Source organism: Miscanthus floridulus, chromosome 7 (genome assembly GCF_019320115.1).
Source record: "Miscanthus floridulus cultivar M001 chromosome 7, ASM1932011v1, whole genome shotgun sequence".
In the NCBI taxonomy this organism is placed as follows: Eukaryota; Viridiplantae; Streptophyta; class Magnoliopsida; order Poales; family Poaceae; genus Miscanthus; species Miscanthus floridulus.
The window spans coordinates 82,517,140-82,805,497 of NC_089586.1; the positions used below are offsets into that span (position 1 = coordinate 82,517,140).

The window sequence follows — 288,358 nt, forward strand, 5'->3', positions numbered from 1 at the left end:
CCCGTGGGTGATCTCATCAAATTAGTTTTATTGAACTTTCCATAAAAATATGTTTTAACAAAGCATTTATTTAAGTGATAGTATATTTTTAAAAACTTAGTTAAAGCTAAAGAAGTTTGACTTATAACGAAGTCAAAGTAAAGTGAGTACTATACCATATTTTGCATCTTAGTCTCCAACAATGAAGTCATCTCCAACAAACGATAGTCATCTTGGTGACTCTTAGTCACAAGCTGATGTTTATTGTTGGGTGATTCAGAGCCTCCTCAATAGGGCAATGTTGGTTCTCTTTCCAATTCCCCCTCAGATGATAGGCATCGTTATTGGCATGTAGGCATCTATAGGAGAGAGAGAAAAATGAGTATCCCTCTCAAGGTTACCTCTTCCTTGATTAGCCCAAATGCCGCGACTGTTGCTGTGGATCTTCGATTACTTAGCAGAAGTACTACTTTGTGCCATCATTGCTCAACACTTTCACGGGTTGTCCAAATAAACTTGGTCCAGAGTCCAGACCTCCGAGCCGAAGCTGCAGCACATACAGAGATCCACAACAGTTTCACTGACTTGATCAAGTGGACAAGGGGCACACCGCACACCTCAGAGCAATACCAGTTATGAACTATGCCAGCATAGGTGGAGCTAGCTATGTAGACATGCGGTCTATGGGTCACTCTAAAATTTGGTTCAAGGTTAAACTGAAAATTGAACATGGGCCACTCTATAATTTGGTTTTACATTTAAGATGGATCACCCTTGCTTTAGATCGTAGCTACGCTGCTGTATGCCAGCTTACCTGCAGTTAAGATCTTACCTTGTATAATTAAACACCATGCAAGTAAGTTATACTTATTCTAAAAAAAAGTAAGTTATACGTCCATTCAGCATGTGCTCGCCAAATGGGAAGGTCGTCAAATGTGTTATACGATCCTTGAAACTGAATTAATGTTGTCAGTAGATTTTGTTCTGTACCAACCATTTCTTGAAACTGAACAGTCGTCGTCACAAGTGAATTCAAGTTGGAAGCCCATTATTGAACTCCACCTCAAACCGGAAACCAAACCAAATTAAAGCCATGGATGGGAGCTTCACGAAGGCAAAAGAAAAGTTTCAGTTCTCTTCTCAAGGAACTGAGATAAGAAAAGTATATCATGTGAATTTGATAGAAAAGATAATAATCCCAGACTGAATATTATTTTTCCCCCTAAATACCCAGGATGATGGATCCGCTTCAAGTCGAATGTTGTGTGCTAGGCCCTGTAGAAGACAAGCACCGCCTATAAATGGGCCATTTCTATGCGCGGTGGCCCAAGCACCGCCTACATAGGCCGAGATACAGAACGTGCTGTGTTATTCATCACGCCGAGATCCTTACTTCCTTAGTACTACACGGATATTGCATTCATGTCATGGAAAATATTATGCGCTAACCACTTTCTTGGTGGAAATCATGATTCGTGAAAACCCTCTAGAAAAACATACTTAGGAGTTTTTAGAAAATCTAAAACGATGCACATTCATAGCGTATCTATAGATGTACATTGCTACTGAATTTAAGATTGCAACTAATAATTTTATAAAGATTCATAAAAAACAACAAATTTCAGCTACATATGTATTAGAAGACAAATTCTCAGAAATTTTGTGTTCCAGTGCCATGCAGATGAAATTTGTTCTTTTCATATGATTTTTTCTCGATTTTGTTTGAATTTCAAATTTGTTGACAATATATACATCTATAAATGCACTTCGGATGTGCATCATTTCAATTTTTTAAAACACCTAAATATGTTTATCTATAGGGTTTTTACGATTGCACCGACAAAACGGTTTGCACCTAATATTTCCCCTTCACGTCATGCCTTATTTTTTGCTGTGTCAAAAGATTGTGCTGCATGCTGTGGTTCTAAAATGGCAAGACTCAAGTCTCAGCTTTAGACGTTCTGACGACATGGATCTAGATGGCATGAGGAGAGGGAAAAGCGATATATATAGCCAAGTAGATAAGGTTGAGGATATAGGGCCACCATCAGAGGACGAGTGGGGTTCTCATTCTCAAAGCACGCAGCGCTCTGCGCTCGCACGACCCACGCCCTAGGCCATGCGTTGCCCTCCCCATGCCGTAACGATATCTCCAATACGAAATGGTAGTGCTAGCGTTCGCACGGATGCCCGTGTCCGAACACCCACGCTACACTCTATTTCCCCCACGCGCACCTACCCTCTATGTCTCAGCTCGTGCCAGCATGTCTCCGTCCACGCCTGCGTTTCACGCTCCCACATGGGGGCCCATGCCGTCCAGACATTGCCCACGCCACCCGACTGCGCGGGGGGACGGCTCGCGTCCCCTCCTGATTTCTATGCGCATCCCATACGAAACATTCAAATAAAATACTTGCAAGATATGTGTGAAACATATGCAACATTTAGATAAACACACTTACAACATATATCTAAAAACATAGATGAAACATTAGGAACATGCACTTACAACATACGTGTACAACCATTACAACATATGCAACATCCTAATCTACTTTTGCAATATTCATCTAAAACAATTGCAACGAACTCTGAAACACTTGAAACATATGCTTGCAACATGCATTTTTTACCCTTCTTCCTCACGACACAGAGCAGAGTGAAGAACGGCTGGTTTCGGCCAGCCGGCGACCAAGGATGGTGGCGCGGCCTGGCAGCGCGGCTAGCTACGCCTGCACCTAGCCTACGGCCGCCTAGCTATGGCCGCCTCTTCTTGTTGCCTAGCCACATGCGGCATTCGGACGCCTGCACGGCTGCTACTGGGTTGGCCCGGCCAGCCAGCACCGACGAGCGGCTAGACCCCGATGGCAACGAGGAGGCTTGCTGGCTCGGTAGAGGCGGCCGCGACGAGCGAGCAGCGCAGTGGAGGCAATCACAGCGAGCAGGCAGCGCGGGTCCGGCGGTGGAGAACATCAATTGATTTGGTAAAGGGAGCATGTTGCTTGAGCCGGTCCGCAGACCCAGGAATAAGTGTCCGGGCAGAGAGACGCCCGGACTGTAGCATTAGCGAATAGAAAAATGATTCTTAGTTACACAGAACTCTCTCTATTTCTTAAATTAATTATTCAGTGACGACTGCAACGAAATGTTGAGAGAATTTTAAATAAAAAATGGTCATAAACGATATCATTTTTAGATCATGGTGACGAATTAGTCTACGGATTGATAGCTAGTGTGTCTAAATACTTTATAATTCTGTTTTGTTGACCGTGTTTTTTTTCTGCAGAGGTGAAGAGCATTTCAAGAATAAGGAGGTGCTTGGAACCGTTCCGCTCCACATTTTTAAGCCAAACGGCTTCAGTTCCATCACTGTGTTCGAGAAAAAATGGTGAAATTGTAAGAGCATCTAAAGACGTGCTCCACAAACTCGAGTTTTTTTTTTGAGCTGCTTCATGGTAGAGTTTATGGAGCAGTCCCAAACATCCTCTAAGTATCGTATCACTTCTATAAAATTATTTTTAAAAACTACTAATAAATACGTCATCTATAAAAAAAACTACTAAGCAAAATGCTTGCCTTAGCTTGTTTGCCTAGTATTAGAAGGAGCGAGCGAGAGAGAAAAAGTTGGCTCAGCCCAAAACTGGCCCGTTCGCTTCTGCTAGGCCACGAGCTGTGGCAGTGGCAGTGGCGATGGCCTTCTAGAAGGCTGTGGCCCAGGCATATACTACGCACCGCCATCTTGTTGCCTTCCTTTTCACGATTTGATTGACGTCATGGATGATGGATGGGTGAAGGATCGATGAGCGAAACGAAGCTCTGCTGCTGCTGCATCTGAGAAATATCTAGGGTGTATGCGTCCTGCATGATCAAGATGCATGATGGCATCTGATCGAGAACAACTCTTGGTCTTGGAGGAGACCATGCGACCGTGCTTGCTTCGAGAAGCTAGCCCTTCGTCGTCCGATCCTTTTGGCAGCAAGAGATAGGTCATAAATATATGATGTGGATACAAAAACCGGACCACTAGATATTGCGTGTGCTGTGTTGTTCTTGTGTCCCATGCGTCGTCCTCCTTTTCAAATCACGATCGAGTAGCTTGCACCATGACGCCCTTTCCCATTTTGTACAAACAAGTCCAATTACGGTAAGAGCCAGATTCCAAATCGTTCTCTTATCCATTTTAATTTGAGCATGATCATCACTAGCCTCTAGCCACAAAAGGGACATGCATATACTTTCGTTGAGAATGATCTGTTAGATGATCTCTACCAACGGCCAATTAGACCCTTGGATCCGCGCCCTGATCAGGGACGCCCAACCGTTCCATGGTTGGTGGACCCCTATCGCACAGCGTCATAAAAAGGGAGGTGGGGGCCGGGGCACCAGGTACGAGGTTCACCTGAGCCGCAAGACGCCCCACCTACCGTCCCTAAACCCTAACCGATCTAAGAGGGGGTGGTGCCAGCGACGGGAAGACCACCACCGGCCACCGCCGCCTTTGCACCGTCGTCACCGTGACAGCGCCTCCACCGCCGGGCTTCACCACACCACCGACGAGCAACCTCATGGCCAGCTCATTTTCTACGAAGGTGGCCGATGGTTTGCACCTCCACAACCTCTCTCTCTCTCCCTCTTTCTCTCTGTTTCTCGTTTTAGTTTATGTTCTAGGGTTTACACTTCATCAAATATCAGTAGGTATGCTAGATCTATGGCTATTGATCTTGTAATATTCTATCAATGGTATCAGTCGTCTAACTAGGCATAGATCTAGCTTATCGAGGTAGAAAACTGAGTAGCAGCAATTAGAAGGAGGTGAGAGATCCGATTCGAATCTAAGCCGAGGGTTCAACGAACCCTAAACCCAAATCGGGTGAAGAAAAGGAGTAAGAAAGGGTCTCGGTTTGAAAAGGAGCTTCAACCCTAACCCTAACCCGCGTAGACAACTAGGGGAAGAAGAACAGTAGCCTAACCCTAACCCTAACCCTAGAAACAGATCGGATGAAGGAAAGGAGGACCTACCCGGACTCTCCGCCGCGCGTCACCACCGCCGTCGCTTGGGTTGTATCCTATCGTCGCACGGGAAGGAGCTCCGTCGCCGCCTAGCCGGTGCACGGGGAGAAGCCGAGCCGCGCTCGCCGCCTTGTGCGCGAACCCAGCCGAGGGCACCATCACAGAACCGCTCGACGGCGGCGCGCTCACCCACTGGGGAGCGCGCGCTCCAGCGAGGGGACCTACGGCAGTGTCGGTCAGATCTAGGGTTTAGGGAAAGTGTCCACCGCAGCGCGTGTGAGGTGCATAGAGCACCACCGCGGTGCCGCTCGATGGCGCCGCATGCGGATCCAGCCGCACGCGTGCACCGGCGAAGAGCGCTACCGCGGCGCCACCATGCTTTCTCTCTCGGGCCATCGTGGTTCGGAGTGAGAGTGGGAGAGAGAGCCAACGCCGCGGCGAAGAGAGAGAAGAGAATGAGTAGAATGACCTAGGGTTTGGGCGCGCGGCCATCGTCGCCGTTTTTATATCCACCGAGAACGATGGACAACTGTCTGATCACGATGAACGGCTGAGAGCCATCGGGCCAAATACAGCCCAGGCAGGGAAGGAGAATCCCGGCCCAGGTTTCGGCCTAGACACGGGGGAGCGGGCCCGCGCACGCTCTGTTGGGCCGCTGCTGGACCGCGAGCACGGGCGCGCGGGCGGAATTTTGTTGCTGGGCCGAGCATTATTTCAACGGGCTGGGCTAAATGAACAGTACAAACTGAGTTATTATTTTATTCATTTTTAGAAGCAAATTTTGATGATTTTTTTGTCCAGTTTCAATCTCTGTCAAAATTTGAACCAATGGGATAATTTTTTCAGAGAGTAGATTAGCATAGTGAAATGCTTCTGAAAAGTAGACAAATAATTTTTTTTATGTTTCCGCTGCAGTGTTAAAGTTTATTATCTTCTAATTAAATTCGAACCAATGGAAGAATTTAATTTGAAGGACAGTTGAATTTTATTCAATAAATTATAATATTGTTATTTTTCTGACCAACGTTGATAATATCAATATTATAATGTTCATTAATAAGTTTTTCATGCATTAATTCTATTTCTGCCCAACGGTGATGTAGAATTAGTGTATAACAATATTGTATGTTTTAATTTTGACCAACATTAAATTAAAGCATGCAATTATGATGTCATATTTTCTCACTATCTCTGATGGTGTTTTTCAGGACTAAACCTAAAGGCTTTTATCTCGCACGGCTTTTATCTCGCACATACCGCCTCTTGAAGGGGGCAACTACAGGGTATGGCAAGAGAAGTATGAACTAGCACTTGCGCTGTTTGAAAATGACCTACCGCTTACCTCCCCGTGTCCGACTGAGCCAGTGGACCTAGAGAGGGGAGATAATGGGACTAATGTTGATTTCACTGTTCGGCAGCGAAATCATGCAGAAGTGCGGATGAAGTATGATCTCGAACGCAAGAAATAGGACATTTCAAACCGTAAGTGCTTGATGGTGGCTAAGTCCATAATTTCATATGCAATAAGAGGGTCTATCTCAAATTGTGATACCGCCACAGAGTATCTTAAGAAGGTGGAGAGTCAGTTCACTGGCTCTTCAAACGCTTATACAAGCACCTTGATAAAGAAATTATCCATTGAGAAATACTCTGGTGGAGATATAAGAGAACACATAATGAAGATGAGCAACACGGCATCCAAGCTCAAGCCAATGGATTTGGGGCTCAAAGATAAGTTCCTGATTCATTTGGTTTTTGCTTCCTTGCCGAAAGAGTATGAAACTTTTGTTGTTAACTACAACATGCAGCCCGATAAGTGGGATATAGAGAAGCTCATCGCAATGTGTGTTCAAGAAGAGGAGAGGCTAAAAAGCTCACAGGGTAACTCTACTAACCTTGTGAAGGACAACAAAAAGAAGAATTTCAATAAGAATACCAAACCTTAAGGAAAAGCCCCTCAGAATGACCACCATCCGAAGAACAACAATGCTCAAGTTGAGAAGGATCAGTGTAAATGGTGCAAGAAACATGTATATTACCAGAAGGACTGTCCAGACTTCCTAAAGAGAGAGATTCCGTACGAGGACCCTACAAAGAGGAGAAAGAAGAATTAAAGTTGCAAATGGAGTTGAAGTTGAAGTTGAAGCCATTGGAGATCTCTCTCTAGAATTAGTTGATGGTTTTGTACTTAAGCTTTCAGATGTTCTATATATACCCTCTTTGTGAAGAAACTTAATAAGTGTTTCATGTTTAGATGATGATGTATATGATTGTCGTTTTGGTAATGGCAAATAGTAGATTGTTTTATAATAATAAATGTGTTGGTCTTACCTTCCGATAAGACAAACTTTATTTATTATCACTTTCTGAGAATGTGAATGATGTAAGTACTGAGAATGAAAATGCCTCTTCGTCTATGAATGCAAGTAATAAGCGGAAGAGAGTTCATGTTGTATCATCAAAATTATGGCACTATCGTTTAGGCCATATTTCGAGGGGGGATAGAGCGATTGATTAAGAAATCAATTCTTTCGTCTTTAGAATTTTTAGATTTAGAGCAATGCATTGATTGCATAAAAGGAAAGTATATTGAGAAAATAAAGAAAGATGACAAACGAAGCACATGAATTTTAGAAATAGTTCACATAGACATTTGTGGTCCTTTTCCTGTGAAGAGTGTGGATGGTTATGATTTATTTATAACATTCACAGATGACTATTCTCGTTTTGGCTATATTTATCCAATTAAGAAAAGATCGAAAGCATTGGATAAATTTAAGATATTTAAGGCTGAAGTAGAAAATCAGCACAACTTAAAGATTAAGGTAGTAAGGTCCGACCGTGGGGGTGAGTACTACGGTCGACACACCCCATATAGCCAAGTTCCTGGACCCTTTGTAAGGTTCTTAAAGAAAAATGGCATAGTAGCCCAGTATTCTACACCGGGTGAGCCTCAGTAGAATGGAGTAGCTAAAAGACTCAACCGTACCTTAATGGATATGGTGAAAAGCATGATAAGTTACTCTACCCTACCGATAAGTTTATGGATGGAGGTGTTAAAAATCGCCATTCATATTCTTAATCGAGTGCCAAGCAAGTCGGTGCCTAGAACGCCGTATGAGTTATGGACAGGAAAGGAACCCTCACTTAACTATTTATATGTGTGGGGTTGTCCAGCTGAGGCAAAAGTTTTTAACCCAAACATAGGGAAGCTAGACTCTAAGACAGTCAGTTGCCATTTCATTGGCTATCCAGAAAAGTCAAAAGGTTATCGCTTCTATTGTCATGACAAACAAACGAAGTTTGTAGAAACAAGCATGCTGTCTTCTTAGAGGATGATTGATCAAGGGGAGCATGGTAGCACGAGAAATTAGTTTTGAAGAGAAGCGGGTATACGTGTCCACTCCTATGGTTTAGGAGCCACTACCTATTGTTGTTGTACCAACAGTGCAATACACTATAGTAACAGCACCTGTTGTTAGTTCTCCTATGGCAACAATGAATGAACATGAGGAACCTGTCCTTTAGGATCCCCTAGAACCCGTTGTCACACATGAGGGAGAGCAACAACAGCCTTATTTAGAACAAGCGTTATCTAACAAGGCCTCTAGAAGGTCTCAAAGAGTCAGGAGATCAGTCATTCCTGATGACTATGAAGTTTATGAATGTGAGAAATTTCAAATGGAGGGTGATCCCACCTCATTTGAAGAAGCCATGAGAAGCGCTCACTCATCCAAGTGGCTTGAAGCCATGGAAGATGAAATAAAATCAATGAAAAACAATAGTATTTGAAACTTAGAAACAATTCCTAAAGAAGCCAAGACAGTAGGTGTAACACCCCTGGTGTTTGCCTTACATTGGTGCATCTGCATTGCATCACATAAGCACATTCATATCATTACCACATGTGCATCATTCTATGTTTCCATGTTGCAACACGGTGTTCTTTACTGCTCATGTATGTTTGTACCTTCTGTGGTGTCTGTGTGTTATGCCTAGTACCCTAGAGGGGTTGTACATGTCCCATGTACTAGGGTCCAGTGTTTCAACGAATTGTTTCGCTTGTTTCGAGTTAACATTCCATGTGTTGCAAATGCATGTTTAAATTGATTTGAGAAGCTAGAGCAATTGCATCACATGCAAATGAATGTGGTGACCCACCAAAACACCCTAGCTACATTTATACTATCATTAGGAACAATATTCATAAAGGTCATTAGTCCAAATTAGGTTTCTAAGCCCTAGTTGACTCATGTTGACCCTAGAACTAGTTTTGTTTGACTATTTAAAAAGTGCAGCTTGGAGTGTTTGCATGGAGGAGCACCCTTAAGCAAAGTTGTAGTAAACTTGCTAAGGAACAAAAGTTGTTTTATGGTCATCTCATGAAAATGATCAGAACACCCTCAAAAGTGGCCCACATGGCAGAATTGGGGCTGTTTTTGACTTAGCAAATTTTGCTAAGTGTTAAGCTGTTTTACAGTTTCGGGGTTCATACTTTGGAACAATGTAACTCCCAATCTAGGTCGATCCAGCTCTAACTCATGTTGACAAAGTTGTAGTTCCCAGGTAGCTCTACATCTTGTATTACTGAAATTGTGGCAAAGGACGAACAGATTTGGAGTTATGGATCGTTGAAAATGGAGTTTCAGTCGTATTTTCGCGGTGGTATTTCGTAATCAGCTGAGCAGCAATGGCCGACCGCGTGTAGGTGATACGAGCCGCGTGGCCTCGCGCGCGCACGCATGCATGCCACGGCGCCACGCTCGCTCATTTTCAACGCCCGAGTGCCCTCCTTGCTCTCTCATTCACTCCATCTGCGCACCTCTCGCTCCTCTGCTCTCTCTCTCGTCGTCACGATGCGCCGCGGACATGGCCGACAAGCAGAGCTCCTTTGCCGCTGCCATTCTTCCTCCGTCGAACATCCTTGGAGCTCCCATTCGCCTCCACCTTAGCCACTCCCTGCTCCACTGCCCTCTCGCGCCCTCATCCTCCACCTTGGCTCGCCGCCGCTGCTCCTCTCCGCTGGGCTTCCGCCTTGCGAGCCTGTCGGCGCTCGCGGTTGCCGTGGCCGGGCCACCTCCGGCCGCCTACCGGCCATCAGTGACCACCAGCGAGTGCGCGCGGCCCTGCTGATGCTCCGCCGCCGCTCCACCATCGCCGACGAGCCCCCTACGACCGTCACCGACGAGCCACAGTGCCTCCTCTGCTTCCTAATCCCGTCAGGGACTGTTTACTAGAATTCGACGAAAGTCAGGGGCCTAACTGAAATGTCATTGACTCAAGTGAATAGTGCTTCCGAGGACCTATTTGTTGTAAATCGGGTAAAACTTTGAAACTTCATAGTAAATCATAGGAAATTCGTAAAATAGCAAATGAGGACTTTTTGGAATCCTTGTGAAGTTTTCTATGCAGTAGATCTATAATCTTTCATGTTTTAGTTTAAAATTTTAGCTGTGAAAATGGATTTATGCATCTAGGTTTTCAATTCTAGTTGTATTTGTCTTTTTCATAACTGCAGTTGTAGGGCTCCAAATGAAGTGAAATTTTTGTGGCATGCTACTCATGTGATGTTTGATGTGTGGTAAAAATTTCAGGATTTTAGGCTTGATCAATTTAGAGATATGAAAAATAACAAATGACATATGCTGCTTTGCTTCTATTCTGGACAGTTCTGCATGTATGCATTGTTTGGCTCAGTTAAGTTATGAATCATGCCTTGTTGATAATAAATTAGTTGTAGTAATTTTCATAAGCTTTTCAAAAAGCTAAAGAGCACAATTTTTGGTTAAGTATGTGTTTAGCTATAGTTGTTTAAAGTACTGTGGCAGTTTCTGCCCAAACCCAGACAGGGTTGCTTTGTGTGCCATGTGTGACCTTGTTAGTAGCAGAATTAGTTCTATATGTTTATAGCAAAGTTGTTCAAAATTTGTTAAGCTTTCCAAAAATTCCAGAACCATATTTATTGGACATGTGGAACTCAACTTATAGCTGTTTAAAGTAGCATATCAGTTTCTGTTCATGTTTTGGATATAGATGTCTTCCTTGGTTTAATTGACCTTGTTAACTATGAAATCATCTTAAGATGATAATAAGAAAGTTGTAGGTAACTTTATAAGCTTTCCATAAAGTTAAGAATCATGTTTGTCGGAGGTCTAGAACTCCATTTATGCTTCTCTAAAGTTCCTATAAGTTTTCTGTCCATAGCTGTGCCTCTGCTGTTTAGGCTGCTGGTGCAAGTGTTACTGGTGCAACTAGTTTCATGGTGTAAATGATGTTTACTGTAGTTTTGGTAAATACAAAAGTCGTAGATGATTATCTTATCTTGCTTGTGTTAAATTTTCATGATCCTAGGTCTGATAGTTTAGGAGTTGCATGCTTAATAAGTCTACTGTCAGATTTTGATTACATTCTGCGCAGACTTAAAAGATTAGCATGTTTGGTCATGATAACTTGGGAATCATGCTGAGATGATTAAAGATGAAATGTGGATAATTTCCTAAGCTTTCCAGAATGTCTTGTTTTATATCATTTGGATTTATAAAACTCCAGATATGATTGATTTATGAAGCTGTTGTTTGCAAGTCCAGAAATTGGCATATTCCGGTTATAGTTGTTGCTTCACCTTGACTTGCTTTGCATGTTGCTAGGTGTGGTTCCTGTCCTTGGTAATTAAGTTAAATACACCTGAGATCTTGTGAGACTTATGTGCCATGTATAATATTCTTTGTTATCTTAGCATGATAGATTGTGTGATGTTAAGTTAAGCATCGCAAAGTACTTAAGTGTGTTTAGTGTAAACGATGCTTGTCTTGCTTGCTATTTGTGATGCGTCTCATGGTACTATTCTTCATATTCATGCACTTGCATCTTGCATCTCATCTAGGTACGCTAGATGCACCACGTGAAGGACGAGATGTTGGAGCCAAACCCGAAGATGGTGTTGGTGGATCCCTCCCGAGGATGGAAGGACCCTGGAGTGCATGCCTAGAGTGGAGACGTCGTCAAGACGGAGCAAGCTAACTTGACTGATTCGTGTCGGATCCCAGGCAAGCCCCGGAGCATTATAAGTCTCCTAATTTATAAAAGCAATTCTTCCTATATATGAGTTATATATTGTTGCATTAAGTTGTAGGAGTTGATTGAAACCGTTGATGCATTTATTACTATCCTTGCCTACCTTATTACCTTTTTACCCTATTAGGTCAGGACCGCATAACTGCTTAGCCTTGCTTAGACCGGTAGCGATCGGTGATATCCGGTCACCTACATTATAGATGGTTACTGGAAGAATTTAGCTATGGAAAGAATGATATCCTGGAAGTAACCATGGGGTAATGTAAATGGAGACCGGGCGGGATGTCGATAGAGAAGCAACAAGACATGGAGGTCTTGGGTGTGGATCTATCCCCGTCTGTGTCGATTAAGGACCGACCGTTGTTGGGCCTCGAGTCATGTTGAACGCATGCCTTACATTTAGCTGGCCGGATAAAGTACCTTCCGACCGCGAAGCTGGGAGATTTTTCGGGCCAAGTAGATTGCTCGCAGCGCACTGTGCCGGAGCAGGTGTGGTAGGACACGGGGGCGAGATGATAAGACCAAAGTGCAGTCGGACGGCCCCCGGGTACATGTGGTTCCTGGCAAACTCGAGATTCCTGGAAAGTTGACTCGGTGATCAATATCTCACTTTAGCGGGTGAGTGAGGTTTGTGTAAGAAATAAATCACCAGCTGGTTAGGAATCGATTCGAATCGCCATCGCTCCTGGATAGTGAGCACTTGACTCAAGTTACTGCATCATAGTAATTATTATGGAACAATGACGGTTATCTGGATGGTACGGGATATGCTAAATCTAAATTGGTAACTGGATGTTATTGGTTAATTAAGTGATTGCTATAGTACAGGTGCTTACCTAGATGGATAGGTTATAATAAAGATGATGCAAAGTATTTAAAATGGTTTATTCATGATAACATATGCTTTTTGCAAATGAGTCAGCTAGCCCACTAAAGAAAGCCTTGCATAATCCTTGGTGTCGCTTTATTTTGGTTTAAGACGGGTAAGTCTGGCTGAGTACATTCGAGTACTCAGGGTTTATCCCACCTTGTTGCAGGTGAAGTTCTCGGCCTGTTGAAATGGTGGCTAACCGCCGGTGGCACGGTGATTCTATACTTACTTCTCATCTATATGCTTTTGTCGGATGATGTCACTTATGCTAGCAATGTATTTAGAACATATATTAATGTAATCTTTTGAAAGCTATGTTGTTTTCACTAATAAGTTTGAAACCCAAACTTGTAATATTATTTCCGCTGCAACCCTGTGTATGTGATGTGTATTTGCTTAATCACGCGATCTTGGTTGTGATGTTGATTTACCGAGGTCTTTCGGGACACTCGGCGGACTACCGGGTTTATGTGAGTGAAAGTATGCGCGTGTCAACGTGTTAGCGGGGACAGCCGTACTTGATCTTATATAAATTGGGCGGTTCTGTTACAGCTGGTATCAGAGCAAGATTAAGCATAATACTGTCATGTACATTGTTTTAAAAATAAAGTTTTGGTTTTAAAAAGCCTATTTTAACTAAAACTTTAGCTACAGGCAGTTTGTCAAAACTAATTTGCAAAACTATGCTAGCGACATCCTCCTTTATGCCCAGTTAAGGACTATTAGGTGGCTATCTAAGTACTAACATGGGGTTTTTACTTTTGTCGTCCATACGGCGTGCTATTGTATGGATGCCATTTCGTTTGAATGGTAATGTATGGATCAATTGCCTCTACGCCCAGGTAAGTGTGAGTTGTGAGAGCATGACCGTCCAACTATCGGTCTAGGGGAGAGTTAGCTATGGTTACTGGAATATTTACATGTCACACACATGTATATATGAAGGTACTTAATTGCGGGTATATCTGTCGGGTAGCTATGGATATCGAAGTATATATATCTGGGGATGTATATATGGAGAGTATCTTAGTTTACTATTTTCATTGTGTGCTTATTTATCTCTTGTGGGAATGGGCTGCAATGAATTTGCCTGCAGGTACGCTAACCACGAATGCGTAGATTGAATATAGCTGACGACTAGCTATATATCGAGAGAGTACATGTTATGCCACCGACATAGAACGTGATTGCCACCTTAGGCTGGCAATTTCGTGAGGACGAATAGGACGAGCATGCATCATGATTGTGCTTGTGCATCAATATGCTTCCCTCACCTTGTTCTAATGCTAAGTGACTTGTGATCAATGTGATGTTACTATTTTCCCTGTGTGAAGCTAGCCAAAATGTCTTGTCCCATGCTGCTTGAATAGCTATGCTTGACGATAGTGTGTGATTAGCTCGTCTTGTATGTTTGCTTCCAAAGGGAATAGATGACATGTTATTAATTAAAAAAAACTTCACCCCTTGGAAGATTAAATTGCTAAATGTAAGACTTGTTTTGTAGAGATATCCACCTACTCAGTAAAAAGGGAAATAAAAGATAACAGTATCTTACCACCATGTTCGCATATTTGTGTGTAGTGGTGTTGTTGTAGGTGACTACTTGTTAGGTGCGAGCTTTGTGCTTAGTAATAGTCGCTTAAGCTAATCGAATTGAGCGTTTCGAAATGCTCGCTTAAGAACATGATATATGTGTGGTTGCTCGTTATCTAGGTAGTGCCATAGTTGTCACCCTTTTGCCCTCGGTAAGCATATGAGTGTGGAAGAGCGCTATCCTGGAGCAGCGTCCAAGTTTTGATAATCTCTAGGTTGTCGTCTACAATTAAGTTCTCTCTTAGGAACCTGAGCCTATACATGTGATTACTAGCCTTGAACGTTGCGCTACGAAGACGTTATCTATGCCTTTGCTTGACCTTAGGCCCAAGCTTAGTTCCCTTGAATGCTTGCATGTGTCGTGGTTGTCCCACTCCTATGTGGGAGGACCTTGCTCAAAAAAAATTCTTGTCGGACTTCATTGCTCCTTCTCCTACAGATGATCTGGTGCAACGTTAATCTCTATCTACCCTGGCTTTGGAACTTTTTCCTCGTAGATCCTGTCATTGCTTTATCAACTCAATCCCTAGTCAGTGCATTGGCTATGTCCCTTGAATCTCATTTATTTTGCCTCCAACCCTTTCAAGTCCCTGGATGTTTATCAGTCTTGATCTCATGTTGCAGCTTGACAAGACCAAATCTCATGTTAATCTTTATCGGGTAATCACTTTGGTGGACACAAGGCGTATATGGAAATTATGCAAGAAGTCCCCTGCTCAGTTGTCTTGGCAATTAAGCTATGTTCTCTTGCGCTGTGTTTTGATCTTCAGAACACCTCCTTGTTGATTCCTAACCTTGTGACTATCCTTGTTTGCTATCCCTCTTTTGCACAATGCTTGTTCTTACAATCTAATTGGTGCCACTAGAAATTTCACTTTGGTTGTCAGTTTAGTAATGGTGTTACGATTAACATTCTATGGTGCCGTGACGAAACCGAGAGCCTCCTGTGGGCGCGCACACAAGGTTGTGCTACTCGGCATGCGCTGGTATCAGGGTTGCTATTCATGATCCATTATGAAACGACAGCCGATGTGATATTTTCTTGTGATCCTTTCTTGGTTATCTCCCCATATCTTATCAAAAGATCAATCTATTAGGACCATATGTAGTAGAGCTTCCTCCTGATGTCGTCTGGAAGATAACCTTTGAAGAACAGATCACCGGCATAATCATTAACAGATTGCAAGAGGTGGTAGACAAGTGACTCCACTTAGTTGTCACAGTATTGACGTCCGTCACCTAGTGAACAACTTATGTCATCATTGTTGGATCAGAAAGGCACACAACACTTATTGTTGGATAAGTTGTTAGTCAGATAAGAATCGAATGTCACATTATGATTATGACCTGGCTATCCAAGTCTTGATTATTATGTGCATGCTGATCGCACGGTCGAGATCAACAATCTCTAGTGTGACCCCTTTTCTGCTGACTTCAATGACGACCATCGGTTTATGCTTCGACCATAATTCTTATTGTCAAAAGTGAAGATTTGGGACCTTTTTAGTGTTGAGAGCCAACTAATTAGTCACTAGTATGAAGCTTCACCTCCCGCTAGGTGACAACTTTTGCTAATTATGAAGGCCAGATCTCACAGAACAATGTTAAGCAAACGAACAGCAAAGCCGGTCATCGATGCTAGTACTGCTTCCTTCTCGAAGCCCTATGTTGTCAAGTCAAGTCCATCTTGGACAATCACACAGATAGTGCTGGATGCTATATCAGCTAAGTAAAGAGTTAGAGAGTGTAAAACACACACCCCAACGTGAGAAGCAAAGAAAAGGGAGAACACGAAATCTATCCAGATTTGGTGGCACTAAACCGGTTATCTTCAAGCCGGCAATTAGTGACTCAAACGAAGTTGGATTGACCCCAAACTTGGTGATCTCATTCCTTGCTTAGGACCCTTCAATGTCTTAAGTTGGTTTGAGTATTGGTTGAGTAAAACATCGGATTTGAGAGATATCTTGTCGGCTCGGTTGCTGCCATTTCAGAACATAGCAGTTTTGGTAGATGAATTGTTTGGATGGTCAAATGGTGTCCGGTTGAGTTGAATTTTGGTGAGTAGTTAGAAGACCCATGGATCTACATGCCCACCAAAATTTGTGCATATTGAAGGAGTAGTTTGTGAGATATGAATAGAAAACAAAAGGGTACAGAATCTGCAATTTCGCGGTGACTGCGAGCATCCCTTGCATTAGACGGTTGTGTTTGTAATTCAAGTCAAGAAATTACAACTTGTAGGGTATTGCTGTTAGACAACCCTCCATACTCTTGAGAAGACTAATTGCACCCCTATGTGCCTTGCTTTTGCCCGCTTAGATCAGCGATGTGTGAGCAATTGAGGTGTTCTAGAAGTCAAATTGTGCCCTTGCAATTCGAAAGTAATTGGAAAGGTGTCAAACCATAGATTTTTGGATTATGGTTTTTGGGATATCGATTGACCTAAGAATGGAAGCCTCGACGTCAAATATAGTTTGAGAAAGCTGGTTTTGCTACGATGCAAGTCAACCCAACTTGCTGTGCAACTGCACCACGAAGGAAAATTGTACTTAACCTGCTTGGTAGTGAACTAGTCCCTAGTTTTGTGATTACTTGCAACTTGTGTTGCCCTCCAAGCCTCGCTAACATCCTTCTGCATCAACGGTTCTTCAATGCTGACATGCCTTTGGTACCTTATATGTGTTTTACCCAATAGGTTACATCAGATTCAACCCAGATCACTGTTGCAACTTAGATCCAAAGGTTCCCTAAGGAATGATCATCAGGAACGTTGAGCCGACTGAGTCAGCTATTACGTTACCACTCACTCAACAGACTCTGATAATACAGTGTTGTTATCAGGGAAAGAGCACTGCACCCATGGAACATTATGTAGCTTTCCATCAGTTGACATATGAGTGAGTGCACCGCTACAACCAGTTTGGAAATTGGTTAACTAGCTTCTCATACCCTCAAAGGATGTTTACCCCGTCTTTGATCACATCCTTTACAAAAAGTTATGCTCAAGCCACTTGAGTAGAGAACTGCTTTTCAGACCTTAGGAGCCAATATAACCCCGTTGTAAGGAATATACGTCAACCGACTGCGATCTAGTGCAAAGTCCATCTGTCTATGTTATATCCACTAGGGAAGTAGATGTTACAAGTATTTAGTCTACGCTTGTATCACTCTTCGTACATCATGGATGAAGTACGCAGGACAGTGCTATCTTGGATTCCTTCCAATGTAACGATGCGTTATGGACGCCAACGAAGGAAATTCTTCAGACAATAGCTTATGATGAAGAGCAAGTATCAGAAAGTGTCGTGACCAAATTAGCCTCTCTGATACTCCAAAGTTAAGTAGCCTAATGCTATCACTGATGTTGGGAACTGGATGACAAGTTTCTCTTCCCTTAAAAGTCTTTCGCACCAAATCTCGGGACGCGATTCCTTTAAGGGGGGAGGTCTGTAACACCCCTGGTGTTTGCCTTACATTGGTGCATCTGCATTGCATCACATAAGCACATTCATATCATTACCACATGTGCATCATTCTATGTTTCCATGTTGCAACACGGTGTTCTTTACTGCTCATGTATGTTTGTACCTTCTGTGGTGTCTGTGTGTTATGCCTAGTACCCTAGAGGGGTTGTACATGTCCCATGTACTAGGGTCCAGTGTTTCAACGAATTGTTTCGCTTGTTTCGAGTTAACATTCCATGTGTTGCAAATGCATGTTTAAATTGATTTGAGAAGCTAGAGCAATTGCATCACATGCAAATGAATGTGGTGACCCACCAAAACACCCTAGCTACATTTATACTGTCATTAGGAACAATGTTCATAAAGGTCATTAGTCCAAATTAGGTTTCTAAGCCCTAGTTGACTCATGTTGACCCTAGAACTAGTTTTGTTTGACTATTTAAAAAGTGCAGCTTGGAGTGTTTGCATGGAGGAGCACCCTTAAGCAAAGTTGTAGTAAACTTGCTAAGGAACAAAAGTTGTTTTATGGTCATCTCATGAAAATGATCAGAACACCCTCAAAAGTGGCCCACATGGCAGAATTGGGGCTGTTTTTGACTTAGCAAATTTTGCTAAGTGTTAAGCTGTTTTACAGTTTCGGGGTTCATACTTTGGAACAATGTAACTCCCAATCTAGGTCGATCCAGCTCTAACTCATGTTGACAAAGTTGTAGTTCCCAGGTAGCTCTACATCTTGTATTACTGAAATTGTGGCAAAGGACGAACAGATTTGGAGTTATGGATCGTTGAAAATGGAGTTTCAGTCGTATTTTCACGGTGGTATTTCGTAATCAGCTGAGCAGCAATGGCCGACCGCGTGCAGGTGATACGAGCCGCGTGGCCTCGCGCGCGCACGCATGCATGCCACGGCGCCACGCTCGCTCATTTTCAACGCCCGAGTGCCCTCCTTGCTCTCTCATTCACTCCATCTGCGCACCTCTCGCTCCTCTGCTCTCTCTCTCGTCGTCACGATGCGCCGCGGACATGGCCGACAAGCAGAGCTCCTTTGCCGCTGCCATTCTTCCTCCGTCGAACATCCTTGGAGCTCCCATTCGCCTCCACCTTAGCCACTCCCTGCTCCACTGCCCTCTCGCGCCCTCATCCTCCACCTTGGCTCGCCGCCGCTGCTCCTCTCCGCTGGGCTTCCGCCTTGCGAGCCTGTCGGCGCTCGCGGTTGCTGTGGCCGGGCCACCTCCGGCCGCCTACCGGCCATCAGTGACCACCAGCGAGTGCGCGCGGCCCTGCTGATGCTCCGCCGCCGCTCCACCATCGCCGACGAGCCCCCTACGACCGTCACCGACGAGCCACAGTGCCTCCTCTGCTTCCTAATCCCGTCAGGGACTGTTTACTAGAATTCGACGAAAGTCAGGGGCCTAACTGAAATGTCATTGACTCAAGTGAATAGTGCTTCCGAGGACCTATTTGTTGTAAATCGGGTAAAACTTTGAAACTTCATAGTAAATCATAGGAAATTCGTAAAATAGCAAATGAGGACTTTTTGGAATCCTTGTGAAGTTTTCTATGCAGTAGATCTATAATCTTTCATGTTTTAGTTTAAAATTTTAGCTGTGAAAATGGATTTATGCATCTAGGTTTTCAATTCTAGTTGTATTTGTCTTTTTCATAACTGCAGTTGTAGGGCTCCAAATGAAGTGAAATTTTTGTGGCATGCTACTCATGTGATGTTTGATGTGTGGTAAAAATTTCAGGATTTTAGGCTTGATCAATTTAGAGATATGAAAAATAACAAATGACATATGCTGCTTTGCTTCTATTCTGGACAGTTCTGCATGTATGCATTGTTTGGCTCAGTTAAGTTATGAATCATGCCTTGTTGATAATAAATTAGTTGTAGTAATTTTCATAAGCTTTTCAAAAAGCTAAAGAGCACAATTTTTGGTTAAGTATGTGTTTAGCTATAGTTGTTTAAAGTACTGTGGCAGTTTCTGCCCAAACCCAGACAGGGTTGCTTTGTGTGCCATGTGTGACCTTGTTAGTAGCAGAATTAGTTCTATATGTTTATAGCAAAGTTGTTCAAAATTTGTTAAGATTTCCAAAAATTCCAGAACCATATTTATTGGACATGTGGAACTCAACTTATAGCTGTTTAAAGTAGCATATCAGTTTCTGTTCATGTTTTGGATATAGATGTCTTCCTTGGTTTAATTGACCTTGTTAACTATGAAATCATCTTAAGATGATAATAAGAAAGTTGTAGGTAACTTTATAAGCTTTCCATAAAGTTAAGAATCATGTTTGTCGGAGGTCTAGAACTCCATTTATGCTTCTCTAAAGTTCCTATAAGTTTTCTGTCCATAGCTGTGCCTCTGCTGTTTAGGCTGCTGGTGCAAGTGTTACTGGTGCAACTAGTTTCATGGTGTAAATGATGTTTACTGTAGTTTTGGTAAATACAAAAGTCGTAGATGATTATCTTATCTTGCTTGTGTTAAATTTTCATGATCCTAGGTCTGATAGTTTAGGAGTTGCATGCTTAATAAGTCTACTGTCAGATTTTGATTACATTCTGCGCAGACTTAAAAGATTAGCATGTTTGGTCATGATAACTTGGGAATCATGCTGAGATGATTAAAGATGAAATGTGGATAATTTCCTAAGCTTTCCAGAATGTCTTGTTTTATATCATTTGGATTTATAAAACTCCAGATATGATTGATTTATGAAGCTGTTGTTTGCAAGTCCAGAAATTGGCATATTCCGGTTATAGTTGTTGCTTCACCTTGACTTGCTTTGCATGTTGCTAGGTGTGGTTCCTGTCCTTGGTAATTAAGTTAAATACACCTGAGATCTTGTGAGACTTATGTGCCATGTATAATATTCTTTGTTATCTTAGCATGATAGATTGTGTGATGTTAAGTTAAGCATCGCAAAGTACTTAAGTGTGTTTAGTGTAAACGATGCTTGTCTTGCTTGCTATTTGTGATGCGTCTCATGGTACTATTCTTCATATTCATGCACTTGCATCTTGCATCTCATCTAGGTACGCTAGATGCACCACGTGAAGGACGAGATGTTGGAGCCAAACCCGAAGATGGTGTTGGTGGATCCCTCCCGAGGATGGAAGGACCCTGGAGTGCATGCCTAGAGTGGAGACGTCGTCAAGACGGAGCAAGCTAACTTGACTGATTCGTGTCAGATCCCAGGCAAGCCCCGGAGCATTATAAGTCTCCTAATTTATAAAAGCAATTCTTCCTATATATGAGTTATATATTGTTGCATTAAGTTGTAGGAGTTGATTGAAACCGTTGATGCATTTATTACTATCCTTGCCTACCTTATTACCTTTTTACCCTATTAGGTCAGGACCGCATAACTGCTTAGCCTTGCTTAGACCGGTAGCGATCGGTGATATCCGGTCACCTACATTATAGATGGTTACTGGAAGAATTTAGCTATGGAAAGAATGATATCCTGGAAGTAACCATGGGGTAATGTAAATGGAGACCGGGCGGGATGTCGATAGAGAAGCAACAAGACATGGAGGTCTTGGGTGTGGATCTATCCCCGTCTGTGTCGATTAAGGACCGACCGTTGTTGGGCCTCGAGTCATGTTGAACGCATGCCTTACATTTAGCTGGCCGGATAAAGTACCTTCCGACCGCGAAGCTGGGAGATTTTTCAGGCCGAGTAGATTGCCCGCAGCGCACTGTGCCGGAGCAGGTGTGGTAGGACACGGGGGCGAGATGATAAGACCAAAGTGCAGTCGGACGGCCCCCGGGTACATGTGGTTCCTGGCAAACTCGAGATTCCTGGAAAGTTGACTCGGTGATCAATATCTCACTTTAGCGGGTGAGTGAGGTTTGTGTAAGGAATAAATCACCAGCTGGTTAGGAATCGATTCGAATCGCCATCGCTCCTGGATAGTGAGCACTTGACTCGAGTTACTGCATCGTAGTAATTATTATGGAATAATGATGGTTATCTGGATGGTACGAGATATGCTAAATCTAAATTGGTAACTGGATGTTATTGGTTAATTAAGTGATTGCTATAGTACAGGTGCTTACCTAGATGGATAGGTTATAATAAAGATGATGCAAAGTATTTAAAATGGTTTATTCATGATAACATATGCTTTTCGCAAACGAGTCAGCTAGCCCACTAAAGAAAGCCTTGCATAATCCTTGGTGTCGCTTTATTTTGGTTTAAGACGGGTACGTCTGGCTGAGTACATTCGAGTACTCAGGGTTTATCCCACCTTGTTGCAGGTGAAGTTCTCGGCCTGTTGAAATGGTGGCTAACCGCCGGTGGCACGGTGATTCTATACTTACTTCTCATCTATATGCTTTTGTCGGATGATGTCACTTATGCTAGCAATGTATTTGGAACATATATTAATGTAATCTTTTGAAAGCTATGTTATTTTCACTAATCAGTTTGAAACCCAAACTTGTAATATTATTTCCGCTGCAACCCTGTGTATGTGATGTGTATTTGCTTAATCACGCGATCTTGGTTGTGATGTTGATTTACCGAGGTCTTTCGGGACACTCGGCGGACTACCGGGTTTATGTGAGTGAAAGTATGCGCGTGTCAACGTGTTAGCGGGGATAGCCGTACTTGATCTTATATAAATTGGGCGGTTCTGTTACAGTAGGCTGTAAATGGGTCTACAAAACTAAACATGACTCCAAAGGGAATATAGAAAGGTTTAAAGCGCGACTTGTGGCAAAAGGTTTCACGCAAAGAGAAGACATAGATTACAATGAGATATTTTCTCCAGTCTCATGTAAGGATTCTTTTAGAATCATAATGGCGCTTGTAGCACATTATGATTTAGAATTACATCAGATGGATGTAAAGACGGCATTCCTAAATGGGGATCTGGAGGAAAATGTTTACATGGCACAACCAAAAGAACATATGGGATGCCGTCTGAAGAAATCCATTTACAAATTAAAACAAGCTTCAAGACAGTGGTATTTGAAGTTTGATAGTACAATAAAAAAGATTGGGTTTCAAGAAATTGTAGAGGACAATTGCGTTTATGCAAAGTTCAAGAATAGGAAATACATTTTCCTAGTCTTGTATGTGGATGGCATCTTGCTCGCTAACAGTGATGTTAATCTACTACTAGAAACAAAGTTCTTGCCCTCGAAGTTTGATATGAAGGATCTCAGTGAAGCTTTATTCGTCCTAGTAATAGAGATTCACCGAGATAGAGAAAAGAGGGTTTTATGATTATCACAAAAGGCATACTTAGAAAAAAATCTAAAAAAATACAGTATGTAAAATTGTAAGTCTTCACCTGCTCCCATAGTCAAGGGCGACATATTTGGGGAATTTCAATGTTCCAGGAACCAATATGAGATCGATCAAATGAAAGCGGTTCCATATAGTTCAGCTGTCGAAAGTTTACATCATGCTCAAGTGTGTACTCGCCCTGACTTAGCATTTGTTACCGGGTTACTTGGCAGATGTCAGAGTAATCCAGGAATAGAACACTGGAAATTAGTAAAGAAAGTTTTGCGTTACCTGCAAGGTACGAAGGGTCTCATGCTAACGTACAGAAGATCTGATTCCCTGCACATAGAGGGGTATACAGATTCTGATTATGCGGGAGATGACAGAAAATCCACGTTAGGATACATATTCACTCTCGCAGGAGGAGCTATATCGTGGAAAAGCTCAAAGCAAATAGTCACTATATCGTCCACAATGTATGCCGAGTTTGTAGCATGTTATGAGGCCATAGGGCAGGTGAATTGGCTAAAGAAATTCATGCCTGGGTTGAAAGTGGTAGACGACATACATAAACCACTCAAGTTATACTGCGATAATAATCCAGCAGTATGTTATGCTCATAACAATAAGTCAAGTGGTGCTGTCAAACACATTGACATAAAGTATTATGTTGTGAAAGACAAAGTTCGGGATCATATAATTAGTCTTGAGCATATAAGAACAAAAAAAGATGCTCACGGATCCGCTTACAAAAGGCTTACCATCTAGCGTGTTCAGAGAACACTTAGCCGGCATGGGTTTAAGGGAAAACATATGATTCCTAGATAATAAGGGTCTAGTTGAGAATCTGTTTCAAAACAGAGAGGTGCATTGTAGTTGTTTAATCTAATGACAACTGACGTGACGATGAGGCACACTCTATGCACTGATCTGTGATGGAATGGGAACAAGATAAAGTAAGTAAGTTGAGTTTAAGTCATAAGGTGAGATCAAGGGGGAGAATGTTATATGATCTCCATCAATTGGCCCAACGGTTAATTGGGCCCTTGGATCCGTGCCCTAATCGGGGGGCGCCCAACCGTTCCATGGTTGGTGGGCCCTCGTCGCACAGCGCCATGAAAAGGGAGGTGGGGGCCTGGGCACAAGGTACGAGGTTACCTAAGCCACCAGACGCCCCACCTACAGTCCCTAAACCCTAACTGATCTAAGAGGGGGTGCTGCCAGCGACGGAAAGACCACCACCGGCCACTGTCGCCTCTGCACCGTCGCCACCGCGACAGCGCCTTCACCGTCGGGCTTCACCGCGCCACCAACGAGCAACCTCATGACCAGCTTGTCTTCTACGAAGGCGGCCAATGATTTGCACCTCCACAACCTCTCTCTCTCTCTCCCTCTTTCTCTCTGTTTCTTGTTTTAGTTTATATTCTAGGGTTTACACTTCATCAAATGTCAATAGGTGTGTTAGATCTATGGCTAGTGATTCTGTAATATTCTATCATGATCTTTTTGGCACCAAGCTTTGAGGCCAATTCTAAAACACATTAAAGAAAGAAATCTAGGAACGGATAATTGTTGTTGATGACATGGGTAGTGTATTATATTCCACCTACCTAGTACTCACTCGGTTTAAATTATAAGTTATTCCAACTTTCCTAAAGAGTAAAAGTATCTCAAATTTAACAAGTTGTCTCAAATCCTGGTGGAGGCACGAGACTGGTCACTGGCGGGGTACAGGAAGCTTAGCGCGTTGCTCATGTTGCTGTAGAATGGAGGGGGTTCTATTGCTTTGTCCCAAAATGAGGTTTCTAATATCTCCTAGTTAGTTATCAGTTATCGGTACATTATCAGTCGGGTGCCTGTTTTACGTACCTGTAACCTAAATTCTACTCCCTCTATGAAATACGTGCAAACGCACGCGGTCGTGAAAAAAAGAATATCAAGTTTGATCAAATTGGAAGATTCCTGCTTTGCCAATTTAAAACCGAGAGTAGATCCTCTGCTTGTTTAATTATATCAGTCATACTTATCATTTATGATAAAATATTTTCTCTCATAATAAAATAGCATTAGACGGCTTATAAAGCACGTAAACCATCAAAGGGAACGTGCCGTAGCGGATACGGCTAACGTCTGCGTGCCGGCTGGACTGCCGGGTGGTGTGGTAGTGTCAGCTGTCAGGAGGGCAAAGCAATCCCTATTGGCATTAGCGCAGTGCGTGCTCCACACTGCACGGCGGCCGACATGCCGGGGGTCAAGTCGTCGGGAATCAAGCCAATACTGCTGCTGCGAGCTTAAGATAAGGATGGGATGGTTTCATCGCGTCTTCTCTTGATTTCTTTTTCTCTTTTTTATTTATAATCATGAGAAGACGGAGGATGCTCCTGTTCATGTCTTCTCGTGATGTTCTCTCTCTTTTATTCACCCTGTTTTTTAGCTATTCCTTTGCCTCCAACATGCCAAAAACTATTTGTTTGCTGCCTCGATAATTGTAGAAAGACGAGCAATGTTTGTCTTGTGCAGCGAGTTTCATTTGCTTCAGAGTCGGATGCCATGATATACAGGTCCTGTCTGTCTGATCATCGTCTAACATTTAGCCACTAAATTTTAGACTATTTTTATAGTTTTTAAAGCTTTAAACGGGAGGTCTAAAATATTTTCTAAAGTTTAGACCACCTCACAAAAAACTTTAGACCATACAAGTGAAACTCAAATGGTCGAAAGTTTTACTCCTCAACTTTATACACTAAGCCCATAATATAGCTACCACACCTATGGGCAGAACCGCAGAGAAGCAATGAGTCGCCAGCTCGTAATGTGTTCGCTTTCTTTTTTAGACTGTGCCCACAGCTTTACAGCATGAGATGACCACAAGCGTCTCATTATAGACTTATGAAATCTATTATTGAGATACTCCCTGCATTCTAAATATTAAGTCATAGCTTTTACTTACAATATTTTGAAATGAAGAAAGTAATAGTTTATTAAAAATACAAGCGCCCACACCGTGTCAGTAGACTCTAAACCTGAGTGGCTATGCCCGACCATAGGAAACTTAAGTAAACAACACTACCATTTTTAGAAGATAGCTCCTTTTATTTATAGAGGCGATAAAAAATTAACACTATCTTCAAAAATGCCCTTCCAAGCCATCCTTCCAGCCGCCACCGCTGCTCCCTCCGGTGAGCGGCGGCGGCAGCCAGCGGTGGGCACTCAACAAGGCGGCCTGCCATGGCTCCCCTCTCCCTCTTCTGCTTCCTCTCCTCCTCCCCGCCCTCCCCAATCTCCCCCCACGGTCGGCGGCACTCCTCAACCAGTGGCAGCGCCAGATCTGGTCATGTGGTTGGTGGATCTGGTCTCTGGCAGGATGCTGCTGTCTGGATGCGGATGATGCAGGTGCACACGCCGCAGGGGTAGCTGGCTTCAGCCCGGTAGTGCAGCCGTCGCGGCCCTAGCCCCTGTTGCGGCCGGTGATAGCGCGGTCGTCGTCGTCGGTGCCCTACAACGCCAACTCCCCCTGCGCCGATCAATCGTCGGGGGCCAGCCTGCCAGGCGGCCTGGCGGCGGCAAGGCCCCGCTGAAAGCTCTAGTTTGGTTTTGGTTAATTGATGAAACCCTAAGTGCTAACCTAGTTTATCAAAGTGATTATGAGATAGGTAGCACTACTCCAAGTGATGAAGCAATGGCGAAGATCATGACGATGGTGATGGCATGGTGATGATCAAATGCTTAAACTTGGATAAGAAGAAAGAGAAAAACAAAAGGTTCAAGGTAAAGGTATAAATGATAGGAGCCATTTTATTTTAGTGATCGAGACACTTAGTGAGTGTGATCACATTTAGGATCGATAGCCATACTATTAAGAGGGGTGAAACTCGTATTGAAATACGGTTATCAAAGTGCCACTAGATGCTCTAACTCATTGCATATGCATTTAGGATCTAGTGGAATGCTAACACCCTTGAAAATGTTTGTGAAAATATGCTAACACATGTGCACAAGGTGATACACTTAGTGGTTGGCACATTTGATCAAGGGTGGTGAAGTTTGGGTGCAAGGGTAAGAAACTCCACCGGCAGAGTGTCCGCCCGTAGAGTGCGGACAGTCCGACGGTGCCACCGGCGCCCTAGACAGAAAAGACAGAGGTCACTGTGAGTGATTGGACGCTGGCCACGGTTGGACCGGCGCGTCCGGTCAGGTGTAACAGCGAAGACGCTGGCGTCGGTCAAACGACCAGACGCTGGGTCGCTCTGCGACCGGACGCTGGCAGGGTGCGTCCGGTCAGTGCTGACGTACGCTGACGTGTGGTGCACAGTGGAGACATTGAGTGACCGGACGCTGGGTGAGTCCGGTCGAGTCATGAAAATTCACGTTTGGAACCTTACTGAAAATGACCGGACGCTGAGGTCCAGCGTCCGGTCACTTTCTAACTGACACGTCCGGTCATCTCTTGACCGTTGAGATCAGGCGATCGGCGTTTGAAGCCGATAACACGTGGCGCACATCGCACGACCGGACGCTGAGGTCCAGCGTCCGATCAATATGACTGGAGCGTCCGGTCGGCCCGTGTTCAGTGCAGTGAGGAGCCCAACGGCTCTATTTTGTGGGGGCTTCTATTTAAGCCCCATGGCCGGCTCAAGCTCACTCTCTTGGCTATTTGCATTGACATAGCAACCTTGTGAGCTTAGCCAAAGCCCTCCCACTCATCTCCACCATTGTTTCATCATCATTGTGAGATTGAGAGAGAATCCAAGTGCATTGCTTGAGTGATTGCATCTAGAGGCACTTGGCATTCGTGTTTCGCTACGGGATTCACTTGTTACTCTTGGTGGTTGCCGCCACCTAGATGGCTTGGAGCAGTGAGGATCGTTGAGCGGAGGTTGGTGATTGTCTCCAGCTCCGATCGTGGTGATTGTGAGGGGTCTTGTGCCTTCCCCGGCGGAGAGCCAAAAGGTAATTCTAGTGGATTGCTCGTGTCATTGAGTTACCTCACTTGTGGGTTTATTCTTGCGGTGTCCAATTATGTGGACAAGGTTCATGCAACACCTCTTAGCCGCCGAACCACCAAGTGTTGGTCGACACAACGGGGACTAGCGTGCCGGCAAGCACGTGAACCTCGGGAGAAAAATTGGTTGTCTCTTGCCCTTTGGTATTCTCCCGGTGATTGATTTAGTATTCATCTTGTGATTGGTTCACTCCTCTACACGGCGGTATAATCACCCTACTCACTCATTTATATTCTTGCAAACTAGTTGTGGCAAGCTCTTTAGTGTAATTAGAATTGAGAGCTTGCTTTGTTATTTTAAGTTTATCTAGTGGAGCTCTTTAGAGTAGCAAGTTTGAGAGCTCTTAGTGAGTAGTAACATTAAAAGTTGTGTGACTAGTAATCATTGCAACTAGAATTGTTGGATAGGTGGCTTGCAACCCTTGTAGAGCTAGAGCAAGTTTACATTTCGCTATTTGTCATACTAATTAAATTGCTCTAGTTGATTTGTAGATTTTTAAATAGGCTATTCACCCCCCCCCCTCTAGCCATATTAGGACCTTTCACCCGCGCTCACGACGACTGGGTGAGCAGTGGATAGGCATGGCCTGTCGCGGCCTTGCCGACCCGCGGTAGCCGCCTAATGGCCAGATGGCCTCGCCGCAGCCTGCTCGCTTGTCCGAGGGGCCATGTAGCGGCCGGTGGCTGGGCCAGACTTGCCGGGGCTTATGCACCCGCGCGCTCGTTTGCGCTCCTCATGGCCGGGCGGACCGGCGACCAGTTCACGTTTCTGCAGCTGCCCCTGCTGGTTCCACGCGGTGCTAGAGCGGGGTGGGTGCCACCCTACGGGTTGGAGCCATGGAGCTTTGGGCGAAAGCTCAGGCCGGTTTCGGCCAGGTGGGCGACGGTGATGCCTCGGGCACCACATTCCTCCTTGGAGGCGTCGTTGTTGAACCCCATGCTTAGGGCGAAAGCCCCACCTTACAAGTTGTACGGCCAGCGACGATGGCGTCCACGGTGGTACCCCTGGGCATCAACCCCTTCCTGATGGCGTCCCTATAGAATCTTTGGCTCGTTGCTTGTCCGTTGTGCGGTCGCTGACATCTGTGGCTCATCCATTCCGTCGGCTTTTGGTGGAGTCCCTCGTTGTGCCTGTGTGCGCATTTGTTCTACTCACAATGGCTTGTCCTGTAGCATTTGACCTTGTCGTCGTCGTTTGGCTATCATAGCGTATGCTTTGCCGCAATCACTATCTCCATGGTGGATACTTGGCCATCATTGGATTCTCGGGCGAATGCTTTGTCGTCGTTGTTGTTGGCCTCCTCTCTGGCAGATGCTTTGCTACCGAGTGTGTCTTGGTCGTTTCCCCTACGGATGCTTTGCCACAAGGCATCTTTGCTTTTCCCTGGTGGATGCTTGGTCATCGGTGGAACCCCTGGCGGATGCTTCGCCGCTATTGGCTCTTTGGGCCCTCTCTGGCACATGCTGCCGAGAGCATGCGGGCCCTCTCTTAGCGGATGCTTGGCCACCATGGTCACTGGCAAATGCTTTGTCATCGTTGCTGCTGGATGCTCGCTTCTCTTTGGGTGGATACTTTGCCACCAAGGCATCGTCTATTTATAGGCAACCATTGTGTCATTGTATCCTTTTCTTGTAGGCTCAGTTGATAGGTTTTTGGTGTTGAGGGCAGTCGCTCTTTCTCCCTTTAAGGTAGAAGAAATATTACAAGGGTTAGAGACCTGACACACACCCCAACTCACACACCCCATACCCTAGACACTAAGATACAGACTCGCCACCCAAAAATCAAGAACGACCAAAAGCCTCTGAGCATTAAGCTACAGCAGGCAGTGACCTAATAACAAGCTCCTGGAGTTTGGAAGCCCCAACCGAGCACCAAAGCCCCCCTCCGCGCTAATGGACCTAAGGACCTCATGAACACTTGGCCTCTTATTATCAAAGACACAAGTGTTGCGGTGCTTCCAAATCTCCCAAGCCACCAGGATTATCAAGGAATTGATGCCTTTAAGCGCTTCTTTGGGGACAACAGCAGTAGACCTCTTCCACCACCCTAAGAAATTAGTTACAACAGACTATGGTGCCAAATGTCACAGCCCAAATTGATGCAAAACCAGGGATCAGACCTGTCGAGCGAAGACACAGCCCACTAGCAAATGATTTATTGTTTCATCCTCTTGATCACATAAGGGGCAAGACTCAGGATGGGGCAGATTCCTCTTTGCTAGTCGATCAACTGTCCAAACCCGATTGTGAAACACCAACCAAATGAAAAACTTATAGCACGGGGAGCCCAGGTTTTCTAGATCCTTCTCCACGACCCAAACTTGATGGATCCAAGAAAAAAGGCTGCATAGGCAAACTTGCTACTATAGGAACCATCCTGCGTTAACTTCCAATTATAACTGATGGGATCTCTGGATGCAAAATATATTCGTCCACCCTATCCCAAATGTGGAGGTAATCAAGCAATACCTCTACTGTACGAGCTCCCCTAATATCTTGAACCCAGCTTCTATTATGCAGAGCTTGGGCCACATTCCTTCTTTTAGCTGTTCATTTTTGAACCGCATTGAACAGGTTAGGGGCTATTTCTACCACGGTATGTCCATCCAGCCATCTATCTATCCAGAACAATATTTCCTCTCCATTTCCAACTATGGCACCAATTGCAACATTAAAGAGGGCCCGTGCTTTGTGAGGAACAGCGATAGAAAGACCAGCCCAAGGCCTTTCAGCATTTGTCTTTTGCGCCCACAACCACCGAATCCTAAAGTGCCCAACCAAGGAGCTCAAGATTATGGATCCCAAGGCCTCCATATTCAACTGGTCTCTATACCTTTTCCCAGGCTACCAGGCAATTGCCTCCATTGGCATGTTGGTGACCCTTCCAAAGGAAGCCCCGCCGCTTTTTATCAATAGCCTTAAGCACCCATTTAGGAAGTTCCTGGGCTATTAAGATATATATAGGGACAACAGTCAGCACAACCTTCACCATGACTAACCGCCTAGCCTTGTTCATTAGAGATGCCTTCCAACCAGGGAGATATTCTGACACCTTATCTACTAAAGGCAGCAACACCTCCTTAGTTGGTTTTCCAAGTGAGAGTGGGAGGCCAAGGTACGTATAGGGGAAGGCCTTTATTGAACAAGAGAGGACGCTTGCAGTGAGTGCCAATTCCTCATCAACACAATGAATAGGGGAAACCGAACTCTTGGACAGGTTGGTTCTAAGACCGGAGGCATGTCCAAACAATTCGAGGAGCTGTCTGATAGTGACCAAATCCAAGTTGTGGGGTCTCAAGAATATGACTGCATCATCAGCATAGCAGAAGACCCTGTGCCGTGCTTGCTAAATGGCTAGCGGCTACATCAAACCCGCCAGAGTAGCAAAATTGACCAGGGAATTGAGGACATCCATAACGAGGATAAACAAAATTGGTGATAGGGGGTCTCCCTGTCTAAGACCACAGTGATGCAAAATAGTGTCTCTAGGCACTCCATTAACCAGTACTTGTGGCGAGGAGGTGGACAGGATCAAGCAAATAAGGTCCACCGCTGACCAAACCCTACCTTGCACATGACTTCCAGGAGAAACGACCAAGAGACAGAATCAAACGCCTTAGAGATGTCTAGTTTAAGAAGGATATGAGCCTCCTCCTTCTTATGCAGAGATTTCACCATCTGTTGGACCAACATAAAGTTGTCATGAATCTTCCTTCCCCGCACAAAAGTGCTTTGGTTTGCAGAGATTAAGGAAGGTAGCAGCGGAGCTAGCTGATTAGCCAAAATCTTAGTCACCAACTTGGCAAAGCTATGAATCAGGCTTATAGGACAAAAATCCTTCACTTCAACTGCATCTACTTTCTTAGGCAGTAGGGTAACATAGACCGTATTCAATAGCCTAAATTTGAATACATGGCCGCGATGGATGGCGTTCAACGCCATCAGCACATCCCCCTTAATAATGCTCCAACATGATTTGAAGAACCTCCATGTGAAACCATCTGGTCTAGGGGCCTTGTCCAGGTGCATGTATTTTATGGTAGCCCAGACTTCCTCCTCAGAGAATGGGGCATCAAGATTGGAAAGATCATGGTGCTGCATATCTAACTCATCTAAGTTAAGAGTATAGTCTCTTACTTCAGCACTGCCAAGAATGTTCTCATAAAAATCATCCACTACCTTCTATTTTTCCTCCTGCGAAACGACCACCTGATTACCATCTTGCAATTTTGGGATGAAGTTCTTCTTCTTTTTGTATCTAGCTTGTTGATGGAATAAAATAGTATTGTCATCTCCTTCTTGAAGATACAGTATCCTAGAGCGCAGCCGTGCAATGGTTCGCTCTAGAGAAGCCAAACCGAGACAATGCAGTTTGAGTTTCTTTCTCAGCCATTCCTCGCGCTCAGAGAGTGCCATTGAATCTCTCTCTATTTCCAAGCGGTGAAGAATCTCCCTGGCTAGCTCAAGTTGAGCTTTAATGTTCCCTATTCTCCGCTGCCCCCATTTTTGTAGTCCCTTACTGAGGCGTTGTAGTTCAATGAATAGGCACTCTGTACCACAATTAGATTGTACTGGAGCCTCCCAATTTAGTTTAACAACATCGAGAAAACTAGGGATTTTGGTCCAGAAGCTCTCAAAATGGAATCGCCGCTTGCCGCTAGTGCTCACTTTCAAACCTAGAATGAGAGGGCAGTGATCCGATACACCAGCTGTTGTGCTTTGCAGGACATCATCAGGAAAAATATTGTCCCAATCACCACAACAGAAAGCTCAATCCAGTCTGACCAGAGGAGGCAATCTCCTCTCATCGGACCAAGTATATTTTTGGCCCAAGAGTGGGATCTCCTTGAGATCCATGTCATCTAGAAAACACCAAAATATTCCCATCATTGCTCTATCCAAATTAGCATTGTTCTTGTCGGCAGCTTGATAAATTAAATTAAAATCTCCCCCTAGAAGCCAAGCTCCATTGAACAGGGCCCTGATATTTCTTAGCTCTTGCAGAAACATCACCTTCTCATCATCTTCTTGTGGCCCATAGACACTAGTGAACCACCAATTGTGACCTTCTTGTTCCGAAAACAGAACAAAAGCAGAATAAGTATCTACCCTGGAAGCCACTGCCTGGCAAGAACACCCTTTCCAAGCAATCAGAACCCCTCTTCTAGTCCCATTAGCTAGGAGCGCGATGAAGTTATCATACACAGACCCAAAGATCAAGAGAAACAAATGCTGTGACATGTTGGCAACCTTAGTTTCTTGCAAGCAAACAATGTCAGCGTTGCTGGACAGAATAACCTCTCTGACAGAATTTCGGCGATCCCTTTGATTCAGGCCTCGCACGTTCCAGATTAAAATAGACGAAGGATTCATTTGACCTGAGAAATAAAACAACCCCGACAAAGAACCAAATCCTTACATCACTGCAAGGACATCCGCAGCCCGCACCTGCTCACCTTCTCCAACATCTCAACCAATAATAGCAGCTAAAGCACAAACATGGGAGTCAGAGAGGAATGGCCTGAATAGCTTACTATAATTGTCTTGAGCATTCGGCTGACTAATCTCCCTTTCTTCAAAGCCAAGTCGTCGCATCACCCTCTTCTGAGCCTCCGAGAGCATCGGGCCTAGAGGGCAGGGGGCAGCGCCAGTGACTCATCGGCTACGCCACGATAGAGACCCTGAAGGAGGGGCCTTCTTTCACCTCTTCTAGATCACAGGCAGAGGGACGAGCATATCCACTGGCATGTGCACCTTCTCAAGCTTCCGTGATGGGGATCCCTCCCCCGGACACTGGGAGGAGCTATCCACGGTGGCCAGGGCGGGTGTTCTAGCACGACGTCCTTGCCTAGAATGGACCCAGAGTGGGGGCGAGATGAAGACCACACCCAGCGGTGCTGGGAGAGTCTGAGTGGGCGGTAGGATAGACCCGGGCGGAGCAGGCACCTCCGAGCCCTCGGAATCCCCACCCATAGCCGGCGGAGCAGGCGCCTCTGAGCTAGGGGCTCCCTAATCGGGCCATCAGAAGTCGACGCAGTGGCAGGTCCCGCGCCAAATGTTGGCGAGGGAGGGTTTGGCGCCGGTGGGAAGAACCCCAAGAGATCATTGAGGCGAGCATGGTGAGGCCAGAGAAGCTTCAACTGTTGCCAATCCGACGGGGAGGCTCAAGGAAGAGCATGGCACCGTCGACCTGTCGGGGGAGCTCTAGACCGTATCCTCACCCAATCTAGTGCACGCCAATTGGAAATCAATCATAGGCCGAGGGCCCAAGTCTAGCCCAAGAGAAGTCGCATCCGCCGGGCCAAAAACAAGGACGCCATCCGAAGGCAAAGGCCCAGCATCCACTTCAAACCGCACAATAGTTGGGGAGGCCACCGAGGGGAACATGGACGTCTCCTGAATGCGCGCGACATCTATGATTTCTGAAACGACTGCATTTGTTGCAGCCGCCGCATTGGGCACAGGGACATCCTCGGGACTGCGCGTCTTAGCATTGAGGGCAGAACGACCATCGCCTGGAATGTCACACACCTGGACCTCTTTGGAACCCACGGCCAATGACTGAGAGCACGCTGTCTGAGAGTGGGCCATGTGAGATCTCCCCCGAACAGAGGATTCCACTTGCTTCATGATCGATCCCCTCCGTGAACCACCATGACACGAAGCATCACGACACGCCGGCCCCGAGCTGAGCAGCGGCGAGGGAGGACGGACGCGACGCCGACGCCTTGCAGGATCATTATCATCATCATCCCCTCCATCAGAGGGAGGAGGGCTTGGCGCCAAAACCTCAGGGCGGTGAACATTGGAATACTGCAGCTCAATAGGGTAGGCCAGAACCCTTTTGACAAGAGGATCCTCCTGTCAAAACTTTATAGCTAACGATATTTCCATTTGAGACCTCAAATGGAAATATCGTTAGCTATAAAGTTTTAGATCTCGTTGAGCCAGACTGCATCTACTAAGTGTGATATGTAAGGTTTGTATTCATCTTATTTGAAAAAGTTATGAAATTTTTGGTGTTGCTCCTATTTTTAGAGCCATGCCGTATTTGCTTAAGTGTGATATATATGTATTTAAGTGAACTTAATAAGGCTTAGTATCATATGTGTGACATGTGTTTAAATGAACTTAACCAAGTTTAGTGTCTTATGTGTGCTAGTGAACTTAACAAGACAAACACTTCATTAACAATGATAGAACAAGTATGTCATGTTTAAATACTAACAATCATTTGGTTGGCCTCTAATAGCAAAACAAATTGCATAACCCCCAAGAAAGTGTTGATTTTCCTTAACAGTCCAAATACCAGCCAAGAAAATGTTAATTTTCCTTGGTGGTTAAGGAAAAACACCCAAGGGAATGGTATTTTCCTTGAAGTTTTATAAAAACATTCAAGGAAATTATTATTTCATTAGCTTTAACACTAATATTAAAGAAAATGGTTCTTTTGCTTAGCGATTTCCAAGTAACACTAAAAAATGCACATTTCCTTGGCGGTGCAATTTACCTGCCAAGGAATATACAACTCCTTGGAGGTTTTCTGCAACCACCAAGGAAATGATATATCCCTTGACAGCTAGACTTTGGCGCTCAAGAAAATTTAGGGCGGCCAAGTATTTCCATTTTTCTAGTAGTGTGTCAAGGAGGTGCTCCTTTGGTTCTATAATTCTTGACGTTTCAACAAGGTTGATGTCTAACTTTTAGAATTTTGGTCATCAATAACTTTAGAACATTTGGTTTCAAGACAAAAAAATTAGTTTTAAAAGTACTTTAATGAAAAATTATACTTACTGACTTTTTCATACGTTATTGTAGAAAATCATGGTAAATGGCTAAAAGCTATGTTCTGGAGACGGCGCATTTGTCCAAAGCTACAAGAATTAGGAAACCGGAGGAGTATTAACATTTGGTACAAACTTTTGCACTCTTTTCCCTCATCCGTGTCCTGAGCATCTCCTAAGTCATATCCCTCCTCCGGTGACATTGCCATAGTGAGACCTTCCCTCGTAAATTCATGTACTGTTAGCCCATAGACACCACAAAGATTCTGCTAGGAAAGAAAGGACGTCATAAAATGTTAATTATTGGATAATGCAAAAAAATGGCACTCAAAATCCTTCACTGGGCATCGTCTTATATATATATATATATATATATATATATATATATATATATATATATATATATATATATATATATATATATATATAATGGTGAAGATGATACCTAGTGAATATATCTACAACCATGTAGCTGGCTATAAAATAACTTATTCTGTAGCCACTTTGAGTTACGATAATTACTATGTTAATTTACTAGATTATAGTAACTTCTTACTAAGTTGTTTACTATAACGTTACGATAAATATCCACATGTGTTATTAGTAACCTAACTATCGTAAATATGTATTGACATTATCGTAAATTAGTATATAAAATTATCGTAAATGTAGATGGCTACATAATAATTTATTTTGTAGCTGGCTACTGAATATACTCTCCATATATATATATATATATATGCTTCATCAATCCTCTATTTACCCGAGTCCAATTTGAAAATATCGTCAATCAATTTGAGTAACGTGTTATTCTGCTGATGGTTTCTGCAGCTGATAAGCCGGCTGATGTTGATTTATTGTGAGAGAAAAATACTATTTCATGGCTGATAAGCAGTTCAAGCGAACAGGGTGAAGTCTCATCAATCAGGTGTGATCATAAACGCAAATTTGTGAATCAAACAAGAATATCTCACTCCCTTATAAAAAAAACAAAGAGAACATCTCACTCCACTATTATTGTCCCTCTCTTTTTGGAAAAAAAAACTGTTTTTATACATACTATAAAAAATATGCTACTTTTACTCAAGACATCAACCTAGCACTCATCAAATCCTAAACCAAATTTGTCCTCGCTCTCACCCTCCCTCTACTTAAACCCGACAAACCCCTTCACAGACATCAAACATCACAAGAAACAAGCCGTGTAAAGGGGTGCACACACACACAGCCCAGCACAGCACTGAGCACTGCACTGCGGTTCTCCATGGGCGCCGTCAAGCAAGAGGTTGAGGGCGTGTACGCAGCCACTGCGGTAGCACGCTACTGCTACGGCTGCAAGGACAAGAAGCAAGAACGTGCCATGGCGATGGAAGCAGAGGAAGACGGAGAGGGGGAGCTCATCCCTGGGTTGCCCGACGACGTGGCCATGGAGTGCCTGGCGCGGGTGCCGAGCCGGTCGCACCACCGCATGCGCCGCGTGTGCCGCGGATGGCGCGGCACCGTCGGGTCAGCCGAGTTCCGGCGCCGCCGGAGGGCCGCCGGGGCGTCGGAGGACATCGTGTTCCTCGTCCAGACCGCGCCCGCGCGCGGCGACGGGAAGGGGTCGACGCCGGAATGCGCGCTGGCGGCGGCGAACCTCACTACCAGCGAGTGGCGGCGCGTGAACTGGCCGGCCGAGGCCTGGGGACCCGTCCCGCTCTTCGCGCAGTGCGCGGCGGCCGGCGACGGGCGGCATGTCGCCGTCGTGGGGGGCTGGGACCCGGACACGCTCCGCCCGACCAGCGACGTCCGCTTGCTGGACGTCCCCGCCGGCACGTGGCGGCGCGGCCCGAGGATGCCGGACAGCCGGAGCTTCTTTGGGTGCGCTGGGGGCGACGGAAACGTCTACATCGCCGGCGGCCACGACGAGTGCAAGAACGCGCTCCGCTCCGCCTTTGAGTACAGCGTCGCGGCCGACGACGCCTGGCGCGCGCTCCCGGACATGTCCGAGGAGCGCGACGAGCCGCAGCTCGTGGCGACCCCGGGCCGCCGCGTCCTCCTCGCCGCCAGCGGCTACCCAACCGAGGCCCAGGGCGCGTTCAGGAACACCGCCGAGTGCTACCACGCCGGAGGCGACGCCGACGCGTGGACGAGCGAGGGCGACGTGATCCCCGGCGGCGACACGGCCGGGAAGACGTGCCTGGCGTCGGTGCGCGGGACGGTGTGGACCGTCGGGGCCGGGAAGGACGGCGTGCGGGAGTGGGACGGCGACGCGCGCGCGTGGAGGGACGTGGCCGCCGGGCCGCCGGGCATGAAGGCATGCGTGAAGGCGGTTGGCGTTGGTAACGGCGAGGCCGTGTTCGTGTTCGGCACAGCGGCCGACGCGGCGGCGGAGGGCGACAAGTACTCTGTGTGGGTGATGGAAGCGAGCGGCGGTGCATGGAAGCGAGTGACCATGCCGTCAGAGTTCGGCGGGTTCGTTTACTCAGCCGCGGCCGTGTCTATTTAGGTGTTGAGAGCTTACTATTTTATTTATATATAAAAAAACGGGCGCTTTTTGAAAGTGGCGCTTAATTACACTTGTCATTTGGCGAAGCAAGTCTTGTTTTCTAATAATTCGAGTGTCAGCTCACTGTTAGAATGTCGTTTCTTAAGATACAATTTCCTGACAGTGTACCCCTTTCCATTTTTTAGTCGAGAATTGCTATTTCAGCATAAAAGTCGTCTTGCTTTTTAAGACAAGGTGCATGCCCTGAAATCTCAAAAGCCAAATCAGGACGACCAGACCGAGAACGATGCTTCATGCCAATGGTCTCTGAAATCACAAAATTATTTGCATTTTGCAGAGGAAATCCTGTACTCATTATTACAGAAGTAACCGGAACAACTCCAAATGCAGGTTCCTAGGAAGAGAAAGGGGCGTCTGGTTGCCTGCCAGGGAGCGCTGCTACAAATGCAGGGTGCCATATACTCCGAGTGAAGCCTAGCAAGCGTGGGGTAATTTGACTGCGGCAAAGAAGCACGTTTCATTAGCAGTTCTTTGATTGAAAAAATGGAGACAATGATTTACATTTGTATGGCAAGAGGAAAGTGGAACCATGTCAATTTTAGTGCGTTCAATGGCTGCATAGATCTGGGGTGCAAGGAATACATCTGCCTGCATGTGAAGAAATGAAAAGACAATTGAATCAATTGGTAGCGGGTCTACTGGCAATAAACCCAGTATTTGTAAACAAACCTATAACAGACAGAAGGGCAAGTTGATAAATAGCGGGTTTGTTGGCCCCAAAGAACACATTCTAGTTTCAATTCTGCATAAATACTCCAGGAATTTGTATCATAATGCATTGCCATTCTACAAGGAGCTTTATAGTTTCAGAGACAACTGTACAAAAGTAACAAAACGTGCCTAATGGATTCTAAAAAAAACTTATCCTTATGTTCATTTTGAGTTAATAGCCCATAATCGCATACCCTCTCCTTTAGAATAAGCATGGAATAACACTGTCATCTTAAACTTTCAGAAAACCATAAAAAAATTGACTTTTCTTGAGAATAGAGCAAAATTGCTGATGCTTCTTCAAAAAAAAAAAATTCCAATTCAGTTGTTTTCCCTTCACACACACATCACCAGTGAGTGCTAGATTGCCAAAAGAACAGTAGGGTTAAATCAATATGATACCAGTTCATTCCAGAACAGCTACAAAGGAAAATTCACAACAATGGGAAAAGAACCCATTCTAAAAGAAGGGTGACAAATGGAGTATCTGGCAAGCAAACGTACCAGTTGGACTTCATCTCCTGTTGCATACTTCCCAGCACAGCCTTTTAGTTGTATTAGGTTCTCAATAGCTAAACCATTAGGGAAAATGAGCACGTCACAAAATAGTAAACACGCACAAAAGCGATACATGTTAAACAAAACGAAAATAAGTTGAGCAACAGTATATTCAGTAACTAAACTAAGAGAACTATGAGTGAATTTCTGTAATGATGTAATACAACATAATTGCAAGGCGAGCAATATTTTCTTGAAGCAAATTTTGCTTGATCGAAGTAATGCAGCAAAAGTAGTAGTTATTTCAATCAGTAAAGGACGGTTATGTGTGTCAAACAACCTGTGAAACCTCTCTCGATTTGTTGTTGAGTCCACAAGACACTCTCCCCTGCACCAACCCTTTGGTCAATGAACCTCTGCAAATATGGAAGCAATGGATCAAATAATGTCCCCATAGAGTAACTTTGCATTTGATTTTCTTCTATTTGAGTGTGCTCTTTCCCCTATGTTACGCAGCAGTGATTGAGCTGAAACTTCTGTAAAAATTGGCTGTGTGCAGCTGCAGAAACTAGAATTGCCCTTTTTTCTTGAAAAAAGTAGGTTATATTCTTTAAACAAACTGTACATATATTTTACAAACAAGTTGTCTCAACATGGAATCAATCTGCAGAAAAGAAATTGTATAATTGCACAATGCAGGCAGGGAACTGGGAATCCTTTTTCACTCTGACTAACCACATATGCCAAGAAATAAAGTACAGTATACTTACCAACACTGTGAGGTTATGGAGAGGTTGAATACCAGAAGCTACAATGCTTGCAATCTGCCATAGAAAGATAGAAAAGTTCATGTTAAGCATGATGAATTGGTGGTTAAGAAAAACAAAACGAGAAAAAACCAATGCTTGCAATCTGCCATAGAAAGACAGAAAAGTTCATGTTAAGCATGATGAATTGGTAGTTAAGAAAAACAAAACGAGAAAAAAACATACATCACATGTTCCAGACTCTGGTTAGACCTTCGCACCTTGCTAAACTATATGGGTTTGCGCTGCACGCTAGTGATGCAATGGATGGTAATTTGCAATCCACTGTAATGGTAATGGACAATCTTAACCAAAAGGAAATGAGTGGTATATGAAAATGCCTGTTTCAAAGTGGCATGACTGTTGACAGTGGCGGAGCTCGGAAAATCTTTTAGGAGGGGCTAATTTGCCTTATGGAGATCAACATGTACAGAAATGATAGAGCAATTAGTCACTAGCTGCAAGTTTCATGCTAATTAACACCTCAAATACCTAATAAAAAATAACAATGACACCGTGTTAAGTACAAATTACCATTTAAATAGTCACTTCTGTTATACTGTATAGGCTATACAGATTAGTATGGAAATTGGGAAAAAAAAGCAATTGAATATTGATTATTAGCCTTGGGGGGGGGGGGGGGGGGGGGGCATGTTAGCCTAGCCTTAGCTCTGCCAATGACTGTTAATGCTGAGCTGTGGAAATAAAGAACAGGAACACAGTTAGTTCTGAATGTGTATAATATCATGTACCTGAATTTCATTGTGTCCTGTGCTGTAGCAGCCTCTGTGCTGCCAGACAACAACCTTGCCATGCGGAAAACCTGAAGGAGCTGCACATGCGCATGGACTCCAGTAACTCCAGCCGTAATTGTTTTACTTGTGCTTTATCTCTAGCATTTATACTCTTTATCATTTAGCTGCTTAGATTGTTTGTTGAGTCCTTATCCACTCCGTACATGTGCAGCACAGGCCATAATGAATTTCATGATATTATACGCATTTGGAAATAACAATGTCATGTTCTGTATTTCCACATGCTGAGCATTAACAGTCATGTCACTTTGAAATAGGCATTTTCATTTACCACTCATTTCCTTTTGGGCAAGATTATTTGAACCATTACAGTGGGTTGGAAACTACCATCCATTGCATCACTAGCATGTGGACTAACGCCACATGTAGGCTCACGATGAACCTATTACTAATTTTTCCATATCTGCAATTGAATTAAGCTACTGATTTATTCCCCATTTACCCCCTTTGTTGTGCTACTTATTTAGTGGCTTCGTCAACTAAAATTAGTCTGCCTATGGAAGGGTGCAGTATTTTCATAAGTCTGGATTGGAGTATAAAAGAAGCAAAGTCTTTCGGAAAGGCATGAAACACCCCAAAAAAGCAACTCGTAAACAAATTGCATAATTACTATATAACATGCCACTTTATTATGTTTTGTCTGCATAATGCCAAATTATTATTTTATCCTCACAGTAACAATGTTCTGTCCTGAACTTCCACCGGCTAGTTTGAGCAGTCATGTCACCTTCAACAATATGTGATCGCAATCATGAAAAAAAAGGGGTTGCAGAACCTATCATTACCTGGTGATTCAAAGCCTTCTTTTGAAGGTCGTGAGGTAGAAGAGGAGGCTCTGGGTACTTGTCCTCCAAATACTGCATAGCCACAAAGGAACAAGTGAGTCAAGCGATAACCAATACTGAGACAATAAACACAAAATCTCCATACTTGCCAATGCTATCGCGTAAGAGTCACCGATTACAGAATCGCCATCAACCAACGCAGGGACGAACTTCATAGGATTAAGCTTGACGAATTCTGCTTCTCATAAAGATCAACCCATTAGCGACTTTCCAACCAAGACTCCCTGCATAGCCTTATTGCAACCAGGTATGTTCTACAAAATCGTCTAGAACAATTTAATTAACACAGCCAAACCACACTCATAAGTGAAGGCGAGCAAAATGACATTTGCAATCGCAGGGGCTAGCTCAGGTACCTAATACTCGGTGTTCAAGCAATTGTAGCATAAGGTAGTAGGTAGCACAAGTAGTAGTACCAACACAACACACCTGGATCAGACTGCTCGCCCTTGAGAAGGTTCACCGCCTTGTACTCGTAATCCACACCTGCAGAAAGAAACAGCACGCACATCGAATCAACCCAACCGAATGCCCCCAATCCGTCCGGGCCGAGTCCGATTAAGCGGTGGCCGAGCACGAGCAGCACGCACCTTTGAGACTGAGAGCGATGCGGGCGCGGTGGGAGCACGTGCTGCGCCAGTACGAGTACAGCCTCAGTCGCGCCGCCGTCGCCTCCGCCTCCGCCATTTGCAGATTGCGCTGACAAACTGACGATTGCCTAGCTGCTTCGCTGAACCGTAGTCCGAGAGCGAGAGCGACGGAAGAAGAGGAACCGCAACCGGCAAGCGAAGTGGAACACGGAAGGCAACTCAAATGGAGCAGTACGCAGCAGATGCGGCCCATGATTTGCTGAGAAAAACCCGGCCCAATCACGTCACGTCCATAAGCCAATCCTGATCAGCCAGGTGGGCCCATGCCTTCTGTAGCGGGAAAAAATCCATATTACCTCTCTCAACTTTTGCTAAGAGTCTGCTTTTCCACCCTGAACTGTAAAACCAGATAAACCACCTCACTAAACTTTTAAAACCGTTCGTTTTACCTCTTATAAGAGGTTGTCGAAGGCGTTGTCGGGTTCATAAACCCAGGATCCCTCGCGGACCGGCTTTCCAACGAAGGCTCGGCCCAAGCAGACAACGCGTAACTCATGGGCCGGCCCGAGTATATGAACAAACAGGTTAGAAGGGCGATCCAATCACCGATCGGAAGGTCTGGCCAAGGAGGAGCGACGCCCGTTTTCTAACTCCGGCCCGCTTCTCCGACCGGAGGGCTCACTTCGGTCTCCAGCCCGCCTCCGGACGGCTCTCCGACCGGAAGGCCTGGCCAAATCACTACTTTCGACTCCGACCCCACGTCTCCGACCGGGGTACGCAAAAAACCCAGCTCACTGCTCATCTCCGACTGGCGCGATCAGAATCGACTGGGACCAACTGACCGAGGACGCCCGCTCGGAAGGCACCGGGGAACGAACGAGGAAAGCAAGGTAGGGCGCACGAGTCAAACCACGATACCAGGGACCGTACCCTGTACATCTGCAGAAACAGTATTCTGCAACCTCTCTGACACAAACAGTGTTGTAGGCGCCAACATTTTCCTCTATAGTATTGTGGGCGCCTACAACTCCCATACAGTAAGCCCCCCTCAACATGCCTCTAGGCATCGACAGTGTTGTGGGCGCCGGCTTTTACCGTACCGGACAAACATGGTAAAAACCCCTTGCATGCCTTAGGTATCAATAGTGTGGCAGGCGCCGACGTCTGCCATGCCCGAAGAAAACAACACCACCTCCCACGTGCATCTGACATTCAACAGTATTGTGGGCGTCTACCATCGTTCTGTACCCGCCGGGGTATGCAGCAAGGCTCAGAAACATACGTACTCTCTCCCCCTTACTTGTAAGGCCATCCCCTTCATCTATAAAAGGGAATGCGCTCTCTTCCAACATTCAAGTCATTCCAGATTTTTTAGATCGATCAAGTTCACTAGTTCACAACCACAGAACCGTCAGGTTCGAACCTCAAGCACACGCTTGAACACTTAGCTCATAGCGGAGCTCCTATCGTTCTCGGCCCTTTCGATCGGAGTCTGACCGGACCTCTTGCACCCCCATCTTCCTCCTTCTCGTTTGTAACCCCACTATAAACTTCGAGCACCTGGGCTCAGGAATAAAGTCACCGACCGACTCAAATAGGACGTAGGGCACGTTACCTGAACTAGTATAAATCCTGTGTTATTGAGTGCTAGGCCACCTCCGATCACAACGTACGGCAAAACTACAAATATTTACTTGTTGGTCACTTTCTGCACCGAAAGTTGGCGCCGTCCGTGGGGAAGACATTGTACGTTCAACGCTTTTTGGTCATCGGATGGCCCACTTTTCCGCCACCTTTGCCATGGCGGGCTTAGGCGATACGATTCGTTTCGGCTCACTAGAGTTTCCCGCACTCCCACCTATCGGGATGTGGGTTTCACCTGTCTTCGAGCCATCCCAGGCCTTCCTCCTTGGAAGCCTGGACTTCGTCGCCGACTGGCTCGACGTACTACACCTCCGTGAGGAGGCACTCGTTCCGACACCCATCAGAGGGGCGCCCCCCATCGACTCCGGGACGCACAACTTCAACAATGAGGCATCTACGCTTCATTTCGAGCAAACTCTCTGCTCAAACCCCATTGTAAGTAATGTACATATTGCTATTTACTTGCTATTCTCTATCTTCCGCTGATCACCCGGAGGGACCCCGTTGTCCCCGCTGCTACCGCCATACGACCGGTTTCCCTACAGCCTCGCGTCTCCCATGGACACGTATGCTCGGGGGCTCTGAAGAATGCCGACGCCGCCCCCTCTCACGTCTGAATTCGTGGGGATGGCGAGCTACGCTCCCACCTATTTTCTCGACCTCATGGACGACGATGTTGAGAGTGACGGCTCCAGCATCGGTGACGTGGCATCTAGCCACCGTCTATCCTAGGAGTGCGCTATGGCGGACGCTCTAGGACAGCCACTAGTGGTAACAGAGTCCTTGCAGACTCACACCCCTCTGGACCCTCATGTGGAGACCCTTGAGCTCACATAGGAGCACGGCGAGGAACTACGACAACAGTGGCTGCACCAGCCACCAACTGTGCCAGCGCGCTCGGCGCACCACACTGCGACCCATGCGCATAGACCGGTGAGCGGTGCCCGGGGTCACACCCGTCGGGTCCAGCGCAACACCATGGACAGGGGGAACGATCCCCCACACTTCGCTCATGCCAATCAGAATATCGCCGCTACAGCAATGCTTCTACGCAGCCTACCCGAGCCGAACGATCCTCAGAAATAGGTGATCCACCGCAACCTTTGGGCACTAGTGGAGACCGCCGCTGTTCAACAAGCGGAGAGCTCCATATCGTGACACTGACTCGCGACCTTACTCCCCACCAGGGGAATGGGGACGTAGCAGACGAGTCGCTCCACCCGCTCACCGCTACAACCACCGAGCATAGCACAAGAGGTCACACTTGCGCCTCATCTTGACTTGACAATCGCTCGACACCGACTGCCTGTCTACGTGTGGCTCAGGCCAAACCAAGACGCACGTAGCAGCGACCGGAGTCCCAGCCCTTATGGCTCGGGACCATGGACCTTTGTCCAACACCTCCAGCGATCGCCACTCCTGCCGCGCTCCAACGGAGGCCAAGGCAAAGGCAAGGCCAAGCGCCAGGATCAGGACAAGGGCCCCTTCACGCAGAGGGGGAAAAAGAACAGAAAAGATCGCCGCCGACCGGCCAACTCCGCATTGGTCGCCATGGCTAATCATACGGGCAAGCAGCCTCAGTAGGACCCTCTGAACCACTTCCATGAGCTCATGGAGAGCCCATGCACCAACCACACCTACCCTGTCAAACACCTCTATAAAGACTGCAAGCTCCTCAAGCGCCTTCTGCGACAGACCAGCGAGCCAAAGGAAGAAAAAGGCGCAAAAGCAGCGGCCAAGAAAGGGGGCGAAGCGGACAGGGATCCGGATGACTGAAGGTTGAAGTAATCCGACCGGACGTCTACCGACTAAAGGACAACAATGACGACATTCCCACCAAACGCTTGGAACAGCTATGTCATTTTTTTCTTCTCCTAAATTTTAGTCTTACCATTGTTTACTTAGCGTTTGCTCCTATGAGAGCACCACGACCTGAACACTTTTTGGCCCGGGTTGCTCAGGGGGCTCCACGATGGTACACTACTACCTCTCTTTTTCGTTTACTATCATATGGTGAAACTCCTTCTTACCCAAACAAAAGGGTAGTTCGTTCCTTTAATTTGCCTTACGTAGCTTTGCTTTAAAACATTCCGACCGATCGCACCCCGCCTTTCCTATGGTTACGAGCAACTGAGCCTTGCGGGCCATGCCCTAGGCTTCTAAGGTTGCAGCCTACGAGAAGAACGGGCAAGTATGAGAAAGAAAGAATAGAAAACAAAATTATGATAAGGGAAAAACTAAGGAACGAAAGGGACAAGCTTCCCCGAACGGAGTGACTCCACCACAAAAAACAAAACCGACTGTAGTCATTAAGTATACAAGAACGTTTACATAGGGGCTCCCCCACGAACTTAATCTTTTTACATCTACTAAACTTCTTATGCTTTACAAACTATTGGGGCGGCTCGGTGGCATCTGCTGTCGGTACGACCGGTGAAGGCATGGGCTGCTCACTCCCTGGCAGGACAACATTCGGTTCGGTCGAAACCGGGGTGATGTCCACCTCCGACCTAGGCTCCATACCATCTGTAGACTGGGTGACATCCTCTCGATGCACGCTTGTAGCCATGTCTTCACGGTGGACGTCCATCACCCACTGTGCGGAGACTTGCTCTGCCACCAACCTTGTGTGCGGCAGCAAGCTCTCCCCGAGCGTTTGGATGTCCTCCGTGCTCAAGCCGTCAGTATACCCGCTGCAGATAGTGGTAAAGTCTAGGTTCAGTTGGTACGTCACCACTGAGGTCAACACCCCCGATGCTCCGTAGAACAGCCCACTTGTGATAAGATCCTGAATTGCATCTAGGACCTCCGCCAGCTGGATAGCGGGCGCTCTAGTACTTGGCACTGACCCAAAGATCTCCGAGATGACAAGCTAGGCAACGTTGTGGATCTAATCAAGTTCCCCCTCAAGAGCACATCGCTCTTCAAGGGACTTGGCCAGCTCCTCTGCATTCTAGCTAAAAGTCGCCTTGACCATCTCTAGGTTCCGCTCCAATGACTTCACCTTTCCACCCAGCTCTGAAAGAAGGGTGACAAGATCAGAAACAGGCTGAAGGAAGAAACCAACACGATGAAAAATAGAAGAGGTACGTACCGACGCGGAAGTTCTCAAGGTTGGAGAATTCCTCCACCTACCGGGCCACCTGCTCGCGCAGCCGTGCGCTCGCCTCCTTTGTCCCCATCACCTGGCCCCAAAGCGCGAGCACTTCCTGGTCTACCTCTGACCGGGCCTTTTGCTCCAATTCCAAGGCCTTCTGCACCAACTCCAGGGCATTCCGCTCTAACACCAAGGCGCTCCGCTCCGACTCAAGGGTCTCTAGGGATTTTTGCAGCATCGTCTTGGTGTCTACCAAGGATGTCCACAACCCCGCCTCGGTCTCCGCCTAGCGGGCCTTCACCGCCTCAAGCCCCCGCTTGGCGGCGGTTGCCCGCTCTGCTGCACGCTGCCCCTCCGCTCGTGCCACAATCGCCTCAGCGGCTCGGTCCTAGGACTCACGGCGGGCGGACTCTAGCTGATGCTCAAGCTCTGCCACTTGGGCATGCTCCATCTGGAGGAAGCAGGACTTGTAGGATGATATCTCTTCAGACCCTATGAAAAGCAAGCAAGCTGAGGCAACCAACAAGATATTCAGAGGTCAAGGACAAATACGGGAAACTCACCTCCGCGGCGAGCTGTAGGTTGACCTGGACTAACTGCTGGGCGGACTTACCTTGCTCCTGGGCATCCTCAAGCCTCAAGGATAGGTTGGCAAGTTTAGACACCGTGGCAAGTCCTTTCCCCCCAAGGGTGTCCCAGAGCTGATGCTCCTAGAATCCCGAAGGACGAACATCACCTTTGCTAGGTCCTCGGGGGAGGGCCACTCCAAGTCACCCTCCGGTAGCCCACCGGAGGGCCCAGCCTCTGATTGAACCACTACTAGCTCTCGCGACAACACCAGTAACTCCACCATGTCATCAGCCTCGTCGTCGAATGGGATATCCACCACCTCAGTTGTGCGGGCCGCCGCCGGGCATTCCGACTCCATCCCGGCCACATCTCCCCCTAGCACCTTCGGCTCCGACCGTGAGGGTGAGCCATGTAGCCCTCCACCCAGCGAGACAGGGAGCTCGGTCTCCCTCTCCTCTTTTGCCGTAGCTAGTGGAGGAGGGGCCATGAGAGTTACCTCTGACGCGACCTCCACCGCTAGCACTGGGATTACCGCCAATGCCACCGCCGCCACTGCACTGGACCAGCAACTGACCTGGGGGCACCACCCTTGGAAGGGAAGGGCTCGCCGCCGCCACCCTATTCCCCCTCGCCGCTCACCATGACACGCTGTAGGGTGGGCCTCTAAGTCTCCTACATAGGAGTTGGTGCGATGCTCAACCCCATCATCGCCCGGCCACTATAAAAAAAGTGCAGGTAAGTCACACTCCAAAAAAACTCAACAACAAAAGATCGAAAAGAAACAAAGAAAAAACATACCAGGAGGTAAGTGGCATGACTCTAAAGGCTAGACCCGACGTCGATGGGTGTACAGGGCAAGGACCGCTCCCAAGCTACGACCCACACCCCCTCACCTCTGTCGGGGGCAGAGTCATCCCAACCAGCTCCTGCCCAGCCTATGGGTCGGCGTGACCCTTGGCTCGAGACTCCCCGACCGGAGTAGTAGGCGGGGCATCCTCTAGCTGTGAGTCATGCACTGACGCTGGTCCCGATGATGCATGGGTGCTAGTTCACTCCTTGGACTGCCTAGCTTGCTCAACCGCGTGAAAGGTCCTAATATGGCTAGAGGGGGGTGAATAGCCTATTTAAAAATCTACAAATTAACTAGAGCAATTTGATTAGTATGACAAATAGCGTAATGCAAACTTGCTCTAGCTCTACAAGGGTTGCAAGCCACCTATCCAATAATTCTAGTTGCAATGATTACTTAGGCACACAAACTTGCTACTCCAAAGAGCTCAACTAGATGAATGTAAATAATAAAGCAAGCTCTCAATTCTAATTACACTAAAGAGCTTGTATCAACTAGTTTGCAAGAATGTAAACAAGTAAGTAGGGTGATTATACCGCCATGTAGGGGATGAACCAATCACAAGATGAAGATCAAGCCAATCACTGGGAGAATGCAAATGACAAGAGACAACCGATTTTTCTCCCGAGGTTCACGTGCTTGCCAACACGCTAGTCCCCGTTGTGTCGACCAACACTTGGTGGTTCGGCGGCTAAGAGGTGTTTCACAAACCTCGTCCACACGATAGGACACCGCAAGAACCGACCCACAAGTGAGGCAACTCAATGACACGAGCAATTTACTAGAGTTACCTTTCGGCACTCCACCGGGGAAGGTACAACTCCCCTCACAATCACTGAAGGCGGCCACGAACAATCACCAACTCGTGCCGATCCTTCACCGCTGCTCCAACCGTCTAGGTGGTGGCAACCACCAAGAGAAACAAGCGAAATCCGCAGCGCAACACGAATACCAAGTGCCTCTAGATGCAATCACTCAAGCAATGCACTTGGATTCTCTCCCAATCTCACAATGATGATGGATCAATGATGGAGATGAGTGGGAGGACTTTGGCTAAGCTCACAAGGATGCTATGTCAATGAAAATGTGCAAGACCTATCCTTTGAGCCGGCCATGGGGCTATAAATAGAGCCCCCATCAAATAGAGCCATTGTACCCCTTCACTAGGCAAAACACGCTCTGACCGGACGCTCCGGTCATACCGACCGGACGCTGGCCCTCAGCGTCCGGTCGCCCGATGGACGCCACGCGTCACCTGCTTCAAACGCTGTTCGTCAGATTTCAACGGCTACGAAGCTGACCGGACGCTCCGGTCAAAACTGACCGGACGCTGAAGCCCCAGCGTCCGGTCGTTTCCAGTAAGCTCCCCGAGGCATGTTTTTTCGACTGGACGCGTCCGGTCCACCTTGACCGGACGCAGACCAGCGTCCGGTGCTCAACCCTAGCGACTGTGCCGTCTGACAGCTCGACCGGACGCAGCCCTTCAGCGTCCGGTCGCTGAGTGACCCAGCGTTCGGTCAGTAGACCAACGCCAGCATCATTTCGACCAACTCCATTTCAACTCTAACTTCTTCACCCTTGCTCAAGTGTGCCAACCACCAAGAATTTTGCATCCGGCGCAATAGAAAATAAACATTTCATTTTCCCAAAAGCGCCGAATCCCGCCGAGCTAAGCTCGGCGGGAGGGGGAGAGGGACAAAAACCCATCTCAACCCTGCAAACACCTTGTGCACATGTGTTAGCATATTTTCACAAATATTTTCAAGGGTGTTAGTACTCCACTAGATCCTAAATGCATATGCAATGAGTTAGAGCATCTAGTGGCACTTTGATAACCGCATTCCGATACGAGTTTCACTCCTCTTAATAGTACGGCTATCTATCCTAAATGTGATCACACTCACTAAGTGTCTTGATCACTAAAACAAAATGGCTCCTACATTTTATACCTTTGCCTTGAGCCTTTTGTTTTTCTCTTTCTTCTTTTCCAAGTTCAAGCATTTGATCATCACCATGCTATCACCATTGTCATGATCTTCATCATTGCTTCATCACTTGGAGTAGTGCTACCTATCTCATAATCACTTTGATAAACTAGGTTAGCACTTAGGGTTTCATCAATTAACCAAAACCAAACTAGAGCTTTCACCGCGTCCACGGTAGGCGAGGACAAGACCGGCAACGCCACCGAAGGGCGCGGTGACTGCTTTCGCTTTGCCTCCCATTTGCCGATGGTGTCCGCGCTCACCACGCACTTCCTCGGCACGGGAACCACCATGCGCCTTTCCGCCTCCTGCTCATCACCAGCGGACATCACCGTAGGGTCGTGACGCTCCGCTAAGGTCACAATGACCTCCTAACTTTCCTCCTCCTCGGAGAAAACCATGTCATCCACATCTATGGGATCCTCCGACTCGACGTCGCTCCTACGTTCCCCGGCCTTCACACGCCGGGCGATCTCCTACTCCTTCTGTTGCTTCTGCTGAACCTCCTTGGTTCTCTTTTCCTTCCTGGCATCCGCCGCCTCCTTCTAGGTGGCCTATCGGGCCACGCCCTCCGGTCCCTTGGGAAGATGCAGTCAGGACTTGTAAACTGTAAGTTCCTATAGAACGGGTGGCTCGAAATAAAAAATAGGAAAGTAGAGGAAGAAGCACGGACTAAATGGAAGGGAGCATACCAGTCTAGACACGATCACAGAGTTGAAAGGTGTGGGCTTCCCATTGACCTTCTCTTTGGGCTTTAGCTGCAACTGGCGCCCAAGGTGACTCTAAACCTCGTCGTTCGGTAGCTCCTCCGGTGATGCACGATCTAGGTCCGTCGGGCCATTGTACTTCCACATCAGCTACATCCTCTCCACCAACGACATAACCTAGCGGCAGTAGAGGGTGTGGAACACCCGTACCCCATCAAGGCCATGCCACATGAGCTTCCATAGCTCCTCCTCGATGATCTCCACCTTCTTCTTCTCCCGATGAGCACAACCCCATGACCAGCTATCCTGCTTCTCTGGCCTCCCACCGATGAACACCGAGAACAGCGCCTCCATCAGATTCTTGATATAAAACCACTCCCCATGCCACCCCCAGTTGGAGTCATAGGGGATGTACGCGGGATATGAGCCTCCCGCGCATGGTTTCCTCTGTAGGGTGAAACCCCCCACTGGCGTTACCTCGGGCGGATTCCCCACTGGCAAAGCTCACCCAGAGAACAACCAGCGGGAGAAATCCGTGTGCGGCTCCATCTCGAGGAAGGCCTCACAGATAGTGACAAAGCCGGCGATGTGCAGCACCCCCGTCGGATTGAGGTGTCGTAGCTCTAGACCCCACTCATTGAAGAGCCCGTATAGGAACCAGTGTGTGGGGTATCCCAACCCACGCTCATGGAAGGCAAGAAAGTAAACCACCTCATCGGGCCAAGGTTACAAAAACTCCTCCCTCCCGAGAGCCCTCCAGTGCGCCACCTCCTTCGGCGACAGAAACCCCTTCATGGTGAAGGCCTTCAACACCGACTCCCTCACCGTGGATGACCTCTAGTCCGACATTTCGCTCCAAGATCATGAAAGGATTTGTGAGTTTTTCTCTTCTCCCTCTTTCTCTCCCTTTTCTTTCCTAGAAACCACCATGGCTCTCAAGAACGCTCTCGACAAGAAGGAAAAGGAAAGGAGGTGGCAGATGAGGAATAGGCAAAAGAACAGAGTGAAAACCTTCTCCCTCTTCCTACTTAAGGAAAAGAGTGCAGCAGTTGGGGAAGGCGCGCCGATCAGGGGAGACAAAATGGCGGAACAAAAAACCCTCTCTTTCCCATTTAATGCAGATGGGACATGCCCTACCTGATGGAACGGTGCCTGATCAGATGGGACGTGGCCTAGGCATGGCCCACCACTACCGCACGCCAACCACTATGGCACGACAGGCACAAGAACCAAAGTGCCACCGCACACAGGCGGCCCTCTGCTTCCCCAGGTGAGACTTAGAAAAAACCCAAAAACAAGATCTCCGCCAGGAGAGACCATCGGGCTTCCTAAAAGTTGATCGAATGGCTCAGGAAAACACACCGAGGGACAGGTAAGGAGCAAAGGGATGCCCCATGTAGGCCATGCTGACTCCATCATGAACGACAAGCACAGGTCCCGATCGGACATTTCTGACTAGAGCTCTTCAAACCCCGTCACTCGAGTCATCAAGGTAACACTACCGACCCCCTCTATTTCTTTATAATCATTTAATACATCCACACACGCATTTATTCCATACACCTATGCCCCCTAGATGATTCGAGCCCTTAACCGCCCGGGGGCTCAGGAACTAAGCATCACACATGTAGCAAAATGCATCACAACACTCCGTGTTGTGTCATGAAGTGGTAGTTGCCTCATTCGACATGAGCAACAACCGACCAGGGTTCGAAGGCTAGCCCACGAAGGGCTCGAGGTTGCCCCACGTCAAATAGAGCTAGGGGAGAAAAACACAGATGAGCCCCATGCGGCCCTCGCCTAGTCTAGCAGACATGGTCATCTCAACCTTCTCGTTCGATCCTAAGCCTCTACTGAGCCCATAGAATCTCCATCGAGGGGAGGCCATTAGGCCACCTGGGTCGGTCTTCGGAATGACCTAGGTATCTATCGGGTTGTAGGTAAAGGAGCAGTGGAATATCACAAGAGGGCTATGCTAGCCCCGTCATGAATGATGGACCCGGATTCCACTCGATCATACCCGTTAGAAAACTCACCGAGTGCGTCACTCGAGCCCAAGCGATCGGGACAAGGGACAAAACTCAGCCCCTCCTGTTGTGAGAAACCGAGGATGGGATAACGCACACAACTCAAACTGACCCCTACCAAAAGCCCAATGGGGCTTGGGGGCTCAAGACACCAAATGCCCGGGTCTATGACCCCGAACTCACCCATCCGGCTACACTTCGACTACACACCAAACGCCTAGGTCTGTGACCCTGAACTCGCCCCATCTGGCTATGCTTTGACTGCACACCGAACACCTAGGTCTACAACCCCGAACTCGCCCCATCAGGATCTACGAGCCCCGGCTTGCTCGATCCCTAAAACTAACTAACTAACTACCTCGGTGATGTGGGCTGCACCGAGGCCTAGATCCATGACTCTGACTCGCCCGATCCTACGACACACACTGATGCCAGGACCCGCGAACTCCGTCTCATTCGATCCCTAAGACTAACTGCCTTGCTCGATCCCACGACGTGCACCGACGCCAGGATCCGCGAGCTCTGTCTCACCCAATCCCTAAAAAAGTAACTGCCTCAAGCTACGCAATGACGCCTTGGTTGGCGACTTCATCTCGACTTAAAAAAATACGCACACATGCCCGCTAACAAACACCCCTAGACGATTCTGCCCGAATCGCCCAAGGGCTCAGGGGCTACACCCACGGGTGCGCTCACGCGCACCCACTGACAAAAAGAAAACCTCTCCCGCTGGCAACACGAAAAACCCCCTCGGACGATTCTACCCAATTCGCCCGGGGGCTCAGGGGCTACACCCACGGGTGCGCTCACGCGCACCCGCTGTCAAAGACAAAAAAAATCCCCTAGACGATTCTGCTTGAATCGCCAGGGGGCTCGGGGGCTCCTATCGGGTTCATAAACCCAGGGTCCCTCGCAGACCGGCTTCCCAATAAAGGCTCGGACCAAGCAGACAATCCGCAACTCATGGGCCGGCCCGAGTATCTAAACAAACAGGCCAGAAGGACAATCCAATCACCGACCGAAAGGTCTGGCCGAGGAGGAGTGACACCCATTTTTTGACTCCGACCCGCCTCTCCGACCTGAGGGCTCACTTCGGTCTCCAGCTCGCCTCCGGATAGCTCACCGACCGGAAGGCCTGACCAAAACACTACTTCCGACTCTAACCCCATGTCTCCGACCGGGGTATGCAAAAAAACCCTGCTCACTACTCATCTTCGACTGGCGCGATCAGAACCGACTGGGACCAACCGATCGGGGGCGCCCGCTCGGAAGGGACCAGGGAACGAATGGGGAAAGTAAGGTAGGGTGCACGAGTCAAACCACGATACCAGGGATCGTACCCTGTATACCTGTAGAAATAGTATTCTGCAACCTCCCTAACACAAATAGTGTTGTAGGCGCCAACATTTCCCTCTATAGTATTGTGGGCGCCTACAACTCACATGCAGTAAGGCCCCCCACATGCCTCTGGGCATCGACAGTGTTGTGGGCGTCAGCTTTTACCATACTGGACGAACATTGTAAAAAACCCTTGCATGCCTCAGGTATCAACAGTGTGGTCGGTACCGACGTCTGCCATGCCCGAAGAAGACAACACCACCTCCCACGTGCATCTGACATTCAATAGTATTGTGGGCGGCTACCATCGTCTTGTACCCGCCGGCGTGGGCAGCAAGGCTAAAAACATACGTACTCTCTCCCCCTCACTTGTAAGGCCATCCCCTTCATCTATAAAAGGGGATGCGCTCTCTTCCAACATTCAAGTCATTCCAGATTCATTAGATCGATCAAGTTCACTAGTTCACAACTACATAACTGCCAGGTTTGAACCTCAAGCACACACTTGAACACTTAGCTCACAGTGGAGCTCCTATCGCTCTCGGCCTTTCCGACTAGAGTCTAACCGGACCTCTTGCACCCCCATCTTTCTCCTTCTCGTTTGTAACCCCACTGCAAACTTCGAGCACATGGGCTCAAGAATAAAGTCACGGACCGACTCAAACTGGACGTAGGGCACGTTGCCTAAACCAGTATAAACCCTATGTCATTGAGTGCTAGGCCACCTCTGATCACAATGTATGGCAAAACTATAAATATTTACTTGTTGATCACTTTTTGCACCGACAGCGGTTTTGTCTTTTTCTTTTTTATTTATTTTGGCTGAATATTTAAAAAATCATAGTAAATCACAGAAAAATCATAAAATAGAAAATCTAATTTTGTTGGACTCCACATGTGTAGATCTACACAGTGAACATATAGTATGATACGCTTTAGTACAAATTTTTTGTTGTAGCTTTAGATCTATGCTTTTCTATAATTAATTTATAGTTGCAGTTTCTATAGTCCAATTGTGGTGAAATTTTTATGGTGGACTAATTATTTTATGCTTGAGGTGTAGTAAAAATATTATACCCATTGGATCATGTATAACTTAGTTATAGTTATTTAGGTGTATGCGTGTTAAAAAGTATTTATAAATCAATAACTAAGTTATATATATGATCCAATGAGTATGAAATTTTTACTACAGTTCAAGTATACAATAATTAGCCCATCCTAAAAATTTCACCATAATTGGATCATAGAAGCTACAACTATGAATTAATTACAGAAAAGTATAGAACTAAAGTTACAGCAAAAAAAATATACTAAAGCATACCATATTATATATTCATTGTGTAGATCTACTCATGTGGGGTCCAACAAAACTAGATTTTTCATTTTATCATTTCTTTGTGATTTACTATGATTTTTCAAAGATTTAGTCAAAATAAATAAATAAAAAGACGAAACCGCCTTTGTAAACAACCGGTCAGGGAGGTAAAACGAATGGATTTAAAAGTTTAGGGAGGTGGTTTGACTAAATCTGTTCCAAATTATAATTCATTTGACTTTTTGACCCTAAGTTTGACCACTCGTCTTATTCAAAAATTTATATAAAATATCACTTCTTTTGTTGTGGCTTGCTTTATTAATAAAAGTTCTCCAAGAATGACTTAAATTTAACAAAAGTTCTAACACATGATTAACCAGATATGTTTTTAGGCCCCGTGGAATCAATACCTGTGCACCGAACAAGGTCTCCCCCTGCCTGCTGGACCGAGTGGAAGGTGTATATCGTGGGTATGGATGAAAACGGTACGGATATTTATTCGACCGTCCGTTCGACCGAACAAATATGAACACTTATCTGGATAGTTACTCGGATATCCGTAATTTTTTTCGGATATGGATAATAAAACGGATATCTTAGGCGGATATCAAATACGGATGTAATATCATCGATATCCGGCGGATATCGGATAATCCGGATAAGTATCGGATATATCCGGATTATTAAAACGGATATTATCCGGATATTTTTCAAACTTTCTCAAATGAAAAAATGGCCTATATAAGGATTGTAGATCTTGATGAGCTGAACAAACTTGGTATTCAAAACTTTTCAATTTGAGACAATCTAGGGTTCCGAAAACTAGTTTGTAGGCATTGAAATTTAAAAATCATAAATTTGAACCATCTAAACTATCTCAAATGGAAAGTTGACCAAAACAACAATTGTAGATCTTGATGAGTTGAACAAACTTGGTATTCAAAACTTTTCAATTTGAAGTCATTTAGAGTTCATAATACTAGAGTCAAAGTATTGTTTTTTTATTTAACCAAATTTGACTTGGTCAAACTTGCTCAGATGAGACACTAAATGACATCAGATGAAAAAACTCTGAATACGAAGTTTGATCATCTCAGCAAAATCTACAATTGTTACATAGCTCATTTTGTTATTTGAGAAAGTTTTATCAAACACTAGTCATAAATTCTTAAATCTCATAGACTTTCTAAAACCATGTCACACACTTGTGAAATTTGAATTACATTTTGTTCAAACTTTCTCAAATGAAAAAATGGCCTATATAGGGATTGTAGATCTTGATGAGATGAATAAACTTGGTATTCAAAACTTTTCAATTTGAGACAATCTAGGGTTCCAAAAACTAGTTTGTAGGCGTTAAAATTTAAAAATCACAAATTTGAACCGTTCAAACTATCTCAAATGGAAAGTTGACCAAAACAACAATTGTAGATCTTGATGAGTTGAACAAACATGGTATTCAAAACTTTTCAATTTGAAGTCATTTAGAGTTCATAATACTAGAGTCAAAGTGTTGTTTTTTCATTTGACCAAATTTGACTTGGTCAAACTTGCTCAAATGAGACACTAAATGACCTCAGATGAAAAAACTCTGAATACCAAGTTTGATCATCTCAGCAAGATCTACAATTTTTACATAGCTTATTTTCTCATTTGAGAAAGTTTTATCAAACACTAGTCACAAATTCTTGAATCTCATATAGATTTTCTAAAACCATGTCACACACTTGTGAAATTTGAACTACATTTTATTCAAACTTTCTCAAATGAAAAAATGGCCTATATAAGGATTGTAGATCTTGATGATCTGAACAAACTTGGTATTCAAAACTTTTCAATTTGAGACAATCTAGGGTTCTGAAAACTAGTTTGTAAGCGTTAAAATTTAAAAATCACAAATTTGAACCATCCAAACTATCTCAAATGGAAAGTTGACCAAAACAACAATTGTAGATCTTGATGATTTGAACAAACTTGGTATTCAAAACGTTTCAATTTGAAGTCATTTAGAGTTCATAATACTAGAGTCAAAGTGTTATTTTTTTATTTGACCAAATTTGACTTGGTCAAACTTGCTCAAATGAGACACTAAATGACCTCAGATGAAAAAACTCTGAATACCAAGTTTGATCATCTCAGCAAGATCTACAATTGTTACATAGCTCATTTTCTCATTTGAGAAAGTTTTATCAAACACTAGTCACAAATTCTTGAATCTCATATAGACTTTCTGAAACCATGTCACACACTTGTAAAATTTGAACTACATTTTGTTTAAACTTTCTCAAATGAAAAAATGTCCTATATAAGGATTGTAGATCTTGATGAGCTTAACAAACTTGGTATTCAAAACTTTTCAATTTGAGACAATCTAGGCTTTCGAAAACTAGTTTGTAGGCGTCAAAATTTAAAAATCACAAATTTGAACCATCCAAACTATCTCAAATGGAAAGTTGACCAAAACAACAATTGTAGATCTTAATGATTTGAACAAACTTGGTATTCAAAACGTTTCAATTTGAAGTCATTTAGAGTTCATAATACTAGAGTCAAAGTGTTGTTTTTTCATTTGACCAAATTTAACTTGGTCAAACTTGCTCAAATGAGACACTAAATGACCTCAGATGAAAAAACTCTGAATACCAAGTTTGATCATCTCAGCAAGATCTACAATTGTTACATAGCTCATTTTGTCATTTGAGAAAGTTTTATCAAACACTAGTCACAAATTCTTGAATCTCATATAGACTTTCTAAAACTATGTCACACACTTGTGAAATTTGAACTATATTTTATTCAAACTTTCTCAAATGAAAAAATGGCCTATATAAGGATTGTAGATCTTGATGATCTGAACAAACTTGGTATTCAAAACTTTTCAATTTGAGACAATCTAGGGTTCTGAAAACTAGTTTGTAGGCGTCGAAATTTAAAAATCATAAATTTGAACCGTCCAAACTATCTCAAATGGAAAGTTGACCAAAACAACAATTGTAGATCTTGAGGAGTTGAACAAACTTGGTATTCAAAACTTTTCAATTTGAAGTCATTTAGAGTTCATAATACTAGAGTCAAAGTGTTGTTTTTTCATTTGACCAAATTTGACTTGGTCAAACTTGCTAAAATGAGACACTAAATGACCTCAGATGAAAAAACTCTGAATACCAAGTTTGATCATCTCAGCAAGATCTACAATTGTTACATAGCTCATTTTCCCATTTGAGAAAGTTTTATCAAACAGTAGTCACAAATTCTTGAATCTCATATAGACTTTCTGAAACCATGTCACACACTTGTGAAATTTGAACTACATTTTGTTCAAACTTTCTCAAATGAAAAAATGAACTATATATATGCTGCTTTTACTCAATATCCGAATAGATATTTGTATCCGACCTTCTCCGAATCCGATTCATACCGTATTCGATACTCATTATTCATATCCGTAACCGAGTCAATCCGTATTCGTATATGTATCCGAACGCTATCCATATCCGAATCCGAATCCGAACAACAATATGAAAACAAATATAATATGAGTGATATCCGTTCGTATCCGATCCGTTTTCATCCCTGATCATGGGGTTTGGAGGCCACGAAGGTTATATGGAGCATGGCACAATCTATTAGTAAATTTTTGTTCTCATCTTGAAACAGTTTTGGGATTACTAGAAGATGGTTGTATCAATAGGCTGACACATTTGTAATAACCAATGATCAAATATACAGCCTGTTCGGGAGGCCGTATCGTATCGTGGATTATTTACTGCTGGCTGGTTTGGTGTGAGAGAAAAACACTGTTCCCGGCTGGAAATTTACGATCGTTTACGAGCAAGCGAACAGGCTGATAATAGATTGATTTAGATTTACCATATTTTTCAAATTTGTAATGATAGGTTGTTTGCCAAGTTTGATGAATGACAATTTAATGCGTGGTACCCTAGATTTTATCGTAGCGCTAGCACGGGCAATATACTAGTCTTGATAAGAGGCAAGTTAGGGTTAGCTTTGGGCTGACTCGAAGTGGACTTGTGTGCTGGGCTGAGTCAAGTTGGGCTCCTGGCCAGCCGATTGTCTCAGCTCGTTTGGCTTGTGAGCAGCTCACGAGCCGGTTCGAGTTGACTTATTATCTCTAACGAGCTAAAATTTCAATTTGGCTTGGTCAAAAATACAACGAGCCGAGTTAATCACGAGCGAGTTTTTTGTCCAGCCTTCCAACGAGCACCTCATGGTTTTCGCTTTTTTCCAAATTGCCCCACTGGCGTCCTCGCCAAGCGTCGCTCCGTCGGCGGCTTCACCGAGCGCCTCGCCACTCCGTCGCCATCCTCGCCAAGCGCTGCGCTGCTCTGTCGCCATCCTCGCCGAGCAGCATCCTCGCTAAGCACCGTGCCATCGCCGTCCCTTACCGAGCGTTGTGCCGTCGCCGTCTAGGAAGCTACCGGCCAGCCTGCAGCGTTTCCACCTCGCCCACCTTCTGCACGTCTTCCGCCAGTGCAAAGCTCGACCTCAGCAAGTTGGCTGCTGTTCCAGGAGCTTTTCCCATATCTAATGCTCTAACAGCAGAGCTTGCGTGTAAAGTGCAATTTGTGCAAGAGCTAGCAAGACTGTAACTTATGATTGTATCCAAAGCAGCAAAATCACGCAAATTGTATAGATTGCCATTGATGGCCATGTATGGTGCAGACATTTCTTCCATGGGCATAGAAGTACCAGGATAAATATTTTGCACTACTGCTTCTTTTTCCTTTTTCTCATCTCCATTCTTTGTAGTTTCTTTTTCCTTCAAATAAAAGAAATAAAACCGAACATGTTTCCATTGAACATACTGAAAGAGAATCAAATATATTTTATGTTATCACATACCTTTGAACCATTTTTCTTTTTCTTACCTCCCTTCTTTGCAACTTTACGTCTCTTGTCAAGCCAAGTTCTTCTACGTTTGAGGTTTTAGTTTTCACCTCCTTTTTCTTTAGGCTTGCTGCACTCAGCAAATCAATTTGTTTTAGCACTTAAGACACCATAGAGAGTGTAAGTGCATTTAGGATCGATAGCCGTACTATAAAGAGAGGAAATCCTTGGCTAAACGGTTATCGAGTGCCACTAGGTGACAGATTCTTGCATATACATTTAGGAATCTAGTGTGCTAACTTTGACCCTTGTAAAATGCTTTTAAAAAATGCTAACACACGTGCACACAAGTTATACATTTTGTGGTTAGCAAATTAAAAGCAAGGGCGAAGTGGTTGTGGACTTAGAAAATGAAAAGAAGGTGCGCGACCGGACGCTAGCGCCGGGGTGACCGGACTCACCCCGGGCGCGTCTGGTCAATTATAGGTGGGCTGGCTGTGTTGGCTGAGAGCGCAGAAGGATGATCAGACGTAGTGACCTGACACAGAGGGCGCGCCCGATCATGCTGTCCAGAGGAGGCGCGGCGTGGCCCGATGATCGGATGCAGGAACCAACATGTGACCGGACGCGCAGGGCCTACGTCAAGTCAAGGCATGGCGTACGCTGGCGTTAGCATCACAGTGTGATCAAAGAGACGAAGTGAGGACCAGACGCTGGGGCGCGTTAGGTCACCCCGGACCTAGCACGTTCGGCCATGATTTCAGTGCTCTAGATCATCTCTAAAAATGATCGAACACCACGTGGCTGTGCGTCCGGTCATCTAAGCAGCGCGTCTGGTCATGACTTAATTGATCACATGCTCAGGAAATAGCCGTTGGAGATGAACGGTGCTGGTTCAAACAGGGGACACAAGGCAAGAATCGGTGGACTAGACTCTGGGGTTGCTGCGTCCGGTCATGTTTGACCTGCGTGTCCGGTCAGCATGATTTCTATGCTGATAGGGGGCTAACGGCTCTATTCGTTAGGGCTCCCTATTTAAAGTGTTTGGCTGACTTGGGGCTCACTTTCTTGGTACTTTAACATACTTGACATCCTTGTGAGCCTAGGCAAACACCTCCCACTCATCTCCATCATTGATTCATCATCATAGTGAGATTGGGGGTGATTCCAAGTGCATTTGGTTGAGTGATTGCATCTAGTGGCACATGGGGATCTTTGTGGCTGCAGATTTTTTGTTTCTCTTGGTGGTTGCCGCCACCTAGATGGCTTAGAGCAGCAGAGGAACTTCAGCACATGTTGGTGATTGTTCATGGCCGACTCCGGTGATTGTGAGGGGTCTTGCACCTTTCCCGACGAAGAGCCACAAGGTAGCTCTAGTAAATTGCTCGTATCATTGAGTTACCTCACTTGTGGATAGGTTCTTGCGGTGTCTAATTATGTGGACGAGGTATGTGCAACACCTCTTAGTCATCGAACCACCAAGTGTTGGTCGATACAACAGGGACTAGCATGCCGGTAAGCACGTGAACCTCAGGAGAAAAATCTTGTGTCTCTTGTGTGATTGGATTTCTCTTGGTGATTGGTTATCTCCATATTGTGATTGGTTCATTCCTGACATGGCGGTATAATCATCCTACTGACTCTATTACTTTCTTGCAAACTAGTTGTAACAAGCTCTTTAGTGTAACTAGTTTTGAGAGCTTGCTTAGTAGATTAGTTTTATCTAGTGGAGCTCTTTAGTGTAGCCTTGTTGAGAGCTCTTAGTGAGTAGTGACTTAGCCTCTTGTGTGCCTAGTGATCATAGCAACTAGAATTGTTGGGTAGGTGGCTTGCAACCCTTGTAGAGCTAGAGCAAGTTCGCATTACGCCATTTAGTTTACTAATAAATTGCTCTAGTGGTTTTATAGAGTTTTAAATAGGCTATTCACCCCCCTCTAGCCATATTAGGACCTTTCAAGTGGTATCAGAGCTGTGTTCACCATTTAATTGAAGGCTTAACAACCTCGGTGTCAAATTATGGCTCAAGTTGTGTTCAACCATGTGGGGGGCAAACCACCGTTCTTTGATGGCATATGCTATGACTATTGAAAGAGAAAGATGAAGATGTATCTTGGTTCAATCAATGATCATGTGTGGGATATAACCAAAAGTGATTATGTGATTCTTGATCCCACCAATCTCACCAACCATGACAAGGCCAACAAGTAATGCAACACAATGGCTCTCAACACCATCTACAATGCCATTGATTCCAAGGTATTTGACAAATCAAGGATTGTGAGAAAGCTAGTGAGGTGTGGAAGAGATTGGAGGATACCTATGAGGGCACACCAATGGTGAAGAGTGCCAAGTTGTACATCCTCAAGGACAAGTTAACAAGCTTCATGATAAAGGATGATGAGAGCATTCTAGAGATGTTCCATCGATTACAAGTGATTTCAATGATTAAAATGCTTTGGGTGAGAAGATCAATGATGATGATGTCTCTCATCGGTTCTTGATGTGCTTACCTCCAAGATTTGAGAGGTTGAGAATGCTCATCATAAGAGGAGGATTGAAGGAGCTTATCCCTAACCAAGTACTAGGTGATGTCACGACACAAGAGACATGCCGTGTGGAAAGAAAGGGAGTTGACAAGGATGAGAAGAAGGAAGATGAAGACAAGAAGAAGAGTGTAACATTTAAGGCTAGCTCATCGTCTAAGAACAAGGGCAAGTCCAAGAAACAATCAAGTGATGATGAAGATGGTAGCAACATTGATGATGAAGCTATGGCTCTCCTTGTGCGTAAGATGGGCAAATTCATGAAGAAGCAGGGCTATGGTGCAAGAAAGAGAAGAGATCACAACAAGGAATATGCGAGGATATGCTACAAGTGCAAGAGCCCAGATCACATTGTAGCAGATTGTCCCTACAATAGTGACAATGATGAGGATGAGAAGAAGCATAAGAAGGAGAAGAAGAAAAAGGAGAAGGAGAAGAAAATGACTTTCACAAAGAAGAAGAGGGGAAGTGGCTATGTAGTCACTTGGGATAGTGATGGCACCTCTGATGATGATGATGGCTCTAGTGATGATGACAAGAAATGCATCAAGAAATCACTAGCAAGCATCACCATCAACAACAAGCCCTCCATCTTTGACACTCCATCGACTTGCCTCATGGCAAAGCCCACCAAGATAAAATATGATGTGAGTGATGATGATTGTGATAGTGATGATTGTAGGAGTAATGATGATGATGAGGACACCAAGGAGGAGCTCTTGGACATGTGTGAGCAAGTACACACTTGCTTTGAGATAAAGAGAAAGGAGTGCAAAGAATTGTGCAAGAAGGTCAAATCTCTTAAGCAATCCTTTGATGAGCTCAATGCCACTCATGAGAGGCTAATGGAAACCCATGAGAAGCTTGGCAAAGCTCACTCTAAGCTTGAAAAGTCTCACTCCTCTCTCCTCGAGCAAGTCAAGAAGGAGGAAGCCAAGAAGGAACAAGTGATTGTGTCATGTGATGTGGGACTAACATATGATATTCTTGATGAATCTTTTTATAAGCCCATTGTTATTACTCCCACTAACCCTTCTTGTACCACTTCCACTTCTACTTCACCTTTGAGTGATGGTTTCACTTGTGATGCCTCACTAATGGTGGAAAATGAGACCCTCAAGACGGAGGTGAATGAGCTCACTCGTGCCTTAGGCAATGCCTATGGTGGAGATACCTGCTTGCTAAAGTGCTTGGGTAGCCAAAGGTTTTCTCTCAACAAAGAGGAATTAGGCTATACCCCTAGGAAAGGCAATGCGGCTTTTATCACTCCCAAAGCTAGCTTTGTGAAGGGTAATGGTCGGTTTTGCAATAGATGCGAGCAAGTTAGTCATATAGAGCAATATTGCAAGACTAACCAGAACAAGCAACCTAATATATCCACTATTAGATTTGATTCTTGTTATATGCTGGTTAAGGGTGCCAATGGTGTGAAGGCTAAGTTCATTGGTATACCAATTGTGGGCACAAAGAAGAAGGCCATTTGGGTACCAAAGACCTTACTGACTAACCTTCAAGGACCCAAGCAAGTTTGGGTACCTAAAAAGAATTGATCTTCTTTTGTAGATCAATTATAAAGCCGGAGGAAGGCATTGGGTGCTTGATAGTGGGTGCACACAACACATGACTGGTGATTTAAGAATATTCAATTCAATCAATGCAAATGATAGCAATGGGGTTGATAGTATCACATTTGGTGACAATGGCAAAGGCAAGGTCAAAGGTCTTGGTAAGATTGTAATATCCAATGACTTGAGTATTTCCAATGTGCTACTAGTAGAGAGCTTGAACTTCAACCTATTATCGGTAGCTCAATTGTGTGATCTTGGTTTCAAGTGCGTATTTTGTGTGGATGATATAGAGATCATAAGTGTAGATGGCTCTAACTTGATATTCAAAGGATTTAGATATGAGAATCTATACTTGGTTGATTTCAATGCTAGAGAAGCTCAATTGTCAATATGTTTGCTCACTAAGTCTAGCATGGGTTGGTAATGGCATGGAGGCTTGGTCATTGTGGAATGAAACAATTGAATAAATTGATTAAGCATGATCTAGTTAGAGGCTTGAAAGATGTCACATTTGAGAAGGATAAGTTAGAAAATACACATCCTAAGAAGAGCATGATGAGTACATCTAAGGCATTTGAGTTGTTGCATATGGACTTGTTTGGACCAACCACATACACTAGTATTGGTGGAAACAAATATGGATTTATGATTGTGGATGATTTCACTAGATATACATGGGTGTTCTTTCTTGTTGATAATAGTAATGTGTTTGTAACTTTCAAGATATTCATCAAGAAAATACACAATGAGTTTGAAACAACCATCAAGAAAGTGAGAAGTGACAATGGTAGTGAGTTCAAGAATACAAGAGTTGATGAGCTATGTGATGAGTTTGGAATTAGGCATCAATTCTCGGTCAAGTACACTCCACAATCAAATGGCCTAGTTGAGAGGAAGAATAGAACCTTGATTGACATGGCAAGATCAATGTTGAGTGAGTACAATGTGAGTCATTTATTTTGGGTCAAAGCAATCAACACGGCTTACTACTATAGCAACCGACTCTATTATCACCCCATGATGGAGAAGACACCTTATGAGCTCTTGAATGGAAGAAAGCCCAATATTGCATACTTTCATATTTTTTTGTTGCAAATGCTACATATTGAAGAAAGGCACAAGATTGAGCAAGTTTGAGAAGGAATGTGATGGAGGTTTCTTGCTTGGTTACTCAACTACTAGCAAGGCTTATAGAGTTTGGAATTTGGCAAGTGGTACTCTTAAGGAGGTTCATGATGTGGAATTTGATGAAACCAATGGTTCCTAAGAGAAAGATGAGAATCTAGATGATGTGAGAGGCACTCAATTGGTCAATGCAATGAAGAACATGGATATTGGTGATATAAGACCTAGAGAGGTGATTGATATTGAAGATGATAAGAATCAAGTGCTCTCTAACTCAAATATGCAAGCTAGTGGTTCTCATGATCAAAATCAAGCTAGTACAAGTGATGACAAAGTGCAAGATCAACAACAAGTGCCTAGTACATCATCTCAACCAAATGAGCAATCAAGTACAACCAATCAAGTTCATGTGTGTAACACCTCGGGTGTTTAAATACTAAAACATGCCATGTCATCATATGGATTGCACATCATTCATGTGTTAGAGAAAATTTTGATATGCATACACTAAAACAAGTTTACCTTTTATGTTATATGTGTTGACTTGTATGGTTTGAATTGAGTTCAAAATCTTTGTATTGAATTGAATTTTCGAAAACCCTGATTTTCAGTATTTAAATTCTACCCTGAAAACCTAATTCAAAATCTAAGAACATTTTGGGGTTGAGCCTCAAAGAAAAAGTGTAGAGCTTGTCAAGGTGTACAAAGTTGGTTTTTGGAGTTTTCAAAGTTGTTATATAAAATTTGAAGTAATTTGAAAAGGCGAAATGTACTTTAAGTGTCCCCTTTTGATTTTAAACTTGCATTTCAAAATGTAGACCAAATTAGAGTATGGTTATTAAAGCAAAGTTGTAGAACTTTGAATTTGGAACAACTTTTATTTTTGGAGATTTTTTAGTTACCATACAAATTTGGGAGTAATTTGGGAAATAAGATGAGTGGCAATTCAGCAATTAGTTGGAACAGTACCAGCGGGCAGTTGCCACCGCCGACGACCTTCCTCTGGCTTCCAGGCGTGCTCATGGCCACGTTTGGCTTTGCACTGGTGTGGAGAAGGCCGTGGCATGGCTTCCTCTTGCTTCCTGGCCGCTCTTTAAAGCTTGTGCCGTCGCCGTTCTTCTCTTTTCTTCTCCTCTATTTTTTCCGACACCACCGCCATAGCTCCGTCGAGCTCGCACCGCTGCCATAGCGCATATCAGCCTCGGCAAAGCCCGTCATAGCTCCGCTTGCTCCTTGCGCACCTAGCCGACCAACCCTGGAAGCTTGAGTCCGCTGGGAAACCGCAGTGCACGCCTTTCTTCCTTGCGGCCAGCAGCACCGCCGTCGAGTGCGCGTCACCGTGGCCAGCACTCCACGGTGCGTATCTGTCCTTGCTTAGCATCCCTTTAGCTTCACCTTGTTGCCAGGATGCTTTGTGCTTTGTTGCTTGGCCATTTTGTCCACCGCAGCCACCGGAGCACCGTCGTCGACGTCTGCTTCGCCGCCGTATTTGCTGTGACCGACGACGAGCTTCTCCGTTGCTCCTCCAGTCCATCCTTCTGCTTGAGCGTGTTTGGGGTGAGCTCCTGGTGCTTCCTGGGCCTTTTATTTAACCGCTACCATCCTTGTTTCTCCGGCATAGCGCAGCCATGCCGTCGTGGTCGCCATGGCCGGCGTCAAGCTCGTACCTCGCTGTAATTGATCAAGCTAGTAACCTCAATCGATGCGTTGTGATGTGAGGAGTGTGTTGGTACCTTCGCCGTGGCCGGAGACCTCACCGGTGGCTAGTTACCGGCGGTCAAACTGCAGTCATCGCTGTTGCGTGCGGGAGGACGGTGATGACAGGTGGGACCCCGTTGTCAGTGACCGTTATTTGAAAATGGAATTTTTCTATTTTTTCAGAATTGAATGAATAGTGCTGTGATTTGTTATTTTTGTATAGAATTAATTAGAGCTCCAAAAATTATGAAAATTTTTGTGTGACCTCTCTGAGATGTAAACTATTTAATAAAAATATTAAATGTTGATTTTCAGTACATTTTGAATGTGATAAAAATTGCTCTAATTAATTAATAAATGAGCTTCCATGATTTTTCTAGGCTTTATTATTTATCCAAAATTTATGAAAATTGTTTTGCCACTTAGTTATCATGTGATAATCTTTCATAAAAATTTTGAGCTCATTTGGAGAAGTTGATTTATTTCATAATTTGGAATTTGGAATTAAATAATTAATTCATAAAAGCAAATAGTAAACCTTAATAATTTGGGTTTTGTTTGGATTTTGGATTGAGTGATGACCTTGGGTCATTAGTATAAAATAATTCTTGGTACTTAAAGTACATGTTTGAATTTACGAAATGGTTTAAGTAGTTGTTGGCTTATAACTGTACCGCGAAGGAAAATTGTATTCAAGTTGTTAATTTTTGCATCCATTGTCAAGCATCATGTTTCATATCGTGCATCATATTAAACATGGCATTGTTACTATGTGTTGTGAACGAAAGTGAGAACGTGGTAGTCAATCAGGTTGAGGAGGAAGTTGATTCGTTTATTGAGGTTGGGTTTGATAATTGTGGAACGTCTTCGGAACCTGATTTTTCTGTCAACCAAGGCAAGCCCCGGATGCATTTAAACCTACCTTGTGTTTTACAAATTTATATCGCTTTTGCTTTCAAGTACTACATTAAGTGATTAGGAGTTGAATGAAAACCTAATTGGTGCATTACCAACCTTGTTTTTCAATATCAACCTTGTTACCCGTTTCAATCCGAGAATGCTTATTTATGCTTAGCCATGCTTAGAACGATAAAAGTCGGGTGATCACCGGTCACCTGCGAGATAGAAAATGGTTTCTTGGATACGATTGGTTATTTATGTGATCATGAGATATGAGCATGTATAGTAATAAATCTAGACTGAGCGGACTCGGTGTATGGGAGCCACAAGACATGGAGGTCTTGTGAGCGGGTTCTTTCCGCCTGTGTCGATTAAGACACGTCCGTTGTTGAATTGCATGAGGTGAGACTTTGTAGTACTGATCACATACTCTGGTAAGCCTTAACCTGGCTATTCTATTACTAGAATGGCTACTCGCGCACTGGGAGTGGAGAGATGGCGAAAGTAGTGTGTACCCACATGGCCAAGGGCTGGATTGGTGGAGTACTGTATTCTCGGGTGGCGCGGACCCGTTCTTGTTTTAGAGGATCTGAGGGCAGGTTGGTATATGCAGGTTGGGGACCTGCATATGTCGTGTGGTTGGGAATCCCCAGCTGGGTTATAATCGGTTTGAATCATCGTTGCTCCTCGGTTATAGAGACTCAACTCACTGTTCATCATCGTAGTTAATAACTAAAACTTGAGGAAGTTTTGAGAAAGGGTTTGATATGAAGTTTATGATCTCATTATGGATCATGGCAAATCATCGTTGCTCCTCGGTTATGGAGACTCAACTCGCTGTTCATCATCGTAGTTAATAACTAGGGATGAAAATAGATCGAATACGGACGGATATCACCGATATTACATTTGTTTTCATATTTCTGTTCGGATTCGGATTCGAATATGGATAGTGTCAACTATGTTGGATAGGATATGATTGGATATCAACATCATAAATATGCGATTTGAGTATTCAGATACGGATACGGTATCGGATGTTGGATATCCGGACTCAGATACGGATAGATCTCAACCCTTCTAAACAGATTCGGTTTCAAATACGGTCGAAAAATATCCGTACCGTTTTCATCCCTATTAAAAACTAAAACTTGAGGAAGTTTTGAGAAAGGGTTTGATATGAAGTTCATGATCTCATTACGGATCATGGCAGATTCATATATGATTTTGAGACAAATTTAATGTTGAATAAAAGAATCTTGTTAGAAACTTTTACGCAAAAGAACTTTATTTCTTGTTAAAGCCATACCTTGAATCCCTAAGCCTATATTCCTGAGTCTTATTTATTGTTATTTCAGTTAAGTCTTGTTGAGTACTTTTGTACTCAGGGTTCGTTGACCCTTGTTGCAGGTGAGCCTCATGAGCAGGTTTGTTTTGGACTGTGCTGCATGACTGTTGTTCAGATCGATGATGATAAGTAAATATGTGGTCCTTGGGCAGGATACTTATATTGCGTGTTTGTATTATGTTACTAATGCCACTCCACTACTATGGTTTGTAATAATAATTGAACTTAGTTTATAAGATTTGAAACAACTGGTTTGTAAACTAAGTTATTGTAAGACTTCTGCTATTTTACTTTGGTGTATATATTTGAATAAATGTTGTAATACTGCACTGACTCTGTAATGGGATCCTACTTGGAAATCGTGGATGATTCAGGGTTCTCCGAGGACACCCGACAGTCTTCTTAAGTTACCGGGAACATATGCATAGTCGTTAGAGGTCATTAGACAGTGACAGGTGCATGTGGGCCCTATAATTTAGGAGGTTCTGCCATAGAATGGTATCAGAGCGATCGTTACAAAGTCTTTGTTGTATTGTTTTACAAAAACTTCAAAATAATTTGGGACAAATAAATTTAACCTGTTAATTTGGTCCAAATTGCTTCTGACTTATCTTATTTCATTCTCGCCATTCCTTATTTGATTAAAAAGGCTTTGTGTGGTGGAGTAGTAATCTTATTATGCCCTATATAAATAACAACTATTGTTTATGAGCTTTGATGTTTTTGTTCGTAAGAACGATTCATGCATCATGATTAATCCATTTGTTACTTACTTTCCCTCTGAGTCTGGGTTGGGTAGTGAGTCTGGGTTGAGTTGTGTAATCCATCCTTGCTGCTCTTGAGACTGTTATTAGACTATCTTACTATTTTGAAATCTTGCTTCCTATAGTATGGCTCGTACCAAGGTAACACCCCGTAAGTCCGTTAGACCCAAAGGAGTTCCTCGTCACTAGCTTGCCCCTAGGAGTGATGGTGCTAGCAGTAGCAGCTTTAGACCTGATCCCCAGGTAGAGATATAGAGGCTTTTAGTAGAGTTAGCACATGCTACTAGAGATAGGGCCTTGAATGCCATCTAGGTGGGCAAATTACAGGATCAATTGAGGTGTCTCACTACCGCTCATAAGAACTGTGAGCATATGTTAGTTCGTATGGTGGAAGGAAGAAATGAAGCTTGGCATAGAGAAGATGTAGCTAGAGCCTGAGCTCATGAGTTAGAGTTCTATGTAGAAGACTTAGAAGAATATTCTACCAATCTGCATGAAGAAGTCCATAGGTTGAACAATCTTTTGGATCCAAATCATGAACTTCAAGCAGATGCAATGGACCCGGGTGTCATCATTGTAGATGATGATGAACTTGAAGAGGAAGAAGAAGAAGATCCAGAAGAATTAGTGATGGTCGATGAAAGTGATAATGAAGGCAGAGATGTTTCCGGAATGGATACCGATCATGAGGTTTGAGGTGATCGAGGAGAAGAGTAGAGTTGTATTATATTGAGTTCTAATTTAGTTGGGTAGTCTAGCTTAAGTTCGAACTTGTGTTTAAATAAGTGAAACCTGTGTAATGTGTTTGTAGTCAGCTATGTTTATAGTTCAATAAAGGTTTGTGAATAAAGTTTGGTTTGTCATGAATAGATGCATCGTACTCGGGGTTTGACTATTCCTAGTACTTCACAAGATGAGGATGGTATTCCTAATCCACCACCAGTTCCGCCAAATTTGGCTAATGCTATTGTAGCGCTAGTCAAAGTGACCGTCGATAATGCTCGATTGCTTCGAGAGTTAGCTCAAAGTAATCAGAATATGATGCAAGGGAACCGTGGTCGCAATCATCACAGGCAAGAAGCTACGTATGTTGATTTCACTGATACAAGACCACCAGTGTTTACCAAGGCTGTCGAACCACTGGAAGCTGATGATTGGCTTCATACCATGGAGCAGAAGTTTGACCTCATTCCATGCACCAAGTTTTAGAAGCCTGTTTTTGCTGCTCAATAGCTTAGAGGTGCAGTAGGTGCTTGGTGGGCGAACCTTGTGGCTATGCAACCCACAGGTATTCAGTTAACTTGGGCCGAGTTCCGTACTTCTTTCTGTGCCGATTATATTCCGGAGGGAGTTATGGCCATGAAGCTTGATGAGTTTCTTGCTTTGAAGTAAGGTGATCAAACATTCATGCAGTATGTGGGCAAGTTCAATCACCTTTCACAGTATGCACCTGAGCATGTTAACATAGATGTCAAGAAGAAGAAGTGGTTCATGCAATGTCTGAATACCAAACTTCAGACAATGATGACTACCTGCACCAATGTCACCTATAATGAGGCAGTCAACATTGCTATTGCTTCAGAGGAAAAATATCAGCAACATAAGGAGATTAAGAAGAAAAAGAGTGTGCCATCTGGGTCTTTCAGTGGTAATCAAAAGAGACAGAAGATAATCTATCATCTAGTGAATCACTATTGTCCTCCTTATCATCTGCCATAGTTCCAAGTCGATCAACGACAAAATGTTAGTCCTGCTACAACTAACCAGAACTCTCAATAGTCTAATGTTCTAGGTGTTCGTGCTCCAACACCCCAAGGCCACCATTACCCATGTTTCAATTGTGGGAAGTCCGGTCATTTCTCTAGGGAATGTCCGTATCCTAAGCAGTATAATCCAAATTTTTAGAAGGCTCCTGGAAATCAACAACAGGGTCAAGCTCAGAACAAGAACAACAACCAAAATGCTCAGAAGGGCAAAGATGAAAAGAAGACGGGGCGGGTTTTCTATATTCAGGCCAGGGAGATTCTAGAAGAGGAGCCCATGATGCTGGGTATGTTTCCTGTCGCCGATCATTCTATAGTTATGCTTTTTGATTCTGGTGCATCTCATACATTCATCAATAGAACCTTTGTCATAAAGCATAAAATTCCAATTGGGGAAACCAAGGAAAATTTCTTTATACAGTCGCCTGGGGGACGTCTATGTACTAAGGAAATGGTGTACCAGGTACCCATAAACCTGGGTGGGCATATTTTTCCCACTACCATGATTATTCTCAAGGATCAGGATATAGATGTGATCTTGGGAATGAATTGGATGTATCAGCATAAGGCTGTTATAGATGTTTTGAATAGGACAATAAGGTTGAGTTTGCCAGATAGTAATTCTCACCTTCTTATCCAACTTCCAACCTTAAGGAGATCAGTGGAAAAAGTTTGTGCAACTTCCGTCAAGGGGATTAGAGGTATCCCGATAGTTTGTGAATTCGCTGATGTTTTTCTTGAAGATTTACCTAGTTTACCACCTGATAGGGATGTTCAGTTTAACATAGATCTAAAACTGGAATAGCTCTAATCTCTCGGAGAGCTTATAGGATGCCTCCCAAGGAATTAGCTGAATTGAAGACTCAGTTGCAAGAGTTGATTGATAAAGGATTTATCCAACCTAGTTCATCACCTTGGGGATGTCCTATAATTTTTGTAAAGAAGAAAGATGAGGCCCTGAGGTTATGTGTTGACTATCGTCCATTGAATGAAGTGACCATTAAGAATAAGTATCCCTTACCTCAGATAGATTTACTTTTTGATCAGCTGGCTAGAGCCAAAGTTTTCTCCAAGATTGATTTAAGGTCAGGTTACCATCAAATCAAAATTAAGCATGAAGATATTTCCAAAATGGCATTTACCACCAGATATGGATTATATGAATACCTGGTAATGTCTTTTGGTTTGACGAATGCCCCAGCTCATTTCATGTATCTGATGAATTCAGTGTTCATGCCTGAGCTAGACAAGTTTGTAGTGGTGTTTATTGATGACATCTTAGTATATTCTAAGAACAAGAAAGAACATACGGAACATCTCAGAATTGTTCTGACCCGCCTAAGAGAACATCAGTTATATGCCAAGTTCAGTAAGTGTGACTTTTGGCTAAAGGAAGTATAGTTTTTAGGACATGTCTTGTCAGCTGAAGGAGTTGCCGTAGATCCAAGCAAAGTTAAGGATGTACTAGATTAGAAACCACCAACCACTATTTATCAGGTTCAGAGTTTTCTAGGAATGTCGGGTTATTACCATCACTTTATTCTAGATTTTTCTAGAATATCCAAGTCCATCACTAGGTTGTTGAAGAACCAAGCCAAGTTTGTCTAGTCACCTGAATGTGAAGAAGCTTTCTAGACTTTGAAGAGATTGTTAACCACTGCACCAGTGTTAGCACAGCCAGATATCGAGAAGTCGTTCGACGTTTATTGTGATGCTTCTGGAATTGGTATTGGATGTGTATTGATGCAAGAAAGCCAAGTCATTGCCTATGCTTCCAGACAACTTAAGCAACATGAAGAACATTATCCAACTCATGATCTAGAGTTAGCAGCAGTTGTCCGTGCTTTGAAGATTTGGCGACATTACCTGCTTGGTAATACATGCCATATTTATATAGATCACAAAAGTTTAAAATATATATTTACTCAATCAGAGTTGAACATGCAACAAAGAAGATGGTTAGAATTGATTAAAGATTATGACTTGGAGGTGCATTACCATCCTGGTAAGGCAAATGTGGTTACAGATGCCCTCAGTCGTAAGAGTCATTGCAATTGTCTGGCAGTAAAAACAATGGATCTGACTTTATGTCAAGAGATGGAGAAGTTGAATGTTGAGATAATTCAACAAGGTAGTTTGACCAATATAACTATTGAATCAACTATTCAAGACCAGATTATTGCTGCTCAGAAAGAAAACAAGGGTATAGCCCATATCAAAGAAAGAGTCAGGAAGGGAAAAGCAGTATGCTTCAGGATAGATGATGCAGATGTGTTATGGTTCAAGGATCGCCTTGTGGTATCAAAGGTTCCTGAGTTGCGGTAGTCAATTCTTGAAGAGGCACATACCACCAGGTTATCTATTCATCCTGGAAGTAATAAAATGTACCATGACTTGAAATAAAGATTTTGGTGGACCAAGATGAAGATAGAGATTGCTCGATATATAGCAAAGTATGATACTTGTCAAAAGGTAAAAGCTATACATTTGAGGTCCACTGGAGAGTTACAACCATTGCCTATTCTAGCTTAGAAGTGGGAGGATATTAGTATGGATTTTATAGTTGGTCTACCCAATACATCAAAAGGTTTTGACTCAATATGGGTTATTGTAGATCGACTAAGTCAGCACATTTTCTTCCAGTCAATAGTATATATCCTACTATCCAATATGCCAAGATATATTTAGCAAGAATCGTGAGCTTACATGGAGTACCAAAGACCATAGTGTCAGATAGGGGTACACAGTTTGTCTCCAACTTTTGGAAACAATTGCATGCTTCGTTGGGTACCAAACTCCTGTATAGTACAGCTTATCATCCATAGACTAATGGTCAGACAGAAAGGGTAAATCAAGTACTTGAAGATATGTTAAGGTGTTGTGTCCTTAACTATTCCAATAAGTGGGATGAATGTTTGCCTTTGGCTGAGTTCTCATACAATAATAGTTATCAAGGGAGCATTAGAATGGCTCCGTTTGAAGCACTTTAAGGTCGTAGATGCAGAACATCACTAAATTGGTCTGAACCCGGGGAAAGATGGTTCTTTAGAGTTGACCTGGTGAAAGAAACAAAAGAGAAGGTTAGGCAGACACAAAGTAATTTGAAGGTAGCTCAGTCCCGATAAAAGAGTTATGCAGATAAATGACGTAGACCTTTGGTGTTTAACAAAGGAGATTTTGTATATCTGAAGGTGTCACCAATGAAGGGAGTTACCCATTTAGGTGTTAAAGGCAAGTTGGCACCATGTTATATTGGACCATTTCAAATATTGGAAAGATATGGAAAGGTGGCATATCGCTTGAAGTTACCAGAACATCTCTCGGCTGTACACGATGTGTTCCATGTTTCTCAATTAAAGAAATGTCTTCGAGTGTCTGATCAGAATGTTGAGGTTGAACGAGTTGAACTTGAACCTAATTTGACCTATTCCAAATATCCTATCCGAGTTTTGGATCAGAAAGACCATGTCACTTGAAGGAGAACAATCAAATTCTACAAGATACAATGGAATCAACATTCCGAAGAAGAAGCTACTTGGGAATCCGAAGATTACTTGCTAGAATAGTTTCTAGAATTTCTTGCGTCAATATAGAATAATGGTAGTTGTGCTCTGTTGTTACGAACTATGTTTTGTAAAAGGACCTGAGCTGTTTTATGGTTATGTTTGGAATGTTTTTGGATTGACACATTTCCTTTTCCATTACTTACCCTCGGACTTTAAATCTCGGGATGAGATTTCTTTTAGGGGGAAGGATTGTAACACCTCGGGTGTTTAAATACTAAAACATGCCATGTCATCATATGCATTGCACATCATTCATGTGTTAGAGAAAATTTTGATATGCATACACTAAAACAAGTTTACCTTTATGTTATATGTGTTGACTTGTATGGTTTGAATTGAGTTCAAAATCTTTGTATTGAATTGAATTTCCGAAAACCCTGATTTTTAGTATTTAAATTCTACCCTAAAAACCTAATTCAAAATCTAAGCACATTTTGGGGTTGAGCCTAAAAGCAAAAGTGTAGAGCTTTTCAAGGTGTACAAAGTTGGTTTTTGGAGTTTTCAAAGTTGTTATATAAAATTTGAAGTAATTTGAAAAGGCGAAATGTACTTTAAGTGTCCCCTTTTGATTTTAAACTTGCATTTCAAAATGTAGACCGAATTAGAGTATGGTTATTAAAGAAAAGTTATAGAACTTTGAATTTGGAACAACTTTTATTTTTGGAGATTTTTGAGTTACCATACAAATTTGGGAGTAATTTGGGAAATAAGACGAGTGGCAATTCGGTAATTAGTTGGAACAGTACCAGCGGGCAGCTGCCACCGCCGGCGACCTTCCTCTGGCTTCCAGGCACGCTTGTGGCCACATTCGGCTTCACGCTGGCGTGGAGAAGGCCACGGCATGGCTTCCTCTTGCTTCCTGGCCGCTCTTTAAAGCTTGTGCCATCGCCGTTCTTCTCTTTTCTTCTCCTATGCTTTTCCCACCGCCGCTGCCATAGCTCCGTCGAGCTCGCACCGCCGCCATAGCGCATATCAGCCTCAGCAAAGCCCATCATAGCTCCGCTTGCTCCTTGCGCACCTAGCCGACCAACCCTAGAAGCTTAACTCTGCCGAGAAACCGTAGTGCGCGCCTTTCTTCCTCGCGGCCGGCAGCACCGCCGTCGAGTGCGCGTCACCATGGCCAGCGCTCCATGGTGTGTATCTATCCTTGCTTAGCATCCCTTTAGCTTCACCTTGTTGCTAGGATGCTTTGTGCTTTGTTGCTTGACCATTTTGTCTATCGTAGCCACCGGAGCACCATCGTCGACGTCTGCTTCGCCACCGTGTTTGCTGTGACCGACGATGAGCTTCTCCGTTGCTCCTCCAGTCCATCCTTCTGCTTGAGCGTGTTTGGGGTGAGTTCCTGGTGCTTCCTAGGTCTTTTATTTAACCGCTACTGGCCTTGTTTCGCTGGCGTAGCGTAGCCACGCCGTCGTGGTCGCCATGGCCGGCGTCAAGCTCGTACCCTGCTATAATTGATCTAGCTAGTAACCTCAATCGATGCGTTGTGATGTGAGGAGTGTGTTGGTACCTTCGCCGTGGCCGGAGACCTCACTGGTGGCTAGTTAGCGGTGATTAAACCGCGGTCATCGCTGTTGCGCACGGGAGGACGGTGATGACAGGTGGGACCCCGTTGTTAGTGACCGTTATTTGAAAATGTAATTTTTCTATTTTTTCAGAATTGAATGAATAGTGCTATGATTTGTTATTTTTGTGTAGAATTAATTAGAGCTCCAAAAATTATAAAAATTTTTGTGTGACCTCTTTTGAGATGTAAAATATTTAAGAAAAATATTAAATGTTGATTTTCAGTACATTTTGAATGTGATAAAAAATGCTCTAATTAATTAATAAATGAGCTTCCATGATTTTTCTAGGCTTTATTATTTATCCAAAATTTATGAAAATTGTTTTGCCACTTAGTTATCATGTGATAAGCCTTCATAAAAATATTGAGCTTATTTGGAGAAAGTTGATTTATTTCATAATTTGGAATTTGGAATTAAATAATGAATTCATAAAAGCAAATAGTAAACCTTAATAATTTAGGTTTTGTTTGGATTTTGGATTGAGTGATGACCTTGGGTCATTAGTATAAAATAATTTTTTTTACTTGAAGTATGTGTTTGAATTTATGAAATGGTTTAAGTAGTTGTTGACTTGTAACTGTACCGCGAAGGAAAGTTGTATTCAAGTTGTTAATTTTTGCATCCATTGTCAAGCATCATGTTTCATATCGCGCATCATATTAAACATGGCATTGTTACTACGTGTAGTGAACGAAAGCGAGAACGTGGTAGTCAATCAAGTTGAGGAGGAAGTTAATTCGTCTGTTGAGGTCGGGTTTGATAATTGTGGAACATCTCCAAAACCTGACTTTTCCGTCAACCAAGGCAAGCCCCAGATGCATTTAAACCTACCTTGTGTTTTACAAATTTGTATCGCTTTTGCTTTCAAGTACTACATTAAGTGATTAGGAGTTGAGTGAAAACCTAATTGGTGCATTACCAACCTTGTTTTTCAATGTCAACCTTGTTACCCGTTTCAATCCGAGAATGCTTATTTATGCTTAGCCATGCTTAGAACGATAAAAGTTGGGTGATCACCGGTCACCTGCGAGATATAAAATGGTTTCTTGGATACGATTGGTTATTTATGTGATCATGAGATATGAGCATGTGGAGTAATAAATCTAGACTGGGCGGACTCGATGTATGGGAGCCACAAGACATGGAGGTCTTATGAGCGGGTTCTTTCCACCTGTGTCGATTAAGACACGTCTATTGTTGAATTGCATGAGGTGAGACTTTGTAGTACTGATCACATACTTCGGTAAGCCTTAACTTGGCTATTCTATTACTAGAATGGCTACTCGCGCACTGGGAGTGGAGAGATGGCGAGTGTAGCGTGTACCCATGTGGCCAAGGGCTGGATTGGTGGAGTATTGTATTCTCGGGTGGCGTGGACCCGTTCTTATTTTAGAGGATCTAGGGGCAGGTTGGTATATGTAGGTCGGGGACCTACATATGTCATGTGGTTAGGAATCCCCAGCTAGGTTATAATTGGTTTGAATCGTCGTTGCTCCTCGGTTATGGAGACTCAACTCACTGTTCATCATCGTAGTTAATAACTGAAACTTGAGGAAGTTTTGAGAAAGGGTTTGAAATGAAGTTTATGATCTCATTACGGATCATGATAGATTCATATATGATTTTGAGACAGATTTAATGTTGAATAAAAGAATCTTGTTTGAAAGCTTTTACGCAAAAGAACTTTGTTTCTTGTTAAAGCCATACCTTGAATCCCTGAGCCTGTATTCCTGAGTCTTATTTATTGTTATTTTGGTTAAGTCTTGTTGAGTACTTTTGTACTCAGGGTTCATTGACTCTTGTTGCAGGTGAGCCTCATGAGCAGGTCTATTTTGGACCGTGCTGCATGACTGTTGTTCAGATCAATGATGATAAGTAAATGTGTGGTCCTTGGGCAGGATACTTATATTGCGTGTTTGTATTATGTTACTAATGCCACTCCACTACTATGGTTTGTAATAATAATCAAACTTAGTTTGTAAGATTTGAAACAACTGGTTTGTAAACTAAGTTATTGTAAGACTTCTGCTATTTTACTCTGGTGTATATATTTGAATAAATGTTGTAATAATGCACTGACTCTGTAATGGAATCCTGCTAAGAAATCATGGATAATTCGGGGTTCTCCAAGGATACCCGACAATCTTCTTAAGTTACTGGGAACATATGCATAGTCATCAGAGGTCATTGGACAGTGACAGGTGCATGTGGGCCCAATAATTTAGGAGGTTCTGCCACAATGTGCTCCAACCAACCAATGTTGCAAGAGATCATCCTTTGGACTCCATAATTGGTGATATCTCAAGAGGTGTGCAAATAAGATCAAGATTAGCATCATTTTGTAAACACTTTTCATTTATGTCATCCATTAAACTGAAGAAGATAGATGAAGCTTTATTGGATGTTGATTGGGTGAATGCATGCATGAAGAGTTAAACAACTTCATAAGAAATCAAGTATGGGAGTTAGTTAAGAGGCTTAAGGATCATAATATGATTAGAACCAAATGGGTCTTTCAGAACAAGCAAGATCAAGATAGGAAGGAACAAAGCAAGATTAGTGGCTCAAGGTTACACTCAAGTTGAAGGTCTTGACTTTGGAGAAATATATGCCCTGGTTGCAAGATTGGAAGAAATTAGGATCTTGTTAGCCTATGCTTGTGCCCATAACATCAAGTTATATCAAATGGATGTGAAAAGTGCATTTCTCAATGGGTACATCAATGAGCTTGTGTATGTTAAGCAACCTCCTAGTTTTGAAGATGAGAAGAAACCCAACCATGTCGACAAGTTGAAAAAGGCTTTATATGGCTTGAAGCAAGCACCAAGAGCATGGTATGAGAGATTGAGGGATTTTCTACTCTCTAAAGGGTTCATTATGGGCAAGGTTGACACCACTCTCTTCACCAAGAAGATTGGCAAGGAATTGTTTGTGTTCCAAATCTATGTTGATATCATATTTGGATCAACCAATCAAAATTTTTGTGAGGAGTTCGGAAAGATGATGGCAAGTGAGTTTGAGATGTCTATGATTGGAGAGCATAGTTACTTCCTTGGTCTTCAAATTAAGCAAATGAAGAATGGCATATTTTTTAGTCAAGGCAAGTACATCAAAGACATGCTCAAGAAGTTTGGAATAGATGATGCTAAAGCAATTAGTAACCTATGGGGTCAAATGGAAACTTGGATAGTGATGCTAGTTCAACATGGTAGATCAAAAGATGTATTGGTCTATGATTAGAAGTCTACTCTATGTGACAACATTAAGGCCAGATGTGATATTTAGTGTATGCATATGTACTAGATTTCAAGCCTCACCAAGGGAGTCATTCGAAGGCAACAAAGAGAATATTGAGGTACTTGAAGCATACACAAAATGTTGGATTGTGGTATCCCAATGGAGCAAGATTTGAGTTGATTGGATATTTGGACTCTGATTATGCGGGATGCAAAGTTGAGAGAAAGAGCACATTGGACATATGTGAACTTTTGGGAAGATCACTTGTGTCTTGGTCATCAAAGCGGAGTACATTTCGATCAGTTGTTGTTGTGCTCAATTACTTTAGATGAAGGCTACTTTTAATGATTTTAGAATCAAGTTCAAACAAGTGCCATTGCTATGTGATAATGAGAGTGCCGTGAAGCTCACCAATAATCCAGTTCAACATGTAAGAATAAAGCACATAGATGTTCACCATCATTTCATAAAAGATCACCAACAAAAAGGGGATGTTTGCATTGAGAGTGTGGGCACCAATGATCAACTTGCCGATATCTTCATGAAGCCACTTGATGAGAAGAGATTTTGCAAGCTAAGGAACGAATTGAACATACTTGACTTCTCAAATATGTGTTGATGCACCCCCATTATATGACATGCCTCTCTTTCGAACAAAGCAAGGTAAAGTTGATTGACATGTCATTCATCTATTACTAAGGACTTGTTTAGTGCATCTAGTCATTCCTATCATGTCTTAGGCTCATTCATGAAAATCAAATGAATTTGATGCTTGTATTGTACCACTATTGCTTATATGCTTGAAATGATCTAGTGGTAGAATATGACATGTTTATGGGCTTATGAACCTAGTGTTTGATCTAGAAAATGAGCTATAAGTGTTTAACTCAATATGGTACAAGATAACCCCTATTTGGAGGTGTGAAGAAGCTTGTCCTTGGATCGAACCGAGTTAAATATCTTTTGCAAGTGATCTAGATTGAACCAAATTGGAAAAATGATCCTCACTTCACATGGTTTCACCCCAACCTATCTAAAATTTGCGTTCACCTTTTGTGCTAATTATTGACAAAGGGGAGAGAAATTCACAAAGATAGTAAGATAGGGGGAGCAAACAACAATTAAAATTTAAACCACACAAGTAGGGGGGGGGGTAAGCTCATAAACTTGTATGTTGTATTTGTATGTGCATTACATATCACTACTATAGATTAGCTTATCACTATTGCCACTTTCACTATCATAGCGATAGAAGCGACAGTGTGATACCTCCACCGTTGGTTGAAAGATAGTGAGGCCTCCTAAGGGAGAAAACTGGCACTAGAAACTGCTAACACCAATGAATTAATGGTAGATGCGGCAGTGGTATTGGGGTTGCATTTCCTCCATCACATGAAAATCCAAGCCGACTAGGATACGTGTTTTGGCTGGTGGTCCAAAACTAGCGTTTTATCAACCGGCGATAAAAATTCAGCGTGACTGTTGAATGCCCTCAACTTCTAAGGCTGTCAAATCACCATTACTTTCACCGCCTGAAGGCAAAGAGTTGTACCCACTGCTCTGCATATTCTTCATGCCCTATGCCCTCTAAAACCACCCCTTTTCTTCATCCATCATCCCCTTCTCTTCTCTTCCAATCTACAAAGAAAATGTCAGACAACCCTATCAAGTTTCCAAGTAGCCCGTCGTCTAGCGAGGATGACTTGCTAGCCCACTAGTCCCCTGAGGAGGATGTCTCCTCCAATGACTGGAGGTCTTCTGATTATAGTCCTCCATAGAGCTCTGAGAAGGAGGGCCCAGAGGAGGAGGACGAGGATGAGGACGACGCCGATGCCGATGCCAAAGACGGCGACAACGACTGTGATGACTCTGACTTCAACTCTGACTTCGCCTTGCCTCCTCCCAAGTGAGCAAGGCGAGCATGATCCTCTCATATGCTTAGATTAAAGTAGTTTATAGTTAGTATACGTAGTTTTAATAATTTAGGTTAGTTATTATGCTTCCGGATGAGTACAATCATATACTCGTCCAAATTGTATAATGAATCAATGAAAAACAATTCTATTCATGTAGATTTGATCTCTTCAATGCCACCTTTTTTATATGAAATGCAAAGCAAGTTCTTTCTAATACTACTTCCAAAATGCCAGTGCACGAATTTGATCTTTTGACGAATGTTTTTTGTTTTTCTGTATATTTGTGAATGAAAAGGGAAAAAACTGTCATGTACAGTTGCTATTGTTTCCAATAGAATCTAAAAGTAGTTTAACCGCTGACAATCATCGTATTATAACATTGGATTAGTGTGGCAATGGTCGGCTTAATATGGACAATGTTTAACTTATCCCGTGCCATCCGTTCTTGCTGCCGATCAATTTGTACCGTTCATTTGGCAACATACCTAGAAGCGCATGACCTGTTCCCAACTCCCCTCGGGTCCTGCCAGTGCCTTGGTGGCAGTTCGTCCAACTAAAAACCCCTAGTACAAAACCATTAGTTCTCCCCACCCGTTGCTTCATCTTCATTTTGACTCATCGCCTGTACTTGCCCTGTCTTGAGCACATTGCATCATTGTCATGGACAACACCCCATGAAGGTTAGTTGGATTCGGTCACCCTCCTATTTGCATTTGGTTTCAATTGGTTTTGGGTTTGGTATCACTTTTGTTCATATTAGGAATTTCTTCATTGCAACAGATGTCTTACTTCGGAAGAAGCCATTTTAATGCGAGCAACCTTGTGTTTTGGCATCTAGGGGTGGCACCAGGACCCAGATGTTGTTGTTTGCTACTTGGGGATGGACTATTGATTGTTGAAGCCACTATTCGTCGCCTTCTCGGACCACAAAATTTGACAAGAATCGTTCAAGACCCTATTTGTGGAGAGATTTTTGTGCTTCGCAAGATTGGATAGGAAGTAGACATACATTATAGATACAATGTGTCTATGGATGGAGATGCTATCATCTTCGCTATGGTTCACTACCTCTGGCTTTTGGGACCACAACAACCAATTGAGTACCTTAGCAAATGCCTACCCATCCGACATTAAGTCTTAGAATTTGTGAAACTTTTATGTTAATGAAGTTTATATGTACTTATGAAGCCTCTAGATTAGTATGTATGAGTACTACATAATCGTTGAACTATTACTTCGGTTGAACTGCTAATTGTATTAGTTGGTCTTGATTGTGGTCCATGTGTACACCTCTATGTAAGCATAGAGGATCCAAAATAGGCCTTCTTCTATAGGTGGATAGTACTCTAAACCGCCAGCCACACAACATTTCATCTTGTTGAGAGTGCGAGGGTTTTCCATGATGTTTTGGCACCTTGGCGGGAGGCAAAAGCGTAGACAGTAAAAGACCCAGGCTGATCTCTTCACTTAGAGTGTGCAGCACTTTGAACCCTGACTGCTATATGGCTGCATCTAGCTCCAACTCCTCCTAATGGTCGGCACCATCCTAGGGCACCATCGCGAGAAGAACACCGGCTTCTAGCGGAGGAGGCTACAATAGGTGGGGGCCGCCCATCCCATGCCATGTCGAGAACCACCCCTACGAATACCAGCCACCACTTTTATGTCGCTGCGGCTTGAAGACGCCTCTATGGATTTCATGGAGTGATTGAAACCTAGGACATCGGTACCATAGATGCTATAGGGCAAATAATGTAACTTGATTTCTTTTTTGTTCATTCTATTTTTGCAATGCAAATGCTAAAATCCCACTGTACTTAAGGTAATTTGGTTTTTTCGTAGCCCGACTTAGATTGTAGGTTCTTTAAGTAGCATGATCTCCCATATGGAAAATTTTAGAGGACTTTGATATTGGATTTACGTAACAAGATTTGGGAGCTAAAGGCATTGGTCAATGTTACAACAATTGAAGAACATCTGCAGGAGGAGGAAGAGATTATGCCACAAATTGAAGAAATAGCTAGGGTTCCAATGAAGATGATGCAAGATTTCGTACCTTTGAGAAAGAAATGTGCTTCCTATTCTTCTTTCACCTATTTTGTACTTACCTTAGTTCTTGGCATGTTCATTGACAAGTTGCTTAGTTCACCGTAGTAGATTCAAGTATCAATTTATGATGTATCGGACTAAAATATGTCACTTTTGTACAACTATTGATGCAAGATGATTATCTAGGTGTTCAATTTATTGAAATGTAAATGCTAGTACATCCAAGTATCAATTGATGTGTTGGGCTAAAACCTATCACTATTGCACAACTATTGTTGAACTAAATGCAAGGTGACTACTAGATGTTCAATTTATTGAACTATAAATGATAGTAGATCCAAGTATCAATTGATGTGTAGGAGGCATCCTACTTCCCTAGACACTGGGCCTTGGTACAGGGGCAACCAATTTATTGAACTGTATATACACTCCTATGGTCCTACCACACCTTCATCTCATCCATTCCCCACTCTGCTCCCTTGCTCTGCTTCACCCTGCTAGCGCTAGACGAAAGACATCCTCGAGCATGCTCACTACTCCTTCACCTCCAATCTCGCCGGTGCACAAATCTTCAGTGCGCCATCCCTGCTTCTCTGCTCCATCCGGATCTAAGGTAACTGTACTGGATCTACTCCTTCACCGAATTCTATATTCCTTTGTATTGCTCTGTCGTGCTCTCTGCTCCTTCACCTCCAACCTAGCTATAGTAATTTTGTTGGATCTGTAGATGAAAATACATCTTCTCATTCTAGAGTTTGTGGCTTTGTATATCCGTGGAGTGCAGCTTGTGAGCCTTATTGTCCTCAGTATTGGTTCATTGAATCAGTGCTTTGTGAACAAAGTCGATGAGCTAAATAAAAGTGTACCAATGGATGTGGACAGGGTTGTAGTGGTCAAGGCTCGGGATGACATGGAGATTGACAATGATCCCATGGAGGTCGACAACGATCTATAGGATATTATGGAGATTCACAACTATCCCATGGAGGTCGACTAGGATCTACATGAAGAATGATTAATTTGCAACCAATGATGTGCATATGAAGGTATTTTAACTTTTATATAGTGTCGACCTAAATAGTATCTGCATTTTAGCTTTCGGCATGATTGTTAGCTTGGTAGTGTCGACCTTCTTATTTGGTATGAATGTATGAAACTCAAGTTGGATTCCTTTCAATCCGAGAGTACTGGCATTGTGCTTTTCTTATGTTTTCTAAGTGCGCAGTTTGGCTTTATTTCAATGTAAATCTATGTACCTTATTATTCACCATCGAACTCAAGTTGGCTTCCTTTCAATCTGAGTACTGGAATTGTGCTTTTCTTAGTTTTCTAAGTGCGCAGTTTTGCTTTGTTTCAATGCCAAACATTAAGATTGTGTGTCTTAGTGTTCATCACCGTATCATATGGTGGTAATAGGACCCAACCACCGATGATGGTACTATGCATTCACTATCGCTTAGTTGCAAAATTTCCAATCTTGTGTTTGACCCCTCCCACGTAAAACTAATGAAAGTTCAATTCCTGCATGGCGTAAAAGTTACACAGAGAGCAAGCAACTCCTGCCCCAACATCCCCCCTAACCCTTTCCCTCCCCCTCACTACCCCCACACACATAGCTTTTCTTGTCCTCATTGCTGTTGTTCGTCCTCGCCGCTCCTGCTCATCACCATTGCTCAACTCTTGCTCCGCGCTGGTGCACATCACCAGCTTCCCCACATAGATCTACTAGCTCACAAACTACTGCTATCACTGGCATTGCCACTCGTGCTCACCACCGCCAGATCTAAAGGCAAGTGTAATAAGGCCTTACTTGCATCGTCGTCCCTTCTCCTCAAAACTCATCTCCTTACGAATGTTTATTGATGCAATTCCACGGCAGGGCAGACTCATCTCTTCGGCTGCTGGTGTCCTTCCAGATGAAGGAGTCTCACAACATGAGGAACACAGTGGACAGCCTCTCAGATGATGTGCTTGCCAACATCTTCAGCTACCTCCCCTCCCAGTCCTTGTGCTGCTGCAAGTGTGTCTGTCACTTCAAGCGACGCGTCATCTCTGACTCCTATCAATGTAAGAAGCATTCATAGACTGTCATCGGCTTCTTCTATGGTAGCTAGTGGAAGGGCAATTGCCACTTCACCAACATCATCGGTGAACAACCCTCTTTGTCCTTCTTGCCTTTCTGTGGACAGAATATCGTCGGCAGTCCTCCGAGGGGTATCACACTATTTACACCAAAATTTGGGAGAAGAACGTGGGAATTCGAAGGCTTCCAAGATTGTGCCAATCAAGGAGTTGATTGCATAAGGATCGATATCAGCTGATTCAGATATGACTCTGGAATCGGACCTCTTCAGATGACATCAACAGATAGCGTGGTGAGCTATGGTTGGCGCCAGGAAACTACATATCGGACTCTACAAAAAGGGAAAGATTAGGGTCCAAGTTATCTTAAAATTAGGAATGTTTTCTTCTATGCCAAAGATTATAATGAGTTGAGCTCGAGTAGGATTCATGTTTAGGCTCCGGGTATAAATATTGGACCCCGGCTATTGTAAGAGGACACACAATCAATCAAATACAAGTTACTTACTTTTTTCGGCTTCGGCCACCCCTTAGGAGTAGGAGTAGAGTTGATCTCAGTGAGTTCTTTAGCGAGCAGGGCTGCATCGGTCCAGTCGACCTTAGACTTGTCTGTAAGTACCATCATGGCTTATACTTTTGTTCATACGGCTGAATCAATCCGGTCGACCTCCACTATGACTCTAGTATAAGCTAGTTATCGACTCTTATTTAGTTCGAGTACGGCTACATCGATCCGATCAACCTCCATTGCTTGAACTAGATTAAGGTTAAGTTATTGACTCTATCTAAGAGTGGTGTCCTTCGGATAGATTCATTAAGTTACCGATATTGCTTATTGCTTTCATTATTTATTTAATTACAACAATATCACTTCGCTCGATTGGGATTGATCTAGATCGGCCTTATATCCTGTTTAACCCATTGTTTATTAATCTAAACTGATCTAATCTGCACTTCAAATGATAAGTTATGTTTTATCGGCTGTTTTATGTCAAGCTTGATCATGCATAGTGTGCGGTTAAGGCATGTTTGGTCTTGGATAGATCTATTGGCTAATGAGAACCGTTCCATGGCCCATTATCATGGCCTGTGTGATTCTGTCTCACACCCCACTGTTAGCACCATGGAGTGGGGATCATTACTTGGTAGATCTGTTCCTGATAGGGCATGACCTTAACTGTGCGCTATGCCTAAATCGGCTATTTTAGTCGATATTGAGTGTTTTCACATACGCAGTTCATGTCATGAGACCGTTGAAGTAAAGATAGGTTGAAAGATGTGTTAGCCCCATGATCTTATTATTGTATTATGGCCTACATGATTCTGTCTCATGCCCCATTGATATTAGTAATAAGTTAGGGTCGTAGTATTTATCGCTGTTTCTATGACCTGCATGATTCTACCTCATGCCCCACTGATCATAACAATAGATGAGATCTAATATGTTCATTAGATTTATCTCTATTAAATGGTTAAATGATGATGAGCTGTTTCTTTTATATAACAAGGGATTTGGTTACTTGCAGTCATCGACTTAGCATAAACTGATTATTGTTGACATCCTATTGCCATTGACTAATATTTGTCTAAATAATGATATTCATCCTGAATGATAACCCATTTTTCTTCCACAACCCCATGAGCTTTAACTGATTTATTCTTATGAGTATGCTGGAATCGACTATTTAGTCGATTTCCTTCCACATTGGCTCTCAGAGCCGCACATTCGGGACTGTCTAGCAACACCAGCATGTTTTACCTTAAATTACTGATTAGCTTTCTCTCCTTGTCAATTATAGGGTCAAATTGACTGGCATGTCTCGGGAGGAGTGTGCAAGATCGATAATCCTTACGTTGAAGCTAGGCGGATCTCCAGCTCCATTGAGTGGACCCTTCTAGCTTGCTCATGTGCCCCGGCATGGGACAAAATTTCATGCCGACACACGTTCTGGCACGCTCAGTGGGACCCCACAATCGTCATAGCAGTTCACAATAACAACGACATCCTTATGGTACATTACGAAGACCTACCTGATGGAGATAAAGATGTCATCGGCAAAGCTATAGAAAAATTTTAGAACAAGTGTTTGTTGTCCTAAACCAAAACACGTAACAATAAAATTGTTCAGAAATATCCACTACCCAGAGTTCTATTGCATGGGCAGACAGATGCAGATGAGACTAAAGACAGCCGTTTCTTCACGGAAGCTATAAACAAGTTTGTTCATGATGCCATACCAAACCATAATGAAGTTTTCTTGAACACATTCCATAACACCATGAAAGAGGTGTTTCATGGGTTTCTAGATGATCAGGTTGGACCGGCTTATTACAACATTCCACATCCATCAACACAAGGGACTAATCAAACCAGTACCAGCCATCAAGAAGCAGCACTAGCTGGTAATGATGATGTCCAGGCAGTTTAGAGTTCATCTAAACAAGCTCAAGGTGTTACTACAAATCAGATACAGTATAATCCTGGATCGTTAGTGCAGCATATGCAACAGCCGATAGGGCAAGGTCAGAACCAGGTGATTAATTTTGGCACATCAGGCCACATATCGTTGTTAGCTCAAAAACTAGCACCATCAATTCAAAGGATCCGTAGAGATATAGATCCTAATAACCAGAGACTTCAAACAGCAAACCAGCAAAGGACCCAGCAGATAGAGATTCCATAGGGGTATCATTATGGCACATGATTCTGAATCTAGGGTATCAAGGCACATGGGATTTCAATCCATAGATGGGTCAGCAAGTATAGAGAAATCCAAATTCACATGCTGATGAATTGTTGCTAAAGGTGACCGAAATGATGAAGAATCAGTTTGGTCTGAAGCCAAAGGGCTGACCATCTTGTACAAATGTCCATATCCAGAATGTATGATTTGGTTGCTCTTCCTACAAATTATAGGCTCCCAGAGTTTGCTAAGTTCACTGGCCAAGACAACACAAGCATAATACAATATGTCAGTCAGTATCTTACACGGTTGGCCAAAGAATCCATTGAAGAGGCCCATCGAGTTCGTTTCTTCTCCTTGTCCCTATCAGGGCTAGGCTTCACTTGGTTTTCATCACTACCAGTCAACTCCATTGCCAATTGGGCTGACCTAGAAAAGAAATTTTATACATATTTTTATACTAGGACTAGAGAAAAGAATATTACCGATTTGATAACTATAAGGCAAAAAGCTAACAAATCGGGCACTGAGTTTCTTCAGAGGTTCTGAGAAACTAGGAATTTGTGCTTCTCATTAAATTTGGCTGATGATCAGCTAGCCGCTTTGGCCATTCAAGGGATGCTGCCAACATGGAAAGAAAAGCTGCTAGGACAAGAATTTGACAACTTGGGTCAATTGGCTCAACGAGTGGCGGCGCTCAATAGCCAATTCCAGAGTATGCGCAAAGATACCTGATTTCAGAAGAGTACCACAATGACCGAAGCTTATAATCCATATTCAGTCGATGACGGCTATGAAGATGAAGAAGAAGAGGTTGCAGCGGCTGAATGGAATTGGGGCAAAAAGACAGTAATGGTACCAAATCCTTGGGGAAGAGGAGTCGAGGAGAGCTATGACTTTGATATCACAAAATCAGACAAGCTCTTCGATTTCTTGCTTGAGAAGGGATAGATCAAGTTGTCCGTTAATCATGTTATGTTGCCCCCTAATCAGTTGAAGAATAAGAAGTTCTACAAGTTCCATAACACTACTTCTCATTCCACTAATGAATGCAGAATTTTCCGGCAGCATATACATAGGGCTATTCTGCAAGGAAGACTCAAATTTGATATGCCTCAGAAAATGAAAGTTGATGATAATTCTTTCCTAGGAGATCAAAACATGGTCGATGCTAGGCTACTCAAAGGAAAGACTAAGGTCCTAACATCAACCAAATCAAGAGAAGCTAGAACAGTCGATCCCAAGAAGCAAATATCGACTAACAAATTCAGAGAAATTAGATGACGTCGCGACAAGCAAAAGAGCCGATATGAGCAGGGAGAAACGTCAAAAGGTGGGGCAACAAAGCCACAAGTTACATCTCAAATTCTATTGAATAAATGGCAGTGGCAGAAGAAAAAGGATTATTAGCGTTGGTTAGAAGAGCAAGAATACCAGTGTCAACAGGAAAAGAGAGGTATGAAAGAAAGTAAGCTGAATCACATTGGAATTATCCTTTCTTCAGACATTGCTGAAACGAAGGTTTGAAGTTGCCTACCAGGAATAACTATCTAGAGTGCAGTGATCAGTATCAGGAGTTTAGGCAATCTCAAGCCAACCGTCGGTCTATCCATGCTCAAGATGCATATCATCATAATAACATGGATCGGCGCTTAAAAAATGAAAGTGTTCATAATCGGCTTGGAAAAAGAGTTATTGATCAAGACTGGGCTGATTATGAAAAAGAAGGCAACGAGAGAAAATATATTTGGCAGGAAGGCCAATGGTGTCTAGGAGGTTTGACAAGAAGCCAGAAGAGAAGGGTGCAACCCCTAAGGAATAGAGAGTTGGAATAGGCTCAGGCATCTGGTAAACCTCAAGTATGGCATGCTAAGCAAACAGCCGATAGAAGGCAACCATCGGCTAATATTCAAATGGCTTTCCTGTTGCCATCAGAGTTCAGGGCTCCGGTAGATCAAGAAGTTTATTTGGATTTTGATGAATCAGAGTATGAGGAGGTAGTTGCCAAGCTGACGGTTATATAGCAGGCTATATTTGATAAACTAGTCAAGCATCGGCACTTAAAGGCTTTATATGTAACAGGTTTGGTTGATAGGAAGCCGATGAACTAGATGTTGGTGGATGGAGGTGCTTCTACCAATCTCATGCCTTACACCACTTTTCGTAAGCTTGGCAAGGGACCAGGAGATCTGATTGAGACTGACGTGATGCATAAGGACTTTGGGGGTAATGCGTTTAAGACCCGAGGGGCAATGAACGTTGAACTAACATTCAGGAGTAAGACTCTACTCACCACATTCTTCGTCATCAATGGAAAAGGGTCATATAGTTTGCTCCTTGGTCGTGATTGGATTCATGCGAACTATTGTGTACCATCGACCATGCATCAATGTTTGATTCAATGGTATGGAGATGATGTCGAACTAGTTCACGCTGATGAGTCTGTTAGTATCGCAACAACTGATCCAGTCTTCTAGGAACTAGGAGACTTTGAATGCCTTTCTAGCAAGATATGGGAAGGAGGCTTCATTAGAATTAATAATGAAGGCTAACAGCTGGTTCAAGCAATCGGCTCTGAGAGTTTGTTTTAGTGGATAGTCATAGCTTCGCATCGGCCATTGGATTAAAGAAGAATAAGCATTGGTCCTAAAGATAGGCTTAGGCCGACATATGTGAATGCTAAGTCGAATCATAAGTGTAATTTAGAGTTGATAAATCTATTAAAGGAAGCTTTGTTTTGCTTAATGAGATGCTTGGCCTAGACCATTCGATCATTTAACTCATTTAACCTTTGGTCTGAAAAGTGCTGATGCAACCTATCAATAGCGATCGATGAGAAATATTTGAAGGGACATTATCCTAACATTTGATCAACACTTGATAGATGATTCGTTTAGTCATCGGCTCTAATAGCTGGCACCATAAGGGTATCGCCTCTAGTTCAAAAATAAACCTGAAGATGTGAAAAAGCCGATACGATATGTATCGCCTATAGAGCAAAAACAAAAACAAAGACATTCATGACACATACAGGGGCATTACACTAAGATACATTCATGAAAGAACAGAAGGTTTCATTCATTAGTTTGCCCTAAATACAATCTAAGCGGATGTGATGTCCACTATGGCCTTTGCTGCAATGATGAAATCTTCAAGCAGGTCATTAGGTTCCTCAGGGCCATCACCCATCGGGAAGCCAGTCTCCATGGTGTGGAGCTCGTACCTAGTCTAGACTTGCACCGTGGTCAGCGCCACCGATGCGCCATGACAGACGCCATGAAGGGCAATCTCCTAGATGCGGGCCAGGATGTCGTGGAAGCAGGCATTAATGAGGGAGCCCCGAGCATTGATGGCATCCACGGTCGTGTTCGCCGCTAGTTGAAGGGACTCCAATTGTACTGTCAGGGCTAGCGATCATAGAAATAGGAGAGTTGTCAACAGAAAGGACAATGGAAATCAGGATAAAGCATTCCTGGAATTCATCTTACCTGCCACCATGGCGTTAGACTTAGCTAGCCACGCTCGAACCGCACTGGCCTCTTCTTTGACAGCATGAAGGGCCGCTTGGGAGACCCCGAGATGGATCTCAAGCTAGTCATTTTTCCAAGTTGCCTCGGAATAGTGGTCCTGGGTCACCCTCCACTCTCGGAAGAAGCGCCGGGCATCATCATCGTTGTATGAGTCAGAGGAATCCGGCGATGAGGCCAACGCAGAAGATGCAGCGTCAGAGGGCTCGCCGGCCCTAGGGAGAGGATGAAGACTGTCATTCACACAAACCTATGGGTGAGTCAGAATAGTTTATTGTCATGAACAAAAGATGTCAATCTCACCTCATGCGTCGGAGGCGCTGGTTCACCGGCATGCTCTCCTCTGGGATCTCCTCCGCCGCACGCTTGCCGCGGTTATCCTCGCTAGCCATGAAATTGATTAGATCTACAAGAAGGGAGGAAGGCCGCTATGGAGTTTTCCAAAGGCAGAGAAGTGCAAGGAAACAGGAGTGGTTGCAAGTGTAGATGTGTTTGAGGCTAAAACCCTCGGCTAGTATTTGAAGCCACGGAGCGAAGAGGTGGACGCCTCGAGAAGTGCAAAGGGCAACCACAATTAGTGGAAGGTGAAGCGCTGCCTCAGTAATGCCGAAGAGAATACGGCATTGGGCGACTAAGGGTAGAAAATTGAAGGGTTCTCTTAATAAAGGTCATGTTTTCAGACTTAATTGGATTAGGATTGGAAGTCTAGAATCGGCTATTTTCAAAATTGGCTCTGTAGATGAAGAAAGAAATACAACGAGATAGCAAAAAGTATGGTTATCATTAATTCTACACAAGATACATGTTAACATACATATTACAAGGCTAGAACATCATGGATTGCTTTCAGTATTTCTAGTCAGATAGCGTCGACTTCTACAATCTATTGCTTGTCTCCTTTGGCTGATCCAGGAATATCCTCAAGGCTACTGCGGATGACCCTGCCTTCTCTGACCTTGGCCAATAGTTCTTGTTTTTTCTGATTAATGGCATCAGGTATTTGAGCCAAGTTGGACTTGTGGTAATCAATGGTGGCTTTCACCTTCTCTAGTTCCTTCTCAAGTTCTGCACGCTTGATTTCTAGTTGAGTCAGCTCTAGATCAATCCTGGAGGAGTTCTCCAAATCATTGATCAGTTCTGTCAGCTCTTTGGCCCCCTGCATGTTGGATTTCCTCTTGGCCAATAAAGTTTCACGATTAGACAGATTCCTCTTAGCCTTTTTCACCTTTAGGACCTAATCTTCAAAAATAGACAAAGAGGACAAGACTCTAGGGAGAGCTGGGGATGAATTACTCTTAATAGCCAAGAAGACTCTCTGCATTGAATCAGTGTCTTGGACCAAATCGGCTATATTCTTCTCAAACATTGGTAATATGTCCCTTAGCCGATTCTTGGTCTCTTCTGACAAAGCCTCCTTGGAGGAGATGACTGACGAACTAATTTCATATTCATCTAGATACTCCTCAAGCTTGAAAGAATAGCTTAGGGCTAGAAGAATGAGTGCCTACACTTAGGAGAATCTTGATTAGAAGGATTGGGTCAGTTTATGACAAAATGGATGGTGAAATAGATACAATACCTTTTCTATGATAACCGCTACCTAGAGAGAAGGAACAGCTCATGCACCAGTGATGTCTGGTTGAATCGGCTCTGAACTTTCAACATTGACATCTACAAACCTCAGGGGGGATTTTCAGTTCATGTTTGTTGTAGAGAAATGAGCTAATCATATGACTTTCTTACCATCATTTGTGTGCTGAACCAGGGAATCAATAGTTTGGATATCAGCAATGTTAGGATTATTTTTAATAAGGAGACTGTTAGACTCCTGCTCTTGCATAGGTGTTTCCTTGTGAAGTATCTAACATGGCAAGAAATCAGATGAAGGATGGAAATTGAATAAAATCAGGAACTTTTGAGAAAATACTCCAACAAGCATCAAGGATAAAATAGAAAAACTCACATTTTCTGTCGTTGTGGGAGCATCGGTTATTTCCACTGAAATTAGCTCCTTTTGAGAATCAGTCGATGAAGGTTCAATTAGCACTGAATCAAATGCCTAGGACAGCAGCTCCGCACCTAGGGCAGATTGGGATGCAATGGTTGATAACTGTGAAAAGGGGGATCAGAAGTTGAAAATTAGTTTGAAGAGAATATGGATTGTTTACCTGAGTAGCTGATGGTCTCGTTCTACGAAGTATTTTCCCAGTAATGGCTTTCTAGGTTGTCCCTTGGACCGCCTTGCACTTTGAAGATTTGTATGTCATGATCATGGGGGTAGCATGAGTTTTCATCAATTTCTTCAGTGAAGGTGCGACCGATCCTATTCTTGAGACCGGGCATGGTTGTTGATAATCTATAGAATGCCCTTTCCTATCTAAGCTTGGAGGATCGAATTCAGTATCCTGAAAGGGTCGGTTAAAATAGTTGGCAGGAGAATTCACCAAGTAATTTCTCTAAAGAGGTTATGAAAAGTTACCTCACTATTAGAAGCAAATTCCCCATCTAGAGCTATGCACAAAGGGTGAACCAGCCCACATAAGAGGTGGGAGCATCGTTCTTGCCACCAGGAATCAAAAAGAGTGGAAGATAAGATAACCCTGATCCAGTCATGCAAGCAAAGGGAAAGAAGATCTTATCCCAATTGAAAGACTCTGAAGGCTTCCATCACCTCACTGATATCTTCCTGTGGCTTCAGTATGTTCTTGAAGAACAGTTGAGGTGGCAATTGACCGAGGCCAAACTGACAAGCCACAAATGAAGGGTTGTAACACTCATAAGTTGGAAGGTTGCCTAGGATGAAGGAACCTATAGCCATTTTGCCGCGGCCATAACGAAATTCGACTAGAAGAACATAGGGCTTGATGAAGGAATTGAAGATTGTAGCCGTTGTCTCATCCAAATAGCCTGATTCAAATCAAAATTTGAAAGGGAAGATCAGCTCATTGTTCTCATCCTCATCATAGGGTAGCCAAGTTAGGACGTCTACATCAAACCCTCTGTAAATTTTTTTGAAGAGATGGCCAACATCGACATCAATTACTATGGCCGATGCAACCTCATCACAGCTCGTGCACTGGCGAGTTCTTCCTTCTTCACCCTTATATTCCTCATCAAAGTTGGAGGAAGGAAAGCTGAGGTTTCTGAGATCAGACCTTACAATCTTGTGCATATATAGGTTCAGCCATGGCTGTATCAACCACCAAGGGCCACTGATAGTATGCACTGGTTTGTTCTTCAGTAATTGGGCAGCTACCGGATACATCAGATGATAAACAGCCCCTAGCAGATACTTTTCAAAGGGGGCGTCCTTGCCTACTACTAGATGCTCTGCCATAAGCTTATGGTTGTAAGTCAAACCACAAGACGACCCACAGAAGATGAATCTCTCCAACCACATATTCAAAATAGCCACATATTCCCTCTCACTGATAGTTGATTCGTCTCCAATATGGTTCATAATATAACTTGCCCATCCTGAGCAATTTGATATTTTGGCTAATCTCTTGGAACCAGTGCTCAAGTATTCATAAGGCTACATTGATCCAGTTATTCTAAGGCAAGTCAACATGTAAACATCGGCCAGGGTAATGGTCAACGGGCCGTGACCGAAAACGAAAGCGTTCAGGGCATTGGACCAGAAATAAGATGCAGAAATCTAGAGTGAATCATTTCTCTCCATCCTGGATAATGAGAGTGTCAAACATTGATTTAAATCATACACCTCCCAATCTATGCCCTTTTTCTTGGATACCCTGCGGAACTAATCTCTCCACCCCTTGGGCATTTTCGGTTAGTTTCTAAAGGGGGTTTTGATAGTCTACGAGGACAAATCTACCACAGATTGTTTGAAGGGGATTTGGTTGGTCTCTTGGCGGATAAAATCAGATGGGTCAGAGTCACCCATACGCCCAAGAAAATAGACATTAGAAGCAACAACCAATGGAATCAAGACTTCGTTCCTCATTTCCTAGAAATTGGATGAAATAAATTCAAGAAGAAAGGAAATACAGGGTAGCAGCCGGCACTTGGGGAATAGAAGCTTGGAGGCATACCTCAGGGACAAGGTCGCTGGTCGCCATTGTAGCCGAAATAGATTTGAATCCGACGAAGATCGCTTGAACAATGACTTGATAGAATAGAGGATTTGCTAGGGTTTGAGGCTTTGGCGATGACGACGTCAGCTGTTAAAGTTGGCTCAAGAAAGAAGAAGAAAGCAAACAGGCCGAGTGAGTTGGAAGAGGTACTATTGGTATATTATATAAAACTCAGGCCAGGAAGTCAGGAATTATGCGTATATCTCAGAATAGAATGGTTGCGGTGTGGTAAATGGATAAATAGGAATTTTGGAATAAAATCACTTTTATCCCAAAATTGGGGGGGGCATGTGTTTACACCAAAATTTAGGAGAAGAACGCAGGAATTTGAAGGCATCCAAGATTGTGCCAATCAAGGAGTTGATTGCATAAGGATCGATATCAGCTGATTCAGATACGACTCTAGAATCGGATCTCTTTGGATGACGTCAGCAGATAGCGATGGTGAGCTACGGTTGGCGCTAGGAAACTACATATCGGACTCTACAAAAAGGGAAAGATTAGGGTCCAAGTTATCTTAAAATTAGGAATGTTTTCTTCTATGCTGAAGCTTGTAATGAGTCGTGCTCGAGTAGGATCCATGTTTAGGCTCCGGGTATAAATATTGGACCCCGGCTATTGTAAGAGGACACACAATCAATCAAATACATGTTACTTACTTTTTTTGGCTCTGGCCACCCCTTAGGAGTAGGAGTAGAGTAGATCTCGGTGAGTTCTTCAGCGAGCAGGGCTACATCGATCCGGTCGACCTCCACTGTGACTCTGGTATAAGCTAGTTATCGACTCTTATTTAGTTCGAGTACGGCTACATCGATCTAGTCGACCTCCACTGCTTGAACTAGATTAAGGTCAAGTTATTGGCTCTATCTAAGTGTGGCATCCTTCGGATAGATTCATTAAGTTACCGATATTGCTTATTGCTTTCATTATTTATTTAATTACAGCAATATCACTTCGCCCGATTAGGATTGATCTAGATCGGCCTTATATCATGTTTAACCCATCGTTTATTAATCTAAACTGATCTAATCTATAGTTCAAACGATGAGTTATGTTTTATCGGCTGTTTTATGTCAATCTTAATCATGCATAGTGTGCGGTTAAGACATGTTTGGTCTTGGATAGATCTATTGGCTAATGAGAACCGTTCCATGGCCCGTTATTACGGCCCGTGTGATTCTGCCTCACACCCCACTATTAGCTCCATGGAGTGGGGATCGTTACTTGGTAGATCTGTTCCTTATAGGGCATGACCTTAACTGTGCGCTATTCCTAAATCGGCTATTTTAGCCGATATCGAGTGTTTTCACATATGCAGTTCACGTCAAGAGACCATTGAAGTAAAGATAGGTTGAAAGATGTGTTAGCCCCATGATCTTATTATTGTATTATGGCCTGCATGATTCTGCCTCATGCCCCACTGATATTAGTAATAAGTTAGGGTCATTGAATTTATCGTTGTTTCTATGACCTGCATGATTCTGCCTCATGCCCCACTGGTCATAACGATAGATGAGATCTAATATATTCATTAGATTTATCTCTATTAAATGGTTAAATGATGATGAGCTACTTCTTTTATATAAAAAGGGATTCGGTTACTTGCAGTCATCGGCTCCACAACCCCATGAGCTTTAACTGATTTATTCTTATGAGTATGCTGGAATCAACTATTTAGTTGATTTCCTTCCACATTGGCTCTCAGAGCCACACATTCGTGTCTGTCTGGCAACACCGGCTTGTTCTGCCTTAAATTATAGATTAGCTTTCTCTCATTATCAATTGCAGGGTCAAATTGACTGGCACGTCTTGGGAGGAGTGCGTAGGATTGATAATCCCTATGTTGAAGCTAGGCGGATCTCCAGCTCCATTGAGCAGACCCTTCCGGCTTGCTCGTGTGCCTCGGCATAGGATGAAATTTTGTGCCGACACCCACGAAGGTAGATTGATCGGCTGAGAGGCGTGTAATCAAGAACAAGAAGGCAACAGAGATACATGAGTTAGACAGGTTTAGACCGTCAGTATGACATAATACCCTACTCCTATGGTCTGTTGGTTTGTATTGGCTATCGTATGATATTGCGTGAGTTTGGAGGGGGCTTATATAGTCCGGGGGGCAAAGTTACTAGTCAGTTAGATCTGAGAGATACCAGAAAGTAATATTAGATTACAAGAATCATGGGATCATACACATTCTAACAGATCTCGTAGTATCTTTAGGATATCTTCCTGGTGTGTTGCGGGAGGCATCAAGCAGAGTCATGCCCCGCAAGGCTTTGTCTTGTGGGCTGGGCCACCCCTAGGGGCATAGCCCATGTGGTCTGCCGTGGTCATACCCCCCATAGCTAGTCCCCTAGCACTTTGTACCCATTGTGCAACGCCGTCTTGAGCTTGTCCGAGCAGGTGCGAACAAAGCCGAGCAGTCAAACTCATGGTCTGACCACTGTGATGAGTTGCCGAGCAGTTATGAGTAGTTGTCGAGCAGTGTGAACCATCGCCGAGCAGCATGAGCCATTGTCGAGCAGTGTGAACCATCACCGAGTAGTGTAACCCAAGTATGGCTTGCCATAAGGGTGTAAGGAGCTCAAGTTTAGAATCAAAATTTTCTTCACAGTGGACCAAGTGTGCCCACTTAGAGTCCGACCATGAGAAAGGGAGATAGTCTTCTTTAGCTTCAAGAGGCGCAGAGTCTTCTAGATTAAAGCAAACACACTCACCGCAAGGTGAAGTGTGCCCACTTAGTCCCCGAGCCTGATAGTAGATGACGTAGTCATGTGGCGCTAGGGTCCAAAGTAGAATAATAGTAAAAGACTAGCCGAGCAGGCAGCCAGTCCCTAGGCGTAGCCTCGAGGTGAGAAAAAAGCACATTCACCGCAAGGTGAAGTGTGCCCACTTAGTCCCTGAGCCTGACAGTAGGTGACGTAGTCACGTGGTGCCAGGGTCAGAAACAACAGTCAACAGGAGAAAGTCCCCAATGCGGTGAGGAACCGAGGCATAGTGTTGACGTAGTCCACCGAGGGGTATCTCATGATGGTAGATTTGTCGGTAGAGGTGCACATAATCAGGAACTAGATGGTGACACAAGGCGCAAAGACAACGATTTAGATAGGTTCAGGTTGTCTGATCGACATAATACCCTACGTCCTGTGTCTTTGGTGTATTGTACTGAATACGAGATGTATGCAGATCATTGTCCACTAGGGGACCCCTGCCTCTCCTTACATACTTTGAAGGGGTAGGGTTACAAGTATCCTATTTGGTACTATATAATATCTTGCGGTGCACGTCGACCAGTGCCGTGCACGCCTTGATCTTGTGGGCTAGGCCACCTCTAATGGTGCGACCCATGTCTTCTCTTGTGGATACCGAGGGCCATACCCCCACAGCTAGTCCCAGAGCTTGACAGTAGGTGACGTAGTCACATGGTGCTAGGGTTAAAAAGTAGAAGAAAGGCAGAAGAACAGCTGAGTAGGCGACCAATCCATGGGCGGAGCCCTAAATTGAAAAACGCACATTCACCGCAAGGTGAAGTGTGCCCACATAGTCCCTGAGCCTGCTAGAAGAATGAATCTTGTAGCAGGGTCAAAGAAAAAGAAGTCTAAAAGCTTGCCGACATCATCTGACATGCGCGTATCAAGACCCCAGATGTGCTGCCCAAGATCAGCACCCTGATTCGAATAGCATGGAATAGCTTGATAGCACACCGATGAGGCATAGCAATATCCGACCATTGAGGAAGTTCCTAGCATAGCTGGCGACGTCCGAGTACCGAGGAGTCCCCAACATAGCTGGCAATATTCGAGCATCAAGGAGTCACCAACGTAGCAGGCGATATCCGAGCAATGAGGAGTCCCCGACATAGCTGGTGATGTCCGAGCACCGAAGGAGTCCCCAGCGTAGCAGGCGATGTCCGAGCAACCGAAGTAATCCTTGGCATAGCTGGCGATGTCCGAGCATCGAGGAGTCCCCGATGTAGCTGGCGATGTCCGAAAGGTGAAGTGGGGTGAAGTGTGCCCACTTAGTCCCCGAGCATGAAGAATCCGAGCGCCGAGGAGTAACCAACATAGTTGGCGATGTCCGAGCACTGAGGAGTCCTCGATGTATCTAGCGATGTCCGAACACTGAGGAGACCCCGGCGTAGCTGGCGACGTTCAAGCACTGAGGAGTCCCCGGTGTAGCTAGCGATGAAGCATGAGCGATGAATAATCTGGTCAACTGGTCAGCGACGAAGTGAGCATTGAGTAGAAGCGACCGGTGAATAGTCTGATCAACTGGTCAGCGATGAAGTCCATGAACCTAGTGGTCCGACCAATTGATTGGTGGAGAAGTCCGAGCACCAGGTGGTTCGATCACCTAGACGATGATCCTACAATACAAATATGTAGAACGGGTAGTACATGATGTAAAAATATATGAACTCTAGAGAAAAATCAGCAATGGTGATGAAATAGCAAATGCAGCTCGGCGATCAGTTGGTGTGAAGATGTATTTATATTTAATATAAACTGCCCGACCAGTTAGTGTGTAGCTGAGTCTCCAGCCCTAGCTAGCTCATTAACCATAACGCAGAGCGTAGAGCCCGTGTGCGTGTAGGAAGAACAAAGCATCGCTAAGGAGCCACTGTCGACCACCAATAACGCAGAGGGCAGACGCTCATGCACGTGTAGGGAGAAGTCAGAGACAGGGCCGTCTCTAGGGACATCCGAGCGTCAACATGACTGTTCGGGGGTTCAGAAAATCATTTGGAGAGCAAACATGGAGAAAACAGCTCGGAGAAACATTATGGCGATATACGAAGATAGGAGAATATATAGAAAAATATTAAAGCGTGACCTAGCTTTTGATAGAATGTATGGTCGGCGGCGTATGGCGTTATCTAGTCAGCGACGCGGGTAGCTCACTTAGCGACTTGCTTGACGGCTAGGACGAAGTTGATCTCATGGTGGAGTAGGACAGATGTAGTCAGAGCTTGGCGATGTCAATCCGTGTACGGAGACGTGCACCATGGTTGTCGAAGGATGTCGACGCGATCAGCCAAGTTGCCACGAAGGATGTTGATCTTGAGTTACGTCATCTGGTTCGCTAGGGATCAGCGCGCACGAGCCCCTACCTGGTGTGCCAACTGTTGACAGAATCATTGGCAGTCCTCTGAGTGGTATCCTACAAAGGTAGATTGATTAGCAGAGAGGCGTGTAATCAAGAATAAGAAGGCAATAGAGACACACGAGTTAGATAGGTTCAGGCCATCAGTATGACGTAATACCCTACTACTGTGGTCTATTGGTTTGTATTGGCTATCGTATGATATTGTGTGAGTTTGGAGGGGTCCCTGCCCGCCTTATATAGTCCGGGGGCAGGGTTACAAGTCGGTTAGACCTAAGAGACAACCGGAAAGTAATAACAGATTACATAAATCATGGGATCATATGTATTCTAACAAATTTGTAGTATCTTTAGGATATCTTCCCGTTGTCTTGCAGGAGGCACCGAGCAGAGTCATGCCCCGCAAGGCTTCGTCTTGTGGGCTGGGATGCCCGCAGCCCATGTGGTCTACTGCGGGTATCCAGGGTCGTACCCCCCACACCTTCCCCTTAAAAAAGTCCTAGTCTCATATTGTTGCAACGACCACGTCCTTTGCTGGTGTGTTGGGCCTGATGGATTATGTCGGTATGTTGTCTACAATCTGGTGACCCACAAATGGCATGTACTGTCACATAGCATCTGTTCTGTTGGTTAGGCTCACTTAGGTTTTGTCCCAACGTCCTCGAACTTCCATGTGATTGAATTTGTTGAGGTGGAGGGTACATGCATAGGTGTGGAGATCTACTCATCTAAAACTACAACATGGATCTTTAAGGAATCTAAATGGGGGCGAGGGTAGTATTGTTCTACGTTTGAAATCGAGAAGTGTTTTCTTAATGGTTTTATGAACATGGTTGAGTACTCTATGATAGTTGTTGTGGATATGGAGGAAGAGACATGGAGGATAATTCGTAAACCAGGCGGTGCTAAAATATCCATCCATCAAGCACAGGGTCACATGTGTGTGCTGTGCTGATTTTCACAATAGGTCTTGGCTTTTAGTGTGAAAACTTGAAGACTATGGTACTGATAACTAGATTTTGAAGCATGTTGTGGACATGGAGGAACTGTTTGGATGCATGAATATTAAAGCTGGTTCTGAGCTTTGTGATGAGGAGTATAGAGTGATTATAGTTAACCCAGAATGGAATTTCATTTTCCTTGTTAGGAAGGATAGAACATTGATTGCATATGACATGGACAGTAGAACGGTTTATGTCATCCATGCCCGTGTCATCCGCTTTTGTAGATCAAGAGGGTGTTTCCATATGAACAGGCCTTACTACCTTCCTTATGTTCCCTTGTTCATGGAGTCTTTAGCAGAGCAGTAAAGGTGCATTTCCTGCATTTCATCATCATGACAGTCTTTGTTCAAGTAGGGAGTTGTTTTTATTCTATCTATGTATAGGCCAATTTGGCTTGTTAACTAAAGGAATGGTATGTTCAATATTATTAATTCCGCTGCTTTGTTCAGGTTGTGGATCAGAGATGAATAAGAGGGGTTCCATGGTACATTGGCTACCAATCCGAAGGATGCACTAATTATATTCATTTTGCCTTGCAAGCAGGAGTGCCACATAGAAGGAGCACAACTATGTTGTTTCATTATGTAAGTCTGTATAGATCAGTACCTTTAGTATGCTCTATGTACCGCTTGTGTTAGGACAACAGTTGAGAAAGATGTTATGGTAGAGTCCATTGTTATTGTAAAAAGTACTCTTGTTTGTGAACATGATTTATGGATGTAAGGATCATATATATGTATGCTTTGTGTTCATGTATTAAGGGTCCAACTGAATTAGTAACTATTGTGAAACCGGATGAAATTCTATCACCGTCGTTATACGTATGATGCAGCAGGGATCAAAAGTATATCACCAATGAATCCTTTAGTAACCCGACACCGACTAAATGATCATCAAAGGCAGATCATGGTGCAAGGCAATGGTGGCCATGACCTTTGTACTGGCAGATCATATGCTGAAGTGATGGTAGTGTTAACCTCTATATAGGCGTCTCGGTCATCGAACCAACAATTAACCCGCACCACTAATAGTTGGGTCGAAGTACAAGGCGACGATGTTGGTGACCACTGCACAGGCAGTTTATGTGCCCACACGACAGTTTTGATAGTCTTGACATAGGAGGATCATTTGCCAATGCGGCAGTGTTAGTGTACATCCATAGCCGGGTTGTGCTCCAATGTGACTAAAGTAAGGACCTAATCACAGACGGATCATAAGTCAATCAGTGGTGTTAGTGTACACCGCAATCAGTCCTAGATGGCGATGGTGAAGGCTACAACCATCACTGTCGATAGCTTACTATCGAGGCCAAAATTGGACTGTGATGTGGGTTACGACGCGGCTATGAAAGGTGTGACTGTAGTAGTCTATGTTTGCTTGTATGGCACAAGTTCTTAAATTCCCTATCCATGCTTGTGTGGTGTATGCTAAATTGTAGAAAATGATTGATGAAATGAAAAGCTAGCATGCATAGGATGGCTAGATATCCCTTGATCTTTTACATGTGGTACTAGAACCTTGCTTCTAATATTGATCTCATGAGGTACCTAATTTGTCTTTGCTTTTCAAGTGGTATCTAACAAACCATGGTGCTAAGGATGTTGTTCAAATAGCAACTCCGATTGGTATCACGCTTTAAAGGTCCATTCTTTGCTCCTTAGCATCATTTAGTTGCTATTACTCTCCCAAACTTCCAATCCATGCATATGTGTGCAAGCTTTCAAATCCAAACTCTTAGCACATATGTAGAGGGAGCTAATACTACCAACTTGGGTTTATGAAACTTGTCCATAACCTTTACACATGGTAATATGCTTGGGCAAGCTACATGAATCCAAAAAGATTTCATTGAATATCTTTGTAAATAGATTGTGATCAATTACCAAAAAGGGAGAGATTGAAGGCCCTAGTTTGGTTTTGGATAATTAATGAAACTTATGGACTAATCCTTGTACTAAGTGTGTAGACATGAAAGGATGGTCCCATTCCAAGTGGTGGAGCAAGAGGATGATCATGGTGGATGGTGATGACCAAAAGATGATCAAGTGCTTCACATTTGGAAAAGAAGAAAGAGAAAAACAAAAACCAAGGAGATCAAGGGAAAGGTATAAGATAGGCTTTTGTTTTGGCACTTAAGATACCATAGAGGGTGTAAGTGTATTTAGGATCAATAGTTGTACTATAAAGAGGGGAAATCCTTGGCTAAACGGTTATCGAGTGCCACTAGGTGACATAATTCTTGTATATGCATTTAGGAACCTAGTGTGCTAACTTTGACCCATGTAAAATGCTTTGAAAAATGCTAACACATGTGCACACAAGTTCTACACTTTGTGGTTAGCAAATTGGAAGCAAGGGTGAAGTGGTTATGGACTTAAAAAATAAAAAGAAGGTGCATGACCGGATGCTGGCACCCGAGTGACTGGACTCACCCCAGGCGCGACCGATCAATTATAGGCGGGTTGGCTATGTTGGCTGAGAGTGTGGAAGGATGATTGGACACAGTGACCTCATGCGAGGGCACATCTGGTCATGCTGTCTAGAGGAGGCATGTCGCAGCCCAACGATTGAACACAGGAACCAACTTATGACCAGACACATAGGGCCTGCGTTAGGTCAAGGCATGATGTATGCTGGCGTTAGCATCACGGTGTGATCAGAGAGGAGAAGTGAGGACCAGATGCTGGGGCGCATCAGGTCACCCTAGACCTGATGTTTCTGGTCGTGATTTCAGTGCTCTAGATCGTCTCTAGAAATGATCGGACGCCACGTGGTTGTGCGTCCGGTCATCTGAGCAGCACATCCGGTCATGACTTAATTGATCACGTGCTTGGGAAATAGCCATTGGAGATGAACGTCGCTGGTTCAAATAGGGGACACGTGGCGAGAATCGGTGGACCAGACGCTGGGGCTACTGCGTCCGATCATGTTTCACCTACGTGTCTGGCCAGCGGCTCTATTCATTGGGGCTCCCTATTTAAAGTGTTTGGCCGGCTTGGGGCTCACTCTCTAGGCACTTTGACATACTTGACATCCTTGTGAGCCTAGGCAAACACCTCCCACTCATCTCCATCATTGATTCATCATCATAGTAAGATTGAAAGTGATTCCAAGTGCATTTGCTTGAGTGATTGCATCTAGTGGCACTTGGGGATCTTTGTGGCTGTAGATTTCTTATTTCTCTTGATGGTTGCTGCCACCTAGATGGCTTGGAGCAGCGGAGGAGCTTTGACACGTGTTGGTGATTGTTCGTGGCCGGCTTCGGTGATTGTGAGGGGTCTTGCACCTTCTTCGGTGAAGAGCCACAAGGTAGCTCTAGTAAATTGCTCGTGTCATTGAGTTATCTCACTTGTGGGTAGGTTCTTGCAGTGTCCAATTGTGTGGATGAGGTTTGTGCAACACCTCTTTGTCGCCGAACCACCAAGTGTTGGTCGACATAACGGGGACTAGCGTGCCGGCAAGCACGTGAACCTCGGAAGAAAAATCTTGTGTCCCTTGTGTGATTGGATTGCTTCCTGTGATTGGTTATCTCCATATTATGATTGGTTCATTCCCGACACAAGGGTATAATCATCCTACTCACTCCATTACTTTCTTGCAAACTAGTTGTAACAAGCTCTTTAGTGTAACTAGTTTTGAGAACTTGCTTAGTAGATTAGTTTCATCTAGTATAGCTCTTTAGTGTAGCCTTGTTGAGAGCTCTTAGTGAGTAGTGACTTAGCCTCTTGTGTGCATAGTGATCATAGCAACTAAAATTGTTGGGTAGGTGGCTTGCTACCCTTTTAGAGCTAGAGCAAGTTCGTATTACGCCATTTAGTTTACTAAAAAATTGCTCTGGTGGTTTTGTAGAGTTTTAAATAGGCTATTCACCCCTCCTCTAGCCATATTTGGAGCTTTCATGCGGGACGACATGCTCTTCATGGTCACAAGATCCAACCCCTGGTACGCGAATATTGTCAATTTTATGGTTGCAGGTTATATACCACCAGGGGAGAATAAAAAGAAGCTCATTTATGAAAGTTGTCTCCACATATGGGATGAGCCATACCTCTATAGAGTCTGCTCTAATGGCCTACTCAGGAGATGTGTACCGGCAGAAGAAGGCATCAAGATCATAGAACGATGCCACTCATCGCCATATGGAGGACACTATGGTGCATTCCGCACTCATGCAAAGATTTGGCAAAGTGGATTTTTCTGGCCAACCATGTATGAAGATACGAAGGACTTAATCCAGAGGTGTGGTTCACGTCAGAGGCATGGGAACCTCAATTCAAGAGATGCCATGCCACTCACCAATAACCTCTACATTGAACTTTTTTATGTCTAGGGTATCAACTACATGGGACCATTTCTAAAATCAAAGAATTGTGAGTACATCTTGGTGGTAGTCGACTATGTGTCTAAGTGGGTTGAAGCGATGCCATGTAGAGTTGTTGATGCCACGAGCTCTAAGAGGATGTTTGAAGAAACAGTATTTCCATGCTTCGGTGTTCCGAGAATGGTGATTAGTGATGGAGCACTCACTTCATTGATGAGAACTTTTGCAAGTACTTGTCAAAGCATGGGATCCATCACAACATCGTAACTCCATATCACCCTTCAGACAAGTGGCCAAGCAGAAACATCAAACAAACAAATCAAGAACATTCTACAGAAGACGGTCAATGAGATGGGGACTATGTGGAAAGTTAGGTTACCTGATGCGTTATGGGCTTATAGAACAGCCTATAAAACACCTCTTGGAATGTCACCATATCAACATGTCTATGGGAAGACCTGCCATCTACCAGTTGAGCTAGAATTTAAGGCTCACTAGGCCATCAAATGATGGAACATGGACTTGGAAGCTGCAGGAATAAAAAGGAAGATGCAACTCTCTGAGCTTGATGAATGGCATGAAAAAGCATACCACAATGCCAAGACATATAAGGAGAGAACAAAGAGATGGCACGACAAGAGGATCAAGAAGAAGAAGTTCACCCAAGGAGATAAGGTATTTATTTTTAATTCCAGGGTGAAGTTATTCAGGCACAGAAAACTTTAAAGCAAATGGGAAGGACCATTCAAAGTCATAAGCACCTCATCGCATGGAGTGGTAACACTTCAAAATGATGAAGGTACATTATTCAAGATAAATGGTCATCATATCAAGATCTTTCTAGAACCTAAAAAACCTGTTGAGGACTTAGATGAAATAGATTTCATTATTTTACCATAGATATTTATCTCTGCCCTCCTTTTTACGTTTCATAACACAAAAATAGATTTTTCTGGATTAGATAAGCGTTAGAAGTCATAGCGAAAAAGATGACCATGAGATCCCACAGAGAGAGGGCGGTTGGCCTACTAGTGAGGCCACCTGGCCCACCTGTCTGTCTCCTCATCCCCATTCAATTCTCTCATGAATCTTTGATCATTATCCTGTAGAATTCTCTAGATTCCCGAGTCATTCGATCATCCCTCGTTATGGGAACCATTATGGATAGATCTTGATCCCTGCTGCTCATGTCTCCCCCTATATAAAGAAGCCCTTGCTAGCCTCCTAAGCCATCCCAACAAGCCATTCATCTCCAGCAAAATAAAAGCTCTCCTCCTCCCAAGTTCCAACGGCTAGAAAGCAAATTGTCCCCTATGGAGTTGACCTCAACGAGATGTCCGAAGAAGCCTTAGCGCTGAGCGTCATTCCATTGAGAGAGATAGCTCCAATTCCTCCTAAAATCACCCTTGATCAATCCTACTATGCCCAAGCTATCCATCGTCTAGTGATTGCTCCACCGCCGCCTCGTCTACTTCTGGAAGACAAGCCACGCCAGCGGGAGCCCCTGTTCGGTTAGCTAGATGCACCAAAGCCGATCAAGGTGTCCAAGGAGATCAACCTTCTTCCACCTAAGCCAAATGAGATGCTAACGGGGGTGCAGACCAACAAGTTTGGAGATGTCACCTATGCCAAGTACAAGACGGTCATGAACCGTGTGACCATTGATGGTGTCTGGGCTGCTCCATAGCAAGTTAAGGTTGTGCCGCCCAAGCCTCAAGCAGAGAAGAAGAAGAGGGCGCCACCACCTCCCTAGGAGAATGAAGAGAAGCGCCAATGGATCACCGTTGGAATTCTGCATAATAAGACGCAAGACCTTACTCAAGTCCTCCATGCTTTGCAGCATAGGATTGACCAAGAGCACATCTATCGCAAGGATTTAGAATACGAACTTATCATCTTACGCCGTTATGTTGTTAATAAGGACAAGTATAAGAAGTGAGAGTTATATGATTGATTGATAAGACACGCATAGGTCGTTTGTTTAGATCGTTTGTTTAGGTTGGTTTAGTCAGAGATTGAGTTAGTTAAAGATTGCTTAGTTTGAAAGTGTAATAAAGTGCCTTATATCATATCAATGGAATTTTGCTATTATTATCTACTCTCTACTTTTGGATATGTGTTTGTCTCCACATTCCATGCATAAATGTAAAAAGGAAACAAGTGTGGGGGAAGGACACAACAACAACAAACGAGATCCGATTGTGAAAATCATGAATTTTAGAAAGTAACGAAGCAAGGACCACGTACGCCAAAGTTGGACCCCAATGGGCCTGAGAGTGGGCCACCTAACCTCCCCTATGGGCTGGCTAGCCCAGTACAGTACCCTCTCGCGTCGCACTTCGTCCATGATTAGGTTTGCGTCCTATATGTCCTATTTTCATCTATCTCGCTTTCTGTTTTGAATCAAATTAAAAATCCTTTGATAAAACAACTTTAAAACATAAGGAAAGATTATTTCAGTCATGACTTGAAGGATAGATTCACATAATACTTTTCCTGGAAGTCTGGCTACTGTTAGGAACTTATTATTAGGGACCCCATGTTACTTAAGTTATGGAATGAGATATAGTAGAATAATGAGAACCTGATTCTTGATGTCTCGTTATTGGAGAATTTTATTTCAAACTTTAAAAGAATAGCTACACCTCTCCTTTGCGGTAAAGCAATGTCCCACCAAGAGCCATATATGGTATATAGACTAGGAAAACCTTCTACATATACTACTTGCTATTGTATTGAGTTTGGTCAAACCTTGTGACCCATATTGAGAAACTTATCATGCTCTCAAGATTAAGATCACGTACAAACCACATATATGTGTTGCTCCTATACTGAGAGTATGCAGAAACATGCTTTCCATCCACCCAAAAATGTTCTACTCCTATATTGGGAATAGACACAAAAAAATGCTTATTAGGATTCCATTAAATAAATGCTCCAAAGTTCTTGAATATCTCTCTTGAAAAGTTCTGTTGCAGAAAAGAGGCATGGGCTATGCAAAAGTAAAAAAAATGAGAAGAAGAGTTAAAAAATAGATACAAAAGTGTCCGAGATATTGAAAACAATGAGTACAAAGATGCTCACCATAAAAAAGAGAGAAAGAGATAGCCCTTGTTCTCTCGCAAAAGTATTTTAAGTTTCAACAAGAGAGATATGTTGCAAGGAGAATAGTAGAATTAGGTTAGCCACCATATATATCCACACACATACACATCTTGATTTAAGAGTATGGCATTTTTCTCCTTGGATCCTTGTTTTAACTTTACAATATATGCAATGCAAATATATTCTCATATTTATCCCTACCTGAGCTCCACATAAACCTTTAGAAGTAGGTAAAAAGAAGGCAAAACTCTTCATGCCTTGGTGAGGATACAAAAATAATACATATATTGAGTGATTTGAGAGTATCACAAAAGGAGAAGGTAAGCTATGTTTTGTTTTCAAAATTCTAAAATGTTTCTCCAATTGACTTGATTGAAGGAAGATGGTGATCTGTTTCAAGCTGTTCCATTCTTCAACCGCCCAAAATTTCATGGTAAACACTTTGAATCCTACAGAGCATGCATGACTGGGAATAGTTTTATGTTGATGTCTTGTCTGAAGGTTATGTCTAAAGTAATCCATGTAACACCATGGTATTATGATCTTATTTAGCACCGCGATTTAGGCCTAAAAAAATTTTCGAACGAGTTTCTCGGATTTTTTTATTTAAAATGTACCTAATGTGATAAGTGAATCCTGTGTGACTCCATTTTGTGGACTCGAATCAACGCCAAGTTAAATTACCCAGTGCGTAAAGATATTTAGGAATGTCAGACAACAATTCTAGCAAATAAGTAGCGGATGGTTCGTTCTATGGGATTGAGTGTGAAAAACAATTTTTATAAACCAAATAAAATATAGCTTGTAATTCATATTTAGATAAAAGTTTGAAGTGCAAGTTTAGTAGATAAAATGCTATTTTTGGCGTTTGAATTCTAACAAAATTTTCTAAATCTTAGTTTCGTATTTTGGTACCATTTGTTGCATCAAAGTGTGTACTTGAGCCTTCGTCGCATTAGTAAGTTGTTTTCGGTTCGCTTTTAAAAGCGTGTGTGACGTTGTTCTGACCAACTTGGCCGATGCCACTGCCTTGCTCTGCGCTGTGCTCCTGTCGTTGATGCCTGCTCTGGCCAATGTCGTCACGTCATCTTGAAATGGCGCTACACATAGCCGTGGCCCCGATCGCAGTGACGATGGAATGCGTCGCTGCCTGGCCTGGCCCTGTCGGCCACGTTGTGCCAGTCAATCCTGCCCATGCCGTGTTTATGAAGAAGTTGGCCAAGCATCGTTGTTGCATCGCCAAGTCCTTTTCTACTTCGCTGACCGGACCACGTGCTCGGGCGAGTTCGCTCAGGTCTCCTTGTCTTTTTCTCTGCGGCGCCATGAATGCCTCTACGGCCTCTGTTTGCCTCTACGTGTCTCTGCTCCTCTTTTCCCTTTTCCATTCGAGCTCTTCTTGAGCTCCTGAAGCACCCTAGCATCGTCCGCCAGTGCCGGCCCTACCCCGCAGCGCTGCCCCTCCTCCCTCCTGCACCGTCCATGCTGGAGCCGCTGATGCCCCACATCATTCCGTCGTGCACCCCGGGAGCGCCATCGCTGGGCCTCCATCTCTATGCCTTCCGCTCCCATCACAGCTGCACCTCCATTGCCAGTGCCCGAGCTCCCATTGTGCCCCCAGCGCCTCTAGCGCGCGCAGCTCTGCCTTGCCTCCGTCGAGCACCAAGCACCGCGCGCGAGCGTGCAGCACCACCCCGTGGCCATCCCTGTCGATTCATCCATGTCGTGGCCTAGCGAGCTCGGTCGTGGCCGCGCACCTCCCCGCGTCCCTACCATTGTCCGCTGTCGCTGTGCACCCCAGCCGGCCACCAACGCTCGCGGCTGGATCGTCTTGGGCTATCCCTGGCCATGTCGCCAACACCCTCGGGTGCGCCAGGTACCCTCGCTGCCCCACGCGCCGACCCATGATAGCGCCGCCGCCGGTGAGCCACTCCCTTGGCCGGCGGATAGTCTCCTATGTCGGTGCTCTGTTTTGAGGAAGAGGAGAAGGTGAGAAAGGTGAATAGAAACAAATATGGGGCTCTTATTGCAAAATACATGACTCACATGAATAGTGCGTTTGGGGAAAGCTTGGGGGTCCCATCGCTAAAGTGCAGCCGCCGCCTTGCCCTGGTCGCGTGGCTGGCTTACTGGGCTGCTAGCCGCGCCCCCGCTTGGCCCGCTTGTTGCTTGCCACGCCTGTGGGTCGTCCTGCCGCCGCCAGCTGGCTGGGCCGCTCGCGCCCGTCCCCACGCTGGGCCGCGCATTGTGCGCCTACAAGCCAAGCCAGCTCACCAGCCACGGGCCTCGCTGAGGCCACGCTTGCCGTGGGCCTTTTGTGCCGCGGTGCTCTTTTCTGTTTTCCAGTGAATTAGAGTAGATTTCCTAATATAAATTCTGAGAGGATTTTGTTATTTAAATATAAAATCATATTGGAGTCCAAAAATTATGAAACTAGTTTTGTTGAGTTTATAAAATCATGATATATCTAATAGTGTGTTTTGTTCACATAGATTCGGTATATTTTTAGGGTTGCTTTAATTATTTTAACATGCTTAATATTGATAAAAGGTGAACTTGTAGGAATTTCCGTGATAAATCAGTGATAGTGTTGACTCTAAAAATTTTACAGTAAATTACTAATATTATTAGCTGCTCACTGTAATTTTAGTAGCTCCAGAATAATTAGTTGCTAGATAGATAATGATGCCTTATTTCGAATAAAAAATTAATTCGATCCAATAGAATAAAGAAACACCTTGGGTTTGTATAACTAAAACATTTTTTGGAAAATAATGCCTTATTCGACAACATGGATATATAGCCTAAGTACGGTCGTCGTTAGAACTAGCTCGTTAACTTGAGAGGCGTAAATCATATATTACGAGTCACAATTGCAGTGATTAATTACGTCTTTGCATTGCATCGTATTGCATATCATAATAGGAACATCAATGGATTGCGGAGTTATCGGGAGTTGCTGGAGAAATAGTGCTTTTGGAGATTGTGTTGCCATGATGGAAAGCTAACTTCTGATTAAATTTTACCCAAGCAAACCCCGATGCATAACCCCTACTTTTCTGCAGTTTAAATTATATTTGTGCATTAAGTTTTAAGGAGTTGATTGAAACCCACTTGCATATATATATATATATTTATCCTATGAGTCTTACTAGTATGATAGGATCATGTAGATTGCTATGCTACAGGACTCTGATAGAAGTCGAGTGATTGTCTGTCGCTCGTGAGAGATAGAAAATATATTACTGTACTATTATCACTTTGAATATATATAAAATGGTGGAAAGAAAAGTGGTGACTGGGCAGAGATATGGTTTGGGTATTGGTGGGTGTAAGAGGTTGTGTCCTGCGGCCACGGGACATAGCTTGGTTATACGGTTTTCCCTGTCCATGTCGGTTAAGGACCAGTCGTTGCATAAGACTCTAGGCAAGCCACAGACTTATTATCCCGAGCACATAATTGGGTATGGGTGCTTAGAAGACTTGTTACTCTCTTGTCATGGGTTCTGGCTCTTTCCGTACCAACTATCATGGTGGTTTTTGGGTTAGGAAGTCCTTGCACCGCACTGAGTGATGTGTGTACGTGTATGGAACACATAGACTGCAACTTGTATGGCCTGATCTTCATAGTAGAGCATAAGTAAACTTGATAACTATCGTTGCATGACCTGATGGAGAGGTAGCGCACCATGAGATCTTGCACCCACGACGAACTGTCGAGACATCCACCCTTCCATGCACTGACAAAACCAGTCCACGCAATCACGCCAGCATGAAGGCACGAACTGGGTGAACCGAAGTTCGGTGTTCTACAACCCCCTCAGGAGTCGAAAGAACGAAAGTTGTAAAGCACTCATGCCTTACCAAAGATTCCAAATATTCTCTCCATGAGAGGAGAAAAACACACACAAGGTGGCTGTATTTTAATCAAAAGAGACTCTTACATAGAAGGATTACATGGGTATTTATACAATGACGAAAAGTTAACACTTAATCTGGGTGCTAACCACCATACCAAAGGTCCTCTTTACTTTTGGCTAACTGAAGTGGGAACTCAAGCAATCTCTTCAATTCTCGCGCAGGTGCTGGGCTGCATGTGCACCTTTCACTAAAACGATCATAACTCTTAGCTCAGAAGTCCAAAAGATGCACCGTTTGTTGCGTTGGAAACTAGACTTCAATATCTTTCTGTTGATATGGAATAAGGATACAGAAACATGGCCCAGTTTTGCAGGTATAGCTGTAACAAACTGTTGAATCATAGTTGAGGTTGATTTATCCTTGTCCACATCATTCTCTCTCCCTTCGAAACGAGTCGTCCTCGACTCGTGCTCGTAGCATCAACATTGGACGAACATTATTAGAAACTTGACTCAAGAAAGAACAAAAAAAACAAGACTTGACGACGCAAGATAACTACAAACTCGAGCGCAAACTGAGAATAACTCCATATAGTGAGAACCAAACCATGGAATTGACCCGACGCAATGAGAGGAAACCAATGTTTAAATCTCTCAAGGCACCCTATCAGCATTCTGACTTGACTCAACACTATCTAGGAATCGAATACCAATCTGCGAAGGAAGCTTGTAAGGATAATCAGCTCACACCATGACAACCTGGCTCTGATACCAAATGATGTGTGTACGTGTATGGAACAAACGACTACAACTTGTATGGCCTGATCTTCATAGTAGAGCACAAGTAAACTTGATAACTATCGTTGCATGACCTGATGGAGAGGTAGCGCACCACGAGATCTTGCACCTGTGACAAACTGCCGAGACATACACCCTTCCATGCACTGACAAAACCAGTTCACGCAATCACGCCATATAGACATGAAGGCACGAACTGGGTGAACTGAAGTTCGGTGTTCTACAACCCCCTCAGGAGTTGAAAGAACGAAAGTTGTAAAGCACTCATGCCTTACCAAAGATTCCAAATATTCTCTCCATGAGAGGAGAAAAACACACACAAGGTGGCTGTATTTTAACCAAAAGAGACTCTTACATAGAAGGATTATATGGGTATTTATACAATGACAAAAAGTTGACACTTAATCTGGGTGCTAACCACCATACCAAAGGTCCTCTTTACTTTTGGCTAACTGAAGTGGGAACTCAAGCAATCTCTTCAATTCTCGCGCAGGTGCTGGGCTGCATGTGCACCTTCCACTAAAACGATCATAACTCTTAGCTCGGAAGTCCAAAAGATGCACCGTTTGTTGCGTTGGAAACTAGACTTCAATATCTTTCTGTTGATATGGAATAAGGATGCAGAAACATAGCCCAGTTTTGCAGGTATAGCTATAACAAACTGTTGAATCATAGTTGAGGTTGATTTATCCTTGTCCACATCACTAAGTCCAGGACTCAGGGGCGGGTGCTTGGAGTCCCAGTTTAGACGGGGACCTGGACCTGTGATAGAAGGGTAGTGGGTTGGTCCTACTTGTGCCCAGGGTACAAGCGGAGCGTGTGTTTTAGAGGTACCCAGCTGGGGGTATTGATTCGCGAATCGTCGGACGATCCAGTACGGCTTGTATACGGTTTAGCTCGTAGTAAGAACTGGAAGATGAAAGATGGAAAAGAAAATCTAATTGCTTACCACCTGCTTGAAGGTAGCACAGGTGCTTACATAGAATGGTTAGTTAATGAATTAATACATTGCTAATAAAAATCAAATATAAGGACGCACGCTTAGTAATGCTTTCTGCAGATGCAATAAACCCACAGGCCATATAGCCTTACATATCCTTAGAGTCTTTTCTTTCCTCCTGTCGGGTAAGTCTTGCTGAGTACAATTGAGTACTCAGGGTTTTATTTTCCCCTGTTGCAGGTGACAGGTAGATGCTAGCGCTGACCCTTGTGTGTGGATTCCTCCTGGTGGGCTTAGAGAGGATTTCCTTTACGCTGCGAACATAGTTTTTATTTATAACTCTTACTAAATGTTTTTATAAATGAAAGTTTTATAATATGTTGTCCTAGTTTATTTATCAATGATTCATCATGCCATGAATAGATGTTTATTTCCACTATAACTCTGTTCACATGTTTATATTCCGTTGTTACATTTAATTGTTCATAACTCTGATAATATGATTACATTCCGCTGTTATAATAATAAAGAGTATACTCTGATATTGTATTAAAAGTGATGTAAGAAATGGTTAAGAATGATGTAAGCTTTATTCTCTCATTTGTGATCCTGATGGAAAAATATGAATTTTTGGGTTCTCCCTTGGTGTGCCCGACAGGACCGCGTAATTTAGTGTTCTCCTTCGAGTGCTTAGTGTCTAATGGAAGACGAGCATTCCTGGGAGGCATTAGATTAGGCGGTTCTGCCACAATCCATCCTTTTATCAGGGACGAGTAAAAGCCTAAGTGTGGGGGAGCTTGTTGATGGTAGTTAATGTCAATCATAAACCATCAATATACCCTATATAAATGATTAAAATGGATCACCAATATAGGTTTAGGGGTTTAAACTAACAAATTGCATAAGTTTTGGTAAATCTGTGTTTGTAGGAGGATTTAATCAAAAAACTGTCAAGAAGGACTTATTCGTCAAAGCAAATCATGTTATTTCGAGATGAAACCGACTTGGAAAGATTCTAGAACAATCCAGAAGACAACTCACTGAGACCCACGCCCAGGTGTTAGAGTGTGGGGGTGGCCGGCCCCACCTGCAGGCCGACCAGCCTATGGGGCACACCTGGTAGCCCCTCTTCGCTATGTCGGTTCTCCACCGTCTCAAAGATCAAATCTATGTCGTTGTTCAAGGTCGGTTCGATTCGAGGGTCCAGATTTTACGTTGACATGGATTCATGGGCCCATAGGACCCCTGGTTCCCCCTATACCTCCTCTAGTAGAGCAATCCTAAAAGCTTGAAACTCTAATTTATATCCTCATCATCAGGATTAGAGCCAGCAATCAAGAGAAGATTAGTCCTCCATGATAGGATCTAGTCTTTGTAAATAGAAATAGTAAATTAGAGAGTGAGGGAAGAGTTTGGAGGAAGTGTCATCTTGTCGGTGCTCTCTCTACGGTTTGTACCTAGTGGAATCAAATTCAACTTGAGCTTGCTTCTGAGATTTCTCGGGTACTCAATTTCTGATTCAAGTAAATATCATGTTTATATTGTTCATTAGGTTTGCGACTCTTATTGAGTATTTTAATCTTTATCGCTCTTGGGTTAGAGTAGTATTCGTAGTGTAAGCGCGGTGCTTAGACTCGGTTACTCGTGGATGTATCCTCCATTTTAGATCGGTGGTAGATCGCAAGGGTGACTATAAAGCCTTATTGAGTCCTTTGTAGACCATCTTCCGTCTGTAGGCCGAGCAGGATCTAGTTACTATAGGAAAACATACTCTGCTTATGTTTCTCCTTAGTAATATCCCCAGTTGAATAGTAGAAGACAAAACTTACCCAAGTTAAAACTAGAGAATCTTAGTGAGTCTCTCTACGCTCCTATTTATCTTAAGCCTTGTTGCTATTCCTGGTTAAGCTGGACTTGGTTAATTTCACACACGTTTTCTTGAGTTCGATATTCTGGAATACTTTCCGGTGAAGTGCTACATCAGTATCCGTGCGCTTGCGGATTTATCTTGTACGTTAAAATATACCAACATTTACTAATAAGGCGCACCATGGATGACTCGCAGCTCGATGTGCCAAATTGAGAAATTTGTGAGTCATATATTTATAGCGAAGCATATTATTTATTTTTGGATCCTCTATTATGTTTTCAGCCTTGGTTGTCTTATACTATCCCACTGCATACTTCTCGTGTCCATCCCACTGCGTGCTTCTCGTGTCCATTGCTTTAATATATATTGTCCCGGGAGTGACTAATATTCATCAAATCAAGAATGGCACCTTCAATATATATTGTACTATCCCACTACGTGCTTTCCCATTGCTGCATCTTGATCAGTATAGATTATTTTATACCCTGTTCGTTTGATCGTATCAGCCATGCTTATCAGTCATGATATAATGTTTTTCTCTCATAATAAAATAGCGTCAGCCGGCTTATAAGCCACAGAAACGATCAAGCGAACAGTGTGTTAGATTGCTTGCCTTTATGTGCTTTTAGGAAGGTCTCAAATAGCCATTTGAAGGACTCAAATGTCTCACCATACATGAGAACGGCACTAAAAATCACAGTTTTTCTAAAATGATTGAACCCAACAAATACTTCAAAAGGCCTACTCTCCTTGTTTGTTTCAAAACTAGTATTAAAACTGACAACATCACCAAAATACGCATAGTTAGTAAGCATTTTAGCATCAACCCAAAAATATTAGCTATTTGTTCTCCTCGATTCATTTGCAATGCATATATGAATGGTAGGTTCTCGGTAATTTTTTCTTGAAAATATATAAGCATGCTTCCAGTGATTTTATTAAATGATCCCTTTTATCTTCCAATCTGACCCTCGTTCGCACAAACAAATCTGCACGATCTAATCTTTTTATTCGATTTTCTTTTGTTTAAGTACCTTTTTCTAACCTCAAAACCTTTTTGACAACCATAGCTAACCCAAAACATCCCAGCCTCATCTGTACTATTGAATTCCATGCCAACTTGAGGTAAAGAACTAGGGAAAAACCCATCCCTATAACAAACAAAATATTTAATTTGATGGTGGTATAATAAGCAACTAAAATATATCTGACCGCATGCGGGAGAAAGAAGCATGGGTTACGCACCTCTTTTCTTCCATCTCATATATCCTGATTCTATTTTCTGATGAAAGCAAGTTGATGTTTCTTTAATCAATTCCAACACAAGCTGATGTAGCAGAGGATGGTAAACAAATTAGAAGAATATTGATGCAATCTAAACACACGTGGAGAGACGGAGTGCAGACCTGCGACCATGTTCCTGGCAAAACAACACAAGCAGCAGCCGATCGCCGACGCCTCACCCTCGCGCTTGCGGGAAAAGCCGGTCGCCGACGCCGACGCCTCGCCCTCGCTCGCGGGAAAAAGAGACGGAACTCACACCAAAAAGGAAAATACGGCGCCAAAAAGGAGAGCCACGGAGTTGTTCTTGGGCCGAGGCCCAGACAGTAGAGGAGCGTGGCAGCCGGACCTGCAGGCTCCGAGCGCATCGTCCGATCATGCGCTGACTGCACGTTGCAGTTAGATGATCTCGTTCTCTTTTTGCAAGTGGCGCTCAATTTTCTGACAGTGCACCTCTTCCATTTTTTAGTAGAGAATTGTTATTTCAGCATAAAAGTCGTCTTGCTTTTTAAGACGAAGTGCATGCCCTGAAATCACAAAAGCCACATGAAGACGACCAGACCCAGAACGATGCGATGCTTCATGCCAATAGTCTCTGAAATCGCAAAATTATTTGCACTTCGCAGAGGAAATCCTGTACTTATTCTTACAGAAGTAACCAGAACAACTCCAAATCTATATATTCATATGAACAGTACACTGGGACGACAACAGAGCAAACAGCGTGCAGTTCCTAGGAAGAGGAAGGGGCGTCTGGTTGCCTGCCAGGGAGCGCTGCTACAAATGCAGGGTGTGCCATGTACTCCGAGTGAAGCCTAGCAAGCGTGGGGTAATTTGACTGCGGAAAATAGGCACGTTTCATTAGCAGTTCTTTGATTGAAAAAATGGAGACAATGATTTACATTTGTATGGCAAGAGGAAAGCGGTACCATGTCAATTTGATTGACTTCAATGGCTCCACAGATCTGGGGTGCAAGGAACACATCTGCCTGCACGTGAAGAAGAAATTTAAAAAAAAAACAATTGAATCAACTGGTAGCGGGCTCTATTGGCAATAAACCCAGTATTTGTAAACAAACGTATAACAGACAGAAAGGCGAGTTGACAAATACCGGGTTTATTGGCACAAAAGAACAAATTCTCGTTTTAATTCTGCATGAATATCAGGAATATGTATCATAATGCATTGCTGTTCTACTAGGAATTTTATAGTTTCAGAGACTACAACTGTACAAAAGTACCAAAACACGCATAATGGGTTCTAAAAAAAACTTATCCTTATGTTCATTTTGAGTTAATGGCCCATAATCACATAACCTCTGCTTTAGAATAAGCATGGAATAACACTGTCATCTTAAACTTTCAGAAAACCATAAAAATTTTACTTGTCTTGAGAGAGCAAAACTGCTGACGCCTCTTCATTTTTTTAAAAAAATTCTGTTGTTTTTTCCTTCACACACACATCACCAGTGAGTACTTGATTGCCAAAAGAACACTAGGTTAAACCATTGAATTAATATGATACCACTTCACTCCAGAACAGCTACAAAGGAAAGTTCACTACAATGGGAAAAGAACCCATTCTAAAAAAAAGGTGACAAATGGAGTATCTAGGGAGCAAACATACCAGTTGGACTTCATCTCCTGTTGCATACTTCCCAGCACAGCCTTTTAGCTGTATTAGGTTCTCAATAGCTAAACCATTAGGGAAAATGAGCACGTTACAGAATAGTAAACATGCACAAAAGCGATATGGATTAAACAAAAAGAATGTTAAGCAACAATATATTCAGTAATTAAACTAAGAGAACTATGAGTGTATTTCTATAATGACATAGTACAACAGAATTGCAAGGCAAGCAATATTTTCTTGAAGCAAATTTTGCTTGATTAAAGTAATGCAGCAAAAGTAGTAGTTACTTCAATCAGTAAAGGACGGTTATGTTTGTTAAACAACCTGTGAAACCTCTCTCGGTTTGTTGTTGAGTCCACAAGACACTCTCCCCTGCACCAACCTTTTGGCCAATTAACCTCTGCAAATATGCAAGCAATGGATCAAATAAAGTCCCCATTACATTTGATTTTCTTCTATTTGAGTCATTGAGTGTGCTCTTTCCCCTATTTTACTCATCAGCGATTGAGCTGAAACTTTTGTAAAAAATGGCTGTGTGCAGCTGCAGAGGCCGGAATTGTCCTTTTTTTCTTTAAAAAAGTAGCTTTTATTCTTTAAACAAGCTGTACAGTATATTTTACAAACAAGTTGTCTCAACACGGAATCAATCTGCAGCAAAGAAATTGTATAATTGCACAATGCAGGCGGGGAACTGGGAATCCTATTTCACTATAAAACTCGACTAAGGTGCGCAGATCAATCTATTTCTACACGAATAATCACATATGGCAAGAAATAAGGTACAGTATACTTACCAACACACTGCGGTTATGGAAAGGTTGAATACCAGAAGCTACAATGCCTGCAATCTGCCATAGAAAGATAGAAAAGTTCATGTTAAGCATGATGAATTGGTGGTCAAGAAAAAAAAAAATACACCACTTTGCTATTCCAGACTCTGGTTAGACCTTCGCACCTTGCTAAACTATATGGGTTTGTGCTGCACGCTAGTCATGCAATGGATGGTACTTTGCAATCCATTCTAATGGTAATGGACAATCTTAACCAAAAGGAAATGAGTGGTATATGAAAATGTCTGTTTGAATGTGGCATGACTGTTGATGCTGAGCTGTGGGAATAAAGAACAGAAACACAATTAGTTTTGAATGCATATAATATCATGTACTCCCTCAGTCCCAAAAAGAATGCAATTCTAGCTTCGAATCAGAATTGCATTCTTTTTGGAACGGAGGGAGTACTTGAATTTCATTGTGTCCTGTGCTGTAGGAGCCTGTGTGCTGCCTGACAACAGCCTTGCCATGTGGAAAACCTGAAGGAGTTGCACAAGCATGCATGGACTCCAATAACTCCAGCTGTAATTGTTTTACCTGTGCTTTATCTCTATCATTTATACTCTTTATCCCTTAGCTGCTTGCATTGTCTGTTGAGTCCGTATCTATTCCGTACATGTGCAGGCAGCACAGGCCATAATGAAAATTCATGATATTATATGCATTCGGAACTAAAAATGTCATGTTTTCTATTTCCGCACACTCAGCACCAACAGTCATATCACTTGGCCCTGTTCGCTTCGCTGAAAAGCCAGGCTGAAAAGCACTGTTCGTTGATTTGTTGTGAGAGAAAAACACTATACCATGGCTCCATTGCATTACTAGCATGTGGACTAACCCCACATGTAGGCTCAATATGAACCATATTTACTGATTTATCCATACCTGCAATTGAATTAAGCAACTGAATTACTCCCCTTTTGCCCCCTTTGTTGTGCTACTTATTTAGTGGCTTCACCTCCTAAGATTAGTCTGCCTATGGAAGGGTGCAGTATTTCCATAAGTCTGGATTGGAGTATAAAAGAAGCCAAGTCTTTCGGAAAGGCATGAAACACCCCAAAAAAGCAACTCGTAAACAAATTGCATAATTACTATATAACATGCCGGAAGGGTGGGCCTGGTGCAAGCGGTAGAGTCTTACCGCCTGTAACCGGAAGGTCCCGAGTTCGAGTCGCGGTCTCCTCGCATTGCACAGGCGAGGGTAAGGCTTGCCACTAACACCCTTCCCCAGACCCAGCACAGAGCGGGAGCTCTCTGCACTGGGTACGCCCACTATATAACATGCCACTTCATTATGTTCGTCTGCATGCCAAATTATTATTTTATCCTCACATTAACAATGTTCTGTCCTGAATTTCCACCAGCTAGTTTGAGCAGTCATGTCACCTTCAACAATATGTGGTCGCAATCATGAAAAAAAAGGGGTTGCAGAACCTATCATTACCTGGTGATTCAAAGCCTTCTTTTGAAGGTCGTGAGGTATAAGAGGAGGCTCTGGGTACTTGTCCTCCAAATACTGCATAGCCACAAAGGAACAGGTGAATCAAGTGATAGCCAATAGTGAGACAATAAACGCAAAATCTCGATACTTGCCAATGCTATCGCGTAAGAGTCACCGATCACAGAATCACCATCAACCAACGCAGGGACGAACTTCATAGGATTAAGCTTGACGAATTCTGCTTCTCATAAAGATCAACCCATTAGCGACTTTCCAACCAAGACTCCCAGCATAGCCTTATTGCAACCAAGTATGTTCTACAAAATCGTCTAGAACAATTTAATTAACACAGCCGAACCACACTCATAAGTGAAGGCGAGCAAAATGACATTTGCAATCGCAGGGGCTAGTTCAGGTACCTAATACTCGGTGTTCAAGCAATTGTAGCATAAGGTAGGTAGCACAAGTAAGTAGTAGTACCGACACACCTGGATCAGACTGCTCGCCCTTGACAAGGTTCACCGCCTTGTACTCGTAATCCACACCTGCAGAAAGAAACAGCACGCACATCGAATCAACCCAACCGAATGCCCTCAATCCGTCCAATAGACGATGGGCCGAGTCCGATTAAGCGGTGGCCGAGCAGCGAGCAGCACGCACCTTTGAGATTGAGAGCGATGCGGGCGCGGTGGGAGCATGAGCTGCGCCAGTACGAGTACAGCCTCAGTCGCCCCGCCGTCGCCTCCGCCTCCGTTTCCGCCTCCGCCATTTGCAGATTGCAGTGACGAACTGACGATTGCCTAGCTGCTTCGCTGAACCGTAGTCCGAGAGCGAGAGCGACGGAAGAAGAGGAACCGCAACCTGCAAGCGAAGTGGAACACGGAAGGCAACTCAAATGGGCTCGTTTGCAGCAGATGCGGCCCATGATTTGGTGTGAAAAAAACGGGCCCAATCACGTCACGTCCGTCAAGCCAATCCTGATCAGCCAGGTGGGCCCATGCCTTCTGTAGTGCGCCGAAAGCCGAGCCCAGTTCACGGGCCCACTATCTTTTACTCCCTTCCTTGAAAGCGAAGCGGAAAATGTTTTGGACGACGAGCACCTCGTGGTTTCCGCTTTTTCCCAAATCGCCCCTCTGAAATCCTCCTATTCTCGCAGGCCTACACGCCGCGGTATTGCGCTCCTCGCCTTCTCTTCTAATCCTCTTCTGCTCCCTCCACTACCAGTCCACCACCACCACCACCACTGCTGCTGCCCTCGCTTCCCCAAACCCTAGCCAAGGGACACGGTGGCCGGCGATGGACGGCGAAGGAGGAGGCTCTGCGGCGGTGCAACACCACACGCGCTCCCCCGAAGACGTCTTCCGTGATTTCCGCGCGCGCCGCGCCGGCATCGTCAAGGCGCTCACCACGGGTCAGCTAGCCTCACGCATTTCCAGCCTCCTCCTCTTTGTCCTCTTGGTTTGTGGATGCTTCTCTGACGCTATTGCTGCTTCCGTGGTGCGCGCAGATGTGGAGAAGTTCTATCAGCAGTGCGATCCAGGTGACGCGCCCGACTTGGTTCCTCCCTCTTTTTTTTCCTTCCGTCTGTGCTGCTCGTATCCTCGTGCTAAGCTTCGCCTTTCACTATATGCCGATCCGGCGTTCGTTTATGGAGCTCGATCCGGTTGCCGTTTAGGGATTCGTCGGATTCTTAATGACGATTAGTTGGTCTGGTTAGCCCTTTACTTTTGTCAGATATGTAAGTTTCAGTGTGACTGCCACACATGTTTCGTAATTTGATTTCGCCCTCCAGTGTGTTTAGATCATCAATTCAAGGCCTTAAGCTAAAGAAACTTGCAATAGATGAGTACATCATTTAAAGGAAGTGCTTGGTAAATGTCATGGTTAGGTAATTTAAAGTCCTGGAATATGCTCCAGCTGCGGTCATTTGCATTTCCGTTGACACATAATGCTTGTGTTGAACGTAAAAACCACGTACGATACATGATAAAGGTGATTGACCAATTTGCATTTCCGTTTTCATGCATAATGCTTGGGTTGTACGTAACAGACCATGTACGTTACGTAATAAAGGGGATTGACCAATCACAGTACAGTATCACTTGACGGGACATGTGATCATTTGGCCCACGTTGGTGTATGTTGGTATTTGCTGAAAGTTGCAGCCTCAGTGGAGATGAATTGTACTCATTGGTTACCATGGACCTATTCATTTAAACCCTCAGATAGATGTCGTTTTGAGCTACAAATCTGTTACTGCTGCTGTGAGGATTGAAATCTGATTAAAACTATAAAAGCTAATTAAATTGATCTAGTGCCTTTGACTTGATATATAAGGTAACCTGGTTTTCCAGGTCGCCCTCCTGTGTATGAAAAAAGAATGAGAAGTAACGTATGTTAGTAGAAGGAATTACAAATTGTAGGAAGAAGTGTGAAGTGGAGACAAGATAAAAGTCAGATGCAGACATCAATGGTGACTGGCCTAATATTGCTCAATGTCCACAACTAATCCTGATGTACATTCATGGAAAACAGTTATGAGTAAAGTGGCTTCGTACATCACTGCAGCATCCGTTTTACTTGATTAACATTTTTTTAATAGCATCCTTGCTCTGATGTCTACTGATGTTCAGTAATATGCCATAACTGGTGATGTGAACAGATTAGATTCCATTTCCTTTGTTTTGTCCTGTTGACGTAATGCTGTCCTTCTTGTGCCAGAGAAAGAGAACTTGTGCCTTTATGGTTTGCCAAATGAGACTTGGGAGGTCACTCTTCCAGCGGAGGAAGTACCTCCTGAGCTTCCAGAACCAGCACTGGGGATAAACTTTGCACGTGATGGAATGATCGAAAAAGATTGGCTGTCTCTAGTTGCAGTTCATAGTGATGCATGGCTCCTGTCTGTTGCATTCTACTTTGGTGCTCGCTTTGGAATTGATAAAGATGCCAGGTTTGTGCTTTGTTTTCATTGCAAAGGTTTATTCCTTTTTTTTACTTTTTTTTCACCCCTTTACTATAACTGTGTTTCCCTTTCATACTTTTTATTGCAATATGGAACTCAGATGTCTTTGATCACAGATTTACTTTCATAATTTATTTCATATTTTTTTGGAAAATATTTTCTTGACACAAACTAGGGGGAAATGTATACTGTTCTTGTGCCTTGCTATGGGAGTGATTCACGAGGGGGGGGGGGGGGGGGGGGGGGGGGGGGTGGCTCAGGGGTCTAGTACTCTGGTTCAGTGTTTTAAAGGCGTCCAGGCGTACCCAGCTCGCCTTGGAAAACAGTGGCGCCTTGTCGCCTAGGCGTACCCAGCACTCGCCTGGATGCCTAGCCACCTTTAAAACATTGCTCTGGTTGGTGGGTGCTAGCTGGGGAGATGCATATGTTGCTTCCACAGGTTGTGGAGGCATCAGTTACTGTCACGGAAATGCATATGCTGCTCCCACGGGTTGGGGAGATGCATATGTGGGAGTGGTTCAGGAGGCATATATGTTGCTTCCATAGGTTGTGGAGGCATCAGTTACTGTCGTGGAAACTGGAGATTGGAGAGGGATTGGTGGGGCTTTGTGGGAAGAGTGTTGTGGTGGTGCATTAGGAAAATGATGTAGGGAATTGGAGAGTTTAGAGCTAGGGAGTATTTAAGGCTGTGCTCAGTGGAAGGCTCCCTGCCATTATGCCACAGTTGTGGGGGTCCCATTTTTAGGTGGGGAGATGGGGTTCCCTTAGTTAGGTAATCTCCATTTATTTAAATTTATTATATCTGTAGTTATCTATCTACCATTCTTTTGCTCATGACACCCCTACTTCTCTCTTGTTGGAAGATTTATGTGATTTTAAAAAAATATGTAGCCAGTTATTATGCATCTGTGTGGAGATATTCACCAAATATTTAATAACTATTTACTTTATCAAAAAAATTCTTTACTAGATTAAATGATAGTGGTGTTATATTTTAACTTGTTAAGGTTTCAAATCGAATTTGTGCTTCTAAATAGAATTGCTTACTGATCTTGCAGTTGTTAGGGTAGGATCCACGAATTCTAGTGTAAAGTGTATCAAATGTTCCAGCTTTTATCCGTTCTGTAGCCAAAAAAAAGAAAGCTATTACCTCTGTTCCAAATTTTAGGTTGGTTTGGCTTTTCTAGATACATTGTTTTACTATCTATCTTAGACATAGTGTATATCTAGGTGCATAGCAAAAGCTATGTACCTAGAAAGGCCGAAACAACCTATAATTTGGGACACGGGAAGTAGTTATTGGAGAACAAGAGAATTGAGATGATAATCATTGGTGGCATTTAAATTTCAGGAGAAGGCTCTTCACCATGATTAATAACCTGCCCACTGTTTATGAAGTTGTGACGGGGGTTGCTAAGAAGCAATCGAAAGCCCCCAATGGCAGCAGCAAATCTAACTCTAAAGTAAGTAAATATCTTTTGTGTGTATATGTGCTACATCCCATATGCATTACATCTTGCTAATGCTGTTGATGCAACCCCTGGCTCGTTTGTCCTGCCATCTCTTGCAGCCATCAAAACAGACCAATTCTAACAGTAAGCCCGTGAAGCCAGCCCACCCAAAAGAAGAGGAGGACAGCGGCCATGAGGACGCAGAGGAGGAGGACCAGGCGTACCTGTGTGGGTCCTGCGGGGAGAGCTATGCGAACGGGGAGTTCTGGATCTGCTGCGATGTCTGCGAGAAGTGGTTCCATGGCAAGTGTGTCCGCGTCACCCCTGCGAAGGCAGAGCACATCAAGCAGTACAAGTGTCCCAGCTGCAGCACCAAGCGGAGCCGGGAATGACGGTGCCCTGGGACAGGACTTGCTCCCAGTTAACGGAAAGCATTTAGAATCATTAGGAGCAGTGAAGCGGTGTCATTAGAACCGCTTCACCTGTTTAGCAGACCGGTGCGTGTGCCGGCTGTTGTATTTCTCTCGTCGCTGACTGCTGTCATCGTAGTGTTGGATGAACTGCTGGAGTTTGGAAACTCATGTTCAGTAATTAAGTGCTGCTTAGTGTGTATGATAATTTCCTCCTGTTTATCACCTGATCTGAGCATGTTATTGTGGCGAACTTGCGAAGCTAGTGAGCAGACATTGACGATGAGCTTCACTGCTGAGACCATCCTCACAGGGGTCACATACACGTTCCTCCTGGAGGCATAGCACTTTAATGATAGACAGAATGCTGTAATCCTTACAGAAAGTATTTAGCCATTTTCAATACCGGTTTGGGCAAGCTCAAACAATTTTATTCATTTCGCTGCTCAGGCAAGGCGACATGTACCACTTGCTACTTTGCCAGCAACCAAGTAGCAAGTGCTGCTACTTTCACCTGTACAGCATCACCACATGCCACCAAAAATGTATATCTGAACGTTGCTGCTGCAAAAGGTTGTCTGGCGCTCTAACACTACCGCTAGACCCGACCACCCAGATAAGGTGAAACGAAAGGTTGGAACAGAAGCACTTGAAAGAAAGAAAAAACAAGGGGTGAAACTGTTCAATTAGCATACTGTTACAACTACAAGTATTACGACTGAATCAGGACGAGACTCGAACATCTGTTGGAGGGGAGAATTGACTGGTAGTACTGTGAAAAGTGTAGGATAACAATTTTTTGAACGTAAATTTCGAATCCAATCTATACAAGGTATGCACAATCCCTCGTGATTTGAAAGGATCCAAAGCAAGCATTTCAGCGCTTTGTAAGCGAACCCACTACTCAACCACAACACGGTTAACATGCATGTTCAGTCTATGAATAGTGGATTTCTTCCTCAATCAAGCTCTTATCTAGAACGCCTAGAGAACACAGGTTGACTAGAAGTTGTTTTGCCTCATCCAAAAGACACTCATAAGCAAGAGCCTCAAGGAGTATAATGTAGGTTGATTCATCAGGCATGCAGCCACTGGAGACCATATGAGTAAAGCAATCAATGGCGAGATCTGCTCTCCAATTTTGACAAAAACCAAGAAGAATATCATTATAGAATGTAGTGTCAGGTGACAAGCCCATATCTTTCACTCTGCAGAGCATTCTAATTGCCCTGTCAGTTCCATCTTCTCTACAGATACCATATGCTAAAGATTTGTATGTAGTCGTATCTGGGCAAAGGCCGTTAGAGACCATCACACGCAACAAATCAAGAGCTTCCTCCATTTTCCCGGCCTTGGTAATATTAGAAATTACTGTATTATAAGTAATCAAATCTGGAGTACCATTTGTCATGCCACTCAGCAGCTCAAGGGCTACGTGAGTCTTTCCGGCCTTCAGAAGTGCATCAACTACTATGTTATAGGTAGATGAGTTTGGAATGCAACCATTCTCAGCCATTATCTTCAGAGTTTCAATTGCTTGCAGAAGTAGTCCTTTCTGGCATAAAGAAGTGATTACTGTATTGAATGTCATTTCGTCAGGGGGGTAATTACTGTGCATCATATTAACCATGAGCTGCTCAGCATCCTCCCACCGGTCAACACTACACAAGCCCTTCAATAAAGTGTTAAAGGTAACTATATCAGGCTTGCACCCATAGGACTGCAGGTTGCTTAACAATTCCATGGCATCATCAATACACCTTTCGTTGCACAAACCATCGATAATACAATTGTATGTGACAATATCAGGGCTGCAACCATTCTCTGACATTTGTTCAACCACTTTGATTGCACGATCAACCAACCCTTTCTGACATAGAGAAGCAATTATCGTGTTGAATGTCACTTCATCAGGGGGACAATCACTGCAGACCATCTCAGCCATGAGCTCCTCAGCATGCTCCCATTGTTCTATGCTGCACAGGCCCTTCAAAACAGTGGTATAGGCAATTGTATCAGGTTTGCACCCGTAGGATTTCAGTCTGCTTAACAATTCAACCGCATCATCAACACGCCCTACGTCGCACAAACCATCAAGAATACTGCTATATGTGACAATATCAGGGATGCATCCATGCTCTGACATGTGATCAACAACTTTAATTGCACGATCAACTAAGCCTTGCTGACACAGAGAAGTGACTATTGTGTTGAATGTCACTTCATCTGGGGCACATTTGTTGTTGGCCATCTCAGCGAAGAGCTCCTCAACCTCCTTCCACCGTTCAGAGCCACACAAACTCTTCAACACAGGTGTGTAGGTGACAGCATCAGGTTTGCATCCATGGGACGGCAAGTTGCTCAATACATTCAGAGCTTCATCAACATCGCCCTCGTTGCACATGGCATTGATGAGGACATTGTACGTGACGACGTCCGGCTCGCAGCCCTTGGCGCGCATCTCGTCAAGGAGAACCATGGCCTGCCTGTAGCCGCTCGCCTTGCAGGTGGCGTCCAGGAGGATGCTGTAGGTGACGACGCTAGGGGAGCATCCCCGGTGGAGCATGTCGTCGAACACCGCCAGGGCGTCAGGGACGCGCCCGCGGACGCAGAGCGCGCGGATGAGCGGGTTGAACGTGAACGTGTCCGGCGGGAACGGCATGCCGCTGATGAGGCGGCGCGCGTCCTCGATCCGGCCGGCGCGGCAGTACCCATTGACCATGGTGTTGTAGGTGACGACAGTGGCGGAGGAGCCGAGCGCCGCGAACACGCGCTCCGCGTCGGCGACGCGGCCGCCCGAGCACAGCCGCTTGATGAGGATGTTGCAGGGGACGACGGGCAGGCACTTCTCGCTGCCGCCGTAGGCCATGGAGTCGACGAGCGCGAGCGCGTCGTCGATCTCCTCGCGCTGGATGAGGCTGCGCAGGCGCCTCTTGGCTCCCTCGCCGCGCCGGGGCGGGCCCCTCGGCTGCCTCCGCCACTTGCTGTCGACATGTTGGTCGTGCTGTTCGGGGGTGGCTCGCTGTCGCCTGGACCTTGGATTCGGGGTGTGGAGAGAAGAAGAGGACGCAGCTCGGAGTGCGGGCTTCGGGAGCAGCGGCGCCGACGAGGTCGCCATCGCCATGAGATAGAGCCATAGAGGCATAGAGCTGCTGAACGTCTGAACCAGAAAGAAGCCGAGAGAAGAAACTCGCGCTGGCACAATCACAACGGGACAGGTCGCACGGGCAGCAGGGTTTGGGCCGTGTGAGCCCAGGTCGGGCGGGCCGGGCTTCATATATCACCTGGGCTTGGGTTATTGTGCGCGTGGTTACCCATTTGCCCTATCTTCCTGCTTCGAACGGTTGTGGGAGAGAGAGAGAGAGAGAGAGAGAGTGGCGGAGGCGATGGCGAGCGGAGGGAAGGGACTCAACGCGACTGGGGAGTTTTTCCGGCGGAGGGACGAGTGGAGGAGGCACCCGATGGTGGGGAACCAGCTGCGCCACGCCACACCGGGGCTCGGCATCGCCATCGTCGCCTTCGGGATCTACGTCGTCGGCGAGGCCGCCTACAACCGCCTCTACCGCCCCTCCGGCGACCACCACCACTAGATCGCCGGGCAGGATCCGTGACTCCAACTCTCCAAGGTAAGCCCCCACCCGTGCCCGCCCCCCTGTTTACACGGGGAAATGAGTTTGTTTGGTTAGGCTTGGATTGGACGATGCATTTGGAGGGATTTGATAGGGTTTGTTCATGTAGATCTGTCCTTTCAGGATTGCGTTCTATTGTTTCCTTTAGATCGGGTTATAAATTCGCACACTGGACACAACAGCCCTGTTTGGATTAAACTGAACTGAAGTGATTAGCCTGCGCTTATTATGTCCCCCAAAGCTTTGGGACCAGAATGCGTCTCTTGCCTGCACCAGTGTTCTGTATGCATTCATTTTCTGTCGAATAGCATATGTTGACATTCTGATCGGGAACCAGTAAACCACTAGACATAATATCTATGAAATGAAAGGATTAGACTTCTTCAGAAATCTTGCGACACCATGTCACGACTGCAAGGGTGTGACCCATAAGCATTTATCTTGTCCACTTGTATTGTATCTATCAGTCGTGACAGACCAGCTTAAATATTTCAGATTCGAGAGAAATGGCAAACCACTGCAACTCTTAAATATTTATCTTCTCCACTGGTGGTTACTATCTCCGTTCCAAATTATAAGTCACTTTGACTTTTTTAGTACATTCATTTTGCTATGTATCTAGATATAACATATGTCTAGATGTATAGCAAAATGTATGTACTAAAAAAGTCAAAGCGACCTATAATTTGTAACGGAGGAAGTAGTACAGTATTTGGTAGTCTGGCAATTTAATTATATGGCAATGTGGCATCCAGTGTTTTAAAGGCGTCGCCTAGGCGATGCCTAGGCGTCCAGGCCTAGGCGTCCAGGCGTACCCAGCTCGCCTTGGGAAACAGTGGCGCCTTGTCGCCTAGGCGCCGCCTAGGCGTCCAGGCGTACCAAGCACTCGCCTGGACGCCTAGCCGCCTTTAAAACATGGGTGGCATCAAAGCCATCAGTTCTGGACCAACTCACTTGAATGTAGACTAATCACTTACCACGAAGAAAGTTTTTGTTTGGTGCACTGGAAATGTTAATGTAAATGGTATCAAGTTGCACTGCAAATGTAAGGGGAATGCTAGAAAGCAGAGATTGTTTGGTTCTGCCCTGGTATCAAATCCCATGGCACAGTCATGACCCTCACATAGACTCAAACATCCAATGCTGTTGACCTCCCCATTGAACAAGCTCTGGCAGTCCCCTCTCCACTCCTTGCGACACTCCACCCTGTAGTCCACCTGCAAGGAAACCATGGCTGCTGCCGTGTTCTTTGTCATTGGTGCCACCATGGCAAGTGTAGAGAGGGAGACTGCTTTTGCTGAGCAAGCAGAGAGGTGACTAGGTGACCGTCTTTTCAAGCAAGGTCTGGGTGGTACAGAGGAAGACCAGAGCCAGAGTGTGGTATCTTTTTTGCAAGCAGAGAGGGATTGGGACTGAGAGATGGGGACGGAAAGATATCAGATAGGATCGACAAGGATCCACAACGATCGGGAACTTGCTCTTCCTGAGCAAGCAGAGGTGGCTGGGCAACTGTGTAGCAGCAACCCTGTTCGTCTTTTTGAGCAAGGTCTGGGTGGTACGAAGGACGATGAGAGCCACGAGGTATCATTCTGCGTTACTATTTGAGTAGGAGCTGTAACGTGCTTGAATAGGCCTGTCATCCGATAAAGCTATTACGGTTAGGGGCTGCTTGGATTGGACCCTCCCAGGCAGACTAGCGACCCACACCACAGGTGTCCGAAATCGGATGCCCGCGCATGCCCCAGGAAAGTTTGCTTGCCTGGAGTTGAACCAAACAGCCCCTTAATGCGAACCAAACACATGTATGTGTATCACTTTCTCAACGTAATCGGATGTTACAAAATTGGGAACCAAACAGCACTAAAATGTAATAAGAACAATCAATAGTTCTTTGTATACAAGCTAAATTTCGAATATATAAATTATAAAATGAAAAAACATTTGTAGAGAAACTGGCTTAAGGTTAGGCTTTCAATTTTCTTGCCCACTATATATGTTCCAGTCATTTAAATTTCCGTTTGCGTCGAGATGCATGTATTGAACTGCCAAAAGATCTTGTGAAATAGATGACCATAGGCATGGGTTAATAGCTCGAAATATTTTGTAAGCTGCATATACGTTGTATGATCTTAAGCAGACATATGGCTGAGTTTTTTTTCGTAGAGGTTTATTACTTTAGAACTGCTTAATGGAGATGTCCTTTGGGTTTATTGATCAGCATATAGCTAGCACCAAGAATGATCAAGTACTTTAGCTAGGTCTTCTGATAGGGGGTTTTAAATTGGTGCTTGGTATTTTCCTAGCATGTAAACTACGAATAACTAAATTGCATTACTTCTGAATTACATGTTTTGTTCAGGTATGTTTTAAATTTTGAATAGCCACCACGCATATTGGTTAACACATACTCATTCTGTTCATGATATACTTTATTACAAACCTACCCAGGATCAGCTGTGTTTGTCTAGTTGTACTATATGACATGTTACTATCTATATACAAGGAAATATAAATATTCTTTCAATCTCAGTTGGATCCCCCTGCTAAATTTTAGTGGTAGACGATACTACCTGTTTTACATAATTGATATGTTTATTGGCCCTCAATAATGCCTGCTGCTATTAAAATAATGATATTCTCCTTCTCAGATTAAGTGACTAACTTATTAATATTCTGTTTATGCCAATTCATATTGCACTATCGTTATGTTCTGGTGAAATAAAAAGTAGCTTATTAGCAGATCAGTTGGATATCTTATGTACAGATCTGTTAAGATTCTAAAATCAGGATAGTTGGTTGAAATTCTATTGGTTACATTAAGTACATTAGTTTTGAGTGTGTTTGCTTATACTATGCTGGGGTTGGTTAAACTTTGCAGCACATCTCTGCAAATGAAATCCAACGAATTACTCATGATTTTGTTATTGATTTTCTCATTTGTGAGTTATGAATCTGCTTTTTCTTCTGACATTTCTACGCTTGATTGTTTTGCGCTCAATATCTGTTTCTGCATGGGCCAGGCTGCTAGCTTGCTCTGGGTTTTCATCGTAACAAATGCTCAGCTGCTTAATATTCGTGTGATTAATTGATGATATTATGTGTTGCAGGTCAAGTAGCTGGAGCCAAATTTACCAAGCACTGGTGTTGTTGATCTTTTTACAGTTTGAGCTCATAAGGTCAACCATGACCATATTGTAATCTGTGACCAGGTAGACTTGCCCACTGGTCCAACTATTGTCTTGAAACCCTGTGCTAATACTTGGTACCTGGATCTGACAATGCTCATGTAATTCAAGAATCATGGGTATCTTTTATGTGCTTATTTGATTTTGCACGTGTTGTCTCCACTTGAACTTGACCGTTTCCGTTAAAGTTAACTTGGCTGAGCTGTTCATTGTTGATTGGTGGAGTACATGGCCAGCGGTGCAGCAAAATAAGCTAAATATCAATACATTACTTTTCAACAGAGGTGTAGTTTTACAAAAGTTAGCATAAATAGATCATGTCAGTCTGTCTCTGCTACCTACAATCCATCCGATCCTGTCTCCGGCCAAGAGCCGCGCAGTTCCGACGTTGGGCGTAGCGAGTATTCGTCTCCCCAGAGCCGTCGTCCTCCATTCCTGCTCGTCTTACGTCCACCGTCCTTTCTGCCATCCTCACCTCGCCTGAATCTCCCACCCATGTCATCATCTCTGCCACCACTGTTGTTCCTAGCTCGATTCATTCTTCTCGGCTTCCATTTTGGTGCCTCCAAATCCTCCGCAAAGCCATTGCTGCTGTGTGCGTGCGGGTCACCCCTCAAGTACTTCAACAGCTTCTCCCCGCCGTTGGCATTATTTCTAGCTCCCCGTCTTGGTTCCAGTTCCCTCCCTCTTGCACTGTCTGGATTTGAATCAAACCCATCAGCCATCCAATCCTTCTTAGGAGCATTCCACCTGCCGGCACCATTCCTTGTGTCATCTCTCTTGCCCTTGCTTGCTCTCCATTTCGGCTCGGAGCCACCGTGGATCACCTCAGATTCAGAGAACGAACCAGCACCAGTTCTCCCCCTCTGCCTGACATGGCTGCCTGCTGTGGCCTTCAAGCCAGTCCATCTCCCACTGGCCTGCTTCCTTGGACTTGCACTGGTGCTTCTCTCCTGCCATCTTTGCTCACGATGACCTTCTCTTGGTCGTTCCGAGTCCGAGAAGAAAGCATTACCACTCCAACCTCTGTCGTTGTTGCTGCCGGCAGCCACTGCACCTGCAGCTTCCCATCTTGCCACACCATTGCTCCTTCCATTTCTCCTAACCACGGTTCCTTGCTCGCGCCAAGAACCGACATCTCCAATGTCCTCTGATTCAGAAATAGCATCGCTGTCATCATCATCATCCGAGGTCCAGTCACCGGCAATGCTGTCATCGGCGTCGCTGAGGGCATTCACCGGCTCCCATGTTCCATCCCTTTCTGTGAGTTCAACCGCCTCGCGATCAGTAATGCCACTATATGCTTCGTCCTCCGCGGCATTCTCACGAACACCCTGCGCACCGCCACGCGGCACGGTCGCCTCCCCGACGTCGCTGATGAGCGCGTAGGGCTGGATGCTGTGGAAGGCGTTCCTGGGGAAGAACCTGGCGGAGGCCGCGCCTGTGGCCGGGGACGCGAAGACCCGGGGCCCGTCGCGGTCGTTCCAGAGGTCGACGCCGCCGGGGCGGTGGAAACGGTCCGCGAGCGCCCTGAGCTGGTCCTCGGCAGCGACGGAGAGCAGGTTGGGAGCCACGGCGGACGCGTCGGCAGCGGAGGAGGAGTCCGGGTCCCAGGGCCGCTCGAGGTGCGCGACGGCGTCGCGGAGCTCGGCGCGCTTGCGCATCTCGTAGAGCTGGCGCTCGCGGGCGAGGCGCGCCTTGAGGAGCTGCCGGGCCTTCTTGGCCTGCATCCGCTTCCACTGCCACTTGGACACGCCGCCGGGGTAGGTGCGCGGCCCGCCGCCCATGCGGATGGCGAGGTCCCCGCGGCGGAGCGGGGGAAGGACGCTGGAGCCGCCAGGGGGAAGGAAGTGGGACGGAAGGAGGAGGTAGTGTGACGATATGGAGCGGAGAGAGGAGAACGGAGGCGCCGGTGCCGACTGTGCGGGGATCAGCATGGCGGCGGACCGGCGGTGGCGCGCGCCTCCGGGCACGAGGTATCGCCGTGTCTTGTGTGGCTAGCGGGTGTCGATGCTATTGTCTGCAGCCTAATCCTGGACCTGGAAACGGGCCACGGATGCCATCCTCTTCCGAGCGTTCACTCCCGCTCCCCGCCGCCTGCTGCCAGTGGTCCCCGTTCTGACGTTAAGCACCTTCACGGCAAAGTAGGAAGGCCAAAGACAGTGGTGGTTCATTTTAAAATTAATTAATACGTATATTTTAGTTGATTGTGTTCTTTTACCGATATATGAAAAAATAGTAAAATATATTATTTGTCAAAGTGGCTATGTTTATTTTAGATATAGTTTCGAATGCCTATATAATTTACATGCCACATTTGATTACAACACCATGCAAGGTCCCATTTAGTAAAGCTCTTCTCCGGCTCATGCTCCTCCGAAAGAGCCCTACCAAACAATTTAGTGGGAGAAGTCGTTTGAAGCCGTTTTCGGTTGAAAAGGGAGAAGCCATAATCGTACACTGAGAGATTCACTTTTATTCCTCACTTCAAATCTAAAAGCACCAAAGCCTTGAACACTGAGAAATGAAACTGTCGGATATCTATACCCAGGTATCCGAGCCAAAGGATTAAAGAGCGTCACGTTGCCTTATCCGATGGTTAAAGACGCAACTACGGCCTCGTCCGACCTCCAGGGGCCGGGCCACGCCTCGTCTGACGCCGAGGACGAGGTTTCCACATCGTTCGACTCTGAGAGCGAAGTTTCCGCCTCGTCCGACCCCCAAGGGCTGGGCCACGCCTCGTCCGACACCGAGGGTGAGGTTTCCGCCTCGTCCGGTCCCACGGGGAGGGCCCTACCTTGTCCGACCCCCGGGGGTTGGATTCCGTCTCGCCCGGCTCCCAAGGAGAGATTTCCGCCTCGCCCGATCCTTGGGGATCGGATCTGCTACCGGACCAAAGCAGTGGTCCCAGGGTAGAGCTCGAACCGCTTCAACCACTACGACATGGAGGCGCACGCCCAGGAGCATATCTCGGACGAGTCCTGATGCAACTAGCGGTCGCATCAGGCCATGCTGGGGAACTCACATCACCCATCGCGTCAATAGACCAGCACTGTGTTGTCAACTCCCTGCCTAAGCACCGTCCAATGTCAGTCAACCGGCATCAGTTGACTAGCGCTGTACCGCGAGCCCCTCGTATGGCCTCTGTCAGAGAACCCTCTGACCATTTCGTCCATTCGGATGGGACGAAAGACAAGAATGGCGCGCGACGCCCGCACGTAAGTTGCAGCGACCAATAGGACCCTAGTACAACGTCGCTGCCGCCATGATCTACAGGGTCAGTGGGGCCCACGTGAAGAGGAGGACAGTATACCCCCGGGAGCCTTATTTCTTTCTCTTTTTCCCTCTTCCCTTCGGTTGTAACCCCTGCTTTTCCTTGGTCTATAAAAGGGAAAGCATGACGTCCCACTTAGGGGATCAGTTCACCGCACCTCATCAGACATCGAGCACCGAGCAACTGAACCTGAGACTTGGGAGCTATCTCCCTCTCTCGTCAGTTTGTAACCCCCTACTACAAACTCAGTGCTATTAACACGAGCAGCTCAAAACTGGACGTAGGGATATTCGGCCCAAACCAGTATAATCCTTGTGTCTGTAACACCTTAGTGTTAACCATGCATTAACATTTTGCAAATCATGAGCATAATCATCATCATCCATTAAATAAGCATGACATGAAATATAGAATTGAAACATACTAATGAAACATGTATGTTGCATAGTTTTGTTTTAATAGATTGGATGCTATGTTTGTTTTGCCATGTGTGTACCTTGGTTGATCACTTAGACCACTTAGAAGTAATTAGGATGCAATTTGGAGCAAGGTGTATATTCAAAGTTTTCTCAAATTTTGCTTTTAAAAATAATATTCTAAAATAGGGTTTTTTATTTAAATTAACTTTAAATATATAGTTCAAAATCTAATTGGATTTTGACCTTACTCCTTTTGATAAAGTTGTAGAGTACATTTTTTTGAGCAACTTTTATTTTGGGTCCAACTTTTGAAACTGCTTCGAAAAGGTTCAAAATTTCATTTGAATGAATTTGGAGAAGAAAATAAAAAGGAAAAATCACATTTTCACCTTAATGGGCCGCGCCCTCCTTTCTCGCCCCCCGCCGAAGCCGCCCGGCCTACCCCCGCGCCTCCCGCTCCCCTGCCCGCACGCTGCGCCCGCCTCGCTCGCCTCCGCGCTCGCCACGCGGCGACCGCACACCGGCGCGAGGGGCGGTGGCCGTCCCTACCGGTCGCGCTGCCTTCAAGGCCCGACCAACCGCACCCTGGCGCCGCACTCCAACTCTCCTATCTTCCTCGCTGTCTCTCACGCGCCTACAACGCAGCAGCAGCCGTAGCCGCGCAGCTCCGCCACGCACGCTTGCCGGAGTTGGCTGTTCCAGCCACTCTAGTTCACCGGAGCTCGCTCCGTCTTAGCCGGTGCTTAGCCTTACCATCGCGCAGCTGGTGCTCGTGTCCTTTCACCTTGGTAAGCCTTCACCGCCCGACAATCGCTCATCGGAGTTGAGCTCCTCCTTGTCGGAGGACTCTGCTCCGACACGCTCACCGTTTCGCTCCCCCTATCGCCCCATTTTTGCACTCATCCGGACCCTCTCGGTCTCCCGGTGATCGTGCGCCGCTCCCCGCGCCACCCCATGGCCAGAGACGTGCTCCCGCTAGAGAGCCGAGCCGACGTGCTGCCATGCACGCCCGTGAGGTCGCCTCCGTGCACCTCTGGCCATGCTCGTTGCACAGCTGAGTTCGCCTTGAGCCATAGAGCACGTTGGTCACCTTCACTGGGCCAGAGACCTCGCCGTCGGTGAGATCTCGGCGTTCCGCCGCCTCCTCTGTCCTGTGTGGCTGCCAGGTGGGGCCTGCCTGACGCAGGAGCCCGCCTATCTGTCGCTCGGTGTGTATGTGTGTGTGTGTTCAGATCTGGGTGGATCTAGCAATTTTGAACCGGGAATTTCAGAAAGATTAAAAGAAATGATTTACATATTTTATTTAAATGCTTTGGAAATTCATAAATCGAAAAATATTGCTCCAAATTTGATGAAACAAATTTCTATATGCTTCTTATTCTTAGATCTACAGTAGAAAAATATTGCATGTGGTTTTTGTGATACTTTTGTATAGGGTTTTATTTAATTCTTGTATTTGTTGTTATCTTAGAAAATGTCTAGTAAATAGAATAATTATCAGAAAAATATGGTTCTAGTTTTGTTAATCTCCTTTAGTGATGTACTTTGTAGGAAAAATATATGTCATGCATGTTCTATAGAGAAATATTGATGTGTAGTTCAAGTGCCTTTAATTGATGATTTTTGTTATTTTGATAGAGAGCAAAAATTGTATAAAGCATGTGTATGATAATTTTTGTGCAGTGATTGTTTACTATGTAGAACATAGGAAAAATATTAAATCTGTTGTTTGATACTTTTCATAATACAAAGTATTTTCATGCTCATATTTATGCCATAGCTTGTTATTTTTGTGTAGGCTATTTTACTTATCCAAATGCCATGAAAAATTTATGGTAGTCTACTTAGAGTAGTACTATGCTCTGTAATTTTCTCATATTTTTCTGTACTACCAAAATAGGTGTTGCTGTTCAAACCTAGTTTCAATTAGGGTTTAATTAACCTTTTTAATGCATGTTTAGTTAATAATGTTTGCTTTGGTGTATCTTTGAAGCATTTTAGCTTGATGTGGTGACTTGGCATGTTAGTACAGTGGTTGTAGTAGTAGTATAGTAGTACATGTTCTTGGATGATGTTGGCTACCTTGTAGAAGAGCTTTACTTCTACTATGTCCAATAAAGTTAAACATGTTCATCTACATTCCATGCATCATGATCATTACATGGCATCTCTCCGATGCACCTACGCATGAGCACTTATACATCTACATCATATAGGATCATAGGAGGAGTTGCTAGTAGCAGTTCAGGAAGAGCAGGCTGGGACAGATCCATAAGAAATCCAGGCACAGGAGGTGCCAGAGGAAGAGGAGCAAGGAGAGGACTTGCCCGAGTGTGTGGATCATCAACCTAGTTCGTTCGAACGAGGCAAGCCTCGGAGCATTCTAAGTCTCCTACTTTATAAAAGCAATTTTTTCTATATATGAGTTTATATATTGTTGCATTAAGTTGTAGGAGTTGATTGAAACCGTTGATGTATTTATTACTATCCTTGCCTACCTTATTACCTTTTTACCCTATTAGGTCAGGATCAAATAACTGCTTAGCCTTGCTTAGACCAGTAGCGATCGGTGATTTCCGGTCACCTACATTTATAGGTGGTTACTAGGAGAATGTAGCTATGAAAAGAATGATATCCTGGAATTAACCATGTGTGATGGATAATTGGAGACCGGACGGAAAAGTTGGAGGCAACCAGACAGGGTTCTAGGGTGCTGTTAGTTCTTCATCTATGTCGATTAAGGACCGATCGTTGCTCGTCCCTCTTGTCATGTTGAACATATGCCTCACATTTAGCTGGCCAAATAAAGTACCTTTCGACCGCGAAGCTAGTGACACTATTCGAGCCGGGATAAACTCGGATTGGCAGACTGGTGCTGAAGGGGATATGACGGGGACACGAAGAGTGAGCCCAAGGTGTGTCCTGGCTGTCGGGCGGTCCCTGGGTAGTGCGGTCCATGACTGTTATCCCACGGCTACTTGGAAAGTGTCATTAGTGATTTGTAGCTCACTTGATCGGTGAGTGTGGTTTGTGTGAGGAATAAATCACCAGCTAGTTAGGAATCGATTCGAATCGCCATCGCTCCTGGATAGTGAGCACTTGACTCAAGCTACAGCATCATAGTAATTATGATGGAACACTGATGGTTATCTGGATGGTATGGGATATGCTAAATCTAAGTTGGTAACTGGATGTTATTGGTTAATCAAGTGATTGCTATAGTATAGGTGCTTACCTAGATGGATAGGTCATAATAAAGATGATGCAAAGTACTTAAAATGGTTTCTTCATGATAGCTTATGCTTTTCGCAAATGAGTCAGCTAGCCTACTAAAGAAAGCCTTGCATAATCCTTGGTGTCGTTTTATTTTGGTTTAAGACGGGTAAGTCTAGTTGAGTACCTTCTCGTACTCAGGGCGTTGTTCCCATTGTTGTTGTAGATGGTCAAATGTATTACGGTTATTGCATTAACTGCCTGTACCCGGCGATGGGCGACAACTAGGACCAAGGGCAATGGTCACTCCATATCTCTCATCTGATGCTTTTGTTGGAGATGACTACCTACTGGCACTGTATCTGAACCAAAAGTGTGTGTGTGGCTTTAAAACTATTTGCTTCCGCTATTTCAGTTTGAACTTGGGTTATAATAACTTTATGTTCTAAACTCCGATGTATCCAACTGTCATTACAAACTTTATGTAACATATGACGGTGCTTGCTAAACTTGTACGATCTTGGTTTGTATGTTGATTGGTTTGAAATCCTTCATGGTTTCACGGACTACCGGGTTATACGGGCTTAAGTTTGCTAAATTATCTACTTTGGCGGAAGATTTCCTTACTTAATCTCGTATAATTGGTCGGCTCTGCTACAGCTGGTATCAGAGCAAGGTTTAGCAGGTTACTGTTTCCATGAGTATTTAAAACCAAAATTGTGTTTAAAACTAAGTTTTAAAACTTAATAGTGTGCCAGTGGTCATATCCTGTATGCCCAGTTAAGGACTCTAGGTGGCTTATTTAAGTACTGAGTTGGGGGTCTTTGCATCATATTTCTATTTCATTGCTCATACGGCGTGCTATTGTATGAGTGCCATTCACTTGAGTGATAATGTATGGATCTATTGCCTCTACGCCTCGGTAAGTGAGAGTTGTGAGAGCATGATTGGATACACTGCCGATCTAGGGAAGTGCTTATATGATGTCGGATTATTTACATGCCATACACGTGTTTGTATGAAGGTATCCAATGTGTGGGGAATTCTGTCCTATGGTGACGATGCCATCGATAGGACGATGGTTCGGGTAGTTGCTACCATTATACGCATATCTAGGGATGCGTGTAGAGTGAGTAGATTACTTTACTACTTTTGTGCATATTTTTCATACTGTCAGGGTTTGGGCTGAAGTGGATCTTTTGCAGGTACATAACAGCGCTATCATGTAGTACGTATTAGCTACGTTTATGAGAGACTGTTGTATGCCACCGTCTATGCCACTAGCAATTGTTATTTTTCCTAAGTTTATGAGAACGTACGGAACGTGCATGCATCATGTTGTTACATATCATTCATGGCATTGTTCCTCCCCTTATAAGTTGATTATCTCATTTTGATAAAAAATGACAACTTAACCTTGTTCTCATGGGGGTAAAAAAAATTTGCTACAGATGGCACGCACAAAGCAGACCGCTTGCAAGTCCACCAGAGGCAGAGCTCCCCACCATCAGCTTACTCCATGTACCCATCAGCACCACATGTTTCTTGGAGAGTTTGGGATGCCTACACTCTTGTGGAGAGTGCTCAGCTATGTAGGCTATCCTGATGAAATGGAGCCCCGCTATTTCTAGACAAATGAGCAGTTGGGGGAAGGTCTCTTAGTTACTATAGAGGCCATTATTCGTCCCTGAGGTGACGGTTCTGAGTGGACTGGTTGGCGTTATGAGTCAACTGGCAGGACCGTTGAAGAAGCAGCTGATAGGGCAGCCTTTGGGATACTGAGGGATATCATGGATCATTTTTCTTAGGAGTTGGCAGCCGCTATAGTTAGAGTCTTTTCGAGGGGCAACCCCTCCACTGACTCATGGCAGCAAGCAAGAGGAAGATCTCTAGAGATTGGTGCATCAGAAGGATAGAATAGTAATAACCCTGCTATGAGCACCATGTTCGCAGTGATGAAGGCTTTTGATGGATTAGAATGTAGCCTGAGACGTGTGTCTGGTGCTCTTGGTCAGGCCCACGATGACCGACGTCAGTGTCAGAGGGATCACGATGCTGAGATTGAGAGGCTCAATGTAGAGATGGCTCAGTTGACTCATCAGAGGGATCAGGTGACCTAGAGGACTGGAGTCTATGAGGGAGACGTACATGCACTGAGAGAGCAGGTTGAGCATCTGACCACCACCAATAGGAATGCTGAGCGCATGTTGATCCATGTGCTCCACTAGAGGAATGAAGCCTGGTTTGTAGAAGATGTTCTGAGAGCTCAACAGGTTGAGCTGGAGCAGCAGCTAGCCAATGCAGAAGAGTACAACGATAACCTACATGAGGAGGTTCATCAGCTGAATAACTAGCTCCACCCTTACGTTCCTCCTGGAGCAACAGAGATGGATCTAGATGAGGATGAGGATCCCGAAGAGCCTGAGGCACCAGCTGATGATGACAATGATGATGTGGATAGTGACAATGTCGGCATCTCTAACTTAGACAACAACCACGATGAGTAGGCTAGTAGTTGTTGTGCTAGCTACTAGGGTTTCATTTGCGATGACCTTTTGCATGGTTGGTATGTCTGGCATGTAATAATGAGTAGAAAGACTAAGACCTTGATGTAATGTTGGAAAACTTGGAAGTCAATGCAACATGGAGGGCATGCAGCAGAACATGGAAGCTGCATTGCACCACATTGCTGACAACACCCGCCGTGGGTTAAACCCAGGTGGACATGAAGCGAATCAGTATAGCAGTTTCAAGGACTTTATGGACACCAGACCACCAATTTTCAAAGAAGCGGCAGAGCCATTGGATGCAGAAGAGTGGGTAAACACCATGGAAGATAAGTTTCATGTTCTAAGGATGACTAAAGTGTTGAAGACTGAGTATGCAGCTCATTAGCTACAAGGCCCTGTAGGAATGTGGTGGAAGCACCACCGCACCACTTTTCCCCCCAATGCCCACATTACTTGGAGGGAATTCACTGAGGCTTTTCATGGAGTTTACATTCCACCTGGTTTGACAGAAATGAAGTTTGGAGAATTTCTAGCATTGAATCAAGGCACCAAGACTGTGACACAGTATCTACATGCATTCAACAATCTAAGTCGCTATGCCTCTGACATGGTGAATACCGATGCCAAAAAGATCGCTTGTTTCAAGAGAGGTCTGAATCCCAAGATGATGAAGCATGTGGGTACCAACATGAGAACTGGTTTCAATGACTTTGTTAGTGACTGCTTAAAGCAAGAAAAGAACAACAATGTATATGCTACATCTAAGACTCGTAAGAGGGCTTTTGAGTCAGATCCATCCTAGCTAAGGGCCCTGATGGCAAATCGTTCTGCGTATCGTTTGCCTGCCCCTGGTGCAAGGTTCAGGCCACCCTAGTGGAGGAATCAGAATGCCCAGCAACCTCAAAGGAATCAGAAGCCATTCAAGATGGCGGTGCCATAAGCCTAGACCAGACAAGGCAGTTCATCTGGAGCTGCTACTCAAGTAAGAGGACCATGTTTCAACTGCAATCAACCTGGGCACTTTGCGAAGTTTTGCCCATATCCTAAGAAGCAGCAGAATCAGTACCAAGCTCGTGTGCACCACACCACCATTGATGACATCCCAGAAGGAGAGCCCGTGACAGCCGGTATGTTTTCTATCAACAATCATCCTACAGTCATTTTGTTTGATTCTAGATCATCTCATTCATTCATAAGTCAAGCATTTGCAAGAAAGTATGAGCAAAAGATAGTTGAATTGGAATGTGCTTATCAGATAAGTTCAGCTGGGGCTGATCTGTTAACTAATCAGATAATCTAGGGGGTAACCCTGAGTATAGCAGACATGCAGTATAAACTTAACTTGATAGTTATGCCAGGGCTAGTTCTGGATGTGATTATGGGAATGAACTAGATGAATAAGATGGGAGTAGTAATTGATGTTGGAGGAAGAAGCATTTCTCTCAAGGAACCTATTGGAGAAGGTACATTTCAAGTAACCTTACCTTGGAGAATAGATATGGCCAGTACAACTTATGTAGTCCAAACTACTCTTCTAGCCAAGATTCTAGTAGTGTGTGAGTTTTCAGATGTGTTTTCAGATGAGTTACCCGGTCTTCCACTAGACAGAGATGTTGAGTTTGCCATTGAGTTAATCCCTGGAACACCACTGATCTCAAGAAGGCCTTATCGGATGCCTCCAAATGAATTAGCCGAGTTGAAGAAACAACTCCAAGATCTATTGACTAAGGATTTAATTCATCCAAGTTCATCGAAATGGGGATGTCCTGCACTATTTGTGAAGAAGAAGAAGGATAACTCCTTACGGATGTGCGTGGACTACCGGCCACTGAATGCGGTGACAATTAAAAACAAGTATCCTCTACCTCGGATTGATATCTTGTTTGATCAATTGTCAAAAGCCAAGGTGTTCTCCAAGATAGATTTGAGATCAGGGTACCATCAGATCAAGATTAGACCACAAGATATATCCAAGACCGCGTTCTCCACCAGATATGGTTTGTACGAGTATCTTGTCATGTCCTTTGGTTTGACCAATGCTCCTGCATACTTTATGTATCTGATGAATTTAGTCTTTATGCCAGAGTTGGATAAGTTCATGATTGTGTTCATTGATGACATTCTAGTATACTCCGAGAATGAATAGGATCATGCAAAGCATCTAAGAATTGTCTTGACTAGACTTAGAGATCACCAGCTGTATGCTAAATTTAGTAAATGTGAGTTCTGGCTAAAGATAGTTCCTTTTCTCGGTCATGTGTTATCTAAGAATGGAATCTCAGTGGATCCTAGTAAGGTACAAGAGGTTATGGATTGGAAGGCACCAAGCATAGTTCATGAGGTTTGGAGTTTTCTTGGATTAGCCGGTTACTATCGTCATTTTATACCGGACTTCTTGAAGATTGCCAAGCCAATGACAAGTTTGCTATAGAAGGATCATAAGTTAGTTTGGACAGAGGAGTGTGAGGCAGCTTTCTACACCTTGCAGAATTTGCTAACCACTGCTCCTATTCTAGCGCAACCAGATATAGAGAAGTCGTTTGATGTGTTTTGCGATGCATCAAAGAATGGTTTAGGATGTGTTCTGATGCAAGATGGAAGGGTCATTGCTTATGCCTCACATTAGTTGAGGAAGCATGAGGTTAACTATCCTATGCCTGATTTAGAGCTTACAGCCATTGTGCATGCTCTAAAGATTTGGAGACACTACTTGCTTGGGAATGTGTGCAATATCTTTATAGATTATAAGAGTCTCAAGTACGTATTTACTCAGTCCGAGTTGAATATGCGATAGAGAAGATGGTTAGAGCTGATAAAGGATTATAATCTGAATGTGCACTATCATCTAGAAAAGGCAAATGTAGTAGCAGATGCCTTAAGTAAGAAGTCACATTCTCTTGCTGTGCAACCGTTGTTTGAAGATGGGTTCAATTTGTTGCATCCTGCTGTGTTGTATAATATCCAGGTTAGTTGTACCTTGGAGAGCAAGATCATTGAGGGTCAGAAAATATATAAGGGAATATTCCATATCAAGGAGAAAATGAAGAAAGAACCGACCAAGCACTTTAGTGTGGATGAACAAGGAGTGTTATGGTTTAAGGACTGTCTGGTTGTACCTAAAGATCGAGAGCTCAAGAACAAATTGATGGATGAAGCTCATCACTCTAAGTTGTCTATCCATCCTGGAAGTAGCAAAATGTACCAAGAATTGAGACCTCGTTATTGGTGGATGAAGATGAAGAAGGAGATTGCAGCGTATGTTGCTCGTTGCGACATGTGTTGTAGAGTGAAAGCTCTTCACATGAGACCCGCAGGAATGTTGCAACCTTTGTCAGTACTAGATTGGAAATGGGATGATATAAGTATGGATTTTATCACCGGTCTTCCCACCACACCAAAGGGGAATTATTCGATTTGGGTGATTATAGATTGCCTTACCAAATCAGCTCACTTTTTACCAGTCAAGAACCCTTTTTGACCCCCTCAATATGCTGAGAAGTACATTGCAGAGATTATTCGATTACATGGTATACCAAAGACTATCGTGTCTGACTGTGGGTCACAGTGTACCGCTCATTTTTGGGAGCATCTTCATAAAGGTTTGGGTACTAGCTTGGTTCGTAGTACAGCTTACCACCCATAGACAGATAGGCAGACAGAGCGAGTTAATGCTATTCTTGAAGATATGCTTAGAGCTTGTGTGTTATCGTCTAGAGGTTCATGTGAATCATGGTTACCTTTGGCAGAGTTCGCTTACAACAACAGTTACCAAGAGAGAGTATCAAGATGGCTCCATTTGAAGCATTGTATGGCAGGAAATGTAGGACACTGTTGAATTGGGTTGAGCCTAGAGAGAGAAGGTTTTACGAAATCGATTTTGTTGATGAGGCTAAGAAAAAGGTCCGTATTATCCAACAAAACATGAAAGCGGCACAGTCACGCCAGAAGAGTTATGCAGATAAGAGAAGGAGACCACTAGAATTTCAAGTTGGTGACTATGCCTATTTGAAAGTTACCCCAATGAAGAAGAAACAGTTTGGAATCAAGGAGAAACTTGCTGCTAGGTTTGTAGGACCGTACAAGATCATAGAGAAGAAGGGTCCCCTAGCTTATAAGTGACAGTTACCAGAAGCAATGGGTTCAATCTTTCCAGTCTTCCATGTATCACAGTTGAAGAAGTGCTTGCGTGTTCTGGAAGAGAATAGAACCTCAGGGCATTCGGATCAAATCAGACTTGGAATACCATGAGCAACTGGTTCAAGTTTTAGACACTAAGGATCGAGTCACTCAGAATAAAGTGGTGAGAACAAATAAGATACCGTTGAGTCATCACGATGATGGTGATGTGACGTGGGAAACAGGAGAATATCTGCAAAACGCTTATAAGGATTTTTATAACAAATGGTTCATAACTCAAAATCTTGGGATGAGATTCTTATAAGGGGGGAGGGCTATAACACCTTGGTGTTAAGCATGCATTAACATTTTGCAAATCATGAGCATAATCATCATCATGCATTCATAAGCATGACATGAAATATAGAATTGAAACATACTAATGAAACATGTATGTTGCATAGTTTTGTTTTAATAGATTGGATGCTATGTTTGTTTTGCCATGTGTGTACCTTGGTTGATCACTTAGACCACTTAGAAGTAATTAGGATGCAATTTGGAGCAAGGTGTATATTCAAAGTTTTCTCAAATTTTGCTTTTAAAAATAATCTTCTAAAATAGGGTTTTTTATTTAAATTAACTTTAAATATATAGTTCAAAATCTAATTGGATTTTGACCTTACTCCTTTTGATAAAGTTGTAGAGTACATTTTTCTGAGCAACTTTTATTTTGGGTCCAACTTTTGAAACTGCTTTGAAAAGGTTCAAAATTTCATTTGAATGAATTTGGAGAAGAAAATAAAAAGGAAAAATCACATTTTCACCTTAATGGGCTGCGCCCTCCTTTCTTGGCCCCCGCCGAAGCCGCCCGGCCTACCCCCGCGCCTCCTGCTCCCCTGCCCGCACGCTGCACCCGCCTCGCTCGCCTCCGCGCTCGCCACGCGGCGACCGTACACCGGCGGCGAGGGGCAGTGGCCGTCCCTACCGGCCGTGCTGCCTTCAAGGCCTGACCAACCGTACCCTGGCGCCGCACTCTAACTCTCCTGTCTCCCTCGCTGTCTCTCACGTGCCTGCAATGCAGCAGCAGCCATAGCCACACAGCTCCGCCACGCACGCTTGCCGGAGTTGGCTGTTCCGGCTGCTCCAGTTCACCGGAGCTCGCTCCATCTTAGCCGGTGCATAGCCTTACCATCGCATAGCTAGTGCTTGCGTCTTTCGCCTTGGTAAGCCTTCACCGCCCGGGAATCGCTCATCGAAGTTGAGCTCCTCCTCGCCGGAGGACTCCGCTCCGACACGCTCACCATTTTGCTCCCCCTATCGCCCCATTTTTGCACTCATCCGGACCCTCTCGGTCTCCCGTTGATCGTGCACCGCTCCCCGCGCCACCCCATGGCCGGAGACGCGCTCCCGCTAGAGAGCCGAGCCGACGTGCTGCCATGCACGCCCGCGAGGTCGCCTCCATGCACCTCTAGCCATGCCCATTGCACAGCTGAGTTCACCTTGAGCCATAGAGCACGTTGGTCACCTTCACTGGGCCGGAGACCTCGCCGTCGGCAAGATCTCGGCGGTCCGCCGCCTCCTCTGTCCTATGTGGCTGCCAGGTGGGGCTTGCCTGATGCGGGAGCCCGCCTGTCTGTCGCTCGGTGTGTATGTGTGTGTGTGTGTTCAGATCCGGGTGGATCTAGCAATTTTGAACCGGGAATTTCAGAAAGATTAAAAGAAATGATTTACAGATTTATTTATATGCTTTGGAAATTCATAAATTGAAAAATATTGCTCCAAATTTGATGAAACAAATTTCTATATGCTTCTTATTCTTAGATCTACAGTAGAAAAATATTGCATGTGGTTTTTGTGATACTTTTGTATAGGGTTTTATTTAATTCTTGTATTTGCTGTTATCTTAGAAAATGTCTAGTAAATAGAATAATTATTAGAAAAATATGGTTCTAGTTTTGTTAATCTCCTTTAGTGATGTACTTTGTAGGAAAAATATATGTCATGCATTTTCTATGGAGAAATATTGATGTGTAGTTTAAGTGCCTTTAATTGATGATTTTTTGTTATTTTGATAAAGCGTAAAAATTGTATAAAGCATGTGTATGATAATTTTTGTGCAGTGATTGTTTACTGTGTAGAACATAGGAAAAACATTAAATCTATTGTTTGATACTTTTCATAATACAAAGTATTTTCATGCTTATATTTATGCCATAGCTTGTCATTTTTGTGTAGGCTATTTTACTTATCCAAATGCCTTGAAAATTTTATGCTAGTCTACCTAGAGTAGTACTATGCTACTATAATTTTCTCAGATTTTTCTGTACTACTAAAATAGGTGTTGCTGTTCAAACCTAGTTTCAATTAGGGTTTAATTAACCTTTTTAATGCATGTTTAGTTAATAATGTTTGCTTTGGTGTATCTTTGAAGCATCTTAGCTTGCTATGGTGACATGGCATGTTAGTACAGTGGTTGTAGTAGTAGTATAGTAGTACATGTTCTTGGATGATGTTGGCTACCTTGTAGAAGAGCTTTACTTCTACTATGTCCAATAAAGTTAAACATGTTCATCTATATTCCATGCATCATGATCATTACATGTCATCTCTCCAATGCACCTATACATGAGCACTTATACATCTACATCATATAGGATCATAGGAGGAGTTGCTAGTAGAAGTTCAGGAAGAGCAGACTGGGACAGATCCATAAGAAATCTAGGCATAGGAGGTGCTAGAGGAAGAGGAGCAAGGAGAGGACTTGCCCGAGTGCGTGGATCATCAGCCTAGTTCATTTGAACGAGGCAAGCCTCGGAGCATTCTAAGTCTCCTACTTTATAAAAGCAATTCTTTCTATATATGAGTTTATATATTGTTGCATTAAGTTGTAGGAGTTGATTGAAACCGTTGATACATTTATTACTATCATTGCCCACCTTATTACCTTTTTACCCTGTTAGGTCGGGATCGAATAACTGCTTAGCCTTGCTTAGATCGATAGCGATCGGTGATTTCCGGTCACCTACATTTATAGGTGGTTACTGGGAGAATGTAGCTATAGAAAGAATGATATCCTGGAATTAACCATGTGTGATAGATAATTGGAGACCAGACGGAAAAGTTGGAAGCAACCAGACAGGGTTCTAGGGTGCTGTTAGTTTTCCATCTATGTCGATTAAGGACCGATCGTTGCTCGTCCCTCTTGTCATGTTGAACGTATGCCTCACATTTAGCTAGTAGAATAAAGTACCTTTCGACCATGAAGCTAGTGACACTATTTGAGCCAGGATAAACTCGGATTAGCAGACTAGTGCTGAAGGGGGTATGACGGGGACACGAAGAGTGAGCCCAAGGTGTGTCCTGGTTGTCGAGCGGTCCCTGGGTAGTGCGGTCCATGACTGTTATCCCGCGGCTACTTGGAAAGTGTCATTAGTGATCTGTAGCTCACTTGATCGGTGAGTATGGTTTGTGTGAGGAATAAATCACCAGCTAGTTAGGAATCAATTCGAATCACCATCGCTCCTGGATAGTGAGCACTTGACTTGAGCTACATCATTGTAGTAATTATGATGGAACACTAATGGTTATCTGGATGGTATGGGATATGCTAAATCTAAGTTGGTAACTGGATGTTATTGGTTAATCAAGTGATTGCTATAGTATAGGTGCTTACCTAGATGGATAGGTCATAATAAAGATGATGCAAAGTACTTAAAATGGTTTCTTCGTGATAGTTTATGCTTTTCGCAAACGAGTCAGCTAGCCCACTAAAGAAAGCCTTGCATAATCCTTGGTGTCGATTTATTTTGGTTTAAGACGGGTAAGTCTAGCTGAGTACCTTCTCATACTCAGGGCGTTGTTCCCATTGTTGTTGCAGATGGTCAAATGTATTATGGTTATTGCATTAACTGCCTATACTCGGTGATGGGCGACAACTTGGACCAAGGGCAATGGTCACTCCGTATTTCTCATCTGATGCTTTTGTTGGAGATGACTACCTACTGGCACTGTATCTGAACCAAAAGTGTGTGTGTGGCTTTAAAACTATTTGCTTCCGCTATTTCAGTTTGAACTTGGGTTGTAATAACTTTATGTTCTAAACTCTGATGTATCCAACTATCATTGCGAACTTTATGTAACATGTGACGGTGCTTGCTAAACTTGTATGATCTTGGTTTGTATGTTGATTGGTTTGAAATCCTTCGTGGTTTCATGGACTACCGGGTTATACGGGCTTAAGTTTGCTAAATTATCTGCTTCGGCGGAAGATTTCCTTACTTAATCTCATATAATTTGTCGGTTCTGCTACAGTGTCCTCCTAGCACACCATCCGGGCCTGACGTGCAAATTTTCTAGCCAGTGCTTACTCGAAACACCAACAGTTGGCATGCCAGGTATGGGCCTTTTGCGCATTTCAACATCAACACCAGGCCTTGGATGGCTAGTCATGGCATCAGCTAGGTCCTGGGCGCACATGTGTGCTTCGGGGGCCTAGACTTCATCATCACGGCAGAGGGAGAGCTGGCGCGGGCACCCGTCATCATTCAACCCTTCCACTCCACCAGCCTCAACTCGATCGCCGAGGCGCTTGAGGAGCTACAACTGCACGCACTAGAGGCCCACGCCCTCGGAAGCGATTAGCTCCTCGACTTCGACTACAGAAGGTTGGAGCGTCAGCTCGGTGTCTTCCTCGGACCCCAACCATCCTAGGAGGACCTATGCCACCTCACCTTCTCATTCACTAATGTCATGACATAGCTTACCGGGGGAGAGCCGCTCTTCCTAGAATATCTCATCTGGAGCGCCCCGACAGTGCTCCCGTTTGGTCTCTGCAACGTCGCAGAGACCGTTGGCCACCTTGTGGCGCAACGCATGATTTTGTCCCCCACGAGCGACGAGTTTGTGGGGGTGATCAAACATATTGCGGAATCTTTCCATGACCTCTCATAGATTAGCCAGAGTCGCTCTCTAGCTCTGACTCTAGCAGGGGTAGCCATCACCCCTCTCATGAATGCCTAATGATCAACGATGAGGTCAAGGGGGATGCGACATGTTGAGAGCATCTGCGAGGAGGAAGCTACCTCGACCAACAACCTCAACGATGAGGTCAAGGGGGATGCGGGAGCCCCACCTCGCATGTGGGTGGAGCAGCTGAAGGCTCGACACCTAGAGCTTGAGGAAGCACAACTCTAGCTCGAGTAGGAACACGCGGAGCTTGATCACAAGATCGAGCACCACAGGGATGGAGGACTCGCATGTGCCATGGCATGTGATGTGAACCAGAGGATCATCGAGGATGATCAAGCACTCCCACACTTCGCCTGGATAAGCCATAACATCGCTGCTGCTGTAGCCTTGCTCAGGGGGCTTCTAGAGTCCACGACGCCCGAGGATCGATGGGCCCACCGTGAGGTTTGAATGCTGCTCGAGCGTGCGGCTGCGTAGTAGGCTAAGAGCTCGTTGTCTCAGCAACAAGAGCTCGATGCTAGCCAGTGCTCACCCTTTGTGTGGCCCGACAGGGATGCATCAGTCCACCAAGCATCACATGGTGGCAAGCCACGCATCACAGTTCTGGTGTAGGAGCGCCTCGGCCGCAACTGTGACGCGTGTGACACCCTCAACGCCTGCTGGCATACTCGTAATGATGCTGGGGAGGGGTCCAACTATGGTTACCACCCTCGACGGGGCAGACAATATGATTGCGAGGAGAACCGGAGTCATAGCCCCAAGCCAATGGGGCCCTAGGCTTTCGGTTGGCATATCCTAAAGGTGGCACTCCTGCCTCAATACCACCCGCCGACTAACGTCCCAAAATACTCCAGGGAAACAAACCTTGGCCTATGGCTCAAGGATTACTGGCTCACCTACCGGGCCAGTGGTGTGGTCAGTGATGACTTCATCATCCACAATCTCCCCCTATTCCTAGCTGACTCGACGTGAACATGGCTGGAGCACCTTTCGCCCAACTACGTTCAGAGTTGGGCGGACCTGAAATAGATCTTCGTGGGAAACTTCCATAGCACCTACGCGCGCCCTAGGAACCCCTGGGACTTAAAAAACTGCCAATAGAAGTCGGGAGAGACTCTCTATGAGTACATCTGATGCTTCTCCCCAGCGTGCAATGAGCTCCCCAATGTCGTCGATGCCGATGTCATTGGAGCCTTCCTATCAGAGACCACCTGCGAGTCCCTGGTCCACAAGTTAGGACATAAGGGTCCACAGACTACCAAGGAACTCCTCGACATCTCGACAAGCCATGCTTCTGGTGAGGAGGCGGTTGGAGCAATTTTTTATCGCTCTAGAGGCAAAGCAAAGAGGGACGAGGACGTCGACGAAGGCCCCTCTGACTGTTCCCATAAGAAGAAGAACCGAAAAGGGTGTAGGGGCTCGCTCATGGCCACCGCGGAGCGAAAAGCCAGTCATGCGATGGCCGAGGGCACCCCCAATCACTTCGATAAGCTGCTTGAGGGGCCATGCCTGAACCATGCCTTCCTCGTCAAACACATGTACAAGGACTGCTCCCTCATGAAGTGCTTCTTCTCTGATGATTCCAAGAAATGGGAGCAGAAGAAGAAGCCCGAGGCAGAAGCCGACGACGCCGGAGAGAAGGACGGTGACTTTCCATCGCCGGATGGTGGCCTCATGATCTTCGATGGGCCAGAGGCATACGGCTCCAAGCGCTGATAGAAGCTCGTGGCCGAGAGGTCTACGAAGCTGAGCCCACCACGCCTGCTTTCCTGAAATGGTTAGGGTCTCCTATAACCTTTGACCTATTCGACCACCCAGACAGCATCATGCACCTAGGTAGGTACCCGCTCGTGGTTGACCCTATCATCGATGTGAAGCGGCTCACCAAGGTATTGATGGTTGGAGGTAGCGGCCTCAACATCATGTATGCCGAGACACTCGATGCTATGGGCATCGATCAAGCATGCATCCGGCCAACCAGGGCACCTTTCCACGGTATCATGCTGGGAAAGCAGGCCATACTGATCGGGCAGATCGACCTACCCATCACCTTTGAGAATCTGTCCAACTATAGGATAGAGACCTTCACCTTTGAGGTAGTCGGGTTCCCTCCCGGTCTACCACAATATTTTGAGGTGACCATGTTACGCGAAGTTCATGGCCATCGCCAACTACACCTACCTCAAGATCAAGATGTCAGGCCCATGCAGGGTCATCACCGTCGACACTTCTTTCTAGAGGGCCTATGAGTGTGAGGTCGAGAGCTATGAGCTCGCTTCGATGACCCTCACTTCTGAGGAGCTCGCGGCCATCAGGAAGGACATCACCGAAGGAGCGCTCGATGTGAAGCGAGTGGCTAGATCCTTTGAGCCTACGGAGAACATCAAGGAGGTCCTCGTCGACCCCGACAATTCCACTAACAAGATGGTGTGCATCGGCACCGCCCTCTCCCCCAAGTAGGAAGGCGCGCTCATCGACTTCCTCCACGCCAATCGAGACATCGTTGTGTGGAAACCCTCGGATATGCTAGAAATTTCAAGGGAAGTCTAAAAGGTCCTTGTTTGGTTTTGGTAATTGAGTGACAACCTAGGTGGACTAATTGTGTTTATGTGAGATACACAGGTGATTAGTCCACAGGTACATGTGTGTGAGCAACATATGCCATGAAGGTGAAAATGGCTTGGAGATGTTGCAAAGCTCACACATGTGGTGATAAAGGAGCTTATTGCACATGAGACATGACATTGAGTCATGTGATCAAGGTGGAGAAGATCAAGACAAGACTTGGCGCCGATGGACGATGGCAACGGTGAAGAGCAAGTGAAGTCAAGATCGATGAACCAATATGATCACGTGATGATATGAAGTGGATCATATCATTGTTGATCATGTTGGTGCATGTGTTGCATCAACATTGGAGGAGATGGAATGGAATGCGCAAGGCAAAGGTATAACCTAGGGTATTTCATTTCACCGGTCATAGGTGTGTAGAGAAGTTTATGACCGGGTTTAGGATAGATGGCCGTACTATCAAGAGGGGCAAACTTGTTTGCATATCAGTCATCTAAGTGCCACTCGAGTGATCTAACTTTGCATCGTCGCTAGGATAGAGTGGCGTGACAAGTTGAGTGGCTAACCCTTTGGGAAATGATTGTGAAAAGCTAACACACATACACATAGTAGTGTACACTTGTTGGTGTTGGCACATTTACAAAGGAGATGGAGTTGGAGTTGATGTGGAACAATTCAGTGAAGAAACAGAGTTGACAAAGGTCCCACTGTGTGGATCAGACTCTGGTCATGCAGTGACCGGACGCTGGGTTGCAGCGTCCGGTCAATGGTAGCAGTCAGCGTGCAGCGTCGGTCAGTCAACCGAACATTGGCTCTGAAAGTGACTGGACGCTGGAGGTAGGGTCCGGTCCTATTGTTGGACGAAGCAGTGTCGCTGGAGAGTGACCAGACGCTGGGGCTGCGTCCAATCATGTCTGACCAGACGCATCCGGTCGGGGTTGGTACCTTACTGTAAACGATCGGACGCTGAGGGTCCAGCGTCCAGTCAGTTGAAGCTGCTGTGTCTGGTCGGTTGATGACCATTAAGATCGAAAGAATGTTGTTGAACATAGGTGACACAAGGCTATCATCGGGCGATCGGACGCTGAGGTCCAACGTCCGGTCAACACGACCGGAGCGTCCGGTCGACCCGACAGTTGCCCAGTGAAGGGGTAACGGCTAGTTTAGCCCTTAGGGATATAAATAGAAGTGGCCTTTGGCCATGGCTGGGGCTGAGCACCTTAGGAGACTTAGTGTCCATGCTTGAGAGTGCTTAGGAGCCCTCCATCTCACATATACTTGATAGTGATCATTCAATTGTGTGAGAGAGCGATTCTAGTGTGATTGCATCATGAGGTTGCATCGAGTGGCACTAGGTGATTGAGTTGCGAGCCGGTGGTGCTTGTTACTCTTGGAGGCTGCCACCTCCTAGATGGCTTGGTGGTGGTCTCCGTGGAAGCCCGTAAGAAGCTTGTGCGATGCTCTGGAGAAGTGCTTTGTAAGGGGCTTTGTGCTTGCCCCGCGGGAGCCGCGAAGAGCAACTTTAGTAAAGAGTGTTATTGAGCTACCCTCACCTTCGGGGTAGGTTCTTGTGGCGCCTAACGTGCGGGCTTAGCGGGTGATGCTAATTAGCCGCCGAACCACCAAGTGAGCGGTCGACACAACGGGGACTAGCGTATTGGCAAACACGTGAACCTCAGGAGAAAAATCATCGTGTCAACCTTGTTCTTCCTGTTGGTTTGCATCCCCATTACACAAGCTTGCAATTACTTTTATACATATTAAGCTTGTGTAGTTGCTCTTGTAGTTAGTTAGCTTGTGTAGCTTACTAGTTACCATCTTTCTTGTGTAGCATAGAAGTAGCTCCCTTGCGTGGCTAATTTGGTTTGCGTAACCTTGTTAGTCACATTGCTATGTTTGTGTAGCTAAGTAATTGTGCTCTCTAATTTGGCATCGGTTGCCTTGTTATTGAGCATTGCTAGTGAGCTTAGTTGGCTTTGTGCTTTTGCTTACTAGCATGTGTAGGAGCTCCCTTGTCGCTTAAAGTACTAGTGGCATAGGTTTGTGTGACCTTACTTCTAGAATTGGTTAGGAGAGCTCTAGCTAGCCCGGCACCTTTGTTGCTTAATTAGTATCTTTGAAAGGTGCTAGTGAATATAGATAGAGGGGTGTAGTCTTGGCTAGATCGATAGTTATAATTCCGCACTTGTTTTGGTTAGCCGACATGATTAAGTTTTAGAAAAGACTATTCACCCCCCCCCCCTCTAGTCATCATCTCGACCCTTTCAACTGGTATCAGAGACCAGTCTCTCATTTGTGGTCTTTACCGACCCGAGAGGATGGCGAACTTTAGGCTAGAAGTTGTTTGTGACACACATTTTTGATGGCACAAACTATGTACGGTGGAAATGTCATATGCTTGATCATTTCCGTGAATTGGGTCCCAAGGCATGGTGGATTATTGTTGTTGGTTTTTCTCGTGACGCTTTGGATAAGGACAACCTAACCCAAGCACAAGAGGATTGCTTACAACTTGATCATCGTGCTCTCTATTATCTAATGTGTGCTTTACATGACGATGTTTTTAGACATGTGTGGGACTTGGAGAATGCTCATGATATGTGGCTAGCACTCCAAGCCTTCTATGGTGATTCCTCCACATGGGATGATGGTAAATTCAAGAAGGAGGATGAGCCTAAGAAGGAGGCACATGAGTGTGTCGAGCATGACCACAATTTGGTGATTGTGGAAGATTGCTCCACCTCATGGTCAAGTGATGATGATGATCGATCTACTACAAGTTCACTTGACAAGGTTGATGATGGTGCCACAAGTGTTGCAAGTGATGATGCTACCCCATGCACACTTGATGGTGATGTTGGTTCATGCTCAAGCCATGATGATGATGCTACTACAAGCCCATCCACTACACCACATTGTCTCATGTCATAAGGTGACACCAAGGTATCAAATGATAATATGGTTGATCATATTGATTCATATGATGAGCTTGTTAGTAGACTTGCTAGCATGACCATGTCTTTAGAAAATGAGAAAGCTAAAACATTGAAATTAGAAAATAAAAACTCATTTCTAAAGAATTCTTGTGAAGAACATAAGAAATTACTTAATGCTTATAAATCTTCACATGATGAGCTAAAATTGAATCATGAGACACTACTTGCATCTCATGATGATTTATTAGAAAAACATGCTTCTCTCATTAAAATGTTTACAAAGAAACTTAAAAATAATGAGAGCTCATCACATGGATCAAATGATAAATTGTAAAATGTTGCTAACCCTTGTGATGTAGGCAAGAAGCATGTATCCACCTCTTGTGATGACTTATTAGATATGCCATGCTCTTCACATATAGATGCTTGTTCTACTTCTATGTCTTATGAGACTAACCTTTTGAAGGAGAACAATGAGTTCAAAAATGAAGTGAAGAAATTGAACAACAAGTTAGAGAGGTGCTACAACTCTCAAGTCACCTTTGAGCATATGTTGAAGACTCAAAGAAACTTTGATGATAAGAGTAGAGTCGGCTTCAAGACTAGCAAAGTCAATCATCAAGAAAGCCGCAATGACATAAGTGGCATTGGCTTCAACAAGAGCAAGATCAAGGGCAAAAGATGGGGCAAGAGAAGATATGAAAGAGAAATGAAGAAGCAAGAACAAGAGAAGCTCTCTCATTTCATGTGCTTCAAGTGCCATGAAGTGGGACATCTTGCAAATGGTTGCCCCAATGAAGAAAAGCTCAAGTTGAAGAAAGAAGAAGAGAGGCTAAAGCATGTCAAGTGCTTCAAGTGCCGTACTTAGGGTCATCTTACCTCAATGTGCCCAACCAAGCAATCGGTGAAGCAACAAGTAAAGCCTCAACCAAAGCCACAAGTTGAGCAAGAGAAGACACCCCAAGTTCAAATCAAGATCAACCATAAAGATGGTGGTGATTTGATGATAAAAATGAAGAAAACAAGAAGGGGTGGAAAGACAAGGCATCCAATGTAAACTCAAGATGCCAAGATGATGAGCAAGAATGAAGATGAGAAGAAAGATTATGCTCACATCAAGTGCTTCAAGTGTGGAAGTGTGGGACACTTTGCCTCTAAGTGTCCTACCAAGCTTGAGAAGAAGGCTCAAGCAATCCATGAGAGGCAAGGCAATGAGAAGCACCACATGAGCAAAGAAGAGAAGGCTCAAGCAAAGAGAAAGTGCTACTCATACCGGGAAAGGGGACATATGGCACATTCATGTCCCCTAGGTGATATTTCTAAGCCTATTTCAATTGTTAATGATAACATGCTTAGAAAGGATGGTAATGGTACCTCTATGGTGGCTATTGCAAAATATCCTGCTATTCATACTAAGGCTATGCCTAAGTATGTTGCTCCTAACTTGAGAGGACCCAAACTTGTTTGGGTACCATCAAAAAGTGGATGATTGATTGTAGGTACCATCGGCATTGGAGACTTGATTCAATTGATTTCATATTGATCATCATATGTTGAATCGAGTTATGAAGCTTAGTGCGCATCCAAACCCAATGCCAAGTGAAAATTGAGTGAAGTCCAAGTGCTATCAACATACAAGTGCTATAATTCAAGTTGTTGGTGATTCATTGGATATATTTGATGACTTGCAAATAATTGAGTTGAAGCTTGCTAGTTGGATGATCATGAGCTAACCAAGGTATATCTCTTGTTGATCATTTTATTTGGGTGCATATGAGTTGATTGAATTGGATAAATATGCAATGTTACTTGCTATAAGATGATTGAATGGATAATTGATTAGTAGTCAAGTTTGGATTGATTTGTGTTGGATAAATTCATGAGATGACATTTAGTAAGTGGTTTGAATGAATATATGTCTTATGGAAGTATTCAAACAAGTTAGTTTCAAATTTGATTCATATTTGATGAAGTATAGCTCAATTGTTGAAATCTGTCCTATAATTGAGAATCTAAGCTAGCTATGATCTTAGCCATGTTTGAGTGATCAAAACTTATTGGATTGGCATGAAAATTGGTGTACATGCTCTAGACTTATGGTATGAGATGTTGTAGAAATTTCATGAGAATTGGATAAAAATGCTTCGGTTTTGGAGTGGTTCTTGTCAGCTATAGTGCAGCTGTTTTCAGCATGTAGCAGTGGTGGAAGAATTGAAATATGGTAGCAATCTAGAAGTTAAATGAAGCTAAAATTTTTACAGCTGCTAGGTAACTTTAGTTTTGCACACCTCCACCAAATTTAGTGGTATTTGGATTTGTACTTTGGGAGATATGCTTATTTCTTTGAAGGGTACAAAATCTGTCAGAAAAGTGACAAATGTTGGATTGATCTAGAGTCACTTTGATTGAAAGGTCCTCAAGTTGGAAACATGTTTACAAGTGTTTGAGGTATCTAAGTTTGGTTTTGAGATGATATAGAAGCATGACAAGAAAAGAGTACAAGGTCATTTGATTGAGGAGTGTACTTTGCACACATTTGGTACTAGAAAGTTTAAGTTCTAGATATGATTGGAAATCTTTTGGTAAAAAAAGAGGGACTTAAACAAGTAGAAAGAAAAGGACTTAAAGAAGGAATCAAGGTTACTCATCAAGTTAAGTCGATCACTTGGATCAATCAATCAAATCATTTCAAGTGAGTATCAAGAATGGTTCTTGGAGAAAGGTCACTTCTCCCTAGTGTAGGGGCTTGCCGCCTATGAGTAGGTAAACCAAGTGTGGTACTTGGAAGGCTAATATGGAAGTGGTGATCCGAGAAACATTTGAGATACTTAGTTGAAGTAATCAAAAGGGTTGATCAAGAAAAGCAAGCAACACCCAAAAGAGAGCTAGTCATGGTATTTCAAGTGGTATTCTCACGTTGATGCTCTCATGCAAGCATAGATCAAAAGATAAAGCAAGTCAACCACAACAAGAAAGTGCATTTGATCATAAGTGGTATTTATTTCATATGGGTGGAGAATGGAATTCAAAATGGTATCTATTGGTCTTCACCAAGCTTATAATTGGACTTCACATTGCTATTGGAGTAATGAATTGGAATCTATGTGACTATCCTCTACTCCAACATAGCAAAGGTATCATTGTAATGTGCATGATCATTTCATCCCTTACTAGTATGCGGTTAGTGCATATAGTACATGCTCCATAGGATCATGCATAACAAATGAAATGTTTAAATTCATAGCCTACCACTATTGCTTGAATAATTACTTGATCTAGTGGTTAGTATATGAATTTGTTCATGAGCTAGTGAACCCAAGTACTTGATTTAATATGGATTGCTAGCAAGTGACAAGTACAACATTGGTAAGATAACCCTTGCAAGAGGTGTGAAGAAGCTTGTCATTGGTTCAAACCAGACTTGAAAGCTTAGGCAAATCAATTTAGTTTAAGTCAACCATAAAAGCTCATGATAGTGATAAGAGTACAAGCACAAGACAACAATGCAAATGGATATCTAGTTTGTATGTTTCAAATGGTATCTAGACTCAAGTATTTCATCAAGAATTCATAAGTGATGTCTAGATCAACTCACAAGTGATATCCTATAAGTGGTACTCATAAAGATAGCAAATGTTCAAGAAAATAATCAAAATTGATAAATCCAACAAGTGGTTCCAAAATAGAAATTTATTTCAAATGATATCACATCTACATATAGTATCAATTATACAAGTGATATCAACCATGAAAGATGATGGTTGCAGTGTCCGGTCAATGGTAGCAGTCAGCGTGCAGCGTCGGTCAGTCGACTGGACGCTAGCTCTGAAAGTGACCGAACACTAGAGGCAGTGTCTGGTCCTGTTGTCGGATGAAGTAGTGTCGCTAGAGAGTGATCGGACACTGGGGCTATGTCTGATCACGTCTGACTAGACACATCCGGTTGGGGTCGGTACCTTACTATAAACGACCGGACGCTGAGGGTCCAGCGTCCGGTCAGTTGAAGCTGCTGTGTCCGGTCGGTTGATGACCGTTGAGATCAAAAGAATGCTATTGAACACAGGTGACACGTGGCTGTCATCGGGCGATCGGACGCTGAGGTCCAGCATTTAGTCAACACGATCGGAGCGTCTAGTCGACCCAATAGTTGCCCAGTGAAGGGGTAATGGCTAGTTTAGCCCTTGGGGATATAAATAGAAGTGGCCTTCAGCCATGGCTAGGGCTGAGCACCTTAGGGGACTTAGTGTCCATGCTTGAGAGTGCTTAGGAGCCCTCCATCTCACATATACTTGATAGTGATCATTCGATTGTGTGAGAGAGCGATTCTAGTGCGATTGCATTGTGAGGTTGCATCGAGTGGCACTAGGTGATCGAGTTGCGAGCCGGTGGTGCTTGTTACTCTTGGAGGTTGCCACCTCCTAGATGGCTTGGTGGTGGTCTCCGTGGAAGCCCGCAAGAAGCTTGTGCGGCGCTCCAGAGAAGTGCTTTGTGAGGGGCATTGTGCTCGCCCCGCGGGAGCCACGAAGAGCAACTTTAGTAAAGAGTGTCATTGAGCTACCCTCACCTTCGGGGTAGGTTCTTGCGACACCCAACGTGTAGGCTTGGCGGGTGATGCTAATTAGCCGCCAAACCACCAAGTGAGCGGTCGACACAACGGGGACTAGCGTATTGGCAAACATGTGAACCTTGGGAGAAAAATCATCATGTCAACCTTGTTCTTCCTGTTGGTTTGCATCCCCATTACACAAGCTTGCAATTACTTTTATACATATTAAGCTTGTGTAGTTGCTCTTGTAGTTAGTTAGCTTGTGTAGCTTACTAGTTACCATCTTTCTTGTGTAGCATAGAAGTAGCTCCCTTGCGTGGCTAATTTGGTTTGCGTAACCTTGTTAGTCACATTGCTATGTTTGTGTAGCTAAGTAATTGCGCTCTCTAATTTGGCATCGGTTGCCTTGTTATTGAGCATTGCTAGTGAACTTAGTTGGCTTTGTGCTTTTGCTTACTAGCATGTGTAGGAGCTCCCTTGTCGCTTAAAGTACTAGTGGCATAGGTTTGTGTGACCTTACTTCTAGAATTGGTTAGGAGAGCTCTAGCTAGCCTGGCACCTTTGTTGCTTAATTAGTATCTTTGAAAGGTGCTAGTGAATATAGATAGAGGGGTGTAGTCTTGGCTAGACCGATAGTTATAATTCCGCACTTGTTTCGGTTAGCCGACGCGATTAAGTTTTAGAAAAGACTATTCACCCCCCCCTCTAGTTGTCATCTCGACCCTTTCAAGTGGTATCAGAGACCGGTCTCTCATTTGTGGTCTTCACCGACCCGAGAGGATGGTGAACTTTGGGCTAGAAGTTGTTTGTGACACACACATTTTTGATGGCATAAACTATGCACGGTGGAAACATCATATGCTTGATTATTTCTGTGAATTGGGTTCCAAGGCATGGTGGATTATTGTTGTTGGTTTTTCTCATGACACTTTGGATAAGGACAACCTAACCCAAACACAAGAGGATTGCTTACAACTTGATCATCGTGCTCTCTATTATCTAATGTGTGCTTTACCTAACCTAACGCGATTAAGTTTTAGAAAAGACTATTCACCCCCCCCCCCTCTAGTCATCATCTCTACCCTTTCAAAGTCACCGAGCATGCCTTGAAGATTAGACCGGATTCCAGGCCGGTCAAACAATGCCTACGCTGGTTTCATCAATGAGGAAAAGTGGAGGCTCATCGGCGAGGAAATCGCTAAGCTCTTGGCGGCCGGTTTCATCAAGGAAGTATACCACCTAGAGTGGTTGTCCAATCCTGTTCTTGTAAAAAAACAAAAATGGGAAATGGAGGATATGTGTCGACTACACGAGCCTCAATAAGGCGTGTCTGAAGGATTTGTTTCCTTTGCCATGCATAGATCAGGTAGTTGACTCAACCTCGGGGTGCAAAACCCTATGCTTCCTTGATGCGTACTCCGGGTACCATTAGATCACGATGAAAGAGTCCAATCAGCTCGTGACTTCTTTCATCACCCCATTCGGGTCATTTTGCTACATTACGATGCCATTTGGACTCAAGAACACCGAGGCCACATAAAAGCATTGCATGATCAAATGCTTTGGAGACCTCATCTGGTGAACCATTGAGGCTTACATGGACAACATCGTAGTCAAGTCCAAGCAAACCAACCAGCTCATGGCTGACATGGAGCAGACCTTCAGGAAGCTCCGAGAGAACAGCATCAAGCTCAACCCCGAGAAATGCATCTTTGGGGTCCGAAGGGGCATGCTACTCAGATTCATTGTCTCCAAGCATGGCATCAAAGCCAACCCAGTAAAAATCTCGGCCATCAAGAAGATGGGCCTGATTTTGAACCTAAAGGGAGTTCAAAAGATTACCAGGTGCCTCGTAGCGCTTAGTCGCTTCATTTCATGCCTCGATGAGCGAGGGCTCCCCCTTTACCGGCTCCTGAAGAAAACTGACTGATTCGCATGGATGCCTGAGGCTCAGGAGGCGCTTGACAAACTCAAAGTGCTACTGATGAAGGCCTCGATTCTAGTCCCACCGGCTGAGGGAGAGCCGCTCCTACTCTACGTCATAGCTACAACTCAGGTGGTTAGTGTCACCTTGGTTATAGAGCGGGGAGAAGAAGGACATGCCCTCAAGGTATAGCGCCCCATGTGCTTTGTTAGCAAAGTCTTGTCCAACTACAAGACATGCTACCCCCAAATCCAGAAGCTCCTTTATGCCGTCCTGGTCACTAGGAGGAAGTTGCACCACTACTTTGACTCACACCAAGTGACCATCGTGTCATCCTTCCCCCTTAGTGAGGTAATCTAGAACCAGGAGGCCATGGGGAGAATCGTGAAATTGGTGCTCGAGCTGATGGATCAAGGCATCATGTACGCTCCATGAATGGCCATCAAGTCTCAGGTACTGGCTAACTTTGTGGCCGAATGGACCGATACCCAAATGCCACCAACGGTCATCGATCAGGAGTACTAGACGATGTACTTCAATGGATCACTGATGAAGAAGGGCACTGGGGTCGGGCTGGTTTTCGTTTCCCCCTCGGGGTGCGCATGAGGTACGCAATTCACATCCACTTCCTGGTTTCAAATAATGTGGCTAAGTACATGGCACTCGTCAATGGCTTGCGCTTCGCCATTGAGTTGGGCATCCGACGGCTTGACGTTTGAGGTGACTTGTGACTGGTCATCGACCAGGTCATGAAGGAGTCAAGTTGTCACAACGCCAAGATGCCTGCATATTGTCATGAAGTCTGATAGTTGGAGGACAAGTTCGACAGCCTCGAGCTCAATCATATCCCGAGGTGGCTCAATGAAGCAGCTAACACGTTAGCGAAGATGGCATCGAGCCGAGAGCCGGTCTCCACTGGCATCTTTGCTAGCGACATGCACAAGCCCTCGGTCCAATATGAGGAACCAGAATAGACCAACAACGAGCCGCCAGTCCTAGGCTCAGGGGCTAACCGGCTCTTAGTTCCATCTGACCCAAAGGTCATGGAACTCGTTGAAGACCTAGTGGCGGAGCCTAACCCTCCGACCGACTGGAGAACACCTTATCTTGATTGCCTTCTCCATGAGGTGCTCCCTACCGACAAGACAGAGGCCCAATGACTCCCGCATCGCGCCAAGTCCTTTGTCATCATCGAAGGGGAGCTCTACAAGCGTAGCCTCACCTACGGCGCTGCATCCCCATCGAGTAGGGGAAGGACCTGCTAGAAGACATCCATGGAGGGGTCTGCGAACATCATGCCGCACCTAGAGCCTTGGTCGAAAATGCATTCCGACAAGGTTTCTACTGGACAACCGTGCTGGCCGATGCCGAGCAGGTCATATGCACCTAAAAAGGATGCCAGTACTATGCTCGATAAACTCACCTGTCGGCCCAAGCGCTCCAAACGATCCCCATCATGTGGCCATTCGCGGTGATGAGGACATGACACCCATGCATATGACCATGTTTGGCGCATGGTATGAAGGGGTAGGAGGCCAGCAAGGGTGTCCAAGTCAAGAAGGAGGCCCGAGGCTAATTCGGTTTGAGTCCTCGAGGCGGAGGCCCAAAGCAACTCAAGTTCGAGTCTGCCTTGGCCTCCAGGACTAGTCTATCTTAAACTGGTCACCCAGGATGCATCCAAACTCCATTTTTGATGATTCACATATGGTTGGAAAGATAATTTGATAAGAAAGCCAATCCAAGTGGTCTCACATCGAAATCCCTTTAGAATCAATGGGAATCATTGAAACAAGTCAGCGTCCAGAATCTACCAGGGTGCTGCGACACCATCTTTTGGTCCGTTGGACCGTGTATCGTGTTTGGGCCATCTTGAGCACGTGACTTGATTTCATTCATCAAATTTGAATAATCCCAAATGTATCAAGTCACTTCCATCAAACACTCCAATAGTTATTTGATCCTCCACATTGACATGACCATCATAACTTGATTAGTACCTCAACTAAATGCAAGTACTTCCTTCTTCACCCTAGCTAGGTTCTTCGGCCGCCAAGCCATCGTTTGCCCATCACCCTTGCTTAGTACCTCGAAGCCTTTTCTTGCTATCTTCACCATCTCAAGCCATCAAGTCACATCTTGTGTTAAATCATCCATTCATTTGTATTGTTATCTTTTTTATTTCAATTTAGCAAGCTTCAAATATGAGACCATTCCATATGCAATCTCTCATCTCATTAATTAATTCTTATGAGCTTGCTTTCACATAGTACATGAAAATCCCATAATAAATAAGCATTTGCATGAATTTAATTTGCATTGTTGTCTTATGCTTGAACTAGATTGTTTATACAACAACACATCATTTTTGCTTTCATTAAGTACCTGTTAGATAACCTATTACCTATCCACACTTAGCAAATGAGTTAGACCTTTAATCATGTTGTCATTCAATCATCCAAAACCCACTAAAGGGCTAGATGCACTTTCAATCTCCCCTTTTTGGTGATTGATGATAACTTAATTAAAGCTTACAAAAGAATATAAACATTTAAGCTTTTGGGTTCAATGATTTAAGAGAGGCTCCCCCTTAATATGTGCTTATGATTAGAATTCACAAAATGACCTCAAATATCAATTGCACATACTAAACCATATAGGAGACTCCCCTAAATCATTGCATCTGTAGGGTGCATGTGTGTGTGACAAAGTAAAACCGTGATGCATATGACAAGATATATCACACAAGAATAAATATAAAGGCACCACATCAAATATTTTCATTCTAGCATGCATAGTCCTTATGAAAATAAATATAACACATGTATGTCACACATAGCACTCATTACACATTTTCTTAAGTCCACAAGCCACTAATATGTAAATAAAGATCATGTCTCGAGATACATAGATAAAACATAAGTAAGTCTTATCTCTCACATGATACAATCTATCTCAAACTCAAGATACATCAATGAAGCTAAAAAACTATAGCCTGCAGTACATATCTTTAGGTACAAAGATAAGCAAATGAGACAAATATCCTGAAGCTTTAATCAGTCTCTTCCCCCTTTGTCATCTATCACCACAAAGGTCCAACAATGTCATACTAAGGACAAAGGGGCTGCAAGCTATCTCTGAAAGCTATGATTACTCATCATCATCTTCATCTCTATCAACATCCTCATCATCTAAGCATATAGCACCGGCTAGATGAGAAACAACTGCACCAGATGGGTCATAGCCACCAGACCCATAGTAGCTGAAATTACCTATGAGGTCACTCCACCAGTCTAAAGCATACTCGTCTGCTGCACTGGGACATGGCTGAGAGTGAGTAGGCACATGAGCCTGTAGTGGTAAAGTGTTAGGGTGCTCTGGTGCATGCTGTTGCTGTTGCTGTTGCTAAAGGAACTCAACAAACTCTATGTCATACCTACCCTACTGCTGCTCCTCAGTCTTAGGCTCACTAGCTGCCTCATCTGATAGTGGAGATCTAGGAGGATCAAGCTCAAGTCTAGCAGTAATCTGCTTCAGAGTCTGAGTGTCCTTCCTCCTAGCCTCCCTCTCCTTCTGCTGACAGGTCTGTATGTCCTTGCACATCCCAAAGATAGCACTGAACATCTTACAAATAGGAGAAGGAGGACTACGGCGATGTGAAAGAAGAATGTGAAGGAGCATGTGGTAGAATGGAACCTCCTCCTGCTGCTGCACCACCTCCAGGTGCATCTGCCTTTGGTGCTGCTGTTGCTCCTCCTGGTCCTACTAGAGGTACACAAATCTCAGGTAGATCCACAACAATCTTTAGGGTGTTATGTACCTTGTCATACTCAAAGGTATGCCCTGTGACCTGCTCAATCATGTGCATGATGTAGGGAGTGAACCCATAGCCCTTGAGGGGCCTCACTCCGACACTCCTGATCTTGCACCAAATAAAGTCAAAGACGCTGAAAGGTCGTGCATCAGGTGTCATCCTATGGAGTAGGTTCCTAGAATAGTCTGCTATGTTGCCCTTGTCTCCACCCTTGCAGTCAATGGTCTTCCTGAACATCCTATCCAGGTATCTATAGGTAAGATGAAGACCTAAAACCTTTCCCACTGCTCCTCTCTCACCTCCTGGTGGATACATGTAGGCAAGCTGCTCTGGAGGTAACACCTGCTCTATGTGGATCCTATCTTTCTAAAGATCATCATCTAAGAAGCCAAGTAGAGCTGCAAAAGCATCATAATCAACACTGTACCACTGGCCCTCAAGCATCTAGTGCATACGCCTCTCATCCTCCTCAACATACATAGTGGCATAGAATTGGGCAATCACCTCAGTGTTCCACTCATGCTAGAACTCCATGATCTCATATACCCCTATATTCTCACAAATAGCAATAGCATGATCAATGGAGGACTTCCACAAATCTCTAACATACTGCTAGTCAATCCACTAGGACCTGGCAATCACTAGGTTCCTGGTGAGGATCACACTAGTGTAGAAGTTTATATGAAAGGCTATCTGAAATCGATGATCAAACTGAATCCTAGACAAGCCCCTTGGATCAATTCTCCTCTCATCTCTAGCTCTTATGGTCATGCCTTTCCCTCGATAGTCAACTCTAGAAACATAAGAGGGTACACTAGGTGGATGTGTCTCAAGTAAACCATAGTGCATACCCTAACCTGGCTGGTGCTGAGCTGGAGGTACTGGCTGCTCCTCCTCAATCTCCTGCTCATCATCTGAGCTGTCACCATCTGAACCTCTGTCAGTGCTCTTCCTCTTTCTGGTACTGGGCTCCACTCTATACTCCTCTGTATCTGTGTCAGAGGTAGAACTATTGTCTCCCTCTTTGTATTGTGGAGCACCCCTAGTAGCCCTAGAGAGTCCCCTGCTGCTGCCCTACTCCTACTAACTGTATCTGGGATGCATTTCCTATCTTGCCTTCTTGTATTTCTCTACTGCTGGATCATGCCTTCTTGTACTCCAATAGTGATTTGATCCTCTACATAGACATGGCCATCATAGCTTGATTAGTACCTCAACTAAATGCAAGTACTTCCTTCTTTACCCTAGCTAGGTTCTTCAGCTGCCAAGCCGTCGCTTGCCCTTCACCCTTGCTTAGTACCTCAAAGCCTTTCCTTGCTATCTTCACCATCTCAAGCCATCAAGTCACATCTTGTGTTGAATCATCCATTCATTTGTATTGTTATCTTTTTCATTTCAATTTAGCAAGCTTCAAATATGAGACCATTCCATATGCAATCCCTCATGTCTCATTAATTAATTCTTACGAGCTTGCTTTCACATAGTACATGAAAATCCCACAATAAATAAGCCTTTGCATGAATTCTATTTGCATTGTTGTCTTGTGCTTGAACTAGATGGTTTATACAATGACATATCATTTTGGCTTTCATTAAGTATCTGTGAGATAACCCATTACCTGTCTACACTTAGCAAATGGGTTAGACCTTTAATCATATTGTCATTCAATCATCCAAAACCCACTAAAGGGCTAGATGCACTTTCACAAGGGGTATAACGGCTCTATTTGTTGGTGGGCTTATAAATAGAGGTGGTGGCCAGCCTTGGCCACTCTCTTGGCACTTCCCACACCTAAGTGCACCCTTTGAGAGCTAAGCAAACACAATCTACTTACTTGCACACTTGATTTCATCATTTTAGTGAGATTAGAGAGCATGTAGTGCATTGCTTAGTGATCTAGCATCTTGTGGCACTAGTTGGGCGATTTGGGCTGGTGGAGATTTTGTTACTCTTGGTGTTTGCCGACACCTAGATAACCTGGTGATTGGAGGATCGTTGAGCGGAGGAAGGTGCTTGTCTCTGGCTCCGATCATGGTGATTGTAAGGTGCTCTTGTGCCTTCCCCGGTAGAGCGCCAAAGATAACTCTAGTGAATTGCGCGTGGCTTATGGATCCCTATCTTATGTTGGTTGTGCGGTACCCAGTTGTGGGTTAGGCGTGTGATGCCTATTAGCGCATGAACCTCTAGGTGGGTGAATCGCCACAACGGGAACTAGCTTGCTGACAAGCAAGTGAACCTCAGAGGAAAAATCATTGTCTCCTTGATATTCTTTGGTATTCATTGATTGATCACTTGCCATGGCGGTATATCTCCTCTACCACTCTCTTGTATTACATTGTGTATTTACCTTGTGTAGTGCTTGTGGTAGTTGTAGCTAGTAGTGTAGCTTAGCTTCTTAGTTGTAGTTATTTTCTAGCTAGCTCAACTAGTGTAGAGAGTAGTGACTTAGCCTTTGAGTGACACAGTGATCATGGCAAACTAGAATTGTGGTTAGGAGACTTGCATTTTTAGTAGGCTAGTGCAACATTCATTTTGCTTCATATTTGTCTAATTACTTGGCTTAAGTGTTGTTGTAGAAAATTTTTATAGGCTATTCACCTCCCTCTAGCCATTAGGACCTTTCAGCCAGATATAGAGCTAGCATGACTCATTATGACTCGTTAGCATAATAAGTTGCATGGCTTGGCTTGTTAAGCTCACAAGACGACTCTTAACAACTAACCAATGCATAAATTAGTAGCTAATAATTAGTTACATACATAGTTATAAACTTCAATCTCGTACATACAACATGCCATCAAGTCTAAATTGTTATAATTTATGTTGTTGGACTATGAAGTGCTGGGCTTATTTAGAGCAAGAGATAGCTTGTTGGCTCGCAAGCCAGCTGGTTAACAACTATGACCAATGCATAAATTAGTAGGTAATAATTATTTGCATATATACAAGCATAAAGCCAAACAAATTAATAAGTACAATGATTACCATACATTAGTTCTAGACTTCAATCTCATGCATAGGATCAAAGGTGCCTAAAGGAGAATGAATATGCTAAACCTAAAAATTAAACCATCGCAGCAAATTAGTCGCCAGGTAGCGGAAATTCCAGTCCAACTTAGAATTTTCGGCTCTGATTAGAAATTCTAGTCTAGACCTTAATTTCTGGTCATAGGAAGAAAGATCTTATGTGATCTACAAATTTAGCCAACAAAACTGAGATATATGATTATCACACGTGTAGAGTGCGTTGAGCTCATTTCGCAACAAGTAGATCAAGAAAGAAAAGTAAGGCACAAAGTGGCAAGAACCCAAGAACACATGATTTATTCCAAGTTTCGGCCATACCACCAAAGTGTGCCTATATACAATTTTATATAGTGTCTAGAACTTAAATCTTGCATGGGTGAGGTTTGATCCGAGTTATCCAACAGGTCCTAGGCGACTAGGATTCATTAACTTGGCTTTTTGGGTTTTTTATAAGTCCATTAACTTGGCTTTTTGGGTTTTTTATAAATCATGATAAGTAGCATATGTATTGTACTTGTACAATTCAAAGAAGCAAAGCAGCAAGGTCAATAGTAATGGTCTTGATTCTCAAAAAAAATAGTAATGGCCTTAATAAATTTCTGCCCATTACTTTTGAGTGTATTCCCTCTGTCCTTTCTATCTGTCATTCTCACTTTTCAAGAAGTCAGACGTACTTAACTTTGATCAAATATATACAAGAAAAATATAAATATTTATGATATATAATTAGTATCATTACATAGATCGTTGAATCTATTTTCATAAGAAACTTATATAGAGATGCAAATGTTGCTAATATTTTGTATAAATCTAGTTAAAGTCGAGAAAGTTTAACCCACATATTTCCCATAGCGACAAATATAACGGGTATACAAGATGACAGGCTCAGGTTCCAAGCACTGTACCTCACACTTTTTGACGAGTCATCAATGACGCTCTCTCTCTGAGTGATCATTATGTCCATTTCTCTTAAAATGATTATAATCACTTCAGATAGTAATCAACAGTTGCGAAGTTGTGGAGCCAGAAATTATATATATGTGAGCCAGCTAAAAAGATCTAGCTTGTAAAACCCGATTGCAGCTTAACTGGTTAGGCTACTCGCGGTGACTGTCTATGTTAATTTCTTGAGTTGACACGGGTGCTCGCAATTTCTTATATGCATTATAGGATTTAATGCGCTATTCTTTCAGTGGTAGGTGATATGCCCATTGACAACAAGGCTCATGATGATTTCGTAAATCTCGATATCTACTGGCCTACTCTTTCGGATGTGCTTATAAGGATGATGATTTTATTACCTAGTGTCTTTCGGATGTGCTCATATAGATGATTTTATTATATAGTGTGCTTCATATGATTTTATCATCAAGATATTAATAGATATATATGACAAGAATTTTGTTATATTCTCCCTCTTAATATAAATACAATATAAAGTTATACTAGTAAAAAATCTTGGTGTGAAATGTTAGGGGGGCACGGCCCCTGCCAGCCTCCCCTGGCTCCGCCACTGTCCACATCCAAAGTCCCTTAATGCTCTTGAAAAGCGCACTCCACATCCAAAGTCCCTAGGTACAAGGCACATATCTGGTTTCCTAATTGGGCTACAGAGGCAACCGATGCTACTGGAGTCGCCGCCGCTTAGTTAGAGGTGGCACACGATGTGATTTCATGGACTTTGAAGCTCTGTCTTTCTTAGGTTGTTTAGACCTTAGCTCATATATATTGTATGGTGCGTGCTCTTTGAATTTATTCCCTTCACTTTCATGCATAAATTTCTCCTTAGTTGCTTGCTTAATCAGTAACACGATCACTACTACATAAATCTTAATGGAGGCGGGCAAAATCTTAGTTGCTTGCTTTAAGGCGACCGCCTCCATTTAACCTTAACCGAGGTGGGCACTCGGGGGGGCTGGCCTGGCGACGGATAACCGAGGTGGGCAAAATTGGTGCCCGCCTCCAATCAAAAAAGGGCACCGCCGCGCAAAAGAAATCCTATAGTAGTGGATGAATGGGGCATACGACATCAACATTCTAGTGTCACTGCAAGTTTTCTTTATCTCCCTAACCATCATGTCTACAAAGTCGAAAGGCTTCCCCAACAAAAAATGGTAGAGACAGCCTCAACATCTTTGTGAACTAGTATATTTCTATCTCCACCCATAGGGAAGATGGTCTTATATCCAGCAGCCGACATGTTACATTATGAATGTATTCATTTGCATTTTCAAGCACTTTGGTGTGTGATCCATACTGTCCTTAAGCTTATCATTCCTTTTGTCATTGTCATGCATGGATGAATCAAGTAGAACCTTCTGACAAAATCTCTTCGTAACGGTAATCATCCTATTTATGTCAGACATCCATGTCAGGAAGGTCCTATTGGGATCTACATAGAATGTGGAGAAGAACTGCCTGATCGTCTCTTCATGGCAGTCCTATCTTTTAGATATTAATGTATGAAGACCAATTTAAAGACATTTTTTTCTTAACATCTTTTAACTCTTTAGAATGGTTGATATCTTCCCAATTGATCCATTTGTTGCCCACAAAACCAGTGTCTTCATAAACACTGGTGTAGAGGACCTCTTGCTTACAAGGCAAAGCTACACATGTACTGTGGTGTGCATATGCCCCCCCCCCCCCCTTAAAATACCGATTTAGTGATAAAAAAATACTATATATATGCACCCTCTATGGTCGAAGTCCATGCACCCCCACAAGGAAGTTGCACCCCTTTAATTTACTCTACTTCGCCACTGCTTGCTCGTAGGACAAAATCTGCCCATCTCTTGAAGTTCCGACCTTTTCATATAAATTTGGTCTTTCATTCAAGGACTTCTGAGCATTCTTTACATACGGTCCTTTGTAGTTCACTTTAAGCTTGTGCATAGTCTAAGATAGTTGGGCCAACTCGAGTGTCTCAATTTTTTACATCTTCCTCCTCAATTATAATGTCTGCTTCCTATACTGCAGTCTATGTTGTTTTCTCAATTGTAACCTTAACAACCGTCTCTGTTACTTCCTCAATTGTAACGTGAGCATGAGCACTAAACCAACAAAGACGGTTCTTCGCATCTTGGACTAAATAATGCCATATGGAATTACTTTTCAAGAGAGTTTTTCCATGTCCAAGGATCCAAATGCAATTCCCGCTGGGGACGAAAACATACTAGGATTTTGAATTTGTCTAGTTGATCCAAAGACAATTCTTTATATCAACAGAAAAGGAACAAAAGTTAACATACACTAATCAAATACTACCTCCGTCTAAAAGAATGCAATCATTATTTTTAAATAAGTAAAAAAAATTTAAAGTTTGATCAAAATTATATGAAAATTTACTCACGTTTATGATACAAAATAAGTATCATTAAATTAATTATAAAATTTATTTTTATAGTAAATCTAGTTGGAGACATAAATGTGTATTTACTATAAACTTGGTTAACATTAAGCTAATTTGACTGGCACAAATCTTATAGTTGTATTTTTTATTAACGGAGCTAGTACATCGGATGACAGATATTTAGGGCGTGGTTTGGTACCCTCGTTGAATCCTGTTTCGCCTTGCCAGGTGAGGGCACCGAGCTAGTCTGCTATTTGGTTCTTTTGTCTAAGTGCTTTGATACTTGTGCTAGCGAGATTTGGCTTATCCATGTGAGAGCCAAATTGGCTTGCTGGCTAGAGCAGGCGTCTCATTTTCTGCGCCAGACAGGTCAGGTAAGGCTAAGCGAGGTGAGAGAAGAACCAAACCGCGCCCTTAGAGAGTTTTATTTGCATTTAATAAGCTGTCATATAAGCACTTTTGATGATGTGGCAATGTTTTTAGGAAGATAGAGAAGTAAATCTCATGGGATGAAACTATCTTGACGCGATTACTAACTCTCCATGAGTCATGAAATTAAATATCTATAAAATCATAGAATAAATCTCTCCTTTTGAGAGTGGATGTTTCATTTATATTCTATTTCATTATATATGATATGACAGTCTTACAAATAGCATCATAAAACTCTCTATTGAGACTAGCCTTAGAAGTTGTTTGGATTGACAGCTGAATTGCTATCCATTAGTTCTGGAAATTTCAGACCATTTCATCCTTATCCCTATCAGTTACCCAATACTGCTCTACCAAGCATCATCCCTATATTATATAGATTTATTATTACGGGAGCTACTATCAGCCGATTTCGTTGTTCTATTGCTTCGTTTCCGAATTGGTTGTATGCATCTCGGTGTAGTCTAAAGATTACCTCCATCATCTGAAATGCTTATATAATTCTAAAATGAGAAACGAGGCTGTGCGATTGATCTCACGGTAGCAGTTTAATTCACAAACTGTTGAGGTTCAAAAGAGAGCTTACACAACGTGACATTATGAGCATACAACGTACAAGTATACAACCAAAACACCTTGGCACGTGAAGACTGAGTTTCTGTAATGCTGTTTAAGTATATGGATCTAAATTTTAATGACTGCAGTGACCATATACTTCACTTCCTCCTCTAATGTTTAAACCACCCAGAAAGAGTAGGTCCATTGCGTCAGAGAACTTTTTCATGGTCGGTCAGGTAAAAACAAGGCAGCAACCCAGCAGTTGACAATCCATTTTATTGGTTCACATTTGACATGAGGAAATTCTGCACACCTGATTTCAAATAAGAGAAGATACCCGTGAATTGAATGCTGAATATATTTGATCACCAGATTCCAAATCAATATCTTAAACAGCAGTAAAAATCCATGAGATGTTTAAACTGAGCAGTAATCTCATGAAATGGTTTGCATAAATTTTTTTCTCATTAGAAGTAAGAACATAAAAGGAACTGAAAACTTTCCTACCAAAGTTTGAGAACCACCAAATTGGTCGTGCAACAAGGCAACTAGAGAAGGTGCAATGTAATAAATTATCTCAAATATCAATCTTGTCATGTCCGTCAACAATCTATTACATAGTCATTGTAGTAAAAATGTACACATGTTGATAAGAGGATACCTCAGCCACCTATATGAATCATGGGTCTATTTGCTGTCTTGGCAATATCAAACATCCCAGCATGTTTAGCTTTCTTCCTTTTAACCTGAACACAGGGAGGTCAAGTCATTAATCAGGATATATATTTGGTTAGTACCCACATAATAACAGTGACCTCCAATCATTCGTCAAGCTCGTATGAAGTGTCCCAGGAATGGTAAAACATATTGCCAAAAAGACAATTTCAACATCCAATACAAGACAAATATTGTAACTTTCAAACAAGTTGATAAGCAAGTAAGAAGGGAATAGAACAAACTCAATACTAAAATAATTAAAGAACATCAGTTTTAACATCCAATACAAGACAAATATTGTGACTTTCAAATAAGTTGGCATCTATGACAATGCACATATTTCTCCTCAAGAAAGCATCGGCGCTTTCTAGCCATTCAGAGGGTCCACGATATTAGAAACATTTACATCATTGGATTTCACTTCTACTGCTCCAGTTTATGCCTCCAGATCATTCAGAGTTCCTAGCTAGCATCTCGTCCTCCAGTTGGATGGAACCTTCGAGATCCTCGTGCAGTGATGAGAAATTCTATGGGACAAAAATATCTCCATCTCTGGAACTATCCATTCCCTTGGACCCCCTCACCTCCGAACACGATGCTGTCTCACCCAGCCGCACATCCACTCCCACCCCCACTCTACCTCGCCATCGCCTGAGTGAGACATAGAACCTGTGCAGACGCCACAAAAGCGCCGGCAGAGCTTCTTGCTTCGGTTCTATGCACGCTCAGCCATAGTGTCTGGTGATGGTGTCGTTGTCAGCGGGCGCACGTCGATTCCAACTGGAACCGGTGTCTACGCAGACGGATAAGTTACTCCCCACCGGATCTGTGCAGGGCGCTGGTGGCACACAAATTTAAAGCATGCCTAGGCATGTTGGAGGTGGTCAGGCGTGGCGTCATGGTGGAGGCCTGGAGGGCAAGCACACGGGCCCAGATAGTGGCTTCCTTGTCCAGGCCATTATGGAGGGCGATCCTGGATATTCCATCCTCGGCAACCATCTCCACTTGTGACTTGCCATGGGTCCTAAAAATTTGTGTTTTGGCCTCTCAAAATAGGATAGGGCTTCAGTTAAGAGTCCAGTTGGAGACTTGGAGTTGCTCTTAGTCCGACTTGTGACTTGCCATGGGTCCTCATGTGTTCACCAAAATGCTTCTGTGGTGTTGAACGTGTGGTCGAGTGATTGTTTCTTCAATGCAAGTGAGAGAAAGTGGTCCTCGAGATACAAGTTGAGTTCATTATGAGAGGTATTAGTGTCTCTGTTTGATCAATTTGTTGTTGTCCTCGCATCAGCTGAGATTGTTTGATCATTTTCATTCTTTTTTTTGGTGTGCAATGGAGCAGTCAAGGAATCCCCAAAACTCGGATACTTGGCGAGCTTCAAGTTACAGACAGCAAGGTAAGTTTGATTCACTGCAAATTTTACTTTTCATTCCATCTTTTTGTGTTTTTAGAAGCTGAACTACTTTTTTTCATTTCCTCTGTAAATATGTGTGGCAAACGTATGAGTTAGCTTTGCTGTTTTAGTTCCTTAATACCATACATTCGTAGAATGAAAAATTAGAAGTGAGCAGGGAAAATTTTCAAATTCTCAATCAAATTGATGTTAGGACCTCAGCCTCAATGCTCACCATTTATGTATTGCTGTTCCAAAGGACAACAGGGTAGACGACAGATGAGTGTTGTTTGAGTCCAAACTACATTTTAAGCACTGGATCAGAACAGGTAAGCACATTTTCACTTTCTTCCTTTTACTCCAATGTCTGATTAGGAAAAAGGTGTTCATCAGCCATGCAATTTGGATATCGATTTTTTTTCTTTGCTATAAACTAATAATCCACTACCTCAAATTACAATGTCCTAGAAGCTGAAAGGTTAGGCTGCAAATTTGCAGCCCAACAAGAAAATGGTTCAGTTAATGAAAGACACACCATTATTTTACAAGTTTTTTTTAGCATAACTTTTACAAGGCTTTGTATCTATATGACTTTTAATTACATGCTGTTGGTGGATAGGAGTGTAGAACTCTTGAAAGAGATGTGGGCATTAACAAATATCACAGGTGCTATATCTTGCAAATTTTCATGGCATAAATTTCTACTTGCTCTTACCACTCCTAAAGTTTGATTGTCCATAATAATCTTATTACTTTTTTTTTCTCGAACAACTCCGGAGAGCTGCGTGTCATTTCATTAAGAAGAAGAAAGAAACAGAGGGCCAGCTAGTACAAAAAACACCACCCCACACACACACTTCCAACAGGAAGCAAACTCTTACAGAAAAAATATAAGAGGCAAGAATAATCTTATTACTTTCTAACAATTCTGTTTCATCTTAGTAAAAAACCAGACATACTGAGTTCAGGTATCTTTCAGTATCATAAAATCTGCACCCAGAATTAAGCATATCGTTTGTATTTGAAACTCGAGTAGTAATTCTCAACTCAGAAATAATTAAAATATTAATCAGTCTGCATACCTGCCACTCATCCAGTCTTCTATCTTTAGGTAAATAAGGCCGCATATGCATTTGAATAAGTTTTGTGGGTCAAGTAGTTCTTCCCACATTGTTGAGATCTATGAGTGTCATGTGATTAGATGGATTTTTCCCTTTTCTTAGTGGACAAGATTTGTATTTAGAAATGGATCTCATTTAAGTTTTCAGGTGCTCAACAGATATTTGCAGCTGGGTGGCTGGGTGTGGCCCTGCAGAAGCTAAGGAATTCAATATGTTTCAAAATGGCTGGTGGAGGAATTTGTTGATGTTCGGAAGAGAATTATTCTGATGTTGAAAGGCTGGTCTTGCTCTGTCTGACCAATAAGCATTTGGAGGCTTACAATACAACCAGTTGGTCTGCTGGAAGACCAGCAAATATAGGAGGTGGCACCTGGCAGGAGCAAGCAACCACCGGAAGGAAGAACATGTACTGGAAGGAGACTGCTGGGGTGGATGGACATGGGAGATTTTTGTTGTGCTCTGAGCTGCACAGCGGTGACATAATGCACTGTTCAAGAGATGAGTTGGAGCAATGTTTTGTGTGGTGTTGTCTTCATTGAAGCGTGTGAGCACTGTTAAATTTGAACCCAGGATTGCAATAACTGTAACTCCAGAAAAAAAAAATGCTACAATCGCGCACAAGTCGCTAGTAAGCAAGTGAAAAGGGAATAGTACAAATTCAATACTAAAACAATTAAAAAACTCCACCATGGTACCTTTCTACTCCCTCTGTCCAGAAAGGATGCAATTCTAGAATAGTGCTAAGTCAATCGATATGAAATTTGATAAAGTTTATATAAAAAATGCTAATATTTATCATACTAAATAGGTATCATTAGATTCGTCGTGAAATATATTTTCATAGTTTACCTATTTGGAGTTGTACATATTAATATTATTTTCTATAAACTTAGTCAAACTTACGATAATCTGACTTTGAGCATACCTAGAATTGCACCCTTTTTGGGATGAAAGTAGTAATTAAGAAAAAGGCACCAAATTCGCCTCAATGAGGACTTCAACTTTGGTAGCCCGGGCATACATCTGCACCCTTAACCAATCGAGCTAGGTTCAGTTGCTAATCCTCAAAATGGAAGCAGACCAAAAAAAAAGGCAAGCAAGTTCAAATCTTCAAAAAATCAAACAAAAGCATGTCATACTTCCTACATAGTAACCTAGTAAGTTTGTTTACATACCGCAGCACCAATTATCTCCTTCAGTCCAGCGTCGTCAACACCATTACGGATGGGTTCTCTCAAACTCACCTGTACAAATCAGGACAATCGTACTAAGATATTTGTATACTGTAAGGAGCATCCATTTCTCCTTTTATCCAATCTAGTCCAGCATAGCCAATGAAATTGAAATAAGCTGGAAAGTGAGATTTATTTTCTTAAAACAAAGAAGATTGACTTCAAACGGGAACTCAATCATCAAGGATGCTACACCTAACAAACTTTTGGTTTACCTCCTTGAAACCTGATTTTGAGATCGAAAAATGAAATAAGTAACAAATCAGTTGATGCATTTTAGACTTGAACAAATTCAAATCACACAATATTTGTCCACAAAAGAAGTATCATGTTTGGAATTGCTTAAACATAATAAAGTTCTGAAATAAATTATCTAACAAAATACTTCAATTGAGCTAGGTGCCTAGGTAGATCAAACAAAAGCTGAGAAAATAATTATCATTGCACACAACATCAAGTGTAACACTGTTCCCAATATGTTGTACTGATTTTCCTAAAAAAATGTTGTACTAATTCTTACTCCTTAACCAACACTCACAATGAGTACAAAAATAATTTTGATGGAATATGAAGTTGAAAAGGTAACTTCAGCATTTAATTCAGTAGTTCATTTTCCAAATTACACAAGGACCAGAAACATTACAAAGGTATATTGTCATTGCATCAGGTGACCATAACATCTAAATTTGTGCTGCAACACTGTAACCACTACTGTCGCAGGGAAAACAACATGACCATAAACTAGTCAACCATAGCAAACTCTTAACATTGGCTAGATCTGTTTACTAATACTTTCATATTAATGAACCCAGAAAGTGTAACATATTAGCAAATTACATGAGAAAGAAAATCGGAAACATGAATCAATGTCAATGCCTTAGCAGTAAAAGCAGTACAGCATACCTCTGAGGGGCCAAATAAGCACACCTTGAAGTTTCCATCAGCCAATAACCGTAATCTATTGCAGCCAGCACAAAAATGTTCTGTCATTGATGTAATAAATGAAATTGTCCCAACATGCCCATCAATCCTGAAATTCTTTGCAGTGTCTGTGGGGTGATCCTGAAGTCTCTCTACTCCTTTATAACTTTGCCGCTGATCAAAAGGATGCCAATGAAATAAGTTATTATTCCATTAAAAAGTAGGTAGTAGCTTACATGATTAAATATATTAAGAAAAGATTGAGTACATAATGCCATAGCTAGACACTGGCAGAAGAATATAGTAGTGCACTTTTCAGAGGTGTACCTTACCACTTTGTCCAACATCTCTGCATAAGGAACTAGCTTCTTCACATTCCAAACATTACCATCAAATGGCATAAACTCAATAAATCTAACATTGATGGGCTTGTGTCTTGTCAATTCAACAAAATTGCAGATCTCATCATCATTTATACCACGCATGATGACACAGTTGACCTGGGTATAGAAAAAGTGTAGAAAAATAATTGAGTGAAACTAAATACCATATGTTCAATTTGAGAATATGTTTCCATGATAGAGAAAACACTTGACTCGATAGGATTGCACGAATTGTAGCATGCAAAAAGCTAAATACCTTAACAGGGCTATACCCAAGTTCTACAGCAGCATCTATTGATTCTAAGACCTTTGAGTGCCCTTTACGCCTTGTCATGAACTCAAACTTTGCAGGTACTAGTGTATCTAAACTTATATTTAAAGCATTCAGTCCACATTGTTTCAACTTTGGGAGTTTCTTCGAAAGAACAATTCCATTTGTGGTCATTGCAAGAGTTTTCAGTCCCTTCAAACCAGAAAGATGCAAACAAATATCTTCAATATCTTTTCGTATGGTAGGTTCTCCACCAGTTAATCGGATCTTATTCACACCCGAGGTAACAAAAAGGTCAGCGATTCGAATTATCTCATCATGTGATAGAAGCTCTGACTTTGGTGTTAGTTCAACTCCTTCAGCAGGCATACAGTAATGGCACCTCAGATTACAGCGCTCAGTCAAGGAGATCCTCAAGTAATTGTGGAACCTCCCAAATGAATCAACAAGCATTTCTGATGATGATGATGTTTCTCTCGATAAAACATCTAGATCGGTAGCACAGGAAGTAGCACATGTACTTGAGCACCTTTGGCTGTCAGTGGCTCTTATTGAAGAGGAAACATTCACCAAACATTGGAATCCTGCCTTCATAGTATCAACCTGCAAATATTGTGAATTATTTAGAAGTGGACAAGAACAAGAATCGGACAAAATGACATATCGGAAAAATGATTTGCTACAATGAAAAGGTAAATGTAATGCATGTTTGGAGCAAAGAACAAGGTCTCGAGAGTGTTCCAAAGTGCTTAAGAAACAAACTTAGCTCCTTTTCAGTAATAACCAACAAGCTTTTAAGCCCTTTACTCAACCTTAATTAAAACTCAAATATGATGGAATAAAAATAATACACTAGAACATTTCGTTACTCCATCCATACATTCAGATAAATTTTATGCAGCAATAACTACCCCCCCCCCCCCCCCCCCCCAACTGAATAGTACTGACATATATTTAAACAATATGATGCACGAACTGAAACCACAAATCAGTACGAGAAAAGTTGTAGCCTGAAGCAGCCTAACAGAGATATACAGAAGTACAGACTAATCACCAAATTCTTACAGAAGTATGCTGAAAGCATTTCAACCAGCAACTAGAAGTATGGTCAGGAATCCTACTGATTTTCCCCTAAAAAAATCCAGCAACAGATGAATAGAAGATTTTACTCATTGAACCAGCAAAGAACAGCTTACAAATTTAACACCAGTAATTAAGTTTTCTGGTACAACTTCATGTCGAAACAATTTCACAAAACTGAGTTCCAAAGGAATAGCTTTACTATCACTGCATTCAGTTAGGATCTGGCTGATTTACCTAAAGCAGGGGAAGGAAGCAGAACTTGAACTACTATCTATAGCACCAATCGAGCCGCAGGAAATACACGGTAATAATGTGTAAGAAGCTTAAAAGGACTAGCAACAATAACAAACCCAGCAGCAGGATCGATCCAAGAAGCCCATCCGCCTCAGGAAACAATACTCACCGTGCGATCCGGCCGCCGGCGGCGGGCCAACGCTGAGACGCAGCGCCGCATCATCTCGTCGCCTCCTAATCCCGAAGTCCTGGAACGGATAGCCGGACAAGAAAAATAGCCGGTCGCTGATGCAACCAGAAAAGAAAAGGTCAAAACGTCCCTGAGACGCTCTATCAAGCAGTAGGCTCAGCCGCTCAGGAGAATGACGAACCCGGCTAGGCGGCCACGCGCCTATAATCAGCGGGCAAGAGCTCGAAAAGAATCCACTTTCCTGGAGGCTGATGAAGAGAAGATAGACAGGATCACCCCCCCACGTGCTGCTGCGAGGCGGGCGGAGAATTTGGCGGTTGCAGCGCGGAAAGGGGGAAAGGGAGGGGAGGGGAAGCCCGACCTTCCTTTTTGGTTGTGGTGCTTTGATGCTCTCTCTTTGGTATACGTACTGCAGCAACTCGCGGCTGACTGGTGCCGTCCTGGTTGGCGGCTTAGGGCTTACCCAACGCGGCGTGTTGCATCAGCATACACGTCTGCACTAGATGTTTAGTGTAGCCTTACAGTGTAACAGAGACTCCTGCAGAAGCATCGACGGGTCTCATCTGACCAAAAAAGTGAAGCAACTGCTGGGGTATGCGTTGTGGCGATGGAGCATTAGCATGCGGAGCAGAGAAACGTTGGCTTCAGTAACACTTTTCATACATGGAACACATCTTTTTTTCTGGGGCTAATGATGATATAAGCCTGTTGCTCTTATCTCCATGCTCCAGAACTCGCATGGCCGCATCGCTGTTTTTTTCACCAACAATAAATAAAACCTAGGAAAAAACAATGCTCCAACAGCATTGCCAAACTCCTCGACATCGCTATTCACACGCCATCCAGCGAGTGCAGCAAGCCAAATTTGGTTGTTCCCTCTCCCGCGGAGGCGTAGCCGGAACACGCAGGCCCGGCGAGCCACGAGCCCTCATTCGCTCTTCCTCCAGAGTCCGAACTCACCCGACCTCCTCCGACTCGGGCAGCAGGCGTACCTGAATCCATCGAGGAGTAAAGGGCTAAGGGAGTCTTCGGTTACCGGAATTAAAGTTTAGTCCGTGTCACATGGAATATTTGGATGCTAATTAGAAAGACTAAATATGAGCTAATTAAAAAACTAATTACACAGGAGTAGACTAATTTACGAGATGAATCTATTAAGTCTAATTAAGCTATCATTAGCACATATTTACTGTAACACAACATTATCAAATCATGGACTAAATAGGCTTAAAAAATTCGTCTCGCAAATTAGTTGCAATCTGTGTAATTAGTTATTTTTTTAATCTATATTTAATACTACATGCATGTGTCCAAACATTCGATAGACAGGGACTAAAATCTGGACTAAGGAACCAAACACCCCCTAAAGGCTTCGCCTTCGCGTGTCTGGGAGTCATCGCGACGGCAGACGTGGGCTACGCACGTGGCACGCTGGCTGTTCTTGGAGGCTGCATGCACCGGCTATGAATCCGTGGAGGTGGAGGTGGTGGTGTGGCAACAGCGTGACGACCTACGGGCGAGGAGGTGACTAGACTCTGCTAGAGGCATGACGGTGACCTGCGTGATCAGGCGTGATGGCAGTGGGCGACGTGGAATATACTATGTCGTGGCTAAGAAATATTTGAGCTCATAAAGTCATAGGGTGTGTTTGGTTGGTCCGTTTCACTCATCCTGTAGTTGACCACATGCCTGCATGAGTGGATATAGGCTAACGAGATACACCCAAATCGAGCTTCACTGTTGGGCCAGGCTGAGTGGATATAGGATGACGGTGATGGGTCCACGTGTCAGTCTCATAGGTTAGACAGGTTGCATCCGCTCATACAGGCAACAAAACATCTGTTTACACCAAAATTTGAAGAGAAAAACGCGGGAACTCGAAGCTTCCAAAATTGTGTCGATCAATGACTCGGTTGCGTGAAGATTGATATCAGCCGATTCAGAGGAAACACTGGAATCGGCTCTCTTTGAATGACGTCGGCAGGTAACGATAATGGACTATGGTCGGTGTTGGGAGATGCAGATCGGACTCTACAAAAATAGAAAGACTAGGGTAGTTATCTTAAGATTAGGAATGTTCTCTTTTATTCCAAAGATTGTAATAAGTCGTACTCGAATAGGATTCATGTTTAGGCTCCGGGTATAAATATTAGACCCCAGCTATTGTAAAAGGACACACAATCAATCAAATACAAGTTACTTACTTTTTAGGCTCTGGCCACCCCTTAGGAGTAGGAGTAGAGTAGATCTCGGCGAATTCTTTAGCGAGCAGGGCTGCATCGGTCCGGCCAACCTCCGGCTTGTCTGTAAGTACCGTCATGGCTTATACTTCTATTCGTACGGCTGCATCGATCCGGTCGACCTCCACTGCGACTCTGGTATAAGCTAGTTATTGACTCTTGTTTAGTTCAAGTACGGCTGCATCGATTCGGTCGACCTCCACTGCTCGAACTATATTAAAGTCAAGTTATCGGCTCTATCTAAGGGTGGCGTCCTTCGGATAGATTCATTAAGTTATCAATATTGCTTATTGCTTTCATTATTTATTTAATTACAGCAATATCACTTCGCCCAATTAGGATTGATCTAGATTAGCCTTATATCATGTTTAACCCATCGTTTATTAATCTAAATTGATCTAATCTGTTGAAAGGTCCTTGTGTGATTTTGGTAATTAAGTGGCAACCTTAGGTGGACTAATTGTGTTAATGTGAGATACACAGGTGATTAGTCTACAAGTACATGTGTGTGAGCAACATATGCCGTGAAGGTGAAAATGGTTTGGAGATGTTGCAAAGCTCACACATGTGATGATGAAGGAGCTTATTGCACATGAGACATGACATTGAGTCATGTGATCAAGGGTGGAGAAGATCAAGACAAGACTTGGCTTGATGGACCAGTTGCAAGCGTGAAGGGCAAGTCGGAGGCTTTGGAGCGATGGACCGCGTGGCGGTGAAGCTTGAGCAAGACTTGACGCCGATGGACGAAGGCAACGGTAAAAAGCAAGTGAAGTCAAGATCGATGAACCAATATAATCATGTGATGATATGAAGTGGATCATATAATTGTTGATCATGTTGGTGCATGTGTTGCATCGATATTGGAGGAGATGGAATAAAATGCGCAAGGCAAAGGTATAACCTAGGGTATTTCATTTCACCGGTCATAGGTGTGTAGAAAAGTTGATGACCGGATTTACGATAGATGGCCATACTATCAAGAGGGACAAACTTGTTTGCATATCGGTCATCTAGTGCCACTCGAGTGATCTAACTTTACATCATCGCTAGGATCGAGTGGTGTGACAAGTTGAGTGGCTAATCCTTTGGAAAATGTTTGTGAAAAGCTAACACATATACACATGGTGGTGCACACTTGGTGGTGTTGGCATATTTGCAAAGGAGAAGAAGTTAGAGTTGTCGTGAATCAACTTAGAGAAGAGAAAAAGGTTTTTCGGTGTACTCTAAACTATAGGATGGTCCTTGGATTGGAATACTATTTTGATCCATTGTGATTTGGATCAAGTATGCATGTGGTATGTGTAGCTCTCTGAGTAAGCTTTCCAAAATGTCTAAGATCATCGAAATCGGAGTTCGGATCTAAGAGTTATAGTCGTTTTAGTGCCGAAAGGTCTGTGACCAGATGCTGGTGCGAAAAACGGCCGGACGCTGGGGTCCAGCGTCGATCACAGCGTCTGGTCAGTGTTTTTAGCGTGTCCAGAAGCGACCGGACGCTAGGAGAGTCCGGTCAGTGATGACCGATCGCTGAAAAACATCGCTGAAACCTCTCTGTAAGTGACCGGACGCTGGGTTTCAGCGTCCGGTCGTTATGACCTACGCGTTCGGTCAGTACGCGCTTTGCCCAGTGAAGGGGTAACGGTTAGTTTAGCCCTTTAGGCTATAAAGGGAGTGTGTGACCGGCCTTGGGCTAGCTGCTTAGCACCCTCATGCCTATGTGGCTTGTGTAGGAGTGATTGGATGCCCTCTAACTCACTTGTGCTTGCAAGAGTACGAATCGATTGCGAGTGAGTGTGATTCTAGTGCGTTGCATTGTGAGATTACATCGAGTGGCACTAGGTGATCGAGTTGCAAGCCGGTGGTGCTTGTTACTCTTGGAGGTTGCCACCTCCTAGATGGCTTGGTGGTAGTCTCCGTCGAAGCCCGTAAAAAGCTTGTGCGGTGCTCTGAAGAAGAGCTTTGTGAGGGGCATTGTGCTCGCCCCGCGGGAGCCGCGAAGAGCAACTCTAGTTGAGCGTGTCATTGAGCTACCCTCATTTTCGGGGTAGGTTCTTACAGTGCCCGATGTGCGGGCTTGGCGGGTGATGCCAATTAGCCGCCGAACCACCAAGTGAGTGGTCAACACAACGGGGACGTAGCGTGTTGGCAAGCACGTGAACCTCGGGAGAAAATCATCGTGTCAACCTTATTCTTCCCGTTAGTTTATAATCCCCTTACACAAGCTTATGATTACTTTTATATACCTTGTGCTTGTGTAATTGCTTTTGTAATTAGTTAGCTTATGTAGCTCACTAGTTACCTTCTTGCTTATGTAGCATAGAAGTAGCTCTCTTGCGTGGCTAATTTGGTTTGTGTAACCTTATTAGTTAGGTTGCTTAGTTTGTGTAGTTAAGTATTTGCGCTCTCTAATTTGGCATTGATTGTCTTGTTATTGAGCATTTCTAATGAGCTTAGTTGGCTTTGTGCTTTTGCTTACTAGCATGTGTAGGAGCTCCCTCATTGCTTGAAATACTAGTGGCATAGGTTTATGTGACCTTGCTCCTAGAATTGGTTAGGTAAGCTCTAGTTAGCCCAGCACCTTTGTTGCTTAATTAGGATTTTTGCAAGGTGCTAGAGAACATAGATGGATGTAGTCTTGGCTAGACCGATATTTTTAATTCCGCACTTATCTCGGTTAGCCGATGCGATTAAGTTTTAGAAATGACTATTCACCCCCCTCTAGTTGCCATCTCGACCCTACATCTGCACCTTAAACGATGAGTTATGTTTTATCGGCTGTTTTATGTTAATCTTGATCGTGCATAGTGTGTGGTTAAGGCATGACTAGTCTTGGATAGATCTATTGGCTAACGAAAACCGTTCTATGGCCCGTTATCACGGTCTGTGTGATTCTGCCTCACACCCCACTGTTAGCATCATAGAGTGGGGATCGTTGTTTGGTAGGTCTGTTCCTGATAGGGCATGACCTTAATTGTGCGCTATGCCTGAATCGGCTATTTTAGCCGATATCGAGTGTTTTCACATATGCAGTTTACGTCATGACACCGTTGAAGTAAAGATAGGTTGAAATAAAGATAGGTTGAAAGATGTGTTAGCCCCATGATCTTATTATTGTATTACGGCCTGCATGATTCTGCCTCATGCCCCACTGATATTAGTAATAAGTTAGGGCCGTCGAATTTATTGCTGTTTCTACGGCCTGCATGATTCTGCCTCATGCCCCATTGGTTATAGTGATAGATAAGATCTAATATGTTCGTAGATTTATCTCTATTAAATGGTTAAATGACGATGGGCTAAATTTTTTTATATAAAAAAGGGATTCGGTTACTTGTGGTCATTGGCTTAGCATAAATTGATTATTGTTGACATCCTACCGCCATTGACTAAATATTTATCTAAATAACGATATTCATCATGAATGATAACCAATTTTTTCTTCCATAATTCCATAAGCTTCAACTAGTTTATTCTTATGAGCATGCTGGAATTGGCTATTTAGTCAATCTTCTTCCACATCGGCTCTCAGGGCCGCACATTCGGGACTGTCTGGCAACACCGGCATGTTTCGTCTTAAATTACTGATTAGCTTTATCTCCTTATCAATTGCAGGGTCAAATTAACTGGCACGTCTCGGGAGGAGTGCGCAGGATCGATAATCCCTGCGTTGAAGCTAGACGGATCTCTAGCTCCATCGAGCAGACCCTTCCGGCTTGCTCGTGTGTCCCGGCACGAGACGAATTTTCGTACCAACAACATCATATCTGTTTTCTTATATCCGATCCATTCATGCAACCTCACCAAATACCTTCTTTTTTGAAATACGGCTCTACTCAACTCCATCCTCTTAGCCAGGATATACGACACAAACCCCATCCACTAACCAAACACACCCATAGTGATTGAGACCATTCCAAATGAATCCAAACTATTTTCCAAAGAAAAAGACAATTCAAACCAAACCATTCGATCAAGACAGCACATGTCCCCCAACCCAAGAGACCTCAAGACAACACCAAAATATGCTTGATAAGTATTTCATTTATAAAAATGTCTATGTCACCCACTATCCCAATTGTTGAGATTCCTTCCCATCGACCATAATTGAAGTTCTCAATATGAGTCAATAATTTTACCAAATCTAGAAATCTCAATAAAAATATTGAATGAAATAATATTTACCTACACTCATGTCGCACAAGACAAACAGGGGAATAGCGTTCATCGATGCTGCATGGAAGGCTCAAGCTATTCATCGTGGCTCATCAAGTTGAGCCAATTGTGTATACCTTGACCAGGTAACCAACTTCAACGTCGAGGTTGCAGGTTCTAGGAATTGCTTCACCTCCCATATGTGCTCTGGTCATCTAGGTTCATGGGCGTTTGGATGACTTCAATTGCATCGGCAATGCCAGGGTGGTGATCTACCTATTTTTCTCCGGAGAATCCTCTATGTGTTGCCAGTTCTGAACCATAGACTTGATCTACGAAGTGTTGGCAAGCTAACAACGTTGATCTGAACCTAATTGATATCCATTGCATGGAATCAGACTCATTTGGTGGATGGGCTTCACCCAGTGCTCTTGTAGTCCTCTAATCGGGTGCAACATCGTGATTCTTCTCCTAGACTAGTGGAGGCACCTGTAATTGGCATCGGGCGACACTAGCTTGCATTACTATAGTTTGGTGTCGGTCTTCCCCGTGTGGTACTATGCCTCCTGCACAAACTTGTACTACTTAACTGGTAATTCCTTTGGTTGGAACTACACAATTTTAGGCATGAATTGGGTAGGCAGGTTAGATGGCTCTCCATAACCACATTCCATACAAATCTTGCTTCTAGCTTCTAAATTTATAGGGTTCTTCGGGACTTTATCGGTGATAAGTGTTGATAGCTTCAAGAAGCATCCCCGCGACGAAGAATAAATGTGCTTTGTTGCTTCTCTGAAGTGTAGGTAGAAGGTTTTGATGATCACTTCAAGGGGCATACCCAAATTGGATCTTTGATCAAACAAATTCTAGAGCCTCTTCCATGGCTTAGTGAGGGCAGCAACATACAACATCAACAACCCCACAAAAAAGTTGAGTTAAACTACTACTGAAACTAATAGCTCCTCAACGCAAGGCACACTGGCATCTTCGTTCTCATCGGTCCCCACCATCCTCTCTGGCCTCTTTCTCTGTCCCTGAAATCAGCGTGTGTTTAGTTGGATGAAAGTTGGAAATTTGGCTATCGTAGCATTTTCGTTTTTATTTGGTAAATAGTATTCAATCATGGACTAATTAGGCTCAAAACGTTCGTATCGCAATTTCCAATCAAACTGCGATTAGTTTTTTTCGTCTACATTTAATACTCCATGCATGTATCGTAAGATTCGATGTGATGTTTACTGTAGCACTTTTTTGAAATTAACACGCGCTCACTTTTTCCTGCATTTCTCTCTCCGCCACTGTGCTGCATGCTGGATGCCCCGTTCCCACAGCGCGCGCCCCCGTAGTGGGGGTTAGGAATCAGTATTTAACACTGTAGTATTTTCATTTGTATTTGATAATTATTGTTCAAGACCTAACTAGGCTTAAAAGATTCGTCTCGTAATTTATAATCAAACTGTGTAATTAGTTATTTTTTTATTTATATTTAATACTCTATACATATGTCTAAAAATTTGATGTAACGAAAAGAAAATGAAAAAACTTACGATCTACACAAGGCCCTTGCCTTTTCGTCAGATGAAGCTATCGATCCTTCTGCAAGAGGTACTGACACACTGCAAGCTACACTTCGCCGTGACATGGAGTATGGATGCGGACGTCACCGTCTAGCGTTGGGGAAGGCCTGAGGGTTTTTGTTGGCCCTTTCCCAAAGGACGTAGCTGTCTCGCTATGAAGCTTTTGGAAGCGCTTAAAAAAGATTCTAGAAAGAAGTGTTTTTTTTTATAAAAGTAAAGAGCACCAGCTGTCTCTAGACTTAGAGCAACCACAATGTGGCTATAAGGGTAGTCTATAGGATTAAAATATTTTCTATCAGCTACCTAAAACATTGTGGACTTAGCAATAGAGTGGTCTATAGCTAAAGTTACCCATAGTCTTATGGACTGCTAATAAGAAATAAAAAATCAATTTCTATGTTCCTCCGGTTCTCTCTCCGTTCTGGCCAACAGCTCCGCCGCCCCCTGCACGGCAGATCCATCGTCGATGGCAAGCCAGAAGGCGTGTTCAGTGAGGTCGCCGCCGCAGGTATCCGCGCGCGCCCAGCGAGGCCGCCATCGACGAGGTCGCCGTCCAGGACGTCCGTGCCCGGCAAGGTCGCTGTCCCGGGCATCCGCACCCCGGCGAGCTGTGCTGTCCCAGGCGTCCGCGCCCCGGCGACCTGCGCTGTCCCGGGTGTCCGCGCCCCGGCATCGTCGCCATCCTGGGCGTCCGTGCCCCGGTGAGGTCGTCGTCCCGAGCGTCCGCGCCCCGGTGAGGTCGTCATCCCGAGCGTCTGCGCCCCATATGAAGATCGGGGATGGAGGTGACGGAGGCGGCGGCGGCGAACGGAGCTCTCCAGCAACTCACGCGAAGGAAACGGGAGGTCGAGGACCGAGAATTTTATTTCATCGTGGGCCCCACTCCTATGGACAGATGAGCCAGATACATTGTGCCGTGTGAAATAGCTATTGCCACCTGCTGTGGGACCCAGTCCTATGGACTGGTTCACCCATATACATTGCTGTTGCTCGCCAGTATGTCATCTCGGTCCTAGAGTTACAGTTTAGGCACTCAAACTCTGTTTGGTGTCAAAATAGTCTAAATGGGTCTAGATCTGCAATTAGATGCTAACGAGGCACACTGACATATGGGCCCCACCTGTCATATCCATCTTCTTCCTCTGTTCTCACGTGGCTATGGTGCCTATGTGCAGGTCCGTTCGCAGACGTCGACATGCTGCTCTCCGCCGCGAGCTGGCACCACCTCCCACCCGCACGCGAGGCCGGTGGCAACTCAGCTGGCCCGGCGCAGCAGCCCCCACGCACGCCCTCGCCGGCGGTGGTGTGGCACTGCGGTAGCTCCCATGCGCACTCACCGGGGCTGGCGCGGCAGCTCACGGACGGCGCGACACGGCTGGCTCGGCGCGACCGTCCGCTTGCTCACCTCCTCGCACCCAAGAATGATGTCTACGAGCTCGGGCCGCCGCCGCCGTCGACCGGCTCCACCATCAGCAGCAGCTCTCATCCCCGACGTCGTCCAAGCAGTGATATTAGTGATCGACGCACGGAAGCGCCGGAACGGCCCGTTGTACAGGCTCAAGCCAGCCCCCTCCTCCAACTCGACTGGTGACGGCTGCCGGTACACCAATGGATCCCCTCATCCCTGCGGTTCTCCTCCCTGGCCGTAACTAGGCTCGGCACAACAAACATGGACGGCGCCGGCGTGCCCCTGGCTGCGGGCGACCGATATCGCTGCTTGGACGACGTCGGGGATGAGAGCTGCTGCTGATGGTGGAGCCGGTCGACGGCGGCGGCGGCCCGAGCTCGTAGACATCATTCTTGGGTGCGAGGAGGTGAGCAAACGGACGGCCGCGCCGAGCCAGACGTGCCGCGCCAGCCCCGGCGAGTGCGCACGGGAGCTGCCGCAGTGCCACGCCACCGCCGGCGAGGGCGTGCGTGGGGGCTGCTGCGCCGGGCCAGCGGAGTTGCCACCGGCCTCGCGTGCAGGTGGGAGGTGGTGCCAGCTCGCGGCGGAGAGCAGCATGTCGACGTCTGCGAACGGACCTGCACATAGGCACCATAGCCACGTGAGAACAGAGGAAGAAGATGGATATGACAGGTGGGGTCCATATGCCAGTGTGCCACGTCAGCATCTAATTGTGGATCTAGACTATTTTGACACCGAACAGGTTTGAATGTCTAAACGATCGTTCCTTAACCTTAGGGACCGAGACGACACAATAACACGAGTTTAGAAATCGCTGGTGCACTTTACTCTTTTTATAAAGTAATACGGCAAGCTTAGGGGGTGCCCAACGCCCGAACGTGGTTTGTGGCTCCATCTCTACCCGCCTACCACTAGTGCCAACTCAACTGCGATTGTTGCTTGCAGACCTGTCAGATAGTCTTGGGGAAGGTGCAGTGGCTTAGCTGCAAAAAGCAAGCCTGCGTGCCGTAATGCCGTACTCCGTATGTGAGAGAAATAGGCAAAAGGCTTTAGACAGGAAAGAGAACATGAAATGAATTAGTTCCGTGAAATTTAAGAATTTAGCTACGGTACGGTAGTATTTTCGTTTTTACTTACTAATTAGTGTTCAATTATAAACTAATTAGACTTAAAACGTTTGTCTTGTGATTTCTCACAAAACTGTGCAATTAGTTTTTTTCGTCTACATTTAATACTCCATGCACGTATCGTAAGATTTGATGTGATGCTTACTATAGCACTTTTTAAAAATTTGGTTAGGAACTAAACAAGGCCATAGTACAAAAGATGTGGCTTTCATTGTGTGTTTAATAGTTCCAAAATTTCAACATATACGTATTATGTAATTTTTTGATGAGACTACTAGTAGTATATGCTTGTATTGGTGGTGCCCTTAATCACCTGGGCCGCGTTTAGAAGTTGGTGTCGTCGGAATCACTGTAGCACTATGTAGCATTTCCTTTGTATTTGGTAATAATTGTCCAATTGTTGACTAATTAGGCTCAAAACGTTTGTCTCGCAAAGTACAACCAAACTGTGTAATTAGTTTTTGATTTCGTCAATATTTAGTACTCCATGCATGTACCGCAAATTTAATGTGATGGAGAATCTTTTTTTTTAAAGTGCCGAAGTTTGAATTTTGGGGTAACTAAACAAGGCCATGATAACAAAGTTACCTCATTTGATAAAGCATGGAAAATAAGGGGGTGTTTGGTTCCATGGACTAAATTTTAGTCCATGTCACATCAGACGTTCGGATGCTATTTAGGAGAATTAAATATGAGTTAATTATAAAACTAATTACATAGATAGAGACTAATTTACGAGGCGAATTTATTAAGCCTAATTAATCCGCCATTAGCATATATTTACTGTAGCACCACATTGTCAAATCATGGACTAATTAGGCTTAAAAAATTCATCTCGCAAATTAGCCACAATCTATGCAATTAGTTATTTTTTTCGTCTATATTTAATACTTCATGCATGTGTCCAAACATCCGATAGGACATGAACTAAAATTTTCCTGTAGGAACCAAACACCCCTAAAACTAGAGGGTGTAAAGCGAAACGAAGAGAGAGCTACACGAATCACGAGGCAGTGGATTGGCAGAATCGAACGGTGCCGCAGCAGCAGCCTCCCTTATCCGATCCCGAGGTTCCAGTGACCCGCCGTCACGTCTCTCCACCCCCCACGCAAAAATTCGACGAGCACGCTGCACGGCACAAGCACCAGACGGGAAAACAACCTCAGAATTCGCTACCCACACCCAGCAAAAATCCCAACGCAGATCTCTCTCTCTCTCCTCTCCGCCTCTGGACTCTCCGAAAGTCCCAATCCATCCGCACCCACCAGCCACCACCATGTCCGGCCTCCTCCGGTGGCGTCGCCTCGCCGGCGCCGCCACGCGCGCCGCCTCCACCCTCACCGCGGCCGAGTGCTCCCCGGCCGCCGGCGCGGTCGCCCCGCCGCCGCACCGGCTCCTCCAGGAGCGGCGCAAGTGGGAGTCCTCCTCGGGCTCCGGGGGCAGCTCCTCCTCCTCCTCCTCCACCGACGAGCCCGAGCCGCGCCGCATCCGCGCGGAGGCCCACTGCCCGCGCTGCTCCAAGCACATGGACATCCTCTTCTCCCACCGGGCCCCCCCTCCGACGACCGCGGGCGCCACCGCCGCCGCCGGCTACCAGGCGCTGAACCTCTGCCCCAACTGCCGCAGCGCCTACTTCTTCCGCCCGCACGTCCTCGCGCCGCTCCAGGGCACCTTCGTTGAGATCGGCCGCGTCCGGGCCGACCTCCTCGACCACCCCGCCGCTAGGGCCAGGGACCCCATCTTCTGGGAGGCTATCAGGGCCAGCTCCTCGTCGCGCGACGACGGGGATGGCGGCGGCGTCGCCGTGCACGTCCCGCCCGGCCCGCCGTTCCACCCCAACCTTAACGTCGTCCGCGTCGCTGGCAGCGGCGGCGGCGGGGGAGGTGGCGCTGGCGACGAAGGTGCGGGGAAGGAGGGCTGGGGTGGTTCCAATCTCGGCAGGGATTTGCCCACGCCCAAGGAGATTTGTAAGGGGCTCGACAAGTATGTGATTGGGCAGGACAGAGCCAAGAAGGTGAAATGAATACTCTATTCATGTTGGTAGCGCCTGTTCGGGAGGCCGTAAACGATCGTGGATTATTTACTGCTGGCTGGTTTGGTGCGAGAGAAAAACACGGTTTCCGGCTGGACGGTTCCCGGCTGGAAATTTACGATCGTTTACGAACAAGCGAACAGGCTGGGCATCCTGATTAAGGTTGAAAACGGACGAAAAAAATCCCGTTTCGACCCGTTCCGTTTTCTACTTTCTTCCGGCCGTTTTCGTATCTGTGGGATGCCGTTTTTGTATTTACGGAAACGGGAAAGGGGATTTTCCGTCCATTTCCGCGAGATCCTGTTTTTATCTAGAATTGACCCGTATTTATTCCGTTTTTCATCCCGTTTTCAATCTATGTGAGATATGTCTAGAAATTGATAGGTTCATAACCTACTAATCACAAATTATGCATGTTAACACATGGTATACTAGTGAATATTGGACTGATAATTTCGTACGTGTATATTATTTTGTGATTTTGTTCATGTATACTCAAGAATATTTGATCACGTTATTCTAACTTATTTTTCCGGCTCTCCGTCCGTATTTGTCTGTTTCCGTATTTCCGTATATCCCATCCGTTTTTAATTTCTTTTTTTCCCGAACCCGATCCCATTTCCGCTAAAAATATAGAAACGGAAATGGGAGAGGAGCTTTTCCGCCCGTTTCCGTCCGTTTTCATCCCTAATCCTGATGCGGTTAGCTCATGCAAAATGTGCTAAAGCCTCTGATGACTCCAATTCTTCACTGGAGGGACTTTTAGAGTTCTTTTTTTAGAAAACTAGATCTCCCCGTCTCACTTCTTCACTTGATTGAGGGACTTTAAGTTTTCAACACAGCTGAGCTTGATTGTTTACTGTTTCAACAAAATGAGAGTTTTCTCCAACTCAATTCTTGTTTAGAGTTGGGATTATAGACTATTTAAAGGCTAGTGGATATAATTGCAATGAAAAATGTTTTCTAAATTAGAGAAAAAGAAATATATATAGAATGCTGGTTTTGGTTGAAATGGTTATTTGGGAACGGACTGTGCTATAAAGTTTGTAATAGAATCAAAGAAATGCACTTGCCCCACTGTGGTTTCCACTTCGTTAGTCCCTTCAGCTCTGACTGCTGTGATATGGTTTCTATTACTCATTCCGTTTATTGTAAAAATGGGAGCCCCTTAACACTTTGAAACAATGATGAATAATCTTATTTTCTGTCCTGTCTGAATTGTCATCTGATCTAGATCCTAAGTAGAGGACTTTTCTACTTTAGTGTGCGTTGGCATATGTTGTCTGTGTGTGTTTTCTGCCTGACCTTTGGCTCTATGAGTTCAGTGTGGGACTTTTTTTTCTTTTTTTTATCTCTAATACAATGACGCACAGCTCACCTGTGTGTTCAAGTAAAAGAATAAGTTTCTTTGTACCTTTTAATTGGGATATATTAGCCACGAGTTGTGAAAGTTTCTCCATAGATATTTTTTTATTCCAGTTCTCATGATAATCTATGCTGCTTTGTCTCAGTACTGATGTATCCTTGTAAACCTCCAGGTGCTATCTGTTGCAGTTTACAACCACTATAAACGGATATACCATCAATCTTTACAAACGGGGTCAGTTTCACTTTGCTGTGTCAATTTGTCGTTTCTACAAATAATGGATGATATTCATTCCTGCACCTGTAGAAACTAGAATTCATAAATATCTTTCAGTGACTAATTATGTGGTATATATATATAAGCTAAACAAGTAGGTCTGGAGCAGATTTGGGTGGTTTTGATGGGGAAGCTGATGACGACGACAATGTGGAACTAGAGAAAAGCAATGTGCTGTTAATGGGACCTACTGGCTCTGGTAAGGCATTTACAACCATTTAAAGTTGGATTTATGTCAGCTCTGACTACTATATTGGATCAACTAAATTTCTGTAAAAAGGATGGGCACTCAGCAGTATTTTATTTTGATGGTTCATTTCTTTCACAGGTAAAACTTTACTTGCAAAGACATTAGCTCGTTTTGTGAATGTACCATTTGTAATTGCTGATGCAACGACATTGACCCAGGCAAGTATTTACTAACATTGTCCTCTAGAGAGAAGTGCATATTGGTTAAGCACACAACAAACATCATTCTATAGAGAGTATTGCAGGCATTCATCAATGATGGCGTGATTCGGCTGTGCTTATTTTAAGCCGCAGCTGGCTGCGGCTGCTCCTCCTCCTCTCACAAATTACTGTTTATACAGTACAATAAGCAGCAGCAGCCGCTTAATATAAGTGCAGCCGAACAGCTTAGAAACCATCTAAACTATGTTAGCAAGAAGTATTCTATTAACGAATTCTGCATAAATGTAGGTACTGATTTTGCAGTACCTATCACACTATTCTATCTCATCGTTGAGTGTTTGCACTCCTAGTCCTAGTTCAGATATCTAGTAGTTCTTACCAAGACATTTAATTAAATGATAAAAAAAGATCATATCTTGTGTTTTGCTATTGCACATATGGTCTCTGTTAGATTCCTTTCCCCAATTCTATCCACTTGGTTTCAGCACTAAGGATTAAATTTTCCACTTATTGCAGGCAGGGTATGTAGGAGAGGATGTAGAATCTATATTATACAAGTTACTCACGGTATGCCTTATTGCCTTTTGACTTGCACACGTGCAGTGAAACAAGTTGAACTGTGAACTGTTGTAATATCTTGCCTTTGAGAGTGAGCTGTTCTATGTTGTCATTAACTAGGTGGCAGATTTTAATGTGCAAGCAGCACAGCAAGGGATGGTGTACATAGATGAAGTTGATAAGATCACAAAAAAGGTATGACATATTGGCTTGGATTTTCCCTCCTGGTGTGGGCATTCATTAGTTTGTGATCTGGCATGCAGGCTGAAAGTCTTAACATCAGCAGAGACGTATCTGGTGAAGGTGTTCAGCAGGCATTGCTGAAAATGCTGGAAGGCACGGTAAGGCACAGTATTGACCTCCCAATGGCCTGGTTCACTCGTGTTTCTTTTGGCTGTTGACATACTGAGTTGTAATCGAACCGAATTTACATGTCTGTGTGTAATCCGAGATTATTGTATTTATGTATAGTTGTATACAATCCGATTGCTTGTTATAGAGTTGTGCACAGTGATTAAGAAAATGGATCAAATGACCTTGTTACCCTTCATTTATGCTACACTGGAAAGAGATGTTATAATGTATTTGTGAGGGTGATAGCATTTAGTTATCAAGGGTAAGAAAGGAAGCAAAGAGCAAAAGGTGCCTAGAAGTTCTAGGATGACATGTATTTTGTTTTTAATGAAAATTAAGGGGACTAAAACAACTATTTCGAATTGGAGGGTGTAGATTATTTCCTTGGTCAAATGAAACACACAGCGACAAATAGTATCTGCATTTGAATTGAAATTTGTAGTGGTAGTTGAATTGCTGTTACCTAGTGCTAGTATGTCCTGTGCTATATATTACCAAAAAAAAATCTGGAGTTTCTCTTGTTATATCAACTTTTATGGATTCACAACATGTCTGATGTGATGCACCAGGTATTATGTAGTTACAATGTTACATTGGGTATGCAGTTACATTTGAAAGGATCAGTTCACTTTGTGTTCAATCAGTTGACCTTTGCATGTCTTTGATTCATGAAGCGGTGCAATTGTTAATTATAATCATGATGCAAGATCAAATCCTCGAAAAACCTCAAATAAGCCTGCCTATAATGTTGTTTGTGTGATCCAAACTGTGACTTAGCCAAAAGATATGGGTGGCACACCATCTTGATTATCTACCAGTTTGTCTTCATTGGGGCATAACAAAAAATATGATTTGCTTCATATCTCTATATAAATGTATTATTTATTTTTCCTTTTGAAATTCTGGCATGCTTAGATAGTCAACGTTCCTGAGAAAGGAGCAAGGAAGCATCCTCGTGGTGATAATATACAGGTAACGTTTGCAAGCTTATTTATGATGATGTTCTACATTTCTACTCCACAAGAAATGTTAAAAGGAAAAAGTGATCAAAAATAGATTTTGTCCAGTGATTTCTCTTCCATCGCATTGTCAATTGCTAGAAAATCAACATAATCTTTGGTGTAGTATGACAATTAACCTGTTGAAGTGTTGATGCAACTGACATGCATATAATTTAATTAATTGTTTGTCAAAATTTGTCAACTCTGACTTTCCAGAACAAAATACGACTTGCATTGGTCGACGTTGGGAGTATATATTGGTGCATCTTTTGTTTGTACACTAAATACACATATAATTCGACTAATTGTTTTTCAAAACTTACAAATTTTGACTTTCCCTGCCAAAGTTTGCCTTACATTGATGGTCTGATGGACACGGGGAGGATGTTAACTCCATTATCCCAGTAAGAAGATCAAGAGTTTAGTGAATCAAATAAGTCTTGGACCCCAGTGTTAATGCTGCACTAATAAATTATAAAAGTTGCCAACTAGTTGTAGTACACCACTTGACAGGGGCATGCACGATCCAACCCGTTGATCAGGTTCTTAGGATTTTTTTTGACAAAATAATTTTCTTAGATTTTATGCTTCATATGTCTGTGCATATGGGTGGACATGGACTTTTATAAGAAACAGCGGTAGTAGTCATTTTTTGTTGTTGTAAAAGCATAAAAAGCTAAATATATTTTTCAGCAGTAAGCTGCTTATTCAGAAAAATGCCAAACAGCTCTGTGGTGCAAATGTCTGGCCTAATGCACAGTACCCCCCCCCCCCCACCCCCACACACACACACCAAAAAAAAAAAAGAGAGGAAAAAGGGATAGAAATTTCCACGCTGCCTGTTAAGTCTTGACCTGTGTTTTGGACTTTTGTCACAAACATTGGTTAGTTCCTTAATTCCAATCGTATAATGGCATTTGCACATGCAGATAGATACCAAAGATATTCTTTTTATATGTGGTGGTGCTTTCGTGGATTTGGAGAAAACTATATCAGAGAGGTACTGTTCATTAACTCATTGTAATCTGCTGTCTGGTGTCTCCTCTGAGTCTTCATCTAAGGTTTTTTGGCTTTTCTTTTACACAAAAAATAGACGGCAGGATTCTTCTATTGGCTTTGGCGCACCAGTTCGTGCAAACATGAGGGCTGGTGGCATTTCAAGTGCTCAAGTGACATCATCCTTGTTGGAATCGGTCAGTAGTATTCTACTATTGATTAGATAACTTTCTGTCCTAGAGGTGTTTCAATGTCCCTCCTTTTTCAGGTTGAGAGTGGTGATCTAATAGCTTTTGGACTAATCCCAGAATTTATTGGACGCTTCCCTATCCTTGTGAGCCTGGCCGCTCTAAATGAGGACCAGCTTGTTCAGGTATCACGTGTATCTACTGTATTTTGTCTTTCCTAACATCCTGGTCTGTCTAGTAATGCACGCTTATGCTGCTACCTTGTTTAGAGAAGCATGCACTTATATTTCAATATGATTATTACTTATTAGAGAACTTCTCACACAGTACTGATACAATTTTATTCTGCTAGGTTCTCACTGAGCCAAAGAATGCCCTGGGTAAACAATTCAAGAAATTGTTTAGCATGAACAATGTGAGTATGCTTACCATGGAAACATGCAGAAATTAGTATCTCCCTAGTGTCTCAACTTGGCTCAACATTGGGTTTCAGGTTAAGCTTCACTTTACAGATGGTGCACTTAGAATAATTGCCAAAAAGGCAATGTCAAAAAATACTGGTGCACGGGGTTTAAGAACTATCCTTGAGACTATTCTCATGGATTCTATGTATGAGGTTTGTTGCATGATGATTTTGTATTCTCTTTCTATTCACCTAACCTGTAAAGTCTATGGAGTTGGCATACTAATTGTTGTTACAACTTACAATTGATTTGCTTCCTTACAGATTCCAGATGCAAAATCTGGGGAGAAGCGAATTGATGCAGTGGTTGTAGATGAAGATGCAGTAGGATCAGTGGACCAACCTGGTTGCGGAGCTAAGATTCTTTATGGTGATGGTGCTTTGGATCAATATCTATCCCAGATAAAGGTAAGGCTTACTAAATCCAGTGACCTTGGCATACTTGTTCGCTACTTGATGCAGAAAGATCCCATTATCTTTAGATCTATACCATTTGCTGCCAAAACAACAGTAATATGATAATTGTGACAGGTGTCGGGAGATGGAGTGGCAAGCGAAATGGATGGAGAAGCTGAACGAGCCATTGGCATGTGATTTCTGGTTCTGACCGCACTAGTGTAACCTGTAAAATCTAATCCCAGTTGTATCCATGTAAGTAGTAGCCTTGTAAATGAAACAATATGTGCAGCGTCCATTGTTCTTTTGAGCCCCGGCACACGTTGCCCTGCCGCGCTCACGCCTTGCATGATTTGCAGCAGGATTTGGAAGAGTGTAGTCGAGCAGGTTCATGTAGATACCGTCACTTATAAAAGATGCAATGCCATGAGTTGTAATAGCTGCTGGATCTATGTTAAAACTTGAAACAAAGAAATGGAAGAGGTGGAAGAGGGCATGGAGTTGCAAAATTGTGGTCTAATTTCTTTTTGAAACTGTATTTCATAACGTTGTCCTGGCGTTGCTTGAACAGAGGATTTTAGTTACTTCAAGATATCTAAATGTAGTTTCTTAAAACTTATATATTAACTTTGTACTGTTGTGTTAAAAGAAACTACTGTTTGCACTAAGGGTTTAGAAATGAGTTGTTAGTAATGAAAATGTAAACTGAACAAAGGATTGGAAGAACTAAAAACTTGTCATTTTTTTTTGGAATAACTAAACATTCTCATTGATCTTATACAAGTGACTAGTTGTCTTGGACAGGCATCTATTCGCAAGACACCCTCTCCGAATAGGTGGCAACTGTTCACAACTGCATGCTCAAAGGGCATGCCCCTTTGGTGACAAAATATTCGTCCAATCCTAATCGCAATCTTTGAATCAATGGATGAGATCATCTCTAGGAAAAGACGTCAATTAGAGAGGCATCGTTTCATAACATGTCACCTTGATCAAATCTTCTATGAGATCAATGTAGCTTGCAAAATCATGTGGTATAAAACTCATTTGAATCTTATAGGAAAATAAAAAGAAAATAATCATGACATATAAAAGGTGTGATATGAAAATCACTCTGGACCTTTGCAAGATGTATGATCGGGTGGACTAACAATTCCCTGAAAAGGTTTTACCATCTGCTATGGGGTGCATCCATCCCCCCATCTACGTTCTACTGCACTCTTCCAAGTTGACGGATAATGGAGGACCGATTTCCGTCCATCAAGTAAGGCTCTGGAAAAAGAATGGAAGAATACACCTACAGTACCTGCTGACGTCTAGCAATCACCTTGAATCCAGGAATTAACAAATCAGACCAAATCAAATAGTAAAGATCACAATAACTTGCAAGTAACAAAGACACCATGATTTTAAACTGAGTTCCAACAATCCATTCAGATGCATGCACATGTACATATGAACAATACAAACTGAAACAAACAAATACTACAACACTGAGATCCATTAACGATCCATTGCCTTAATTAGATATAGGAAAAAGTCTACTCCACCCCCTCAACTATGGAAGGTGGTCTACATAACCCCCTCAACTACGAAACCGTCTGTTTTACCCCTGAACTTTCCAAAACCGTCTATTCTACCCCTTGGGCGGTTTTCAGCGGCGGTTTTGCTACAGTAATAGCGGGCCTGCTACAATGACATCGGGTTTGCTACAGCTACAGTGCTGTAGCAAAACCGCCGCTGAAAAACCGCCCAGGGGGTAAATTAGACGGTTTTGGAAAGTTCAGGGGGTAAAACAGACGGTTTCATAGTTGAGGGGGTTATGTAGACCACCTTCCATAGTTGAGGGGGTGGAGTAGACTTTTTCCATTAGGATATACTACAAAAAGATCAGATCAGAACACTCCTAGAGTAGCTGATAGTGCTACCCAGCCAGGGTCTAGCCGGAAATCGTTTGTACCATCTACTCGTATTAGCAGCAGCAGAGCAGCGTGTTTGTACAGGTCAGTCAATGCATGGCAATCAGCATGGATAGGGGAGGCAAGAAATAGCGGCTGGCTTCAGAAGCATCCAGGGGGTTCGGCACCGAAGCAAAGCCGGCGGCCGGGATGCGAACGCTCCGAATACCGTGGAGGACGGCCTGGAAGTCGCTGTCCTCGTAGTCATAGTGATAGCTGTGTCGCCGAGACCGCGCAAGAAACTGCTGAGGCGGCATCGGCAGGTCCGCAGCAGCGGGGGTGCGAGGGCGCACGGCGGCGTGTATGTCCCGAAGCAACGCGTCGATGTCGGCGTCATCGTCCACGCCATAGTCGCACCAGCGCAGGGAGGCAGGAGCGACCTCCGCGTGCGTGGCCATCGTCGTCCTCTTCATCATCATGTCTGCGCCGGCGAGGGTGGGAAGGACGGAAGGAGCTACGGTGCACATGGTGGAGATCGCCGCACAGCACAGGAAGCTGAGAAGAGAGTACGAAGGGCAAGACGAGGCGACAACGGGAAGGTCGGTGGCCTGCCCCCACTATTTATCGTAACGATGCACAAGATCATAGCTCGGGGGCTGCTTCTATCCCAATATCCCATGCATGTCCGAAGTCGAAATGGTAACAGCAACCATACGTACGTACGATGCACGCGAATTTGCGGTGGTGTCGTTAACGATACGGCTTAGCGAACCGAGATGGTTGCCTCCGCTGGATTTCGGTGTTTTCATCCACCCAAAAGTAGGAGAGATTGCTCCCTCGGAGACGCATGTGAAGCTGACCGGCGGGCGAGAAGAAGGCACATGCATGCAGTTTCGGGCAACGCAGAGGAAGAGGAAGGAGAGGCGAAAAATTCAGTCAGCATTTCAGCAAGGATGGAGGGGCGGCAGAGGTTGACATTTGGAGCCAGAGTTGTGCAGACTTGTCCAAAGTGACCCGACCAAATAAATGGGATCACCAGGAGAATTCGAAGCCTACCCAAAGACTGACTAAATGGGATCTAGAACAAATGAAGAAGCAAAAAAGCTGAAGAGATAAGGAGAACTCTATTCAATTTTGCGAAGCATGAAGTGAGCTTGAAGAGACAGCCGTGGCGTTGGAGGAAGCCTTGAGCCGTATCCCGACTTCCCGAGAGAGGTGGAATTGGGGAAGAAGATGGTGCCGAGCAGGTTCAGAATCTATTATGCACGTGTTGGCTATTCATAGACTATGTAGTCAGTATATAAAACATAGGGATGCATGTTATGTTGGATTGCGCAAATCCAAGTGGCGAATCTAGAATTTTAGTTTAGGGTACGCCGCTAAAAAAATTTCATATACAATTTGGTAAATCCATTTTAGCAATTTGGTAATAATTGTAAATTTTACAATATGATTCGATAAATTCAAGGATTAGATTCAAATCATCTACTAAATACAATATAAATAGTTCAAATATAAGCATAAAAGAGTATCAGAGACTTACAATGTTATTTTTCTCATCGGTTTATTCGACGTTTACAAAGGGACATGAATGTCTCGACTATATCATTTTCATCAACTTTAAAAAAAATATCTCGCTCAACGAAAGTGACTAGACAATCATTCAAAAGGCTAAACAATAATTTTCTATAAAAACCTCAAGAGCAAAGATTAAATTACTGTAAATATTGCAGACGAGACGTGTGAGAAATAGACGGCGATCCTCTAATTCAGAGTAGGGCGGAGGGCGGCAGCCGGCAGGCACAAGGGGCCAGGAGGGCGGCACTGACTCGACTCACTCGGTCAGGGCGTCAGGCGCAGGCGATGTGTTCCTCCGTGGCTCCGTACTCAAATTAGGAAACTGAAACGTCATGTACAGAGTTAGAGACTCAGAGCGCGCATACCGTATGGGTTCACTTGCCGAGTGGGCTGTGTTACATGGGCCTCCAGTCATCAAGCGATGGTGTCCAGGTATGCTTTTTCATTTTTCTTTTTTTTTATAAATACAACATATACACTATATTATATAGTATATATATACTATTTGCCGCCGGTTTTGCAGGTATGCTGGTGCATACCCGGCATACCCTGTGGCTCCGCCATATTAGAGTCAGTCATTCGCTTGGAGCGAACGACAGATGGCTCCTCTTTTTCTTTTTCAAGTGTGTGGAGAGCTCTGTTTCTATGGTCACATGCTTTTCGTTCTGAGACTTTTGAATTTTGTTTCGAACCTCCATTATTAGTCACGGATGCATGCTCTTACTTCAACGTCATTGCAAAAGTTTTCAAATGTCAAATTCTACGTTTTATTTGTTGAACACATTGTACTTTATCCAAGTAGTAATAATATCAGTATATTTCCAATTTAGCCCAACTTTGTCCCATATCTCCAACTTAACCTTTAACAAAGGATAATTTAGCCAAAAGAAATTGGAAGGGTAGCCAAAAGTGTTGCTTCTGTAATTGCAATGAAACAATTAAGCATTTGTTTTTTTTGCTTGTCAACATGTTAAGACAATCTGGAACATAATTCATATAGCTATCGGGTTATACCCATACGCTGGGGAATTGGCTAACGGGCATAGCCAGAGAAGGAGAGAAAAAATATTTTCGTGGAGGTACAACTCTTATTTGGGCATTTTGGTGTTCACGTAATGATATTGTTTTTGAGAAAAAATAATATACTTCCTTTTTGCATGCTACCTTTAGGGAACGTATTGGCTGTGGTTTGGAGCGTTCCTGTAGCATGAGGACGCTAGGAAGATGATCCGGTTGGCGAGCAAATTTTTGGAGGTGGTCGCTCTGGATATCTTGGCGAAAAGTAGATGGAAAAGCAACAATAGACTTTGCTTATAATTTTCATTCTAAAGTGTGATCTTTCTCTTTATTTGTTAATCAACATTTATGCTGAAAATCTTGTAAGAGATACATAGAATGTGGAGAAGAACTATCTAATCGTCTCTTCATGGCAGTCCTGTTGTTTAGACATTAATATATGAAGACCAATCTGAAGACATTTTTTTCAACATCTTTTAACTCTTTAGAATGTTTGATTATTTCTTCCCAATTGATCCATTTATTGCTGCAAAAGCAGTCTCTTCATAAACACTGGTGTATAGGTCCTCTTGCTCGTAGGGGCGAAGCTACATATGTACCTGTGGGTGCATATGCCCCCCTCTCAAAATACAGATTTAGTGATAAAGTCTAAAATTTGACCATATACGCACCATCTATGGTTGAAGTCCATTCAACTCTTCGAGAGCCTTAATTTTAACATCTTCATCCTCAATTATAATGTCTGCTTTACTGCAGTCTCTGTTGTTTTCTTGATTGTAACGTCAACAACCGCCTCTATTGCTTCCTCAATTATAACGTGAGCACGAGCACTAAAACAACAAAGACGATTCTTCATGCATTGGACTAAACCATGCCATATGGAATTACTTTTCATGGAGTTTCTTCATGTCCAAGGATCCAAAGGCAGTTCCTACAGGGGAGGCATTTAAATGAGATGAAAACGGAACAATGGTTAACAACTTAACATGCTTTGCTCTCGTCAAGGCCACATTAGCCCTTTTATGGTAATCCGAAAGCCTATGTTCCCATCAGGGGCAAAGCTACCAAGATCATAATGGGTGCACATGCACCCATGGCTAAATTTTTTTTAGAGCTAACTGTCACAAATTTCTGGCAATGCACCCCCTCTCGGCTGAAACACATGCACCTCCCAAGCTCAATAACAGCAGGCTGACAAGCAGAGAATGAATCTATTGTGGACTCCGCTGCTCATCGCATCATCGCATGCTATCCTTATCTGCATTTTTTTTTCAATCATTTTATTTGTTAATTTAGTTATAATAATCAATGCTTTGACTTACTTAGTTTGAAATTATCATTGTTTACACGCATTTGATTTTGAATACTGTTGCATTTTAATACTGTTTTTTAACTATAACATTCAAACTTGGCCTAAATTATTTGGTCCCTTTTTACTAGGTTGAACTTTTCTTTCACTCCATCATCAGAATAGTATAATATTATAAGTGTGTTTCTTTTTTCTTATAAACTCTCGCATCATTTTCATTGTGCGTGGCTACAAGATAATAGCTTGCATTTAAACTATATACATGCTTGTTAAGAAAACATTGTATGAAATTATATGCATAACTATATTTCCTCAGTCCCAAAAAAATTTGCTATGGGATTTGTGCTGACCAAACTTTCTTAAATTCGACTAAGTCAACATTTATATCTCCAAATAAGATTATTATAAAAATATATTTAGCGATTCATTTAATGATACTAATTATGCATCATAATTTTTTTTATTATTTATTTTGTCAAAGTTAAAAATATTTGATTTATTAGGAAGTAAGAATGATACTCTTTGTAGAACCGAGGGAATATATACTTATGGCAAAGTAGCGCGCACACACACAATCCTCAATTTTGTTCTAACTTCGCCATGGAGTAGTAATAATATCTGTGTAATTTTCAAATATGTTTTTTTCATATGTCCAATTTAGCCCAACTTTGTCCCATATCTCCAACCTAGCATGGATGTTATCCTAAATGATCAACGGTAAATAATCTCGCTTAGCCATTATTCAGGCTAACATGTAGCACCCGGTTTGAAGAACAAAACCAGATACGTACCATATGTGAGCCTAGAAAGTCAAATATCACGTATAGCTACAAATAAGGGTAATATCAAAAGACAATGCTCAATATATAACGTACTTAGTATAAATGATATAACCTTAGGCAGCAAACAATAAAAAGACAACTCTGATCTTCGGGTGAAGACTCCAATCCACAGGGACAACTGACTGGTTGATCACAAGCCTAACTACTCCATCCGAGATTTTTCCAAAGATTTAAAAAGTAAAGCAAGCGTAAGTAAATGTCGTACTCAACAAATATAACATGTGGTTCATGAGGCTCAAAAGGCTGACACTGGTTAACTGCGATTAGCTTTTAATGAGTCATCATTTTAGCAATAGGGTGGCAACAAGTTTATCCACAAGTCCACATAAACACATGATCAGGTTGAAAGCATCTAGGCCCCTAGTTGGGTTTCGGTGATTAATGACAATACATGATTACTGTGACTAACATGTGTTTTGCAGAAACAATTGAGTTAGGTCACGGTAATGGAGATCGATTGGGCAATCAAAGTTATCATGCCCCTACGATGGAAATTGTTTCGGTTTTCAAAGGATGGACAACAAGGTTAAGGATGGACTAGTTCTAAGTGTCGATTGGAATTGGAGAGATACTTAGAGTAGTTTAGGACTTTGTTTTTCCTTTGGTCGTACTATTAAGGGGGTATGAACGGGTAGCTTAACCTAGGTGAGTCTAGTGAGTTAGGTGTGGTGCACACTTGTTAAAACTAGGACTAGGTAGCTCCACAACAGCCCTTTGATCCAATGGAGCAAACTTCATTCACATATGTTCGAGAGTTGGAAGTGAATGGAGGGTCAAATACTGACCGGACGCTGGCTCCGGTGTGACCGGACGCTAGCTCAGGGTCCGGTCAGTTCATTTGACCAAGGTGAAATCGTCTGGAAATAACCGGACACTGCGAGGTCATGGTACCGGACGTTATGGTCTAGCGTCCGGTCGACTCATGTAAGGTCTCAAAGAGGGAGAATTCTGATCGAACGTGTTCGGTCAATACTGACCGGACGCTGACCAGGTTCTGGCTACTAACCGAACGCTGCTCAGCAAGTGATCGGACTCTGGAGGTCCAGCGTCCGGTCGACATCAGTAAGGTTCCATTGAGGGGAAAACATGATCGGACACGTTCGGTTAGTGTTGATCGGACGCTGCCAGCATCCGATCAACTCATAACCACTGGAGCTCAGGGTATACTGATCGGTGCGTTTGGTCAACGTGACCGGAGCATCCGGTCACCCCGCAGAGGCACATAACGGTTTGTTTTTCAGCCGGTGTTATAAATACAACCTCCGCTCATGTGTGGGGGTACTTTTGCTCATTCCAACAACTGAGAAACACCTTAGAGAGTGCCAAGAAGAGCAAGGTCCTAGTGAGGTGATTGAGATTTGAGAATCCCAAAGAGAGCCCTCATTAGTGAAGATCAAGAGTAGTAAAGTGTGCATCCACCTTCTCATTAGGCTTGTCATGGTCAAGTGAGAGTTCGTGCTTGTTACTCTTGGTGATCGCCATCACCTAGATGGCTTGGTGGTGATTGGGAGTTCGGTGATCACCCAGCGGAGCTTGTGGGTGACCCAACTCAAGTTGTGAGCGGTTATGGGTGATTCACCACGACGGAGTATCGAAGAATCAACCCGTAGAGAGCACTTAATCCTTGCGCGGATTAAGGGGGAGCTACACCCTTGCACGGGTGCTCCAACAAGGACTAGTGGGGAGTGGCGACTCTCTGATACCTCAGCAAAACATCGCCGTGTTCCTCCTTCTCTATTTACTTTGAGCATTTACTTTGTGCAATTCAATTCTTGTCTTTATATTCATAGAATTGCCATGCTAGAGTAGGATTGAAACTTAGGTTGCAAGTCTTTTGTGCGGTAGAACAATTAGAAACACTATCTAGGCATGAGGGGTTAATGAGGCTAACCATAGGATTTAATTATTGTAAAGAAATTTAGAATTAGCCCAATTCACCCCCTCTTGGGTATCTTGATCCTTTCAATTGGTATCGGAGCCTCATGCTCACGTATTTAGGCTTAACCGCCTTGAGCAAGATCTCTCACGGGGATGGACCTCCTCCTATCTTTGAGGAAGATGACTTTTCTTATTAGAAAATTCACATGGAGGCGTATCTAGAGGCTCTAGATGTTGGTATACTTAGAGCCACCTCACAAGGCTTCCCAAAACCTCGGGATGCTACTAACCTACAGGCGATGAGGTGAATTACGAGAAGTGGAATGCAAAGGCTCGAAATACCATCTTTAGAGGCCTTTGCAAAGATGTGTTCAATCGGGTGAGGAACCACAAAGATGCCCATGCACTATGGTCGGACGTTTATGCGCTCCATGAGGGAACTAAGAGTGAGCATGAGGAACGCTATCATTTTGTCATGAAAAAGCTCAACTCTTTTGAAATGCTTCCTAAGGAATGTGCTAATGAAATGTATTCACGTTTGAATGTTCTTGTAGAGGAAGTCAATGGGCTTGGACTCACTCAAATGCAACCATCCGATGTTGTAAGAAAGATCTTAAGTGTCCTCCCCATTGACAAATATGGGCATATTGTGACCGTGCTACATCAAGGTGATCTTTCCACCGCTACACCGACACAAATCTTGGGGAAGATCAATGCTCATGAGATGTACACGCACATCACGCCACAAGATGGCTCATCCTCTACCAAAAAGAAAGATAAGGACTTAGCATTCAAAGCTAGCCAAGAGAAGGGCAAAGCAAGACTTGAGTATGAGAGCTCAAGTGAGGATGAAGATGATGATGAAAGTCTTGCTCTCATGGTGAAGAAGACCGCCAAGATGCTAAAGAAGCTTAACAAGAGTGGCATCAAGTTTGATGGCAAGAAGAAGTTCTTCACTAGCTCTAGAAGGAAGCCAATCTCCGAGATGGATTGCTACAATTGTGGAGAACTTGGTCATCTAGCTCACCAATGCACAAAGCCCAAGAAAGACAAGTTCAAGAACAAGAACAAGGGCAAGAAAGATGACTCAAGCAATGAAGATGAAGATGAGAAGAAAAAGAACAAGCCATACAAGAAGAGAGATGGCAAGAAGATGGATTTCCACAAGAAGAAGAAGAGTGGAAAGGCTTACATCGTTGGTGATTGGCTCATGGACATTGATTCATCTAGTGGATCATCCGATGATGATAGTGACAATGAGAAGGTGGCCGCCATTGCTATTGACTCATCATCTTCACCGCCACCATCGCCATCATCCTCTACACACCTATGCCTCATGGCCAAAGGTGTATCACATGATGATGATAGTAGTGGTGATGATCATGCTCATAATGATGATAGTGATAGTGATAGCGATGATGATGAATATGAGTCACCTACTTATGATGATCTTGCTAAATTGCTAAAGAAATACACTAAGATCATTATAAAGACTAGAGCTAAAAATGAAAAGCTTGAGATTAAGAATGATTCTCTTTTTGCTAAATGTGAGATAGCCGAAAAGGCTAGTGTTGAGCTTAGAGAAGCAAATGATGCTATATCATCCAAACTCAAGGAGCTCAAATCTTCTAAGAAAGAGCTTAAAGATAAACATGATAAACTTGAGTGGATGCACAAAGAGCTTATCACTAGCCATAACAAGCTAAAAGATGAATATACTACTCTCAAGATTAATCATGACAACCTTGTTATTGCTTAAGAATTTTTACCCAATGAGCCACATAATGCTACTAACGATGCTATTAAGATTGATATAGCTACATCATGTGATGATTTAATTGATGAGAGAATTGAGCAAGGATCTAGTGGCAAAGGCAAGCAAGTGGTTGAGTGCAATGACTATGATGAGTATGTCAAGCTCAAGCATGACAATGAAAAGCTAAAGAAAGAGTTTGAAGAGTTCAAAATCCACAACACCATTGTGCTAGAAAATCTTGATCATGATGGTGACTTGATTCTTGAGAATGAGAAGCTAAAAGAAGAAAACAAGAAACTCAAGGAAGAGAGAAACAATGTTGCACTCAAGGAAGATAAAAATAGTGATGCACTCAAGGAAGAGAACAAGAAGTTCAAGTTGGAAAAAGAGCATCTCAAGATTGGATTAAGCAAGTTCATTAGAGGCAAATATCTTCAAAGTGAGCTTCTAATGAACACCATCATGAAGATGGATAGAAGTGGCATTGGGTACATGGCAAACAAAGAGAAGAAGGCTCAAGCTCAACAACAACAATCAAAGCCAAAGCCAAAGCCAAAGAGATGCTTTGAGTGTGGACAAGAAGGCCACTTTGCTCATGAGTGCCAAACTCCACCACCACAACCCTTGCCCAAGCATGCTAGACCCTTTGCCTTCAATGCTCACTACATGCTTAGAAAGGATTCTAGTGGAAAAATAAAAGTGATGTTCTTAGGACCTCCAAATAAGAATAGGCCTAAGAAAATTTGGGTTGCAAAGTCACTTGTTGAGAAGGTGAAGGGCCCTCAACAAGTTTAGGTTTCTAAAGCTTAATCTCTTGTGTGTAGGTAAACTACAAGACCGATGGAAGTCATTGGGTTATTAATAGTGGTTGCACACAATATATGATCGGTGATCCTCGTATGTTCACCTCACTAGATGAAGAAGTAGATGGGTAAGAAAGAATCACATTTGGAGATAACTCAAAGGGCAAGGTCAAAGGATTAGACAAAGTGGCAATATCAAATCATCATTCCATCTCAAATATGCTATATGTTGCTTCCAATGCTTGTTTACTGAGAAGGAGGTTGTTGTATCCAAGAAGGATGATGATCATGTGATATTCAAAGGGTTTAGATACAACAACCTATATCTAGTGGACTTCACCTCCAAAGATGCAAACTTGAAGATATGCCTATTCACCAAAACAACACTTGGGTGGCTATGGCATAGAAGACTTGCTCATGTTGGGATGAGCTCACTCAAGAAGCTTATGAAGAATGATTTGGTGAGAGGGTTGAAGGATGTGAAGTTTGAGAAGGACAAGCTTTGTAGTGCATGTCAAGCCGACAAGCAAGTTGCAAATACCCATCCAACAAAAGCTTTCATGTCAACCGCAGTAGTGCTAGAACTCCTTCATATGGATTTATTTGGACCAACAACATCCAAGAGTTTAGGAGGAAATCTTTATTGTCTTGTGATTGTTGATGACTATTCAAGGTATACATGGGTATTCTTCCTTCATGACAAATCTGAAGTTGCATCTTGCTTCAAGAAGTTTGCCAAAAGAGCACAAAATGAATTTGAAGTGAAGCTCAAGAAGATAAGAAGTGATAATGAAAAAGAATTTGACAACACAAACATAGAAGCTTATTGTGATGAAGTTGGAATCAAACATAAAGTCTCCGCAACATATACTCCTCAACAAAATAGTGTAGTTGAGAGGAAGAACTAGACATTGATCACTCTTGCAAGAACAATGCTTGATGAGTACAACACCCCCAAAGCTCTATGGCGGAAGCAATCAACACCGCATGCTATGCATCCAACCGCCTATTCCTTCAAAAGTTCCTTGGCAAGACACCTTATGAGTTACTCAATGGGAAGAAGCCAGACGTCTCCTTCTTTAGGGTGTTTGGTTGCAAATGCTACATCTACAAGAAGCAGCAACACCTAGGGAAGTTTCAAAGATGTTGTGATATTGGTTTTCTTGTTGGTTACTCATCAAAGTCCAAAGCATATAGAGTATTTAATCATGCCACCGGCTTGGTTGAAGAAACATATGATGTGGAATTTGATGAATCTAACAGCTCCCAAGGAGCACATGAGAATCTTGATGATGTAGGTGATGAACCATTGAGGGAGGCTATAAAGAACATTCTGATTGGAGACATCAAGCCTAAAGATGATGAAGATGATGTATAAGTGATTGATCCACCTTCTTCATCAAGTGTGCCACAAGATGATGAAAAAGATGGGAGAGTAGAAAATGAAGATACTCATGTCTCCCATGAACAAATGGTGGTATAAGCACAAGATGTTGATGCTCCACAACCTCCCCCTCAAGTGGTCAATAGAAGAAATACACCCCTACTTCAAGATCATCCACAAGATCTCATCGTAGGGAGTCCATCAAAGGGTATAATGACTCGATCTCAAAAACTTGCTTCATTTATTGCTCATCACTCTTTTATCTCTTGCTTTGAGCCTACTAAGGTAGAAGAAGCTCTTCAACATCTGGATTGGATAAATGCCATGCATGAAGAGTTGAACAACTTCACCCACAATGAAGTTTGGACTCTTGAAGAGCGGCCAAAAGGAGCAAGAGTCATTGGAACAAAGTGGGTGTTCCGAAACAAGCAAGATGATCAAGGTGTTGTTGTGAGGAACAAGGCAAGACTAGTTGCAAAGGGGTTCTCTCAAGTTGAAGGTTTGGATTTTGGAGAGACCTTTACCCCGGTTGCAAGATTAGAAGCCATCCGTATCCTCCTTGCATATGCATCACATCATGAAATAAAACTTTATCAAATGGATGTGAAAAGTGCAATTTTAAATGGCTTCATTAATGAACTAGTCTATGTTGATCAACCTCCCGGGTTTGAAGACCCTAGATATCCTAATCATGTTTATAGGTTGTCCAAGGCATTATATGGGCTTAAGCAAGCCCTAAGAGCTTGGTATGAGTGCCTTCGGGACTTATTGAGAAGGGCTTCACCATTGGGAAGGTCGACACCACACTATTCACCAAGAAGCTTGATGGGCATATCTTCATTTGTCCAGTGTATGTTGATGATATCATCTTTGGATCATCAAATGAAGATTCATGCAGAATTGATGTCGAAGGAGTTCGAGATGTCAATGATTGGAGAGCTTACATTCTTTCTTGGTTTTCAAGTCAAGCAAATGAGAGAAGGGATTTTCATCTCTCAAGAGAAATATACTAATGATCTTCTCAAGAGTTCAAGATGGATGAATGTAAGCCAATCAAGACTCCAATGCCAACCAATGGACATCTCGACCTAGATAAGAGAGGTAACCCGGTTGATCAAACTCTCTACCGCTCTATGATTGGTAGCTTGTTGTATTTGACCGCATCTAGACCCGACATCATGTTTAGTGTGTGTATGTGTGCTAGGTTTCAAGCTAATCCTAAGGAAACTCATTTAATTACCGTAAAAAGAATCCTTAGGTATCTTAAGCACACACCAAGCATTGGCCTTTGGTATCCCAAAAGAGCTTTATTTGAATTAGTTGGCTATTCTAATTCGGACTATGCTGGTTGTAAAGTTGATAGAAAGAGCACATCTAGAGGGTACCATTTGCTTGGTAGATCACTTGTGTCTTGGTCCTCTAAGAAACAAAATAGTGTGGCTTTGTCCACCGCTGAAGCGAAATACATTGCCGCGGGTGCTTGTTGTGCACAAATACTTTACATGAAACAAACTTTGCTAGACTATGGTGTAGTTCTAGATAAAGTACCTCTTTTGTGCGATAATGAAAGTGCAGTAAAACTTGCAAATAATCCGGTTCAACACTCTCGCACCAAGCACATAGATATCCGCCATCACTTTCTTAGAGATCATGTTGCTAAAAATGATATATCACTAGAAGGTGTAAGGACCGAGGATCAATTGGCGGATATCTTTACTAAACCGCTAGATGAGGCAACATTTTGTAGATTGCGGAATGAACTAAATGTGCTTGATTGTAGTAACCTCACTAAAAATTGAGCTTGTGTTGTCCTTGCGTTGCATTGTAATATACAACATGTTTAATGCTTTATAATGCATATAGGGCTTGTCTAACATGGTTAAGATAATTGCCAAAAAGCGTGTGAAGAAGCTTAACCTTGGATCAAACTTGACAAGCAACTAGATTTACATTCAAGTATTGCATATGCATGAATGTTGTTTTGTCGTTTATCTTAAATTGCCCTCTTATTGCCTAATTTCTTAAAAAGAATTATAGCCTAAGGCAAAATATTTTGAAAAAACTTAAGGGTTTGAGAGAGGTCACTCACATCAGTCCCAATTGGTGTTTATTTGGATCTTATTGGAGTTGGGACTTGATTGGGAATAGGCAATGCGAAGGAATTTGAAGATTCGCTGAAGGAGTGACTGGGTACTGCACCAGACTCTGATGTCCAGCGTCCGGTCAGTTCACAGGAGGTGAACAGCTACCGAGCAGGAGTGATCGGACGCTGAAACAGTGTTTTTCCAGCGTCTGGTCAGGAGGAGCTTCAGCGTCCGGTCGATCATGAAGGCATCAAGGCTAGGTGACCGGACTCTGGCTGCGTCCGGTCGATGTCCACTAGACATGTCCGGTTATGATTCCAGAGGAATTGGACCTCTCTGGAATCGACCGGACGCTGGGTGGCTACCACCGGAGCGTGCGGTTTCAGGTCTCTTTTCCCGTTACCTTTTCTGATCCATCGGGGGACCCGCATATAATCCTAGCGCATGACCTAATCCCGCGCCATCTTCCCCAAGCCACCGTGCATGCCATTGCCACCCTGTTCATGCTGAGCAGCCTCCGCCAGTAGTGCCTCCCCACACAACCGCCACCGTGCCTCCGTTCCCTGCGCCGCCGCTGCCCTGCGCGTGACCGCTGCTCCTCATGCCACCGCTTGCCCATGCGCCGCCTATAGTTGCTCCCTATGCCGCCATAGTAGCACCGCACGTCATCACCGCCCACAGCTTGCAGCGCCACCGTGTGCCTCGCCGCCGCCTGTAGCGCCTCCCGCGCCTCCTTGCTCCCCATTGCTACCCAATAGCACTGCCGGCTGCAATCACCCCTATGATGCCCTAAATCCATTGCCACCAGTAAACCCTAACTTCGGCACTACGAACCCTCGGCCATTGATTCATTGCATTGCCGATCCTCACCGACCAAGAACCCTAGCCGATTCGGTGTCCCTCGATCCATTCCTCCTCTCGCCGTTTCACCGTTTCAACAGGCAGCAAGCCCTGTGTTTCAATTTCGTATCTAAATTACTTGCTTCCTAGGGTTTCGCATCTTTAGATATACTGTATTTATTTGTATATCCTTTCTATTCTATCATGCAGCGAGTCGGTTACATTGAGGTGTCAGTGGCAATTGTCAACTCGGGGACAAGCTCGTGAGTATAGAACGAGGCCAAGCCTCAAAAGTGTCAGCGACAGTTGATCTTTGTCAGAGGTAGTTGATTCATCTCAGATCTTTTAGATGGCTCGTACAAAGAATGTCGGTGGTGGTCCCGGTGATGAGGATCCGAGGCCCTCGCCTCACCAGCCTACAGAACCTAAAGGCAAGGCGACCAAGAAACTGGCAGTTAGGAAGTGCAAGTATCTAGATGCAGATACAGCGAGAGCCACCGCAGTTGCAGAGGCCGTAGAGCATGCTAAGAGAGGAGGCGCTCGTAGTGGAGTCTGGATTGCCGATCCACTTTCACCAGAGGCAATGGCTACACTTCAGCATGTTGAGCATCTTCATGGTGGTCCAGCTAGGACCCTCATGATTGGAGGATAGCGTGTTGCCATTGATGAGGTTCAGCCTTAGGAGGAGCCACAGCAGTAGCCTCAGCCATCACAGCAGACTCAGGAGCCTTAGCCTGCTCAGTAGACACAAGAGGCACAACTGATACAACAGTCTTAGGAGGGTGAGCAGATCTAGCAGGCTGAGGAGATAGAGCCAGCACCTCAGCCACAGTTACGCCACTCTGGTCATACTCGTGTCCTAGTTTCACTGAGGCTAGTCACTCAGAGAAGGGGTTCTCATCCACCACCTCGACCATAGGGTCTGTCTCTAGTGACCCATCTTGACCTGAGGGCCGCCACAACCAAGCAGGTGCATTAGTTGAGGTTTGTTGAGTTTGAGGTGTGGTTTTCACCTAGGAGGAATGAGAGAGTATCAGAGGGATTCTATACACCCCTGCAAGAGGACTTCTATAATGCTTATCTAAATAGCGGAGCAGTCTTCAGACCATAGAGAGTGTGCAACATAGAGTCTATTATTGTAGCAGCTGGAGAGCACATTCGCCCCTACCTTGCATATCTGCTGGGGCTGACAGATCTGATTAGATGGACCGGATTATATGTTCCATCTTGGGTTCGCCAGTTCTATGCATCTCTCTGGATTGACCCCACCATAGGTTTATTCACTTTGCATTCAGTGGCAGAGACTATTGGTTGATGAGCACTAGGGTTAGGGAGATTCTCAGGCTTTAGGAGTAGCTAGTCAGGCTCCATGAGGTGTGATATGGATAGACTGCACCCCCAGACGCCCTCATGGTGGCATGGTACCCCCTATAGACTTGGTACGTCACTGCTTCACTGAGCCTTTTGGTGAGGGGTCGAGGAGGAACCCTAGTGATCTCATGCCCACTGCTCACGTGCTTGAGGCTGTTATGAGGAGGACTTTACTCCTGAGGATGGGATACAAAGAGGTATTGACTCGGATTTAGCTATGGCTTCTCAACTCTCTCATGCAGTAGACAGTTTTTGATATCTAGGATCTCCTTCTGTCAGAGATGGAGGACACTATAGCTGAGGGCTTTAGAGGTCATAGGTAGCTACCCTATGCTCACTGGGTCACATTTCTTATCCACAGAGCTATGTCAGTTAAGTCACCTGAGATAATTGCTGAGTACAGTGGTGCCACGATAGAGTTTCCTACTTATAACCTGTCTCAGATGATCTACCATAGTACACCACAGGCACCGAGTCAGCCGCGCCATCATCTAGAGGTGCTAGAGACTACAGCCTAGTAGGATGATATCATCAGGGGTATTGCAGCTACAGAGGAGGAGGAGCTTGCTCAGTAGGAGGGGTTGGTCACTAGTGAGCCCAGTGGCAGTTCTGATGATGATTACCAGCCCATTCCACAGATGCCTCCATGATGACATAATGCTAAGGCCGGTAGCTCCAGTTCAGCGCCACCTACCCCGCAGACTGACCCCACTCTTCTAGCTATACTTGAGCGGATGAGGCAGGACCAGGCTAGACAGGCTCAGGAGATAGCTGCTACACTTGCCTAGTTCTAGACTCGGTAGGATGAGTTCTAGCACCAGCAGCTTGTTATTCAGTAGCAGACCCAGGCACAACAACAGCAGCAGTAGGCTATGCATCAATAGCAAATACTCATGCAGCAACAGCTTCTCGGGTTTATGCAGCATGTAGTGCAGGCGATTAGGGCCCCACCACCATAGCCTATGCCCTAGCTTGGTTAGCCTGCTACCACTTCAATGACTCTAGCGTTATAGACTAGTGGGCTTCAGAGTCAGGGACATCCACCAACACAGTATGCTTCACTGACAGAGTAGGTGTCCTAGTGGTTCGCTTTGCCAGTGGTAGCCCTGCAGTTCACTCCACTTCAGACGGGCTTCACACCGGCACAGACATCGTCGCTGCTTGAGCCAGACACTTCAGTCTCTAGGAGTCTTGGAGCCTCCTTTAGTGAGTTGATAGGGTAGCCACTCCTCCATACCTGCATGTTCTAGGTCCTTCTATGGCTGTAGCTATCACAGCGACGATAGAGACGCTCTCCTCCTCCGTGGCATCATCAGAGCTAGCTGCTTCAGTTATACCAGCTCAGCCTACAACAGCACTAGTTTCTGATCTGACCTAGACTGCTTCAGCATCACTTCCAGCTACAGAGGGTTAGGCAGCTTAGAACTCTAGATCAGACGATGATGGCACTCAGTTCCACCTTGATCCTCGTACCTCAGCGCCCGGCTCATCCGCTGCAGCCCCGCCGACTGACCCGTAGGTTTTGGTGTTTGACGCCAAAAGGGGAGAGGGTTTGAGTATGTTAGGCTTAGGGGAGCTACTTATCTAGGGGAGCAGAGTTATTATATTAGCTTATCTATTTATATTTGGAGTTTCTATTTGTGAGATACACTATTATGCTTTTATGTGTGTGCTACATTATGCATTCATGTTTACTACTATATCTATGTGATAGTGATATCTACGTGATCATGATATATGATATGTGTGCTCTCTACTTTGAATTCTTTATATGTCATATCACTTGTGTTTTGCTCATTTGCCATTGCTTCCGCGCTTTACTCCGATGCAAATGAGCTTTATTAGTTGTACTCTTGCATATTTTATATCTTTTGAGTACATCATGATGGCTTGGGTCATATAAGCTTGTCTAACACTTTTGTTCTTATTGCCAAAAGCTTATATGAACCAAGCATGTTAAAAACCTCATCTCTTTCACATACTCGAGGTAGTATTGTCATCAATCACCAAAAAGGGGGAGATTGAAAGCATCTAGGCCCCTAGTTGAGTTTCGGTGATTAATGACAATACGTGATTACTGTGACTAACGTGTGTTTTGCAAAAACAATTGAGTTAGGTCACGGTAATAGAGATTGATTGGGCAATCAAAGTTATCATGCCCCTACGATGGAAATCATTTTGGTTTTCAAAGGATGGACAACAAGGTTAAGGATGGACTAGTTCTAAGTGTCGATTGGAGTTGGAGAGACACTTAGAGCAGTTTAGGACTTTGTTTTTCCTTTGGCCATACTATTAAGGGGGGTATGAATGGGTAGCTTGACCTAGGTGAGTCTAGTGAGTTAGGTGTGGTGCACACTTGTTAAAACTAGCACTAGGTAGCTCCACAACAGCCCTTTGATCCAATGGAGCAAACTTCATTCACATATGTTCAAGAGTTGGAAGTGAATGGAGGGTCAAATACTGATCGGACGCTGACTCTGGTGTGACCGGACGCTGGCTCAGGGTCCGGTCAGTTCATTTGACCAAGGTGAAATCATCTGGAAATGACCGGACGCTGCGAGGTCATGGTACCGAACGCTGTGGTCCAGCGTCCGGTCGACTCCAGTAAGGTCTCAAAGAGGGAGAATCCTGATCGGACGTATCCGGTCAATGCTGATCAGACGCTGATCAGGTTCTGTCTACTGACCAGACACTGCTCAACAAGTGACCGGAATCTAGAGGTCCAATGTCCGGTCGACATCAGTAAGGTTCCATTGAGGGGAAAACATGACCGGATGTGTCCAATCAGTGTTGATCGGACGCTGCCAGCGTCTAGTCAACTCATAACCACTGGAGCTCGGGGTATACTAACCGGTGCATCCGGTCAACATGACCGGAGCGTCCGGTCACCCTACAGAGGCACATAACGGTTTGTTTTTCAGCTGGTGTTATAAATACAACCTCTGCTCGTATGTGGGGGTACTTTTGCTCATTTCAATAGCTGAGAAACACCTTAGAGAGTGCCAAGAAGAGCAAGGTCCTAGTGAGGTGATTGAGATTTGAGAATCCCAAAGAGAGCCCTCATTAGTGAAGATCAAGAGTAGCAAAGTGTGCATCCACCTTCTCATTAGGCTTGTTGTGGTCAAGTGAGAGTTAAAACAAACATACGACGACGATATTACGAACTGGTGGTAATTTTGTAATTACCTTGTCTTCATCCTTTGGCCTCCCATACAGCCACCACACGGCCATGGCAACAATAGTTGTGCAGGGGTGGGCTCAACTTGTTGCACAAAGGAGAGGATGGTTGGGCTAGGCAGTGCGGCAGCGACAGCGATGGCGAGAGAAGGAGGAGAAAAATCTGATTTACTACACGAGAGATTTCTCAAACTAGGGGCTCCCCTTATAGTAGTTTTGATGTGCTTTGCCCAAGGGGTTGGTACATATTTATAGGGAGAAAAACTCCCCACATCTACATCAACTAGCAATATAGTACTAATTTGAAAGGATCAAGATGCCCAAGAGGGGGGGGTGAATTGGGCTAATTCTAAAATTCTTTGCAATAATTAAACCCTACACTTAGCCCACTTCACTCCTTGTGCCTAGAATGTTTTCCTATTGTTCTACCACACAAAAGTTTTGCACCCTAGGTTCCAATCCTACTCTAGCATGGCAATTCTAAGAATGTAAATACAAGAATTGAATTGCTCAAATGTAAATGCTTAAAGTAAAGAGAGAAGGAACACGATGATGTTTTGCCGAGGTATCAGAGAGTCGCCACTCCCCACTAGTCCTCATTGGAGTACCCGCGTAAGGGTGTAGCTCTCCCTTGATCCGCGCAAGGATCAAGTGCTCTCTACAGGTTGATTCTTCGACACTCCGTCACGATGAATCACCCACAACCACTCACAACTTGAGTTGGGTCATCCACAAGCTTCGCTAGATGATCACCAAACTCTCGATCACCACCAAACCGTCTAGGTGATGGCAATCACTAAGAGTAACAAGCACGAACTCTCACTTGACCACAACAAGCCTAATGAGAAGGGTGGATGCACACTTGCTACTCTCCTTGCACTAATAAGGCCTTAATCTTGGATTCTCAAATCTCAATCACCTCACTAGGCTCTTGCTCTCCTTAGCACTCTCAAGGGTGTTTCTCAGCTGAACAAATAGGCAAGAGACCTCCCTTGGATGAATAGAGGAAGTATGTATACCCCCTCATTCAAAACGAACCATTAGGAGGTTGAGTCAGCACTCTATGGGGTGATTGGACTCTCTGATCAGTTATCCCTACCACAGAGCTGTTAAGTTGTGACCGGACTCTAACCTACGTCTGGTCATGAAAACCGCTCTCTAGAACTTTACTGATGTTGACCGAACGTTGGCACCCAGAGTCCAGTCAATTCGCTGTTCAGCTTCCGATCAGTAACCGGATCCTGACTAGTATCCTGTCAACACTAATCAGACGCGTTCGATCAGAAATCTCCCTCTCTGGAACCTCTCTAGAGTTGATCAGACTCTAGCACCCAGCGTTTGGTCATATTTTCACTCAGCATCCGATTGCAACCAGATGGCTCCAGTTGATCAAATGAACTGGCCAGACTCACCCTTCAGCATTCGGTCACTACCAGACCAGCGTTCGGTCAGTCATTTGACCCTCCGTTCACTTCCAACTCAAAATCATATGTGAATAAAGTTTGCTCCAATTGATCTTAGGGCTACTCCTGAGCTACCTAGTGCTAGATTTGACAAGTGTGCACCAAACCTAACCCACTAGACTCACCTAGGTTAAGCTACTAGTCCATACCCCCCTTAATAGTATGGCTAAAGGAAAAACAAAGTCCTAAACTACTAAGTGTCTTTTCAACACCAAATGACAATTAGAACTAGTCCATCCTTAACCTTGTCGTCCATCCTTTGAAAACTGAAATGATTTTCATCGTAGGGGCATGACAACCATGATTGCCCAATCAATTGCCATTACCATGACCTAACTTAATTGCCTCTACAAAACACATGTTAGTCATAGTAATCTCGTATTGTCATTAATCACCAAAACCCAACTAGGGGCCTAGATGCTTTCAATCTCCCCCTTTTTGGTGATTGATGACAATACAACCTCGATTATGTGTAAGAGATGAGGTTTTCAACATGCTTGGTTCATATAAGCTTTTGACGATAAGAGCAAAGGAGTTAGATATGCTTATATGACCCAAGCCAACATGGTGTACTTAATAGATATGAAATAAGCATGAGTACAAGAAATAAAGCTCATTTAAATCGGAGTATAACGTAGAAGCAAAGCAAATGAGCATAATGAAATGACATGACATATATATATATATATATATATATATATATATCAAAGTAGAGAGCACACATGTCACATATCATATAAGTATCACAATCACACGTATGTAGTTCAATGCATGAAAGTAAACGTGAATGCATAATAATGTATCACACTTAAAAAACCAAATGTAACAAATCATAAGCTTGCCCTAGATATAGCGCTCCCCCTAGATCTAACATACTCGATCGCTCTCCCCCTTTGGCGTCAAGCACCAAAACCTAAGAGTCAGTCGGTGGGGCAGGAGCAGACGAGTCAGGCGCTGAGGTGCGATGAGCGATTTAAAACTATGTAGCATCATCCTCTGATCTAGAGCTCTAAGCTATCTAACCCTCTGTCACTGGAAGTGAAGCTGAAGTGGTCTGGGTCTGCTCTAGGACTAGCTTGACCTATGACTCTATAGGTATCACTGAGGCATGTGGCTTTGATGATGCAACAGATGATGGGAACATCTCTGTAGTCCCAGTGACTGAAGCGACTATGGTAGGTACATGGACTCACAACTCTGGCGGTGTAGGCTACCCTATCAGCTCGCTAAAAGTAGCATCGAGGCTCTAGGAAACTAGGGTGTCAGTCACAAGCACCAAGGAACTCTGAGCCGGTGTGAAGTCCGTGATAATAGGTGTGAATTGCGGACCCTAGGCTGTCACTGGCGAAGCAAACCACTAAGACACCTGCTCTTTAGGTGAAACAAACTATGTAGCTGGCTGTCCCTAACTCTGAAGCCCACTGGGCTATATAACTGGAGTCACTAAAGTGGTGGCAGGCTGACCGAGCTGAGGTGTAGACGGTGGCGGTGCAACCCCAATAGCAGTGACAACATGCTGTATAAATCCAAGTAACTGCTGTTGTTGCTGTATGGCCTGCTGCTATCTTTGGAACTCGTCCTGTCTGGCCTAAACCTATGCTAGTGCAGCTACGGTCTCCTAGGCCTGGCATGCCTGATCCTGCCTCATCCGCTCAAGAATAGCTAGAAGAGCGGGGTCTGTTTGCGGTGGCGGTGGAGCTGAGCTGGAGCCACTGGCCTCTCTATCATGTGGTCGTGGAGGCATCTGAGGAATAGCCTAATAATCATCATCTGAGCTATCACTTGGATCGCTCTCGACCATACCCTCCTACTAAGCATCTAACTGCTCCTCTATCACTACAACGCCCCTGATGATCTCATCCTGCTAGGCTATAGTCTCTAGCACCTCTAGGCGATGGCTCGACTGACTAGGTGTCCTCGCACTGCTATGATAGAGCATCCGAGTCATGTTGTAGGGAGGAAACTCAGTAGTAGCACCAGTAAACTCTGCCATTGTCTCTGAAGACTTCACTGTAACTGCCTTGCGAATCAAGAATGTGATCCAGTGAGCATAAGGTAGCTGTCTGTGACCTCTGAACCCCTCTGTAAGAGTGTCCTCCATCTCTGAAAGAATGACATCCCAAATATCAAAAACCATCTGTTGTATCAGAGAGTTCACTAGCCACAACTGGATGTGAGTCAATCCCTCGCAATAACCCATGCTCAGGAGCAAAGTCCTCCTCATGATAGCATCAAGCAGCCTAGCTATTGGAGTAAGGTCTCTCGGTGTCCTGCTCAACCCCTCACCAAAAGGCTCTATGAAGCAAGGTCAAACCAGATCTATAGGAGGCACAAGACCGCCATGAGGGCGTCTAGGAAGCTCTGTTTGACTGTAGCAAACCTCATGAAGGTGGATGGGTGACTCTAGAATCCTGAGAATCTCTCTGACCCTTGAGTTCTGTAGCCTATAGTCATGGCCTCTGAATGCAAATTGTATGAACCTATGCCCCAGGTCAATCCAAAGTGAAGAGTAGAACTCATGGACCCATAATGGAACATATCAGCTAGTCCATCCATGTAGGTCTGCCAACCCTAGCAGATATGAGAGGTGAGGACGAATCTGCTCACCTGCTACTGCTACAAGTGCCTCAATAGAAGAAACCCTCTGTGATCTGAAAGCAACCCCACTGTTGAGATATGTCTGATACAAATCCTCCTGCAGTGGTGTGTAGAAGTGCTCTGAAGCACACTCATCCCACCTTGGTAGAAACCAGTCCTCGAACTGCACAAAGCGGAGCTACTGCACTTGCTTGGTTGTGGCTACCCTCAAGTCAAGATGAGTCACTAGGGATGGACCCTATGGTCTAGGAGGAGGACGAGAACACCTCCTTTGTGTCTCAGGCCTCAGTGTCACCTGAGCATGAGTACAACCAGAGCGTTGTAGCTATGGCTAAGGAGCCTGCTCTATCTCCTTGGTCTCCTCTACCTACTCAGTCTGCTCAGCCTACTGAGTATCCTCTAACTGCATCGGTGGTTGTGTCTACTGCTGTGACTCCCCCTAAGGCTGACTCTCCTCTAAGATGACACACCATCCTCCAAGCATGATAGTCCTAGCTGGACTACCATAAAGACTCTCTAGCTTCTCAACGGTGGCCCTCTGAGCTGGTGATAGCTGATCTACAATACAAACACCACTTTGACCCCTCCTCTCTCTACATGCTCTATGATAGCTACCACTGCTACTGCTCTCTTAGTATCAACATCTACAAACTTGTGCTTCTTCATCGTAGTCTTCTTCATCTTGCCTTTCATCTCAGTAGACAAGCGAGGCGGAGGCCTCTAATCCTCATCACCAGAGCCATTGCTGGACACGTGCCATTGCTAGAGCTAAAACAAACTGCTATCACGGACAAGAATCAACTGCCAACTGTCACTTGCAAGGCTTGGCCTCAATCCATACTCATAGGCTTGGCCCTGAGTTAATTGACAACTGCTAAAGTAACCTCAAAAACACTGACTCGCTGCACAATAGGATAGATTGGATATATGAATAATTACAATATACATCTAGAGATATGAAACCCTAAGAAGCAAGCATTAGATATGAAATTAGAGGCGATGGCTTGCTACCTGATGAACTAGCGAAATGACGACCAAATAGTAGAGGAACGAATCACGGGACACCACTAGAATTAGCAATCAAACATCTAGGGTTAGAGTTCAAAGTAGTGCGGTGGCCAAGTAATGTAGTGGATGCAGTGGATGGCGGCTAGGGCACCGGCATGGATGCAGTGGGCACAGCACGACAACACTATTGCAGGGCGTGGAGCATGACTATGGGCGTGGAAGCTGGTGGCTCGATGGCTGAGGCATGGGTAGGTGGCACAGGCAGGCGGCATGGGCAGGTGGTGCAGGAGGCGGCGTGGTCAGGCGACGCGGCTGTGGGCAGGTGGCGTGGGCACGGGAGCACGATGTCTTGGGCAAGCAGTAGTGAAGTCAGCGTGGGTGGTTGCAGGATTTGGTCAAGGCGCATCATAGTTATATGGTGGCCCCCACATGATGGATAAGGAAAGGAGAAAGAGTTCTAAATCCGCATGTTTTCTACTGACCGAACGCCCCAGTGGCAACGACCAGATGCTGCCACCTAGAGTCTGGTCGACTATAGAGAGGTCCAAATCCCCTCAATTTGTGACTAGACGCATCCGGTTACCCTTGACTGGACACAGCCAGAGTCCGGTCAATCCAAACAATGCCTTCTTCGCTTGACCAGATGCAGGAAGAACACTATTTCAGCGTCCGATCACTCCTTTGCGCTTCTGTTCACCTCCTATGAACTGACTGGACACAGGAATCTAGAGTCCGATGCAGCGTCCGGTCACCCTTTTTCAGCAAAACTTCAATGTTCCTTTGCGTTGCCTATTCCCAATCAAGTGCCAAGTTCGATAAAACCCAAATAAACACCAATTGATACTGATATGAGTGACATCTCTCAAACCCTTAAAATTTTAAAAGTATTTTGCCTTAGGCTATAATTCTTTTTAAGAAAATAGGCAATAAAAGGGTAATCAAAAGGAAACGACAAAACAACACACATGCATACGCAATGTAATACTTGAAATTAATTCTAGTTGCTTGTCAAGTTTGATCCAAGATTAAGCTTCTTCACACGCTTTTCGGCGGTTATCTTAACCATGTTAGACAAGCCCTAAATGCATTACCAAAAATTAAATGTGTTGTATATTACAATGCAATGCAAGGGACAATGCAAGCTCATTTTCTCGTGAAGTTACTAAAATCAAGCACATTGAGCTCATTCCTCAACCGACAAAATGTAGCCTCATCTAGCGGTTTAGTGAAGATATCCACCAATTGTTCCTCGGTTCTTACATCTTCTAGTGATATATCATTTTTAGCAACATGATCTCTATGAAAGTGATGGCGGATATCTATGTGCTTGGTGCAAGAGTGTTGAACCAGATTATTAGCAAGCTTTACCGCGCTCTCATTATCATACGAAAGAGGTACTTTTTCTAGAACTACACCATAGTCTAGCAAAGTTTGCTTCATGTAAAGTATTTGTGCACAACAAGCACCCATGACATTGTATTCCGCTTCGGCGATGGACAAAGCCACACTATTTTGCTTCTTGGAGGACCAAGACACAAGTGATCTACCAAGCAAATGGCACCCTCCGGATGTGCTTTTCCTATGAACTTTGCAATCGGCATAATCTGAATCAGAATAGCCAACTAATTGAAATCTAGCTCCTTTGGGATACCAAAGACCAATGCTTGGTGTGTGCTTAATGTACCTAAGGATTCTTTTAACGGCTACCAAATGTGCTTCCTTAGGATTAGCTTGAAATCTAGCACACATACACACACTAAACATGATGTTGGGCCTAGATGCGGTTAAATATAATAAGCTACCAATCATAGAGCGGTAGAGAGTTTGATCAACCATTTTACCTCCCTCATCTAGGTCAAGATATCCATTAGATGGCATTAGTGTCTTGATTAGTTTACATTCATCCATATTGAACCTCTTGAGAAGATCCTTGGTATAATTTTCTTGGGAGATGAAAATCCATTCTCTCATTTGCTTGACTTGAAAACCAAGAAAGAATGTAAGCTCTCCAATCATTGACATCTCAAACTTCTTCGACATCAATTCACCAAACTCTTTACAATAATCTTCATTTGATGATCCAAAGATGATATCATCAACATGTACTTAACAAATGAAGATTTCTCCATAAAGCTTCTTGGTGAATAGTGTGGTGTCGACCTTCCCAATGGTGAAGTCCTTCTCAATGAGGAAATCCCAAAGGCGCTCATACCAAGCTCTTGGGGCTTGCTTAAGCCCATATAGTGCCTTGGATAACCTATAAACATGATTAGGATATCTAGGGTCTTCAAACCTAGGGGGTTGATCAACATAGACTAGTTCATTTATGAAGCCATTTAAAAATGCACTTTTAACATCCATTTGATATAATTTCATTTTATAATGCGATGCATATGCAAGGAGGATACTAATGGCATCAAGTCTTGCAACCGGTGCAAAGGTCTCTCCAAAATCCAACCCTTCAACTTGAGAGAACCCCTTTGCAACTAGTCTTTCCTTGTTCCTCACTACAAGGCCTTGATCATCTTACTTGTTGCAGAACACCCACTTTGTTCCAATGACTCTTGCACCTTGTGGACGCTCTTCAAGAGTCCACACTTCATTGAGAGTGAAGTTGTTCAACTTTTCATGCATGGCATTTATCCAATCTGAATCTTGAAGAGCTTCTTCTACATTCTTAGGTTCAACACAAGAGTCAAAACAGTGATATTCAATGAATGAAGCAAGTTTTTGAGAGCGAGTCATTCCACCCTTTGAAGGACTTCCTATGATGAGATCTTGTGGATGAGCTTGTAGTAGAGGTGAATTTCTTCTATCAACCACTTGAGGAGGAGGTTGTGGAGCATCAACATCTTGTGCTTGTGCCACCATTTGATCTTGAGAGACATGAGTATCTACATTTTCTACTCTTCCATCTTTATCACCATCTTGTGGCACATTTGATGAAGAAGGTGGATCAATCACTTGTACATCATCTTCATCATCTTTAGGCTTGATGTCTCCAACTAGAATGTTCTTCATGGCCTCCCTCAATGGTTCATCACCTACATCATCAAGATTCTCATGTGCTCCTTGGGAGTTGTTAGATCATCAAATTCCACATCATATGTTTCTTTAACCAAGCCAGTAGCATGATTAAATACTCTATATACTTTAGACTTTGATGAGTAACCAACAAGAAAGCTGATACCATGTCTTTGAAACTTCCCTAGGTGTTGCCGCTTCTTGTAGATGTAGCATTTGCAACCAAACACCTAGAAGAATGAGTCATCCGGCTTCTTCCCTTTGAGCAACTCATAAGCTTCTTGAGTGAACTAATCCCAACATGAGCAAGTCTTCTATACCATAGCTACCCAAGTGATGTTTAGTGAATAGGCATGTCTTCAAGTTAGCATCTTCAGAGGTGAAATCCACTAGATATAGGTTGTTATATCTAAATCCCTTAAATATAACTTGATCATCATCTTTCTTAGATACAACCACTTCCTTCTCGGTAAACAAGCATTGAAAGCAAAGATCACACAATTTTCCAATGGATAGCAAGTTGAAACTTAAAGAAGCAAGATATAACACATTTGAGATTGAATGATCATTTGATATTGCCACTTTGCCCAATCCTTTAACTTTGCCCTTTGAATTATCACCAAATGTAATTCTTTCTTGACCATCAATTTCTTCATCTAGTGAGGTGAACATACGAGGATCACCGGTCATATGTTGAGTGCAACCACTATCAATTACCCAATGACTTCCACTGGTCTTGTAGTTCACCTACACACAAGAGATCAAGCTTGTTTAGGGACCCAAACTTGTTGAGGGCCCTTGACTTTCTCAACAAGTGACTTTGCAACCTAATTTTTCTTAGGCCTATTCTTGTTGGGAGGTCCTAAGAACATGACTTTTATTTTACCACTAGAATCCTTTCTAAGCATGCAATGAGCATTGAAAGTAAAAGGTCTAGCATGCTTGGGCAAGGGTTGTGGTGGTGGAGTTTGACACTCATGGGCAAAGTGACCTTCTTGTCCACACTCAAAATGCCTCTTTGGCTTTGGCTTTGTCTTGTGTTGTTTTTGGTGTTGAGCTTGAGCCTTCTTCTCTTGATGTGCCAAGTACCCAATGCCACTTCTATCCATCTTCATGACGGTTGAAAGCATCTTGGCCCCTAGTTGGGTTTCGGTGATTAATGACAATACAAGATTACTATGACTAACGTGTGTTTTGTAGAGGCAATTAAGTTAGGTCATGGTAATAGCAATTGATTAGGCAATCATGGTTGTCATGCCCCTCGATGGAAATTGTTTTGGTTTTCAAAGGATAGATGACAAGGTTAAGGATGGACTAGTTCTAAGTGTCATTTGGTGTTGAAGTGACACTTAGAGTAGTTTAGGACTTAGTGTAGGGTTTAATTATTGCAAATAATTTTAGAATTAGCCTAATTCACCCCCCCTCTTGGGCATCTTGATCCTTTGAATTGGTATCAGAGCCTCGTGCTCATGTATTTAGGCTTAACTGCCTAGAGAAAGATGTCCCACAGAGATGGACCTCCTCCTATCTTTGAGGGAGATGATTTTCCTTATTGGAAAAACCGCATGGAGGCGTACTTAGAAGCTCTAGATGTTGGAATTCTTAGAGCCGACTCTCAAGGCTTCCCAAAACCTAGGGATCCTGCACATCTTCAAGGCGATGAGGTCAATTATGAGAAATGGAATGCAATGTAACACCCTCGGTGTTACACTATATAGTCTTCTATTAAAACACTACATGTGCATCATGTTTATGTGATAATATATGAAATATAATGTGTAAATAAATTCCTGTGACTTGAAACATTCATCAGAAACATGAAATGAATATTATAGTTCATGTCGCGTTATGTCACTTAGGGTTCTAAATGAATTTTTATTGAAGGAGAATGCTATAGAACGCATATATGAAACTTTAATAAAGTTTGTAGTGTAAGCTTCATAGGTGGCGGTGAAATACTTGCGGTCACGTACAAGATTCGTTAGATAGCTTACTTAATAGCTTGGAAATCGCATTCGACGTGAAACCGTTTAAGACTTAGCCGAAATTCCTTAGTTGGACAACGTTTTGACGAAGCTAGGTTTGGCAATTTCTGTAGGCGAATTGGATTAAGAAGTAGTGTAATTGCATGGTTGGTTTTAGTAGTTTGACATACTATCTCGAGCGTAAAATAGGTGGTGTAGCTACTGGATCATCGGGTTGGATTTTAAGCAGCTTTAAAAAGCGTGCAAGTCACATTTTTGAATGGTGTTGGCGCCTGGGCACGGTCATCCTGCTCGGCTCTCGGCATTGCCGTGTTGGCCGCTAACGCACATGCGCACACACGCCTACACGCGTGGCTCCACGCTGCTATCCATGGCCTCCTGCTACCACGCTCTGGCACATGACTCGCGTGCACGCTAGGGGTCCAGCGAGCCTGGCCGCTCTACCGCCGTCACATCTGCCTAATCTTTCTGCTTGCCATCACCATTGCCGTCGCGTCGAGCTGTGTCCATAGTCGTGCTGTGCTCTGACCGCCACTCGCACGATCACTGCTACCGCTAACCTTCATGGCTGCACGCATGTGGGCTTGCCCCACCAGCCTTCGCCATCGCATCCGCGCTCGTGTGTCACCACGCTGCTGCCTCCTCGGACTGGCGTTAGTCACTGCGGTGCATAGTGCTGAGCTACCATCGTCTTACAGGTCATGGCGCTGCGGTCGCACATCACCATGCTGGACTCGTAAGCGCATGTGGAACCTTCACCATAGTGCTGCCGTCCTTCCCCAATTAGTGGCTATGCCACGCCAAGCTCCCCGTCATGTCACCTTGAATGCTGTCACGCCGGTTGAGCCATGCCAAGGCAAACCCATAGAGCTGGCCCATCTTTGTAATTGCGCACGTTTGGAGGTCGAGTTGGAGTCTAGCTTCGCGCCAAGCTTGCCACTGTTGCAGCCATACGGTGTCGAGGCTTCAATTGGAGTTTTCCCCCGCCGTCGACCCCTTAGGTCCGAACGTCGTCGTCCATCAAATTAGCTTGGCATAGTCCACCTCTTTCCAATTAATTGTGCTCCCAGCTAGGCCTGTTAGTTAACCAACGATTGGTGTTGTCCTAGCGAGCTTCCATCCTATAGTGAGGTAATACAGAGCATTCTCCTCGTGGCGGTCCGCCATGGCCGTCAAGGTGGGTGCTCAGCCAGGGCGGCGCTCCATGCTCCATTGTTTCAATTGAGCGGTGCCCTTGCATCATGTTGACTTGGTTGCCTCACCCATGTAACAGTTTTGCCAGCGAAGCAGCAAGTCACTGGGGGTGTCGTCGCCGCGCTTGCCGTGAACCAGAGCGACCCCGCATGCATGGCCAGTAGCCTTGCCGTGCCCCAAGACTTCATCCAAGCCATTCTACGTGTCTCTAGTGAGGCTCTACTACTCCTAGGGTAGCTGGTTGAGTCGGTTTGGGCCGAGGCTCACTAGAGCACGTGGCCACCATAGGTAGACGTAGTGTAGCTACTGTGTCCGTGGCTGGATTGATTGGGAGTAGAACCGGTACATCTAGGACCTCTAGAATTCTATCAGTACACTAGGCATGGAGTCTAGGCAGTGATGGTGGCACTGGGCTAGAGGTTTTCACTGATGTTGGTGTCACCATGGCCAAACCCTACCGTGGTGTGTGGCCACGATTCTATGCGGCACCATTCGTGGTGTTTAGTACCTCTATCGAATGTGCTTGTGATGAGGAATGTCACGGTGGTGAGTATTGCTGCCGAGGAGGTCTGTGCTCATAGGAGTTGGTCAGAGTTGCTGTGGCCTCTGTTAAGTTCTAGCCAAGGACCTTGAAACATGAATTTGAAGTAAATTGGGGGGTTAAGTGCGAGCATCAGTGAGAGAGGGGAATAGTGGAAAGGACTGTGAGTTCATTTAGTTGAAAGCCAGGAGCTCTTTTGCATAAAAGTTGGCACGCGCAGGTCTTCCCTTCATGGGCCGAGCCATGTTGGGCCACATCGGCGCGTCACATGCACGCGCGCGCTGTGCCAGAGTAGGCCGAGCCACTCACGCTCTAGGCCGCACGGTAGGTCAACTAAGTATTGTATCATCATTTCATGCATGTCACGAGTTGGTAGAGTTCGTGCCTACGAACGAACAGGACTACAAGGAGGTCATTAAGGAGTACAAGGAGGAGATCCTTGTGTAGGAGGGAGCCCCGAAGCCTTTTGGTGCTGACTTTGTTGACCCACCGCTTGCCCAAGGCAAGCCCTGGTGCATAACCCCTATTTTTAAATAATCAGTGAATATATATGATGTGCATTTACATTACAGGCATTTTATGGAAACTACATGCATAGATATAACTACCTATGAGTCCTACTAGTATAGGCTGAGTAGCTGCTGTAACACCTTGGGTGTTACGAGCTTAATTAGCACCACGATTTAGGCCTAGGAGAAATTTCTGAAACGAGTTTTCTTGAATTTTTTATTTAAAACGTACTCGACATAATAAGTGAATCTAGTGACCCAGTTTTGTGGACTTGAATCAATACCCAAGTTAAAGTACGCAGTGCGTAGAAATATTTAGGAATGTTGAATGACAATTCTGGACAATCGATAGCGAACGGTTCATTCTATTAGGTTAAGCATGAAAAGCAACGTTTATAAATAAAATAAAATCCATTAATAAATAGAACGATATACATATATATATATATAGCTTTAGAATCAAATTTAAATTCGAGCTTGTTGAAGTTTTCCTGTGCCTAGACGTTGCAAATTGACTAAAGTAGTGAATCGTTATATATATATATATATATATATATATATATATATATATATATATATATATATATATATATATATATATATATATATATATATATACACACACACACACACACACACACACACGATACGACAGTAACTCTAAATCAAACAACATGTAACTGTGCTAGTTGACCTGCTCCCCTGCAACCTTGTCTGGTCTTTGTCTTGTCTCTGCTCCTCGTGTTCTGAAACATAGCTCGCGAGCCCCATAGTTTCTCTGTCTCTGCTGCTGTTGCTGCCTTCATTATCACTACGTTGCCACTGCGAGCTATTTTTTTTCCTTTTCTATTGCTGCTGTAGTATATGACTTTTCCTTGCCTCCATCCACTTTTCCTCTCTCTACTGCGCCGATGGGACACGGCCATCACTGTCGCCCGTCGTCTCTTCCTTTTTCTTCTTCGCGTAGCCTACCGTGTCTGCAGTGTTGCCCGTCGCCTCTACCTTTTTTCCCGTGCCCGCGTGCCAACGCCTCCTCGCTCTTCTTCTAGCGCTGCCTCCTCCCTTTTCTCTTTGCTGCCCGCAGCTGCGCACCGCACCATCGCCTAGGGCTATCGTGCCACATCCAGCCACCCACGTCACCGAGCCACCTTGCTAGCCGCAACTACTGCGCCCTGGAGCGCTACCGTGTTCCTCCCGTGCACCGAGCATAGCACCACACCGCCCCATGACCTGCTCCACTACCGCTACCCATGCGCAGCTCATCGTTTCCTCTCACGCATAGTGCTATTTTTCCTCTCCAACTTCTACGGCCACTTCCATCGTCGGCTACCGCGCACGCAGGCGCACGCGTGCCAGTGCCGCGGCCTGCCGTGGCCATGCCTGAGCAGCAGCGCCCCTTGTCCCGCATGCCGCTGAATAGAGCCATGTCACCTCGTCTCCACTCCAGCGCCGTAGCCACCATGGCCTGCCTCCTGGCGCATGCTACCTAGCCGTGGTGGCCTTGGTCGAGCCTAGGTCCCTGGAAGCTCTCGTTCGCTCCTTCCATGCCCATGCACCCATGCCTCGCTGCTGCCCATGCTGTAACCGTAGCAGCCACCATCCTCTGCTTGCTCGGTGTAGCTCTGCCTGCTAGGCCGCCATGCCGTGTTTCGCCATGGTCCGCGCCGTGATCAGGCCACGCACGGTCATGTCGGTGTGCCCTACCATTTCCTTTCCGCTAGACCACAGCGCTCGCTGATGCTCGGTGCCCGTGCCGCATCTCGTTGGGGCCACGCCGTGCCGAGCTCGGTCAGGTCTGCCTGCTGCCTAGAGCCGGCGAGACATCCTGCCGCAAAGCCGTTTCACCTCCCTCACCGCCGACTGGTGACTCCCCTGCTAGTGCCCTGCGTTGGAAGAGGAAGGGGGGTCTTTACGCAAATGCATGACTCTATTAAATAGTGCTATTGGATCTGGCATGGAATAGAGAAAAAGCGTAGGGTCGTTTTGCAAAAATTGTCGGTGGGGTGGGGCTGCCTGGCTGCCTGGACCGATCGCCCACGATTGGGCCACCTGCCGTGCTAGGCCGGCCTATGGTCGCCCACCTAGGCCACTCCACCACGCTCGCTCCGCTGCTGGGCCGGTGGCCGCGTGCCGCCTGGGCCGACGGGTCACGTGCCCTGCTGGGCCACCGCCGTGCTGCGCATGGGCTACCCGCGCCTGCGCGTGCCCGCCCGCTTAGAGGCCTCACCGCTGGACCAGGCCGACCGGGTTGCTAGGCCGGTTGATGGCCCTGGCCTTTAAATTCTCAAACCAGTAGCTAAATTAGTTTGGGAATAAATATGTAAAATCAATATAAATTTATATAGCTGTCCAAAAATTATGAAACTAATTTTGTTAGACTCCTAAAATCATGCTCTACCTATTAGTATATTTTATTCACATAGTTTGGTAATATTTTTGGGAGCTATATAATTAATCTAAGATACTTAATATTGTAAAATATAAACTTGTAGGGATTCTTGTGATAAATTGGTAATAGTATTGGATCTGAAATCTTTACAGTAGGTTTCTAGCAATATTAGCTGCTCACTATAATTTTGGTAGCTCCAGAATAATTAGTTTGCTAGATAGATAATAATGCCCTATTTCAAATAATGATTAAACCGATAGAGTGAAATAAACCGGGTAAGGATATGGTTTGGGTATTGGTGGGTGTAAGAGGTTGTGTTGCCGTGGACACAGGGCATGGCTTGGTTACACTGCTTTCCCTGTCTGGTCAGTTAAAGACCGATCGTTGCATAAGGCATCTAGGCAAGTCATACACTTATTATCTCGAGCACATACTTGGGTATTGGCGCTTGAAAGACTTGTTGCTCTCTTGTCGTGGATCTAGCTCTTTCTGGACCGATTGTCAGGGTTTTATTTTGGTGGAGGAGGTCCTTGCACCGCACTGAGTCTGAGACTCAGGGGCAGGGGCTTGGAGTCCCAGTTTGGATAGGGACCTAGACACCCAGGATAGGAGAGTGATGGGTTGGTCCTACTCATGCCTAGGGTACAAGCGGGGCGTGTGTTTTTGGGGTACCCAGCTGGGGGCATTGATTTGTGAATCGCCGGGCGATCCGGTACAACTTGTTTCGTGCCTAGCACCGTAGTAAGAACTGAAAGGTGAAAGATGGAATAGAAAAGGAAGTCTGATTGCTTACCACCTACATGAAAGTAGCATAGGTGCTTACATAGAATGGTTAGTTAATGAACCAATGCGGCTATTAATAAAAATTGAATATAAGGACACACGCTTAGTAATGCTTTCTACAAATGCAATAAACCCACAAGCCAGATAGCCTTGCATATCCTTGGAGTCTTTTCTTTCCTCTGGTTGGGTAAGTCATGCTGAGTACAATTGAGTACTCAGGGTTTTATTTTCCCTGTTGCAGGTGACAGGTGGAGGCTAGAGCTGACCTTTGTGTGTGGATTCCTCTTGGTGGGCTCAGCGAGGATTTCCTTTACGCTACGATCATAGATGTTATTTATAACTCTCACCAAATACTTTTATAAATGAAAGTTTAATAATCTGTTGTCGTAGTTTATATATCAATACTTCATCATGTCATTAATAGATGTTTATTTCCGCTGTAACTCTGATCATATGTTTATATTCCGCTGTTCAATTAAATTGTTTATAACTCTGATAATAGGATTTCATTCCGCTGTTATGTTAATAATTATTATACTCTGATGTTGTATTAAAAGTGATGTAAGAAATGGTTCTGAATGATGTAAGCTTTATTCTCTCATTTGTGATCCTGATGGCAAAAATATGGATTTTTGGGTTCTCCCGTAGGGTGTGCCCGACGGAACCAAGTAATTTAGTGCTCTCCTTTGGGTGCTTAGTGTCTAAGGGAAGACAAGCACTCCTAAGAGGCATTAGATTAGACAGTTCTACCACAGGTGGTATCAGAGCACAAATGAGGAATAAAGCTTCGAAAACATTTTCTAAACTAAAATTTGACAACCCATTTTTGCAAAAAGTTAGGACATTTGCATGCGAAGTTATATAAGTAAGCCCTATTACTATGTTTATGTATCCAGAATAGATGGCACTCTACTGACTTAGATAGGCTTAATCAAGTTTTCTGCAGGTACACTGACTCGAGCATAGTCCGATAGTATCGACTAGCTACAGGGAGAGAATGATGTGCCAAAAATCTAAGAATGGTTGCCCTATATGTTGGCAACGGTGGAAGGATGTATAGGATGTGCATTCATGCATATCCTGTGTGTGCATTGTGGTGCCAAATTGCTTGTAGACACGCCCTCCATAGGTGTCACGCGTGTCGTATTGTGCATGAACGACTTGTTCCTATTCTAGAGTTAGGTTTGCACTATGGCTTTGTGTTTCGTGTTCGCCCGTGGTTCGCGCCGGTCGTGACCCATGTCTCCCCGTACCCCTTTTCTGTGCTCTTGTCGAACCCTTGCCCTATAGTCGTACTAGTCAGTAATGGCATCGCACGTCGCTCACCTCGAATGCACGGAATTTGGTCAATTCGTCATAGTGATCTCACGCGGGAACCCTGGTGAACCGCGCCAAGACCACTAAGCGCTCTGCCTTTATAAGTAGAGCCTAACTTAGCTATTGGTATTACCACTCAACGCACTTTAGCTCACTTAGCTTTTCCTTGAGTCAGCTTTTCGCTTCGCCCTCCTTGCAACCATAGCCAGAGATGGCAGGAGTCTGGGTTAGTACCTACTGCCTAAACATTGAGGGTTTTCCTAGAATCCTGCATGCCACCCTACAAAAGCTTGGAGTCAAGGATCATCCTGAGTATGAGGGCCGTGAGTATGAGGAGCATGGCACCGAGCGGTGTGAGGTTACCGTCTACATCGGGAAGAGTGAAGAGTTCCCCAACCTCACTAAAGCCTAGAGTGTGACCAAAACTGGGTTTTGCTTCCTCGACACCTACCAGGTTGTGGCCTACAAAGCCTTGTGGTACCTCTGCCAGATCTATGAGGAGCCCATTGCCTATACCCCCATGCAGTTCTTTCCTCCTTTGGACAAGAATCGGCGGGCATGGAGGGCTCGCATGGAGGCCTTACAAGGGCGGGATGCACAAGAGGACAGTCCCACCGTGGTGCACTTGACCACGTACCTGCTCGCTCTAGATGAGTAGTACGACCGTCAAGCCTTGGAACTGGGGGCGTGCCTTTGGCCTGCTGGGGAAGCCGAGATCTTCAACCAAATGCTCCAGGTGCAGCTTGCCGAAGCGCATGCCAGTGCTGCAGCTACTGAGAGCCGGGAGACTGCCATGTCGAAACCCCTGAGGGAGGCTAAAGATTGGCATGTCCATCAGCTATGGGTGGCCTATCTTGTCACTAGGGCCAAGCAGAGGGCATTGGCTGCTGAAAGGCAGGATGCCCCGATCTTGGAAGGGATACCTATCCACCCACCAGAAAGAAGAAGAACTAGTGTTGCAGCACCGCCAGCACCTCTGCCCTCGGAAGTATCAGAAGTTGAGTCCTTGATTCCTCTCACTCAGCCATTGCCACGAGAAGATGTAGATTAGTTGCCTTGGGATGCTGTACCCATAGTAGTAGTGCTTGTTATCGCTGTTCTCCAGTATTATACTCTTGCCGTTGTTGTCGTCCGTAGTTGTTGAGCTCGTTCGACCGTAGGTGAATGTTGTGTCGTGAATGGGAGCCTGAATGCCTGTACGTGGTACCCGTATAAGACCGTTCGGAATGTGCATTTTATTTATTTTGCTATGTGTATTGCGTTCATCTACCCTCAGTTCATTAGACGTGCTTAAAGTTTTCCAGGGTGATATTAAGCGGGTTACAAGAGAAGTTGACATTCAGATATTAGCAAACCAGTTGTGATTGGAGAACCTAGGACACTATATCGACTAATTGTGGATGTCTCAGCAGAACACTTGAATCTCTTTAAAGCAAATCTGCCATTGGATTTGAATTCCTTGTCCCTGGTTGTAAAGGGAACCTTTGTTGTTTGAATTTTTCCCTTGCAATACTCCCCTTATTCTGTGGTCTATGACCCCACCGCCTTCATGGTGTGTAAGTTGGTGATAGTTGCCTGGTTAAAAGCTTATGGTGCCATGATGAAACCGAGGGCTCCCTGTGGAATAGCTGCCACATGTGACGCTACTCGGCACGCGTTGGTATTGAGGTTATTAACCAAGTACCCTTACCAAGTTACACCGCCGTTCCATTTTGTTTTAAAATTTTCTCCTTGGAAATGTTTAGGTGTTCAAATGGGAAATCCATAATGGGTTGATGTAGAAGTGTTCTTTCAAGGTAAACAAGAGGTGGTTTTGGAGGAAGAAATTATGACATGGTCTCAGTCTACATGAAAGACGGATGTGGTCGAGTAAAGGAAAGAAAAAGAAGAGTAGTAAAGGAAAGTTAGCAGTGGATAGTTGGGAGTAATCAAAAAGTCTGAGTGGGCATCTTGTCCCAAGCCCTATGCTTAGTTGACCGTGCTATGCATGCTGGGTCATTTTGCTGCGTGCCCTACAAACGCCGCCTGTGTCGGGATCTGTTGTACCCCGTTTTTGCATGGCCGCAGCATCGTGCCGCACTCGCCGTCCTTGTGCACTATGCGCTTTTCTTTTTCCCTAGCATTCGGTCGGCTCTCTACCCTGCACCATCGTTCCTCGTACTGGACCCCCTTCCCTCTCCTTTCTTTCTTCTTTTGGTGACACAACCGCCCACACGCTTGCCTCATCGAGTGGACCTCCCCCTCTCCTCTCCTTTATTTCCCCCTCTGCCGCTCGCGCAGGAAGCGCACCATGTGCCCGGCCTTATCTCCATAACATGCACCATCTGTGTATCCCATCCCCGCCGCATCCACTTCTTGTGTGTTGCGTCTCCCCACCGTTCACCACTATAAAATTCCCTTGGTCCTTGCTCTTCTTCTTCATCCCCATTCCCCTCGCATTCGGAGTAGAGCTACAAAATCCAGTCGACATTGTGAAGCTAGGTTCGTTAGTCTGAGGTGATGGTGTAATCTAAGGAGAAGAAAGGATCCGGTTTGTCGAAGAAGTTCAAGTTCCCATTTTGGGTAGTCAATCTTAGGGTTCACGATGTTTGAGTTCTGGGAGTCCTATTTTTGGGATCATATGGTGCTACGCCATGTTTTGGATAATCATCTTCTTGCTGTTTCTCCATTGTCCTCGTCTATCTCGACTTCTAGATTAAGTCTCGGTTGTACCCGGTTGCTCTTAACCATGTATCCCTAAATCCCCATGGGGTTTAGTATTCGAAGTCGTGTAATCTTTCGTGTAATCCCTGGTCTATGAAATGTAATCGTGTTTTCCCCTTCTGGTTCTTGCTTCGAATCTCGAGACGATATCCTTTTTAAGGGGGGTTGGTTGTAACACCCCAGGTGTTACGAGCTTAATTAGCACCACGATTTAGGCCTAGGAGAAATTTCCAAAACGAGTTTTCTTGAATTTTTTATTTAAAAGGTACTCGACATGATAAGTGAATCCGGTGACCTAGTTTTGTGGACTCGAATCAATGCCCAAGTTAAAGTACGCAGTGCGTAGAAATATTTAGGAATGTTGAACGACAATTCTGGCCAATCGATAGCGAACGGTTTGTTCCATTAGATTAAGCATGAAAAGCAATGTTTATAAATAAAATAAAATCCATTAATAAATAGAACGATATACATACATATATATATACACACACACACACACATGTTACGGCAGTAACTCTAAATCAACAACGTGTAACTGTGCTAGTTGACCTACTCCTCTGCAACCTTGTCTGGTCTTTGTCTTGTCTCTACTCCTCGTGTTCTGAAACATAGATCGTGAGCCCCATAGTTTCTCTGTCTCTGCTACTGCTGCTGCCTTCATTATCTCTACGTTGCCACTACGAGCTATTTTTTCCCTTTTCTATTGCTGCTGTAGTATATGACTTTTCCTTGCCTCCATCCGCTTTTCCTCTCTCCACTGCGCTGATGGGACACGGTTGTCACTGTCGCCCATCGTCTCTTCCTTTTTCTTCCCCGCGTAGCCTACCGTGTCTGCAGCGTTGCTCGTCACCTCTGCCTTTTTTTCACGTGCCCATGTGCCAAAGCCTCCTCACTCTTCTTCTAGCGCTGCCTCCTCCCTTTTCTCTTTGCTGCCCGCAGCTGCGCACCGCACCATCGCCTAGGGCTGCCATGCCGCATCCGGCCACCCGCATCACCAAGCCACAACTACCGCACCCTAGAACGCTGCAGCGCTCCTCCCGTGCGCCGAGCACAGCACCATGCCGCCCCACAACCTGCTCCACTACCGCTACCCATGCACGGCTCATCGTTTCCTCTCACGCACAGTGCTATTTTTCCTCTCCAACTTCTGCGGTCACTTCCGTCGTCGGCTACCGTGCATGTAGGCGCGCACATGCCAGTGCCATGGCCTGTCATGGTCGTGCCTGAGCAGCAGCGCCCCTTGGTCGCCCACCTGGGCCGCTCCACCGCTCTCGCTCCGCTGCTAGGTCGATGGCCGTGTGCCGCCTGGACCAGCGGGCCGCGCGCCCTGCTGGGCCACCACCACGCTACGCATGGGCCGCCTACACCTGCGCGTGCCCACCCACCTAGAGGCCTCGCCGCTGGACCAGGCCGACCGGGTCGCTGGACCGGTTGATGGCCCTGGCCTTTAAATTCTCAAACCAGTAGCTAAATTAGTTTGGGAATAAATATGTAAAATCAATATAAATTTATGTAGTTGTCCAAAAATTATGAAACTAATTTTGTTAGACTCCTAAAATCATGCTCTACCTGTTAGTATATTTTGTTCACATAGTTTGGTAATATTTTTGGGAGCTATATAATTAATCTAAGATACTTAATATTGCAAAATATAAACTTGTAGGAATTCCTGTGATAAATTGGTAATAGTATTGGGTCTGAAATCTTTACAGTAGGTTTCTAGCAATATTAGCCGCTCAGTGTAATTTTTGTAGCTCCAGAATAATTAGTTTGCTAGATAGATTATAATGCCCTATTTCAAATAATGATTAAATCGATAGAGTGAAATAAAGAAATACCTTGGTTTATATAACTAAAATTATTGTTGGGAAATAACGCCTTATCCAAGAACGTGTATGTGTAGCCTAAGTATGGTCGTCGTTAGAACTGGCCCATTAACTTGAGAGGCGTAAGTTGTATTTTACAAGTCATGATTGCAGTGGATTAATTACATCTTTGCATTGCATCGCATGCATATCATATAGGTATGATGATGGATCAACGGATCAATCGAAGGATGATTGGGAATCCGAAGATGGTGTAATGGTATTCTCTCCAGGAGATGATGCAATGGCCTTTCTATTTAGATGATGTGGATGATCTAAAGATGCAGATACTAACTTTTTAATATATCTTACCCAGGCAAGCCCCGGTGCATAACCCCTACTTTCTGTAGTTTAAATTATATTTGTGCATTAAGTTTTAAGGAGTTGAATGAAACCCACTTGCATATATATCTTTATCCTATGAGTCTTACTAGTATGACATGATCGTGTAGATTGCTATGCTATAGGACTCCGGTAGATGTCGAGTGATTGCCTATCACTCACGAGATATAGGAAATATATTATTGGATTATCATCACTTGGAAAATATAAAAATGGTGGAAAGAAAAAATGATGACCGGGTAGGGATATGGTTTGGGTATTGGTGGGTGTAAGAGGTTGTGTTGCCGTGGACACAGGGCATGGCTTGGTTACACTGCTTTCCCTGTCTGGTCGGTTAAGGACCGATCGTTGGATAAGGCATCTAGGCAAGTCATAGACTTATTATCCCGAGCACATACTTGGGTATGGGCGCCTGGAAGACTTGTTGCTCTCTTGTCATGGATCTAGCTCTTTCTGGACCGATTGTTAGGGTTTTATTTTGGTGGAGGAGGTCCTTGCACCGCACTGAGTCCGGGACTCAGGGGTGGGGGCTTGGAGTCCTAGTTTGGATGGGGACCTAGACACCCAGGATAGGAGAGTGATGGGTTGGTCCTGCTTGTGCCTAGGGTACAAGTGGGGCGTGTGTTTTTAGGGTACCTAGCTGGGGGCATTGATTCGCAAATCGCCGGGCGATCCGGTATGGCTTGTTTCATGCCTAGCACTGTAGTAAGAACTGAAAGGTGAAAGATGGAATAGAAAAGGAAGTCTGATTGCTTACCACCTGCTTGAAAGTAGCACAGGTGCTTACATAGAATGGTTAGTTAATAAACCAATGCGGCTATTAATAAAAATCGAATATAAGGACGCACGCTTAGTAATGCTTTCTGCAAATGCAATAAACCCACAAGCCAGATAGCCTTGCATATCCTTGGAGTCTTTTCTTTCCTCCGGTTGGGTAAGTCTTGCTGAGTACAATTGAGTACTTAGGGTTTTATTTCCCTTGTTGTAGGTGACAGGTGGAGGCTAGAGCTGACCTTTATGTGTGGATTCCTCCTGGTGGGCTCAGCGAGGATTTCTTTTACGCTGCGATCGTAGATGTTATTTATAACTCTCACCAAATACTTTTATAAATGAAAGTTTAATAATCTGTTGTCATAGTTTATATATCAATACTTTATCATGTCATTAATAGATGTTTATTTCCGTTGTAACTCTGATCACATGTTTATATTCCGATGTTCAATTAAATTATTTATAACTCTGATAATAGGATTTCATTTCGCTGTTATGTTAATAATTATTATACTCTGATGTTGTATTAAAAGTGATGTAAGAAATGGTTCTGAATGATGTAAACTTTATTCTCTCATTTGTGATCCTGATGGCAAAAATGTGGATTTTTGGGTTCTCCCGTGGGGTGTGCCCGATGGAACCGAGTAATTTAGTGCTCTCTTTTGGGTGCTTAGTGTCTAAGGGAGGACAAGCACTCCTGGAAGGCATTAGATTAGGCGGTTCTGCCACAAGTTGATGTAACATTCCGGCCTAGGGCTTAATAGGATTAATAAGATACTCATACGAACAAGTTGCAACTTCTTTTCTAGAAGCCCATCTGTAAAGAACTCTGAGGTTAAGCGTGCTTGGCCTAGAGCAATTTCAAGATGGGTGACTGATCAGAAAATCTTTCCTGAGTGCGCACGAGTGAGGACAAAGTGCTCAAAAAAGACTTGTGTGGGTCTGTGAGGGTAGTCTATGTCCTAGAAAAGCTATCAGATGTAAGCGAGTCTGGCCTCATAGAGGCGGGACGTTACAGAATGGTATCAGAGTCGACTCTCGCAGTTTCTTAGGCGTGTGTGTCGTATTTGCGTAGGCATCATGCGCATGGCTGGAGTGGTCCTAGAGTGGTCACACAGCATGGCACATGCACTGGCACTGGACACGCGGATGTGGCCAAGAGGGGACATTCCTGGCTTGGGATTGACCGACGAGGACGTCGGTCTCTTAAGGGGGTGAGGATGTAACTTCCTGGCCCAAGGCTTAATAGGATTAATAGGATACTCATACCAACAAGTTACAACTTCTTTTTTGGAAGCCCGTCTCTAAAGAACTCTAAGGTTAAGCGTGCTTGGCCTAGAGCAATTTCAAAATGGGTGACCGATCAGGAAATATTTCCTGGGTGCGCACGAGTGAGGACAAAGTGCACAGAAAAGACTTGTGTGGGTCTGTGAGGGTAGTCTATGTCCCAGAAAAGCTATCAGATGTAAGCGGGCCTGGCCTCATAGAGGTGGGATGTTATAGCTGCTATGCTCAGGATTTTGGTAGCATGAGTAACCTGTCGTTACTCACAATAGGTGAAAATTATGATCACTCATGATAAAATAGTGACCGGGCAGGGATATGGTTTGGGTATTGATGGGTATAAGAGGTTGTGTCCTGCGGCCAACAGGGCATAGCTTGGTTACACTTTTTCCTTGTCTGTGTGGTTAAGGATCGGCCGTTGCATTGGGCTCTAGGCAAGTCACAGATTTATTATCCCGAGCACATACTTGGGTATGGGCACAGGGAAGACTTGTTGCTCTCTTATCGTGGGTTCCGACTCTTTCTAGACTGACTATTGGAGGCGGGGATGGTGGAGGTCCTTGCACCACACTAAGTCCGGGACTCAGTAGTGGGGGCTTGGAGTCTAAGTTTGGACGGGGACCTAGACCCCATGATAGGAGGGTGATGGGTTGGTCCTACTTCTGCCTGGGGTACAAGCGGGACGTGTTTTTAGGATACCCGGCTAGGGGCATTAATTCATGAATCGTTGGTGTTCCGGTATGGCTTGTCTACAGTCTAGCACCATAGTAAGAACTAAAAGATGGAAGGTGATGAAATGGAACTGATTGCTCTAGTCTTGCTTAAAAGTAGAACAGATGCTTACATAGAATGGCTAGATAAATAATTAATCATGGCTGCTAATAATAACATAAATAAGGACTCTATTAGTATTGCTTTCTACAAAAAAGAAACCAGCAAACCATAAAGCTTTGCATATCCCTTGAAGTCGGGAAACTATTCCCACTAGTCGGATAAGTCTTGCGAGTACATTGTGTACTTAGGGTTTATTTACCCCGTGTTGCAGGTAATGCTTGAGGAGTACCGTTGTGTGAAGGATTCTTCTGGTGGGCACAGACGGATTTTTGTTCCTTATTGATACATGTTTCTTTTCATTTTGCTCTTTAATATTCCGCACTCTGACTTTGGAAATGTAATAATATAATTTTTAAGAACTCTGGATGTATGAAATGGATTAAGTATTGTAACTCGTTCTCATTATTAGATCCTTAGGGAAAAATGTGGATCTTTTGGGTTCTCCCTTGGGGTGTGTCTGACAGATATTACCCGCTGTAGCTTGCTTTTAGGGTGCTTAGTGTCTGGTGGAAGACGAGCACCTCCATAAGTGTGTTATTTCGACCGGTTCTGCTACAGTTGGTACCAAAGCCAACAATGAGTTACGAGTTTCATCACTCTTTTCTAAAACTTAAAAATTTGACCAGCAAAAGTTTGCAAAAAATAGGATGCACTAAAATTATGTAAATAAGTATAAGCCCTAGCAATATGGTCTATTTAGGATAGCGGCACTGGTTTTATCTAATCAGTGTCTGTAGGTACACTAACTTACGTTGCATAAGAAATCACTTAGCATATGGAAGGTGAGTGTGCGATGTGCCAAAATTTCATGAATGCTGCTATATTTTGGCCAGAGTGAACGTATAGGCTAATGCATGCATCATGATAATAGCATCTTGCTTAAACTAAAGTCCCCCTACATGTATAATTTGGATTAGTAAATTGATAGGATAACAAAAAGGATGTTTTAATAAATGTCTTGTCATTTCTCTAATCCCTTGCTTTTGATCTAAAAGGTTATCCTAAGTGGTTGGTTCCTTTCTCTTACAAATGAACCTGAGGTCTGGTTGTGGTAGCACCAGTGCTGGGGCGGGCCACGGTCTTGGTGAAGGCCAAGGTGAAAGTGGCCGGGCCAATGAGCACGGTGAGGAGAGCCATGAGGCTCCACTTCTGGCTCCTCCTCCGCCACCACCACCTCCAATGACTCACACGGAGATGATGGTAGAGTTGTTGGTTGCTTATCGCGAGTCAGCCCATGCCATGGAGCTGCTGGCGTAGGCTGTCGATGGCTTCACCCGTGGAGGCCACGGGGGCAATGGTGGGAACGGGGGTGGTGCCCATGGTCCTGAGGGACCCTACTCATATTAGGATTTCCTCAAGATGCACCCACCCATGTTCACACCATCGGCTGAGCCCCTAGATGCGGAGCATTGGCTTCACATTCTGGAGCAGAAGTTTCTGTTGCTCACCGTGGCTGATGAGCAGAAAGTGCGCTTTGCAACGCAACAGTTGTTGGGGTCCATGAGTGCATGGTAGGATACCTTCAATGCCATGCAACAGCTAGATCACTGGGTGACCTAGCAGGAGTTCATCGTAGCATTTAGAGAGTTTTACATTCCTGCTGGTGTTCTCAATAGGAAGCTGACTGAGTTCCTAGACCTGCAACAAGGGAGTATGTTCATGATGGACTATGTTAATAAGTTCAACCACTTGTCCTAGTATGCTAGAACTCATGTGGACACAGATGAGAAGAAGAGGGACCGCTTCTATCACGGCCTCTCTTGCGGCCTTCAGAAGGAATTGTATACTGGGAACTATCAGACCTTTGGGGCAATGATGAATGCTGCCATCACCATGGAGGGCTTGTAGCGAGATTCCCAGGCAGAATGGAAACAAAAGTGGGTGGCTACTAGGTCTTCTAGTCACCCCCATAGTCAGAAAGTATAGGTTGTTAGGCGGGTGCCCTATCAATCATCAGGCGGGCATTCATTTTGATAGCCCCAATAGACTTTCTAGGCTTCTTCCACGTAGTACCGTGCACCTACTCAGTAGGTACAACATCAGTAGCCCCAAGGACAGTAGGCCCCACCTCGTCTAGGATAGGGAAACAAGCCGGGTGCTTGTTTCAAATGTGGCAAGGATGGCCACTATGCCCATGAGTGTCCCCAAAACTAGCCAGCCCAGTCTACTCAACCATTGGCTAACTCCAGGCTAGTCAAGCGAACAGTGATCAAGAAGAAAGTGCCAGCCAGCCAATCTGGATAGGTTAATTTCATAGAGGCTGGGGAAATATTGCAACAGGAACTAGTGATGGCTAGTATGTTTACCATTGATTCCCATCCAGCTTATGTGTTGTTTGATTCTGGTGCATCATATTCATTAATGAGCATGAGACTTGTAGACCGGCACAATATACCTCATATGGCTATACCGTTTGCCTATAGAATCCGTACTTTGGGTGCGTAGATGTGCGTCAATACTTGGATAGACATAGTGAGCTTGGTATTAGCCACTCACACCTACCGTCTCTAGTTCATGGTGCTACCTGGACAAGGCATTGATGTAATTCTTGGGATGAACTGGTTATGGGTGTATGGGGTAGTCTTGGATCTGAAGCAGAGAGTTGTGGAGTTACGACTTCCTTCTTCTAAGGATAGGATGTCGCTTCTTATACCCTCAAATCTAGTCTTACCTATTGCTGCTCATGCTGAAGCCTCTCCTAATCTTGTCTCTATTCCGATAGTATGTGAGTTCCCGAATGTCTTTCATGAAGATCTACCTGGGTAGCCACCGGAGAGAGAGGTGGAATTCTCCATTGAGTTAGAGCCTAGTACTGCTCCTATCTCCCAACGCCCGTACCGTATGGCTCCGAAGGAATTGGCTGAAATGAAGAAACAGTTGGGAGAATTGTTGGAAAAAGGCTTCATCCATCCTAGCTCTTCACCATGGGATTGTCCAGCCATTTTGTGAAGAAGAAGGATGGCACTCTTCGGATGTGTGTAGATTACCACCCTCTTAATGCGGTAACCATTAAGAACAAGTATACTTTGCCCCGCATAGATACTTTGTTCGATCAACTAGCTGGTGCCAAGGTGTTCTCCAAGATTGACCTTCGTTTAGGCTATCATCAGATCAAGATTACACCACAAGATATACCAAAGACAGCTTTTTCCACTAGGTATAGGTTGTATGAATACCTAGTCATGTCCTTTGGTCTCACCAATGCTCCTACATTCTTCATATACCTAATGAATTCAATCTTTATGCTGGAGCTGGACAAGTTTGTTGTGGTATTCATTGATGATATCCTGATATATTCCAAGAATGATGAAGAGCATGCCCAATGCCTTCAGATAGTACTGGCTCGATTGAGGGAACACAAGTTGTATGCTAAATTCAGCAAGTGTGAATTCTGGTTGGATCGAGTATAGTTTTTGGGGCATGTTTTGACACCTGATGGTATCTCTGTTGACCTAGCAAGGTGCAAGATGTGCTAAATTGGAAGCCTCTCAAGTCAGTGCACCAGATTTGTCAGTTCCTTGGTCTAGCTGGGTACAATCGGCGTTTCATCCTAGAGTTTTCCAAGATAGCTCAGTCGATGACCAAGCTGCTCCAAAAAGAAGCCAAGTTTGATTGGAGCCTAGCCTGTGAAGAAGCCTTCTAAGCTTTGAAGACATTTCTAACCACTGCTCTTGTCTTAGCCCAACCAAATATTGACCAACCCTTTGATGTATATTGTGACACCTCGAAGATGGGGTTGGGATGTGTGCTGATGTAGGATGGGCGTGTGATAGCTTGTGCTTCATGCCAACTGAAAAAGCACAAAGTAAATTACGCCACCCATTATTTAGAGCTGGCTGCTATGGTCCACACTCTAAAAATTTGAAGGCATTATTTGTTGGGCAACAAAGTGCATATTTTTACAGATCATAAGAGCCTCAAATATATTTTTACTCAGTCTGAGTTAAACATGAGGCAAAGGAGATGGTTGGAATTGATCAAGGATTATAACTTGGAGGTACATTATCACCCTCGGAAAGGCCAATGTGGTAGCTAATGCCTTGAGCCAAAAGTCATATCAGGTTGAAGAAACACCTTTGACTCTCAACCATGTAGAGGTGCTGGCTCACATTGCCTTGACCTCAGAATTGATGGAGCAGATTATTCTAGAGCAAAGGCAAGATACTTTAGAAGTTCCTCACATCAAGAAATTGCTTGCCGAAGGGCGTGCCCTCACTTTAGTATTGATGAGCAAGATGTAGTGAGGTACAAGGATATATTTGTGGTTCCATCAAATGAGGAGCTGAAAAGGAAGATTTTGAATGAAGCTCATCATTCAAAATTGTCTATCCATCCTAGCAGCGATAAGATGTACCATGATTTGCTCCATTTGTACTGGTGGTCCAACTTGAAGCAGGATATCACCCAGTACGTCGTGGAGTGCAACACTTATGGGATAGTTAAAGCAGATCATATGCATACTCTGGGATATTTGCAGCCCTTGCCCATTCCTATTTGGAAATGGGAAGATATCTCCATGGACTTTGTACTGGGTTTGCCCCACACATCCAAGGGCTATGATTCTATTTGGGTCATTATGGACCGTCTAACTAAGTCTGCTCATTTTATCCTAGTGGACACTAGATATGCAGCCAAGAAGTATGCTTAGATATATTTTGACCGCATTGTGACCCTGCACGGAGTTCCTCTTACTATCATCTCTGATAGAGGGTCAATTTTTGTCTCTTGTTTCTAGGACCAACTACAACAATGTCTTGGTACTTGTCTCCTCAGAAGCTCAGCATATCCTCCACAAACTAATGTCCAAACATAAAGGGTGAACTAGGTGCTTGAGGACATGTTGAGAGCTTGTGCCATTTCTTTCCCTAAAAATTAGGATGAATGCCTGAAGTTCACTGAGTTTTCTTACAACAACAACTATCAGGAGAGCATTCGTATGGCATCCTTTGAAGCTTTATATGGAAAGAAATGTAGGACACCACTCAACTAGATTGAAGTGGGAGACCGTGGGTACTTTGGGCCTGATTTCATCAAAGAGGCACAAGAGCAAGTAAGCATTATTCAGAGTCACTTGAAGGCAGCTCAGAGCCGACAGAAAGCTTATATAGACAAGCAAAGAAGGCCCTTGTAGTTTGCAGTTGGGGATTATGTGTACCTCAAGGTGTCTCCTATGAGAGGGGTGCATTAGTTTGGTGTCCATGGCAAGCTAGCCCCTCGATATGTGGGTCCTTACAAGGTGTTGGAGCAGTGTGGCCTAGTTGATTATCGTCTCCAGCTTCTCGATATTTTATCTATGGTACACAATGTGTTTCATGTATCATAATTGAAGAAATGTTTGCGGGTTCCTGATGAAGCTATGGAAATTGAAGGGTTTCCCTCTAGCCTAATTTGACTTATGTTGAGCACACGGTAAAAATCCTAGACGAAAAGGAAAGAGTGACAAGGAACAATGTGGTGAAGTTCTACAAGGTGCAATGGCAAAACCACTCAGAGGATGAAGCCACATGGGAACAAGAGAGCTACATATTGAAGCATTACCCACACCTTCTCTCTGGTTCTGATAGGTAGTCGTTGCATTGAAATGTATTTCCTATCTCCTTCCCACACTAGGCACATGAAATCTCAGGTCGAGATTTTGTTTTAGGGTGGTAGATTTGTAACACCCTCGGTGTTACACTATACAGTCTTCTATTAAAACACTACATGTGCATCAAGTTTATGTGATAATGTATGAAATATAATGTGAAAATAAATTCCTGTGACTCGAAACGTTCATCGGAAACGCGAAACGAATGTTATAGTTCATGTCGCGTTATGTCACTTAGGGTTCTAAATGAATTTTTATTGAACGAGAATGCTATAGAATGCATATACAAAACTTTAATAAAGTTTGTAGTGTAAGCTTCATAGGTGGTGGTGAAATACTTTTGGTCGCAAATGGGATTTGTTAGATAGCTTGCTTAATAGCTTGGAAATCGCATTCGACGTGAAACCGTTGACTTAAGTCAGACAGCGCTTTGACGAAGCTAGGTTTGGGAATTTTTGTAGGAGAATTGGATTAAGAAGTAGTGTAATTGCATGGTTGGTTTTAGTAGTTTGACATACTATCTCGAGCATAAAATAGGTGGTGTAGCTACTGGATCATCGGGTTGGATTTTTAAGCAGCTTTAAAAAGCTTGCAAGTCACATTTTTGAACGGTGTCAGCGCCTGGGCGCGGTCACCCTGCCCGGCTCTCAGCGTTGCCATGCCAGCCACTGATGCGCATGCGCATGCATGCCCATGCGCATGGATCCATGCTGCTGGCCATGGCCTCTTGCTACCGCACTCTAGCACACGACTTGTGCGCACGTTGGGGTCCAGCGAGCCTGGCCGCTCTGCTGCCATCGCGTCCACCTGAGCTTTTTGCTCACCATCGCATCGAGCTACATCCATGGTCACACTGCGCTCCGACCACTGCTCGCACAGTCACTGCTACCATTGACCTTCATGGCTACACACGCGTGGGCTTGCCTCACCTGCCTTCGCCATCACGTCCGAGCTCATGTGTCGCCATGTTGCTGCCTCCCTAGACCGGCGTCAGTCACTGCGGCGTGCAGTGCCAAGCCAGTGTCATCTTGCGGGTCATGGTGCTGCGGTCGCACGTCACCGTGTCGGACTCATATGTGCACATGGAGCCTTCACCATCGCACTAACGTCCTTCCCCAATTAGTGCCTATGCCATGCCAAGCTCCCCATCACATCGCCTTGAATGCCATCACGCTGGCCGGGCCATGCCAAGGCAAGCCCATAAAGCTAGCCCATCTTCATAATTGCGCATGTCTAGAGGTCAAGTTGGAGTCTAGCTTCGTGCCAAGCTTGTCACTGTTGCAGCCATACGGTGTCGGGGCTTCAATTGGAGTTTTCCCCCCACCATCAACCCCTTAAGTCTGAATGTCGTCGTCCATCGAATTACCTTGGCGTAGTCCACCTCTTTCTAATTAACTATGCACCTAGCTAGCCCTATTAGTTAACCAGCGATTGGAGTCATCCCAGTGAGCTTCCATCCTATGGTGAGGTAATGTGGATCATTCTCCTCGCTGCGGTCTGCCATGGCCATTGAGGCGGGTGCTCGACTAGGGCGGCACTCTATGCTCCATTGTTTGAATTGAGCGGTGCCCTTGCGTTGTGTTGACTTGGTTGCCTCGCCCGTGTAATAGTTTTATCGGTGGAGCAGCAGGTCGCTGGGGACGTCATCACCGCGCTTGTCGTGAACTAGAGCGACCCCGTGTGCGTGGCCAGCAGCCTTGCCGTGCCCCACAACTTTGTCCAAGCCATTCTATGCATCTCTAGTGAGGCCCTACTGCTCCTAGGGTAGCTAGTTGAGTCGGTTTGGGCCAAGGCTCGCCGGAGCACGTGGCCACCACCGGTGGATGTAGTGTAGCTGCTGTGTCCGTGGCCAGATTGATTGGGAGTAGAACGGGTAAGTCTAGGACCTATAGAATGCTATCAGTACTCTAGGCATGGAGTCTAGGCAGTGATGGTGGTGCTGGGCTAGAGGTTTTCGCTAGCGTTGGTGTCACCACGGCCAAACCCTACCATGGTGTGTGGCCACGATTCTGTGTGGCACCATTCATGGTGTTTAGTACCTCTATCGAATGCGCTTGTGATGAGGAATGTCACGGTGGTGAGTATTGCTGCCGAGGAGGTCCGTGCTCGTCGGCATTGGTCGGAGTTGCCACGACCTCTGTTAAGTTCCGGCCAAGGACCTAGAAACATGAATTCGAAGTAAACCAGGGGTTTAAGTGTGAGCGTCAGTGAGAGAGGGGAATAGTGGAAAGGACTATAGGTTCATTTAGTTGAAAGCCTAGGGCTCTTTTGCATAAAAGTCAGCGCGCACGGGTCTTCCCTTCATGGGCCGAGCCACATTGGGCCGTGCCAGCGCGTCACGTGCACGCGCGTGCTGTGCTAGAGTAGGCCGAGCCGCTCGCGCTCTGGGCCACACAGTAGATTAGGTTTTCTATTTTCTAGTGAGATTATGAATGTTTATTCAATTTAGTTTTGAGCTAAACTTTGAAAAATAATAGTAAATTCTATAGATGTCCAAAAATAGTGAAACAAAATTTGTTAGGTTCATAAAAATGCTATCTATCTATTGGTGTAGTTAGTTTATAGTTAGCTATGATAATGATAGGTTCATAAATTCAAATTAGAAAGCTTAGTATTATATAGTTTAATATTTGTAGGATTTTTGTGGCAAATTGATGGTAGCTTTAGCCATGAAATTTTTATAGTAGGTTCATTAGATTATTATGTATGCACTATAATTTTTATAGCCCTAGATTAGGTGGATAAATAGAGTAGCTAGTACTCCTTGTTTTAGCATATATAGAGTAATACCTTTAGTTGTTAAGATAGTATATGTCATGCTTCATACTTGTAAATGGTACCTTAGCACCTTAGTCGGTAGACTTGCTTAGTAGCTGTAACACCTCTAGTGTCTTAAACCCTAAAATATGCCATGTCATCATATGCATTGCACATCATTTTTGTGTTAGTGAAAATTTTGATATGCATTCACTAAAACAAGTTTATTTTTATGATGATATGTGTTGACTTGTATGGATGAATCAATTTCAAAACCTTTGTATTGAATTGGAATTCCAAAACCCTAATTTCCAGCATTTAATTCTACCCTAGAAAACCTAATTCAAAATCTAAGCACATTTTGGAGTTGAGCCTAAAAGCAAAAGTGTAGAGCTTGTCAATGTGTACAAAGTTGATTTTTGGAGTTTTAAAGTTGTTATATAAAATTTGAAGTAATTTGAAAAGGGATAAATTCTTAAAGTGTTCCCTTTTGATTTTAAACTTGCATTTCAAAATGTAGACATAATTTGGGTATGGTTATTAAAGCAAAGTTGTAGAACTTTTATTTTAGAACAACTTTTATTTTTGGAGATTTTTGAGTTACCATACAAATTTGGGAGTAATTTGAGAATTAAAGCGAGTGGCAATTCGGTAATTAGTGGGAACAGTGCAGTAGGCCGACACCTCACCGTCGGTGAGCTTCCGACGTCTTCCAGGTGCGCCCGTGTCCATCTCTGGCTTCGCACTGGCATGGGAAGGCTACTGCATGGCTTCTCTATGCTTCTTGGCCGTGCTATAAAGCCTATGTCGTCGCCGTTCTCCTCCGTTTTCTTCCTCTGTTTTTTCCGGCATTGCCGCTCAGCTCCGTCGAGCTCGCACCGTCGTCGTAGCGCCCTCCCAGTCTCTGCAAAGCATACCACAACTCCGCCTACTCCTTGCGAACCCAGCCGACTGGTCCTAGGTGTCTGTTTTCACCAAGAAACGCTATGTGTCGTCGTTCTTCCTCGCGGTCGGCCGCAACACCGTCGAGCTCGCCTCTCCGTGGCTAGCACTCTACGGTGCGGCTCTGCCCTTGCTAAGCATAGCTCCAGCTTCTTCGTGTTGCCATGACGCTATGTGCCTTGTTGATTAATCATTTCGTCCACTGTAGCCATTGAAACATCATGCTTGCTGTTGCCGCCGTCGCCATCAACGTCGACAGAAGCGCCCTTTGCTGCTCATAGTCAACCAAGTTCTCTAGCCCGATCTAGGTGAGCCGCTGATGCTATTCGAGTAGTTGTAGGGAGCTCTAGCGAGCTCTAGCCGCTAGAACACCACAGCGCCACCATGCACTGCTCGGCCGTGCTGCCATGGCTGGCGTCAAGTTCGGTTTGTGCTGTGGCTGGTGCAATTAGTGCCACCAATGGGTGTGCCTTGTCGTGGTGATCACGCTGGTACCCTCGCCGTCGCCGGAGACCTCACCGTCGGCGAGAAATCACCGGTCAGAGGGCTCACCGCCGTGGTCAGCGCGGGAGTACTGTGCCGACATGTGGGACCCCGATGTCAGTGGTCGGTTATTTGAAAATGAAATTTTTCTATTTTGCATATTTGATTAAATAGTGCTATGATTTGTTTATTTTGTGTAGTATTAAATAGAGCTCCAAAAATTATGAAAATTTTTGTGTAACCTCTCTGAGATGTAAACTATTTAGGAAAAATATTAAATATTATTTTTCAGTACATTTTGAATGTGATAAAAATTGCTCAATTTAATTAATAAATGGGTTTCCATAATTTTTCTAGGCTTAAATAATTATCCAAAAATTATGAAAATTGTTTTGCCACTTAGTTATCATATGATGAGTCTTAAAAAAATTTGAGCTCATTTGGAAGAAGTTGATTTATTTCATAATTTTGAATTAAATAATTAATTCATAATAGCAAATAGTAAACCTTAATGACTTAGGTTTTGTTTGAATTTTGGATTGAGTGATGACCTTGGGTCATTAGTATAAAATAATTCTTGGTACTTAAAGTAAGTGTTTGAGTTTATGAAAAGGTTTAGTTAGTTGTTGGTTTGCAACTGTACCATGAAGGAAAGTTGTATTCAAGTTTTTAATTTTTGCATCCATTGTCAAGCATCATGTTTTATATCTCGCATCATATTAAACATGGCATTGTTACTATGTGTAGTGAACGAAAGTGAGAATGTGGTAGTCAACCAAGTTGTTGAGGAAGTTAATCCACCTGTTGAGGTCGGGTTTGATATCTATGGAACATCCCCGGAACCTAACTTTTCCAGCAATCAAGGCAAGCCCCAGATGCATTTAAACCTACCTTGTGTTTTACAAATTTATATCGCTTTTGCTTTTATATACTGCATTAAGTGAATACGAGTTGAGTGAAAACCAAATTGGTGCATTACCAACCTTATTTTTCTATATCAACCTTGTTACCCGTTTCAATTCGAGAATGCCTAATTATGCTTAGTCGTGCTTAGACCGATAAAAGCTGGGTGATTACCGGTCACCTGCGAGATATAAATGGTTTCTTGGATACGATTGGTTATTTATGTTATCATGAGAATTGAGCATGTGGAGTAATAAATCTAGACCGAGCGGACTCAGTGTATGAGAGCCACAAGACATGGAGGTCTTATGAGCGGGTTCTTTCCTCCTGTGTCGATTAAGAACCATCCGTTGTTGAATTCCATGAGGTGAGACTTTGTAGTACTAGCCACATACTCCGGTGAGCCTTAACTCGGCTATTCTATTACGAGAGTGGCTACTCGCGCACTGGGAGTGGAGAGATGGCAGGAGTAGCATGTACCCATGTGGCAATAGGCTGGATTGGTGGAGTACTGTATTCTCGAGTGGCGTGGACCCATTCTTGTTTTAGAGGATTTGAGGGTGGGTTGGTATATGTAGGTTAGGGACCTACATATGTCGTGTGGTTGGGAATCCTCGGCTGGGTTATAATCGGTTTGAATCATCGTTGCTCCTCGGTTATGGAGACTCAACTCACTGTTCATCATCGTAGTTAATAAATGAAACTTGAGGAAGTTTTGAGAAGGGGTTTGATATGAAGGTCATGATCTCAATACGAATCATGGTAGATTCATATATGATCTTGATAAGGGTTATATGTTAAAAGAAAGAATCTTTTAAAGAGCTTTTACGCAAAAGAACCTTGTTAATTGCCAAAGCCTTACCTTGAATCCTTGAGCCTGCATTCCTGAGTCTTATCAGTTTTTATTCCGATTAAGTCTTGTTGAGTACTTTTATACTCAGGGTTCGTTAACCCTTGTTGCAAGTGAGCCTCATGAGCAGGTCTGTCTTGGACCGTGCTGCATGACTATTGTTCAAATCGATTATGATAAGTAAATGTGTGACCCTTGGGCAGGGTACTTTCTTTGGATGTTATGTTTATGTTACTAATGCCACTCCACTACTATGGTTTGTAATAATAATCATACTTAGTTTGTGAAACAACTGTTTTGTAACAAAGTTACTGTAAGACTGCTGCTATTTTACTCTGATGTATATTAATGAATAAACTGTTGTAATACTACAATGACTCTGTAATGGGATCCTACTTGGAAAATCGTGGATGATTCGGGGTTCTCCAAGGACATCCGACAGTCTTCTTAAGTTACCAGGAACATATGCATAATAGTCAGAGGTCATTGGATAGTGACAGGTGCATGTGGGCCCTATAATTTAGGAGGTTCTGCCACAGTAGCTTGCTAGATGTATTTTTATTTTAAGAGTTGTTGTTTCCGTATTACTAAGTATTACATCATCATTTCATGTATGTAGATCACGAGTTGGTAGAGTTTGTGCCTACGGATGAACAGGACTACGAGGAGGTCATTAAGGAGTACGAGGAGGAGATCCTCATGTAGGAGGGAGCCTTTATGCCTTTTGGTGCTGACTTTGTTGACCCACCACCTACCCAAGGTAAGCCCCAGTGCATAACCCCTATTTTTGAATAATCAGTGAATATATATGATGTGCATTTACGTTACAAGCATTTTATGGAAACTACATGCATAGATATAACTACCTATGAGTCCTACTAGTATAGGCTGAGTAGCTGCTATGCTCAGGATTTTGGTAGCGTGAGTAACCTGCCGTTACTCACAATAGGTGAAAATTATGATCACTCATGATAAAATGGTGGAAAGGAAAAATGGTGACCAGGTAGGGATATGGTTTGGGTATTGGTGGGTGTAAGAGGTTGTGTCCTACAGCCAATAGGGCACAGCTTAGTTACACTTTTTCCTTCTCTATGTCAGTTAAGGACCGGCCGTTGCATTGGGCTCTAGGCAAGTCACAGGTTTATTATCCTGAGCACATACTTGGGTATGGGCGCATGGAAGACTTGTTGCTCTCTTATCGTGGGTTCTGGCTCTTTCTAGACCGACTATTGGAGGCAGGGATGGTGGAGGTCCTTGCACCACACTGAGTTAGGGACTCAGTAGTAGGGGCTTGGAGTCCAAGTTTGGACGGGGACCTAGACCCCATGATAGGAGGGTAGACCCCATGACAGGAGGGTGATGGGTTGGTCTTGCTTGTGCCTAGGGTACAAGCAGGGCATGTGTTTTTAGGATACCCAACTGGGGGCATTGATTCATGAATCATCGGTGTTTCAGTATGGCTTGTCTACGGTCTAGCACCGTAGTAAGAACTGAAAGATGGAAGGTGATGAAATGGAACTGATTGCTCCACTCTTGCTTGAAAGTAGAACAGATGCTTACATAGAATGGCTAGATAAATAATTAATCATGGCTGCTAATAATAACATAAATAAGGACTCACTATTAGTATTGCTTTCTGCAAAAAAGAAACTAGCAAACCATAAAGCTTTGCATATCCCTTGGAGTCGAGAAACTATTCCCACTAGTCGGATAAGTCTTGCGAGTACATTGTGTACTTAGGGTTTATTTACCCCATGTTGCAGGTAATGCTTGAGGAGTACCGTTGTGTGAAGGACTCTTTTGGTGGGCACAGATGGATCCTTGTTCCTTATCGATACATGTTTCTTTTCATTCTGCCGTTTAATATTCCGCACTCTGACTTTAGAAATGTAATAATGTATTTTTAAGAACTCTGGATGTATGAAATGGATTAAGTATTGTAACTCGTTCTCATTATTGGATCCTTGGGGAAAAATGTGGATCTTTCGGGTTCTCCCTTGGGGTGTGCCCGACGGATACCGCCTGCTGTAGCTTGCTTTAGATCCTTGGGGAAAAATGTGGATCTTTTGGGTTCTCCCTTGGGGTGTGCCCGACGGATACTGCCTACTGTAGCTTGCTTTAGAGGTGCTTAGTGTCTGGTGGAAGATGAGCGCCTTCGTAAGTATGTTATTTCAGGCGGTTCTATGACATGCAAAGGCAAGAAACACCATCTTTAGAGGCCTTTGCAAAGATGTGTTTAACCATGTGTGGAGCCACAAGGACGCCTATGCACTATGGTCGGACATTTATGTGCTCCCTGAGGGAACTAAGAGTGAGCATGGGAATGCTATCATCTTGTCATGAAAAAGCTTAATTCATTTGAGATGCTTCCGAAAGAAAGTGCTAATGAAATATACTCATGCTTAAATGTTCTTGTAGAGGAAGTCAATGGGCTTGGACTCACACAAATGCAACCATCCGATGTTGTAAGAAAGATCTTGAGTGTCCTCCCCATTGACAAATATGGACACATAGTGACCGTGCTTCATCAAGGTGATGTTTCCACCACTACACCAACTCAAATCTTGGGAAAGATCAACGCTCATGAGATGTATATGCACATCACACCACATGATGGCTCTTCTTCTACCAAGAAGAAAGACAAAGACTTGGCATTCAACGCTAGCCAAGAGAAGGGCAAAGCAAGAGTTGAGTATGAGAGCTCAAGTGATGATGAGATTGATGATGCAAGTCTTACTATCATGGTGAGAAGAACCGCCAAGATGCTAAAGAGGCTCAACAAGAACGGTGTCAAGTTTGATGGCAAGAAAAAGAAGTTCTTCACTAGCAATAGAAGGAAGCCAATCTCTGAGATGGATTGCTATAATTGTGGAGAACTTGGTCATCTAACTCATCAATGCCCCAAGCCAAAGAAAGACAAATACAAGAAGAAGTACAAGGGCAAGAAATATGACTCAAGTAACAAAGATGAAGATGAGAAGAAGAAAAACAAGCCATACAAGAAGAAGGATGGCAAGAAGAAGGATTTCCACAAGAAGAAGAAAAATGGTAAGGCATACATCGTCGATGATTGGCTCATGGATATCGATTCATCAAGTTGCTCATCCGATGATGATAGTGAGAATGAGAAGGTGGTCACTATTGAGATTGACTCCTCATCATCTTATTATGATGAAGTTAGGATCAAGCATGAGGTCTCCACAACATATACTCCTCAACAAAATGGTGTAGTTGAGAGAAAGAACCAGACACTTATCACACTTGCAAGAATAATGCTTGATGAGTACAATACACCCGAAGCTCTATGGGCAGAAGCTATCAACACCGCATGTTATGCATCTAACTGCCTATTCCTTCAAAAGTTTCTTGGCAAGACACCTTATGAGTTGCTCAATAGGAAGAAGCCGGACATCTCATTCTTTCGGGTGTTTGGTTGCAAATGCTACATCTACATGAAGCGGGAACACCTAGGGAAGTTTCAAAAATGTTGTGATATTGGCTTTCTTATTGGTTACTCATCAAAGTCCAAAGCATATCGAGTATTTAATCATGCCACCGGCTTGGTTGAAGAAACATATGGTGTGGAATTTGATGAATCTAACGGCTCCCAAGGAGCACATGAGAATCTTGATGATGTAGGTGATGAACCATTGAGGGAGGCCATGAAGAACATTCCGGTTGGAGACATCAAGCCCAAAGATGATGAAGATGATGTACAAGTGATTGATCCCCCTTCTTCATCAAATGTGCCACAAGATGGTGATAAAGATGGGAGAGTAGAAAATGAAGATACTCATGTCTCTCATGATCAAATGGTGGCACAAGCACAAGATGTTAATGCTCCACAATCTCCCCCACAAGTGGTTGATAGAAGAAATTCACCTCTACTACAAGCTCATCCACAAGATCTCATCATAGGGAGTCTTTCAAAGGGTGTAATGACTCGATCTCAAAAACTTGCTTCATTTATTGAACATCATTCTTTTCTCTCTTGTGTTGAACCTAAGAATATAGAAGAAGCTCTTCAAGATTCGGATTGGATAAATGCCATGCATGAAGAGTTGAACAACTTCACTCGTAATGAAGTTTGGACTCTTGAAGAGCGACCACAAGGTGCAAGAATCATTGGAACAAAGTGGGTGTTTCACAACAAGCAAGATGATCAAGGCAAGACTAGTTGCAAAGGGGTTCTCTCAAGTTGAAGGATTGGATTTTGGAGAGACCTTTGCACTGGTTGCAAGACTTGAAGCCATTCGTATCCTCCTTGCATATGCATCACATCATGAAATGAAATTATATCAAATGGATGTTAAAAGTGCATTTTTAAATGGCTTCATAAATGAACTAGTCTATGTTGATCAACATCCTGGGTTTGAGGACCCTAGATATCCTAATCATATTTATAGGTTGTCCAAGGTGCTATATGGGCTTAAGCAAGCCCCAAGAGCTTGGTATGAGCGCCTTTGGGATTTCCTCATTGAGAAGGGCTTCACCATTGGGAAGGTCGACACCATACTATTCACCAAGAAGCTTGATGGAGAAATCTTCATTTGTCAAGTATATGTTGATGATATCATCTTTGGATCATCAAATGAAGATTATTGTAAAGAGTTTGGTGAATTGATGTCGAAGGAGTTTGAGATGTCAAGATTGGAGAGCTTACATTCTTTCTTGGTTTTCAAGTCAAGCAAATGAGAGAATGGATTTTCATCTCCCAAGAAAATTATACCAAGGATCTTCTCAAGAGGTTCAATATAGATGAATGTAAGCCAATCAAGACACTAATGCCATCTAATGGACATCTCGACCTAGATGAGGGAGATAAAATGGTTGATCAAACTCTCTACCGCTCTATGATTGGTAGCTTGTTATATTTAATCGCATCTAGACCCGACATCATGTTTAGTGTGTGTATGTGTGCTAGATTTCAAGCTAATCCTAAGGAAGCACATTTGGTAGCCGTTAAAAGAATCCTTAGGTACATTAAGCACACACCAAGCATTGGTCTTTGGTATCCCAAAGGAGCTAGATTTCAATTAGTTGGCTATTCCAATTCAGATTATGCCAATTGCAAAGTTCATAGGAAAAGCACATCCAGAGGGTGCCATTTGCTTGGTAGATCACTTGTGTCTTGGTCCTCCAAGAAGCAAAATAGTGTGGCTTTGTCCATCACCGAAGCGGAATATAATGTTGTGGGTGCTTGTTATGCACAAATACTTTACATGAAGCAAACTTTGCTAGACTATGGTGTAGTTCTAGAAAAAGTACCTCTTTCGTATGACAATGAGAGCGCAGTAAAGCTTGCTAATAATCTGGTTCAACACTCTTGCACCAAGCACATAGATATCCGCCATCACTTTCGTAGAAATCATGTTGCTAAAAATGATATATCACTAGAAGATGTAAGAACCGAGGAACAATTGGTGGATATCTTCACTAAACCGCTAGATGAGGCTACATTTTGTTGGTTGAGGAATAAGCTCAATGTGCTTGATTTTAGTAACGTCACGAGAAAATGAGCTTGTGTTGTCCCTTGCATTGCATTGTAATATACAACACGTTTAATTTTTGGTAATGCATTTAGGGCTTGTCTAACATGGTTAAGATAACCGCCGAAAAGCTGTGAAGAAGCTTAATCTTGGATCAAACTTGACAAGCAACTAGAATTAATTTCAAGTATTGCATTGCATATGCATGTGTGTTGTTTTGTCGTTTCCTTTCGATTACCCTTTTATATCAAATGGATGTTAAAAGTGCATTTTTAAATGGCTTCATAAATGAACTAGTCTATATTGATCAACATCCCGGGTTTGAGGACCCTAGATATCCTAATCATGTTTATAGGTTGTCCAAGGCGCTATATGGGCTTAAGCAAGCCCCAAGAGCTTGGTATGAGCGCCTTTGGGATTTCCTCATTGAGAAGGGCTTCACCATTAGGAAGGTCGATACCACACTATTCACTAAGAAGCTTGATGGAGAAATCTTCATTTGTCAAGTATATGTTGATGATATCAGCTTTGGATCATCAAATGAAGATTATTGCAAAGAGTTTAGTGAATTGATGTAGAAGGAGTTCGAGATGTCAATGATTGGAGAGCTTACATTCTTTCTTGGTTTTTAAGTCAAGCAAATGAGAGAAGGGATTTTCATCTCTCAAGAGAAGTATACCAAGGATCTTCTCAAGAGGTTCAATATGGATGAATGTAAGCCAATCAAGACACCAATGCCATCTAATGGACATGATGACCTAGATGAGGGAGGTAAAACAGTTGATCAAACTCTATACCGCTCTATGATTGGTAGCTTGTTATATTTAATCGCATCTAGGCCTGACATCATATTTAATGTGTGTATGTGTGCTAGATTTCAAGCTAATCCTAAGAAAGCTCATTTGGTAGCCGTTAAAAGAATCCTTAGGTACCTTAAGCACACACCAAGTATTGGCCTTTGGTATCCCAAAGGAGCTAGATTTCAATTAGTTGGCTATTCCGATTCGGGTTATGCCGGTTGCAAAGTTGATAGGAAAAGCACATCCGGAGGGTGCCATTTGCTTGGTAGATCACTTGTGTCTTGGTCCTCCAAGAAGCAAAATAGTGTAGATTTGTCCAGCACTGAAGCGGAATACATTGTCGCGGATGCTTGTTGTGCACAAATACTTTACATGAAGCAAACTTTGCTAGACTATGGTATAGTTCTAGAAAAGGTACCTCTTTTGTGTGACAATGAGAGTGCGGCAAAGCTTGCTAATAATCCAGTTCAACACTCTTGCACCAAGCACATAGATATCCACCATCACTTTCTTAGAGATCATATTGCTAAAAATGATATTTCACTAGAAGGTGTGAGGACCGAGGATCAATTGGTGGATATCTTCACTAAACCGCTAGATGAGGCTACATTTTGTCGACTGAGGAATGAGCTCAATGTGCTTAATTTTAGTAACTTCACTGGAAAATGAGCTTGTGTTGTACCTTACATTGCATTGTAATATACAACATGTTTAATTTTTGGTAATGCATTTAGGGCTTGTCTAACATGGTTAAGATAACCGCCGAAAAGCGTGTGAAGAAGCTTCACCTTGGATCAAACTTAGCAAGCAACTAGAATTACTTTCAAGTATTGCATTGCATATGCATGTGTGTTGTTTTGTCATTTCCTTTTAGATTACCCTTTTATTGCCTATTTCTTAAAAAGAATTATAGCCTAAGGCAAAACACTTTAAAAAATTTGAGGATTTGAGAGAGGTCACTCACATCAGTCCCAATTGGTGTTTATTTGGGTCTTATTGAAGTTGGGACTTGATTGGGAATAGACAGCGTGAAGGACCATTGAAGACTTACTGAAAAAGGGTGACCGGATGCTGCACCGGACTCTAGGTTCCAGCGTCCAATCAGTTCACGGGAGGTGAACAGAAGCACAAAGGAGTGATCGGACACTGAAACATGATCTTCCTACGTCCGGTCAGATGGTGTCCCTATGTTTGGTCAAGCGAAGAAGATGAACACAGGGTGGACCGGACTCTGGCTGTGTCCAATTAGGGTTAACCGGACGCATTCGGTCATGACTTGGGAGGTTTTGGACCCCTCTGTTGTCGATCGGACTCTAGGTGGCAGCGTCCGGTCGTTGACACCGGAGCATCCGGTCAGTTGAAATCATGCGAATCTAGAACTCTTTGACCTTTCCTTATCCATAATGTTGGGGGCCACCATATAACGTCGCCACTGTTTGACCTAATCCCCACCAAGCAACCGCACCCACGCCGACATCACCCATGCCTACGCCACCTCAATCACGCCTGAGCCGACCTCGCACGCCTCCGCCGTCGCACAGCCATGCTGCGCCACCACGCAGCACTACCACGCTGCTCCACGTCACTATCGCATAGGCCTACCCACACCGCCTACCCACAGCCGTGCCACCACGCCCCTGCTCCGCACACCATTGCTCCATGTTGCCATGCCACGCAGCAGCATCGCGCTCATACCCTAGAGCCACCGCGCTAGCACCATAGCCATGCACCCATGCCACATTGCTCCATGCCAGTGCCCTAGTCCATCACTACCCTACATCTTCTTAGTCGTCGAACCTCTTCACACTGGAACCCTAACCCTAGGCATTTTCTTGGTGGTGCCTCGTGATCTGTTCCTTTGCTCTTCGGCTCATCGGTTCATTAGGTAGCGAGCCATCACCTCTAATTTCGTATCTATTGCTTGCTTCTTAGGGTTTCGTATCTCTAGATGTATATTGTAATTATTCATATATCTGATCTATTCTATCATGTAGTGAGTCGGTGTTTTTGAGGTTACTTTGGCAGTTGATAGTTAACTTGGGGCCAAGCCCATGAGTACAAATCGAGGCCAAGCCTCATGAGTGTCAAAGATAGTTGATTCTTGTCCATGACAGCAGTTTGTCCCGGTGATGAGGATCTGAGGCCTCCACCTCGCCTATCTGCTGAGGTGAAAGGCAAGGCAAAGAAGCTTACAACAAAGAAGCACAAGTTTGCAGATGCTAATACTAAGAGAGCAGAAGCAGTTGCAGCCGCCACAGAGCATGTAGAGAGAGGAGGAGCTTGGAGTGGTGTTCGCATTGTAGACTAGCTTTCACCAACTCAGAGGGCCACCGTCGAGCAGGTTGAGCATCATCATGGTAGTCCAGCTGGGACTATCATGCTTGAAGGACAATGGGTCACTTTAGAGGATAGTCAGCCTCAAGGGGAGCCACAATAGTAGACACAGATAGCAGAGCAGTCAGAGGGTACCTAGCCATAAGAGCAGACTTAGGAGGCAGAGCAGACCCAGGAGACAGAGCAGGCACCTTAGCCACAGTTATGATGCTCTAGTCATACTCGTGCTTAGGTGACACCAAGGCCTAAGACACAGAGGAGGGGTTCTCGTCCACCTCCTAGACCACAGGGTCCACCTCCAGTGACTCACCTTGACTTGAGGTCTACCACAGCCAAGCAGGTGTAGCAGCTACGCTTTGTGCAGTTCGAGGATTAGTTTTCACCAAGGCAGGATGAGCGTGCTTCAGAGATATTCTATACACCACTGTAGGAGGATTTCTATAATGCATATCTTAACAGTGGGGTTGCATTCAGATCTCAGAGGGTTTGCTCCATTGAGTCAGTTGTTGCAGTAGTAGGAGAGCATATTCATCCCCATCTATCTGATCTACCAGGGTTGATAGACCTTCTAGGATGGACTGGGTGGTATGTTCCATCATGGGTCCATGAGTTCTACTCTTCACTTTGGATTTACCTGGGCCACAGGTTCATACACTTTGCAATCAGAGGTCATGACTACAGGCTGATGAGCTTTAGAGTCAGAGAGATTCTTAGGATTCTAGAGTCACTCATTCGCCTGCATGAGGTTTGCTATGGTTAGACAGAGCCTCCCAGATGCACTCACGGTGGTCTTATGCCTCCTACAGATCTAGTCTGACCTTGCTTCATAGAGCCTTTCGGCGAGGGGTTGAGTAGGACACCTAGAGATCTTACTCCAATAGCGAGGCTGTTTGATGCTATCATGAGGACCCTGCTCCCGAGGATGGGTTATCATGAGGGATTGACTCACACCTAGTTGTGGCTAGTGAACTCTCTGATTCAGCAGACAATTTTTGACATTTGGGATGTTATTCTATTAGAGATGGAGGACACTCTTGTAGAGGGGTTCTGAGGCCATCGTTAGCTGCCTTATGCTCACTGGATCATATTCTTGATTTGTAAGGTAGTTACAGTGAAGTCCCCAGAGATAATGGTAGAGTATACTAGTGCTACTATAGAGTTCCCTCCATATAACATGACCTAGATGCTCCATCACAGTAGAGCGAGGACACCTAGCTAGCCGCGCCGTTGCTCAGAGGTGCCAGAGACTGCAGCCTAGTAGGATGAGATCATTAGGGGCATTGTAGTGACAAAGGAGGAGCAGCTAGATGCTCAGCAGGAGGGTATGGTTGAGGGCGACCCTAGTGATAGTTCTAACAATGATTATCAGGCTATCCCTTAGATGCCGCCTCAACAACATGACAGTGAGGCCGGTGGCTCCAGCTCAGCTCCACCACAGCCACCACAGACAGATCCCGCTCTTCTTGCTATTCTTGAGCGGATGAGGCAGGATCAGGCTCACCAGGCCTAGGAGACCGCAGCTGCCCTTGCATAGGTTCAGGCTAGATAGGATGAGTTCTAGAGATAGCAGTTGGCCATACAGCAGCAGCAGCAGCTCCGGATGCAGCAATAGTTACTTGGATTTATGCAGCATGTTGTCACTGCTATTGGAGTTGCACTGCCACTATCTATACCTCAGCTCAGGCAGCCTACCACCACTTTAGTGACTCCAGGTGTATAGCCTAGTGGGCTTTAGAGTCAGGGAAAGCTAGCAACATAGTTTGCTTCACCAACAAAGTAGGTGTCCTAGTGGTTTGCCTCGCCAGTGATAGCCCATTGTCCGCACTTCACACCTATTGTTACGGGCTTCACACCGGCTCAGAGCTCCTCAGTGCTTGTGACTAACACCCTAGTTTCCAAGAGTCTTGGTGTGACATTCAGTGAGCTTATAGGGTAGCCTACACCACCAGAGCTACGTGTCCCTGCTCCTTCCATAGTTGCTCCTATTACGAGGACTATAGAGACGCTCTCTTCATCTATTGCATCATCAGAGCCACCTGCTTTAGTGATACCTACAGAGTCACATGCCTTACCGGTCCAAGAGCAGACCTAGACCACTTCAGCTTCACTTCTAGCAATAGAGGGTCAGATAGCTCAAAGCTCTAGATCAGAGGATGATGCTACACAGTTTCAGATCGCTCACTGTACCTCAGCGCCTGACTCGTCTACTCCTGCCCCGCCGACCGACCCTTAGGTTTTGGTGCTTGATGCCAAAAGGGGAGAGGGATCGAGTATGTTAGATCTAGGGGAAGTGTTATGTTTAGGGGGAGCTTATGATTTATTACATTTGGTTTTTTATGTGTAATACATTATTACGCATTCATGTTTACTTTAATGCATTGAACTACATACATGTGATTGTGATACTTATGTGATATGTGACATGTCTGCTCTCTACTTTGATCTTACACATACTCGAGGTTGTATTGTCATCAATCACCAAAAAGGGGAGATTGAAAGCATCTAGGCCCCTAGTTGGGTTTCGGTGATTAATGACAATATGAGATTACTATGACTAATGTGTGTTTTGCAGAGGCAATTAAGTTAGGTTATGGTAATGGCAATTGATTGGGCAATCATGGTTGTCATGCCCCTCGATGGAAATCATTTTAGTTTTCAAAGGATGGACGACAAGGTTAAGGATGGACTAGTTTTAAGTGTCATTTGGTGTTGAAGTGACACTTAGAGTAGTTTAGGACTTTGTTTTTCCTTTGGCCATACTATTAAGGGGGCATGGACTAGTAGCTTAACCTAGGTGAGTCTAGTGGGTTAGGTGTGGTGCACACTTGTCAAATCTAGCACTAGGTAGCTCAGGAGTAGCCCTAAGATCAATTAGAGCAAACTTCATTCAAATATGATTTCGAGTTGGAAGTGAATGGAGGGTCAAATGACTGACCGGACGCTGGTCTAGTAGTGAAATGTGACCAGATGCTAGGTGCCAAAGTACGGTCAACTCTAGAGAGGTTCCAAAGAGGGAGTTTCCTGATCGGATGCATCTGGTCAGTGCTGACCGGACGCTGGTCAGGATCTGGTTACTGACCAGACACTGAACAGCGAAGTGACTGGACTTTGGGAGCTAGCGTCTGGTCAACATTAGTAAGGTTCTAGAGAGTAGTTTTCGTGATTGGATGCATCTGATCAGTGTTGACCAGACGCATGTCAGAGTCCAGTCACAACTTAATGGCTCTATGGCAGGGAGAACTGACCGGAGCATCTGGTCACCTTGACCGGAGCATCCAGTCACCTTGACCGGAGTGTCCGGTCACCCTACAGAGTGCTAACTCAACCTCCTAACAGTTTGTTTTGAATGAGGGGTATAAATACTTTCTCTATTCATCCAAGGGAGCTCTCTTGCCCATTTGATCAACTAAGAAACACCCTTGAGAGTGCTTTGGAGAGCAAGAGCCTAGTGAGGTGATTGAGATTTGAGAATCTAAGATTAAGGCCTCATTAGTGCAAAGAGAGTAGCAAGTGTGCATCCACCATTCTCATTAGACTTGTTGTGGTCAAGTGAGAGTTCGTGCTTGTTACTCTTGGTGATCGCCATCACCTAGACGGCTTGGTGGTGATCGGGAGTTTGGTGATCATCCGGTAGAACTTGTGGATGATCCAACTCAAGTTGTGAGCGGTTGTGGGTGATTCATCATGACGGAGTGTTGAAGAATCAGCCCATAGAGAGCACTTGATCCTTGCATGGATCAAGGGGGAGCTACACCCTTGCGCGGGTGCTCCAACGAGGACTAGTGGGGAGTGGTGACTCTCCGATACCTTGGCAAAACATCGCCGTGTTCCTTCTCCTCTCTTTACTTTAAGCATTTACATTTGAGCAATTCATTCCTTGTCTTTACATTCTTAGAATTGTCATGCTAGAGTAGGATTGGAACATAAGGTGCAAAACTTTTGTGCGGTAGAACACTAGGAACACATTTTAGGCACAAGGGGTGAAGTGGGCTAAGTGTAGAGTTTAATTATTGCAAAGAATTTTAGAATTAGCCCAATTCACTCCCTCTTGGGCATCTTGATCCTTTCAATGGTTTTCATGAGTAGCTCACTTTGAAGATGTTGACCTCTTATGAATTTGCTCAACCCGGTCTTGAGATATTCTTTTTCTAACTTGAGCTTCTTGTTCTCTTCTTTTAGCTCATCATGATTTTTCTCCTTCTTGAGTCTCTTCTTCTCTTCCTTAAGCTTCTCATTCTCAAGAGCTAGATCACTATCATGGTCAAGGTTCTCTATCACAATGGTGTTGGTGGTTGATAGCTTTTCAAGATCTTTCTTGAGCTTCTCATTCTCATCCTTGATCTTGACATACTCATCATAGTTATCGGACTCAACCACTTGCTTGCCTTTGCAACTAGAACCATGCTCAATGCTCTCAATAATCAAATCATCACATGATGTACCTATATTAATCTTAACAACATGGTTAGTAGCATCATGTGGCTCATTGGATAAAAACTTATGAGACACAACAAGATTATCATGATTAACCTTGAGGTTGGTATACTCTTCTTTTAGCATATTGTAGCTAGTAATGTGCTCATTATGTATCCCCTCAAGTTTATCATGTTTTTCTTTAAGCTCCTTCTTAGAAGATTTGAGCTCCTTGAGTTTGGATGACATAGCATCATTTGCTTCTCTAAGCTCAACACAAGGTTTTTCCGCTATGTCACATTTAGCTAAAAGAGAGTCATTCTTAAGTTCTAGCTTTTCATTCTTAGCTCTAGTCTTTCTAATGATCTTAGTGTATTGATTTAGCATTTTGACAAGATCATCATATAAAGGTGATTCAAATTCATCATCACTATCACCATCATCATTGCTAGCATGTTCATCACCACTACTTTCATCATCACTTTGTACCTTTCGTTCACCCTTGGCCATAAGGCATAGGTGTGTAGAGGATGATGGTGGTGGTGTCGGTGAAGATAGTGAAGAGTCAATCACAATAGCGGCCACCTTCTCGTTCTCACTATCATCATTGGATGAGCAACTTGATGAATCAATGTCCGTGAGCCAATCACCGATGATGTATGCATTGCCATTTTTCTTCTTCTTGTGGAAATCCTTCTTCTTGCCCTCCTTGTATGGCTTGTTTTTCTTCTTCTCATCATTATCTTCATTGCTTGAGTCATCTTTCTTGCCCTTGTACTTCTTGTATTTGTCTTTCTTTGGCTTGGGGCATTGATGTGCGAGATGACCAAGTTCTCCATAATTATAGCAATCCATCACTGAGATTGACTACCATCTATTGCTAGTGAAGAATTTCTTCTTCTTGCCATCAAATTTAGCACCATTCTTGTTGAGCTTCTTAAGCATCTTGGTGGTTCTTCTCACCATGAGAGCAAGGCTTCCATCATCAATTTCATCATCACTTGAGCTCTCATATTCAATTCTTGCTTTGCCCTTCTCTTGGCTAGCCTTGAATGCCAAGTCTTTCTTCTTGGTGGAAGAAGAGTTATCTTGTGGTGTGATGTGCATATACATTTCATGTGCATTGATCTTTCCCAATATTTGAGTTGGGGTAGCGGTGGAAAGATCACCTTTGAAAGCATCTAGGCCCCTAGTTGGGTTTTAGTGATTAATGATAATACAAGATTACTGTGACTAACGTCTGTTTTGCAGATGCAATTAAGTTAGGTCATGGTAATGGCAATTGATTGGGCAATCATGGTTGTCATGCCCCTACGATGGAAATCATTTTGGTTTTCAAAGGATGGACGACAAGGTTAAGGATGGACTAGTTCTAAGTGTCGTTTGGTGCTGAAGAGACACTTAGAGTAGTTTAGGACTTTATTTTTCCTTTGGCTATACTATTAAGGGGGGTATGGACGGGTAGCTTGACCTAGGTGAGTCTAGTGGGTTAGGTGTGGTGCACACTTGTTAAATCTAGCACTAGGTAGCTCCTAAAAAGCCCTTAGATCAATTGGAGCGAACTTTATTCACATATGATTGAGAGTTGGAAGTGAATGGAGGGTCAAATGCTGACCGGACACTAGTTTCGGTGTGACCGGATGCTGGTGCAGAGTCTGGTTAGTTCATTTGATCAAGGTGAAATTACCTAGATGTGACAAGATGCTGAGAGGTGAGTGACTGGATGCTGGGTGCTAGAGTCCGATCAACTCCAGTAAGGTCCCAAAGAAGGTGAATCTTGATCGGACATGTTCGATCAGTGCTGAACGGACACTGGTCAGGTTTCGGCTCCTGACTGGACGCTGAGCAGCAAAGTGACCGGATGCTAGGTGCTAGAGTCCAGTCAACATTAGTAAGGTTCTAGAGGGCAGTTTTTGTGACTGGATGTGTCCGATCAGTGCTGACCGGACACTGGCCAGTGTCCGATCACAACTTAAACTACACAGAGGCAGGTGAACTGACTGGAGCGTTCGGTCACCTTGACCAAAGCGTCTGGTCACCCTACAGAGGCACATAACGGTTCATTTTGAATGAGAGGTTATAAATACTTTCTCTATTCACTCAAGGGATCACTTTTGCTCATTCCAACAACTGAGAAATACCCTTGAGAGTGCCAAGAAGAGCAAGGTCCTAGTGAGGTGATTGAGATTTGAGAATCCAAGAGAGAGGCCTCATTAGTGAAAGCAAGAGTAGCAAAGTGTGCATCCACCCTTCTCATTAGGCATGTCGTGGTCAAGGGGAGCTACACCCTTGCGTGGGTGCTCCAACGAGGACTAGTGGGGAGTGGCGACTCCCCGATACCTCGGCAAAACATCACCGCATTCCTCCTTCTCTCTTTACTTTAAGTATTTACTTTGAGCAATTCAATTCTTATCTTTACATTCATAGAATTACCATGCTAGAGTAGGATTGGAACATAGGTTGCTAAACTTTTGTGCAGAAGAACAATAGAAACACTTTCTAGGCACAAGGGGTGAAGTGGGCTAACCTTAGGTTTTAATTATTGCAAAGATTTTTAGAATTAGCCCAATTCACCCCCCCCCCTCTTGGGCATCTTGATCCTTTCAATTGGTATCGGAGCCTCGTGCTCATGCAATTAGACTTAACCGTCTAGAGAAAGATGTCTCACGGGGATGGTCATCCGCCTATCTTTGAGGGGGTGATTTTCCTTATTGGAAAATCCGCATGGAGGCATATTTGGAAGCTCTAGATGTTGGAATACTTAGAGCCACCTCACAAGGATTCCTAAAACCTCAGGATCCCACACACCTTGAAGGCGATGAAGTAAATTACAAAAAATGGAATGCAACGGCTCGAAACACCATCTTTAGAGGCCTTTGCAAAGATGTGTTCAACTGGGTGAGGAACCACAAAGACGCCCATGCACTATGGTTGGATATTTGTGCGCTCTATGAGGGGACTAAGAGCGAGCGTGAGGAACAATATCATCTTGTTATGAAAAAGCTAAATTCATTTGAGATGCTTTCCAAAGAGAGTGCTAATGAAATGTACTCACGCTTGAATGTTCTTGTAAAGGAAGTCAATGGGCTTGGACTCACTCAAATGCAACCATCCGATGTTGTAAGAAAAATCTTGAGTGTCCTCCCTATTGATAAATATGGGCATATTATGACCGTGCTTTATCAAGGTGATCTTTCCACCACTACACTGACTCAAATCTTGGGAAAGATCAATGCTCATGAGATGTACATGCACATCACACCACAAAATGGCTCATCCTCTACTAAGAAGAAAGACAAGGACTTAGCATTCAAAGCTAGCCAAGAGAAGGGCAAAGCAAGGCTTGAGTATGAGAGCTCAAGTGATGATGAAATTGATGATGCAAGTCTTGCTCTCATGGTGAGAAGAACCACCAAGATGCTAAAGAAGCTTAACAAGAGTGGCATCAAGTTTTATGGCAAGAAAAAGAAGTTCTTCACTAGCTCTAGAAGGAAGCCAATCTCGGAGATGGATTACTACAATTGTGGAGAACTTGGTCATCTAGCACATCAATGCACAAAGCCCAAGAAAGATAAGTACAAGAACAAGTACAAGGGAAAGAAATGTGACTCAAGAAATGAAGAACAAGATGAGAAAAATAAAAACAAGCCTTACAAAAAGAAGGATGGCAAGAAGAAGGACTTCCACAAGAAGAAGAAGAATGGCAAGGCATACATCATCAGTGATTGGCTCACGGACATTGATTCATCTAGTTTCTCATTCGATGATGATAGTGATAATGAGAAGGTGGCCGTCATTGTGATTGACTCTTCATCATCTTCACCGCCACCACCTCTATCATCCTCTACACACCTATGCCTTATGGCCAAAGGTGAACGCAAGGTATCAAATGATGATGATAGTAGTGGTGATGATCTTGCTAACAATGATGATAGTGATAGTGATAGTGATGATGATGAATATGAATCACCTTCCTATGATGATCTTATTAAATTGCTAAATCAATACACTAAGATCATTAGAAAGACTAGAGCTAAGAATGACAAGCTAGAAGCTAAGAATGATTCTCTTTTAGCTAAATGTGATATAGCCAAAAAGGCTAGTGTTGAGCTTAGAGAAGCAAATGAAGCTATGTCATCCAAACTCAAGGAGCTCAAACCTTCTAAGAAAGAGCTTAAAGAAAAACATGACAAACTTGAGAGGATACATAATGAGCTCATCACTAGCCACAATATGCTAAAAGAAGAATATACAACTCTCAAGATAAATCATGATAATCTTGTTATTGCTCAAGAATTTTTATCCAATGAGCCACATGATGCTACTAATAATGTTGTTAACATTGATATAGCTACATCATGTGATGACTTAATTGTTGAGAGCATTGAGCAAGGATCTAGTGGCAAAGGCAAGCAAGTGGTTGAAACTGACAACTATGATGAGTATGTCAAGCTCAAGCATGATAATGAAAAGCTCAAGAAAGATCTTGAAGAGATCAAAACCACCAACACTATAGTGCTAGAAACTCTTGATCATGATGGTGATTTGATTCTTGAGAATGAGAAGCTCAAAGAAGAGAACAAGAAACTCAAGGAAGAGAAAAATAATGATGCACTCAAGAAAGAGAACAAGAAGCTCAAGTTGGAGAAAGAGCATCTCAAGATTGGATTGAGCAAGTTCACAAGAGGCAAGCATCTTCAAAGTCAGCTACTAAAGAACACCATCATGAAGATGGATAGAAGTGGCATTGGGTATTTGACAAACCAAGAAAAGAAGGCTCAAGCTCAACAACAACAACAACACAAGTCAAAGCCAAAGCCAAAGAGGTGTTTTGAGTGTGGACAAGAAGTCCACTTTGCCCATGAGTGTCAAACTCCACCACCACAACCCTTGCCCAAGAATGCTAGACCCTTTGCTTTCAATGCTCATTACATGCTTAGAAAGGACTCTAGTGGAAAGATGAAAGTTATGTTCTTAGGACCTCCCAACAAGAATAGGCCTAAAAAAATTTGGGTAGCAAAGTCACTTGTTGAGAAGGTGAAGGGCCCTCTATAAGTTTGGGTTCCTAAAGCTTGATCTCTTGTGTGTAGGTGAACTACAAGACCAGTGAAAGTCATTGGGTAATTGATAGTGGTTGCACACAACATATGACTGGTGATCCTCATATGTTCACCTCACTAGATGAAGAAGTAGATGGACAAGAAAGAATCACATTTGGAGATAATTCAAAGGGCAAGGTTAAAGGATTGGGCAAAGTGGCAATATCAAATGATCATTCAATCTCAAATGTGCTATATGTTGCTTCATTGAGTTTCAACTTGCTATCCGTTGCATAATTGTGTGATCTTGGCTTTCAATGCCTATTTACCGAGATGGAAGTGGTTGTATCCAAGAAAGATGATGATCAAGTGATATTCAAGGGATTTAGATACAACAACCTATATCTAGTAGACTTTACCTCCAAAGATGCTAATTTGAAGACTTGCCTATTCACCAAAACAACACTTGGGTGGCTATGGCATAGAAGACTTACTCATGTTCGGATGAGCTCACTCAAGAAGCTAATGAAGAATGAATTGGTGAGAGGGTTGAAGGATGTGAATTTTGAGAAGGACAAGCTTTGTAGTGCATGTCAAGCTAGCAAACAAGTTTCAAATACTCATCCTACAAAAGCTTTCATGTCAACAACAAGAGTACTAGAGCTCCTTCACATGGATTTATTTGGACCAACAACTTACAAGAGTTTGGGAGGAAATCTTTATTGTCTTGTGATTGTTGATGACTACTCAAGATACACATGGGTGTTCTTCCTTCATGACAAATCCAAAGTTGCATCATGCTTCAAGAAGTTTGCCAAGAGAGCACAAAATGAGTTTGAAGTGAAGCTCAAGAAGATTAGAAGCGACAATGGGAAAGAATTCGACAACACCAACATTGAAGCCTATTGTGATGAAGTTGGGATCAAGCATGAGGTCTCCGCAACATATACTCCTCAACAAAATGGTGTAGTTGAGAGAAAGAACTGGACATTGATCACACTAGCAAGAACAATGCTTGATGAGTACAACACTCCCGATGCTCTATGGGTGGAAGCTATCAACACCACATGCTATGCATCCAACCGCCTATTTCTTTAAAAGTTTCTTGGCAAGACACCTTATGAGTTGCTCAATGGGAAGAAGCCAGACGTCTCCTTTAGGGTGTTTGGTTGCAAATGTTACATCTACAAAAAGCGGCAACACCTAGGGAAGTTTCAAAGACATTTTGATATTGGTTTTCTTGTTGGTTACTCATCAAAGTCTAAAGCATATAGAGTATTTAATCATGCCATCAGCTTAGTTGAAGAAACATATGATGTGGAATTTGATGAATCTAACAGCTCCCAAGGAGCACATGAGAATCTTGATGATGTAGGTGATGAACTATTGAGGGAGTCTATGAAGAATATTCCAGTTGGAGACATCAAGCCTAATCATGATGAAGATGATGTACAAGTGATCAATCCACCTTCTTCATTAAATGTGCCACAAAATGGTGATAAAGATGGGAGAGTAAAAAATGAAGACACTCATGTCTCCCTTGAGCAAATGGTGACACAAGCACATGATGTTGATGCTCCACAACCTCCCCCTCAAGTGGTTGATAGAAGAAATTCACCTCTGCTACAAGCTCATCCACAAGATCTCATCATAGGGAGTCCATCAAAGGGAGTAATGACTCGCTCTCAAAAGCTTGCTTCATTTATTGAACATCACTCTTTTGTCTCGTGCTTTGAGCCTACTAAAGTAGAAGAAGCTCTTCAACATCCGGATTGGATAAATGACATGCATGAAGAGTTGAACAACTTCACCCGCAATGAAGTTTGGACTCTTGAAGAGCGACCACAAGGTGCATGAGTCATTGGAACAAAGTGGGTGTTCCACAACAAGCAAGATGATCAAGGTGTTGTTATGAGGAACAAGGCAAGACTAGTTACAAAGGGTTTCTCTCAAGTTGAAGGGTTGGATTTTGGAGAGACCCTTGCACCAGTTGCAAGACTAGAAGCCATTCGTATCCTCCTTGCATATGCATCACATCATGAAATGAAACTATATCAAATGGATATGAAAAGTGCATTTTTAAATGGCTTTATTAATGAACTAGTCTATGTTGATCAACCTCCCATGTTTGAAGACCCTATATATCCTTATCATGTTTATAGGTTGTCCAAGGCGTTATATGGGCTTAAGCAAGCCCTAAGAGCTTGGTATGAGCGCATTTGGGACTTCCTCATCAAGAAGGGCTTCATCATTGGGAAGGTTGACACCACACTATTCACCAAGAAGCTTGATGGATATATCTTCATTTGTCAAGTACATGTTGATAATATCATCTTTGGATCATCAAATTAAGATTCTTGCAAAGAGTTTGGTGAATTGATGTCGAAGGAGTTCGAGATATCAATGATTGGAGAGCTTACATTCTTTCTTGGTTTTCAAGTCAAGCAAATGAGAGAAGGGATTTTCATCTCTCAAGAGAAATAAACAAATGATCTTCTCAAGAGATTCAAAATGGATGAATGTAAGCCAATCAAGGCACCAATGCCAACAATTGGACATCTCAGACTAGATGAGGGAGGTAACACAGTTGATCAAACTCTCTACCGTTCTATGATTGGTAGCTTGTTATATTTAACCGCATCTAGGCCCGACATCATATTTAGTGTGTGTATGTGTGCTAGATTTCAAGCTAATCCTAAGGAAACTCACTTGATTGCCATTACAAGAATCCTTAGGTATCTTAAGCACACACCAAGCATTGGTCTTTGGTATCCCAAATGAGATAGATTTGAATTAGTTGGCTATTCCGATTCAGATTATGCCGGTTGCAAAGTTGATAGAAAAAGCACATCTGGAGGGTGCCATTTGCTTGGTAGATCACTTGTGTCTTGGTCCTCCAAGAAACAAAATAGTGTGGCTTTGTCCACCGCTGAAGCGGAATACATTGTCGTGGGTGCTTGTTGTGCACAAATACTTTACATGAAGCAAACTTTGCTAGACTATGGTGTAGTTCTAGAAAAGGTACCTCTTTTGTGTGACAATGAGAGTGCGGTAAAACTTGCTAATAATCCGGTTCAACACTCTCACACCAAGAACATAGATATCCACCATCACTTTCTTAGAGATCATGTTGCTAAGAATAATATATCATTAGAAAGTATAAGGACCGAGGATCAATTGGTGGATATCTTCACTAAACCGCTAGATGAGGCAACTTTTTGTTGATTGCGGAATGAGCTCAATGTTCTTGATTTTAGCAACTTTACTAGAAAATGAGCTTGTGTTGTCCCTTGCATTGCATTGTAATATACAACATGTTTACTTTATGGTAATGCACTTAGGGCTTATCTAACATGGTTAAGATAACCACCGAAAAGCGTGTGAAGAAGCTTAATCTTGGATCAAACTTGACAAGCAACTAGAATTAATTTCAAGTATTGCATTGCATATGCATGTGTGTTGTTTTGTCATTTCCTTTCTATTACCCTTTTATATCAAATGGATATTAAAAGTGCATTTTTAAATGGCTTCATAAATGAACTAGTCTATATTGATCAACATCCTGGGTTTGAGGACCCTAGATATTCTAATCATGTTTATAGGTTGTCCAAGGCGCTATATGGGCTTAAGCAAGCCCCAAGAGCTTGGTATGAGCGCCTTTGGGATTTCCTCATTGAGAAGGGCTTCACCATTAGGAAGGTCGACACCACACTATTCACTAAGAAGCTTGATGGAGAAATCTTCATTTGTCAAGTATATGTTGATGATATCAGCTTTGGATCATCAAATGAAGATTATTGCAAAGAGTTTAGTGAATTGATGTAGAAGGAGTTCGAGATGTCAATGATTGGAGAGCTTACATTCTTTCTTGGTTTTTAAGTCAAGCAAATGAGAGAAGGGATTTTCATCTCTCAAGAGAAGTATACCAAGGATCTTCTCAAGAGGTTCAATATGGATGAATGTAAGCCAATCAAGACACCAATGCCATCTAGTGGACATCTCGACCCAGATAAGGGAGGTAAAACTATTGATCAAACTCTCTATTGCTCTATGATTGGTAGCTTGTTATATTTAATCGCATCTAGGCCCGACATCATGTTTAATGTGTGTATGTGTGCTAGATTTCAAGCTAATCCTAAGAAAGCTCATTTGGTAGCCGTTAAAAGAATCCTTAGGTACCTTAAGCACACACCAAGCATTGGCCATTGGTATCCCAAAGGAGCTAGATTTCAATTAGTTGGCTATTCTGATTTGGATTATGCCGGTTGCAAAGTTGATAGGAAAAGTACATCCGGAGGGTGCTATTTGCTTGGTAGATCACTTGTGTCTTGGTCCTCCAAGAAGCAAAATAGTGTAGATTTGTCCAGCGCCGAAGCGGAATACATTGTCATGGGTGCTTGTTGTGCACAAATACTTTACATGAAGCAAACTTTGCTAGACTATGGTATAGTTCTAGAAAAGGTACCTCTTTTGTGTGACAATGAGAGTGCGGCAAAGCTTGCTAATAATCCAGTTCAACACTCTCGCACCAAGCATATAGATATCCGCCATCACTTTCTTAGAGATCATGTTGCTAAAAATGATATTTCACTAGAAGGTGTGGGGACCGAGGATCAATTGGCGGATATCTTCAGTAAACCGCTAGATGAGGCTACATTTTGTCGGCTGAGGAATGAGCTCAATGTGCTTAATTTTAGTAACTTCACTGGAAAATGAGCTTGTGTTGTACCTTGCATTGCATTGTAATACACAACATGTTTAATTTTTGGTAATGCATTTAGGGCTTGTCTAATATGGTTAAGATAACCGCCAAAAAGTGTGTGAAGAAGCTTAACCTTGGATCAAACTTGATAAGCAACTAGAATTACTTTCAAGTATTGCATGTGCATGAATGTTGCTTTGTCGTTTCTCTTCAATTTCCCTCTTATTGCCTATTTTCTTAAAAAGAATTATAGCCTAACATAAAATATTTTGAAAAATTTGAGGGTTTGAGAGACGTCACTCACATCAGTCCCAATTGGTGTTTATTTGGATCTTATTGAAGTTGGGACTTGATTGGGAACAGGTAGCATGAAGGACTTTGAAGATTTGCTAAAGAAGAGTGACCGGAAGCTGCACCAGACTCTGATGTCTAGCGTCCGGTTAGTTCATAGGAGGTGAACCGTTGCTATGGAGTGACCAGACTCTGTTGTCCAGCGTCCGGTCAGATGGTGTTCCTGCGTCCAGTTGAGCGAAGATAAAGAAGACAGGTTGGATAGGACTTTGGCTGCGTTTGGTCAGTGTTGATCAGACGTGTCTGGTCATGACTCTAGGGGATTTGGACCTCTCTGGAGTCGACTGGACTCTAGGTGGCTACATTCGGTCGTTGCCACCAGAGCGTCTAGTCAGTAGAAATCGTGCGGGATTCTAACTCTTTTCTCTGTTTCCTTTTCTATCACAAGTGGGCCACCATATAACATCACGCCACTGTGACCTAATCCCTTACCCCGCGCCGACATCGCCATAGCTCGTGCCTTAGCCACCGCCACATCCGCACCCGTGCCATGCTCCACGCTCGAGCTCACCATTGCCTACGCTCGTGCCTCTACGTCGCTCCCGCACAGCCACGCCAGCACCACCGCCACGCCCCGCGATGCTGTCCCCACGATGAAGCAGCGCTGCCACGCCAGCCGCCTCTACTATGTGCCGCCGCCGTGCCCACATTGTGCCCATGCCCTAGCATCGCCCACATCAGCACAGCCACCAAAGCCTCGCTGGTGCCCTAGCTACATTGCTCACCATGCATCTTCACTGCATTGCACCATCGATTCACCGCATAGTACCAACCCTAACCCTAATTGTCATCCTGGTGGTTCTCCGTGATCCGTTCCTTATTCTTTGGTTCACCTATTCGTTGGGTTGCAAGCCCTCATCTCTAAATTTGTACCTATTGCTTGCTTCTTAGGGTTTCGTATCTCTAGATGTATATTGAAATTATTCATATATCCAATCTATTCTATCGTGCAATGAGTCGGTGTTTCTGAGGTCTCTTTGACAGTTGTCAGTCAACTTGAGACCAAGCTTGTGAGTATGGATCAAGGCCAAGCCTTGGAAGTGACAGTTGGCAGTTGATTCTTGTTAGTGCAGTTGTTCTTTTTAGCTCCATCAGATGGCACGTGTCAAGAATGCTAGAGGTGGTCCCAGTGATGAGGATCCAAGGCATCCACCTTGCTTGCTTACTGATGTGAAAGGCAAGGCGACGAAGAATATGGCGACAAAGAAGAGAAAGTATGCAGATGCTAACACAGAGAGAGCAGCAGCAGTCGCAGCCGCCACAGATTGTGCAAAGAGAGGAGGTGCTAGGAGTGGAGTACAGATTGTAGATCAACTTTCACCAGCATAGAGGGTAGCTATTGAGCAGGTTGAGCATCGTCATGGTAGTCCAACTGGAACTATCATGCTTGAGGGACACCGTGTTGCTTTGGAGGAGCCTCAGCCTTAGGGGGAGCCACAGCTAGTAGAGTAGACTCAGGAGGTCGAGCAGGCTGAGGAGATAGAGCCAGCACCACAGCTTCGCCACTCTAGTCATACCCATACCCAGATGACATCGAGGGTAGAGACACAGCGGAGGGGTTCTAGTCCGCCTCCCAGACCACAAGGTCCACCTCTAGTGACTCATCTAGAGTTGAGGGCTACCATGGCCAAGCAGGTGCAGTAGCTCAGGTTCATGCAGTTTGAGGAGTGGTTTCCGTCGAGGAGGGATGAGCGTGCATCAGAGGGCTTCTACACACCACTATAGGAAGATTTTTATAATGCATATCTTAATAGTGGGACAGCATTTAGGTCTTAGAGGGTGTGCAACATTGAGTCCATTGTAGCAGCAGCAGGAGAGCAGATTTGCCCTTACCTATCTTATCTAGTAGGGCTGATAGATTTACTTGGACAGATAGGCAGATATACCAACATGGGTCTGTGAGTTCTATGCTACACTTTGGATTGACCCACAGCACAGATTCATTCACTTTGTATTCAGAGGCAGAGACTATATGCTAATGAGCTTTAGAGTCAGAGAGGTTCTTAGGCTTTAGGAGCAACCCGTTTGGCTACATGAGATTTGCTATGGTCAGACAGTGCCTCCTAGACGCCCTCATGGTGGTATGGTGCCTCCTACTGATTTGGTCCACCATTGCTTCACAGAGCCATTCGGTGAAGGGTCGAGCAGGACACCTAGTGACCTCACTCCTACAGCTAGAGTGCTTGATGCTATCATGAGGAGAACCTTGCTTCCCAGGATGGGATATCACGAGGGGTTGACTCGCATTCAGTTATGGCTACAGAATGCCCTGATGCAGCAAACTGTCTTTGATATTTGGGATCTCTTACTATTAGAGATGGAGGATACTATTGTAGAGGGGTTCAGAGGTCACCGACAGTTGCCCTATGCTCACTAGATTACATTCTTGATTCACAGAGCAGTTATAGTAAGGCCACCTAAGATGCTAGCAGAGTTCCCTACATACAACATGACTCAAATGCTCCGCCATAGTGTAGTGAGGACACCTAGCCAGCCGCACTGTCGTCTAGAGGTGCTAGAGTCTGTAGCCTAGCAGGATGAGACCATCGGGGGTATAGCAACTATAGAAGAGGAGCAACTTGATGCTCAATAGAAGGGGATGGTCGAGAGCGACCCCAGTGACAGCTCAGATGATGACTACCAGGATATCCCTCAGATGCCTCCATGATGACATGACCATGAGGCCGGTAGCTCTAGCTTAGCTTCACCTACACCGTAGACAGATCCTGTTCTACTTGTTATACTTGAGTGGATGAGGCAGGAATAGGCTCGCTAGGCCTAGGAGACCATTGCTACATTTGCATAGTTTCAGACCAGGTAGGATGAGTTCCAGCGACAGCAGCAGTAGCAAGCCATGCATCAGCAACAGCTTCTCATGCAGCAGTAGTTACTCAGATTTATGTAGCATGTAGTTATTGCTATTGGGGCTCCACTGCCACAGCCTTCACCTCAGATCGGTCAGCCTGCCACCACTTCTACAACTCCAACTTTATAGCCTAGTGGGCTTCAAAGTTAGGGATAGCCAGCGACACAGTTTCCTTCACCTACAAAGCAGGTGTCCTAGTGGTTTGTCTCACCAGTGTCAGCCCCGCAGTTCACACTTCTTCATACGGGCTTCACACCGGCTCAGACATCCTCGCTGCTTGTGCCAAATATTACAGTCTCTAGGAGCCTTGGTGCTACCTTCAGTGAGTTGACAAGGCAGCCTACTCTGCCATATCTACATGTCCCAGGTCCTTCCACAGTTGCACCTATTACCGGGACTACAGAGACGCTTCCTTTGTCAGTCACATCATCAGAGCCACCTGCTACAGTCATACCTATAGAGTCACAGGCCGCACCAGTCCCTGATCTAACCCAGACCGCTTTAGCGTCGCTGTAACACCCTAAAATTTAGATTTTTGGAAATAGAGCTAAAATGATTTAATTTAGAATTTTGTGTTCATGAAATATAGGAAATAAAAATTTTCATTAAATTAAAATTTATCGTAAGGTAGCAACATGGTTGTGCATACATGCCGGTGCATTTGGTTTATTATAATGAGTGGTTGAATCCAAAATTCGAAATGAATTTAAAATGCTTTTGAAAAATAAATTAAAAATAGCTTTGAAACAAAAGGGAATTGGGAAATGAAAGAATTTAAAAGTTATAAATTTTATTTTTGAAAGCCTACTAAATTTTCCATTTTTATTTGAATTGAAAAGAATATTTGAATTAATATTTAACTTGATTTGGTTCAAAGAAATTTGAACCATAATTGAATTGGGATTTGAAATAAGAAAAGAAATAGAAAAGGAAAAGAATAAAACTCCCTCTCTCTCCCCCTCTCTCTTCTAGCACGTGGCCACAGGCAGCCTAGCACTAGCCCGCTCTTTCCCCTTCGTAGGCCCGCTTTTGCCATAGTCCAGCTTGGCTGGCTTACCCGCGTAGCCCGCTTACTCGCACGGCCTCCTATTTCCCGCAGCGGCCCGTTTAGCGACCCAGCAACCAGCAGCCCAGCGTAGCCACAGGCGCTGCGCCTCTTCTCTCCTTCCTCCAGCTGATAGGCGAGCCCCACTTGTCAGCTACGCCTTCTTCCTCCCATGCGTGTCTGGGATGGATTCCACCGCTGTCCACGCCCCTCCGTGCCTTGTGCCCCAAGCCACCCCCGCCTCATAAACACCTAGCCCCGTGCCCGCCGCCTCCATCCCAAGCTTTGGAGCTATAGCTGCCTCACCGAGCCACCGCAGACCTAGCTCCACCACCAATGCCATCCGCCTCGCTGTGCGCCCTGTCGCCTCCGTTTGCCCCGCACCGAGGTAAACCACCTAGACGAGCTCGTCGTCATCTCCTTGTTCTTCCAGTGCTCTTGGTTCGATTAACCGTGACCCATAGGTCGCTTTCCGCATGCATAGCCCACCTCCGACCATGGCACTGCCGCGCTTGATCCTGTTCTAGTCGGCCAGCCTCGTCAATCCCCTCCCATCCGTCCGATCTTAAATGAACGATCCAGATTAGATTTGATCCATACCCCTTCGTAACCGGTCTACGGTGGACCCGTGAACCCCGCCTACCATGCCACGCCAGCCGGTTCACCGTGAACCCACCTATGTCGATCCGCCACATGGCTCCACATTGGCGACGACCCAGTCAGCGTCGACCGCCGCTGTACCTTTAGCACAAAGGCCCCTATGTTTCCCCGAAATAAACCCGTGGTCCAGTAGTATTCAATAGTATTTCAATAAATGCCCTGGATCATGTGTTTTGACCCCTACACTTTTCCAAAAATGACACTCGGTCCAAAGATTGTTTTTAAATTGATTTTTAATTATTTTAAATCCAAAAATGGTTCAAAATATTCACAGTTTTGCCACTAAAACTCTTTTGTTCATATCTTCTCCGTTTTAACTTTGATTTGACCCGTTCAAATTGTGTTAGGTTTGTAATTTCATAATCTACATGTTCATACTACTGTTAAGTATGTTTTCAACTTTTAAAATTCGAGGTTAGATTTAATCTATTATTTTAATAAAGGAAATCTTGTTTATTTCATATCTTCTGCGTTTTAGCTCCGTTTTGACCCATTCAAATTGCGTTAGATTCATAGCAACGAGATCTACGCATTAGCAACAATGTTTATCATGTCACTATCTCTGAAATTTAATAGTTGAAATCATATATTGATTAACAATTATGAAATTAGATTTATAAATAAAATATGATTAATTCTATTTTTATCTTCTAAATTCAAATATGAATTTTGACTTAATACAACTTAGGTATTTCTCTGAAACATCTTATACATCCTTTTATATACATAAAATTAATAAAGCTCTTGGTTCACTTTTATAAAGCAAATCTTTCGGTAGATGTATCTTTTCAACCGTAGCTCCGTTCAGCGTGCTTTTCGCGTCTGTGTGTTTGTAGCGAGACGTAGATTTGTTTTCCAAACTTTTCATCTTGATTTTATGTTTGGTGTACTGTTCTAAGTTAGATCTATTGTTTGCTTTATGTATGATTGTATGGATGCTTGTATGGTGCTTTATGAATTATGTCCAGTCAGTGAGATATACGTGGTGATCAAGAAGAAGAACGTTGAAGATTAAAGCTTACCAAAGAATCGGTGTTTAAGGCAAGTATAGCATTGGATCTTCCTTGTTGTCCTATACACCTTTAATCATTTAATTCATACTGCATGTGTCTACCTTGACTGCCACTAAGGATTTCCTAGTACTTTGTACCTTGTGCCTTGTCACCTATGGGCTATTACATTGGGTAGTTTGATGCTAGTGCTCCACTACAACCATGATCTTGTAACTTGACTAATGGAATATGCAATAAACATTAAAAGTTGCTTTTTAGCAACATAGAACAAGGGGGCTAGAGCATTGGGTTATTTTATGGTGCTCTACATTCCTCTCCCTAAGGACTTATCTATAAGTGATCATCCGGGA

General features: G+C 44.0%; 8 protein-coding genes and 1 pseudogene across 9 annotated transcripts; 4 read left to right on the forward strand and 5 right to left on the reverse strand.

Annotated features, from left to right (window-relative positions):
- Positions 1-37,249: 37,249 nt before the first annotated feature.
- LOC136467178 (F-box/kelch-repeat protein At2g44130-like) lies at positions 37,250-38,697 on the forward strand. The gene has a single exon (XM_066465771.1). It carries the CDS (start codon positions 37,289-37,291, stop codon positions 38,510-38,512), a length of 1,224 nt encoding a protein of 407 aa, XP_066321868.1. The 5' UTR covers positions 37,250-37,288; the 3' UTR covers positions 38,513-38,697.
- Positions 38,698-38,794: 97 nt separating this feature from the next.
- On the reverse strand, positions 38,795-43,042 carry LOC136467179 (glutathione S-transferase Z1-like; annotated as a pseudogene).
- Positions 43,043-120,524: 77,482 nt separating this feature from the next.
- On the reverse strand, positions 120,525-124,717 carry LOC136467182 (glutathione S-transferase Z1-like). The gene is made up of 9 exons (XM_066465774.1): positions 124,500-124,717; positions 124,328-124,384; positions 123,992-124,077; positions 123,843-123,914; positions 122,363-122,416; positions 121,893-121,968; positions 121,563-121,630; positions 120,865-120,924; positions 120,525-120,773 (listed from the first exon to the last, which is right to left on the reverse strand). The coding sequence occupies exons 1-9, from the start codon at positions 124,606-124,608 to the stop codon at positions 120,669-120,671; spliced, it is 687 nt and encodes a 228-aa protein (XP_066321871.1). The 5' UTR covers positions 124,609-124,717; the 3' UTR covers positions 120,525-120,668.
- Positions 124,718-125,018: 301 nt separating this feature from the next.
- LOC136467183 (PHD finger protein ALFIN-LIKE 7-like) lies at positions 125,019-128,870 on the forward strand. Its single transcript, XM_066465775.1, has 5 exons — positions 125,019-125,250; positions 125,347-125,379; positions 126,561-126,789; positions 128,153-128,264; positions 128,372-128,870. Exons 1-5 carry the CDS (start codon positions 125,136-125,138, stop codon positions 128,642-128,644), a joined length of 762 nt encoding a protein of 253 aa, XP_066321872.1. The 5' UTR covers positions 125,019-125,135; the 3' UTR covers positions 128,645-128,870.
- Positions 128,871-129,429: 559 nt separating this feature from the next.
- Positions 129,430-131,962, reverse strand: LOC136467180 (pentatricopeptide repeat-containing protein At1g09900-like). The gene has a single exon (XM_066465772.1). The coding sequence runs from the start codon at positions 131,937-131,939 to the stop codon at positions 129,600-129,602; it is 2,340 nt and encodes a 779-aa protein (XP_066321869.1). The 5' UTR covers positions 131,940-131,962; the 3' UTR covers positions 129,430-129,599.
- A 3,763-nt stretch (positions 131,963-135,725) lies between these two features.
- Positions 135,726-137,514, reverse strand: LOC136467181 (uncharacterized). Its single transcript, XM_066465773.1, has one exon. The coding sequence runs from the start codon at positions 137,411-137,413 to the stop codon at positions 135,815-135,817; it is 1,599 nt and encodes a 532-aa protein (XP_066321870.1). The 5' UTR covers positions 137,414-137,514; the 3' UTR covers positions 135,726-135,814.
- An 18,288-nt stretch (positions 137,515-155,802) lies between these two features.
- On the forward strand, positions 155,803-156,436 carry LOC136465750 (uncharacterized). Its single transcript, XM_066464363.1, has 2 exons — positions 155,803-156,072; positions 156,215-156,436. The coding sequence occupies exons 1-2, from the start codon at positions 155,803-155,805 to the stop codon at positions 156,434-156,436; spliced, it is 492 nt and encodes a 163-aa protein (XP_066320460.1).
- A 20,668-nt stretch (positions 156,437-177,104) lies between these two features.
- LOC136467184 (GTP 3',8-cyclase, mitochondrial-like) lies at positions 177,105-185,045 on the reverse strand. Of its 2 annotated transcripts, XM_066465776.1 has the most exons (8): positions 184,861-185,045; positions 184,659-184,774; positions 183,158-183,775; positions 182,851-183,018; positions 182,501-182,692; positions 181,541-181,609; positions 177,795-177,879; positions 177,105-177,446 (listed from the first exon to the last, which is right to left on the reverse strand). In XM_066465776.1, exons 2-7 carry the CDS (start codon positions 184,710-184,712, stop codon positions 177,796-177,798), a joined length of 1,185 nt encoding a protein of 394 aa, XP_066321873.1. In that variant the 5' UTR covers positions 184,713-184,774; positions 184,861-185,045; the 3' UTR covers positions 177,105-177,446; position 177,795. The 2 variants fall into 2 exon arrangements, with proteins under 2 accessions (XP_066321873.1, XP_066321874.1); XM_066465777.1 differs by lacking the exons at positions 177,105-177,446; positions 177,795-177,879; positions 181,541-181,609 and adding an exon at positions 181,624-181,823.
- An 11,283-nt stretch (positions 185,046-196,328) lies between these two features.
- LOC136467186 (CLP protease regulatory subunit CLPX1, mitochondrial-like) lies at positions 196,329-203,733 on the forward strand. The gene is made up of 15 exons (XM_066465778.1): positions 196,329-197,197; positions 198,754-198,815; positions 198,956-199,056; positions 199,186-199,269; positions 199,789-199,835; positions 199,947-200,021; positions 200,090-200,167; positions 201,096-201,152; positions 202,111-202,181; positions 202,275-202,374; positions 202,446-202,550; positions 202,718-202,780; positions 202,859-202,981; positions 203,093-203,236; positions 203,360-203,733. The coding sequence occupies exons 1-15, from the start codon at positions 196,460-196,462 to the stop codon at positions 203,420-203,422; spliced, it is 1,911 nt and encodes a 636-aa protein (XP_066321875.1). The 5' UTR covers positions 196,329-196,459; the 3' UTR covers positions 203,423-203,733.
- The last annotated feature ends 84,625 nt before the right edge of the window (positions 203,734-288,358 follow it).

Bases quoted from the DNA above. Each gene is read 5' to 3' on its own strand.
- LOC136467182 (XM_066465774.1), bottom strand. From the start codon at position 124,608: ATGGCGGAGGCGGAAACGGAGGCGGAGGCGACGGCGGGGCGACTGAGG. The intron at 123,915-123,991 runs GCAAGTATCGAG...GTGGCTATGCAG, and splicing joins ACTCTTACGCGATAGCATTG to TATTTGGAGGACAAGTACCC. The intron at 121,969-122,362 runs GTAAGTATACTG...GCATATTTGCAG, and splicing joins TCCATAACCGCAGTGTGTTG to AGGTTAATTGGCCAAAAGGT.
- LOC136467180 (XM_066465772.1), bottom strand. From the start codon at position 131,939: ATGAAGCCCGGCCCGCCCGACCTGGGCTCACACGGCCCAAACCCTGCT.
- LOC136467181 (XM_066465773.1), bottom strand. From the start codon at position 137,413: ATGCTGATCCCCGCACAGTCGGCACCGGCGCCTCCGTTCTCCTCTCTC.
- LOC136465750 (XM_066464363.1), top strand. From the start codon at position 155,803: ATGCACCTAGGTAGGTACCCGCTCGTGGTTGACCCTATCATCGATGTG. The intron at 156,073-156,214 runs GTAGTCGGGTTC...ACTTCTTTCTAG, and splicing joins TAGAGACCTTCACCTTTGAG to AGGGCCTATGAGTGTGAGGT.
- LOC136467184 (XM_066465776.1), bottom strand. From the start codon at position 184,712: ATGATGCGGCGCTGCGTCTCAGCGTTGGCCCGCCGCCGGCGGCCGGAT. The intron at 182,693-182,850 runs GTAAGGTACACC...CCTTTTGATCAG, and splicing joins CAGAGATGTTGGACAAAGTG to CGGCAAAGTTATAAAGGAGT. The intron at 181,610-182,500 runs GTATGCTGTACT...TGATTTGTACAG, and splicing joins GCTTATTTGGCCCCTCAGAG to GTGAGTTTGAGAGAACCCAT.
- LOC136467186 (XM_066465778.1), top strand. From the start codon at position 196,460: ATGTCCGGCCTCCTCCGGTGGCGTCGCCTCGCCGGCGCCGCCACGCGC. The intron at 198,816-198,955 runs GTCAGTTTCACT...CTAAACAAGTAG, and splicing joins CATCAATCTTTACAAACGGG to GTCTGGAGCAGATTTGGGTG. The intron at 202,982-203,092 runs GTTTGTTGCATG...GCTTCCTTACAG, and splicing joins TCATGGATTCTATGTATGAG to ATTCCAGATGCAAAATCTGG.
- LOC136467183 (XM_066465775.1), top strand. From the start codon at position 125,136: ATGGACGGCGAAGGAGGAGGCTCTGCGGCGGTGCAACACCACACGCGC. The intron at 125,251-125,346 runs GTCAGCTAGCCT...TGGTGCGCGCAG, and splicing joins CGTCAAGGCGCTCACCACGG to ATGTGGAGAAGTTCTATCAG. The intron at 125,380-126,560 runs GTGACGCGCCCG...TTCTTGTGCCAG, and splicing joins CTATCAGCAGTGCGATCCAG to AGAAAGAGAACTTGTGCCTT.
- LOC136467178 (XM_066465771.1), top strand. From the start codon at position 37,289: ATGGGCGCCGTCAAGCAAGAGGTTGAGGGCGTGTACGCAGCCACTGCG.